The sequence below is a fragment of the Lepisosteus platostomus genome, chromosome 5 (genome assembly GCF_059453375.1).
Source record: "Lepisosteus platostomus isolate fLepPlt1 chromosome 5, fLepPlt1.hap1, whole genome shotgun sequence".
NCBI lineage: Eukaryota > Metazoa > Chordata > Actinopteri > Semionotiformes > Lepisosteidae > Lepisosteus > Lepisosteus platostomus.
In genome coordinates this window covers 69,855,663-70,139,331 of record NC_142615.1, presented here as the reverse complement: position 1 = coordinate 70,139,331, position 283,669 = coordinate 69,855,663, and the positions used below count along the sequence as shown (strand labels likewise).

Below are 283,669 nucleotides of genomic sequence, written 5' to 3'. Positions count from 1 at the left end.
CTTAACTTAACTTAACTTAACTTAACTTAACTTAACTTAACTTAACTTAACTTAACTTAACTTAACTTAACTTAACTTAACTTAACTTAACTTAACTTAACTTAACTTAACTTAACTTAACTTAACTTAACTTAACTTAACTTAACTTAACTTAACTTAACTTAACTTAACTTAACTTAACTTAACTTAACTTAACTTAACTTAACTTAACTTAACTTAACTTAACTTAACTTAACTTAACTTAACTTAACTTAACTTAACTTAACTTAACTTAACGGCAAGCCAGGCTGACAACATGCTATCACACTGCAGCTATGAGCCAAACAACCATAAACTGTGTACTCACCACCTGCCTCCTCAGCCACTGAAACAATTAAGTTATTTTCAAAACAGTGACAAAGTATAATTTTACATTCCAAGTCATTTTGCAACCACAAAACTCAAATGACTGAACATACAGTCCAAATAGGAACATTGTACAAAAATATTAAAAAACTTTTCAGACATTAATAAACCCTAACAGAGCACACCCAAAACTTTATTGTGCTCTAATTGCAATACTAAAACCAATTTATAGCATACAGTGAAAATTAAACCACTTCTAATACATAACAACTTAAAGATAAACTTTGCAATTCTGAATTCTCACATTAGCTCATTTGAAAAAAAAACAAATTCTCACACAACCATAAATACAGTATAGCTTAAAACAATGACTGCATAAAGTCATCATTACAAATCTCAATGAGCACACAAACTGTGCTCATTACAATACTAAAATACATACTAAGAATTGGCAACAACATTGAGCATGAAACTGTTTAAAATACATTAAAAACAAACTTTAGTTATTCTTAATACAAAAGGATTGACAAACCTTTTCACCATCATAATGAAATTCCTTACAACCAAAGAAAACGCCACATTACATGCTATAATGAACCCACATTCACTTACTCAAAACAAGACACAGAACATGGCCATATTGTTCTAAGGTTAGAAGCAAAGTTAACCCATAAACTAACAAGCAAGATCTACTGAGCTAAAACCTATCCCTAACCCCCACACAAAAATAGGTACTTACCACCTGCCTCTTCAAACCATGACAGTGTTACATTACAATTTACATCATGTTAAAAAAACAATCAAACACTGTTCTTTAAAACAACTTGCATTCTAGCTCATTTGGAAAAACAGGATACCTTCCCAAATCACAAAAAAAAACAGCACAGCTGAAAACAAAATTGTATAACAAACATATCCACATTTTTGCAGTCATCATACAAATCCTCAAAGAGCACTCCCAGAAACTTTATTGTGCTCAAATGACAATACTAAACCACATCATAAAGATTGACAACATAACATGCAGTGAACATCCTCCACAATACAAAACAATCTACCATCCATTTGTTTCCATCACAATTAAGCTCTTTACAGTCCAAAAACAGACCACATTCACTTACTCCAAACAATACACAGACCATATTCACTTAACATACCACAACTTTTAAAAGTCCATCACTACTTCAGACAGGCTCCTCAACTCCATCCAGAAACTTGACTTGCTTGTAGAAACTCTCAAGTTGAAACACTTGCAACAGAAAAATGTCCACTCAAACACTGCTCCTGATGAGGCCTCTTCAAGATGTACTCCATTTTCATCTTCAGTTCCAATGAGTCAGGAAATAAAAATACATCACTCCTGGAAGACAGACACCACCTCCCTCATCTGCACCACACTCCATGCACATATACAGGTACCCAATGAAACAAACATCTGCCCACCCCCTCCAACAAAATGACCCAAGTAGAAAAACAAAAGAAACAACTTTCAGATTCATTTACATTTATATTAAACATCCAAATAAAATACAACATTTCAAAAAATCCCTCCCCCAAAACCACACAAAACTAACCCTAACTTCAAAGCATTAGAAATACACATTTCCAAAGTAACATTGCAATACAAAACCTAACCAGACTATTCACACTTAAACATAGCCAAATACTTGCAAGGCTCTACTTACAATTACTCCAGACAACTACCCAAAGCTAAATAGTGAAACAAGAAACACACACCTGCAATCTGCAAATGAATCTACACCCCAACTACAAGAACACCCACAAAAAAACTTCCCCAATTCCTCTTCAATCCCAGAAAGGTAGATGGACCTTGAAATGGACAGTTGATCAGTTTCCATCAACCATGTCAGATTTCTTGTATTACAAATATATGCAATGAAAAACATGGTCCATTACACTACAAAACACTTTTGGAAAAATAAACTTCTTTCCAATCCAACACATTTTAACAGTGTTTCTCACAAACTTACTCAAAACAAACTTTTTTAATCTACCAATTTACAGCTTTAGCTTCAACCAACTCAAAATTAAACCTCTAGCACACAAAAAAGATCCACTCAAAGAACTACCATCACCTCATCAACATGCAAACAAATAGCAGATTCCATTCCAATTTTACAGTCCACAGCAATGACCAAAAACATCCCTCTTGGAAGACAGACACCACCTCACATCTGCACATTTTACCAGTAAAAAAAAACTAAACTTCATATTGTATGACAGCATTAAATATTAAAGTGCTTAAAAGGTAGATAAAAACAACATTACTCCATTGGATATATAACATAGTTAATTATTATACTGTAGCTTGTGAACAAAGTACCTCTTTCATGTTTCCATTCAAACAAAAATGTGAATTTACAAACAGCTACTTGCCACCTGCCTCTTCAATCCCTGAAAGGATGTTAAACATTGCCATTTATCAAACTTCAATTTCAATTAAACAACCTTGGATAAACATCCCATATCATTTAACAACATGAAACCACATCACCAAACACTACAACTTAATACAATATTGTACAACAAAACATACCCACATCTTTTCAATCATTAATACCCTGAAAGAGCACACCCAGCAACTTTATTGTGCTCAAATGACAATGCTAAAACTACAACACAAAGTGACAATACACCAGACATTGAGCATTAAACAACTTCAAAAAATCTTGCATTACAAACTTTTGAAAATACAATTTACAATTGAGAACACTGTCCATCACACTACAAAACAACTTACAATTTTTCTTTAAAGTTAAAAAAAGGAGACAAAAAGTAATTTCCCACAAACTTACTCAAAACAATAAAAGATCACATTTATTTGATCTACCACAAATTTAATTGCTTTTAAACTCCAACTTTAAACACTCCTCCACTCCATCAAGACACATTCAAAAGTTGAAACACTGACACAAAAAACTTCTAAATTTACTCATAATGAGGCCTCTTCTACATAATCATATGCCATTACAAATGTAGAAATCACACATAAAAACACAACAGAAACAAACAGAAAAGCGTACTTTTAGAATTGAATTAATAGGGAATATAATATGGAAACACATAAAAAATAATAACAATAATAAAGTTCAAGTACTGTAGCACAAACAGTACTATTAGACTTTCTATTGATGTGTACAACTGTTTCACCACTGTGCTGTCACTGTCTGTGGTGTGATGTCTTAAATAACTGACTTAAATAAGTGCGAGGTTGGGTGCAATTGCTATGAGTTTTTTTTAAACAAATAAACATTTCTTTTCTAAACTAAAAGAGCAAATCTTAATAGCATTATATTGACATCTTTTACATTTCTAAATATCACATGTTCGCACTGTATGAACACAGCGGTACCACAGGGTGTAGGGCCCAAACCCACGGGAGTCCGAGAGCACAACATTGCGGGATGGGATAGCCCTACGCTGAGGACATTGAATTAAGTGGAGGAGAGTGTAACGCCTACAGCCACCATTGCAGGTTTTTTTTTGTTTTTGTTTTTTAATTTTTTAATTTTTTTTTAAAAAGCTAAATACAGGACTCACTCAAGTCGCCCCTCCTCATCCCCTGCATGTGTGAGTTTTTGTTTTTCGTTGGAAGGAAGGACAGCTCTTTAAGACCATGCGTTGATTACCACAGTCTTAATGCCATTACAATCAAGAATCACTACCCTCTGCCCCTTATCCCTGCAGCCATAGAAGCCATCAGGGGTGCCACCATCTTCTCTAAACTCCATCTACGTGGTGCCTACAACCCCAGTCGCATCTGCAAGGGCAACAAATGGAAAACTGCTTTCGTTACCACCCATGGTCACTATGAATATCAAGTCATGCCGTTCGGCCTCGCGAATGCTCCTGCGATCTTCCAGAATTTTATGAACTACATCTTCAGGGACATTATCAATCGGTTTGTTCTGGTCTACATCTTGATCTTCTCCAGCTCTCTTCAGGAACACATCACTCACGTCCAGGAGGTCCTCCATCGCCTCATCGACAACAAACTGTATGCCAACGCGGAGAAATGCTTTTTTCATGTCTCCAAGGTACAATTTATAGGCTACATTATTTCTCCACTTGGTATCAAGATGGACCCTGCCAAGACAGAAGCCATCAAGGACTGGCCCACCCCTAGGAACTTGAAGCAGATTCAACGGTTCCAGGGATTCACCAACTTTTATCATCGCTTCATCAGGGACTTCAGTTCTGTCACTGAGCCCATTACCTCCTTGATTCGCAAGGGTCCCAGTCAGGGTAAGTGGACTCCTGAAGCTAAGCGTGCTTTTCTCCGCTTGAAGTACCTTTTTACCTCTACTCCACTTCTCCACCACCCTGACCCTCTAAACCTTTTGTCTTGCAAGTGGATGCCTCGGCACACAGATTTGGCGTCATCCTCTCCCAGTGCCATGGGGACAGGGGCATTCTGCATCCCTGTGCCTTTTTCTCTCAGAGACTGTCTCCTGCCAAAATGAATTACAACTTGGGTGACAGGGAACCACTCTCCATCAAACTCGCTCTAGAAGAGTGGAGACACTGGCTGGAGGGGGCTCTGCACCCCTTCACCATCCTTACTGACCACAAGAACCTGGCTTACCTCCAGTCAGCAAGGCGACTTAACCCCCATCAAGCTTGATGGTCTCTATTCTTCACCCAATTCAACTTCTTCATTACCTATATACCCGGCTCTAAGAATATCGAGGCAGACGCCCTATCCTGCCTGCACGACCCCCCTGATTCTGAGAATTCTTCTGAACCCATTGTTCCCTCCAATAAGATCATTTCCGCTATCTGCTGCGACTTTGAGGACCTTGTGCACCACTCTCTCTCCAGCCAGCCTGGACCACCCCAGTGCCCCCGATAAACTTTTTTTTCTTGACTCTCGATTCACCGGACATCTCATCACACCTCTCTCTCAAGACCGACGTGGCCGACTATATTAAAGCTTGTCCGACCTGCGCCATCGCCAAGACTCCTCGCCTCAAGAGAGCCAGTCTCCTTCAACCCCTCCCTAGTCCCAGGTCACACGTCTCCATGGACTTCATTACTGACCTTCCCCCAAGTCAAGGCAAGTCTGTCATTATGGTCATCGTCAATAGATTCTCCAAAGCCGCCCACTTTGTGCACCTTACCTCGTTACCTACTGCTCAGGAAATGGCTGACATCTTCGTCCTTCAGGTCTTCACCTCATATTCCGTCTTTTGCCCTTTGGATTTCTGGACACCTATTCTCTCAGCACCGCATAGGGTCCTAACACCTTTTTACAGCAAGTCCCTAGTGACTTCAGTGACAGAACAGTGAGCCTTAAGGGCTCTAATTTTCCTTCAGCGCTGCTGGCAAAGTACTCGGGCACTGGACCAGCTCAGCTCTAACGTTCAACAATTAGTTAACTTTGTCTCCGGGTCTGCCCCCCAGCCTGTCATTTCCCACCCACCCCGGAACCCCATGCCTCCTCCCACCCTGGACCGATTCGATGGCAATCCGAACATGCCAGGTTTACCTGATGCAGTGCTGGGTGGCTTATAATCTCCGTCCAAACTGCTTTCCTACGGATAAAGAAAGGATTGATTTTATGGGAGCCTACCTCTCTGGCCGGGCCCTGGAATGAGCTGCAGGTCTCCTCACCAGGAATGCTCCGGAAGCCAAGATCTCACAGTTTCAAGCACTGTTGACCAACTTCAGACAGTCCCAATCCTATTTCGCCACCTCTCACTTTTCAGTCCTATCGCAAGATGCAAAGCCCCTCCAGAAATACATCACAGACTTTCGGGTTCTGGCCTCCCAGCTTGCTTGGAATCAGGAGGCCCTCATTCATCAATTCCGCCAGGGTCTGTCCCACGCTGGAGAGCTTTGTTTCGCTGGTCGTAGAGTTAATCGTCCACCTGCAGCAACGTAGGGCTCTAGCCAAACCCCTCCCGTTCCTACTCTGGCTACTCCCCCTTCAGTCTTATTCCTGAAGAACAGAGCCGCCGACTCTCTGAGGGTTGCGGTCTTTATTGTGGGGCCCCAATCACCTCAGAGCCTCCTCTCTAGTCCAACCCCTTCGCACCACCCATCCCCCTGCTAAGGTCAGTATCAATTCTCTCAGTCCTTCCACATCCGGGCTCTCCCTCCGTGCTACTCTTTCCTGGGGCAGTTCTCGGGAACCCATCTTGGCTTTTGTTGATTCAGGTGCTGTGGGCAACTTTCTAGACTCCAGTCTCGCCACCTCTAAGGATTCCCCTGCTGTCAGTCTCCCCTCTCATCCACATACAGTCCATCGACAGCTCCTCCCTCTCTCCGGGATTGGTGGAATGGCATACAATCCCCCTCTCTCTGCATATTGGTATTACTCACCAAGAACAGATCCAGCTCCTCCTCATCCATTCCCCATCTCTTCCACTTAATCTTGGTTTTCCCTGGTTGCAAGTACACAATCCTCGTATTTCCTGGCTTGCCGTGATATCACTGCCTGGAGCCCTCGCTGCATTACCCATGTCAGGGAACCTATAGGTAGAATAGGAGGATCCTTATGCTTGACCAGAATTCCACAGAACACAGAGTAGCAAAGGGACGATCCGAAAGACGAAATCCAAAGGCTGGGTCGATTAGGGAGGCAAAGGGTTTGGTAACGAGAGATATCCAAAAACAATCCAAAAGTCAAAATCCAGAAGGCGAGGTCAAGAGGCGGAAGCAGAAGATTCTAATGGGAGATCAGTCAAAAGGCTAGGAAACGCACACTGGAGAATACTGCGAGAGGCTTCTCAGTAGTGAGCGTGGGAAGGTGTGTGAGGGGAGTTTAAATACTGAAAGGAAAGGGGTGTGATTGGATGATTGCTTAGGGAGTGAGAATTTGAGGAATCTGATGCATATGAGAATGTGATGGGTTCAATCAGGGATGAGATTCTGAAGCAGATTTTCCCAGAATGTAACGTCATTTGCGAGGGAAAGTGTGGGGTGTGACAGGGACAGAACGGCGTTTGAGGTAGAGTGTGGGGCGTGACAACCCATTGTTGTCAACTTCCCCAGAAACTCCCAATCACCCTCATCTCTCAAGATATCCCATCCACTATACCCCCTGCTTACGCCAATCTTCATCTGGCAGTTTGTAAACAGAAAGCACTGTCTCTCACCCCACATCGCCCTTACGACTGCCCCATCGATCAAAATCCAGGTACCTTACTTCCCAGTGGATGCATCTACCCTCTCTCTGTACAGGAATCCAAGGTCTTAGAAACCTACATCCAGGACTCTCTGAAATCAGAATTTAGTCACCCCTCCGCCTCCCCTGCCTGTGCAAGTTTTTTGTTGGTAAAAAGGATGGCTCCTTAAGACCATGTGTGGATTACCACAGGCTTAATGCAATTACCGTACAGAACCATTACCATCTGCCTCTTATCCCCGCAGCCAAAGAATCTGTCCGGGCCGCCACCATCTTCTCAAAATTTGACCTACGTAGTGCCTACAACTTTCATCCGCATCTGCGAGGGCAACGAATGCAAGGCGGCTTTCATTACCACTCACAGCCACTACGAAAACCAGATCATGCCTTTAGGTCTCACCAACGCTTCGGCTGTTTTTCAGAATTTCACGAATGACATTTTTCGGGATATTATTAAATCGGTATGTCCTGGTCTACCTGGATGATATCTTGGTCTTCTCCAGCACCCTTCACGAACACACAACCCATGTCCGGGAGGTCCTTGGTTGCCTCATTGAGGACAAGCTATATGCCAAGTTGGAGAACTGCCTTTTTCATGCGTCTAGGGTGCAATTCCTAGGTGACATTTCTCCACTTGGTGTTAAGATGGACCCTGACAAGATGGAAAACATAAGGGACTGGCCCACCCCCAAGAACTTGAAGCAGATTCAGCACTTCCTGGGTTTTGCCAATTTTTAACGCCACTTCAGTTCTGTCGCAGCCTCCATTACCTCCTTGACCGCAAGGGCTCCAAGCAAGGCAAATGGACTCTTGAAGCACCTTTCATCACCTTTTCACCTCTGCTCCACTCCTCCACCACCCTGACCCCTGTCTGCCTTTTGTCCTGGAAGTTGATGCCTCCTCTCACAGAGTCGGAGCTATCCTGTCCCAGCATCATGGGGACAGGGGCACTCTTCACCACTGTGCCTTTCTCCCGAAGATTGTCTCCCACCGAGAGGAATTCTCTGGGTGACAGGGAGCTACTCTCCATTAAACTCGCTCTCGAAGAGTGGAGACACTGGCTGGAGGGGGCCCTGTATCCCTTCACCATCCTCACCCATCACAAGAATCTGACCTACCTCCAGTTGGCAAGGCGACTCAATTCCCGACAAGCCTGGTGGTCCCTGTTCTTCACCCGATTTGACTCTCTCATCACTTACACTGCTGGCGCTAGGAATGTCCAGGCTGACGCCCTTTCCTGCCTGCATGATCCTTCCGACTGAGTAACCCCTTAAAACCATTATCCCTCCCCGTAAGATTGACGCCATCCACTGCAACATTGAGAACCTCATACGACGCTCACTGTCCAACCAGTCCGTACTCCCCCCCAGTGCCCTCCGGATAAGCTTTTCATTGCTGACCAGGTCCGCTCCGACATTCTCCGCTTGGGCCATGACTCTCGCGTTGCCTGACATCCAGGGGTTCGATGCACCAGCGAGGTCATCTTCCTCTCGCTTCTGGTGGCCCTCCCTCAAGACCGATGTCACCGACTATGTTAAGGCTTGTTCCACTTGTGCCAGGATCAAGACACCTCAGGATCAAGACATACCGACTGATATAGTCTCTGACAGAGGCCCTCACTTTACGTTCCACTTTTGGAAACCTTTCTGCAAGGCTCTAGGGACCTCCAACTCCCTGCCTACCGGCTACCATCCCGACGCTAACGGCCAGACCGAGCGTCTGAGCCAGGAGCTTTTAACCTACCTGCGAGCTTACGTTTCCCCATCCCAGGATATCTGGACCTCTCTGCTACCTTGGGCAGAATATGCCCATAACTCCCTCTACTCCTCCTCCTCCGGCGTCTCACCCTTCCTCTGCTCCTTGGGGTATCAACCCTCTCTCCTCCTGAATAGCAGCCCCGACTGACTCGGATATTCCCTCCGTCTGTCAATATGTCTTCTCTCTTAAAACTCTGGAAAATGGTCCGGGCCTCACATCACTATAAGAGGGCAGCCGACAAGCACCAAAGACCCTTTCCCAGGCTCCAAAGGGGACAGCTTGTCTGGTTATCAACCAAGAACATTCCATTATGCCAACCCTCTGTCAAGTTGGGACCCCATTTTGTCGTCCCTTTCTGGGTTGTTTCCAGGATCACCCCGGTTACCTTTTGTCTTGCTCTCCCCCCTACCCTTCGAATCCACCCAACCTTCCACGTTTCTCTTCTTAAGCCTTATCACCGTCTCCCCTCTCTAGACCCCAACCTCGGCCATCTCATCGATGGCACTTCCACCTTTACAGTGAATAAGATTCTGGATTCTCGCTGGCACAGGGGGCAGTGCCAGTACCTAGTAGACTGGGAAGGATAAAGTCCCAAGGACAGATTGTGGATTCCAGACAGGACATCCTGGATAAGTCCCTCATCAGGATCTTCCGTCAGTCTACAGCATCCAGAGCCGCCGTGAGCGGGGAGGGTACCGTCACGAACCGCACTCCCACGTGCACCTCTCCACATCAACACCTGCACCCTAGTTAAGCAATTAGCACTGCTCACACCCTCTTTCCCATTTAAACCCTCGCTCACTGTTGAGATGTCTTAGCCTTTCTCTTGTGCACTTACCTTACTGAACTGACTTCTGGATACCGACCCTGTTTTGTCTTCAGCAACGTCTTCATTTTTTTCTCACGGCTTTTGGATTTGGATACCTCACAGACCTGACTACTGGATACCCGACTGCTCTGTCTCCAGCTTGGTCTTTGTTTGTCTCGCAGCTTTTTGATTTGGACACCGTACCGACCTAACTACTGGAAACGCGACCTACCCTGCCCATTTAACCTCGTATTCTGTCTTTTGTCCTATGGATTTCTGGACACCTATTCTCTCAGCACCGCATAGGGTCTTAATACCTCCCCCCCCCACAAGTCCCTAGTGACTTCAGTGACATTTAGCCAGTTGAGGGTCAACTTCAACATCTGTCCAACTGTTTTTGATCATTTAACTAGTGCTTCTTTAAAAAGAAAGAACAGGAAAAGGTCCTCAGATTAAAATTAAGTATTACATTAGCTAGATTGAGTGAATGGCCTCCTGTTGTTCAGAACCCTTTTAATGGTTTTAGATTCCAGGCACTATTGATAAGTAAACAGCTACCCCACACTGCACAGCATAATAGCTATATTTGAAAACAGTAATGAAAAGTACATCTTTTCTCAGGATAACTCCCCTCACAAAAAAAGCCAAGTAACTGTTTCAATACTCCCAAAAAGCAGTATGTCTTACAAAACTTAACTTTCAGAACCAATGTGAAACTGAAATAAAACACAGGAAACCCAGAAATTACTGGAAACACTCACCATCCCAGTGTATTACCTGCAGTGTTCTTAAAAAAAAAAAAAAAAAAAAAACAGTTTCTCAACCCAAAGCAAGGTTGTATAAGGTGAGGGGGGCTGTGTGGTGTGTAAATGCTATAGACTCATGAAGAAGCCCCCAATTCCAGTATTACCTGTAGTGTCATCTTCAAAAAATAGTTTTACAACACAAAGAATGACTTGCAGCTGCTAATAAGCTGCCGATTAACAATTTGAATTTTTCTGCTGTCAGCAGTATTGTGTATATAGTTGACCCTTACCTGAATGAAAACAGGACATAAATAAAGGGTTTCAGAAATCAAACAAAGCTTAATTCCTGTGCTTACAGTCTTGGTAATTAGAGGCTGCGCTGTTCTGCTTCCTATGACGATATAGGAGTTTTTCCACACAAAGCTGTATTGAGCAGTATTTCTCGCGTTGTGAATGCGTGTACACAGCGGCCCCCCCAGGTTCCAGTTAGTGCATAATTAGGCATTAATGAAAAACCAGAGGTTTTCAAAAAAGAATTAGCTCACTGATAGTTTTATGTGGAGGCTGTGAACACTTTCACAAATCGTGGTCTTTAAAATGTATTTGTTTGAAGGCTTTCTGCACTTCCCTTCCAAAGTTATGGACAGAAGAATAATCGAGCGTGGTAAAAAAAAAAAAATGGCAGTGAAAACAGTCACAATGTACTTTGTACACAGCCAGTGTTTTCGTAACTCAAGGAGGTTTCGTGAAAAAGCTACAGGCATGCCAAAGTAATCATTTTTATTTAAATAACTTTTAGAAAAGTGTCATCTATACAAAACAGTTGCATTTAATACCACTTGATAGTTATATTAGAGACGTTCTCTATTAAAGCTCATATCAAAGATCAAGCACAGATCAAAATGGCAATATCTCACACTGGGTGTCACCATGTTGGAAGGGACAAACCATGGAATGGCAGGAGAGCAGAAAGACCTGGGCTCAGCTGTTCAGGAAATGCCGTATAGAAACGTATGCCCTCAGTTAGTGGATGTGGGGCGACCTGGTGCTAGGCAGATTTCAGGACATCCAAATGTCAATGCTGAGTGAGTAGCAGAGCAGAAGCAGGAAATAAATAGGCTACCCAACAAGACAAGAATAATCACAGGGAACTAGGAACAGGAGGAAAGTAGAGCGCCCTCTAGGTGTACTGGGCGTGACACCTATGCCCTCAGGCCACGGACGGAGCAGCGACCTGGTGCTAGGCGGGTCTCAAGATATCCGAGCATCAATGCTGAGCGAAGGAGAATAAGTTACCCAGAAATATATAGCCCCTGGGAGAGAGAGACACCAGAAGAAGAGCAAAGCACAGGAAACTAAGGACAAGACAGTAGGAGCACCCTGCAGAGGGCGTGACAGTACGCCCCCCCCTTAATGGGTGGCTCCTAATGTCCATACAAATAAGTGAGCTGCATAGCACTTGGGGGAGGAAAAACATCATTTAACAGAAAGGAAACCTCCAGGAGTCCACAGCTGAGAGCTGCCCCCTCTTCCAGGGTATTAAAACTTTATTGGGTAGAGGAAGGGGGGGGGGGGGTCAGGTAGAGCTCTGGAGACTTGCCAAAAAAAAAAAGACAACAAGCACAAACCACAACACAATTAAACCTGGGAGACCATAAAGAAGGGGAAACCGTGAAGTGAAAAATCAACACCAAGCAAAAAACATGTTCAACATTCCATCACTGATATCGGAATGAACAACCCAAGGAGAGCCAGGCAAGGAGCCCGCTCACAGACATGGATGTCCGGAGTGATATCCGGCAATAAGAAAAGGAAACCCAGCTCAACATTCAATCACGGAAGCCAGGAGAGACAACCCGAGGAAAGCCAGATATTCAGAAGTGTATGTCAGGACGGCATGACACAGACTGACCCGCTCACAGGCTGGGAAGTCAGGAGTAGCATCCCGCAAATAGAATAGAACAGAACTGAAAATAAAAGGCACAGCGAAACAAAGAAAAACAACTACATTCATTATTAATTCTATTAGTAATATCTTCAGTAAAGACTGATGCAGAAAATATTTATGTTAAAGGTGGGTTGTGTGCTTTTGTCCAATTGAGCAATCTTGCTTTCATCAAATATACCCTTTTTAATGTTGGATGATAAAGATGCTGTAATACACAGTTTAAAGTCTAAAGAGTATACAACTTCAAGTCATAATTGAATAAAGATTGTCCCTAAGCAGTGATCGGGATTCAAAACTGGCAATTTCTGGTGACAGCTCAAATGCTGGACATGCAAGGTTAAGCTTTAAGAGCTCCACCTGGTGGTTTTACAAGGTGAATCCAGGTACTATTAACAATCTAATTTGCATACGGTCAATTGCAGTATGACACGAAATTGCACGTTTTGATGCAACACGCCCACCGCGTTGTACCACAGCGTACCCAGCTCATTTTGAATGGCTGCATCTGTACAAATCGAAACAAACCGACCCCCAAAACTAACACCTCCCTTCCTGCACAATCCCCTTGCTAAACTAATGTAATTGTGCACATTTCCATCAAGAGAAAACCAAACTGCCTCCACAATCATAGAGCAAATAAATGCTCCAATTTCAGTTCTACATTGTAGTGCATGACTCAAAAATACAAAGCAATAGAAATTCCAAAACATGAAAATTGCAAAGTTCCAACATAACACACAACCAAAACAGGCTATTCACATTGAAAATTAAGACTGTCTTAATTCAAAAAGTCAAAATGAACATAAGCAGAACATAAGTTTAAATCCTACCACCTTATAGAACACAACCCATGGCTGAAAACATTTCAATTCAAAGAACATAACCCTCACAAGCATAAACATCAAATTTCAGAACACATTAAAATAAACTAAAGTAACTTTTCTTCCATATCTTCAGAAAAAAACTCTAGTTTCAACTGATTATACTACATTTAAACTCAACAAGTACCACAAACCTTCCCAAACCCACATTGCACATATATTCTAAAACCCTTCAACCTACTTCAAATCCCCCCCCCGCAAAAGAAAAGCATAAAAAACACCCACCTTTCTCAGTCTTTGAGCTAACACAGCTGCAAGCCATGACCTCCTACACTTACAGGAACCAGAAACAGACTGACTACTAGACCCAAGGCTGCGTTTTTAAAACCCTCATTAACTCAGAGGTGTGGCTAATTCACCAGGAACCTACCACAACATGTCCTACAATGGTCAATTTGCAAAGCCCTATTGTTCATAATGTGACACACACCTGTTTCCAATGACTAAACAAGTATTAGCCAGGCCATCTACAGATCCAGCCATTCAAAATGCACAGGTAATAATGTGGGGACTACTTAGAGGTTCAGGATCTGCTGGGTAACAATTTTTTTTTTTACAAACACTTACTTGTGGGACTGTACTACTTTGTGGAACATTTGGACAGTCTTTAGACAGTCAAGTTTCAACTGAATATGTTACCTTTCCACCCATCACCTACAAAAACCATTCTCAAACTCACAGTACAAAAATATTCTAAACACCTTTAAAACCTTCAACCATCAAAAACTTAAACCTACAACCTTCTTCAAATTACCACCCAAACCCAACAAACATCAAAACCACTCACCTTCCATAGCCGTCTTTGGGCTAACACAGCTGCAAGCCAGGAGCTCCTACCCATCCAGGAGCCAGAAGCAGACTGACTACTAGTCTCCAAGGCTGTGTTATTAAACCCCTCATCATTAACTCAGAGGTGTGGCTAATTCATCAAGAACCTATCCCCACATGTCCTCGAAATGGTCAATTAGCAAAGCCCTATTGTTCATAATGCGACACACCTGATTCCGATGACTAAACAAGTATTAGCCAGCCCATCTACAGATCCAGCCATTCAGAAGACACAGGTGATAATGCAGGAGTACTTAAAAGGTTCAGCATCTGCTAGGTGCTGCAACTTTTTACAAACACTCAGTTGTGGGACTGCACTTCTTTGTGGAATATTTGGACAGTCACCAGAAAATGCCAGAGTTTAAATCCAAGTCAAAGGTAAGGAACAATTCTTTGCCAGTTATAGAAGTTGAATTGTATACTGTGTATGACAGCATGTCAAATATCAAAGTACTTAAAAGTAAGTAGATAGAATAAAAACAAGATTGCTTAGTTGGATATATACAAATAGTTTATTATTATACTGTAGGGTGTGAACATAATGTGCCTCTTTCAGGTTTACATCGACAAAGAGAAAATCCAAATATATAATTTTATAGCAGAAAGTAAAAACAAAACATAATATATAAATAATGTACACAACAGTATTCCACCTTCTTCATACATCTTTTTAGGCATCGAAATCATTAAATTGGTGAATTACAGTGGGATATACAAAAGTTTAAACATGCTGCTTCTAACACTATATAGTTTATATACATGTGAAATTATTTTTATCCTTTTCAAAGAATACATAGTAAATACCACTTGCTGTTATAAATAATGGCATTGAATTAATACCACTGGATTATATTAATATGGAATCACGTAACTAAGCAGCCAAAAATATCACAAATTGATGTTTTGGAAACATCTGGACTTTTAACTTTTAAAACTTTTTGTGTCCCTATAGAGGTAAAGGACAATAGATAATAACACTTTATTGGCCATATATATTTTTATGATATTAGGAATTTGTCTTTCCACATACCCCGTGTATGAGACACACATACAGGGAGAGAAGCTTGGGGTCAGACTGCAGGGTCAGCCATTTGTACAGCACCCCTGGAGCATTTGGGGTAAAGGGCCTCACTCAGGAGCCCAATGAAATAGGATTCCTGTGCCAGCTGTGGGATACAAACCAGCAACCGACCAGCCACTCTCAGATCCTTAGCCATAGAGCCACCACCCCATGGAAAATGGGATTTCATGGCCCATGCAGGAATTGAACCCACAACCTTGAGCTCATTAATACCATACTCTAACCCATTGAGCTATCCAGCACCCAACAGCCCACCTCATAATGTAGCGTGCTCTACCTGTTTTTCATTCCTAAAGATTTTTTTACTATCTAGTTATATAAAAATCTTAATATACTATACATATTTACTATTTCATGTTTTTAAAAAGTAGACTTTGTTTATTAGAAAAAAAAACTTGAGCCCTAAGCAGGAATTGAACTCAGATCTCCCAGGGGGTGAGAGGACCACTCAGCCAAACCCACTGCACCAACAGAGCACTTGGAACGTCTGCTGAAACAGACAGGTCAAACTGTTCCAAAAGTAATCGGGACTGAATGAGTCACAAAATAAACATTTACAAAGAAAACAGACTAAAGTTATACAATCAGTTACATAAATCTTTAATATTTTGATCCATTAATGTGATTACTAATTTCTTTTACTACATATTTCCATTTCATAATCCCAAGAGGAAAGTGTGGTGGCTCTGTGGCTAAGGCTCTGCACCTGTGGATGGAAGGTTGCTGGTTCAAATCCCACAGCTATCAGAGGGCTTTTTCTCCATTGGGCCCCTAAGCAAGGCCAATTGCTCCAGGGGTGCTGTATAATGGCCCCAGACCTCTCTGTATCTCATGGACAGCAAGTTTGGGTTATGTGAAAAAGACAAATTCTTTTATAATTGTATATGGCTAGTAAATTAATCTTACCTCATTCGGTGGATTCTAAAAAGTACATGTATTTTACTGGAATAATGCAAGGATTCATAGAGAAGATTTATATGCTTTTTAAAAGAATCCATAATATTTTAATCTTAATAATGTTTTCAATTTAACATAGTCAGAAAGAGCACATCAAAACTTAACCACATAAAGTGAGTCTTTGATGCATAAAATGTTTGTAAAGTGCAATCCTTCTGTGTACTTTTTATTTAAGCTACCTCTATCAGTCTTAGACATTAAGTATAATGTTTATATTTCTAAATCAATATAATTTATGATGATATGATGTTCAAAGATTTATGCTCCTGTTATTTTTATGCTCAGCTACCAAAATTACCCTTTGGTTTTAAAATTCGATATTAAGATTCCATATTAACCAGGTTTAAACATGCACTTGAATGCCTACATCTGTATAAATCTCTTGATCAAAAAACACAAAGAGGCTCAAAAGTGCAAACAATAATCATCAATGAATAGCTTCCCACATATGATTCAATCAGTCGCACTTTATTTAGCCCCAAAAATGAGAAATTCATTATCCATCTTCAAATGAATAGATGTATTATATTGAGTTTGTTGATTTAATTCAGCCAGCCACTATAGCAGTCAGTTGTGAAGGTTTCACCCCTCACTGGACTTGGTACATTCTGAGGGGGAGGAGCCAGCCCAGCTCAGAGGATAAAAGAGCAGACTTCCTGTGCCTCTGTTTTCATTCAAGAGTCCAGGAGCTGAGGAGCGTGGTGAGTGGTGAGTACTATGTCCTTCCTTGTGTTGGGACCAATCTTTTGTTTGCTGGTTAGTCCCATGTTTCTTACAAAGTTTATTTTAGAAAAGGGGTACTTAGATTAAATACACTTGGCTCCTACTTCAAACCTTTTGTTGAGAAAAGTATGTTGTTATTTATTTTATATTTATTAACCAAATCTACTACCTTTTTTGCAATAACCTACTCACATCTTAAAGTTTCTACTGACTAAATTGGTGGAAACTTCCAAACATGTCCATGTCCATATAAATTAAGAGGGTTTATTTCATAATGTGCTAAATTATTAAAGGTTTTAAGAAAAAAAGTGTTAAAAACAAAACCACAAATGAAGGTGTCTCTTTAGCTAAACAATGCACTTAAAATTTAAATCCTACAAAGTTGGCATTTTTATGATTAAAATGATACTTGGAAAAACCGGGATATAATTAATGAAATAGATTCTAATTTTAAAGGTCATTACATTCTGTACTGGACTGACCCAAATCACACTAACTTCTGGGATTGGAGAAAAAGACCCCTGAGCTCTAGTAGAATAAACTGAGCAGTTAAGATACTGTACCAAAAATAGAAAAGTAATAAATCAACAAAACCTTGATATATGAATACTGGAGTGGCATTTTTTTTTAACTCAGTATGTCATCATTGTGTTTTTAATAAATGACATTTAATTACATGTCTACAAGCAGTTGAACTTTAAGAGGCAGGATCTGGACAATCTGACCTATACACACTTTTTTGGGTTCTTTTAAAAATGAAGTGAGTTACCAACTCAAGTTTATTACGTGATAACTCATGTTAAACAGTATTTTTATTCACCCTATGAATGATACATACCATTGTGTATTAAATGTGCACATTCTTGCTTCTCTCCAAGCCATCATCATGGTTCCAAAGGACGCCTTCATGCAAAGCTCATGAAAATAAACACTCCTTACACATGGTACTTGTGTCACCAGTTTATTTTTCTACACATTACACTTTATAGAACAAGTGCATCAGAATGAGCTTTGGACTACTCATGTCATTTTCTCCCCAGTTTGTGTGTTTCTTCCAAGTTGTGTTTCCTGCACAACTTCAAGAACACAAAGGTAGGATAATTGCATTCTGGAACAATGAGACAGGAGAAATGGACTGGCATCCCATCCCGTCTTCAGCAATGCAGTGACCTGTAAAGTTAAACCACTGAAAATCCAACCCTCTATAAAACCAATACCTCACAAACTAAATAATCTAATGACTTTAAAAGGATGAAAATTGTAAATGTGTTCTTACACTGAGCCTAAAGTAAAAATTTAATTTATTTTACTGCTAGCAGTTGGCTTCCCTAAACTGCAACCTCTCAAACTCCATCCAAGTATAACAACCCCTTTAATCTACAACTACTGCAGCTATAACCATTTGACAAAGTTAAAAAGGGCACATTGCAATCTCACTCCCTACACTACAAAAGTGCTTTATCTGTAGCACTACATCCAATACACTTATTTGGGTGCAGTGGTAGCTCTGTGCCTAAGGATCTGCATCTGTGGCTGGAAGGTTGCCGATTCAAATCCTGCAGCCAGCAGAGGAATCCTCCTCCATTGGGCCCCTGAGCGAGGCCCTTAACCCCAACTGCTCCAGGGCTGCTGTACAATGGCTGACAGTGTGCTCTGACCCCATGCTCTTCTCCTTACCTGTGTCCGTGTCTCATTGAGAGCAAGCCGGGATATGTGAAAAGACAAATTCCCAATGCAAGAACTTGTAAAGGGCTAATAAAGTGAAGTTATTACTTCACTTAAAGGCATCAACAAGTACCTCAAGCCAAAAATACTAATAGCAGCACCCAAATTCATTACACAAACCTTGTATACTGGACAACTTAAACTGCTTCTTGGACATTTTCACCGGGAAGGGAATGGAAGACTAAAAGACAAATACATAAAGTAAAACTAAAATTAAACACGCCTTGTAAAATATGAAAGTGTCTCCAGTATGACTCATGGGAGGTGCTGTGAAGAGGACCATTAGCAACAACCAAAGACAAGAGTAAAAAGATAAACCACTTTGTCAACATTACCTCCACACTAGACTAATGCTGTTTAGCAGGGTACTACCTAGTCAACAGGGTACGTAAAATAAAGGTAAAACAAATTTACTACAAAAGTGTGCCTACCCTTGTGAAATGAAATCAAACCAGACAAGCACACCCCCCCAGCGTGTAGGTGTAAACTCCCCCCCCCCCATCAGAGGTGGCACTGCAAGTCATAGCAGGGGGTGTCCAGTGTGCCTGTTACAACCCCAAGTGTCTTGGGGTGTAACTTTTAGGATTCTGGTTAAGGACTCAGGAAGCATAAAAAAAAATTAAATACAAAGACTGCTATGTAGAAAAACAGACAAGAGCAGTGCCAAAGATAACGAAAAGCTGGATAATAAAGTGACCATTCTACCAAAACAAAACTCAGGTCTTCAGCATCCAACACCCCAGCTACCCTTCACCATCTACCCAAACCCATACAACACAAGGCACTCACCTATACTACACTAGTCTCTCATACAACCAACTACATCTGCAAAACATACCCCATAAACATAACTAACCCTTTACACAAATTCATAAGTAAACTACAAACAAAAATAAGCAAAAAACAGCACAAAAGAACACAGAGGTTGATAACACATTAGGGAAACTGCAAAATAAAGGATAAACAAAGTACAAAACATCTCCACAAAGCCAAAGCTATACGAAAAAGCACACAAAGCAAAACAAAAAGAGAACCAAAGCACAATAAATACCCCTACATTCTGAAGACCACCAAGTTAAATACTGAATAAGCCGAGATCAGATTGGTCAAGTTTCATTGATGTCAAAATGGCAAAGATGGATGAATTAATGAACCAATGGGGAGGGAGTATGGAACTTGTCAAAACAAACCACACAGGGTCAAAACACTACCTTTATAGGACCCATCCAACTGGGGCTCATGAGCTGGAAGCTAAGAGGTCACCCTTCACCAGGACTCTTCCTTCACACTGGACACCACCATATATATGTGCATATTCATATTTACACAACTAATAAAAAAAAACACCCAGTGGCAAAATTTAAAACTCTTCATAAACCCAAAGCAGTATTTCAGTTCTATGCTTTACACCATCAATGCCTAAATATATACTTTAAAACTCACCTAGATTCTCAATAATCAGTTTATTATGTGAAAGTAAACCAATACTTGGAACCATAAAACATCCACTACCTACACCAAATGTACACAGAGTGTAACCTAAATCCCGAGTAGTAAAAAACTGAAACCAAAAACTCATTTAGGGTGTAAAATATCATGGCACAGCAATGCAGGGAAAAGCAGATCCAGTGCCAGTGTGTATTCAATATAATAAACAGCACCTTGTACAGCCACAATCAACATGCAAGAAACACAAGAACAGATTTGGTACATTTAGTAAGTTTTATTATGATGCCATACAAACAAAAATACATTCAATACAGGAGAACATTGTCTAGCAAAGTACTTACAAGTCCACAAAACAGAACAATCCCCCCCCATGACAAAAGTGCTTTCTGTGCAGGTATGAAAAAAGAGCAACTCTCAGCTAAACCAATGCCTCTTTTCCCCAAACGAGTGGATAGCATAACTACTCCTTTTATTCATTTCTACTTTAGGGTCTCAATTCAGTTTTACTCTAAAGCCAATCCAAGATTTATGTACATGTGTGCACCCATGCAAATAAATCATTGCTTGACCTTAGACTCTCAAACTCTGCTTTTCAAATGGCCCATAATTTACAAAAATGGTTACCAAGTAACAAAATATACTTTCTCCATTCCCACACCGGAAGTCACTTTGTCTCCTCCTTGCCAGGTGGCTCAGGTGCTAAAGTTACAATCCAAGAGCCAAACAGCCATTACAAGACCAGCATGCAGAGATTCATTTATAGCTTCATGTACCACCTGAACCTCTTTCCACCCTACAAAAGGCCTCCCCCTCATTCTTCGCTTGTCATTAGGAACTTGTACAGCATTTTCAATGCTCCTCTGTGGCCGTTGTCTTCTGAAATCAAAAACGGGCCCACGAGTCTTCTGGCAAATCTTCGCAGACAGATCTCAGTCCGCTGCATCTGGGCTCCCATCCTGTTAAAAGGTCCTCTCTCAGCAGCAAAGGCCTGGTCAGCCCCCCGGACAGCAGAGAACCTAAAGAAAAAAAAAATAGACAGTCCTCTGCACTAGTCAGAAATAGTCCAGTCTACATTCCCACCCCCAACACCCATTTTGACCTCAATGATCAATGTTCAGTGCTACACAATTCCAGAACAAACCCAACAGAAAACCACCCAGAAATGTGTAAAAGCAAAAACCCACAGTACAGGGCTCCTACCACAGGGGAAAAGTCCATCTCCAATATCTGCATTAAAGCATTTCAACATCTGCACACAAGTTCACAAATTCCATCCCAAAACAGAGTTACCAACTTATCCCTTCCCTCAACCCATTTTTTCCTTGCCTGCTTACCAAGGACATAGATCCATTTGCTTGTCCGCCTAGGTCTTCAGCTTGACACAAAAGACAAGAAATTGAAGCAGTTAATGTAGGCTACAAAACCAAATCTCAATCATTAAAAATGCAAGGGTTTCATATTCTCTTACATTTCTCCGATAACAGTATCTTTCATGTCCATTAAAAGAGCAAAGTCTCCTAAATGTACTACACAACTCCCATGCCAACAGCTGTCTAAGCAATAAACTCACTGGACTTTATATAACAATATGCAGTCTGCACAAATGTACCTCAAACCAACATACACCCAGAGTATACCCAAAATGCTCCATCACACCTCCTAGGAGGGGGAAGAAACTCACCCGTCTCGATCCTCTGATGCTGCTTTTAACTTGCACCCCACTCCTCTGGCAGATCTTCACAAACATCCCAGAGCCCAACCCCATCTGTGCTGCACATTTGGTCATTAAAGATCCTCCCTCTGAAGCACAATCCTGCTCATCTTGTCTGGTAGCACAGAGCCTGAAATGGAGAGAAGGATTTAGACCAAGTCCTCTGCACTTCTTAGAAACAGTCAAGCCAGCATTTCCACTCCCCACATACAGTGCAACACCTATCCAGCACTAACCAACAGCAAAACACCCTACGGAGAAAACCCCCTAGTCCAGAGCTCTTGCCACAGGATCCACTGCAGCTCCTCCCCAGGGAGGAGAGCAGTTCCTGTGCCGACCCCCATCAAGAGAACCTCAATGCCATCTCCAGCAAGGACTCAACACTGGAGACAGCAGCTGGTGTGCCAAGTCACCATCATACTGCTGTGTATCTAAAGTGATTCGTTACATGTGCACTCGTGAAATAAAATCTCATACAAAGCACTAATTCCATCTTCCAGAGCCAGAATGACAGCCAATCAAATGCACATGAGTATACAGATAGCTCAACCAAACAGGGAGGAAAAATAAGCCAGAAAAAAAACACCACTATGACTCAATGTTTAGCACATTAAAGCATCACATCAAGAGCTCAAAGCTAGGCCTAACCCAAAAGCAGCTTGTCAACCTTCAAAAACTTCTTACACACAAAGGACAAATTAAAAATGCATTTGATTTGGACATTAGAGAAACAAGTGAAACTCACCACTGCTCCAGGAACACAATCCTCCTAGATACTTGCTTCACATCTGCTCCAAGATCCATAGGCATCCAGGAAATTTAAGGATAACCTGCAAAACATCTCTTCACTCTCCATTGTTAAAAGCACAGGACTTCAATACTTGCATCAAATCAAACCAAATGCATCCTTTTAGCCAGCCACTGAGCTCCCCATCAACAGCATGGTGTCATGTACCCATGTGTTAAAAGACAGTGACTCCTGCAAACTCTCCATCACACAGCAAACAAGTTCAGCAATTCAGGCAGTAACCAAAAAGACAACTATCAGCTTCTTTGTAGTTCTGCTCTTTCAATAGACGATATCCAAAGAATCTCTGGATTCAGTTCAAAACTCCATCTTAATTGTCACCAACTCGCATACAGTACAAAACAAAGCAAAGCATTCAAGTACTTCAGATCCCAGGTACATCCATCTGCAAACATAAGCGACCAGCTCAACTCCTCCCTCAAAATTAAGCTAAAAGCTTCTAGCTTAGATTCTACTGTCCGAAAACCCAGGTAAACAGGGATGACCAAATCCATTTATTGTTGTATTCCATGTAGACAAGACAGTCAAACAAATCCCTCTTTTAAATAAAATTACCCTGGTATTAAGTCAAATTCTCAGTCATACATCCAATCAGGTAGAGGTTGAAATTCGGGCTTTCTTAATGCAGACCTAGAGATGCAGTAATGTGCCTTTTAAAGACCAAATTAAAATTTGTTTTACATAAAGAACAATTCAAGGTGCCCCAATACTCTTGAGATCCACAGTAGAACGAGAAAACACTGACCATATTCAGTACCAAAGAACTGCAGCCTGGACTGAAAAGGTTTTCAAGCTTAAACATTCAAAACAAACTCCAAAGCAAAAATAACTCAAAACCTAGTGATGGGCCACAACCAATGGATTTAAACCTTCGAGCCACTACATGCATTCTACCTGCAGGGAGATTACAGCCTGTACACATACAGATCAAACCCTTCATAAAACCAAACCTCACATTCCCCAGTGACTAGAAACTCCTCTGAAAACAAAGGTTCAACAACCACATCTCCTCTGTCTTGACTGCTGTACAGGATACTCAGGGCAAAACTACACACCATTTTGTATATTATACATCAGTACCAAACTTGTACATGGAACAAATTTTTTTTTTACTGTAGCAGTTGCAATTGTTTAAAAGAAAAACGAGAGTCCTCTAACAAAAGCATTAGTTTTCAAGCAGCCCTCCTTTTTCACAAAGCACAGCACACATCCACTTCCAGACAGGTGGAAACTCATCCCTCCCCTTTCTGCACTAAAACAGACAACCTTACTTTTAATGAAAACATTTTGGTTTTAGGGCAACTTAATCCTTACAATGAACCCCAGCTGCAATCCTAGTCTAGAGTGTACCACATCTGCAAGTTACTCAGGTGGAGATTTAGACTTGATCCTCTGCACGTTTTAGAAACATTCAAGACAACATTTCCACAGCCAACTTTGTTCATTCAAGACAAGCCAACAGGATAACCGCTAGTCCAGGGCTCAGATGCAGTGCCTGTGCCACCACCCATCAACAGAACCTGGCTGACATGACAAGGAGTCTGCTGGTGTGCCAAGTCTCTTGTATTGCAGTGATTTACTTCAAAACGCACCCATGAAATCAATCTTTCAAAGCCAGAAAGACAGCCAGTGAAGTGAAACAATGAATCACCAAGAAAGACAACTATTACCAAGAAAAATAGACCAACAGTTACATTTTGCACTTTTAGTCTGTTGAACTTAAGGAAGCTTAAATTGGCCACAAAGTCACAAACATGAGCCACATCCAAAATTGTAAAGACATTTAAACATTTTGTATAAACTTGTTTCCGAATTATAAAAGAGCCAGTAGCTTTACACTAGTTGTCAATTTCAGCTGTGACTCTGGACTCATGTATTCACCAAAACGACTGACAGAATTAGGCGATGCACCTAGACAGGTTTTCTGCCTTCCACATGGACAGAACTGCAGAGTCCGGTAAAACCAGAGGCGAGGACGTATGCATTTTTATTAACGTGTGGTGCAACAACGCATCTACCATCACAGAACACTGCTCAGCCACTCAGAGTTTCAATAATCTGCTGAGGGCATTTACAACTTATCACCATCTACATTCCCCCCCCCAGCTCAAATGACAAGGAAGCACTAGAAGTACTATACACTGCTCACATCAGTCTCTCCTCCCCACATACAGTAAACTGTGCAGGCAAGCAAAACTAGCAGTCAGAATGGCAGCCACACAGGGATCACACACAGACATACAGGAAAATGCATTAGTCACCAGCTACATCAAGACGTGCTGGAAGTGGAACACTCAAAAGAAGTGAACTTTTTTTAAACCGAAACCATAGAGGTTCACAACCTAATCAAAGCAAGGTATGAAACATTCAAATTAGGCAATAAATCAAAACTCAAGTCAGCCGGGATCAATCTAAAGAAAGGTATTAAACATGCAAAAAACACTTAAACAAAAATTAGAGGAACACTTCAGCACTCATGACCCAACACACGTGGGACGGTATAGACTACGAAAGAAAACATCTGTGCACCTGCCCATGATGCCTCCCTGCACAACAAGCTCAACACCTTTTACACTCAGTTCAAATCCACTCAACAGAACTGCACCCTCCGCGACCGACCAGGTGCTCTCACGGTCTGCAAATGTGGAGGAGATCTCTGCTAAAAGTGAACGTGCGCAAGGCCCAATATCATTCCCAGTTCCATGCTCAGAACCTAAACCAATCAACTGCCAAGTGTATTCAGACATTTTCAGCATGTCTTGGGGCCAAGCTGTAGTCCCAACCTGCTTCAAGACAACCACCATCATCCCAATACCAAAGAAAACCACAGTAACATGCCTTAATGACTACCACACGGTGGCACCGACAACCATCATGGTAAAGTGCTTCAAGGGCTAGTCAGGGCTAGTCGGAAACAATTCCGACACTAGATCCGTACCAAAAGATCCACAGATGACAGTCTTCATTGCCATACACACTGCCCTATCCCATCTGGATTAAAAAAAAAGAAAAAGATTCACCAACTTCAGCTCCGCTTTTAACATCATTCCAGAAAAAAGAAACTCGGTACACTGGGTCTCAATACCATCCTCTGCAATGGGATTTGGGACTTTGACAGGCAGACCACAGGCTGTCAGGCTTGGAAACCACACAAACTCGGAACACTGGGGTTCCCCAGGGGTGTGTGCCAAGTCCATTGTCCACTTATCTGATTAAGAAAGCACAACAGAGCCTGTATTTCCAAAGACAGTTGAAGAAGGCCAAGATGTCCCCAGAACCTCACCAACTTATACAGATGCACAACAGACAGTACACTAACAGGTTGCATCTGCAGTGTTGCCGACCACAAAGCCCTACAGCAGGTGGTGAAAACTGCCCAGTCCATCTATGACAGACTGTGCTTGAGGAAAGCTCCAAGCAAAGACTCCACACACCCAAGCAAGAAGAGCGTTTGACCTTCTACCATCCAGAAATCGGTACTGGAGCACTCGGGCCCAGATTACCAAACTCAGTTTTTACCCCACACTATTAAACTGCCAGCCTCTCACCCATGATCTGAACCCTCACTGTACCTTCTCTTAAAGCTCAAACACACATTGAAATCTACCTCAACCTCACTCCCCAGAACTTTAGATCCATAGTTGATGCATGATTTTGCACATTGCTTCTTTTTTGTACTACTTACCATCTGAGGATAGTTATATAGCATTTTACACCATATACCTCTATATGAGTATAATGACCAACTTGAACATCTCTACACTTTCCCAAATCAAAGAACAGAAACTAAAAAGGACACAACTCACCAATGCCCTGCATGACTACCTTTGCATGTGTTCCTACATCCACAGCTACCCAGCAGATTCAGCAAGGGCAGCTTCAAACCCCTCCTTGCTTTCTGGTGTTCCATCTGCAGGACTTCAATACTCACAGAAAGGAATTGGATCACACTCCTGATGCCTTTCAGACAGCCAATACTGTTCCATGTCTGCATTCAGGTGGGAAGGGACTGGGGAGCACCCATCATGGCATTCCACTCTAAAAACAAAACAAGTCATTCATACCACTCAGCACCACCATGGTCTAGCCTTATTGAGAGAGGCTGTTCTGTAAACAATTGACCAAGATACTGACACTCTTCTCTTGAGACCAGGGGCTGAAAACCATCCCAACTCTGACAGCTGCCTCTCAGTGCACCAACTGTAAGGACAAAACACAAAATGTCCATTTCCCTCCTCCACACAACATTAAAAGCTCTCCTCACACTGACCTGCATCTCTCCTCTACTTACCTTCAACTCACCTTGTTCACCGAGAGAAGCCCAAGTCCACTTCCCAACCAGTAGCACTCCTTGCTCCCCACGGAGACAGATCTGGGAAAACAGCACCTTGTGGAAAATAAAGAAAAATCAGAACCCCCCCCCCCCCATTCAATCATTTTTGACATTGATGCCAAAAAGATCAAACAAGGATAACATCTTAAACAACTATTTGAAAACCTATACTAAAAACGCAAGATGAGTTAGGAGTAAACTAATCAGGCAGTGGGATAAAAAGTTTATTCATCACAAGTATTTACACTTTTCCATTCTGCTGGAATGTGCATGTAGAGTTACAGGTTCTTGCAGAAGTATCACCTTAACTTCAGCTGACCAAATGCAGGCTCCTTGTCCCAGAGCTGGGCAATCTTGTAGGTTGGCATCACACTCACATGAGGTGAGGGACCGATACATCTGCAAACGATGAAAACAAATCAAGTTCAGTAAGAAGGCAGCCTTCATCTCCCTTTATACTACCGACAGCCAACTTCCAGGGAAGCTCGTGACCCTTTTGAATTACTACATCTGACAGTTGTCGCCAGGTCACTGGAATATGCATGTAGTGTAAAAAAAATTATTCATCAGCTTAATCCTTCCTTTAACTGTGATCACAACTGACCCCAACCTCAAATACTCATCTCACTGACCCAAAGATACAATACCCAAATTGTTCTTGCTCCTCTTCCAAGATCAGTTAAAATTAAAGACTATCAAATACTCAGTTCTCCATGAAATGAACTAAAGACAACAAGGCTTTCATATTGTCCCACATTCCTCCAACCCAGATATCAGGGTCTTTCAAGTCCATTGTAAGTGCAAAACTAAGTAGGTAAAAGAAAAAGTTGAATCTACCATGTACTACACCATTGCTGCAACTCCTATGCACATGCCAAAGATTGCCTGCCCAATATACTCTATGTAGCCAAATGAACCAACATAGCCAGAGTACCCAAATGTACCCAATGAAAAATGAAGTACCCCTTGTAACCAGTATTCTCAAGATGAACCATCTCTCTTACTGGGTAGAAAGACTCGCTACACCCACTAACCTGACTAGATCCTCTGATGTTACCATTGACTTTCAGCCTTTGAACAAGCACCCCATTTCTCCAGCAGATCTTGCTAAAGATCCCAGAGACCAGCCCCATCTGTACTCCACTCCTGGTGATGAAAGGTCATCCATCTGGGAGCAAAGGTCTGGTCAACCCTTCCGGCAGCATAAAACCTAGTAGACAGTTTTGGCATGATCCTCTGCACTTGGAAAACCACAAGAACATTTACTCCCAGTTCTGTACTAAACTTGTAAAGTGTTTATGGTGCAGCATCTGTCCAGGATAAAACAGGAAAACACCCTGCAGAGAGCCAAGAGAAAACCCCCAGTCAAGGCCTCTTGCCACAGGGGAGGGATCCAGTGCGGTTCCTCCCCTGTGAGGAGAGCAGTTCCTGTGCCAACACCCATCACGAGTACCTGGTCGTAACCAGCAAGGAGTCTACAGTAGAGGAGGCTGTTGGTGTGCCACATCAACATTGTACTACTGTGCATCTAAACTGATTTATTTACATGTGTGCACCCATGAAATAAATCAGATGCAAAGCAGTAATTGTCTTACAGAGCCAGAATGGACAGCCAGTCAAGTGCACATTAGTATAGAAATGCCCCAACCAAGCAGGGAGGAAAAATTACCCAGAAAAAAAGCTTCACCTCTAGAAACAGTAAGTATTCAGCATGTTAAAGTCTGGCATTATCCACCAGAATTGGTCCAAAAACTAAACACTAAATGGTTAAATAGCATCAAGTTTGCTATGGCTAAGGTTAGACGGGAAAGTGAAACTCACCTCTGCTCCAGGGACATGTTCTCTATTACACCACCCTTGCACCTGCTCCAAGATCCATGTGCATCCAGGAACTTCAAGGACTGCTTGCAGCACCTCTTCACTTTCTACTGTTCAAACCACAGACTTCATTACTTACCAATGGGCATCAACCGGTCACACAGCTGGTATCCAGTGAGCTTCCTCTGAGCAGGGTCCTCCAAGCCTGTCACTGCACTGTGCATTCAGCTGGCCAGGAACTGCAGAGCACTGATTGAACTATAATCAAATGCACAGATCTGCATCACTGCTGACCCATCTCAGGAAAAACAGCTAAACTTCCACCTCCTCTACTTACCTTCAAACCCACCTATACCTAGGCCTCAAGAGTGCACCGATTAGAGTGAGAGCAAATAACATCCACACCGAAGATGAGGGTTACGGCCCAAGAACATCAGCCAGTAGGATGATTGGTTTACCCACCACTCTTTCCACCTTATTCAGAGGCTCGGGACTTCCTGTAGATGAGAACTTGAAGCAGGTGGATCACCTCACTCAGGACGAAGCTAGCCTCCTCTCTTCTGAGCTGGACCATCATGCAACATGGCGTCATGGATACAGACACCACTAACATTGACAGTTTTGGATCTTGTTGCAATACCCCAGGCCAGTTCTCACACTGGACTTAGATGCTGTTGCCTCACTTGAGATTAGCTTGGATACTAGCTGAAACCAGAAATGAAAACTATTCAAATCTGTCAAAAGACAAAAGGTAGAAAATTTGAGAACCAAACTAAAAACCTTTAGCTTAACCAACTGACCAAGATACATGTTACCAAACCTATTTACAGTAGTTCATGTAGACATATTGCACATTCAAGCACAACCCATCCTTAAAATTCAACCACCACTACCAAAAAACAGAATTGATTATGCATACAAAGTTGCATATCCAAATAAAATGGTACTTGAAATTCAGTCTTTTTAAAGAGACCCTAGAAGTGTATACCTAGTGCAGCAGAACCTTTGCCTTAAACTTCATTTGAGCCAAGCCGCTTCTGGTTTTGCAAAAAAAATCCAAAACACCAAGGATCCACAGCAGTATGAAATCCAAACACTCTCCATCTTCAGTACCAAACAGCTACAGCCTTAACTGAGGTGAGAAGGCTTTAGAGCTTAAACACTTTAAACTGAAACAAAAGCGCACAGTACTCGAAACCGATTGATAGGGCACCAAGTGGATTGAGGTCTTTGAGCTGCATCATGCACTTGACTATCATGGAGATAACACTTTGAACACATACCGATTAACCCATGGTCAAACTAAGCCTCATATTCCTCAATGACTAGAAGCACCTTTAAAAAAAGCTTTCTAGAAGATCAGCAGAACCACTTAACCAAGTTTCACAGCCAGTTTTACACCAATAACAGTTTGTGCTCATGGTTAAAGTACACATCCAGTATAAGAAAGTCCAACAGTCTTCATGTAGCTCTCTCCCTCACAAGGCACAGTACACAACCACTTCTAATCAGCTAGAAACACTCCCCTTTGTGCACTAAACCTCTGACAGGACTGTGCTGGACATTCACAGAATAGTCTCACTGGGTAATCAGGAAGACACCATACTCTGCTTAGTTCCCCCTTTAATTTACTTAATTCACTTCTAAAATTTCAATGTAAGATTTAGTTACATGTGTGCACCCATGAAATAAATCTTACATACTGACAATTCTCTAATTTCCCAGTCATACCATAAACAAATTTTGCCAAATCCTCCCCAGTGCTTGCACAACACTTTCAGTATTTGACTTCCGTCCCCTGATTAACCAGTACTTATGCTACAGTGACACTTTACCATTAAGGCTAAAAAACCAACAAAGAAACCCAGCAGCTCCAGGCTACATAATCAGAGTCCCCTCTTACCTGGAACAAAGTCAACTTTGGCTCAATCAGCCAGGTGGCTCAGCTGCTCCTGGGAACAACCATCAAAAGGCTGATGTGTAGAGCAGCAGTCGGAAAAGAAAGCTGCTCAAGTGGTGTCAAGCCCACAGCTGCCCCACACAACCTCCCCAATCTACTCTTTAGTGGTAAGGAACTCACTGATCTGACTGGGTCTCAGACATGGTATTTCACTGTTTGAAAACATCTCCAAGGAGTCTCCAAGAGGAGGAGACTGCTGGTGCTACAACTGCTTAAGCAAGAAACATCAAAACAAAAGCCTACAATAAAGAAACCCACAGTTCAACAGGAAGCTAAACTTGCCCAGTGAATCCCAAAACTAAGCCTAGTACAAAAGTGAAAAGGCATTGCATTTGGAATTTGCTAGCAAGACACTCACACCTGACTCCATATAAAGATGCTTTTAATCAAACACTATAGTTTGATATTTCAGTCATCTTTGATTTGGGAAAGTGTAGAGAACCAGTCACAAGATGCAAAATGCCAAAACTCACCAATGATTAGACAATGTTCTGCACAACCTTCCCACGTGTTTAATACTCACAGAACACTCCCGATATCCTTTCGGACGGCCAATACTATTCAATGGAAGCGTCCATCAGCACTCTTTGCATTCAGGTGGACAGGGACTGGGGAGCACAAATCACAGCACAGCACAAATCACAGCATTCCACCCTAAATCACAGAAACATTCCAGAGACCAAGACACTTCTCTTGAGACTAGGAGCATCTGGTCTTCAACCACTGCCACGTGCACCAACTGTAAAAGAAACAGAACTAACCACTCCCATCCTCCACACAGAGGGGACCAGGTTGTGCTGTGTAGGCTGCTCCCAACTTTAAAAGCTCTCCTCACACTGACCTGAATCTCTCCTTTGCTTACCTTCAGCTCACATTGTTCACTCGGCGCAGCCCAAGTTCACCAGCAGTAATGCTTCCTACTCCCCCGTTCTCAGTCTGACAGCTGTCACCTGCTCATTGGAATACACAGTGTAAAAAAAGTATTTCAACATCACTATCTTGCATCACAACACTGGCTTGAATACTGAAGATGCCCAACGGATTGCTACAGTTAAAATTAGTTGCAAAATCAAAGATTCTCAAAATATTCAATTTTCCATGCAGTAAACTAAAGAATGCTTGGCTTTCAGATTGTCCTGCATCTCTGACCCTGATTACAGGGTCTTTCAACTTCAAGTTGAAACTAGAAGTAGCCAAGAGTTTGTCATACAACACTATGCCCCATGCCAAAAGCCATCTGCCCAGTACACATAAATATACCCCATACAACAGTCTACACAATTGTACGTGAACCCAGGTGTATGTACTGTACCCAATGAAAATGTTCCCCATGTAGCTAGTGTACACATTGTAGTCAAACCTGAATCCTCTGATGTTATCAATGACATTCAGACTTGGAACAAGCTCCCCACTCCTCCAGTAGACCTTCATAGAAAGAGACCGGCCCCATCTGCACTCCACTCCTGGTGATGAAAGGTCTTCCCTCAGGAGCACAAGCCTTCTCATCCCTACTGGCAGCAGAGAGCTTGAAATGGAGAGAAGGATTTAACCCAAGTCCTCTTCCTTTCTTGGAAACAGTCAAGTCCGCATTTTCACTACCAACAGGGTCCAAGTCAAACCAACAGGACAACACCCTGCAGAAAAAGGAAACCCCCCAGTCCACTGTCATGCCACAGGGGAGCAAGTGCAGTTCCTGTGCAAACACCCATCAAGAGAACCTGGCTGACATGCTGTCTCCTCAGAGCTGTAACCAGCCAGGAGTCCGATTCATCAGGTCACAATTGAACCAAAGTGATTTATTTACATGTGTGCACCCATGAAATAAATCACATACAAAGCACTAATTTAGTCTTCGAGAGCTAGAATGACAGCCAGTCAAGTGCACGTCAGTGCCTCACCCAATCAAGGAGCAAACATCACCCAAAAGAGACAAGACAAATCCAAAATTACACCTCATTTCTAAGTGGATAGCATGTTGCAATGAGGTTCAAGAGTTTAACACTAAGCCTACACCAAAAGTACCTTTTCCTCCATTGTAAAATTCTTACAAGTGAGGGGGTCGTTTGATCAATTCGGACTAAGCAACATGAAAGATATCTGAAAGAGAAGCTCACTCACCAATACTAAATGGTTAGAGCATCAAATTTGGTTTGGATTAGGGAAGACAGGAGAAGAGTGAAACTCACCTCTGCTCTGGGTAGTGCAACTGCTCCAAGATACATGGGCATCCAGGAAATGTAAGGACAGCTTGGAGCATGTCTTCGCTCTCCCATTTTAAAGTTCTGCACTTTATACTCACGGTAGGGCATCAACAGGTCACGCAGCTAGCATCTTTTCGGCCAGCCAGTGAGCTTCCTCGAAACAGGATTCTCCAGGCCTGTCACTCCACACTGTGCATACAGCTGGCCAGGGACCGGGAAGCACATCACTGCTGACCAAATGCACAAAAAGTTTGACTTGCAACTCACCTTTACCTTGGCCACATGGGTGCACTGATTGGGTTAGGATCAATGATCAGGTCAGCATTGAAGGTGCAGGTTATAGGTTAGGGTCAGGAATTTCAGGCAGTGGGATGATTGGTTTACAGTCTGTGAGTCCTAACAATTTAAGCCGATAAAAAAAACAAAACAAATTGAGCAGATGCATCACCTCAGCTTTATCCATACAAATTAGTTAATTCACCACGTAAAAGGATCGATGATCACTAAAACAAAACACTTGATTTTCATCCAATAAAGCTCAGGGCTGCAGTAAATCTGATTACACTGGCTTGCAAAAAAAAAAACCTAGAAAAAAATTAAAACCTCAAAAGAAGCTATTACTCTTACCTACCACAGTAATACTAACATTTTAAAAGTAAAAAACCACCACAAATCACAGGAGCGTCTTCACCTGCTGCAGCTGGGAACACACTGGCTCCAGGGCTGCCTTATAAAACTCCTCAGGGCGATTAACAGGAGCCAATCCCAACCTGTGCTCAGTGTCCCACCTCCACACCCCCACTGTTTCCAATTCAACACAACTGCTTCCAATGACTAGACTAGCACTTACCACCTCATCTGTTAATCAGATGAGATTTGGATAATTAATGGATTACAATCAACCATAGAGAACTTTCCCACCACTATTAATCCATTAGTTATTAACCTTTATTTAAAATAAGACAAGACTGGAGGAACGAAATTACTTAACCATGTGTTCAGCTTGGGAAGACTAGAGAAAGGTATGATATCTGAAACATACTTGAAGTAAAGCAGAAATATTAACCAGTACAGACAATTCTTTGCATATGACTTAATTACATGCAGCACTTTATGGTCCCAAGAACTAGCATGGAAACTGCTGAGCAAGAGACTTTAAGGCAGAGGTCTTAAGTCTGAAAAATTCCTTATCTGGAGCAAGCACAGCACTACCCACTTGATTCAAACAAGTTTTAAACTGATACAATGCATGTAAAACCAAAAGATTCAAGCAGGAGGTGTCCATTCGCCTTAAGCTCACATCTCCTACCACTATATGGGTACAGAGTAACAGATTCCACTCTTAGACTCCATCACAGATAAGTAGAACTGACACCCCTGCATGTTGTCACACTCTAAGTCCTTCTGGACCCAAGGCCTGCTCGTCCCTTCTGACAGTAGAGACCCTGAAATGGAAGAGAAGGATTTAGTCCAAGTCCTCTGCACTTTTCAGAAATACTAAGGAAGCTCAACCCCAAATCCAGGATCGCGCTGAACTTGCAAAATGTTCAGTATAGCACCTGCCCAGGACAAGCTAACAGGGAAACAACGTAGAGGGCAGAGAAAACCCCCCAGTCCAGGGCTCTTTCCACAGGGAAAAGATCCAGTGCAGTTCCTCTCCCTTGAAGAGAGCAGTTCCTGTGCCGACACCCATCAAGAGAACCTGGCTGACATGCCATCTCCTCAGAGCCTCAACCAGTAAGGAGTCTGCAGTGTGCCAAGTCACGGTTGTACTGCAGTGTATCCAATGTGATTTACTTACATGTGTGCACCCATGAAATAAAATCACATACAATGCAGTAATTCAGTCTTTGAGTCAGAATGGCAGCCAGTCCAATGCATGACGGTGTAGGAGAGCTTCAACCAAGCAGGGAACAAACCCAGAAAGAAAGCCAAAAAGGTTTAACACATTAAAAACCATGTCATTTGCCACCAGAAGATATCCAAGAGGGGGGGGGGGGTTGGGGTGAGTGAAACCCACCTTGTCTCCAGGCACAGTGTCTTTCTAGACACTACCCTTCCATCTCCTCCAAGATCCATGGGCATCCAGGAAACTTGAGGACAGCTTACACCTCTTCACTTTCCCCACTGTTCAAAGCACAGGACTTCCATATTCACAAATGGACAACAGGTCACAAAGCTGGTATCCTTTTAGCCAGCCAGTGAGCTCCCTCTGAACAGGATTCACCAATCTTGTTTCTCCACACTGTGGATTCATCTTGCCAGGGATTGGGGAACACTGATCATTGTACTAAAATCAATTAACAATCCACACCAAAAGATCTTGACCTACACCTCCCCTCTACGTACCTTCAAACTCACCTTTACCTTGGCCACAAGAGTGCACTTGAGTTAAGAGCAATAATTGGATCAGCATTAAAGACTCTGGCTGACTGGATTACTGACCAGTATTTCCTGCAAACTGCCCATCACAGAGCAGCCAAGGTCAGAGATTCAGACAATAGCTGAAATAGGCACAGCCTTCTGCTTCCTCAACATTCTTCCTTTGACACGGCAGACGTCCAGGGAAATTGGATCCTTTTGCAATATCCATTAATGGTTGTCAGCGGCTCACTGGAATTAACATGCAGAACCAAACAAAAACAATGAATCCAAAAAGTCCAGTTTCAAATTCAGTGCATCCATCTCAAAACATACAGATGGATTCAACTCCACCCCAGTCCTGATGGATCACTGATCCTAACCTTCACTGCTGGCTCCTTACTGGTTGAAAAAGGAAAAAACAAAAACAAATCCTTGCCCTGCTCACCCAGAAAATAGATACCCTTGCTTCTCTTCCTTGACATTAGCTTGCAAGCTTCTGAGGCAAGAGACTAGAATTCTTCACCTTGGCTTCCCCCTCCCCACAAATACTCAGATCTTCAAGTCAGTTTACAGAAGTTTAACATTCCTAAAGCAATGGAAAAAAAAAATACTCAATTCCATTGACCCCCCCCCCCCCAATGTGGGCATAGGGTATATAAGCACAATGTACACCTAAATAAAAAGTACCAGCACTTCTACAGAAAACCAGTACCAAGCTTACAGTACAAAGAAATTTGGCAAAGTTGTATACCCCATCAAATAGTGGTGGACAATGCATCAACACACCCCAAGAGGTGCGGTAAGTTTTGTATAAAAATGCCCCCCCCCCCCCTCCAAAAAAAAAAAAAAAAACAGTCCCACAGCAGTACAAGACCAAACACACTAACCATCTTCAGTACCAACAGCAGCAGCCTTGATTGGAGCTCCATAAGAGGGGAAAGGTTTGAGCTTTAACACTTCAAATTGATTTCAGCCTTCCAGCCACAGCATGCTCTCCACCATTAGGGAGATTACAGCTTGTACATATACAGAACAAGCCATTGGTAAAACTAAGCTTCACATTCCCTAATCAAGGGAATCAAATGTTCTAAAAGGTGTAATAGGAATAGTTTACTACCATAGTATCCTGTATGGTCACAGGTCAATACGCAGGAGCCAAGGGAAAAATGTGCTCCTGTTTAAACTGGCTTAGTACTGCCTAGGTTTCCATACTGCTCTCTCCCTTCTCACAAGAGAATACATATCACTTCCACTCCCTCCGCTTTCTGTACTTAACCTCACAACATTGCTTTTAGTGTAGGAAATTGGAAACATAGAGCCTCACTGGGCTAAATCATGAAGTCCACCTTACACTAAATGGAGCATAGGTTTTTGCATTTTTAACTTTAATCAGTTCAAAATTTCATTCAATGTAAGATTTAGTTACACGTGTGCACCCATGAAATAAATCTTACATACTACCAAGTCTCTATTTTCCTGTGGTACCATAAGCAAAATAATTTATGGAAATCATTCAGTATTGATTTACCACTTTATCCTTTAAGCTAGAAAACCAATGAAGCCCAGCAGCTACAACTAAACAAAGGCTTTAAAAATCAGGGTCCCCTCCTGCCTGTCGGCAACAGTCAGCTATGGCTCAACCAGCAAGGTGGCTCAAGTGCTCCTAGAAATAGCCATGTCAAGGCTGGTGTGCAGAGTGGCAGTCTGAACAGAAAGCCACTCCTACCTTTGAAAGAGGCTCAAGTAATGTCAAGCCCAGAGCTGCCCCCACACAATCTCCCCTAGTCTGTACTCCTGGGTGGCAGAAAACTCAATGAGCAGCTCTGACTGGGTACCCCAACACTCCTGTTGTCAGTTTAGAAACACTTAACTCCTCCAGCAGATCTTGACAGAAGAGAAAGCACCCAGTCTATAGTTTGCCACATCTGCACATTCAAGGCAAATAAAGGTCATCCCTTTGGGAGCAAAGGCCTGGTCAACCCTTCCGACAGCAGAACCTGAAGTGGAGATTTAGATATGATCCTCTGCACTTGGAAACTGTAAGAATTTTTACTCTTGGTTCCATACTATACATATCAGTATATAGTGCAGCGCACAGAGGTTGAGGGAAAAAAAAACCTACACCTCAAATTAAACATGATAGAAAATCAACAGAAGGCTTCCAAAGCTAACAGTAGGCCAATTCTTAAGGGAAAAGGAATCACTTCATTAATACTCACATACTGGTTTTAAAAAGCCACATGTACACAGAAAATTAATCTTTAACCTACTCTACATAAACAGGATACAAGAGTAAAACTCACCTCCTTCTAGACACTACCTATGCAACTGCTTAAGATTTTTGGGCATCCAGAATATTCAAGGACTGCTTGCAGCACATCTTCACCTTCCACTGTTAAAACCACAAGACTTCAATACTTACAGGTGGGCATCAACAGGTCACACAGTCAGTATCCTTTTAGCCAGCCAGTGAGCTTCCTCTGAACAATTCTCCAAGCCCTCACTCCACACTGTGCATTCAGATAGCCAGGGAATGAGAAGCTCTGAGCATTGCAGTGTAGTTTAATTCACAGAAACAATCAGAACCACTGCTGACCAGCCTTATAAAAAGCCGTTCTGTGCAAGAAGCCTAAGGTTTACATACACTGTTCCAACAAAATCTCAGCTGGAAACTCCACCAGCATCCTCTCTCAAGTGAATGTGCTCATTGTCACCATGAAAGAGAATGGCACCTGAAAGAGACAAGGGTAGCAAAACAGTGATGACCACTCCACTCCCACAGAAAGAGGACCAGAGCAAGTGCCATGCAAACTTCTCCCAGCCTTAAAAGCTCACCATATTCACTGAGGGAAGCCCCAAGACCACAAGCAGCAGCACAGTTTTCTACAGTCCAGCAGAGACTGGAACACCAGCATGTTGAACAGAGTAGGGTCTTCACTGATGTTTCAGTGAAAGTGCCAAGTCAGGATATAAAGCCTCTTTCTTATTGCTGGTGTGAGCTCTAGAGAAGAGATTATAGTATTTACCAACAAGAGTTTCATACACTAAAATCAGACAAATGTTGGAAAACTAAGAGTATGTCTAAACCAAAAGCAGATAGGGACTTCCCCCCCATACTCTCAAGCATTTACATTTCATGAAGTTCTTAAAAACACATCTATGAAAAGCATTACAATTCTACAACTCTTGATTAAAAAAAGCATAGCAAAATCACTTACCTTATACAGTAATAACACTAAAAACTAATAACCACCACTCTAATAACATAAAGCCTCTCTTTTACCTGCTGTAGTAAGAGACAAAGAGAGCCAGACACCCACCCTCCTGGGCTGCCTTGTTATAAGCCTCATGATGACCTCACGGCTGTAGCTAATTCACCAGGGGCCAATCCCAACGGCTCCTCAAAGGGCCACTACGAAACCCCCACCGCTTCTAATACAACACACACCTGCTTCCAACGACCAAACAAGCATTAGCCAGCTAACCTATTGATCTCTTCATCCCAAAGCCAAATTAATTTCCAAATTACTACCAAGAACACTCGTTAAATAGCACCCTGCTCCTGTTATTCAATTAGTTGCAGTTTCTTAGTGATTAAACCACCTTTTTTAGCCCTGCAATTCCATTCATAAATAGTAAAAGGTGACTTGAAGCCAAACTGCAAATTATTCAAGATCCTTAAAGTGTCCTTAACATAATTCAAAATGTTCAAAGTGTATATATATATATCCATACTGTATGTCACATATATAAACACAACACAGTTCATTGTGTAACCAAACATAACTGCAACCTTGTCATTAACTTTTATTCGGTCAAAACAATCATTAATCACAAGAAAAAAAATACAAAATCACAAAAAATGACACTCCTACACTCCTGAAAAAATAAAAACAGTTAATTTATATGACAAATGAACATGGTGGAAGTACAATAAGTAATGGTTGGGCTCTTAAATGTCACATTTATATCTGCAGATGCCTAGAAACTCATCTCTCCTACATATGTGTGTGTTTACAAGGCTGTTTTTTATTCAAGACAGTTTATTTGTTATATACACAAGTGCAATTAAATCCTTATTCACATGTATGGTCCTATAAAAAGACATTAAGGAACACCCCTTTTAACTGTGGGTTAAACCTGTTTCACAGCCATTACGACTGTCACCTGTGGATGCTTTGCTCCTCTGTTTTTGCTACATTCCAAGGGGGAGGTGCCAGCCTGGCTCAGGGTATAAAACAGAGGACTCCCTTTGCTCCTGTTTCCATTCAGTGGTTCAGAACAGGGGTAAGTACAGGCTGCTCTGGGGGATAGAATATGTTCTTGAGATTTGCTTTAAGTTTACAGGGCTGAACCAGTTGGCTTTTCACTCTCTGGGGTTAAAGGGGACGACCACTCCTGGACTGGAGCAGCAACTGTTTGTATTGTTGCTAAATATTGATTTAAATGAGTTTTTACAAGGGTGTTTCATCAAACCCTTGATTATGACCATTTAGTTTGCATTTGTATAATAGTATAATTATATTTCATAGGTAAAATATAACTAGTTTACTTTTCTTGATTACCTGGTAGAAAGCAGCTAAGCTGCATGAAGCCATTTCTGGTGGACTAATTGATATTGTAGGTGGGTACCTGCATCAGCATGCACAGTCTGCAAAGGAACAAGTAATATGCATATTCCATGCTGAAAAGAGAAGAAAAAAACACATTTCAGCTGTATTACTGTAGTTGACTGTGAGTGGGGGCTCTTGGATTAGTTCACTTGTAGTAACTTGTAGTTGTAGTAAACTGACTGGTGTGCAGGTCACCAAGACTTGGAACTGCTGCTCTAGAGCATAGATACCCCATCTTGACCCGACAAACTTACTCTTCAGGTTTCCCATGTTTTTAAAGAATTGGCACCTCATGAGCAGTGTTAACCAGAGCTGTTTAAAACCCTTGTCCTTCATTTCCCAGCTGCAATGAACCTAGATTTGGGAAGGAGGACCCCTGTGAAGCGTGCTCTGGAGAACAGGAGGTGCTGTACTCCTGCCATTGTGGGAGTCTCAAACAGTGCTTAGCCACATCACGGAGGCAGACGCCCTGGATTCTCCCAATAAAGGGCTGGGTAATATGCTTATGTGATTAACTACTTAAGCTCAAAAGCTATATAACCAAAATAACTGTTATTTTCCTTAATTAGATTGTGTAAACAACCATAAAATACAGATATAGGTGTACCTCTACCCTTGAGAAGGATGGACTATGGCTTTGAATACTAAACTTCAAATGGCCCATCAATAGTATCCATTTTCCTTACCTCATGTACAGCATCAAACCCTGGGAGGTGGTTCATCTTCAGTGCTTCTACCTGTCATTTTTGCAAAACGTGATGCAGAGCTTTCTTCCTGGTGCACACTGTTCTTTAGTAACACTTGCATCTCGTGTAGAGCATGGAAAAGGTGAGTAAATGTACTAGTTTCCCTGAATCACAGATTGAACTGCACAGGTTATAACTGTGTAATACGGTTTACAACACATACTAGTTTGTGCCAAGTTTTGAACTATAATGGCATTTTAAGTGATTGATTCATCAATGGTGTAGTTTTTTAATCTGTTACTCCTAAGTTACCACTCCCAACAAACCCCAGTGCTCGCAACACCCTTTAAATAGGATTTGGCCCGTACCACTATGGATACAATAGGTGTAAAACAGAAAATTCACAAGACAAACAACACATAGCACAGCAGTCCGGACTACTTGGACACACAATTACATGAAACCCTTGACAATTCACAGGACAGACATTCATCAGATCTTCTATACCTAGTTGCCATTTTTCGCAATAACATTAGGCTCTGATAACCTCCCCTCTCAGCATTCCAGCAATGTTATGTTCCTCTAGCTAAGCTTCAGGCATATAACCAGTCTCCTATCTGTTTGCAACCTTTTGACCTTTCTGAGGACCCCTCAGAACAAATAGACACTGGCGTCTCCTCTCATGCAGTGCTGTTAAGACTTAAGCTAGTGGCATCCTACACTATGCTTTGTTCCTTTAGGGCCATTTCTCTAAAAATAGTGTTCTCTACCTTTTGTTTCCCCTCCTGTCCACAGCTGGAACAACTGTTTGCTAACAAAGACTGTTTATCTGTCTGGAAAGGTCTCCAAACTGTTACCAATTCCAAAAGAAAATCCCCTCAGATACATCTTGATCACTCTCTACCAGATAACACATTTTACAGCAGGTCTGAAACACAAAGGATCTCCAACGACCTTGTCCATGGCAGTCTCGCAACTCGTGCAAATAATTCACATCCTGGGGATGAGCTATTGTCCCCCACTCAACTGAAGTGCCACACCCACTCACACTCAATCTCTCACGGAGACTTGACGCCGTTTACAAGTCTTGAGAATGCCCTGTGAAGCAAAGAACAGGATGTGTTAAGGCTATTCAAAAAGCAAAACTGTAAAAAGGCAGCAGGACCTGACTGTGTATCTCCAGCCACACTACAGCACTGTGCTGGCCAACTCGCTCCAATCTTTACAGACGTTTTTAAGCAATCATTGTCCCAGTGCACAGTGCCAGACTGCTTCAAATCTTCTGTTATTGTTCCTGTTCCAAAAAAGGACACAAGAACCTGCCTTAATGCCTACAGACCCGTCACACTAACGTCAGAACTGGCGCGTCTTCCCAACACGTTCGTGTCACAGTGAGGTGACCCCTCAAACAAGAATTATTTCCTGCCTCATATATGACTACGGCACCTAGCAATGCAAACAGGGTGCTAGGGCCCCTCTCCATTACCACAGGTTCTGTTGATCTCCCAGATCCACCAATGCCCACACAGACCAGCGACAAGCATGTGTATCGTATAAGTGACCTTTTTATTTTCTATCCACATTCACCATCAGCCAAAGACACAACGAAAACAGCAGCAACAAAAGGTCCTTCCAAGGGTCATAATGAATCCAGAGGGACGGCAGTCTTTTCTGTCAAGTACCGAAGAGTGGCCACTCGAACGATTCTTCTTCGTACCTGTAAAGTCTTTGATGGCCCCAGTGAACGAGAGGCCGGTCCCATTTCCCCAGACTCCGTTCAGGTTCCACTAGAAATCCTCCCGTGAACTGTATTCCATTCCCCTCAGTTTGGAGCGGCTAGCCGGGCCGGTTTCTCGCTCCTTGCCTTCAGGTATTAAAAGTCTCTGTACAGTACCTCTGTTCCGATGCCACTGTCTCCCGTGGTCGTCAATCGGTCCTTGCCTCCGCGAACTCGCGCTCCGCAGCTTCCCTTGTGCTGCCTGTCTCGTCTCCCGGGTCTGGTGGGAATCGGGAGCGCGCTCCGTTCTGGCTCAGATGGTTTTATTCCTCCCCTCAGCCCATCTCCCTCAGGGGGTTTTCCACTGTCCCTGTCAGAAAGGGGCTTGCCCAGTATTTTACCAGGAGGAAGCTCGTGTGGCTGAAGAGTGTGAGAGTGCCGAGCTTAGGTGTTATGGGCCCTTATCACTTCTTTGTTCACTCTCCGGGTCAGAGAAACCTGAAAAGAGACAAACGTTGTGAGACCATTTATAAGCTTGGTGACCTCGAATTAAACAGAACAATAGCAACACTGTTCTACAAACCTTTCATTGAAAGGGTTTTCAAACACTGTCCCACTTGCTGGTTTGGCAACAGCAGTAGCTGGAATTGAATATGCAGCCATTAGTCTGCCTGGCAAAAAACAACCGGTCTCTCCAGTGGTCTGCATACAAGTGAACACACAAACCCCATACTATTAAAACCCCCTTTAGGGCACACTCACACCACAACGCAATCAACCCGACAGACTCACCAACACTGGACTGCAGAAGCGGCAGGAAACCCTTGAGAACATGAGCAGAGCATGCAAACTCCACACAGACAGCACTCCAGGAAACCAGACACATGAGAACATGTGCAGAGCATGTGCGCCGTCTCTCAGCCTTTCACCTCCACATGCAGATCATGACGCGACCGGAGACCGGAGACTCCTCACTCCTGCAGTAACACACCCCAGCAGGAGGAGGCGCCGACGGACTCGCTCATGGTGCAGTGAGCCCAGCGGTGTGAGGCTGGTGTCCAGCGCTGATATTTACCGACAGCCTGCGACTCACCGTTTCTTCCTTTTCTTCTGCATAATGTCCACAAAATACTCCAGCCAGCGCTTTTTAGACTAACGTTTCTGCTTTGCTTGCTGATTAGATTACAAAAGCCGACTGTTTACCTCCTCGAGCTCAGATCGCAACAACTTCTGCAGCACCGTTTCCCCGGCAACCACGTTTTATTGACAAAGTAAAATAAACACAGGAGAAAAGTTTGCAAATATGCAGGCAGGATGAGCCCTGCAGACACATGCTGCTGCCCGGGTCCATCTTGTGAAATAAACAGAACAGAAAACAGAAAGAAAAATACACACTCGAGTACACATTACACAATCAGGGGTACACAAGACTCCTGCTTTTTACAAAAACAGGTTCAACAGGTCAATCAAGAAGAGCAGGTCGGCACAGCTGTCATGATGTCTCATTTACAAAGAGTCTGAAGATTTGCTCGTCTCTTCCCAGAGCACCTTCACTCCGGAGAGCAAGAAACAGCTCCTGCCGAGTCCGTCTTGTAAGACAGACATAGAAATCCGCGACACGGTAAATACACTGACATTGTATAATTAATTCTGATGCTCAATCAAATCTGCGGAACACGTGTGGAGCGCAGTCCAGAGCACTATAAAGACTACATTTCCCACAAGCCCTGTGGCGACTTCCTTTTGACGTAATCGAGTCGCGTCTTTTTATTTTTAATTATAACAACAATACATGCCATAAAAACAAGAATACATATAACATAGAGTATAGTCAGGGGTACATACAATAATACATGTACATGTTATGCAAAAAGATTAAACAAGTAATCTTGTTTAATATTAAACAAAAGCAGATAAGGTCCGTACATGTTTCAAATTGTCTGTACAAACGCATTTACATCCGTTTTAAAGTGTTCAAACATGGGTCTCCTCTAACAGCAATTCATTAATTATTATATCATGGAAGTATAATATTTTTTTTAAATACAAACGATATTTTCATATTACTTTCAATGGGTTTAAATGTAGCATGATTTTACTTCTTTAAAAGTAATGTCAATATTAGTTTCCTTCTTTACATTAGCTTTCAGAGTTGCTGTCACAAAAGTCACAGTTACCATCTGTTTTGATTTTCAATCTCTGCACAACGAGGATCTGTAAGGAGGCGCTTTAAGATTCGCCGCCATAGACTCGTGTATCTCTGTCGCCGCCCAGTGGACATTTCTCAGAAGTGCAGTTCTTTTTAACTCATGTAGCAATAAAAATAAATACGACACAAAACAAGAGTATATACAGCAAATCAATAATGTCATCAGGGGTACATAGTATAATATATTTACACTTCTGAAAAAAAAATTCAATATCTGCACAACAAATCTTCGACAGCGCTTTGAGACTCACCGCCATAGACTCGTGTATCTCTGTTGCCGCCCAGTGGACATTTCTCGGAAGTGTCACCGCCCGCCGTAATTAGGTAAAGTCCCGGAATTGAAATTGTGATTGGACGAAAGCGGTATCTGCCCCGCCTCCTGCCGAAAACTCGGCGCTGATTGGTTCTGAGCCGAGTCACTCAACTTGAGGGCGGTAAATCCGTGGATGAACAGGGAAGTCCATGGTGATTGGCTAGGAGCGGTGTCACTAAAAGGAAATCCCGCCTTTTCCAGCCAACGGCGGTGATTGGACAAGCCCTGCGCCGCTCATTTAACGTCACTTAACTGCGACGAAACCGGATCTGATGCGTGATTAGCGCGACAGCCGGTCCGTCGCCCGAGGTCGGTGTGGAGCCGCGGCCCAGGATGCTGTGGTTCCGCTCTCTGCTCGTTAAGCACTGCGGACTCCTGGAAAACCGTATTGCAGGGCAGAGAGTTATTGAAATCCAGACGTCGCTGGAGAGTTTGTTTACTGACGAGTCACCTCACGTTGCTGATTAATTCGACCTCCTTGTGTTTTCTCTGCTTTAACAAATAGTAGAAATGCTATTCAATGCACACAAGAGTACATCCCAGATCACCGGGGTACATTATACAAGCAAATAAAGATAAGGTCTACTTATCTTTAAGGTCCGGTTTCCTGGGGTACTTGCTTACCCCTTGATCGCAACAACTTTTACAGCTCCGTTGCCACGGCAACCACGTTTTATTGACAAAGTAAAATAAACACAGGAGAAAAGTTTGCAAACAAGACGGGAGCTAAGAAACACGAGGACAGTGGGTTTGCTTTATGTGCCGGGTCGATAAACCAGCGCTGCAGACACGTGAAATAAAAGAAAACATACACACAAGGGAACACATAAGAGAGACATAGAAATACAAGACACGATCAATACGCTGAAATTGTATTAATATAATTAATTCTAATGTTCAATCAAATCAGCGGAACACATGGGCAGGGCAGCCCAGTTATCTACAGAGACTACATTACCCATAAGCTCTGTGTGCGACAACATTTTGACGTAATCGACTCGCGTCTTTTGTATTCTTTTTTTTAAATAATTTTTTATTAAATTTGTAAAGAATTTACAAATACAAATACAATCAGAGGATCAAATTAGGTACAAGAGGACAAGCACAAACAGAAAAATAAACAGTTAACCGCCGTTTATTTATTAATAATAAACCGAATTTATTATTTCTCACATTTTTAATAGAATTTAAATAGCGTTTCAGCTCCACCTCAAAAGAACTAAAAAGGGGAGTATTATTAGACCATTTGGATTTATGGATGTGAAATTTACCAAGAATGATTAATAAATTGACTATAAATAAATGCTCTTTTTCCAAATTTTCTACTAAACAGTACAATAAAATGTCAAAATCCTTCAATCTAAAAAACACCTTTAACTTCCTGCAAACAAAACTCTGTAAATCCGTCCAAAACAACTTCACAAACCTACACCTAACAAATAAATGCACCAAAGATTCCTTTTCCGCCCGACAAAAACCACACAGATCATCATGCTCATGCTTAAATTTAAAGAGTACTAATTTCACTGGATAAAACTTATGAATTATTTTAAACGATATCTCTTTAACTTTATTTGTAATACAAAATCTATCAGGAATTGTCCAAACTAACTTCCAGTTTATATTTTCAAACATTGCATTCCAAAAAGACAAACAAGAAGGGATAAGATGGGGTTTACAAAGATTTCTAATATGAGTATTGTTACACTTCTTATCCTTTATTTCCACGCCATCCAAGAATAAATCAGTTGTAGGACCCAAAAGGAGGTCAGTCCTATTAACACTTTGATTTGCTTTTAATAAACCCACTACACCTTCCGGAATGGCGTCTTTTGTATTCTTTATGAGACCGAAAACGTAACGTAGCAGTCGTATTGTCAGGGTACATGCAATAATACATGTACATTTTATGGAAAAAAAGATTCAACAAGGTAAATGCAGATAAGGCCCGTCCATGCTTCAACGTTCTTACAACACAGAAACAGACACATTTCAGAAAGACATTCTGAAATAAAATGTCTTTACATCCGTCTTAAACTGTTCAAACACGGTCTCCTCTCACACCATTCCCTTAATAATTATGTTGCGCAAGTATAATAATGTTTTAAAATACAAACGATATTTTCATCTTCCTTTCAATGGGATTAAAATGTAACAAATGTATTTCTTTCCGATTTCAAGTCTTTCCGATAGCGCTTTGAGACTCAGCTCCGTGGACTCGTGTATCTCTGTCGCCACCCAGTGGACATTTCTCGGAAGTGTCACCGCCAGCCGGAATTCGGAAAAGTCCCGGGACTGAAGCTGTGTGACTGGACAAGAGCCTGTCTCCCGCCTCCTGCTGAAATCTCAGCGCCGTTTGGACAAAAGCTGCTCACAGTCCGGATCCAGTGGAAGGCTGATCCACTCCGGGTTTTCCGTAGCCGGCAGTCCGGATCCAGTGGAAGGCTGATCCACTCTGGGTTTTCCGGAACCGGAAGTCCGGATCCGGTGGAAAGGCTGATCCTCTCTGGGTGTTCCTTAGCCGGAAGTCCAGATCCAGTGGAATCGGTCTGTCGCTGTGCTCGGTGTGGTTCCGCTCTCTGCTCGTCAAGCACTGCGGGCTCCTGGAAACCTGGCCTTCAGGGCAGAGAGTTATTAGTGAACTCCAGACACCGCTGCAGAGTGTTTACCGGCGAGTCGGCTCACGCTGCTGATCAATTCAACCTCCTTGTGTTTTCTTCTTCCTTTATCGTGCAATAATATAAATCCTTTACGATGCACGCAAGACTACATTACCGATCACCGGAGTACATTATACAGGCAAATAAAGTTAAGGTACGCACAGCTTTCATGTTGTGATACTTAGACATGGTTTGGAGACGTTCCCTCGTGTGTATTTTGAATTATTCAAATGCGTGTCTCTTCAATTTGGAAGCGCATAATTTCAGTGCATGAGCTTACCTGTTATATTGGGCGAGATTTCACACGGATAATCAAACAAGAACGAGTTTGCCCTGGAATCCAGTCCACTGCCCAACCTGAAAGTCAGAGCATGAGAACGGACGGATTGTATGGCGATTGTGGTGTTGCTCGACCACATCAAGTAGGCGAGAAGTACAATCTGCTACTACGACATACGGTCTAATTATTCAATTTTCGATTATTTCTCATCTTTAGGCTATTTATACATCTAATAACGAGCAAGTATAATGATTAAGCCAATGATACATTATATTTTAGATTCGGTTCAGCAGTATTGAGCAGTAAAATAACATCAATTTGTCTACAGGAAATGTCAGAATTAGAAGCCTTCTTTACACCATTTTGCCGATCTGTTCAGAGTGTTTTAACAACAGAACAAAACAAAAACAAACGTAAGGTTTCTGGGCTGCTTTGAGAAAGACAATTATCATCTATATTACTTTTAAATCTATGCACACTGTGTATCTTTACCGGGTCGATTCAATGTACAATTTTGTACTGACGCCTTAACCTTATTATTCATACAAAATCTGTTTGACAATAGTCGTTTGATTCCACTCACTTTCCCCAAAGAGGTGCTCCAAAATAGTTTGACAAGATATTGTGAGATTGCGAGAGGGATCTGAAGTATTTATTAGTACAAGTATAACTAAATTGTTTTCCTTGTAGTCTAATAAAGGTTGTAAATTCTTCCATAGTTTCTGATGGTATACTGTTAGTTTCTTAAAAGCATCAATACCTCTCTAGGAGTAGCTCTGGTTACGACGGATTGTTATCAGACGTATCACAAACATTATATCTATTCATAAAATCTGCTTGATTCTACATTTCATCATCCACACCAGTTAATTTGTTGACCTATTTTAAACCCAGTTTTCAAAGCACAGGTTTATCTTTTCTCTGTATTCTAGATGATGTATCTATGGGAGGTATGTTTATCTATAAGAGACCACGTGAGGAGAACTTCTTCATGGAAGCTGGCAAGTTTCAGGGGGGTTTCCAGCATCCAAATGACATTCAAGTAAAAAGTCTATACCCGCTAGTTCCTGAATGATTAAATTAGGGAAACATACACCACCTACTTTGCTTAATTTTGTAAATAATACTCTGTCGGTATCGGTATTAGATGCTCTAAACCCTGTAGCATTTAGGCCTCCTTCTGCCCGTGTTTGACAAATAACAACCATGAATAAAGTTTTTTTTTTTATTTTACTAAGGTAGAGAACATCAAATCACAAAATCACCTTTTTGAAAATCTTAATACCAAGATATTTAATCACATCTTTTACATGTATATTACGTACGGAGCAGACACTTTCCAACAGCCACCAGTTCACTTTTCTGATATGTAAAGAAAGACCAGAAACAGAGGAAATGACTTGTAAACGCATTTAATTGCTTTGTCCACCTCTGTGTGCTTTCTCAGAGAGAGAGTTGTATCCTCAGCCAATTGGGAACACCTGTCATCTCTTTATCCTGTACTTGAATACCCTGAAACTATTTGTTTAGGGGTGTAAGCAGTGGGAAGAGAAGTGGGCTCGTGTCGAATTGCCTTACCCGTTCCCAATCTGCAGGAGGTCCCACGACGGCAGGTAGCTGCTCCAGTCGCTGGAGCTCAGTTCGCTGTCGAGGGAGGACGAGGGCTCTGGCTCGGGGGAATCACGGCTCCACAGCTCCTACCTGTTGCAGAGTGTTTCTGCCCTCCCGAAGGCCTCTGTGTTTTAGAAGGATCTGTCTCTTTTCGCTTGCTTACACCACAGGTTTCATCGACGATAGTGTGCATCCTGAAGCAGTGAGTTATCGGTCTTATTTCTACTGAGAAACAGTTCAAGCACTCACAAAACAATAACCAGGAGACGGTGTATGAAAAAGTATTGTAAGACTTGCAGAGTAGATTTGAATAGACAGTGGACGTCACACTGCGTGCTTGAATATCAGAGATTCAGTTCATTCTTTCCTGTAGGTTAACTTCCTGTTTGACATTGTTCCGCTGTCACTTCTTCACAAACTCATAACTCGCCGTGTTCAATTTTGTGTTGAGTTACAGGAACCTCAGCATCAGATGAAATCCTCTTCAGCGCCCCAGGGAGACTGGGGGACTTGCCAGATTTTCAGCTTTATCACTGGGTCCTTCGGCTCAGGGCTGTTGAGCAAAGTGCTCCCCTCTGCTGGAGAGCCACAGGGGCACTACAGAGCGGCCTCGTGTTCCCTGCTCCTGCCCGTGCCTGTGGACGGCCAGTGTGACCGCGCGCGAGACAAAGTAGTGCATTCGTGGTGTAAATACAGAATGTTCACTAGCTGACTGAGGAAAGTTACAGAGACGGGAGTATACGTTCTGAAATAATGTGAACCACTGTTACTACACACAGACAGACTACTTAAAAATCATGTGGCTCTTTAAGGTCGTTTTGTCTGCCTAAAGTACGTTAGATTTGTCACAGCAAAGAGTTTGAATACTTACAGAATGCAGCAGCTAGAATTGTTACTTGGAGCAGAAAGAATGACCGCATAACCCCCATACTTCTCTCTCTTCATTGGCTTCCTCTCAGGTACGGGGCGGACTTCAAACTCCTTCTACTTACTTACAAGGCTCTCAGAGGTCAGGCACCTGTCTGTCTAATGGAAGTTATTAATGTTTACCATCCAAGTCGCCCACGTAGATCACAGAACGCAAGTTTTCTTCATATTCCACGCATTAATAAAATAACAGTTGGCAGTAAAGCCTTAAGTTACAGGGCCCCTAGCTTCCCAACCCATGTTCAGGACGCTGAGTCAATCTCAGTGTTCAAATCCAGACTGAAGACTGATCACTTCAGCCTGGCCTACTCACACCTTACATCATATCCTGCTGCCACCATGGCTGCTGGTGCTGCTGTGCATGCCACTGTGTGTCTCTGTGTTGGCCCACCAGGTGGATACATCTGTTAGTGTGTGAGGGTGTGTTTGTGTGGCTCAGGGTGTCTGTGTGTGTGTGTTTGTGGGTCAGTGTATGTGAGTGTGTGAGGGAGTGTGGGTGTGGCTCAGGGTGTCTGTGTATGTGGCTCAGGGTGTGTGTGTATGTGAGTGTGTGAGGGTGTGTGTGGCTCAGGGTGTCTGTGTATGTGAGTGTGTGAGGGAGTGTGTGTGTGGCTCAGGGTGTCTGTGTATGTGAGTGTGTGAGGGAGTGTGTGTGTGGCTCAGGGTGTCTGTGTATGTGAGTGTGTGAGGGAGTGTGTGTGGCTCAGGGTGTCTGTGTATGTGAGTGTGTGAGGGAGTGTGTGTGTGGCTCAGGGTGTCTGTGTATGTGAGTGTGTGAGGGAGTGTGTGTGGGTCAGGGTGTCAGTGTATGTGAGTGTGTGAGGGAGTGTGTGTGGCTCAGGGTGTCTGTGTATGTGAGTGTGTGAGGGAGTGTGTGTGGCTCAGGGTGTCTGTATGTGAGTGTGTGAGGGAGTGTGTGTGGCTCAGGGTGTCTGTGTATGTGAGTGTGTGAGGGAGTGTGTGTGTGGCTCAGGGTGTGTGTGTATGTGAGTGTGTGAGGGAGTGTGTGTGGCTCAGGGTGTGTGTGTATGTGAGTGTGTGAGGGAGTGTGTGTGGCTCAGGGTGTCTGTGTATGTGAGTGTGTGAGGGAGTGTGTGTGTGGCTCAGGGTGTCTGTGTATGTGAGTGTGTGAGGGAGTGTGTGTGGCTCAGGGTGTCTGTGTATGTGAGTGTGTGAGGGAGTGTGTGTGTGGCTCAGGGTGTCTGTATGTGAGTGTGTGAGGGAGTGTGTGTGGCTCAGGGTGTCTGTGTATGTGAGTGTGTGAGGGAGTGTGTGTGGCTCAGGGTGTCTGTGTATGTGAGTGTGTGAGGGAGTGTGTGTGTGGCTCAGGGTGTCTGTGTATGTGAGTGTGTGAGGGAGTGTGTGTGGCTCAGGGTGTCTGTGTATGTGAGTGTGTGAGGGAGTGTGTGTGTGGCTCAGGGTGTCTGTATGTGAGTGTGTGAGGGAGTGTGTGTGGCTCAGGGTGTCTGTGTATGTGAGTGTGTGAGGGAGTGTGTGTGTGGCTCAGGGTGTCTGTATGTGAGTGTGTGAGGGAGTGTGTGTGGCTCAGGGTGTCAGTGTATGTGAGTGTGTGAGGGAGTGTGGGTGTGGATCAGGGTGTCTGTATGTGAGTGTGTGAGGGAGTGTGTGTGTGGCTCAGGGTGTGTGTGTATGTGAGTGTGTGAGGGAGTGTGTGTGGCTCAGGGTGTCTGTGTATGTGAGTGTGTGAGGGAGTGTGTGTGTGGCTCAGGGTGTCTGTATGTGAGTGTGTGAGGGAGTGTGGGTGGCTCAGGGTGTCTGTGTATGTGAGTGTGTGAGGGAGTGTGTGTGGGTCAGGGTGTCAGTGTATGTGAGTGTGTGAGGGAGTGTGTATGGGTCAGGGTGTCAGTGTATGTGAGTGTGTGAGGGAGTGTGTGTGGCTCAGGGTGTCTGTGTATGTGAGTGTGTGAGGGAGTGTGTGTGGCTCAGGGTGTCTGTGTATGTGAGTGTGTGAGGGAGTGTGTGTGTGGCTCAGGGTGTCTGTATGTGAGTGTGTGAGGCTCAGGGTGTCTGTGTATGTGAGTGTGTGAGGGAGTGTGTGTGTGGCTCAGGGTGTCTGTATGTGAGTGTGTGAGGGAGTGTGTGTGTGGCTCAGGGTGTGTGTGTATGTGAGTGTGTGAGTGAGTGTGTGTGTGGCTCAGGGTGTCTGTGTATGTGAGTGTGTGAGGGAGTGTGTGTGGCTCAGGGTGTGTGTGTATGTGAGTGTGTGAGGGAGTGTGTGTGGCTCAGGGTGTGTGTGTATGGCTCAGGGTGTCTGTGTATGTGAGTGTGTGAGGGAGTGTGTGTGGCTCAGGGTGTCTGTGTATGTGAGTGTGTGAGGGAGTGTGTGTGTGGCTCAGGGTGTCTGTATGTGAGTGTGTGAGGGAGTGTGTGTGGCTCAGGGTGTCTGTATGTGAGTGTGTGAGGCTCAGGGTGTCTGTGTATGTGAGTGTGTGTGAGGCTCAGGGTGTCTGTGTATGTGAGTGTGTGAGGGAGTGTGTGTGGCTCAGGGTGTCTGTGTATGTGAGTGTGTGAGGGAGTGTGTGTGGCTCAGGGTGTCTGTGTATGTGAGTGTGTGAGGGAGTGTGTGTGGCTCAGGGTGTCTGTGTATGTGAGTGTGTGAGGGAGTGTGTGTGGCTCAGGGTGTCTGTGTATGTGAGTGTGTGAGGGAGTGTGTGTGTGGCTCAGGGTGTCTGTATGTGAGTGTGTGAGGGAGTGTGTGTGTGGCTCAGGGTGTCTGTATGTGAGTGTGTGAGGGAGTGTGTGTGTGGCTCAGGGTGTCTGTGTATGTGAGTGTGTGAGGGAGTGTGTGTGGCTCAGGGTGTCTGTGTATGTGAGTGTGTGAGGGAGTGTGTGTGTTTGTGGGTCAGTGTATGTGAGTGTGTGAGGGAGTGTGTGTGGCTCAGGGTGTCTGTGTATGTGAGTGTGTGAGGGAGTGTGTGTGGCTCAGGGTGTCTGTATGTGAGTGTGTGAGGGAGTGTGTGTGTGGCTCAGGGTGTGTGTGTATGTGAGTGTGTGAGGGAGTGTGTGTGGCTCAGGGTGTCAGTGTATGTGAGTGTGTGAGGGAGTGTGTGTGGCTCAGGGTGTCTGTGTATGTGAGTGTGTGAGGGAGTGTGTGTGGCTCAGGGTGTCTGTGTATGTGAGTGTGTGAGGGAGTGTGTGTGTGGCTCAGGGTGTCTGTATGTGAGTGTGTGAGGGAGTGTGTGTGGCTCAGGGTGTCTGTGTATGTGAGTGTGTGAGGGAGTGTGTGTGTGGCTCAGGGTGTCTGTATGTGAGTGTGTGAGGGAGTGTGTGTGTGGCTCAGGGTGTCTGTATGTGAGTGTGTGAGGGAGTGTGTGTGGCTCAGGGTGTCTGTGTATGTGAGTGTGTGAGGGAGTGTGTGTGTGGCTCAGGGTGTGTGTGTATGTGAGTGTGTGAGGGAGTGTGTGTGGCTCAGGGTGTGTGTGTATGTGAGTGTGTGAGGGAGTGTGGGTGTGGCTCAGGGTGTCTGTATGTGAGTGTGTGAGGGAGTGTGTGTGGCTCAGGGTGTCTGTATGTGAGTGTGTGAGGCTCAGGGTGTCTGTGTATGTGAGTGTGTGAGGGAGTGTGTGTGTGGCTCAGGGTGTCTGTGTATGTGAGTGTGTGAGGGAGTGTGTGTGGCTCAGGGTGTCTGTGTATGTGAGTGTGTGAGGGAGTGTGTGTGGCTCAGGGTGTCTGTGTATGTGAGTGTGTGAGGGAGTGTGTGTGTGGGTCAGGGTGTCTGTGTATGTGAGTGTGTGAGGGAGTGTGTGTGTGGGTCAGGGTGTCTGTGTATGTGAGTGTGTGAGGGAGTGTGTGTGTGGCTCAGGGTGTCTGTATGTGAGTGTGTGAGGGAGTGTGTGTGTGGCTCAGGGTGTCTGTGTATGTGAGTGTGTGAGGGAGTGTGTGTGTGGCTCAGGGTGTCTGTGTATGTGAGTGTGTGAGGGAGTGTGTGTGGCTCAGGGTGTCTGTATGTGAGAGTGTGAGGGAGTGTGTGTGGCTCAGGGTGTCTGTATGTGAGTGTGTGAGGGAGTGTGTGTGGCTCAGGGTGTCTGTGTATGTGAGTGTGTGAGGGAGTGTGTGTGGCTCAGGGTGTCTGTGTATTTGAGTGTGTGAGGGAGTGTGTGTGTGGCTCAGGGTGTCTGTGTATGTGAGTGTGTGAGGGAGTGTGTGTGTGGCTCAGGGTGTCTGTATGTGAGAGTGTGAGGGAGTGTGTGTGGCTCAGGGTGTCTGTGTATGTGAGTGTGTGAGGGAGTGTGTGTGGCTCAGGGTGTCTGTGTATGTGAGTGTGTGAGGGAGTGTGTGTGGCTCAAGGTGTCTGTGTATGTGAGTGTGTGAGGGAGTGTGTGTGGCTCAGGGTGTCTGTGTATGTGAGTGTGTGAGGGAGTGTGTGTGGCTCAGGGTGTCTGTGTATGTGAGTGTGTGAGGGAGTGTGTGTGTGGCTCAGGGTGTCTGTGTATGTGAGTGTGTGAGGGAGTGTGTGTGGCTCAGGGTGTCTGTGTATGTGAGTGTGTGAGGGAGTGTGTGTGGCTCAGGGTGTCTGTGTATGTGAGTGTGTGAGGGAGTGTGTGTGGCTCAGGGTGTCTGTGTATGTGAGTGTGTGAGGGAGTGTGTGTGGCTCAGGGTGTCTGTGTATGTGAGTGTGTGAGGGAGTGTGTGTGGCTCAGGGTGTCTGTGTATGTGAGTGTGTGAGGGAGTGTGTGTGTGGCTCAGGGTGTCTGTGTATGTGAGTGTGTGAGGGAGTGTGTGTGGCTCAGGGTGTCTGTGTATGTGAGTGTGTGAGGGAGTGTGTGTGGCTCAGGGTGTCTGTGTATGTGAGTGTGTGAGGGAGTGTGAGTGTGGGTCAGGGTGTCAGTGTATGTGAGTGTGTGAGGGAGTGTGTGTGTGGCTCAGGGTGTCTGTATGTGAGTGTGTGAGGGAGTGTGTGTGGCTCAGGGTGTCTGTGTATGTGAGTGTGTGAGGGAGTGTGTGTGTGGCTCAGGGTGTCTGTGTATGTGAGTGTGTGAGGGAGTGTGTGTGTGGCTCAGGGTGTCTGTATGTGAGTGTGTGAGGGAGTGTGTGTGGCTCAGGGTGTCTGTGTATGTGAGTGTGTGAGGGAGTGTGTGTGTGGCTCAGGGTGTCTGTGTATGTGAGTGTGTGAGGGAGTGTGTGTGTTTGTGGGTCAGTGTATGTGAGTGTGTGAGGGAGTGTGGGTGTGGCTCAGGGTGTGTGTGTATGTGAGTGTGGGTCAGGGTGTCTGTGTATGTGGCTCAGGGTGTCTGTGTATGTGAGTGTGTGAGGGAGTGTGTGTGTGGGTCAGGGTGTCAGTGTATGTGAGTGTGTGAGGGAGTGTGTATGTGGCTCAGGGTGTCTGTGTATGTGAGTGTGTGAGGGAGTGTGTGTGGCTCAGGGTGTCTGTGTATGTGAGTGTGTGAGGGAGTGTGTGTGTGGCTCAGGGTGTCTGTATGTGAGTGTGTGAGGGAGTGTGTGTGGCTCAGGGTGTGTGTGTATGTGAGTGTGTGAGGGAGTGTGTGTGGCTCAGGGTGTCTGTGTATGTGAGTGTGTGAGGGAGTGTGTGTGTTTGTGGGTCAGTGTATGTGAGTGTGTGAGGGAGTGTGGGTGTGGCTCAGGGTGTCTGTGTATGTGAGTGTGTGAGGGAGTGTGTGTGTGGCTCAGGGTGTCTGTATGTGAGTGTGTGAGGGAGTGTGTGTGGCTCAGGGTGTGTGTGTATGTGAGTGTGTGAGGGAGTGTGTGTGGCTCAGGGTGTCTGTGTATGTGAGTGTGTGAGGGAGTGTGTGTGTTTGTGGGTCAGTGTATGTGAGAGTGTGAGGGAGTGTGTGTGGCTCAGGGTGTCAGTGTATGTGAGTGTGTGAGGGAGTGTGTGTGTGGCTCAGGGTGTCTGTATGTGAGTGTGTGAGGGAGTGTGTGTGGCTCAGGGTGTCTGTGTATGTGAGTGTGTGAGGGAGTGTGTGTGGGTCAGGGTGTCAGTGTATGTGAGTGTGTGAGGGAGTGTGTGTGGCTCAGGGTGTCTGTGTATGTGAGTGTGTGAGGGAGTGTGTGTGGCTCAGGGTGTGTGTGTATGTGAGTGTGTGAGGGAGTGTGTGTGTGGCTCAGGGTGTCTGTGTATGTGAGTGTGTGAGGGAGTGTGTGTGGCTCAGGGTGTCTGTGTATGTGAGTGTGTGAGGGAGTGTGTGTGTGGCTCAGGGTGTGTGTGTATGTGAGTGTGTGAGGGAGTGTGTGTGTGGCTCAGGGTGTGTGTGTATGTGAGTGTGTGAGGGAGTGTGGGTGTGGCTCAGGGTGTCTGTGTATGTGAGTGTGTGAGGGAGTGTGTGTGGCTCAGGGTGTGTGTGTATGTGAGTGTGTGAGGGAGTGTGTGTGTGGCTCAGGGTGTCTGTGTATGTGAGTGTGTGAGGGAGTGTGTGTGTGGCTCAGGGTGTCTGTGTATGTGAGTGTGTGAGGGAGTGTGTGTGTGGGTCAGGGTGTCTGTGTATGTGAGTGTGTGAGGGAGTGTGTGTGTGGGTCAGGGTGTCTGTGTATGTGAGTGTGTGAGGGAGTGTGTGTGTGGGTCAGGGTGTCTGTGTATGTGAGTGTGTGAGGGAGTGTGTGTGTGGCTCAGGGTGTGTGTGTATGTGAGTGTGTGAGGGAGTGTGTGTGTGGCTCAGGGTGTGTGTGTATGTGAGTGTGTGAGGGAGTGTGTGTGGCTCAGGGTGTCTGTGTATGTGAGTGTGTGAGGGAGTGTGTGTGTGGCTCAGGGTGTCTGTATGTGAGTGTGTGAGGGAGTGTGTGTGGCTCAGGGTGTCTGTGTATGTGAGTGTGTGAGGGAGTGTGTGTGTGGCTCAGGGTGTCTGTGTATGTGAGTGTGTGAGGGAGTGTGTGTGGCTCAGGGTGTCTGTGTATGTGAGTGTGTGAGGGAGTGTGTGTGGCTCAGGGTGTCTGTGTATGTGAGTGTGTGAGGGAGTGTGTGTGGCTCAGGGTGTCTGTGTATGTGAGTGTGTGAGGGAGTGTGTGTGGCTCAGGGTGTCTGTGTATGTGAGTGTGTGAGGGAGTGTGTGTGGCTCAGGGTGAGTGTGTGAGGGAGTGTGTGTGTGGGTCAGGGTGTCTGTGTATGTGAGTGTGTGAGGGAGTGTGTGTGGCTCAGGGTGAGTGTGTGAGTGAGTGTGTGTGTGGGTCAGGGTGTCTGTGTATGTGAGTGTGTGAGGGAGTGTGTGTGGCTCAGGGTGTGTCTGTATGTGAGTGTGTGAGGGAGTGTGTGTGGCTCAGGGTGTGTGTGTATGTGAGTGTGTGAGGGAGTGTGTGTGGCTCAGGGTGTCTGTGTATGTGAGTGTGTGAGGGAGTGTGGGTGGCTCAGGGTGTCTGTGTATGTGAGTGTGTGAGGGAGTGTGGGTGTGTATGTGAGTGTGTGAGGGAGTGTGTGTGTGGCTCAGGGTGTCTGTGTATGTGAGTGTGTGAGTGAGTGTGTGTGGCTCAGGGTGAGTGTGTGAGGGAGTGTGTGTGTCTGTGTATGTGAGTGTGTGAGGGAGTGTGTGTGGCTCAGGGTGAGTGTGTGAGGGAGTGTGTGTGTCTGTGTATGTGAGTGTGTGAGGGAGTGTGTGTGGCTCAGGGTGTCTGTGTATGTGAGTGTGTGAGGGAGTGTGTGTGGCTCAGGGTGTGTGTGTATGTGAGTGTGTGAGGGAGTGTGTGTGGCTCAGGGTGTGTGTGTATGTGAGTGTGTGAGGGAGTGTGGGTGTGGCTCAGGGTGTCTGTGTATGTGAGTGTGTGAGGGAGTGTGTGTGGGTCAGGGTGTCAGTGTATGTGAGTGTGTGAGGGAGTGTGTGTGGCTCAGGGTGTCTGTGTATGTGAGTGTGTGAGGGAGTGTGTGTGTGTGGCTCAGGGTGTGTGTGTATGTGAGTGTGTGAGGGAGTGTGGGTGTGGCTCAGGGTGTCTGTGTATGTGAGTGTGTGAGGGAGTGTGTGTGTGGGTCAGGGTGTGTGTGTATGTGAGTGTGTGAGGGAGTGTGTGTGTGGCTCAGGGTGTCTGTGTATGTGAGTGTGTGAGGGAGTGTGTGTGGCTCAGGGTGTCTGTGTATGTGAGTGTGTGAGGGAGTGTGTGTGGCTCAGGGTGTGTGTGTATGTGAGTGTGTGAGGGAGTGTGTGTGGCTCAGGGTGTGTGTGTATGTGAGTGTGTGAGGGAGTGTGGGTGTGGCTCAGGGTGTCTGTGTATGTGAGTGTGTGAGGGAGTGTGGGTGTGGCTCAGGGTGTCTGTGTATGTGAGTGTGTGAGGGAGTGTGTGTGGCTCAGGGTGTCTGTATGTGAGTGTGTGAGGGAGTGTGTGTGTGGGTCAGGGTGTCTGTGTGTGTTATGGTTTCCATTAATGACTGCAGCCCAGATGAGTTTCAAACCCAGTTTATATATAAACTCTCCTCCCAGCGTCAGAGATCAAGGAACAGACAGTGATAAACCACACGAGAACCACGTCTCACATACGAACGCAGCTCAAACTGCCCCCCAGTGAGGGAGAGGGGTGTCGACAGACAGGACGCACCACCAGGGGGCAGCGCAGAGCTCAGACCCCCACGGTTCTCCCTGGCCTGTTCACAACAGTAGGGTAGAAGCACAGAAGACGTCTTTCAACAGTGATGATGATGAAGATACAGAATTATCACGCTATAGAGGACAATGTCCTTGGTATCAGCTCAGACAGTCAAACAGTCAAGTTCTCCAGCAGAGTCAGTCCTCTGTCTGTCTGTCTGGTCGTCTGTCTGGTCAGTCGGACTGTAGGAAGGGGGGCCCAGGCTGTCCTCAGAGTCAGAGGTGTCCAGGGAGAGGTCGTCCAGCAGGGAGGACAGGGACGGCCAGCGGGGAGCGTCTGCAGGACAGAGAGAGGGGTCAGTGTGGGAAAGATCCGCAACACTGACCCCGAGCACAGGACACCCCGTCTCACAGCCCGTACCCCACACTCACACCTCCTCACAACCTGTACCCCAACACCCTAGTACCCCACACCACCACACAGCCCGTACCCCCACCCTTACAGCCCGTACCCCAACACTCACACCTCCTCACAGCCCGTACCCCAACACCCTAGTACCCCACACAACCCGTACCCCCACCCTCACACCCCGTCTCCCACACTCACACCTCCTCACAACCTGTACCCCAACACCCTAGTACCCCACACCACCACACAGCCCGTACCCCCACACTCACACCTCTTCACAACCTGTACCCCAACACACTAGTACCCCACACCACCACACAGCCCGTACCCCCACCCTTAATGCCCGTACCCCAACACTCACACCTCCTCACAGCCCGTACCCCCACCCTCACACCCCCTCACAGCCCGTACCCCACACTCACACCTCCTCACAACCTGTACCCCAACACCCTAGTACCCCACAGCACCACACAGCCCGTACCCCCACCCTTACAGCCCGTACCCCAACACCCTAATACCCCACACCCCCCCACAGCCCGTACCCCCACCCTCACACCCCCTCACAGCCCGTACCCCCACCCTCACAGCCGTGCCCAACACTCACACCTCCTCACAACCCAAAGCCCAACACCCTAGTACCCCACAACCTGTACCCCCACACTCACACCTCCTCACAACCTGTACCCCAACACCCTAGTACCCCACAACCTGTACCCCCACACACACCTCCTCACAACCCATAGCCCAACACCCCATTACCCCACAAACTGTACCACCACACTGCCCCACAACCTGTACCCTAACATTACCCCACAGCCTGTAACCCCACCCTCTCCCTCCCAATGGATGGTACCCCAAGACTCACCTTCTTCGTCGCCTGTACCCCCACATTCTCTCCCCACAGCGTGCATCCCCATACGCTCCCTCCACACAGCCTGTACTCCGTTCTCCCCACAACCTGTACCCCCTTATTCTCCCCACAATGTGCACCCCCAGCATCACACAGCCCGTACCCTCTCACTACCCCACAGCCTGTAACCTCACCCATCTAACTTGATACCCCACCTTCGTCACCCGACCCCCAGTCTCTCTCTACACTGCCCCACAACATGTGCACCATACTAGAGCACAGTCTGTACCCCCACACTGCCATACAGCCTGTACCCCCACATTCTCCCCACAGCACGTACCCCCACATTCTCCCCACAGCACGTACCCCCACACAGCCTGTACCCCCACATTCTCCCCACAAAGTGCACCCCCACACAGCCTGTACCCCCACATTCTCCCCACAGCACGTACCCCCACACAGCCTGTACCCCCACATTCTCCCCACAAAGTGCACCCCCACACAGCCTGTACCCCCACATTCTCCCCACAACATGTACCCCCACACAGCCTGTACCCCCACATTCTCCCCACAACACGTACCCCCACACAGCCTGTACCCCCACATTCTCCCCACAACACGTACCCCCACACAGCCTGTACCCCCACATTCTCCCCACAACACGTACCCCCACACAGCCTGTACCCCCACATTCTCCCCACAGCACATACCCCCACACAGCCTGTACCCCCACATTCTCCCCACAACGTGCACCCCCACACAGCCTGTACCCCCACATTCTCCCCACAACGTGCACCCCCACACAGCCTGTACCCCCACATTCTCCCCACAACACGTACCCCCACACAGCCTGTACCCCCACATTCTCCCCACAACACGTACCCCCACACAGCCTGTACCCCCACATTTACCCCAACAACATGCACCCCCACACTGCCACACAGCCTGTACACCGACATTATCTCCCCAAAACCCCCACTGCCCCACAACTCGTACCCCAACATTACCCCACAGCCTGTAACCCCAGTCTCTCCCTCCCAACGGAGGGTACCCCAAGACTCACCTTCCCCTTCGCCCGTACCCCCACATTCTCTCCGAAATGCCCCACAACATGCACACCATACTACAACACAGCCTGTACCCCCACACAACCATACACCATATTCTCCCCACAAACTGTACCCCCACACTACCACACAACCTGTACCCCCACATTCTCTGCCCCCAACATTCAGCCCGACACTACCACACAGCTCATACCCCGACACTGCCACATAGCCTGTACCCCCACATTCTCCCCACAACTTGCACCCCCACACTGTCCCTCCCAATGACCCATACCCACACACTACCACATAGTCCGTACCCCCACATCCTCCCTCCCCATGTCACATACCCCCACACTAACCCTGCTCTGTGTACCTCAGCTGGCTGTGGGCTCCCTGCTCTGTGTACCTCAGCTGTGTGGGGCTGTGGGCTCTCTGCTCTGTGTACCTCAGCCGGCTGTGGGCTCTCTGCTCTGTGTACCTCAGCTGGCTGTGGGCTCTCTGCTCTGTGTACCTCAGCTGGCTGTGGGCTCTCTGCTCTGTGTACCTCAGCTGGCTGTGGGCTCTCTGCTCTGTGTACCTCAGCTGGCTGTGGGCTCCCTGCTCTGTGTACCTCAGCTTGCTGTGGGCTCTCTGCTCTGTGTACCTCAGCTGTGTGGGGCTGTGGGCTCTCTGCTCTGTGTACCTCAGCTGGCTGTGGGCTCTCTGCTCTGTGTACCTCAGCTGGCTGTGGGCTCTCTGCTCTGTGTACCTCAGCTGTGTGGGGCTGTGGGCTCTCTGCTCTGTGTACCTCAGCTGGCTGTGGGCTCTCTGCTCTGTGTACCTCAGCTGGCTGTGGGCTCCCTGCTCTGTGTACCTCAGCTGGCTGTGGGCTCTCTGCTCTGTGTACCTCAGCTGTGTGGGGCTGTGGGCTCTCTGCTCTGTGTACCTCAGCTGGCTGTGGGCTCTCTGCTCTGTGTACCTCAGCTGGCTGTGGGCTCTCTGCTCTGTGTACCTCAGCTGGCTGTGGGCTCTCTGCTCTGTGTACCTCAGCTGGCTGTGGGCTCTCTGCTCTGTGTACCTCAGCTGTGTGGGGCTGTGGGCTCTCTGCTCTGTGTACCTCAGCTGGCTGTGGGCTCTCTGCTCTGTGTATCTCAACTGGCTGTGGGCTCTCTGCTCTGTGTACCTCAGCTGGCTGTGGGCTCTCTGCTCTGTGTACCTCAGCTGTGTGGGGCTGTGGGCTCCCTGCTCTGTGTACCTCAGCTGGCTGTGGGCTCTCTGCTCTGTGTACCTCAGCTGGCTGTGGGCTCTCTGCTCTGTGTACCTCAGCTGGCTGTGGGCTCCCTGCTCTGTGTACCTCAGCTGGCTGTGGGCTCTCTGCTCTGTGTACCTCAGCTGTGTGGGGCTGTGGGCTCTCTGCTCTGTGTACCTCAGCTGGCTGTGGGCTCTCTGCTCTGTGTATCTCAACTGGCTGTGGGCTCTCTGCTCTGTGTACCTCAGCTGGCTGTGGGCTCTCTGCTCTGTGTACCTCAGCTGGCTGTGGGCTCCCTGCTCTGTGTACCTCAGCTTGCTGTGGGCTCTCTGCTCTGTGTACCTCAGCTGTGTGGGGCTGTGGGCTCTCTGCTCTGTGTACCTCAGCTGGCTGTGGGCTCTCTGCTCTGTGTACCTCAGCTGGCTGTGGGCTCCCTGCTCTGTGTACCTCAGCTTGCTGTGGGCTCTCTGCTCTGTGTACCTCAGCTGTGTGGGGCTGTGGGCTCTCTGCTCTGTGTACCTCAACTGGCTGTGGGCTCTCTGCTCTGTGTACCTCAGCTGGCTGTGGGCTCTCTGCTCTGTGTACCTCAGCTGGCTGTGGGCTCCCTGCTCTGTGTACCTCAGCTGGCTGTGGGCTCTCTGCTCTATATACCTCAGCTGGCTGTGGGCTCTCTGCTCTGTGTACCTCAGCTGGCTGTGGGCTCTCTGCTCTGTGTACCTCAGCTGGCTGTGGGCTCTCTGCTCTGTGTACCTCAGCTGTGTGGGGCTGTGGGCTCCCTGCTCTGTGTACCTCAGCTGGCTGTGGGCTCTCTGCTCTGTGTACCTCAGCTGGCTGTGGGCTCCCTGCTCTGTGTACCTCAGCTTGCTGTGGGCTCTCTGCTCTGTGTACCTCAGCTGTGTGGGGCTGTGGGCTCTCTGCTCTGTGTACCTCAGCTGGCTGTGGGCTCTCTGCTCTGTGTACCTCAGCCGGCTGTGGGCTCTCTGCTCTGTGTACCTCAGCTGGCTGTGGGCTCCCTGCTCTGTGTACCTCAGCTGACTGTGGGCTCTCTGCTCTGTGTACCTCAGCTGGCTGTGGGCTCTCTGCTCTGTGTACCTCAGCTGGCTGTGGGCTCTCTGCTCTGTGTACCTCAGCTGGCTGTGGGCTCTCTGCTCTGTGTACCTCAGCAGTGTGGGGCTGTGGACTCCCTGCTCTGTGTACCTCAGCTGGCTGTGGGCTCCCTGCTCTGTGTACCTCAGCTGTGTGGGGCTGTGGGCTCTCTGCTCTGTGTACCTCAGCTGGCTGTGGGCTCCCTGCTCTGTGTACCTCAGCTGGCTGTGGGCTCCCTGCTCTGTGTACCTCAGCTGGCTGTGGGCTCTCTGCTCTGTGTACCTCAGCTGGCTGTGGGCTCTCTGCTCTGTGTACCTCAGCTGTGTGGGGCTGTGGGCTCTCTGCTCTGTGTACCTCAGCTGTGTGGGGCTGTGGGCTCTCTGCTCTGTGTACCTCAGCTGGCTGTGGGCTCTCTGCTCTGTGTACCTCAACTGGCTGTGGGCTCTCTGCTCTGTGTACCTCAGCTGGCTGTGGGCTCTCTGCTCTGTGTACCTCAGCTGGCTGTGGGCTCCCTGCTCTGTGTACCTCAGCTGGCTGTGGGCTCTCTGCTCTGTATACCTCAGCTGGCTGTGGGCTCTCTGCTCTGTGTACCTCAGCTGGCTGTGGGCTCTCTGCTCTGTGTACCTCAGCTGGCTGTGGGCTCTCTGCTCTGTGTACCTCAGCTGTGTGGGGCTGTGGGCTCCCTGCTCTGTGTACCTCAGCTGGCTGTGGGCTCTCTGCTCTGTATACCTCAGCTGGCTGTGGGCTCTCTGCTCTGTGTACCTCAGCTGGCTGTGGGCTCTCTGCTCTGTGTACCTCAGCTGGCTGTGGGCTCCCTGCTCTGTGTACCTCAGCTGGCTGTGGGCTCTCTGCTCTGTGTACCTCAGCTGTGTGGGGCTGTGGGCTCCCTGCTCTGTGTACCTCAGCTGGCTGTGGGCTCCCTGCTCTGTGTACCTCAGCTGGCTGTGGGCTCTCTGCTCTGTGTACCTCAGCTGTGTGGGGCTGTGGGCTCTCTGCTCTGTATACCTCAGCTGGCTGTGGGCTCTCTGCTCTGTGTACCTCAGCTGGCTGTGGGCTCCCTGCTCTGTGTACCTCAGCTGGCTGTGGGCTCTCTGCTCTGTGTACCTCAGCTGTGTGGGGCTGTGGGCTCTCTGCTCTGTGTACCTCAGCTGGCTGTGGGCTCTCTGCTCTGTGTACCTCAGCTGCCTGTGGGCTCCCTGCTCTGTGTACCTCAGCTGGCTGTGGGCTCTCTGCTCTGTGTACCTCAGCTGGCTGTGGGCTCCCTGCTCTGTGTACCTCAGCTGTGTGGGGCTGTGGGCTCTCTGCTCTGTGTACCTCAGCTGGCTGTGGGCTCTCTGCTCTGTGTACCTCAGCTGGCTGTGGGCTCTCTGCTCTGTGTACCTCAGCAGTGTGGGGCTGTGGGCTCTCTGCTCTGTGTACCTCAGCTGGCTGTGGGCTCCCTGCTCTGTGTACCTCAGCTGTGTGGGGCTGTGGGCTCTCTGCTCTGTGTACCTCAGCTGGCTGTGGGCTCCCTGCTCTGTGTACCTCAGCTGTGTGGGGCTGTGGGCTCTCTGCTCTGTGTACCTCAGCTGGCTGTGTGGGGCTGTGGGCTCTCTGCTCTGTGTACCTCAGCTGGCTATAGAGTCACAGACAGCAGGATCATTGTAACACCACTCACACTCCTCATCCTAGAGACTCTATAGAGTCACAGTCAGCAGGATCACTTTAACACCACTCACACCCCCTCATCCTAGAGACTCTATAGAGTCACAGACAGCAGGATCATTGTAACACCACTCACACTCCTCATCCTAGAGACTCTATAGAGTCACAGACAGCAGGATCACTGTAACACCACTCACACTCCCTCATCCTAGAGACTCTATAGTCACAGACAGCAGGATCACTGTAACACCACTCACACTCCTCATCCTAGAGACTCTATAGAGTCACAGACAGCAGGATCACTGTAACACCACTCACACCCCCTCATCCTAGAGACTCTATAGTCACAGACAGCAGGATCACTGTAACACCACTCACACTCCTCATCCTAGAGACTCTATAGAGTCACAGACAGCAGGATCACTGTAACACCACTCACACCCCCTCATCCTAGAGACTCTATAGAGTCACAGACAGCAGGATCACTGTAACACCACTCACACTCCCTCATCCTAGAGACTCTATAGAGTCACAGACAGCAGGATCACTGTAACACCACTCACACCCCCTCATCCTAGAGACTCTATAGAGTCACAGACAGCAGGATCGCTGTAACACCACTCACACTCCTCATCCTAGAGACTCTATAGAGTCAGACAGCAGGATCACTGTAACACCGCCCACACCCCCTCATCCTAGAGACTCTATAGAGTCACAGACAGCAGGATCTCTGTAACACCACTCACACTCCTCATCCTAGAGACTCTATAGAGTCACAGACAGCAGGATCACTGTAACACCACTCACACTCCTCATCCTAGAGACTCTATAGAGTCACAGACAGCAGGATCACTGTAACACCACTCACACTCCTCATCCTAGAGACTCTATAGAGTCACAGACAGCAGGATCACTGTAACACCACTCACACTCCTCATCCTAGAGACTCTATAGTCACAGACAGCAGGATCACTGTAACACCACTCACACTCCCTCATCCTAGAGACTCTATAGAGTCACAGACAGCAGGATCACTGTAACACCACCCACACTCCCTCATCCTAGAGACTCTATAGAGTCACAGACAGCAGGATCACTGTAACACCACTCACACCCCCTCATCCTAGGGACTATAGAGTCACAGACAGCAGGATCACTGTAACACCACCCACACTCCCTCATCCTAGAGACTCTATAGAGTCACAGACAGCAGGATCACTGTAACACCACTCACACTCCCTCATCCTAGAGACTCTATAGAGTCAGACAGCAGGATCACTGTAACACCACTCACACCCCTCATCCTAGAGACTCTATAGAGTCACAGACAGCAGGATCACTGTAACACCACTCACACTCCTCATCCTAGAGACTCTATAGAGTCACAGACAGCAGGATCACTGTAACACCACTCACACCCCCTCATCCTAGAGACTCTATAGAGTCACAGACAGCAGGATCACTGTAACACCACCCACCACCCCTCATCCTAGAGACTCTATAGAGTCACAGACAGCAGGATCACTGTAACACCACCCACACCCCCTCATCCTAGAGACTCTATAGAGTCACCGACAGCAGGATCACTGTAACACCACTCACACTCCTCATCCTAGAGACTCTATAGTCACAGACAGCAGGATCACTGTAACACCACCCACACTCCCTCATCCTAGAGACTCTATAGAGTCACAGACAGCAGGATCACTGTAACACCACTCACACTCCTCATCCTTGAGACTCTATAGAGTCACAGACAGCAGGATCACTGTAACACCACCCACACCCCCTCATCCTAGAGACTCTATAGAGTCACAGACAGCAGGATCACTGTAACACCACCCACACCCCCTCATCCTAGAGACTCTATAGAGTCACAGACAGCAGGATCACTGTAACACCACTCACACCCCCTCATCCTAGAGACTCTATAGAGTCACAGACAGCAGGATCACTGTAACACCACTCACACTCCTCATCCTAGAGACTCTATAGTCACAGACAGCAGGATCACTGTAACACCACCCACACTCCCTCATCCTAGAGACTCTATAGAGTCACAGACAGCAGGATCACTGTAACACCACTCACACTCCCTCATCCTAGAGACTCTATAGAGTCACAGACAGCAGGATCACTGTAACACCACTCACACCCCCTCATCCTAGAGACTCTATAGAGTCACAGACAGCAGGATCACTGTAACACCACCCACACTCCCTCATCCTAGAGACTCTATAGAGTCACAGACAGCAGGATCACTGTAACACCACTCACACTCCTCATCCTAGAGACTCTATAGTCACAGACAGCAGGATCACTGTAACACCACTCACACTCCTCTTCCTAGAGACTCTATAGAGTCACAGACAGCAGGATCACTGTAACACCACTCACACCCCCTCATCCTAGAGACTCTATAGAGTCACAGACAGCAGGATCACTGTAACACCACTCACACCCCCTCATCCTAGAGACTCTATAGAGTCACAGACAGCAGGATCACTGTAACACCACTCACACCCCCTCATCCTAGAGACTCTATAGAGTCACAGACAGCAGGATCACTGTAACACCACCCACACTCCCTCATCCTAGAGACTCTATAGAGTCACAGACAGCAGGATCACTGTAACACCACTCACACTCCCTCATCCTAGAGACTCTATAGAGTCACAGACAGCAGGATCACTGTAACACCACTCACACCCCCTCATCCTAGAGAATCTATAGAGTCACAGACAGCAGGATCACTGTAACACCACTCACACCCCCTCATCCTAGAGACTCTATAGAGTCACAGACAGCAGGATCACTGTAACACCACTCACACTCCTCATCCTAGAGACTCTATAGTCACAGACAGCAGGATCACTGTAACACCACCCACACTCCCTCATCCTAGAGACTCTATAGAGTCACAGACAGCAGGATCACTGTAACACCACTCACACTCCCTCATCCTAGAGACTCTATAGAGTCACAGACAGCAGGATCACTGTAACACCACTCACACCCCCTCATCCTAGAGACTCTATAGAGTCACAGACAGCAGGATCACTGTAACACCACCCACACTCCCTCATCCTAGAGACTCTATAGAGTCACAGACAGCAGGATCACTGTAACACCACTCACACCCCCTCATCCTAGAGACTCTATAGAGTCACAGACAGCAGGATCACTGTAACACCACCCACCACCCCTCATCCTAGAGACTCTATAGAGTCACAGACAGCAGGATCACTGTAACACCACTCACACTCCTCATCCTAGAGACTCTATAGAGTCACAGACAGCAGGATCACTGTAACACCACTCACACTCCTCATCCTAGAGACTCTATAGAGTCAGACAGCAGGATCACTGTAACACCACTCACACCCCTCATCCTAGAGACTCTATAGAGTCACAGACAGCAGGATCACTGTAACACCACTCACACTCCTCATCCTAGAGACTCTATAGAGTCACAGACAGCAGAATCACTGTAACACCACTCACACTCCTCATCCTAGAGACTCTATAGTCACAGACAGCAGGATCACTGTAACACCACTCACACCCCCTCATCCTAGAGACTATAGAGTCACAGACAGCAGGATCACTGTAACACCACTCACACTCCTCATCCTAGAGACTCTATAGAGTCACAGACAGCAGGATCACTGTAACACCACTCACACCCCCTCATCCTAGAGACTCTATAGAGTGACAGACAGCAGGATCACTGTAACACCACTCACACCCCCTCATCCTAGAGACTCTATAGAGTCACAGACAGCAGGATCACTGTAACACCACTCACACCCCCTCTTCCTAGAGACTCTAGAGTCACAGACAGCAGGATCACTGTAACACCACTCACACTCCCTCATCCTAGAGACTCTATAGTCACAGACAGCAGGATCACTGTAACACCACCCACACCCCCTCATCCTAGAGACTCTATAGAGTCACAGACAGCAGGATCACTGTAACACCACCCACACCCCCTCATCCTAGAGACTCTATAGAGTCACAGACAGCAGGATCACTGTAACACCACTCACACTCCCTCATCCTAGAGACTCTATAGTCACAGACAGCAGGATCACTGTAACACCACTCACACCCCTCATCCTAGAGACTCTATAGAGTCACAGACAGCAGGATCACTGTAACACCACTCACACCCCCTCTTCCTAGAGACTCTAGAGTCACAGACAGCAGGATCACTGTAACACCACTCACACTCCCTCATCCTAGAGACTCTATAGTCACAGACAGCAGGATCACTGTAACACCACCCACACCCCCTCATCCTAGAGACTCTATAGAGTCACAGACAGCAGGATCACTGTAACACCACCCACACCCCCTCATCCTAGAGACTCTATAGAGTCACAGACAGCAGGATCACTGTAACACCACTCACACTCCCTCATCCTAGAGACTCTATAGTCACAGACAGCAGGATCACTGTAACACCACTCACACCCCTCATCCTAGAGACTCTATAGAGTCACAGACAGCAGGATCACTGTAACACCACTCACACCCCCTCATCCTAGAGACTCTATAGAGTCACAGACAGCAGGATCACTGTAACACCACTCACACTCCTCATCCTAGAGACTCTATAGAGTCACAGACAGCAGGATCACTGTAACACCACCCACCACCCCTCATCCTAGAGACTCTATAGAGTCACAGACAGCAGGATCACTGTAACACCACTCACACCCCCTCATCCTAGAGACTCTATAGAGTCACAGACAGCAGGATCACTGTAACACCACCCACACTCCCTCATCCTAGAGACTCTATAGAGTCACAGACAGCAGGATCACTGTAACACCACTCACACCCCCTCATCCTAGAGAATCTATAGAGTCACAGACAGCAGGATCACTGTAACACCACTCACACCCCCTCATCCTAGAGACTCTATAGAGTCACAGACAGCAGGATCACTGTAACACCACTCACACTCCTCATCCTAGAGACTCTATAGTCACAGACAGCAGGATCACTGTAACACCACCCACACTCCCTCATCCTAGAGACTCTATAGAGTCACAGACAGCAGGATCACTGTAACACCACTCACACTCCCTCATCCTAGAGACTCTATAGAGTCACAGACAGCAGGATCACTGTAACACCACTCACACCCCCTCATCCTAGAGACTCTATAGAGTCACAGACAGCAGGATCACTGTAACACCACCCACACTCCCTCATCCTAGAGACTCTATAGAGTCACAGACAGCAGGATCACTGTAACACCACTCACACCCCCTCATCCTAGAGACTCTATAGAGTCACAGACAGCAGGATCACTGTAACACCACCCACCACCCCTCATCCTAGAGACTCTATAGAGTCACAGACAGCAGGATCACTGTAACACCACTCACACTCCTCATCCTAGAGACTCTATAGAGTCACAGACAGCAGGATCACTGTAACACCACTCACACTCCTCATCCTAGAGACTCTATAGTCACAGACAGCAGGATCACTGTAACACCACTCACACTCCCTCATCCTAGAGACTCTATAGAGTCAGACAGCAGGATCACTGTAACAGCACTCACACCCCTCATCCTAGAGACTCTATAGAGTCACAGACAGCAGGATCACTGTAACACCACTCACACTCCTCATCCTAGAGACTCTATAGAGTCACAGACAGCAGGATCACTGTAACACCACTCACACTCCTCATCCTAGAGACTCTATAGTCACAGACAGCAGGATCACTGTAACACCACTCACACCCCCTCATCCTAGAGACTATAGAGTCACAGACAGCAGGATCACTGTAACACCACTCACACTCCTCATCCTAGAGACTCTATAGAGTCACAGACAGCAGGATCACTGTAACACCACTCACACCCCCTCATCCTAGAGACTCTATAGAGTGACAGACAGCAGGATCACTGTAACACCACTCACACCCCCTCATCCTAGAGACTCTATAGAGTCACAGACAGCAGGATCACTGTAACACCACTCACACCCCCTCTTCCTAGAGACTCTAGAGTCACAGACAGCAGGATCACTGTAACACCACTCACACTCCCTCATCCTAGAGACTCTATAGTCACAGACAGCAGGATCACTGTAACACCACCCACACCCCCTCATCCTAGAGACTCTATAGAGTCACAGACAGCAGGATCACTGTAACACCACCCACACCCCCTCATCCTAGAGACTCTATAGAGTCACAGACAGCAGGATCACTGTAACACCACCCACACTCCTCATCCTAGAGACTCTATAGAGTCACAGACAGCAGGATCACTGTAACACCACTCACACCCCCTCATCCTAGAGACTCTATAGAGTCACAGACAGCAGGATCACTGTAACACCACCCACACTCCCTCATCCTAGAGACTCTATAGAGTCACAGACAGCAGGATCACTGTAACACCACTCACACCCCCTCATCCTAGAGACTCTATAGAGTCACAGACAGCAGGATCACTGTAACACCACCCACCACCCCTCATCCTAGAGACTCTATAGAGTCACAGACAGCAGGATCACTGTAACACCACTCACACTCCTCATCCTAGAGACTCTATAGAGTCACAGACAGCAGGATCACTGTAACACCACTCACACTCCTCATCCTAGAGACTCTATAGTCACAGACAGCAGGATCACTGTAACACCACTCACACTCCCTCATCCTAGAGACTCTATAGAGTCAGACAGCAGGATCACTGTAACAGCACTCACACCCCTCATCCTAGAGACTCTATAGAGTCACAGACAGCAGGATCACTGTAACACCACTCACACTCCTCATCCTAGAGACTCTATAGAGTCACAGACAGCAGGATCACTGTAACACCACTCACACTCCTCATCCTAGAGACTCTATAGTCACAGACAGCAGGATCACTGTAACACCACTCACACCCCCTCATCCTAGAGACTATAGAGTCACAGACAGCAGGATAACTGTAACACCACTCACACTCCTCATCCTAGAGACTCTATAGAGTCACAGACAGCAGGATCACTGTAACACCACTCACACCCCCTCATCCTAGAGACTCTATAGAGTGACAGACAGCAGGATCACTGTAACACCACTCACACCCCCTCATCCTAGAGACTCTATAGAGTCACAGACAGCAGGATCACTGTAACACCACTCACACCCCCTCTTCCTAGAGACTCTAGAGTCACAGACAGCAGGATCACTGTAACACCACTCACACTCCCTCATCCTAGAGACTCTATAGTCACAGACAGCAGGATCACTGTAACACCACCCACACCCCCTCATCCTAGAGACTCTATAGAGTCACAGACAGCAGGATCACTGTAACACCACCCACACCCCCTCATCCTAGAGACTCTATAGAGTCACAGACAGCAGGATCACTGTAACACCACCCACACTCCTCATCCTAGAGACTCTATAGAGTCACAGACAGCAGGATCACTGTAACACCACTCACACTCCCTCATCCTAGAGACTCTATAGAGTCACAGACAGCAGGATCACTGTAACACCACTCACACTCCCTCATCCTAGAGACTCTATAGAGTCACAGACAGCAGGATCACTGTAACACCACCCACACTCCCTCATCCTAGAGACTCTATAGAGTCACAGACAGCAGGATCACTGTAACACCACTCACACCCCTCATCCTAGAGACTCTATAGAGTCACAGACAGCAGGATCACTGTAACACCACTCACACCCCCTCATCCTAGAGACTCTATAGAGTCACAGACAGCAGGATCACTGTAACACCACCCACACCCCCTCATCCTAGAGACTCTATAGAGTCACAGACAGCAGGATCACTGTAACACCACCCACACCCCCTCATCCTAGAGACTCTATAGAGTGACAGACAGCAGGATCACTGTAACACCACTCACATCCCCTCATCCTAGAGACTCTATAGAGTCACAGACAGCAGGATCACTGTAACACCACTCACACCCCCTCATCCTAGAGACTCTATAGTCACAGACAGCAGGATCACTGTAACACCACTCACACTCCTCATCCTAGAGACTCTATAGAGTCACAGACAGCAGGATCACTGTAACACCACCCACACCCCCTCATCCTAGAGACTCTATAGAGTCACAGACAGCAGGATCACTGTAACACCACTCACACTCCTCATCCTAGAGACTCTATAGAGTCACAGACAGCAGGATCATTGTAACACCACTCACACTCCCTCATCCTAGAGACTCTATAGTCACAGACAGCAGGATCACTGTAACACCACCCACACCCCCTCATCCTAGAGACTCTATAGAGTCACAGACAGCAGGATCACTGTAACACCACCCACACCCCCTCATCCTAGAGACTCTATAGAGTCACAGACAGCAGGATCACTGTAACACCACTCACACTCCCTCATCCTAGAGACTCTATAGAGTCACAGACAGCAGGATCACTGTAACACCACTCACACCCCTCATCCTAGAGACTCTATAGAGTCACAGACAGCAGGATCACTGTAACACCACCCACACCCCCTCATCCTAGAGACTATAGAGTCACAGACAGCAGGATCACTGTAACACCACTCACACCCCTCATCCTAGAGACTCTATAGAGTCACAGACAGCAGGATCACTGTAACACCACCCACACCCCTCATCCTAGAGACTCTATAGAGTGACAGACAGCAGGATCGCTGTAACACCACTCACACTCCTCATCCTAGAGACTCTATAGAGTCACAGACAGCAGGATCACTGTAACACCACTCACACTCCCTCATCCTAGAGACTATAGAGTCACAGACAGCAGGATCACTGTAACACCACTCACACCCCTCATCCTAGAGACTCTATAGAGTCACCGACAGCAGGATCACTGTAACACCACCCACACCCCCTCATCCTAGAGACTCTATAGAGTCACAGACAGCAGGATCACTGTAACACCACCCACACCCCCTCATCCTAGAGACTCTATAGAGTCACAGACAGCAGGATCACTGTAACACCACTCACACCCCTCATCCTAGAGACTCTATAGTCACAGACAGCAGGATCACTGTAACACCACCCACACCCCCTCATCCTAGAGACTCTATAGAGTCACAGACAGCAGGATCACTGTAACACCACTCACACCCCCTCATCCTAGAGACTCTATAGAGTCACAGACAGCAGGATCACTGTAACACCACTCACACCCCCTCATCCTAGAGACTCTATAGAGTCACAGACAGCAGGATCACTGTAACACCACTCACACTCCTCATCCTAGAGACTCTATAGAGTCACAGACAGCAGGATCACTGTAACACCACTCACACTCCTCATCCTAGAGACTCTATAGAGTCACAGACAGCAGGATCACTGTAACACCACCCACACCCCCTCATCCTAGAGACTCTATAGAGTCACAGACAGCAGGATCACTGTAACACCACTCACATTCCTCATCCTAGAGACTCTATAGAGTCACAGACAGCAGGATCACTGTAACACCACTCACACTCCTCATCCTAGAGACTCTATAGAGTCACAGACAGCAGGATCACTGTAACACCACTCACACCCCTCATCCTAGAGACTCTATAGAGTCACAGACAGCAGGATCACTGTAACACCACTCACACCCCCTCATCCTAGAGACTCTATAGAGTCACAGACAGCAGGATCACTGTAACACCACTCACACTCCCTCATCCTAGAGACTCTATAGAGTCACAGACAGCAGGATCACTGTAACACCACTCACACCCCTCATCCTAGAGACTCTATAGAGTCACAGACAGCAGGATCACTGTAACACCACTCACACCCCTCATCCTAGAGACTCTATAGAGTCACAGACAGCAGGATCACTGTAACACCACTCACACTCCCTCATCCTAGAGACTCTATAGAGTCACAGACAGCAGGATCACTGTAACACCACTCACACCCCTCATCCTAGAGACTCTATAGAGTCACAAACAGCAGGATCACTGTAACACCACCCACACCCCCTCATCCTAGAGACTCTATAGAGTCACAGACAGCAGGATCATTGTAACACCACTCACACCCCTCATCCTAGAGACTCTATAGAGTCACAGACAGCAGGATCACTGTAACACCACTCACACTCCTCATCCTAGAGACTCTATAGAGTCACAGACAGCAGGATCACTGTAACACCACTCACACTCCCTCATCCTAGAGACTATAGAGTCACAGACAGCAGGATCACTGTAACACCACTCACACTCCCTCATCCTATAGACTCTATAGAGTCACAGACAGCAGGATCACTGTAACACCACCCACACTCCTCATCCTAGAGACTCTATAGAGTCACAGACAGCAGGATCACTGTAACACCACTCACACTCCCTCATCCTAGAGACTCTATAGAGTCACAGACAGCAGGATCACTGTAACACCACCCACACTCCCTCATCCTAGAGACTCTATAGAGTCACAGACAGCAGGATCACTGTAACACCACTCACACCCCCTCATCCTAGAGACTCTATAGAGTCACAGACAGCAGGATCACTGTAACACCACTCACACCCCCTCATCCTAGAGACTCTATAGAGTCACAGACAGCAGGATCACTGTAACACCACTCACACCCCCTCATCCTAGAGACTCTATAGAGTCACAGACAGCAGGATTATTGTAACACCACTCACACCCCCTCATCCTAGAGACTCTATAGAGTCACAGACAGCAGGATTATTGTAACACCACTCACACCCCCTCATCCTAGAGACTCTATAGAGTCACAGACAGCAGGATCACTGTAACACCACCCACACCCCCTCATCCTAGAGACTCTATAGAGTCACAGACAGCAGGATCACTGTAACACCACCCACACCCCCTCATCCTAGAGACTCTATAGAGTCACAGACAGCAGGATCACTGTAACACCACTCACACTCCTCATCCTAGAGACTCTATAGAGTCACAGACAGCAGGATCACTGTAACACCACTCACATCCCTCATCCTAGAGACTCTATAGAGTCACAGACAGCAGGATCACTGTAACACCACTCACACTCCCTCATCCTAGAGACTCTATAGAGTCACAGACAGCAGGATCACTGTAACACCACTCACACCCCTCATCCTAGAGACTCTATAGTCACAGACAGCAGGATCACTGTAACACCACCCACACTCCCTCATCCTAGAGACTCTATAGAGTCACAGACAGCAGGATCACTGTAACACCACCCACACCCCCTCATCCTAGAGACTCTATAGAGTCACAGACAGCAGGATCACTGTAACACCACTCACACTCCTCATCCTAGAGACTCTATAGAGTCACAGACAGCAGGATCACTGTAACACCACTCACACTCCTCATCCTAGAGACTCTATAGAGTCACAGACAGCAGGATCACTGTAACACCACTCACACTCCTCATCCTAGAGACTCTATAGAGTCACAGACAGCAGGATCACTGTAACACCACTCACACTCCCTCATCCTAGAGACTCTATAGTCACAGACAGCAGGATCACTGTAACACCACTCACACCCCTCATCCTAGAGACTCTATAGAGTCACAGACAGCAGGATCAATGTAACACCACCCACCACCCCTCATCCTAGAGACTCTATAGTCACAGACAGCAGGATCACTGTAACACCACTCACACTCCCTCATCCTAGAGACTCTATAGAGTCACAGACAGCAGGATCACTGTAACACCACCCACACTCCTCATCCTAGAGACTCTATAGAGTCACAGACAGCAGGATCACTGTAACACCACTCACACCCCCTCATCCTAGAGACTCTATAGAGTCACAGACAGCAGGATCACTGTAACACCACCCACACCCCCTCATCCTAGAGACTCTATAGAGTCAGACAGCAGGATCACTGTAACACCACTCACACCCCCTCATCCTAGAGACTCTATAGAGTCACAGACAGCAGGATCACTGTAACACCACTCACACTCCTCATCCTAGAGACTCTATAGAGTCACAGACAGCAGGATCACTGTAACACCACTCACACCACCTCATCCTAGAGACTCTATAGTCACAGACAGCAGGATCACTGTAACACCACTCACACCACCTCATCCTAGAGACTCTATAGAGTCACAGACAGCAGGATCACTGTAACACCACTCACACCCCCTCATCATAGAGACTCTATAGAGTCACAGACAGCAGGATCACTGTAACACCACTCACACCCCTCATCCTAGAGACTCTATAGAGTCACAGACAGCAGGATCACTGTAACACCACTCACACCCCCTCATCCTAGAGACTCTATAGAGTGACAGACAGCAGGATCACTGTAACACCACTCACACCACCTCATCCTAGAGACTCTATAGTCACAGACAGCAGGATCACTGTAACACCACTCACACTCCTCATCCTAGAGACTCTATAGTCACAGACAGCAGGATCACTGTAACACCACTCACACCCCCTCATCCTAGAGACTCTATAGAGTCACAGACAGCAGGATCACTGTAACACCACTCACACTCCCTCATCCTAGAGACTCTATAGAGTGACAGACAGCAGGATCACTGTAACACCACTCACACCCCTCATCCTAGAGACTCTATAGAGTCACAGACAGCAGGATCACTGTAACACCACCCACACCCCTCATCCTAGAGACTCTATAGTCACAGACAGCAGGATCACTGTAACACCACTCACACCCCCTCATCCTAGAGACTCTATAGAGTCACAGACAGCAGGATCGCTGTAACACCACCCACACCCCCTCATCCTAGAGACTCTATAGAGTCACAGACAGTAGGATCGCTGTAACACCACTCACACTCCTCATCCTAGAGACTCTATAGAGTCACAGACAGCAGGATCACTGTAACACCACCCACACTCCCTCATCCTAGAGACTCTATAGAGTCACAGACAGCAGGATCACTGTAACACCACCCACACCCCCTCATCCTAGAGACTCTATAGAGTCACAGACAGCAGGATCACTGTAACACCACTCACACTCCCTCATCCTAGAGACTCTATAGAGTCACAGACAGCAGGATCACTGTAACACCACCCACACCCCCTCATCCTAGAGACTCTATAGAGTCACAGACAGCAGGATCACTGTAACACCACCCACACCCACTCATCCTAGAGACTCTATAGAGTCACAGACAGCAGGATCACTGTAACACCACTCACACTCCCTCATCCTAGAGACTCTATAGAGTCACAGACAGCAGGATCACTGTAACACCACTCACACTCCTCATCCTAGAGACTCTATAGAGTCACAGACAGCAGGATCACTGTAACACCACTCACACTCCCTCATCCTAGAGACTATAGAGTCACAGACAGCAGGATCACTGTAACACCACCCACACTCCTCATCCTAGAGACTCTATAGAGTCACAGACAGCAGGATCACTGTAACACCACTCACACTCCCTCATCCTAGAGACTCTATAGAGTCACAGACAGCAGGATCACTGTAACACCACCCACACTCCCTCATCCTAGAGACTCTATAGAGTCACAGACAGCAGGATCACTGTAACACCACTCACACTCCTCATCCTAGAGACTCTATAGTCACAGACAGCAGGATCACTGTAACACCACTCACACTCCTCATCCTAGAGACTCTATAGAGTCACAGACAGCAGGATCACTGTAACACCACTCACACCCCCTCATCCTAGAGACTCTATAGAGTCACAGACAGCAGGATCTCTGTAACACCACTCACACCCCTCATCCTAGAGACTCTATAGAGTCACAGACAGCAGGATCACTGTAACACCACTCACACTCCTCATCCTAGAGACTCTATAGTCACAGACAGCAGGATCACTGTAACACCACCCACACCCCCTCATCCTAGAGACTCTATAGTCACAGACAGCAGGATCACTGTAACACCACTCACACCCCTCATCCTAGAGACTCTATAGAGTCACAGACAGCAGGATCACTGTAACACCACCCACACCCCCTCATCCTAGAGACTCTATAGTCACAGACAGCAGGATCACTGTAACACCACTCACACCCCCTCATCCTAGAGACTCTATAGTCACAGACAGCAGGATCACTGTAACACCACTCACACCCCCTCATCCTAGAGACTCTATAGTCACAGACAGCAGGATCACTGTAACACCACCCACACTCCTCATCCTAGAGACTCTATAGAGTCACAGACAGCAGGATCACTGTAACACCACTCACACCCCCTCATCCTAGAGACTCTATAGTCACAGACAGCAGGATCACTGTAACACCACCCACACTCCCTCATCCTAGAGACTCTATAGAGTCACAGACAGCAGGATCACTGTAACACCACCCACACCCCCTCATCCTAGAGACTCTATAGAGTCACAGACAGCAGGATCACTGTAACACCACTCACACCCCCTCATCCTAGAGACTCTATAGAGTCACAGACAGCAGGATCACTGTAACACCACCCACACTCCCTCATCCTAGAGACTCTATAGTCACAGACAGCAGGATCATTGTAACACCACTCACACTCCTCATCCTAGAGACTCTATAGAGTCACAGACAGCAGGATCACTGTAACACCACCCACACCCCCTCATCCTAGAGACTCTATAGAGTGACAGACAGCAGGATCACTGTAACACCACTCACACCCCCTCATCCTAGAGACTCTATAGAGTCACAGACAGCAGGATCACTGTAACACCACTCACACTCCTCATCCTAGAGACTCTATAGAGTCACAGACAGCAGGATCACTGTAACACCACTCACACTCCCTCATCCTAGAGACTCTATAGAGTCACCGACAGCAGGATCACTGTAACACCACCCACACCCCCTCATCCTAGAGACTCTATAGAGTCACAGACAGCAGGATCACTGTAACACCACCCACACCCCCTCATCCTAGAGACTCTATAGAGTCAGACAGCAGGATCACTGTAACACCACTCACACTCCTCATCCTAGAGACTCTATAGAGTCACAGACAGCAGGATCACTGTAACACCACTCACACCCCCTCATCCTAGAGACTCTATAGAGTCACAGACAGCAGGATCACTGTAACACCACTCACACCCCCTCATCCTAGAGACTCTATAGTCACAGACAGCAGGATCACTGTAACACCACTCACACTCCTCATCCTAGAGACTCTATAGAGTCACAGACAGCAGGATCACTGTAACACCACCCACACCCCCTCATCCTAGAGACTCTATAGTCACAGACAGCAGGATCACTGTAACACCACTCACACTCCCTCATCCTAGAGACTCTATAGTCACAGACAGCAGGATCACTGTAACACCACTCACACCCCTCATCCTAGAGACTCTATAGTCACAGACAGCAGGATCACTGTAACACCACTCACACTCCTCATCCTAGAGACTCTATAGAGTCACAGACAGCAGGATCACTGTAACACCACCCACACCCCCTCATCCTAGAGACTCTATAGTCACAGACAGCAGGATCACTGTAACACCACTCACACTCCCTCATCCTAGAGACTCTAGTCACAGACAGCAGGATCACTGTAACACCACTCACACTTTCTTAAGAGAATTACACTAATTGCACAGGACTGAAATAAGCAACACTCACCATCGCGACATCACTCTTCTGGGGGGGTGTGGCTGTACATTCAGTTAGTTTCACACTCACTGGAATGAAGCGGAACCCAGCTCTGCAACAGCATGAACTCCGTCCGTCGCTCTCGGTACAGCAGTGTTCGCACTGCTAGATCTGCAGTCTGTCCCTCTTCCTCGACACCTGAAGAGGCTCCGCGAACTTCCCTTCCTCCACACGAATGTCTTTTCGCTGTGACGCTTGGGGTCCGTGTCTGTTTCCCCTCGCCTTCCTCCCGGACAGGTGCCGGAGAGGCGCGGCTCTGCAGTTTGGCAAGAAGTGGGTTTCCAGCGCAGCGTCTCTCCTCTCCCAGGAGCGTCTCCTGAGGGGCTCCGTTCCCTCCAGCCGACACAGCAGAGCGACCGTGTCTCCCTCCTCTCCGACCGAGAGCAGATCTGCAGGAGCAGCCGAGAGCCCACGAGTACAAGTGGGCGACGTCACTTCCGCCCGCCTCAAGAATCGACACCTGCAGCCTGTGTTATTGATCGTAAGGATCAATTTCACCGCAGAGGGTCTCCGGCGCACAGGAAGGTGCTGTGAGCGACACATGACCCGATCATAGAGCCAGGAAGGGGCTCTGCGTCCTGAAACACCTGCGGCTCGTTTATTTTTTCAGTTTGATTAGAAGTCGAAGACTCAAATACACCAGTTAGGGGACGTGCACGTAGAGACACTGCAGTATAACAAGACAAAAGCTACACCGACTGAATTAACAGAGCAACGAAGGACGGAGAACACGATGAAGGCTACGCGTACGCGACGCTAAGAGTGAGATAAAATAAGAAAGGTTTGTGTAATCAGGTTTGAGATTAATGAGCGCCGTGAGACCCGCCTCCAAAGACTCGTGCCTCTCTGTCGCCGCCCAGTGGACATTTCCCGGAAGTGTCCCGGGACTGGAGCTGTGTGATTGGACAAGAGCCGCGTGTCTCCCGCCTCCTGCTGAGAGCCCTGTGCTGATTGGACAGCGGTGACGTCACTCAAGCGGCGCCCGAGAGCTCCGCGTCGCTTTTGAATTGTTTTTTAATGTAAAAATTAACAATAACAAAGAATACAACACAAATACAAGTACCGGTCTGCCGCTGAGCTCGGTGTGGTTCCGCTCTCTGCTCGTCAAGCACTGCGGGCTCCTGGAAACCTGGCCTTCAGGGCAGAGAGTCATTAGTGAACTCTGATAATTAATTAATGAGGCTGGTTAATTCGACCGCATTGTGTTTTTTTTCTTTTCTTTAACTTTTATATTGCAATAATAAAATCTCTTAACAACCACGAAGAAAGTTTTTTGTCTTACTGCACATCGGGAGAGAAGTTTACTCGGACGCAGAGCCGCCCGCTGAGAGGGGAAGTGTTTCTTCCCATCGCGTAGCTGCAGGGGCTGTGCCTGCCTGTCATGAGGGCAATAAGACAACCCTTTCTCTCATGAAGGCGTTTCCAGCTCTCCTGCTGCTGCTGGAAGTGGTGACAAGACACCAGGATCGGTTCTCTCTCACACACTCACACTCACACACTCACACACACACACAATCACAGGTAACAGTAGCGAACTCCTGCCTGGCTGGCCTCAGCTACTGCCAGTTCCTGAAGATTCACGATTCCGTGTGAAGACTACAGGAGCAGTCTGGGCTCTGGGCTCTGGACCCCCGCTAAGCCTCCCTCTGTTCTCCCACCGTCAGATATCTCCAGGGACGCCAGGGCGGTGTGTGGACTCTCCTCCACAGGACAAGCCTGCGGACTGGCCCAGCTCGTGCAGGCAGGCTGAGTACTAGGTGAGGAAGATCCGGATTCTGAAGACCCGAGGCGGGTCTCGCTGTGGGCCATGGCAGAGCGACGATCAGCCTGTTCCCCTCGTACTGCCTCTGGCCTGACTGCAGCGCTCTGCCTACCTGCTCTGTGTGACCTGATGTCGTCGCCCGGGGGGCTGTCACCCAGGCCTTGAGGAAGATACAGAGCTACTTCATACTGCCGATCGCTGCCGTTCCTTCGCGGAATAAACAGGGCAGGAGCTGGAGTCTGGAAAATCAGCAGTGGGCGTAACGAGACTGTGGATGGACACCATGTATCTGAACAAGAGAAATCCAGAGTTCTGTGGAAGCTGGTGATGTGTGGGAAAAAACTGAATCACTTGTTGGAATATCTGTGAAGTTGTCTTTCTGTTCCCTGGCAGAGCTCTGTGAACTTGCCCCCCTACAGACAGCACAAACGCTGAAACCCCCCTCCGTCGTCAGTGCTGCGTTTGTGCAGGTCTCGTTGCCGAGATATAGCGCCTTGTTTCTCGGGTGATCATGTGATCGTGCACGGCGACTCCGGCCCCCAGTGACCCCAGTCTGCCCAGTTCAGGCGCTCTGTTACCGGTGCGAGAGGAACAGCTCTGTATCTGTGGTCCTCTGTGTGCCCGGGTGGGGGCGGTGGGTTCTGTGTTTAATATCAGTGTCTTCTGCGCGTCTGTGTGAGCAGGAAGATTGAATTCGTCACCAATGTCACGTACCCTGATCAGAAGAGCTGTGGGTGTCGTCTCAAAACACGACCAAACAACTGCATGTTCTCACCAAGAGCACGTCTCCATAACCCGTAGCGGTCTGCTTTTTTACAAATCTGAAGAAGTGATCAGTGTCTCACTGTCTCCTTCAGTAAACAGGCGCACTGAGGGACAAAGACTCGAACCTGCAGCTTCACAAGGTGTGGCCCCCTCCCTGCTGCGCTCACGTGAATAACGACAGCAGACAGAAGGAGAGGCGACTCTTTACTGCAGTTCGCTGTACAGGCAGATCAGCGCCGGCCCGGCCCGGTTTGGCCCACCCCCCACATTCAGGCCTGGCAGAACCCACTTCCTGTACCAGCCGTCCAGTCACGGGTCGAACCCGGGTTCAGACGGGCACGCAGGCTCGTCCACCAAAAACTAACCCGAATAAAAGCTGCCAGTGTTTCCCTGGGGCAGAATAAATACAAGGTTCCCCCCCACTTCCTGTTCCCTGCTTCCTGCTTCCTGTTCCCCACTTCCTGCTTCCTGTTCCCGAACTTCCTGCTCCCCTCTTCCTGCTTCCTGTTCCCCACTGCAGACTCCATCTTCCCGTCGGTGTCGCTGGGGGAGAGCCCGCAGAGTCCAGGCAGCTGCTTCCAAAATCGCTCTGGCGCCGGCGCCGGGTTCGACCCCGCGGAGTCGCACAGAGAGGGCCGAGGCGCTGCGCTGGGGCGCGCCCTGCCGCGGGGGCGAGGAGAGGGGAGCCCCCCCCACCCCCCCGCCAGGGTCCCCGCCGATCTGGGGCGCTACAGCCTGGCGGGCAGCTGGAACTCGGAGGGCGGGAGGGGGGTGCAGTGGGTGGTGTCGAAGTTGCGCATGTGCCTGCGGGCCTGCAGGGGGAGACAGAGAGACACGGGGCGTCACCGGAGACGGCAGTCTGCTCGCCCCCTCACGGTCCCGGGCTCAGAGGCGCCCCGCCGCTGTGGGGCTCATACCGGGGCGCCACACGGCGCAGCTAACCTCTGTCCTGGCACCCCTGCACTGGCTTCCCGCTTGCTATTGAAATTCTTAGTGTGTCAGTGTGTGTGTGTCTCAGTGTCTGTGCCAGTGTGCCAGTGTGTGTGTGTGTGTGTGTGTGTGTGTGTGTGTGTGTGTGTGTGTGTGTGAGTGTGTGTGAGTGTGTGTGAGTGTGTGTGAGTTACTCACCAGAAAGAGAGCCAGCTGTCTCCGTCCCTCTGCGCTCATGTCCTCTCCTGGAACAAAGACAAGAGTCTTCATCCTGACCCCCTTCCCACTGGAGTCACCCCGAACCCCGAACCCCGAACCCCGAACCCCAGCCGGTCCGACAGGAGGAACACGCTCACCGACAGCCCAGGGGAACTCAGCAGGACGGTCTGTCCGGTAGGACTGCAGCACAGAGGAGCACCAGTCATCGTCCACCTCATAGCGGCTGTACAGAGCAGCTGGACAGGACAGAGAGGACAGAGTGACTGCAGACACACAACACACAACACAGAGGAGCACCAGTCATCGTCCACCTCATAGCGGCTGTACAGAGCAGCTGGACAGGACAGAGAGGACAGAGTGACTGCAGACACAACACACAACACACAACACAGAGGAGCACCAGTCATCGTCCACCTCATAGCGGCTGTACAGAGCAGCTGGACAGGACAGAGAGGACAGAGTGACTGCAGACACAACACACAACACACAACACAGAGGAGCACCAGTCATCGTCCACCTCATAGCGGCTGTACAGAGCAGCTGGACAGGACAGAGAGGACAGAGTGACTGCAGACACACAACACACAACACAGAGGAGCACCAGTCATCGTCCACCTCATAGCGGCTGTACAGAGCAGCTGGACAGGACAGAGAGAGGACAGAGTGACTGCAGACACACAACACACAACACAGAGGAGCACCAGTCATCGTCCACCTCATAGCGGCTGTACAGAGCAGCTGGACAGGACAGAGAGAGGACAGAGTGACTGCAGACACACAACACACAACACAGAGGAGCACCAGTCATCGTCCACCTCATAGCGGCTGTACAGAGCAGCTGGACAGGACAGAGAGGACAGAGTGACTGCAGACACACAACACACAACACAGAGGAGCACCAGTCATCGTCCACCTCATAGCGGCTGTACAGAGCAGCTGGACAGGACAGAGAGGACAGAGTGACTGCAGACACAACACACAACACACAACACAGAGGAGCACCAGTCATCGTCCACCTCATAGCGGCTGTACAGAGCAGCTGGACAGGACAGAGAGGACAGAGTGACTGCAGACACACAACACACAACACAGAGGAGCACCAGTCATCGTCCACCTCATAGCGTCTGTACAGAGCAGCTGGACAGGACAGAGAGGACAGAGTGACTGCAGACACACAACACACAACACAGAGGAGCACCAGTCATCATCCACCTCATAGCGGCTGTACAGAGCAGCTGGACAGGACAGAGAGGACAGAGTGACTGCAGACACACAACACACAACACAGAGGAGCACCAGTCATCGTCCACCTCATAGCGGCTGTACAGAGCAGCTGGACAGGACAGAGAGGACAGAGTGACTGCAGACACACAACACACAACACAGAGGAGCAACAGTCATCGTCCACCTCATAGCGGCTGTACAGAGCAGCTGGACAGGACAGAGAGGACAGAGTGACTGCAGACACACAACACACAACACAGAGGAGCACCAGTCATCGTCCACCTCATAGCGGCTGTACAGAGCAGCTGGACAGGACAGAGAGAGGACAGAGTGACTGCAGACACACAACACACAACACAGAGGAGCACCAGTCATCGTCCACCTCATAGCGGCTGTACAGAGCAGCTGGACAGGACAGAGAGGACAGAGTGACTGCAGACACACAACACACAACACACAACACAGAGGAGCACCAGTCATCGTCCACCTCATAGCGTCTGTACAGAGCAGCTGGACAGGACAGAGAGAGGACAGAGTGACTGCAGACACACAACACACAACACAGAGGAGCACCAGTCATCGTCCACCTCATAGCGTCTGTACAGAGCAGCTGGACAGGACAGAGAGGACAGAGTGACTGCAGACACACAACACACAACACAGAGGAGCACCAGTCATCGTCCACCTCATAGCGGCTGTACAGAGCAGCTGGACAGGACAGAGAGGACAGAGTGACTGCAGACACACAACACACAACACACAACACAGAGGAGCACCAGTCATCGTCCACCTCATAGCGTCTGTACAGAGCAGCTGGACAGGACAGAGAGAGGACAGAGTGACTGCAGACACACAACACACAACACAGAGGAGCACCAGTCATCGTCCACCTCATAGCAGCTGTACAGAGCAGCTGGACAGGACAGAGAGGACAGAGTGACTGCAGACACACAACACACAACACACAACACACAACACAGAGGAGCACCAGTCATCGTCCACCTCATAGCGGCTGTACAGAGCAGCTGGACAGGACAGAGAGAGGACAGAGTGACTGCAGACACACAACACACAACACAGAGGAGCACCAGTCATCGTCCACCTCATAGCGGCTGTACAGAGCAGCTGGACAGGACAGAGAGGACAGAGTGACTGCAGACACACAACACACAACACACAACACAGAGGAGCACCAGTCATCGTCCACCTCATAGCGGCTGTACAGAGCAGCTGGACAGGACAGAGAGGACAGAGTGACTGCAGACACAACACACAACACACAACACAGAGGAGCACCAGTCATCGTCCACCTCATAGCGGCTGTACAGAGCAGCTGGACAGGACAGAGAGGACAGAGTGACTGCAGACACACAACACACAACACAGAGGAGCACCAGTCATCGTCCACCTCATAGCGTCTGTACAGAGCAGCTGGACAGGACAGAGAGGACAGAGTGACTGCAGACACACAACACACAACACAGAGGAGCACCAGTCATCATCCACCTCATAGCGGCTGTACAGAGCAGCTGGACAGGACAGAGAGGACAGAGTGACTGCAGACACACAACACACAACACAGAGGAGCACCAGTCATCGTCCACCTCATAGCGGCTGTACAGAGCAGCTGGACAGGACAGAGAGGACAGAGTGACTGCAGACACACAACACACAACACAGAGGAGCAACAGTCATCGTCCACCTCATAGCGGCTGTACAGAGCAGCTGGACAGGACAGAGAGGACAGAGTGACTGCAGACACACAACACACAACACAGAGGAGCACCAGTCATCGTCCACCTCATAGCGGCTGTACAGAGCAGCTGGACAGGACAGAGAGAGGACAGAGTGACTGCAGACACACAACACACAACACAGAGGAGCACCAGTCATCGTCCACCTCATAGCGGCTGTACAGAGCAGCTGGACAGGACAGAGAGGACAGAGTGACTGCAGACACACAACACACAACACACAACACAGAGGAGCACCAGTCATCGTCCACCTCATAGCGTCTGTACAGAGCAGCTGGACAGGACAGAGAGAGGACAGAGTGACTGCAGACACACAACACACAACACAGAGGAGCACCAGTCATCGTCCACCTCATAGCGTCTGTACAGAGCAGCTGGACAGGACAGAGAGGACAGAGTGACTGCAGACACACAACACACAACACAGAGGAGCACCAGTCATCGTCCACCTCATAGCGGCTGTACAGAGCAGCTGGACAGGACAGAGAGGACAGAGTGACTGCAGACACACAACACACAACACACAACACAGAGGAGCACCAGTCATCGTCCACCTCATAGCGTCTGTACAGAGCAGCTGGACAGGACAGAGAGAGGACAGAGTGACTGCAGACACACAACACACAACACAGAGGAGCACCAGTCATCGTCCACCTCATAGCAGCTGTACAGAGCAGCTGGACAGGACAGAGAGGACAGAGTGACTGCAGACACACAACACACAACACACAACACACAACACAGAGGAGCACCAGTCATCGTCCACCTCATAGCGGCTGTACAGAGCAGCTGGACAGGACAGAGAGAGGACAGAGTGACTGCAGACACACAACACACAACACAGAGGAGCACCAGTCATCGTCCACCTCATAGCGGCTGTACAGAGCAGCTGGACAGGACAGAGAGGACAGAGTGACTGCAGACACACAACACACAACACACAACACAGAGGAGCACCAGTCATCGTCCACCTCATAGCGGCTGTACAGAGCAGCTGGACAGGACAGAGAGGACAGAGTGACTGCAGACACACAACACACAACACAGAGGAGCACCAGTCATCGTCCACCTCATAGCGTCTGTACAGAGCAGCTGGACAGGACAGAGAGGACAGAGTGACTGCAGACACACAACACACAACACAGAGGAGCACCAGTCATCGTCCACCTCATAGCGGCTGTACAGAGCAGCTGGACAGGACAGAGAGGACAGAGTGACTGCAGACACACAACACACAACACAGAGGAGCACCAGTCATCGTCCACCTCATAGCGTCTGTACAGAGCAGCTGGACAGGACAGAGAGGACAGAGTGACTGCAGACACACAACACACAACACACAACACAGAGGAGCACCAGTCATCGTCCACCTCATAGCGGCTGTACAGAGCAGCTGGACAGGACAGAGAGGACAGAGTGACTGCAGACACACAACACACAACACACAACACACAACACACAACACACAACACACAACACACAACACACAACACAGAGGAACACCAGTCATCGTCCACCTCATAGTGTCTGTACAGAGCAGCTGGACAGGACAGAGAGGACAGAGTGACTGCAGACACACAACACACAACACACAACACAGAGGAGCACCAGTCATCGTCCACCTCATAGCGGCTGTACAGAGCAGCTGGACAGGACAGAGAGGACAGAGTGACTGCAGACACACAACACACAACACAGAGGAGCACCAGTCATCGTCCACCTCATAGCGGCTGTACAGAGCAGCTGGACAGGACAGAGAGGACAGAGTGACTGCAGACACACAACACACAACACAGAGGAGCACCAGTCATCGTCCACCTCATAGCGTCTGTACAGAGCAGCTGGACAGGACAGGGAGGACAGAGTGACTGCAGACACAACACACAACACACAACACACAACACAGAGAAGCAGGACCCCAGCTCTGTCTTACCTTCCTCCACCTCGCTCCCCGAACTCAGCCACTCTCTCACAGCACGAACCCCCTCCTCCGTCAGCACCTTGGGGTACCTGTCACAGCCAGAGGTCAAAAAGGGGTCCCCAACAGGCCTCCCGCCAAACCCCACTTATCCCGGCATGACCCAGAGAGCAGAGAGTCTCAGTGTGTGTCTCAGGGTGTGAGCTGTGTGTGTCTCAGGGTGTCTGTGTGTGAGCTGTGTGTATCTCAGTGTGTGCTGTGTGTCTCAGGGTGTCAGGGTGTGTGTCTCAGGGTGTCTGTGTGTGTCTCAGTGTGTCAGGGTGTGTTGTGTGTGTCTCAGTGTGTCAGGGTGTGTTGTGTGTGTCTCAGTGTGTCAGGGTGTGTTGTGTGTGTCTCAGGGTGTCAGGGTGTGAGCTGTGTGTGTCTCAGTGTGTGCTGTGTGTGTGTGCTGTGTGTGTCTCAGGGTGTCTGTGTGTGTCTCAGGGTGTCTGTGTGTGTGTGCTGTGTGTGTCTCAGGGTGTCAGGGTGTGTGTGCTGTGTGTCTCAGGGTGCCTGTGTATTGTGTTGTGTGTGTCTCAGGGTGTCAGGGTGTGTGTGCTGTGTGTCTCAGGGTGTCTGTGTGTGAGCTATGTGTGTCTCAGTGTGTCAGGGTGTGTTGTGTGTCTCAGGGTGTCTGTGTATTGTGCTGTGTGTGTCTCAGGGTGTCTGTGTATTGTGCTGTGTGTCTCAGGATGTCAGGGTGTGTGTGCTGTGTGTCTCAGGGTGTCTGTGTGTGAGCTGTGTGTGTCTCAGTGTGTGCTGTGTGTCTCAGGGTGTCAGGGTGTGTGTGCTGTGTGTCTGTGTGTCAGGGTGTGTGTGCTGTGTGTCTCAGGGTGTCTGTGTATTGTGCTGTGTGTGTCTCAGGGTGTCAGGGTGTGTGTGCTGTGTGTCTCGGGGTGTCTGTGTGTGAGCTGTGTGTGTCTCAGTGTGTGCTGTGTGTCTCAGTGTGTCAGGGTGTGTGTGCTGTGTGTCTCAGGGTGTCTGTGTATTGTGCTGTGTGTCTCAGGATGTCAGGGTGTGTGTGCTGTGTGTCTCAGGGTGTCTGTGTGTGAGCTGTGTGTGTCTCAGTGTGTGCTGTGTGTCTCAGTGTGTCAGGGTGTGTGTGCTGTGTGTCTCAGTGTGTCAGGGTGTGTGTGTTGTGTGTCTCAGGGTGTCTGTGTATTGTGCTGTGTGTGTCTCAGGGTGTCAGGGTGTGTGTGCTGTGTGTCTCAGGGTGTCTGTGTGTGAGCTGTGTGTGTCTCAGTGTGTGCTGTGTGTCTCAGTGTGTCAGGGTGTGTGTGCTGTGTGTCTCAGTGTGTCAGGGTGTGTTGTGTGTCTCAGGGTGTCTGTGTATTGTGCTGTGTGTGTCTCAGGGTGTCTGTGTATTGTGCTGTGTGTGTCTCAGGGTGTCAGGGTGTGTGTGCTGTGTGTCTCGGGGTGTCTGTGTGTGAGCTGTGTGTGTCTCAGTGTGTGCTGTGTGTCTCAGTGTGTCAGGGTGTGTGTGCTGTGTGTCTCAGTGTGTCAGGGTGTGTGTGTTGTGTGTCTCAGGGTGTCTGTGTATTGTGCTGTGTGTGTCTCAGGGTGTCTGTGTATTGTGCTGTGTGTCTCAGGATGTCAGGGTGTGTGTGCTGTGTGTCTCAGGGTGTCTGTGTGTGAGCTGTGTGTGTCTCAGGGTGTCTGTGTATTGTGCTGTGTGTCTCAGTGTGTCAGGGTGTGTGTGCTGTGTGTCTCAGGGTGTCTGTGTATTGTGCTGTGTGTCTCAGGATGTCAGGGTGTGTGTGCTGTGTGTGTCTCAGTGTGTGCTGTGTGTCTCAGTGTGTCAGGGTGTGTGTGCTGTGTGTCTGTGTGTCAGGGTGTGTGTGTTGTGTGTCTCAGGGTGTCTGTGTATTGTGCTGTGTGTGTCTCAGGGTGTCTGTGTATTGTGCTGTGTGTCTCAGGATGTCAGGGTGTGTGTGCTGTGTGTCTCAGGGTGTCTGTGTGTGAGCTGTGTGTGTCTCAGTGTGTGCTGTGTGTCTCAGGGTGTCAGGGTGTGTGTGCTGTGTGTCTGTGTGTCAGGGTGTGTGTGCTGTGTGTCTCAGGGTGTCTGTGTATTGTGCTGTGTGTGTCTCAGGGTGTCAGGGTGTGTGTGCTGTGTGTCTCGGGGTGTCTGTGTGTGAGCTGTGTGTGTCTCAGTGTGTGCTGTGTGTCTCAGTGTGTCAGGGTGTGTGTGCTGTGTGTCTCAGTGTGTCAGGGTGTGTGTGTTGTGTGTCTCAGGGTGTCTGTGTATTGTGCTGTGTGTGTCTCAGGGTGTCTGTGTATTGTGCTGTGTGTCTCAGGATGTCAGGGTGTGTGTGCTGTGTGTCTCAGGGTGTCTGTGTGTGAGCTGTGTGTGTCTCAGGGTGTCTGTGTATTGTGCTGTGTGTGTCTCAGGGTGTCAGGGTGTGTGTGCTGTGTGTCTCAGGGTGTCTGTGTATTGTGCTGTGTGTCTCAGGATGTCAGGGTGTGTTGTGTGTGTCTCAGGGTGTCTGTGTGTGAGCTGTGTGTGTCTCAGTGTGTGCTGTGTGTCTCAGGGTGTCAGGGTGTGTGTGCTGTGTGTCTGTGTGTCAGGGTGTGTGTGCTGTGTGTCTCAGGGTGTCTGTGTATTGTGCTGTGTGTGTCTCAGGGTGTCAGGGTGTGTGTGCTGTGTGTCTCAGGGTGTCTGTGTGTGAGCTGTGTGTGTCTCAGTGTGTGCTGTGTGTCTCAGGGTGTCAGGGTGTGTGTGCTGTGTGTCTGTGTGTCAGGGTGTGTGTGCTGTGTGTCTCAGGGTGTCTGTGTATTGTGCTGTGTGTGTCTCAGGGTGTCAGGGTGTGTGTGCTGTGTGTCTCGGGGTGTCTGTGTGTGAGCTGTGTGTGTCTCAGTGTGTGCTGTGTGTCTCAGTGTGTCAGGGTGTGTGTGCTGTGTGTCTCAGTGTGTCAGGGTGTGTGTGTTGTGTGTCTCAGGGTGTCTGTGTATTGTGCTGTGTGTGTCTCAGGGTGTCTGTGTATTGTGCTGTGTGTCTCAGGATGTCAGGGTGTGTGTGCTGTGTGTCTCAGGGTGTCTGTGTGTGAGCTGTGTGTGTCTCAGTGTGTGCTGTGTGTCTCAGGGTGTCAGGGTGTGTGTGCTGTGTGTCTGTGTGTCAGGGTGTGTGTGCTGTGTGTCTCAGGGTGTCTGTGTATTGTGCTGTGTGTGTCTCAGGGTGTCAGGGTGTGTTGTGTGTGTCTCAGGGTGTCTGTGTGTGAGCTGTGTGTGTCTCAGTGTGTGCTGTGTGTCTCAGGGTGTCAGGGTGTGTGTGCTGTGTGTCTGTGTGTCAGGGTGTGTGTGCTGTGTGTCTCAGGGTGTCTGTGTATTGTGCTGTGTGTCTCAGGATGTCAGGGTGTGTGTGCTGTGTGTCTCAGGGTGTCTGTGTGTGAGCTGTGTGTGTCTCAGTGTGTGCTGTGTGTCTCAGGGTGTCAGGGTGTGTGTGCTGTGTGTCTGTGTGTCAGGGTGTGTGTGCTGTGTGTCTCAGGGTGTCTGTGTATTGTGCTGTGTGTGTCTCAGGGTGTCAGGGTGTGTTGTGTGTGTCTCAGGGTGTGTGTCTCAGGGTGTCTGTGTAATGTGCTGTGTGTGTCTCAGGGTGTCAGGGTGTGTTGTGTGTGTCTCAGGGTGTGTGTCTCAGGGTGTCTGTGTAATGTGCTGTGTGTGTCTCAGGGAGTCTCACCTGAACTGCAGGAGTCTCAGGAGCAGGTCATTTCCTCTGTTGGACATGATGTCTTCTGGACCCCTGGAGGAGAATCAGAGCCCACTGGGTTAGTCTAACCCAAACCCTGTCACACGCAGGGACAGGAGGAGACACAGAGGAGCTCCTGGGACAGGAGGAGACACAGAGGAGCTCCTGTCACATGCAGGGACAGGAGGAGACACAGAAGGACAGTTTCACTCACGTAGTCGTGATGATCTCATCTCTCGTTCTGCGAATGAGCAAAACTGGACCCTGATACCTGCAGAGGACAAGATACAGATCTTACAAACCACACAGGGACAGAGCAGAGCAGTGTGACAACCCGCAGTATCGATCACAGAGACAGAGCAGAGTGACAACCCGCAGTATCGATCACAGGGACAGAGCAGAGTGACAACCCGCAGTATCGATCACAGAGCAGAGCAGAGTGACAACCCGCAGTATCGATCACAGGGACAGAGCAGAGTGACAACCCGCAGTATCGATCACAGAGCAGAGCAGAGTGACAACCCGCAGTATCGATCACAGGGACAGAGCAGAGTGACAACCCGCAGTATCGATCACAGGGACAGAGCAGAGTGACAACCCGCAGTATCGATCACAGGGACAGAGCAGTGTGACAACCCGCAGTATCGATCACAGAGACAGAGCAGAGTGACAACCCGCAGTATCGATCACAGAGACAGAGCAGAGTGACAACCCGCAGTATCGATCACAGAGACAGAGCAGAGTGACAACCCGCAGTATCGATCACAGGGACAGAGCAGAGTGACAACCCGCAGTATCGATCACAGGGACAGAGCAGAGTGACAACCCGCAGTATCGATCACAGGGACAGAGCAGTGTGACAACCCGCAGTATCGATCACAGGGACAGAGCAGAGTGACAACCCGCAGTATCGATCACAGGGACAGAGCAGTGTGACAACCCGCAGTATCGATCACAGAGACAGAGCAGAGTGACAACCCGCAGTATCGATCACAGAGACAGAGCAGAGTGACAACCCGCAGTATCGATCACAGAGACAGAGCAGAGTGACAACCCGCAGTATCGATCACAGGGACAGAGCAGTGTGACAACCCGCAGTATCGATCACAGAGACAGAGCAGAGTGACAACCCGCAGTATCGATCACAGGGACAGAGCAGAGTGACAACCCGCAGTATCGATCACAGGGACAGAGCAGAGTGACAACCCGCAGTATCGATCACAGGGACAGAGCAGTGTGACAACCCGCAGTATCGATCACAGAGACAGAGCAGAGTGACAACCCGCAGTATCGATCACAGAGACAGAGCAGAGTGACAACCCGCAGTATCGATCACAGAGACAGAGCAGAGTGACAACCCGCAGTATCGATCACAGAGACAGAGCAGAGTGACAACCCGCAGTATCGATCACAGGGACAGAGCAGAGTGACAACCCGCAGTATCGATCACAGGGACAGAGCAGTGTGACAACCCGCAGTATCGATCACAGAGCAGAGCAGAGTGACAACCCGCAGTATCGATCACAGAGCAGAGTGACAACCCGCAGTATCGATCACAGGGACAGAGCAGAGTGACAACCCGCAGTATCGATCACAGGGACAGAGCAGTGTGACAACCCGCAGTATCGATCACAGAGACAGAGCAGAGTGACAACCCGCAGTATCGATCACAGAGCAGAGCAGAGTGACAACCCGCAGTATCGATCACAGGGACAGAGCAGAGTGACAACCCGCAGTATCGATCACAGGGACAGAGCAGAGTGACAACCCGCAGTATCGATCACAGGGACAGAGCAGAGTGACAACCCGCAGTATCGATCACAGGGACAGAGCAGAGCAGAGTGACAACCCGCAGTATCGATCACAGGGACAGAGCAGAGCAGAGTGACAACCCGCAGTATCGATCACAGGGACAGAGCAGAGTGACAACCCGCAGTATCGATCACAGGGACAGAGCAGTGTGACAACCCGCAGTATCGATCACAGGGACAGAGCAGAGTGACAACCCGCAGTATCGATCACAGGGACAGAGCAGAGTGACAACCCGCAGTATCGATCACAGGGACAGAGCAGAGTGACAACCCGCAGTATCGATCACAGAGACAGAGCAGAGTGACAACCCGCAGTATCGATCACAGGGACAGAGCAGTGTGACAACCCGCAGTATCGATCACAGGGACAGAGCAGAGTGACAACCCGCAGTATCGATCACAGAGCAGAGCAGAGTGACAACCCGCAGTATCGATCACAGAGCAGAGCAGAGTGACAACCCGCAGTATCGATCACAGAGCAGTGTGACAACCTGCAGTATCGATCACAGAGACAGAGCAGAGTGACAACCCGCAGTATCGATCACAGGGACAGAGCAGAGTGACAACCCGCAGTATCGATCACAGGGACAGAGCAGAGTGACAACCCGCAGTATCGATCACAGAGCAGAGCAGAGTGACAACCCGCAGTATCGATCACAGGGACAGAGCAGTGTGACAACCCGCAGTATCGATCACAGAGACAGAGCAGAGTGACAACCCGCAGTATCGATCACAGGGACAGAGCAGAGTGACAACCCGCAGTATCGATCACAGAGACAGAGCAGAGTGACAACCCGCAGTATCGATCACAGAGACAGAGCAGAGTGACAACCCGCAGTATCGATCACAGGGACAGAGCAGAGTGACAACCCGCAGTATCGATCACAGGGACAGAGCAGAGTGACAACCCGCAGTATCGATCACAGGGACAGAGCAGAGTGACAACCCGCAGTATCGATCACGGGGACAGAGCAGAGTGACAACCCGCAGTATCGATCACAGAGCAGAGCAGAGTGACAACCCGCAGTATCGATCACAGGGACAGAGCAGAGCAGTGTGACAACCCGCAGTATCGATCACAGAGACAGAGCAGAGTGACAACCCGCAGTATCGATCACAGGGACAGAGCAGAGTGACAACCCGCAGTATCGATCACAGAGACAGAGCAGAGTGACAACCCGCAGTATCGATCACGGGGACAGAGCAGAGTGACAACCCGCAGTATCGATCACAGAGCAGTGTGACAACCCGCAGTATCGATCACAGAGACAGAGCAGAGTGACAACCCGCAGTATCGATCACAGGGACAGAGCAGAGTGACAACCCGCAGTATCGATCACAGGGACAGAGCAGAGTGACAACCCGCAGTATCGATCACAGGGACAGAGCAGAGTGACAACCCGCAGTATCGATCACAGGGACAGAGCAGAGTGACAACCCGCAGTATCGATCACAGGGACAGAGCAGTGTGACAACCTGCAGTATCGATCACAGAGCAGAGCAGTGTGACAACCCGCAGTATCGATCACAGGGACAGAGCAGAGTGACAACCTGCAGTATCGATCACAGAGACAGAGCAGAGTGACAACCCGCAGTATCGATCACAGAGCAGAGCAGTGTGACAACCCGCAGTATCGATCACAGGGACAGAGCAGAGTGACAACCCGCAGTATCGATCACAGAGACAGAGCAGAGTGACAACCCGCAGTATCGATCACAGGGACAGAGCAGAGTGACAACCCGCAGTATCGATCACAGAGACAGAGCAGAGTGACGACCCGCAGTATCGATCACAGAGCAGAGTGACAACCCGCAATATCGATCACGGGGACAGAGCAGAGTGACAACCCGCAGTATCGATCACAGAGACAGAGCAGAGTGACAACCCGCAGTATCGATCACAGGGACAGAGCAGTGTGACAACCCGCAGTATCGATCACAGGGACAGAGCAGTGTGACAACCCGCAGTATCGATCACAGGGACAGAGCAGAGTGACAACCCGCAGTATCGATCACAGGGACAGAGCAGAGTGACAACCCGCAGTATCGATCACAGAGCAGAGCAGAGTGACAACCCGCAGTATCGATCACAGGGACAGAGCAGAGTGACAACCCGCAGTATCGATCACAGAGACAGAGCAGAGTGACAACCCGCAGTATCGATCACAGGGACAGAGCAGAGTGACAACCCGCAGTATCGATCACAGGGACAGAGCAGAGTGACAACCCGCAGTATCGATCACAGAGCAGAGCAGAGTGACAACCCGCAGTATCGATCACAGAGCAGAGCAGAGTGACAACCCGCAGTATCGATCACAGGGACAGAGCAGAGTGACAACCCGCAGTATCGATCACAGGGACAGAGCAGAGTGACAACCCGCAGTATCGATCACAGGGACAGAGCAGAGTGACAACCCGCAGTATCGATCACAGGGACAGAGCAGTGTGACAACCCGCAGTATCGATCACAGAGACAGAGCAGTGTGACAACCCGCAGTATCGATCACAGGGACAGAGCAGAGTGACAACCCGCAGTATCGATCACAGAGCAGAGCAGAGTGACAACCCGCAGTATCGATCACAGGGACAGAGCAGAGTAACAACCCGCAGTATCGATCACAGGGACAGAGCAGAGCAAAGTGACAACCCGCAGTATCGATCACGGGGACAGAGCAGAGTGACAACCCGCAGTATCGATCACAGGGACAGAGCAGAGCAGAGTGACAACCCGCAGTATCGATCACAGAGCAGTGTGACAACCCGCAGTATCGATCACAGGGACAGAGCAGAGTGACAACCCGCAGTATCGATCACAGGGACAGAGCAGAGTGACAACCCGCAGTATCGATCACAGGGACAGAGCAGTGTGACAACCCGCAGTATCGATCACAGGGACAGAGCAGAGTGACAACCCGCAGTATCGATCACAGGGACAGAGCAGAGTGACAACCCGCAGTATCGATCACAGAGCAGTGTGACAACCCGCAGTATCGATCACAGGGACAGAACAGTGTGACAACCCGCAGTATCGATCACAGAGACAGAGCAGAGTGACAACCCGCAGTATCGATCACAGGGACAGAGCAGTGTGACAACCCGCAGTATCGATCACAGAGACAGAGCAGAGTGACAACCCGCAGTATCGATCACAGAGCAGTGTGACAACCCGCAGTATCGATCACAGGGACAGAGCAGAGTGACAACCCGCAGTATCGATCACGGGGACAGAGCAGAGTGACAACCCGCAGTATCGATCACAGGGACAGAGCAGTGTGACAACCCGCAGTATCGATCACAGGGACAGAGCAGAGTGACAACCCGCAGTATCGATCACAGGGACAGAGCAGAGTGACAACCCGCAGTATCGATCACAGGGACAGAGCAGTGTGACAACCTGCAGTATCGATCACAGGGACAGAGCAGTGTGACAACCCGCAGTATCGATCACAGAGCAGAGTGACAACCCGCAGTATCGATCACAGGGACAGAGCAGAGTGACAACCCGCAGTATCGATCACAGAGACAGAGCAGAGTGACAACCCGCAGTATCGATCACAGAGACAGAGCAGAGTGACAACCCGCAGTATCGATCACAGGGACAGAGCAGTGTGACAACCCGCAGTATCGATCACAGGGACAGAGCAGAGTGACAACCCGCAGTATCGATCACAGAGACAGAGCAGAGTGACAACCCGCAGTATCGATCACAGAGACAGAGCAGAGTGACAACCCGCAGTATCGATCACAGGGACAGAGCAGAGTGACAACACGCAGTATCGATCACAGGGACAGAGCAGAGTGACAACCCGCAGTATCGATCACAGAGCAGAGCAGAGTGACAACCCGCAGTATCGATCACAGGGACAGAGCAGAGTGACAACCCGCAGTATCGATCACAGGGACAGAGCAGAGTGACAACCCGCAGTATCGATCACAGAGCAGAGCAGAGTGACAACCCGCAGTATCGATCACAGGGACAGAGCAGAGTGACAACCCGCAGTATCGATCACAGAGACAGAGCAGAGTGACAACCCGCAGTATCGATCACAGAGACAGAGCAGAGTGACAACCCGCAGTATCGATCACAGAGACAGAGCAGAGTGACAACCCGCAGTATCGATCACAGGGACAGAGCAGTGTGACAACCCGCAGTATCGATCACGGGGACAGAGCAGAGTGACAACCCGCAGTATCGATCACGGGGACAGAGCAGAGTGACAACCCGCAGTATCGATCACAGGGACAGAGCAGAGTGACAACCCGCAGTATCGATCACAGAGCAGTGTGACAACCCGCAGTATCGATCACAGGGACAGAGCAGTGTGACAACCCGCAGTATCGATCACAGAGACAGAGCAGAGTGACAACCCGCAGTATCGATCACAGGGACAGAGCAGTGTGACAACCCGCAGTATCGATCACAGAGACAGAGCAGAGTGACAACCCGCAGTATCGATCACAGGGACAGAGCAGAGTGACAACCCGCAGTATCGATCACAGGGACAGAGCAGAGTGACAACCCGCAGTATCGATCACAGAGCAGAGCAGAGTGACAACCCGCAGTATCGATCACAGGGACAGAGCAGAGTGACAACCCGCAGTATCGATCACAGGGACAGAGCAGAGTGACAACCAGCAGTATCGATCACAGAGCAGTGTGACAACCCGCAGTATCGATCACAGGGACAGAGCAGTGTGACAACCCGCAGTATCGATCACAGAGACAGAGCAGAGTGACAACCCGCAGTATCGATCACAGGGACAGAGCAGAGTGACAACCCGCAGTATCGATCACAGAGCAGTGTGACAACCCGCAGTATCGATCACAGAGACAGAGCAGTGTGACAACCCGCAGTATCGATCACAGGGACAGAGCAGAGTGACAACCCGCAGTATCGATCACAGGGAAAGAGCAGAGTGACAACCCGCAGTATCGATCACAGAGCAGAGTGACAACCCGCAGTATCGATCACAGAGCAGAGTGACAACCCGCAGTATCGATCACAGGGACAGAGCAGAGTGACAACCCGCAGTATCGATCACAGGGACAGAGCAGAGTGACAACCCGCAGTATCGATCACAGAGCAGAGTGACAACCAGCAGTATCGATCACAGGGACAGAGCAGTGTGACAACCCGCAGTATCGATCACAGGGACAGAGCAGAGTGACAACCCGCAGTATCGATCACAGGGACAGAGCAGAGTGACAACCCGCAGTATCGATCACAGGGACAGAGCAGAGTGACAACCCGCAGTATCGATCACGGGGACAGAGCAGAGTGACAACCCGCAGTATCGATCACAGGGACAGAGCAGAGTGACAACCCGCAGTATCGATCACAGAGACAGAGCAGAGTGACAACCTGCAGTATCGATCACAGGGACAGAGCAGAGTGACAACCCGCAGTATCGATCACAGAGACAGAGCAGAGTGACAACCCGCAGTATCGATCACAGAGACAGAGCAGAGTGACAACCCGCAGTATCGATCACAGAGCAGAGTGACAACCCGCAGTATCGATCACAGAGACAGAGCAGAGTGACAACCCGCAGTATCGATCACAGAGCAGAGTGACAACCCGCAGTATCGATCACAGAGACAGAGCAGAGTGACAACCCGCAGTATCGATCACAGGGACAGAGCAGTGTGACAACCCGCAGTATCGATCACAGGGACAGAGCAGAGTGACAACCCGCAGTATCGATCACAGAGACAGAGCAGAGTGACAACCCGCAGTATCGATCACAGAGACAGAGCAGAGTGACAACCCGCAGTATCGATCACAGGGACAGAGCAGAGTGACAACCCGCAGTATCGATCACAGGGACAGAGCAGTGTGACAACCCGCAGTATCGATCACAGAGACAGAGCAGAGTGACAACCCGCAGTATCGATCACAGAGACAGAGCAGAGTGACAACCCGCAGTATCGATCACAGAGACAGAGCAGAGTGACAACCCGCAGTATCGATCACAGGGACAGAGCAGTGTGACAACCCGCAGTATCGATCACAGGGACAGAGCAGAGTGACAACCCGCAGTATCGATCACAGGGACAGAGCAGTGTGACAACCCGCAGTATCGATCACAGAGACAGAGCAGAGTGACAACCCGCAGTATCGATCACAGAGACAGAGCAGAGTGACAACCCGCAGTATCGATCACAGAGACAGAGCAGAGTGACAACCCGCAGTATCGATCACAGGGACAGAGCAGAGTGACAACCCGCAGTATCGATCACAGGGACAGAGCAGAGTGACAACCCGCAGTATCGATCACAGGGACAGAGCAGAGTGACAACCCGCAGTATCGATCACAGGGACAGAGCAGAGTGACAACCCGCAGTATCGATCACAGGGACAGAGCAGAGTGACAACCCGCAGTATCGATCACAGAGACAGAGCAGAGTGACAACCCGCAGTATCGATCACAGAGACAGAGCAGAGTGACAACCCGCAGTATCGATCACAGAGACAGAGCAGAGTGACAACCCGCAGTATCGATCACAGAGACAGAGCAGAGTGACAACCCGCAGTATCGATCACAGGGACAGAGCAGAGTGACAACCCGCAGTATCGATCACAGGGACAGAGCAGTGTGACAACCCGCAGTATCGATCACAGAGCAGAGCAGAGTGACAACCCGCAGTATCGATCACAGAGCAGAGTGACAACCCGCAGTATCGATCACAGGGACAGAGCAGAGTGACAACCCGCAGTATCGATCACAGGGACAGAGCAGTGTGACAACCCGCAGTATCGATCACAGAGACAGAGCAGAGTGACAACCCGCAGTATCGATCACAGAGCAGAGCAGAGTGACAACCCGCAGTATCGATCACAGGGACAGAGCAGAGTGACAACCCGCAGTATCGATCACAGGGACAGAGCAGAGTGACAACCCGCAGTATCGATCACAGGGACAGAGCAGAGTGACAACCCGCAGTATCGATCACAGGGACAGAGCAGAGCAGAGTGACAACCCGCAGTATCGATCACAGGGACAGAGCAGAGTGACAACCCGCAGTATCGATCACAGGGACAGAGCAGAGTGACAACCCGCAGTATCGATCACAGGGACAGAGCAGTGTGACAACCCGCAGTATCGATCACAGGGACAGAGCAGAGTGACAACCCGCAGTATCGATCACAGGGACAGAGCAGAGTGACAACCCGCAGTATCGATCACAGGGACAGAGCAGAGTGACAACCCGCAGTATCGATCACAGAGACAGAGCAGAGTGACAACCCGCAGTATCGATCACAGGGACAGAGCAGTGTGACAACCCGCAGTATCGATCACAGAGACAGAGCAGTGTGACAACCCGCAGTATCGATCACAGAGCAGAGTGACAACCCGCAGTATCGATCACAGAGCAGTGTGACAACCCGCAGTATCGATCACAGGGACAGAGCAGAGTGACAACCCGCAGTATCGATCACAGAGCAGTGTGACAACCCGCAGTATCGATCACAGGGACAGAGCAGAGTGACAACCCGCAGTATCGATCACAGAGACAGAGCAGAGTGACAACCCGCAGTATCGATCACAGAGCAGTGTGACAACCCGCAGTATCGATCACAGGGACAGAGCAGAGTGACAACCCGCAGTATCGATCACAGAGACAGAGCAGAGTGACAACCCGCAGTATCGATCACAGAGACAGAGCAGAGTGACAACCCGCAGTATCGATCACAGGGACAGAGCAGAGTGACAACCCGCAGTATCGATCACAGGGACAGAGCAGTGTGACAACCCGCAGTATCGATCACAGGGACAGAGCAGTGTGACAACCCGCAGTATCGATCACAGGGACAGAGCAGAGTGACAACCCACAGTATCGATCACAGGGACAGAGCAGTGTGACAACCCGCAGTATCGATCACAGGGACAGAGCAGAGTGACAACCCGCAGTATCGATCACAGAGCAGAGCAGAGTGACAACCCGCAGTATCGATCACAGGGACAGAGCAGAGTGACAACCCGCAGTATCGATCACAGAGACAGAGCAGAGTGACAACCCGCAGTATCGATCACAGGGACAGAGCAGAGTGACAACCCGCAGTATCGATCACAGGGACAGAGCAGAGTGACAACCCGCAGTATCGATCACAGAGCAGAGTGACAACCCGCAGTATCGATCACAGAGCAGAGTGACAACCCGCAGTATCGATCACAGAGACAGAGCAGAGTGACAACCCGCAGTATCGATCACAGAGACAGAGCAGAGTGACAACCCGCAGTATCGATCACAGGGACAGAGCAGAGTGACAACCCGCAGTATCGATCACAGGGACAGAGCAGAGTGACAACCCGCAGTATCGATCACAGAGCAGAGCAGAGTGACAACCCGCAGTATCGATCACAGGGACAGAGCAGTGTGACAACCCGCAGTATCGATCACAGGGACAGAGCAGAGTGACAACCCGCAGTATCGATCACAGGGACAGAGCAGAGTGACAACCCGCAGTATCGATCACAGAGACAGAGCAGAGTGACAACCCGCAGTATCGATCACAGGGACAGAGCAGAGTGACAACCCGCAGTATCGATCACGGGGACAGAGCAGAGTGACAACCCGCAGTATCGATCACGGGGACAGAGCAGAGTGACAACCCGCAGTATCGATCACGGGGACAGAGCAGAGTGACAACCCGCAGTATCGATCACGGGGACAGAGCAGAGTGACAACCCGCAGTATCGATCACAGAGCAGAGCAGAGTGACAACCCGCAGTATCGATCACAGGGACAGAGCAGAGTGACAACCCGCAGTATCGATCACAGGGACAGAGCAGAGTGACAACCCGCAGTATCGATCACAGAGCAGAGTGACAACCCGCAGTATCGATCACAGGGACAGAGCAGAGTGACAACCCGCAGTATCGATCACAGGGACAGAGCAGAGTGACAACCCGCAGTATCGATCACAGGGACAGAGCAGAGTGACAACCCGCAGTATCGATCACAGAGCAGAGCAGTGTGACAACCCGCAGTATCAATCACAGAGACAGAGCAGAGTGACAACCCGCAGTATCGATCACGGGGACAGAGCAGAGTGACAACCCGCAGTATCGATCACAGGGACAGAGCAGAGCAGAGTGACAACCCGCAGTATCGATCACAGGGACAGAGCAGAGTGACAACCCGCAGTATCGATCACAGGGACAGAGCAGAGTGACAACCCGCAGTATCGATCACAGGGACAGAGCAGAGTGACAACCCGCAGTATCGATCACAGGGACAGAGCAGATCTCTACCCCGATGAGAGGGTCTCACTCGCAGAGCCTCTATTGATACTGATCTACAGTATCGATCTCTACCCCGATGAGAGGGTCTCACTCAGAGCTCCTATTGATACTGATCTACAGTGTCAATCTCTACCCCGATGAGAGGGTCTCACTCGCAGAGCTGCTATTGATATCGATCTACAGTATCGATCTCTACCCCGATGAGAGGGTCTCACTCAGAGCTGCTATTGATACTGATCTACAGTGTCGATCTCTACCCCGATGAGAGGGTCTCACTCGCAGAGCTGCTATTGATACTGATCTACAGTATCGATCTCTACCCCGATGAGAGGGTCTCACTCAGAGCTGCTATTGATACTGATCTACAGTATCGATCTCTACCCCGATGAGAGGGTCTCACTCGCAGAGCTGCTATTGATATCGATCTACAGTATCGATCTCTACCCCGATGAGAGGGTCTCACTCGCAGAGCTGCTATTGATACTGATCTACTGTGTCGATCTCTACCCCGATGAGAGGGTCTCACTCGCAGAGCTGCTATTGATACAGATCTACTGTGTCGATCTCTACCCCGATGAGAGGGTCTCACTCGCAGAGCTGCTATTGATATCGATCTACAGTGTCGATCTCTACCCCGATGAGAGGGTCTGACTCGCAGAGCTGCTATTGATATCGATCTACAGTATCGATCTCTACCCCGATGAGAGGGTCTCACTCGCAGAGCTGCTATTGATATCGATCTACAGTATCGATCTCTACCCCGATGAGAGGGTCTGACTCGCAGAGCTGCTATTGATATCGATCTACAGTATCGATCTCTACCCCGATGAGAGGGTCTCACTCGCAGAGCTGCTATTGATATCGATCTACAGTAGCGATCTCTACCCCGATGAGAGGGTCTCACTCGCAGAGCTGCTATTGATATCGATCTACAGTATCGATCTCTACCCTGATGAGAGGGTCTTACTTGCAGAGTTGCTCAGCGTTGTTTAGGTTCATGTACTGCCGGACTGTCCTGGTCACCAGCGACCCTAGAGGGCAGAGAGAGAGGCAGGCCGTGAACTTCGACCCCGACCCACCAACACCACCACCTCCGGCCTCAGTCTCGTCTTCGACAGGCGAGGAGACTTACTCCAGCTCTCCGGCATGACCTTCAGGGCCAATGGGAGGAGGTCATCGAAGGAGGCATCCAGGACAAGAGCACGGAGGTCTGGATAGGACATCGCAGCCCAGGTCGCTGTGAGAGAGACAGAGAGAGAGAGGGGTTAATACAGACACTCCAGTACATGAACACTGCACTGAGAGAGAGAGGGGTTCATACAGACACACTGACTGGACACTCCAGTACACGAACACTGCACTGAGAGAGAGAGGGGTTCATACAGACACACTGACTGGACACTCCAGTACATGAACACTGCACTGAGAGAGAGAGGGGTTCATACAGACACACTGACTGGACACTCCAGTACATGAACACTGCACTGAGAGAGAGAGGGGTTCACACAGACACACTGACTGGACACTCCAGTACATGAACACTGCACTGAGAGAGAGAAGGGTTCATACACACACACACTGACTGGACACTCCAGTACATGAACACTGCACTGAGAGAGAGGGGTTCATACAGACACACTGACTGGACACTCCAGTACATGAACACTGCACTGAGAGAGAGGGGGGTTCATACACACACACTGCCTGTACCTGTGAAGCCCCCGATGGACCAGGCGTACAGGACGATGTCCTCTGGCTGGAAGCCCAGTCGCTGGATAGCGTACTGCACCACCACATCCATAGCATTCGCCTCGTTCTGGGGAAACGGCACCCCCTGCAGGTCACAGAGGGAACAGCGTGAATCAACAGCTACTGTGACAGTGTTGTGTGTTGTACTGGGCTCAAGCTGTGACAGAGTTGTGTTGTACTGGGCTCAAGCTGTGACAGAGTTGTGTTGTACTGGGCTCATGCTGTGACGGTGTTGTGTGTTGTACTGGGCTCATGGTGTGACGGTGTTGTGTGTTGTATTGGGCTCATGCTGTGACGGAGTTGTGTGTTGTACTGGGCTCATGCTGTGACGGTGTTGTGTGTTGTACTGGGCTCATGCTGTAACGGTGTTGTGTTGTACTGGGCTCATGCTGTGACTGTGTTGTGTGTTATACTGGGCTCATGGTGTGACAGTGTTGTGTTGTACTGGGCTCATGGTGTGACAGTGTTGCGTGTTGTACTGGGCTCATGCTGTAACGGTGTTGTGTTGTACTGGGCTCATGGTGTGACAGTGTTGTGTTGTACTGGGCTCAAGCTGTGACGGTGTTGCGTGTTGTACTGGGCTCATGCTTTAACGGTGTTGTGTTGTACTGGGCTCATGCTGTGACAGTGTTGTGTTGTACTGGGCTCAAGCTGTGACGGTGTTGTGTGTTGTACTGGGCTCATGCTGTGACGGTGTTGTGTGTTGTACTGGTCTCATGCTGTGACGGTGTTGTGTGTTGTACTGGGCTCATGGTGTGACGGTGTTGTGTTGTACTGGCTCATGCTGTGACGGTGTTGTGTGTACTGGGCTCATGGTGTGACGGTGTTGCGTGTTGTACTGGGCTCAAGCTGTGACGGTGCTGTGTGTTGTACTGGGCTCAAGCTGTGACGGTGCTGTGTGTTGTACTGGGCTCATTGTGTGACGGTGTTGCGTGTTGTACTGGGCTCAAGCTGTGACGGTGTTGTGTGTTGTACTGGGCTCATGCTGTGACGGTGTTGTGTGTTGTACTGGTCTCATGCTGTGACGGTGTTGTGTTGTACTGGGCTCATGGTGTGACAGTGTTGTGTTGTACTGGGCTCATGCTGTGACGGTGTTGTGTGTCATACTGGGCTCATGCTGTGACGGTGTTGTGTGTTGTACTGGGCTCAAGCTGTGACGGTGTTGTGTGTTGTACTGGGCTCATGGTGTGACGGTGTTGTGTGTTGAACTGGGCTCATGGTGTGACGGTGTTGTGTTGTACTGGGTTCAAGGTGTGACGGTGTTGTGTGTTGTACTGGGCTCAAGCTGTGACAGTGTTGCGTGTTGTACTGGGCTCATGCTGTAACGGTGTTGTGTTGTACTGGGCTCATGGTGTGACAGTGTTGTGTTGTACTGGGCTCAAGCTGTGACGGTGTTGCGTGTTGTACTGGGCTCATGCTTTAACGGTGTTGTGTTGTACTGGGCTCATGCTGTGACAGTGTTGTGTTGTACTGGGCTCAAGCTGTGACGGTGTTGTGTGTTGTACTGGGCTCATGCTGTGACGGTGTTGTGTGTTGTACTGGTCTCATGCTGTGACGGTGTTGTGTGTTGTACTGGGCTCATGGTGTGACGGTGTTGTGTTGTACTGGCTCATGCTGTGACAGTGTTGTGTTGTACTGGGCTCAAGCTGTGACGGTGTTGTGTGTTGTACTGGTCTCATGCTGTGACGGTGTTGTGTGTTGTACTGGGCTCATGCTGTGACAGTGTTGTGTGTTGTACTGGGCTCATGCTGTGACAGTGTTGTGTTGTACTGGGCTCATGCTGTGACGGTGTTGTGTTTACTGGGCTCATGGTGTGACGGTGTTGCGTGTTGTACTGGGCTCAAGCTGTGACGGTGCTGTGTGTTGTACTGGGCTCAAGCTGTGACGGTGCTGTGTGTTGTACTGGGCTCATTGTGTGACGGTGTTGCGTGTTGTACTGGGCTCATGGTTGTCCGATCTGGGGGACAGTGGAGAACGGGGTATCCTTACCGTACTCCCTGCGAATCCGGGGTGATTCCAGCCAAGAACGGAGTACCCCCCTGAGAGGAAAGAAGGGTCAGGGTCAGAACGATCACTGTGCGTCTCCCAGGAGGGGTGACTGGTGCAGAACGATCACTGTGCGTCTCCCAGGAGGGGTGACTGGTGCAGAACGATCACTGTGCGTCTCCCAGGAGGGGTGACTGGTGCAGAACGATCGCTGTGCGTCTCCCAGGAGGGGTGACTGGTGCAGAACGATCACTGTGCGTCTCCCAGGAGGGGTGACTGGTGCAGAACGATCACTGTGCGTCTCCCAGGAGGGGTGACTGGTGCAGCAGGATCACTGTGCGTCTCCCAGGAGGGGTGACTGGTGCAGAACGATCACTGTGCGTCTCCCAGGAGGGGTGACTGGTGCAGGATGATCACTGTGCGTCTCCCAGGAGGGGTGACTGGTGCAGAACGATCACTGTGCGTCTACCAGGAGGGGTGACTGGTGCAGAAGGATCACTGTGCGTCTCCCAGGAGGGGTGACTGGTGCAGAACGATCACTGTGCGTCTCCCAGGAGGGGTGACTGGTGCAGAAGGATCACTGTGCGTCTCCCAGGACGGGTGACTGGTGCAGAACGATCACTGTGCGACTCCCAGGAGGGGTGACTGGTGCAGAACGATCACTGTGCGTCTCCCAGGAGGGGTGACTGGTGCAGAACGATCACTGTGCGTCTCCCAGGAGGGGTGACTGGTGCAGAACGATCACTGTGCGTCTCCCAGGAGGGGTGACTGGTGCAGGATGATCACTGTGCGTCTCCCAGGAGGGGTGACTGGTGCAGAACGATCACTGTGCGTCTCCCAGGAGGGGTGACTGGTGCAGAAGGATCACTGTGCGTCTCCCAGGACGGGTGACTGGTGCAGAACGATCACTGTGCGACTCCCAGGAGGGGTGACTGGTGCAGAACGATCACTGTGCGTCTCCCAGGAGGGGTTACTGGTGCAGAACGATCACTGTGCGTCTCCCAGGAGGGGTGACTGGTGCAGAACGATCACTGTGCGTCTCCCAGGAGGGGTGACTGGTGCAGGATGATCACTGTGCGTCTCCCAGGAGGGGTGACTGGTGCAGAACGATCACTGTGCGTCTCCCAGGAGGGGTGACTGGTGCAGAACGATCACTGTGCGTCTCCCAGGAGGGGTGACTGGTGCAGAACGATCACTGTGCGTCTCCCAGGAGGGGTGACTGGTGCAGAAGGATCACTGTGCGTCTCCCAGGACGGGTGACTGGTGCAGAACGATCACTGTGCGACTCCCAGGAGGGGTGACTGGTGCAGAACGATCACTGTGCGTCTCCCAGGAGGGGTGACTGGTGCAGAATTATCACTGTGCGTCTCCCAGGAGGGGTGACTGGTGCAGAACGATCACTGTGCGTCTCCCAGGAGGGGTGACTGGTGCAGAACGATCACTGTGCGTCTCCCAGGAGGGGTGACTGGTGCAGAACGATCACTGTGCGTCTCCCAGGACGGGTGACTGGTGCAGAACGATCACTGTGCGTCTCCCAGGAGGGGTTACTGGGTCAGAACGATCACTGTGATCAGTGATGGTGTGTAGTGTGTGTGATCTAACAGTGATCAGTGATGGTGTGTAGTGTTTGATCTAACAGTGATCAGTGATGGTGTGTGTGTGTGTGTGATCTAACAGTGATCAGTGATGGTGTGTAGTGTGTGTGATCTAACAGTGTTCAGTGATGGTGTGTAGTGTGTGTGATCTAACAGTGATCAGTGATGGTGTGTAGTGTGTGCTCTAACAGTGATCAGTGATGGTGTGTAGTGTGTGATCAAACAGTGTTCAGTGATGGTGTGTAGTGTGTGTGATTAACAGTGTTCAGTGATGGTGTGTAGTGTGTGCGATTAACAGTGATCAGTGATGGTGTGTAGTGTGTGTGCTCCAACAGTGATCAGTGATGGTGTGTGTGTGTGTGATCTAACAGTGATCAGTGATGGTGTGTGTGTGTGATCTAACAGTGATCAGTGATGGTGTGTAGTGTGTGATCTAACAGTGATCAGTGATGGTGTATAGTGTGTGATCTAACAGTGTTCAGTGATGGTGTATAGTGTGTGATCTAACAGTGATCAGTGATGGTCTGTGTGTGATCTAACAGTGATCAGTGATGGTGTGTGTGTGTGTGCTCTAACAGTGATCAGTGATGGTGTATAGTGTGTGTGCTCTAACAGTGATCAGTGATGGTGTGTAGTGTGTGCTCTAACAGTGATCAGTGATGGTGTGTAGTGTGTGTGCTCTAACAGTGATCAGTGATGGTGTGTAGTGTGTGCTCTAACAGTGATCAGTGATGGTGTGTAGTGTGTGCTCTAACAGTGATCAGTGATGGTGTGTAGTGTGTGATCAAACAGTGTTCAGTGATGGTGTGTAGTGTGTGTGATTAACAGTGTTCAGTGATGGTGTGTAGTGTGTGTGATTAACAGTGATCAGTGATGGTGTGTAGTGTGTGTGATCTAACAGTGTTCAGTGATGGTGTGTAGTGTGTGTGATCTAACAGTGTTCAGTGATGGTGTGTAGTGTGTGCTCTAACAGTGATCAGTGATGGTGTGTAGTGTGTGTGATCTAACAGTGTTCAGTGATGGTGTGTAGTGTGTGTGCTCCAACAGTGATCAGTGATGGTGTGTGTGTGTGTGATCTAACAGTGATCAGTGATGGTGTGTGTGTGTGATCTAACAGTGATCAGTGATGGTGTGTAGTGTGTGATCTAGCAGTGATCAGTGATGGTGTATAGTGTGTGATCTAACAGTGTTCAGTGATGGTGTGTAGTGTGTGATCTAACAGTGATCAGTGATGGTCTGTGTGTGATCTAACAGTGATCAGTGATGGTGTGTGTGTGTGTGCTCTAACAGTGATCAGTGATGGTGTATAGTGTGTGTGCTCTAACAGTGATCAGTGATGGTGTGTAGTGTGTGATCTAACAGTGTTCAGTGATGGTGTGTAGTGTGTGTGATTAACAGTGATCAGTGATGGTGTGTAGTGTGTGATCTAACAGTGTTCAGTGATGGTGTGTAGTGTGTGTGATTAACAGTGTTCAGTGATGGTGTGTAGTGTGTGTGCTCTAACAGTGTTCAGTGATGGTGTGTAGTGTGTGTGATTAACAGTGTTCAGTGATGGTGTGTAGTGTGTATGATCTAACAGTGTTCAGTGATGGTGTGTAGTGTGTGTGATCTAACAGTGATCAGTGATGGTGTGTAGTGTGTGTGATCTAACAGTGTTCAGTGATGGTGTGTAGTGTGTGTGCTCTAACAGTGATCAGTGATGGTGTGTAGTGTGTGTGCTCTAACAGTGTTCAGTGATGGTGTGTAGTGTGTTGTGTGTGTGTGATCTAACAGTGTTCAGTAATGGTGTGTGTGTGTGTGCTCTAACAGTGATCAGTGATGGTGTGTAGTGTGTGTGCTCTAACAGTGTTCAGTGATGGTGTGTAGTGTGTGATCTAACAGTGTTCAGTGATGGTGTGTAGTGTGTGTGATCTAACAGTGTTCAGTGATGGTATGTAGTGTGTGTGCTCTAACAGTGATCAGTGATGGTGTGTAGTCTGTGTGATCTAACAGTGTTCAGTGATGGTGTGTAGTATGTGTGATCTAACAGTGATCAGTGATGGTGTGTAGTGTGTGTGATCTAACAGTGTTAAGTGATGGTGTGTAGTGTGTGTGCTCTAACAGTGATCAGTGATGGTGTGTAGTGTGTGATCTAACAGTGATCAGTGATGGTGTGTAGTGTGTGTGATCTAACAGTGATCAGTGATGGTGTGTAGTGTGTGTGATCTAACAGTGTTCAGTGATGGTGTGTAGTGTGTGATCTAACAGTGTTCAGTGATGGTGTGTAGTGTGTGTGATTAACAGTGATCAGTGATGGTGTGTAGTGTGTGTGATCTAACAGTGTTCAGTGATGGTGTATAGTGTGTGATCTAACAGTGTTCAGTGATGGTGTGTAGTGTGTTGTGTGTGTGTGCTCTAACAGTGTTCAGTGATGGTGTGTAGTGTGTGTGATCTAACAGTGTTCAGTGATGGTGTGTAGTGTGTGTGATCTAACAGTGTTCAGTGATGGTGTGTAGTGTGTGCTCTAACAGTGATCAGTGATGGTCTGTGTGTGATCTAACAGTGTTCAGTGATGGTGTGTAGTGTGTGTGATCTAACAGTGTTCAGTGATGGTGTGTAGTGTGTGTGCTCTAACAGTGATCAGTGATGGTGTGTAGTGTGGTCTAACAGTGTTCAGTGATGGTGTGTAGTGTGTGATCTAACAGTGATCAGTGATGGTGTGTAGTGTGTGTGCTCTAACAGTGTTCAGTGATGGTGTGTAGTGTGTGTGATCTAAAAGTGATCAGTGATGGTGTGTAGTGTGTGTGATCTAACAGTGTTCAGTGATGGTGTGTAGTGTGTGTGCTCTAACAGTGATCAGTGATGGTGTGTAGTGTGTGATCTAACAGTGATCAGTGATGGTGTGTAGTGTGTGTGCTCTAACAGTGTTCAGTGATGGTGTGTAGTGTGTGTGATCTAACAGTGTTCAGTGATGGTGTGTAGTGTGTGCTCTAACAGTGATCAGTGATGGTGTGTAGTGTGTGTGATCTAACAGTGATCAGTGATGGTGTGTAGTGTGTGTGCTCTAACAGTGTTCAGTGATGGTGTGTAGTGTGTGTGATCTAACAGTGATCAGTGATGGTGTGTAGTGTGTGCTCTAACAGTGATCAGTGATGGTGTGTAGTGTGTGTGATCTAACAGTGATCAGTGATGGTGTGTAGTGTGTGTGATCTAACAGTGTTCAGTGATGGTGTGTAGTGTGTGTGCTCTAACAGTGATCAGTGATGGTGTGTAGTGTGTGATCTAACAGTGATCAGTGATGGTGTGTAGTGTGTGTGCTCTAACAGTGTTCAGTGATGGTGTGTAGTGTGTGTGATCTAACAGTGTTCAGTGATGGTGTGTAGTGTGTGCTCTAACAGTGATCAGTGATGGTGTGTAGTGTGTGCTCTAACAGTGATCAGTGATGGTGTGTAGTGTGTGGGATCTAACAGTGATCAGTGATGGTGTGTAGTGTGTGTGATCTAACAGTGTTCAGTGATGGTGTGTAGTGTGTGTGATCTAACAGTGTTCAGTGATGGTGTGTAGTGTGTGTGATCTAACAGTGATCAGTGATGGTGTGTAGTGTGTGTGATCTAACAGTGTTCAGTGATGGTGTGTAGTGTGTGTGATCTAACAGTGTTCAGTGATGGTGTGTAGTGTGTGTGCTCTAACAGTGATCAGTGATGGTGTGTAGTGTGTGATCTAACAGTGTTCAGTGATGGTGTGTAGTGTGTGATCTAACAGTGATCAGTGATGGTGTGTGTGTGTGATCTAACAGTGATCAGTGATGGTGTGTAGTGTGTGTGATCTAACAGTGTTCAGTGATGGTGTGAAGTGTGTGTGATCTAACAGTGATCAGTGATGGTGTGTGTGTTCTCTAACAGTGATCAGTGATGGTGTGTAGTGTGTGTGATCTAACAGTGTTCAGTGATGGTGTGTGTGTGATCTAACAGTGTTCAGTGATGGTGTGTGTGTGCTCTAACAGTGTTCAGTGATGGTGTGTAGTGTGTGTGATCTAACAGTGTTCAGTGATGGTGTGTAGTGTGTGCTCTAACAGTGATCAGTGATGGTGTGTAGTGTGTGCTCTAACAGTGATCAGTGATGGTGTGTAGTGTGTGTGATCTAACAGTGATCAGTAGTGTGTGTGCTCTAACAGTGATCAGTGATGGTGTGTAGTGTGTGCTCTAACAGTGATCAGTGATGGTGTGTAGTGTGTGATCAAACAGTGTTCAGTGATGGTGTGTAGTGTGTGTGATTAACAGTGTTCAGTGATGGTGTGTAGTGTGTGTGATCTAACAGTGATCAGTGATGGTGTGTAGTGTGTGTGCTCTAACAGTGTTCAGTGATGGTGTGTAGTGTGTGTGATCTAACAGTGTTCAGTGATGGTGTGTAGTGTGTGTGATCTAACAGTGTTCAGTGATGGTGTGTAGTGTGTGTGCTCTAACAGTGATCAGTGATGGTGTGTAGTGTGTGATCTAACAGTGTTCAGTGATGGTGTGTAGTGTGTGATCTAACAGTGATCAGTGATGGTGTGTGTGTGTGTGATCTAACAGTGATCAGTGATGGTGTGTAGTGTGTGTGATCTAACAGTGTTCAGTGATGGTGTGAAGTGTGTGTGATCTAACAGTGATCAGTGATGGTGTGTGTGTTCTCTAACAGTGATCAGTGATGGTGTGTAGTGTGTGTGATCTAACAGTGTTCAGTGATGGTGTGTAGTGTGTGTGATTAACAGTGTTCAGTGATGGTGTGTAGTGTGTGTGATCTAACAGTGATCAGTGATGGTGTGTAGTGTGTGTGCTCTAACAGTGTTCAGTGATGGTGTGTAGTGTGTGTGATCTAACAGTGTTCAGTGATGGTGTGTAGTGTGTGTGATCTAACAGTGTTCAGTGATGGTGTGTAGTGTGTGTGCTCTAACAGTGATCAGTGATGGTGTGTAGTGTGTGATCTAACAGTGTTCAGTGATGGTGTGTAGTGTGTGATCTAACAGTGATCAGTGATGGTGTGTGTGTGTGTGATCTAACAGTGATCAGTGATGGTGTGTAGTGTGTGTGATCTAACAGTGTTCAGTGATGGTGTGAAGTGTGTGTGATCTAACAGTGATCAGTGATGGTGTGTGTGTTCTCTAACAGTGATCAGTGATGGTGTGTAGTGTGTGTGATCTAACAGTGTTCAGTGATGGTGTGTGTGTGATCTAACAGTGTTCAGTGATGGTGTGTGTGTGATCTAACAGTGATCAGTGATGGTGTGTAGTGTGTGTGATCTAACGGTGTTCAGTGATGGTGTGTATTGTGTGTGCTCTAACGGTGTTCAGTGATGGTGTGTAGTGTGTGTGATCTAACAGTGTTCAGTGATGGTGTGTAGTGTGTGATCTAACAGTGATCAGTGATGGTGTGTAGTGTGTGTGATCTAACAGTGTTCAGTGATGGTGTATAGTGTGTGATCTAACAGTGTTCAGTGATGGTGTGTAGTGTGTGATCTCTAACAGTGTTCAGTCATGGTGTGTGTGTGTGATCTAACAGTGATCAGTGATGGTGTATAGTGTGTGATCTAACAGTGTTCAGTGATGGTGTGTAGTGTGTGATCTAACAGTGATCAGTGATGGTGTGTAGTGTGTGTGATTAACAGTGTTCAGTGATGGTGTGTGTGTGTGATCTAACAGTGTTCAGAGATGGTGTGTAGTGTGTGTGATCTAACAGTGTTCAGTGATGGTGTGTAGTGTGTGTGATCTAACAGTGATCAGTGATGGTGTGTGTGTGATCTAACAGTGATCAGTGATGGTGTGTGTGTGTGATCTAACAGTGATCAGTGATGGTGTGTGTGTGCTCTAACAGTGATCAGTGATGGTGTGTAGTGTGTGTGATCTAACAGTGATCAGTGATGGTGTGTAGTGTGTGTGATTAACAGTGATCAGTGATGGTGTGTATTGTGTGTGATCTAACAGTGATCAGTGATTGTGTGTAGTGTGTGTGATCTAACAGTGTTCAGTGATTGTGTGTAGTATGTGTGCTCTAACAGTGATCAGTGATGGTGTGTAGTGTGTGTGATCTAACAGTGATCAGTGATGGTGTGTAGTGTGTGTGCTCTAACAGTGATCAGTGATGGTGTGTAGTGTGTGTGATCCAACAGTGATCAGTGATGGTGTGTAGTGTGTGATCTAACAGTGTTCAGTGATGGTGTGTAGTGTGTGCTCTAACAGTGATCAGTGATGGTGTGTGTGTGTGATCTAACAGTGATCAGTGATGGTGTGTAGTGTGTGTGATCTAACAGTGTTCAGTGATGGTGTGAAGTGTGTGTGATCTAACAGTGATCAGTGATGGGGTGTGTGTGTTCTCTAACAGTGATCAGTGATGGTGTGAAGTGTGTGTGATCTAACAGTGATCAGTGATGGGGTGTGTGTGTTCTCTAACAGTGTTCAGTGATGGTGTGTAGTGTGTGTGATCTAACAGTGTTCAGTGATGGTGTGTAGTGTGTGTGCTCTAACAGTGATCAGTGATGGTGTGTAGTGTGGTCTAACAGTGTTCAGTGATGGTGTGTAGTGTGTGATCTAACAGTGATCAGTGATGGTGTGTAGTGTGTGTGCTCTAACAGTGTTCAGTGATGGTGTGTAGTGTGTGTGATCTAAAAGTGATCAGTGATGGTGTGTAGTGTGTGTGATCTAACAGTGTTCAGTGATGGTGTGTAGTGTGTGTGCTCTAACAGTGATCAGTGATGGTGTGTAGTGTGTGATCTAACAGTGATCAGTGATGGTGTGTAGTGTGTGTGCTCTAACAGTGTTCAGTGATGGTGTGTAGTGTGTGTGATCTAACAGTGTTCAGTGATGGTGTGTAGTGTGTGCTCTAACAGTGATCAGTGATGGTGTGTAGTGTGTGTGATCTAACAGTGATCAGTGATGGTGTGTAGTGTGTGTGCTCTAACAGTGTTCAGTGATGGTGTGTAGTGTGTGTGATCTAACAGTGATCAGTGATGGTGTGTATTGTGTGCTCTAACAGTGATCAGTGATGGTGTGTAGTGTGTGTGATCTAACAGTGTTCAGTGATGGTGTGTAGTGTGTGCTCTAACAGTGATCAGTGATGGTGTGTAGTGTGTGCTCTAACAGTGATCAGTGATGGTGTGTAGTGTGTGTGATCTAACAGTGATCAGTGATGGTGTGTAGTGTGTGTGCTCTAACAGTGATCAGTGATGGTGTGTAGTGTGTGATCTAACAGTGATCAGTGATGGTGTGTGTGTGATCTAACAGTGATCAGTGATGGTGTGTAGTGTGTGTGATCTAACAGTGTTCAGTGATGGTGTGTAGTGTGTGTGCTCTAACAGTGATCAGTGATGGTGTGTAGTGTGTGATCTAACAGTGATCAGTGATGGTGTGTAGTGTGTGTGCTCTAACAGTGTTCACTGATGGTGTGTAGTGTGTGTGATCTAACAGTGTTCAGTGATGGTGTGTAGTGTGTGCTCTAACAGTGATCAGTGATGGTGTGTAGTGTGTGCTCTAACAGTGATCAGTGATGGTGTGTAGTGTGTGTGATCTAACAGTGATCAGTGATGGTGTGTAGTGTGTGTGATCTAACAGTGTTCAGTGATGGGGTGTAGTGTGTGTGATCTAACAGTGTTCAGTGATGGTGTGTAGTGTGTGTGCTCTAACAGTGATCAGTGATGGTGTGTAGTGTGTGATCTAACAGTGTTCAGTGATGGTGTGTAGTGTGTGATCTAACAGTGATCAGTGATGGTGTGTGTGTGTGATCTAACAGTGATCAGTGATGGTGTGTAGTGTGTGTGATCTAACAGTGTTCAGTGATGGTGTGAAGTGTGTGTGATCTAACAGTGATCAGTGATGGTGTGTGTGTTCTCTAACAGTGATCAGTGATGGTGTGTAGTGTGTGTGATCTAACAGTGTTCAGTGATGGTGTGTAGTGTGTGTGATCTAACAGTGTTCAGTGATGGTGTGTGTGTGATCTAACAGTGTTCAGTGATGGTGTGTGTGTGCTCTAACAGTGTTCAGTGATGGTGTGTAGTGTGTGTGATCTAACAGTGTTCAGTGATGGTGTGTAGTGTGTGCTCTAACAGTGATCAGTGATGGTGTGTAGTGTGTGCTCTAACAGTGATCAGTGATGGTGTGTAGTGTGTGTGATCTAACAGTGATCAGTAGTGTGTGTGCTCTAACAGTGATCAGTGATGGTGTGTAGTGTGTGCTCTAACAGTGATCAGTGATGGTGTGTAGTGTGTGATCAAACAGTGTTCAGTGATGGTGTGTAGTGTGTGTGATTAACAGTGTTCAGTGATGGTGTGTAGTGTGTGTGATCTAACAGTGATCAGTGATGGTGTGTAGTGTGTGTGCTCTAACAGTGTTCAGTGATGGTGTGTAGTGTGTGATCTAACAGTGTTCAGTGATGGTGTGTAGTGTGTGTGATCTAACAGTGTTCAGTGATGGTGTGTAGTGTGTGTGCTCTAACAGTGATCAGTGATGGTGTGTAGTGTGTGATCTAACAGTGTTCAGTGATGGTGTGTAGTGTGTGATCTAACAGTGATCAGTGATGGTGTGTGTGTGTGTGATCTAACAGTGATCAGTGATGGTGTGTAGTGTGTGTGATCTAACAGTGTTCAGTGATGGTGTGAAGTGTGTGTGATCTAACAGTGATCAGTGATGGTGTGTGTGTTCTCTAACAGTGATCAGTGATGGTGTGTAGTGTGTGTGATCTAACAGTGATCAGTGATGGTGTGTAGTGTGTGTGATCTAACAGTGTTCAGTGATGGTGTGTGTGTGATCTAACAGTGATCAGTGATGGTGTGTAGTGTGTGTGATCTAACGGTGTTCAGTGATGGTGTGTATTGTGTGTGCTCTAACGGTGTTCAGTGATGGTGTGTAGTGTGTGTGATCTAACAGTGTTCAGTGATGGTGTGTAGTGTGTGATCTAACAGTGATCAGTGATGGTGTGTAGTGTGTGTGATCTAACAGTGTTCAGTGATGGTGTATAGTGTGTGATCTAACAGTGTTCAGTGATGGTGTGTAGTGTGTGATCTCTAACAGTGTTCAGTCATGGTGTGTGTGTGTGTGATCTAACAGTGATCAGTGATGGTGTGTAGTGTGTGTGATCTAACAGTGTTCAGTGATGGTGTGTAGTGTGTGTGATCTAACAGTGATCAGTGATGGTGTGTAGTGTGTGCTCTAACAGTGTTCAGTGATGGTGTGTAGTGTGTGTGATCTAACAGTGATCAGTGATGGTGTGTAGTGTGTGATCTAACAGTGTTCAGTGATGGTGTGTAGTGTGTGCTCTAACAGTGTTCAGTGATGGTGTGTAGTGTGTGTGATCTAACAGTGATCAGTGATGGTGTGTAGTGTGTGTGCTCTAACAGTGATCAGTGATGGTGTATAGTGTGTGATCTAACAGTGTTCAGTGATGGTGTGTAGTGTGTGATCTAACAGTGATCAGTGATGGTGTGTAGTGTGTGTGATTAACAGTGTTCAGTGATGGTGTGTAGTGTGTGTGATTAACAGTGATCAGTGATGGTGTGTATTGTGTGTGATCTAACAGTGATCAGTGATTGTGTGTAGTGTGTGTGATCTAACAGTGTTCAGTGATTGTGTGTAGTATGTGTGATCTAACAGTGATCAGTGATGGTGTGTAGTGTGTGTGCTCTAACAGTGATCAGTGATGGTGTGTAGTGTGTGTGATCCAACAGTGATCAGTGATGGTGTGTAGTGTGTGATCTAACAGTGTTCAGTGATGGTGTGTAGTGTGTGCTCTAACAGTGATCAGTGATGGTGTGTGTGTGTGATCTAACAGTGATCAGTGATGGTGTGTAGTGTGTGTGATCTAACAGTGTTCAGTGATGGTGTGAAGTGTGTGTGATCTAACAGTGATCAGTGATGGGGTGTGTGTGTTCTCTAACAGTGATCAGTGATGGTGTGAAGTGTGTGTGATCTAACAGTGATCAGTGATGGGGTGTGTGTGTTCTCTAACAGTGTTCAGTGATGGTGTGTAGTGTGTGTTCTCTAACAGTGATCAGTGATGGTGTGTAGTCTGTGTGATCTAACAGTGTTCAGTGATGGTGTGTGTGTGATCTAACAGTGTTCAGTGATGGTGTGTGTGTGATCTAACAGTGATCAGTGATGGTGTGTAGTGTGTGTGATCTAACGGTGTTCAGTGATGGTGTGTATTGTGTGTGCTCTAACAGTGTTCAGTGATGGTGTGTAGTGTGTGTGCTCTAACGGTGTTCAGTGATGGTGTGTAGTGTGTGTGATCTAACAGTGTTCAGTGATGGTGTGTAGTGTGTGATCTCTAACAGTGTTCAGTCATGGTGTGTGTGTGTGATCTAACAGTGATCAGTGATGGTGTATAGTGTGTGATCTAACAGTGTTCAGTGATGGTGTGTAGTGTGTGATCTAACAGTGATCAGTGATGGTGTGTAGTGTGTGTGATTAACAGTGTTCAGTGATGGTGTGTAGTGTGTGTGATTAACAGTGATCAGTGATGGTGTGTATTGTGTGTGATCTAACAGTGATCAGTGATGGTGTGTAGTGTGTGTGATCTAACAGTGTTCAGTGATTGTGTGTAGTATGTGTGCTCTAACAGTGTTCAGTGATGGTGTATAGTGTGTGATCTAACAGTGTTCAGTGATGGTGTGTAGTGTGTGATCTAACAGTGATCAGTGATGGTGTATAGTGTGTGATCTAACAGTGATCAGTGATGGTGTGTAGTGTGTGTGATCTAACAGTGATCAGTGATGGTGTGTAGTGTGTGCTCTAACAGTGATCAGTGATGGTGTGTAGTGTGTGTGATCTAACAGTGTTCAGTGATGGTGTGTGTTTGTGCTCTAACAGTGATCAGTGATGGTGTGTAGTGTGTGTGATCTAACAGTGTTCAGTGATGGTGTGTAGTGTGTGTGATCTCACAGTGTTCAGTGATGGTGTGTAGTGTGTGTGATCTAACAGTGATCAGTGATGGTGTATAGTGTGTGATCTAACAGTGTTCAGTGATGCTGTGTAGTGTGTGTGCTCTAACAGTGATCAGTGATGGTGTGTAGTGTGTGTGATCTAACAGTGTTCAGTGATGGTGTGTGTTTGTGATCTAACAGTGTTCAGTGATGGTGTGTAGTGCGTGTGATCTAACAGTGTTCAGTGATGGTGTGTAGTGTGTGTGATCTAACAGTGTTCAGTGATGGTGTGTGTTTGTGATCTAACAGTGTTCAGTGATGGTGTGTAGTGCGTGTGATCTAACAGTGTTCAGTGATGGTGTGTAGTGTGTGTGATCTAACAGTGATCAGTGATGGTGTGTAGTGTGTGTGATCTAACAGTGTTCAGTGATGGTGTGTAGTGTGTGCTCTAACAGTGATCAGTGATGGTGTGTAGTGTGTGTGATCTAACAGTGTTCAGTGATGGTGTGTAGTGTGTGTGCTCTAACAGTGTTCAGTGATGGTGTGTGTGTGTGATCTAACAGTGTTCAGTGATGGTGTGTAGTGTGTGATCTAACAGTGATCAGTGATGGTGTGTGTAGTGTGTGTGATCTAACAGTGATCAGTGATGGTGTGTAGTGTGTGTGATCTAACAGTGTTCAGTGATGGTATGTAGTGTGTGATCTAACAGTGTTCAGTGATGGTGTGTAGTGTGTGTGATCTAACAGTGTTCAGTGATGGTGTGTAGTGTGTGATCTCTAACAGTGTTCAGTCACGGTGTGTGTGTGTGTGCTCTAACAGTGTTCAGCGATGGTGTGTAGTGTGTGTGATCTAACAGTGTTCAGTGATGGTGTGTGTTTGTGCTCTAACAGTGATCAGTGATGGTGTGTAGTGTGTGTGATCTAACAGTGTTCAGTGATGGTGTGTAGTGTGTGTGATCTAACAGTGATCAGTGATGGTGTATAGTGTGTGATCTAACAGTGTTCAGTGATGGTGTGTAGTGTGTGTGCTCTAACAGTGTTCAGTGATGGTGTGTGTGTGTATGATCTAACAGTGATCAGTGATGGTGTGTAGTGTGTGTGATCTAACAGTGTTCAGTGATGGTATGTAGTGTGTGATCTAACAGTGTTCAGTGATGGTGTGTAGTGTGTGTGATCTAACAGTGTTCAGTGATGGTGTGTAGTGTGTGATCTCTAACAGTGTTCAGTCACGGTGTGTGTGTGTGCTCTAACAGTGTTCAGTGATGGTGTGTATTGTGTGTGATCTAACAGTGTTCAGTGATGGTGTGTAGTGTGTGTGACCTAACAGTGATCAGTGATGGTGTGTAGTGTGTGATCTAACAGTGATCAGTGATCAGTGATGGTGTGTAGTGTGTGTGATCTAACAGTGATCAGTGATGGTCTGTGTGTGATCTAACAGTGATCAGTGATGGTGTGTGTGTGTGTGCTCTAACAGTGATCAGTGATGGTGTGTAGTGTGTGATCTAACAGTGATCAGTGATGGTGTGTAGTGTGTGATCTAACAGTGATCAGTGATGGTGTGTAGTGTGTGTGATCCAACAGTGATCAGTGATGGTGTGTAGTGTGTGATCTAACAGTGTTCAGTGATGGTGTGTAGTGTGTGCTCTAACAGTGATCAGTGATGGTGTGTGTGTGTGATCTAACAGTGATCAGTGATGGTGTGTAGTGTGTGTGATCTAACAGTGTTCAGTGATGGTGTGAAGTGTGTGTGATCTAACAGTGATCAGTGATGGGGTGTGTGTGTTCTCTAACAGTGATCAGTGATCAGTGATGGTGTGTAGTGTGTGTGATCTAACAGTGTTCAGTGATGGTGTGTAGTGTGTGATCTAACAGTGATCAGTGATGGTGTGAAGTGTGTGTGATCTAACAGTGATCAGTGATGGGGTGTGTGTGTTCTCTAACAGTGTTCAGTGATGGTGTGTAGTGTGTGTTCTCTAACAGTGATCAGTGATGGTGTGTAGTCTGTGTGATCTAACAGTGTTCAGTGATGGTGTGTGTGTGATCTAACAGTGTTCAGTGATGGTGTGTGTGTGATCTAACAGTGATCAGTGATGGTGTGTAGTGTGTGTGATCTAACGGTGTTCAGTGATGGTGTGTATTGTGTGTGCTCTAACAGTGTTCAGTGATGGTGTGTAGTGTGTGTGCTCTAACGGTGTTCAGTGATGGTGTGTAGTGTGTGTGATCTAACAGTGTTCAGTGATGGTGTGTAGTGTGTGATCTCTAACAGTGTTCAGTCATGGTGTGTGTGTGTGATCTAACAGTGATCAGTGATGGTGTATAGTGTGTGATCTAACAGTGTTCAGTGATGGTGTGTAGTGTGTGATCTAACAGTGATCAGTGATGGTGTGTAGTGTGTGTGATCTAACAGTGATCAGTGATGGTGTGTAGTGTGTGTGATTAACAGTGTTCAGTGATGGTGTGTAGTGTGTGTGATTAACAGTGATCAGTGATGGTGTGTATTGTGTGTGATCTAACAGTGATCAGTGATGGTGTGTAGTGTGTGTGATCTAACAGTGTTCAGTGATTGTGTGTAGTATGTGTGCTCTAACAGTGTTCAGTGATGGTGTATAGTGTGTGATCTAACAGTGTTCAGTGATGGTGTGTAGTGTGTGATCTCTAACAGTGTTCAGTCATGGTGTGTGTGTGTATGATCTAACAGTGATCAGTGATGGTGTGTGTGTGTGTGATCTAACAGTGATCAGTGATGGTGTATAGTGTGTGATCTAACAGTGATCAGTGATGGTGTGTAGTGTGTGTGATCTAACAGTGTTCAGTGATGGTGTGTAGTGTGTGTGCTCTAACAGTGTTCAGTGATGGTGTGTAGTGTGTGATCTAACAGTGATCAGTGATGGTGTATAGTGTGTGATCTAACAGTGATCAGTGATGGTGTGTAGTGTGTGTGATCTAACAGTGATCAGTGATGGTGTGTAGTGTGTGTGATCTAACAGTGTTCAGTGATGGTGTGTGTTTGTGCTCTAACAGTGATCAGTGATGGTGTGTAGTGTGTGTGATCTAACAGTGTTCAGTGATGGTGTGTAGTGTGTGTGATCTCACAGTGTTCAGTGATGGTGTGTAGTGTGTGTGATCTAACAGTGATCAGTGATGGTGTATAGTGTGTGATCTAACAGTGTTCAGTGATGGTGTGTAGTGTGTGATCTCTAACAGTGTTCAGTCATGGTGTGTGTGTGTATGATCTAACAGTGATCAGTGATGGTGTGTGTGTGTGTGATCTAACAGTGATCAGTGATGGTGTATAGTGTGTGATCTAACAGTGATCAGTGATGGTGTGTAGTGTGTGTGATCTAACAGTGTTCAGTGATGGTGTGTAGTGTGTGTGCTCTAACAGTGTTCAGTGATGGTGTGTAGTGTGTGATCTAACAGTGATCAGTGATGGTGTATAGTGTGTGATCTAACAGTGATCAGTGATGGTGTGTAGTGTGTGTGATCTAACAGTGATCAGTGATGGTGTGTAGTGTGTGTGATCTAACAGTGTTCAGTGATGGTGTGTGTTTGTGCTCTAACAGTGATCAGTGATGGTGTGTAGTGTGTGTGATCTCACAGTGTTCAGTGATGGTGTGTAGTGTGTGTGATCTCACAGTGTTCAGTGATGGTGTGTAGTGTGTGTGATCTAACAGTGATCAGTGATGGTGTATAGTGTGTGATCTAACAGTGTTCAGTGATGTTGTGTAGTGTGTGTGCTCTAACAGTGATCAGTGATGGTGTGTAGTGTGTGTGATCTAACAGTGTTCAGTGATGGTGTGTGTTTGTGATCTAACAGTGTTCAGTGATGGTGTGTAGTGCGTGTGATCTAACAGTGTTCAGTGATGGTGTGTAGTGTGTGTGATCTAACAGTGTTCAGTGATGGTGTGTGTTTGTGATCTAACAGTGTTCAGTGATGGTGTGTAGTGCGTGTGATCTAACAGTGTTCAGTGATGGTGTGTAGTGTGTGTGATCTAACAGTGATCAGTGATGGTGTGTAGTGTGTGTGATCTAACAGTGTTCAGTGATGGTGTGTAGTGTGTGCTCTAACAGTGTTCAGTGATGGTGTGTAGTGTGTGTGCTCTAACAGTGTTCAGTGATGGTGTGTGTGTGTATGATCTAACAGTGATCAGTGATGGTGTGTAGTGTGTGTGATCTAACAGTGTTCAGTGATGGTATGTAGTGTGTGATCTAACAGTGTTCAGTGATGGTGTGTAGTGTGTGTGATCTAACAGTGTTCAGTGATGGTGTGTAGTGTGTGATCTCTAACAGTGTTCAGTCACGGTGTGTGTGTGTGTGCTCTAACAGTGTTCAGTGATGGTGTGTAGTGTGTGTGATCTAACAGTGTTCAGTGATGGTGTGTGTTTGTGCTCTAACAGTGATCAGTGATGGTGTGTAGTGTGTGTGATCTAACAGTGTTCAGTGATGGTGTGTAGTGTGTGTGATCTAACAGTGTTCAGTGATGGTGTGTAGTGTGTGTGCTCTAACAGTGTTCAGTGATGGTGTGTGTGTGTGTATGATCTAACAGTGATCAGTGATGGTGTGTAGTGTGTGTGATCTAACAGTGTTCAGTGATGGTATGTAGTGTGTGATCTAACAGTGTTCAGTGATGGTGTGTAGTGTGTGTGATCTAACAGTGTTCAGTGATGGTGTGTAGTGTGTGATCTCTAACAGTGTTCAGTCACGGTGTGTGTGTGTGCTCTAACAGTGTTCAGTGATGGTGTGTATTGTGTGTGATCTAACAGTGTTCAGTGATGGTGTGTAGTGTGTGTGACCTAACAGTGATCAGTGATGGTGTGTAGTGTGTGTGATCTAACAGTGATCAGTGATCAGTGATGGTGTGTAGTGTGTGTGATCTAACAGTGATCAGTGATGGTCTGTGTGTGATCTAACAGTGATCAGTGATGGTGTGTGTGTGTGTGCTCTAACAGTGATCAGTGATGGTGTGTAGTGTGTGATCTAACAGTGATCAGTGATGGTGTGTAGTGTGTGATCTAACAGTGATCAGTGATGGTGTGTGTGTGATCTAACAGTGTTCAGTGATGGTGTGTGTGTGTGTGATCTAACAGTGATCAGTGATGGTGTGTAGTGTGTGTGATCTAACAGTGTTCAGTGATGGTATGTAGTGTGTGTGCTCTAACAGTGTTCAGTGATCACTAACCTTCCAGAGGAGTGTTCATGCATCCGATCTCATAGAAACCAGCGTTTCCTTCACAGCAGATCACCTGACAGACAGAGAGACAGAGGGGTCATTCAGAGCTCCTTCCTCTCACACCCCTCTCTCCTTTCTCTCCTCTCACACCCCTCTCTCCTTTCTCTCCTCTCACACCCTCCTGTGTCTCCTCTCACACCCCTCTCTCCAGTCTCTCCTCTCACACCCTCCTGTGTCTCCTCTCACACCCTCCTGTCTCTCCTCTCACACCCTCCTGTGTCTCCTCTCATACCCCTCTCTCCTTTCTCTCCTCTCACACCCTCCTGTGTCTCCTCTCACTCCCCTCTCTCCAGTCTCTCCTCTCACACCCTCCTGTCTCCTCTCACACCCTCCTGTCTCTCCTCTCACACCCTCCTGTGTCTCCTCTCATACCCCTCTCTCCTTTCTCTCCTCTCACACCCTCCTGTGTCTCCTCTCACTCCCCTCTCTCCTGTCTCTCCTCTCACACCCTCCTGTGTCTCCTCTCACTCCCCTCTCTCCTGTCTCTCCTCTCACTCCCCTCTCCTGTGTCTCCTCTCACACCCCTCTCTCTTGTCTCTCATCTCACACTCCCCTCTCTCCTGTGTCTCCTCTCACTCCCCTCTCTCCTGTCTCTCATCTCACACTCCCCTCTCTCCTGTGTCTCCTCTCACACCCCTCTCTCCTGTCTCTCCTCTCACACCCCCCCCTCCTGTGTCTCCTCTCACACCCCTCTCTCCTGTCTCTCATCTCACACTCCCCTCTCTCCTGTGTCTCCTCTCACTCCCCTCTCTCCTGTGTCTCCTCTCATACCCCTCTCTCCTGTCTCTCCTCTCACTCCCCTCTCTCCTGTGTCTCCTCTCACATCCCTCTATCCCTGGTCTCTCTCTCCTGTCTCTCATCTCACACCCCTCTCTCCTGTGTTTCCTCTCACTCCCCTCTCTCCTGTGTCTCCTTTCACACTCTCTCCCTGGTGTCTCCTCTCACACCCTCCTGTGTCTCCTCTCACACCCCTCTCTTTTGTGTCTCCTCTCACACCCCTCTCTCCTGTGTCTCCTCTCACACCCCTCTCTCCTGTGTCTCCTCTCACACCCTCCTGTCTCTCCTCTCACACACACACCCCCTCCTGTGTCTCCTCTCACACCCCTCTCTCTTGTGTCTCCTCTTACACCCCTCTCTCCTGTCTCTCCTCTCACACCCTCCTGTGTCCCCTCTCACACTCCTCTCTCCTCTCACACCCCTCTCTCCTGTGTCTCCTCTCACACCCCTCTCTCCTGTGTCTCCTCTCACCCCCCCCTCTCCCGTCTCTCCTCTCACACCCTCCTGTCTCCTCTCACACCCTCCTGTGTCTCCTCTCACACACACACCCCCTCCTGTCTCCTCTCACACCCTCCTGTGTCTCCTCTCACACCCCTCTCTCTTGTGTCTCCTCTCACACCCCTCTCTCCTGTGTCTCCTCTCACACCCCTCTCTCCTGTGTCTCCTCTCACACCCTCCTGTGTCTCCTCTCACACTCCTCTCTCCTCTCACACCCCTCTCTCCTGTCTCTCCTCTCACACCCTCCTGTGTCTCCTCTCACACCCCTCTCTCCTGTGTCTCCTCTCACTCCCCTCTCCTGTGTCTCCTCTCACACCCTCCTGTGTCTCCTCTCACTCCCCTCTCCTGTGTCTCCTCTCACTCCCCTCTCTCCTGTCTCTCCTCTCACACCCTCCTGTGTCTCCTCTCACACCCCTCTCTCTTGTGTCACCTTTCACACTCTCTCCCTGGTGTCTCTCTCTCCTGTGTCTCCTCTCGCAGCCCTCTCTCCTGTGTCTCCTCTCACACGCCTCTCTCCCTGGTGTCTCTCTCTCCTGCGTCTCCTCTCACACCCCTCTCTCCCTGGTGTCTCTCTCTCCTGTGTCTCCTCTCACAGCCCTCTCTCTCCTGTGTCTCCTCTCACAACCCTATCTCCCTGGTGTCTCTCTCTCCTGTTTCTCCTATCACACCCCTCTCTCCCGTGTCTCCTCTCACACTCCCCTCTCTCCTGTGTCTCCTCTCAAACCCCTCTCTCCCTGGTCTCTATTTCTCTCCTGTGTCTCCTCTCACACCCCTCTCTCCTGTGTCTGCTCTCACACCCCTCTTTACTTGGTCTCTCTATCTCCTGTGTCTCCTCTCACTCCCCTCTCTCCCGTGTCTCCTCTCACACTCCCCTCTCTCCTGTGTCTCCTCTCAAACCCCTCTCTCCCTGGTCTCTATTTCTCTCCTGTGTCTCCTCTCACACCCCTCTCTCCTGTGTCTGCTCTCACACCCCTCTTTACTTGGTCTCTCTATCTCCTGTGTCTCCTCTCACTCCCCTCTCTCCTGTGTCTCCTCTCACACCCCTCCCTTCCTGGACTCTCTCGCTCCTGTGTCTCCTTTCACACCCCTCTCTCCCTGGTTGCTCTCTCTCCTGTGCTCCTCTCACACCCCTCTCTCCCTGGTCGCTCTCTCTCTCCTGTGTCTCCTCTCACCAGCGTCCGGCCTCGCTCATCCTCGTTCCTCCTTCGGTCCACAAACATGGTGTCGATCTCGTTGTTGTCGCAGGCCAACAGCTTGGCCCTCGTGCCCTGGAACTGAGAGAGACAGCAGAGTCACACTCGAACCCCTGACCGACACGGCCCGGACTCGAACCCCCGACCTCCTCCCCTCTTACCTCCTCCACCAGTCTGGTCTGGCCCTGCACCAGCATGGGCCTCATGGCCTTCTGTAGCAGACAGACCGAGCCGGGATACAGCATACGTCTGCCGAAGGAGTGAGCGATCAGGTAACTGTGGAGGAGAGGAGAGAGGGATCAGGTGACTGTAGGGGAGAGAGGAGAGAGGGATGAGGTACCTGTAGAGGAGAGAGGAGAGAGGGATGAGGTGACTGTAGAGGGGAGAGGAGAGAGGGATGAGGTACCTGTAGAGGAGAGAGGAGAGAGGGATGAGGTGACTGTAGAGGAGAGTGGAGAGAGGGATGAGGTGACTGTAGAGGAGAGGAGAGAGGGATGAGGTGACTGTAGAGGAGTGGAGAGAGGGATGAGGTGACTGTAGAGGAGAGGAGAGAGGGATGAGGTGACTGTAGAGGAGAGAGGAGAGAGGGATGAGGTGACTGTAGAGGAGAGAGGAGAGAGGGATGAGGTGACTGTAGAGGAGAGAGGGATGGGGTGACTGTAGAGGAGAGGGGAGAGGGATGAGGTGACTGTAGAGGAGAGAGGAGAGAGGGATGAGGTGACTGTAGAGGAGAGAGGAGAGAGGGATGGGGTGACTGTAGAGGAGAGAGGAGAGAGGGATGAGGTGACTGTAGAGGAGAGAGGAGAGAGGGATGAGGTGACTGTAGAGGAGAGGAGAGAGGGATGAGGTGACTGTAGAGGAGAGAGGAGAGAGGGATGAGGTGACTGTAGAGGAGAGAGGAGAGAGGGATGAGGTGACTGTAGAGGGGAGAGGAGAGAGGGATGAGGTGACTGTAGAGGAGAGAGGAGAGAGGGATGGGGTGACTGTAGAGGAGAGGAGAGAGGGATGGGGTGACTGTAGAGGAGAGAGGAGAGAGGGATGAGGTGACTGTAGAGGAGAGAGGAGAGAGGGATGGTGTGACTGTAGAGGAGAGAGGAGAGAGGGATGAGGTACCTGTAGAGGAGAGAGGAGAGAGGGATGAGGTGACTGTAGAGGAGAGAGGAGAGAGGGATGGGGTGACTGTAGAGGAGAGAGGAGAGAGGGATGAGGTGACTGTAGAGGAGAGAGGAGAGAGGGATGAGGTGACTGTAGAGGAGAGAGGAGAGAGGGATGAGGTGACTGTAGAGGAGAGGAGAGAGGGATGAGGTACCTGTAGAGGAGAGAGGAGAGAGGGATGAGGTGACTGTAGAGGAGAGAGGAGAGAGGGATGAGGTACCTGTAGAGGAGAGAGGAGAGAGGGATGGGGTGACTGTAGAGGAGAGGAGAGAGGGATGAGGTACCTGTAGTACTGGGAGAGGGAGGAGGGAGCCCAGTATGTGATCTCCTGTCACAGATGGGGTGACTGGAGAGGAGACAGGAGTCTCACCTGATCACCTGACAGGGCAGTTTCTGGATGGTGCTGAGGACACTGTCCGCTGCTCCTCTGTGTCTGGGCTCTGTCTTCAGCAGAGGCACCCCGCCTCTGGACAGGTCCTTCCTGAGGACAACACACACCCACTCAGGACACATATCCACTCAGGACAGGCCCTTCCTGAGGACAACACACACCCACTCAGGACACATATCCACTCAGGACACACCCCCCCTCTGGACAGGTCCTTCCTGAGGACAACACACACCCACTCAGGGCACATATCCACTCAGGACACACACCCCCTCTGGACAGGTCCTTCCTGAGGACAAGACACACCCACTCAGGACACATATCCACTCTGGACTGGTCCTTCCCAAGGACAACACACACCCACTCAGGACACATATCCACTCAGGACACACACCCCCTCTGGACAGGTCCTTCCTGAGGATAAGACACACCCACTCAGGACACAGCCCCCCTCTGGACAGCTCCTTCCTGAGGACATGACACACCCACTCAGGACACAGCGCCCCTTTGGACAGGTCCTTCCTGAGGACAACACACACCCACTCAGGACACACACCCCCTCTGGACAGGTCCTTCCTGAGGACAACACACACCCACTCAGGACACATATCCACTCAGGACACACACCCCCTCTGGACAGGTCCTTCCTGAAGACAAGACACACCCACTCAGGACACATATCCACTCTGGACTGGTCCTTCCCGAGGACAACACACACCCACTCAGGACACATATCCACTCAGGACACAGCCCCCCTCTGGACAGGTCCTTCCTGAAGACAAGACACACCCACTCAGGACACACCCCCCCTCTGGACAGGTCCTTCCTGAGGACAACACACACCCACTCAGGACACATATCCACTCAGGACACACACCCCCTCTGGACAGGTCCTTCCTGAGGACAAGACACACCCACTCAGGACACATATCCACTCTGGACTGGTCCTTCCCGAGGACAACACACACCCACTCAGGACACATATCCACTCAGGACACACACCCCCTCTGGACAGGTCCTTCCTGAGGACAAGACACACCCACTCAGGGCACAGCCCCCCTCTGAACAGGTCCTTCCTGAGGACAAGACACACCCACTCAGGACACATATCCACTCTGGACAGGTCCTTCCTGAGGACAACACACCCCCACTCTGCCCCACTCACCGGCTGCCTGCCTCGCTCCAGCTGAAGTCCACTGGCCAGGCGCAGAACTCGAAGTCGAAGCAGGACAGCCTCCTCTGGGGACAGGGAGAGAGCCTGTGAGCCCGCGACCCCTCACCCCCCCGCGACCCCTCACCCTGACCCCTCACCCCCCCGCGACCCCTCACCCCCCCACGACCCCTCACCCCCGACCGACCCCTCACCCCCCCGCGACCCCTCACCCTGACCGACCTTGCTCTCCGGACTCCTGCTCCTCCGATTCTCCTCCAGGATGGAGATGAACTGGACATACTCAGGGTTGGTCCAGCGCCCGATCCCTGAGGACACCAGACCCTCGTTAGAGACGCCGTCCAGTTACTGACACTGTCCCCTCGTTAGAGACGCCGTCCAGTGACTGACACTGTCCCCTCGTTAGAGACGCCGTCCAGTTACTGACACTGTCCACCTCATTAGATACGCCGTCCAGTTACTGACACTGCCCACTCGTTAGAGACGCCGTCCAGTTACTGACACTGTCCCCTCGTTAGAGACGCCGTCCAGTTACTGACACTGTCCCCTCGTTAGAGACGCCGTCCAGTTACTGACACTGTCCCCTCGTTAGAGACGCCGTCCAGTTACTGACACTGTCCACCTCATTAGATACGCCGTCCAGTTACTGACACTGTCCCCTCGTTAGAGACGCCGTCCAGTTACTGACACTGTCCACCTCATTAGGGACACCGTCCAGTTACTGACACTGTCCACCTCATTAGATACGCCCTCCAGTTACTGACACTGTCCCCTCGTTAGAGACGCCGTCCAGTTACTGACACTGTCCCCTCGTTAGAGATGCCGTCCAGTTACTGACACTGTCCCCTCGTTAGAGATGCCGTCCAGTTACTGACACTGTCCCCTCGTTAGAGACGCCGTCCAGTTACTGACACTGTCCCCTCGTTAGAGACGCCGTCCAGTTACTGACACTGTCCACCTCATTAGATACGCCGTCCAGTTACTGACACTGTCCACCTCGTTAGAGACGCCGTCCAGTTACTGACACTGTCCCCTCGTTAGAGACGCCCTCCAGTTACTGACACTGTCCCCTCGTTAGAGACGCCGTCCAGTTACTGACACTGTCCACCTCGTTAGAGACGCCGTCCAGTTACTGACACTGTCCCCTCGTTAGAGATGCCGTCCAGTTACTGACACTGTCCCCTCGTTAGAGACGCCGTCCAGTTACTGACACTGTCCCCTCGTTAGAGACGCCGTCCAGTTACTGACACTGTCCCCTCGTTAGAGACGCCGTCCAGTTACTGACACTGTCCCCTCGTTAGAGACGCCGTCCAGTTACTGACACTGTCCCCTCGTTAGAGACGCCGTCCAGTTACTGACACTGTCCCCTCGTTAGAGACGCCGTCCAGTTACTGACACTGTCCACCTCATTAGGGACACCGTCCAGTTACTGACACTGTCCACCTCATTAGATACGCCGTCCAGTTACTGACACTGTCCCCTCGTTAGAGACGCCGTCCAGTTACTGACACTGTCCCCTCGTTAGAGACGCCGTCCAGTTACTGACACTGTCCACCTCATTAGGGACACCGTCCAGTTACTGACACTGTCCCCCTCGTTAGAGACGCCGTCCAGTTACAGACCTTGTCCAGTTAGACTCACTGTCCAGTCAGAGACCCTGTCCACTTAGACTCACTGTCCAGTCAGAGACCCTGTCCAGTTAGACTCACTGTACAGTTAGAGACCCTGTCCAGTCAGACTCACTGTCCAGTTAGAGACCCTGTCCAGTCAGACTCACTGTCCAGTTAGAGACCCTGACCAGTCAGAGACCCTGTCCAGTCAGACTCACTGTCCAGTTAGAGACCCTGTCCAGTCAGACTCACTGTCCAGTCAGAGACCCTGTCCACTTAGACTCACTGTCCAGTCAGAGACCCTGTCCAGTTAGACTCACTGTCCAGTTAGAGACCCTGTCCAGTCACAGACCCTGACCAGTCAGAGACCCTGTCCAGTCACAGACCCTGACCAGTCAGAGACCCTGTCCAGTTAGACTCACTGTCCAGTTAGAGACCCTGTCCAGTCAGACTCACTGTCCAGTCAGAGACCCTGACCACTTAGACTCACTGTCCAGTCAGAGACCCTGTCCAGTTAGACTCACTGTCCAGTTAGAGACCCTGACCAGTCAGAGACCCTGTCCAGTTAGACTCACTGTCCAGTCAGAGACCCTGTCCAGTTAGACTCACTGTCCAGTTAGAGACCCTGTCCAGTCAGACTCACTGTCCAGTCAGACTCACTGTCCAGTTAGAGACCCTGTCCAGTCACAGACCCTGACCAGTCACAGACCCTGTCCAGTCAGAGACCCTGTCCAGTCAGACTCACTGTCCAGTCAGAGACCCTGTCCAGTCAGACTCACTGTCCAGTTAGAGACCCTGTCCAGTCAGACTCACTGTCCAGTCAGACTCACTGTCCAGTTAGAGACCCTGTCCAGTCACAGACCCTGACCAGTCACAGACCCTGTCCAGTCAGAGACCCTGTCCAGTCAGACTCACTGTCCAGTCAGAGACCCTGTCCAGTCAGACTCACTGTCCAGTTAGAGTCCCTGTCCAGTCAGACTCACTGTCCAGTCAGACTCACTGTCCAGTTAGAGACCCTGTCCAGTCACAGACCCTGACCAGTCACAGACCCTGTCCAGTCAGAGACCCTGTCCAGTCAGACTCACTGTCCAGTTAGAGACCCTGTCCAGTCAGACTCACTGTCCAGTCAGACTCACTGTCCAGTTAGAGACCCTGTCCAGTCACAGACCCTGACCAGTCACAGACCCTGTCCAGTTAGAGACCCTGTCCAGTCAGACTCACTGTCCAGTTAGAGTCCCTGTCCAGTCAGACTCACTGTCCAGTCAGACTCACTGTCCAGTCAGGAGCCTCACCTCTCAGACAGGCCACCCCCAGCAGCAGGACAAGCAGGGTGCCCAGATACTGGCTGACTGGGACCAGTCTGGAGCTGCAGACGTACCCTGGAAAGATGGACAAGCAGTCAGGCAGAGCAGAGGACACAGGGGGCTGTGGATCAGATACCAGACCACAGGGGGCGCTGTGGATCAGACACCAGACCACAGGGGGCTGTGGATCAGACACCAGACCACAGGGGGCTGTGGAGCAGACACCAGACCACAGGGGGCGCTGTGGAGCAGACACCAGACCACAGGGGGCTGTGGATCAGACACCAGACCACAGGGGGCGCTGTGGAGCAGACACCAGACCACAGGGGGGCGCTGTGGATCTGACACCAGACCACAGGGGGGCGCTGTGGAGCAGACAGCAGACCACAGGGGGCACTGTGGATCAGACACCAGACCACAGGGGGCTGTGGATCAGACACCAGACCACAGGGGGCGCTGTGGAGCAGACACCAGACCACAGGGGGCTGTGGATCAGACACCAGACCACAGGGGGCGCTGTGGAGCAGACACCAGACCACAGGGGGGCGCTGTGGATCTGACACCAGACCACAGGGGGGCGCTGTGGAGCAGACACCAGACCACAGGGGGCTGTGGAGCAGACACCAGACCACAGGGGGCTGTGGAGCAGACACCAGACCACAGGGGGCGCTGTGGAGCAGACACCAGACCACAGGGGGCGCTGTGGAGCAGACACCAGACCACAGGGGGCTGTGGATCAGACACCAGACCACAGCGGGGCGCTGTGGATCAGACATCAGACCACAGGGAGCTGTGGATCAGACACCAGACCACAGGGGGGCGCTGTGGAGCAGACACCAGACCACAGGGGGCGCTGTGGATCTGACACCAGACCACAGGGGGGCGCTGTGGAGCAGACACCAGACCACAGGGGGCGCTGTGGAGCAGACACCAGACCACAGGGAGCTGTGGATCAGACACCAGACCACAGGGGGCTGTGGATCAGACACCAGACCACAGGGGGCGCTGTGGATCAGACACCAGACCACAGGGGGCGCTGTGGATCAGACACCAGACCACAGGGGGCGCTGTGGATCAGACATCAGACCACAGGGAGCTGTGGATCAGACACCAGACCACAGGGGGGCGCTGTGGAGCAGACACCAGACCACAGGGGGCGCTGTGGATCTGACACCAGACCACAGGGGGGCGCTGTGGAGCAGACACCAGACCACAGGGGGCGCTGTGGAGCAGACACCAGACCACAGGGAGCTGTGGATCAGACACCAGACCACAGGGGGCTGTGGATCAGACACCAGACCACAGGGGGCGCTGTGGATCAGACACCAGACCACAGGGGGCGCTGTGGATCAGACACCAGACCACAGGGGGCGCTGTGGATCAGACACCAGACCACAGGGGGCTGTGGATCAGACACCAGACCACAGGGGGCGCTGTGGAGCAGACACCAGACCACAGGGGGCTGTGGATCAGACACCAGACCACAGGGGGCGCTGTGGAGCAGACACCAGACCACAGGGGGCGCTGTGGATCAGACACCAGACCACAGGGGGCGCTGTGGATCAGACACCAGACCACAGGGGGCTGTGGATCAGACACCAGACCACAGGGGGCGCTGTGGAGCAGACACCAGACCACAGGGGGCTGTGGATCAGACACCAGACCACAGGGGGCGCTGTGGAGCAGACAGCAGACCACAGGGGGCACTGTGGATCAGACACCAGACCACAGGGGGCTGTGGATCAGACACCAGACCACAGGGGGCTGTGGATCAGACACCAGACCACAGGGGGCTGTGGATCAGACACCAGACCACAGGGGGCGCTGTGGAGCAGACACCAGACCACAGGGGGCTGTGGAGCAGACACCAGACCACAGGGGGCGCTGTGGAGCAGACACCAGACCACAGGGGGCTGTGGATCAGACACCAGACCACAGGGGGCGCCTGGACCCCAGCACAGACCTACCCTTCCTGTAGAGGTACCAGGCCAGCAGGGGGGAGGTGTAGTACGACAGAGACCACAGACCAGAGGCCTGAAAGACACAAGGAACAGAACCAGTTTCTCTGGGGGTCCAGGGGTACAGTCGGGGGTCCCTCCTCTCACACAGTCGGGTCAGAGACTTACCCAGCCGAGGACACTGTCAGTGTGCTTCTCCAGAGTCCTGGGCTGGTAGGGCCACCCCTGAGAGAGAGAGAGGGGTTAATACACCGCACTGAGAGAGAGAGGGGTTCATACACTGCACTGAGAGAGAGAGGGGTTCATACACCGCACTGAGAGAGAGAGGGGTTCACACACCGCACTGAGAGAGAGGGGGGTTCATACACCGCACTGAGAGAGAGAGGGGTTCATACACCGCACTGAGAGAGAGAGGGGTTCATACATCGCACTGAGAGAGAGAGAGGGGTTAATACACCGCACTGAGAGAGAGAGGGGTTCATACACTGCACTGAGAGAGAGAGGGGTTCACACACCGCACTGAGAGAGAGAGAGGGGTTAATACACCGCACTGAGAGAGAGAGGGGTTCATACACCGCACTGAGAGAAAGGGGGGTTCATACACAGCACTGAGAGAGAGAGGGGTTCACACACTGCAATGACGGAGAGAGGGGTTCATACACCGCACTGAGAGAGAGAGAGGGGTTCATACACCGCACTGAGAGAGAGAGGGGTTCACACACCGCACTGAGAGAGAGAGGGGTTCATACACCGCACTGAGAGAGAGGGGGGTTCATACACAGCACTGAGAGAGAGAGGGGTTCATACACAGCACTGAGAGAGAGAGAGGGGTTAATACACCGCACTGAGAGAGAGGGGGGTTCATACACAGCACTGAGAGAGAGAGAGGGGTTAATACACCGCACTGAGAGAGAGGGGTTCATACACCGCACTGAGAGAGAGGGGGGTTCATACACAGCACTGAGAGAGAGAGGGGTTCATACACAACACTGAGAGAGAGAGAGGGGTTAATACACCGCACTGAGAGAGAGGGGGGTTCATACACAGCACTGAGAGAGAGAGAGGGGTTAATACACCGCACTGAGAGAGAGGGGGGTTCATACACCGCACTGAGAGAGAGAGAGGGGTTCATACACAGCACTGAGAGAGAGAGAGGGGTTCATACACCGCACTGAGAGAGAGGGGGGTTCATACACCGCACTTAGAGAGAGAGAGGGGTTCATACACCGCACTGAGAGAGAGAGAGGGGTTAATACACCGCACTGAGAGAGAGGGGGGTTCATACACCGCACTGAGAGAGAGAGAGGGGTTCATACACAGCACTGAGAGAGAGAGGGGTTCATACACTGCAATGACAGAGAGAGGGGTTCATACACCGCACTGAGAGAGAGAGAGGGGTTAATACACCGCACTGAGAGAGAGGGGGGTTCATACACAGCACTGAGAGAGAGAGGAGTTCATACACAGCACTGAGAGAGAGAGGGGTTAATACACCGCACTGAGAGAGAGGGGGGTTCATACACCGCACTGAGAGAGAGAGAGGGGTTCATACACAGCACTGAGAGAGAGAGGGGTTCATACACTGCAATGACAGAGAGAGGGGTTCATACACCGCACTGAGAGAGAGAGAGGGGTTAATACACCGCACTGAGAGAGAGGGGGGTTAATACACCGCACTGAGAGAGAGAGGAGTTCATACACAGCACTGAGAGAGAGAGGGGTTAATACACAGCACTGAGAGAGAGGGGGGTTCATACACCGCACTGAGAGAGAGGGGGGTTCATACACCGCACTGAGAGAGAGAGGGGTTCATACACAGCACTGAGAGAGAGGGGTTCATACACCGCACTGAGAGAGAGAGAGGGGTTCATACACAGCACTGAGAGAGAGAGGGGTTCATACACCGCACTAAGAGAGAGAGAGGGGTTAATACACCGCACTAAGAGAGAGAGGGGGGTTCATACAGACACACTGACTGGACACTCCAGTACATGAACACTGCACTGAGAGAGAGAGGGGTTCATACAGACACACTGACTGGACACTCCAGTACACGAACACTGCACTGAGAGAGAGAGGGGGGTTCATACAGACACACTGACTGGACACTCCAGTACATGAACACTGCACTGAGAGAGAGAGGGGTTCATACAGACACACTGACTGGACACTCCAGTACACGAACACTGCACTGAGAGAGACAGAGGGGTTCATACAGACACACTGACTGGACACTCCAGTACATGAACACTGCACTGAGAGAGAGAGGGGTTCATACAGACACACTGACTGGACACTTCAGTACATGAACACTGCACTGAGAGAGAGAGGGGTTCATACAGACACACTGACTGGACACTCCAGTACATGAACACTGCACTGAGAGAGAGAGGGGTTCATACAGACACACTGACTACATGAACACTGCACTGAGAGACAGAGGGGTTCATACAGACACACTGACTGGACACTCCAGTACACGAACACTGCACTGAGAGAGAGGGGTTCATACAGACACACTGACTGGACACTCCAGTACATGAACACTGCACTGAGAGAGAGAGGGGTTCATACAGACACACTGACTGGACACTCCAGTACATGAACACTGCACTGAGAGAGAGAGGGGTTCATACAGACACACTGACTGGACACTCCAGTACATGAACACTGCACTGAGAGAGAGAGGGGTTCATACAGACACACTGACTGGACACTCCAGTACACGAACACTGCACTGAGAGAGAGAGGGGTTCATACAGACACACTGACTGGACACTCCAGTACATGAACACTGCACTGAGAGAGAGAGGGGTTCATACAGACACACTGACTGGACACTCCATTACATGAACACTGCACTGAGAGAGAGGGGTTCATACAGACACACTGACTGGACACTCCAGTACATGAACACTGCACTGAGAGAGAGAGGGGTTCATACACACACACTGACTGGACACTCCAGTACATTAACACTGCACTGAGAGAGAGAGGGGTTCATACAGACACACTGACTGGACACTCCAGTACATGAACACTGCACTGAGAGAGAGAGGGGTTCATACAGACACACTGACTGGACACTCCAGTACATGAACACTGCACTGAGAGAGAGAGGGGTTCATACGGTATATGTGAAGGTCTTTAGACACAGACAGTCGGGTTACGACCCTGTTCTTGCAGCGGGAGGAGAGACATGCTGTTTGTAGCGCGACTGGTTTTTATTTCCGCAGTGAAGCACAGATCCCCTCCGGGAAGATCAGCCTGAGAAGCAGGAGCCGTCAGACCGGACCGGACCCGACCCTGGGCCGGTACCGGGGGCCGGACTGCTGCTGCTGCTCCGCGGATCCCGATCGCCCCTCCCGCCCCTCACTCACCGAGCTGGGCCCGGACCCAGCCTGCTCGGGGTCCCGGTGGATCCGGGTCAGCTTGGGGCCGAACAGACAGCGGAGCCACAAGCGCAGCGCCGCCATGCTCATCCTCTTCCTCTTCCTCTTCCGGTCTGGGGCGGGACGGCGGCTCGGCGGGGACAAACCGCGCCGCCGCCGGGCTCGGGGGCGCGCACGGCCGGGACGCGCGGCGGCTGAGGACCGAGGGCCAGCAGACACAACAGGGCGAAAACATGCGATGCAAAGAGAAGTACACATGACATCCGCAGGTGTACACGTGGGGAGTCCGAGCTCAAGGAAACACCAGGAGTCGGAGGTTAATGATAGTTAGAGACTCCGTGAGCCAATATTATAACACATTCAGACTGAGACTTATGCTTTTTGCACACCATCTGGATGAAGAAACCATCAGTCCTTACTTTTCCTGAGTACCGCCTATCTTCTGAAACAAGAAAACTGTGGTTAGAACTCTCTGCTGCTGGTCGGAACAGACGTTTTTAAAATCATGCTGGACCGACATCGATTTCCTTTCTCTGGAACGATGAACTCCTCTCGGCACCCTGACCTGACATAAACACTTCTGGTTATAGTACAAAACAGCATAACAGAGTAAGTATACAGGAGGAAGCTGTACACAGAGGGGAGTGGGAGGGGGGAACAAGCTGTCCAGCCCTGTTGTTGGAGCCGATACCCTGACTTCTCTCCAGACACAGCTGGGTGAGCTCCTCCAGTCAGGACAGGAGGCTACTGTACACAGAGAGGGGTGGGAGGGGGGAACAAGCTGATACCCTGGCCTCTCTCCAGACACAGCTGGGTGAGCTCCTCCAGTCAGGACAGGAGGTTCTACTGTACACAGAGAGGGGTGGGAGGGGGGAACAAGCTGATACCCTGGCCTCTCTCCAGACACAGCTGGGTGAGCTCCTCCAGTCAGGACAGGAGGCTCTACTGTACACAGAGAGGGGCGGGAGGGGGGAACAAGCTGATACCCTGGCTTCTCTCCAGACACAGCTGGGTGAGCTCCTCCAGTCAGGACAGGAGGATACTGTACACAGAGAGGGGTGGGAGGGGGGAACAAGCTGATACCCTGGCTTCTCTCCAGACACAGCTGGGTGAGCTCCTCCAGTCAGGACAGGAGGCTCTACTGTACACAGAGAGGGGTGGGAGGGGGGAACAAGCTGATACCCTTGCTTCTCTCCAGACACAGCTGGGTGAGCTCCTCCAGTCACGACAGGAGGCTACTGTACACAGAGAGGGGTGGGAGGGGGGAACAGGCTGATACCCTGGCTTCTCTCCAGACACAGCTGGGTGAGCTCCTCCAGTCAGGACAGGAGGCTCTACTGTACACAGAGAGGGGCGGGAGGGGGGGAACAAGCCGATACCATGGCTTCTCTCCAGACACAGCTGGGTGAGTTCCTCCAGTCAGGACAGGAGGCTCTACTGTACACAGAGAGGGGTGGGAGGGGGGAACAAGCTGATACCCTGGCTTCTCTCCAGACACAGCTGGATGAGCTCCTCCAGTCAGGACAGGAGGCTCTACTGTACACAGAGAGGGGCGGGAGGGGGGAACAAGCTGCCCAGCCCTGTTGTTGAAGCTGGGTGAGCTCCTGGGAACAGTCAGCTACTAAGGGATGTAACTGGAGACACTGACCCGCTCCAGCCTGTGGCCTTTCTCGCCCTCTCTTACAGACTCGGGGTCGCCGGAGCCGCTCAGAGTTTCGTTTTACAGACTCCGACGTTACCGGCCGAGGCGCTTCCACATCCCGCGTTATAATAAGGTCAATTAAAGTTCAGACCCGCTGCCAGATGTAAAAAATATTCTCTGTTTGACGCTTTTGGCTGGTTGAATTCAGTCCGCCATCGACTGTTTTGGACTTTTCTTGATTTTTTTTTTATATACAAAACAGACAATACGACCAGCACGGGTATCGCCATGACAGCACAAAGACAACATCACATAAGCAAAACAAGCACAGATCGGAGCCTTATCAACAGTACGAAGGCTGGGTGGTTTTAGGAGTCAGAATGTTATTTATATGCTAAAAGATTTCTGTAAACCATGCATTGGAGTATGAATTAAATGATTTTTTTAAATGCTTTAAAGCACACGGGAGTTTTTTGTTTTGGCTCTATATGGATGAAAAACTTTGCCAACGTGAGAACAACATACGAACTTCTCTGACTGAATTCAGAACACCAAAACAATATCCTGAAAGGTTCAGTATCCATGAAACACGACTGTTAGTGGACCACGGTGCAGGCAGGGTGAACGGGGACTTGAGGAAAACTTCAGTTACGTTATCCACGGATCCACAAAAAAGTACAGCCGGGTGTGACAGTCGAAATAAAACCCTGGTCTCGGCCATTCCTTAGAGGGAGATGTGTTGTTCAGTATTTGAAAATGAATGTCTTTAGTTGTTGGCGGCGTGGGGAGAGTAATGTATTCAGTTCTCGCAGAAATTAAAGGATCATCGTCCATCACTAAAAATGACTTTCTCCTTGAGGACACGAAAGAAACGCTCGATCATAATTGTTCGGTTGCATTTATTATTGCAACTCTTAAAATATTGTGGTTTCAAAATTGCGTATTGTATAAAGTCAATTAAAGTTTAGGTAAAATATATTCTTTTCCACACATTTTTTTTATTTATGCTTAACAAAAGAACAAAAATGACAATACAAACAAGAGTACATATAACAATTCAAGACAACAATATCGTCAGGGGTACATATTACTACACAAATTCAAGTTATGAAAAAAGGTTAAACAAATTAAATAAAAATAATGTCTGCACTGCTTTCATATTTTTGCACTTCGAAATAGTCTGCAAATACCCCCTTACAACCATTTTAAAATGCTCAAACACAGGGTACTTTCCAGACCACTTCATTTTATGTTTATAATATCGTGTCTTTTCCACGCTTTTGGCTGGTTTAGTTCAGTCCGCCATCGACTGCTTAAGGGTTAAAATGAGGAAGTATAACTAGCCCTCCTATTGGTTGCTAGGGCTGCAGTCTAAAGGCTGATTGGTTCTGCCCTCGCAGGGGCGGTGTTTCTGTAACCTGAGGTCGGAAGCACTGTCTGTTGTCACGGTAACCGAGCGACAGGAAGTGCGCCTGTGCCCCCCGTCTTGTTTACTTGCATTATTATTACATTACATTGTTTACTTACATTATTGGCGATGAATAAAAACTCTCCGGCCGCAGTCACGCTTAGCGACAGCTCCGGGAATCCGTGTAACCGGACCCGGTGAATTCACAGCCGCCCCTTCTGGCCTGCAGTGCACCAGTCACGGACACGGGTGTACAGCCGAGGCGGAGCTGCGCCCCGGGGTTTCACGCGTGTCTCCAGCCACTGTGGGCCTGTGCATGTGTACTAAGGCCCAGGACGAATTGAAGAGCTGCTGATGGCTGGACAGCCCTTACAGTCCAGTACAGACCAGTCCACTACAGTCTTGACCAGTCCAGTCTGGAGCTGTATGGACTGTTCCAGACCAGTCTAGAAGATTCCTCTCAGGACTGTCAGAGATCAGGACAGGGGGACAACAGGACTGTGTGTGAGAGGACAGAAGGACGTCAGTCAGGGCTCTCTGTGTGAAAGGGACGTCAGTCAGGGCTCTCTGTGTGAAAGGGACGTCAGTCAGGGCTATCTGTGTGAGAGGACAGAGGGACGTCAGTCAGGGCTCTCTGTGTGAGAGGGACATCAGTCAGGGCTCTGTGTGAGAGGACAGAGGGACGTCAGTCAGGGCTCTCTGTGTGAGAGGACAGAGGGACGTCAGTCAGGGCTCTGTGTGAGAGGACAGAGGGACGTCAGTCAGGGCTCTCTGTGTGAGAGGGACGTCAGTCAGGGCTCTGTGTGAGAGGACAGAGGGACGTCAGTCAGGGCTCTCTGTGTGAAAGGGACGTCAGTCAGGGCTATCTGTGTGAGAGGACAGAGGGACGTCAGTCAGGGCTCTCTGTGTGAGAGGGACGTCAGTCAGGGCTCTGTGTGAGAGAGGACAGAGGGACGTCAGTCAGGGGTCTCTGTGTGAGAGGGACATCAGTCAGGGCTCGTGTGAGAGGACAGAGAGACGTCAGTCAGGGCTCTCTGTGTGAGAGGACAGAGGGACGTCAGTCGGGGCTCTCTGTGTGAGAGGACAGAGGGACGTCAGTCGTGGGCTCTCTGTGTGAAAGGGACGTCAGTCAGGGCTCTGTGTGAGAGGACAGAGGGACGTCAGTCAGGGCTCTCTGTGTGAAAGGGACGTCAGTCAGGGCTATCTGTGTGAGAGGACAGAGGGACGTCAGTCAGGGCTCTCTGTGTGAGAGGACAGAGGGACGTCAGTCGGGGCTCTCTGTGTGAGAGGACAGAGGGACGTCAGTCGTGGGCTCTCTGTGTGAAAGGGACGTCAGTCAGGGCTCTGTGTGAGAGGACAGAGGGACGTCAGTCAGGGCTCTCTGTGTGAAAGGGACGTCAGTCAGGGCTATCTGTGTGAGAGGACAGAGGGACGTCAGTCAGGGCTCTCTGTGTGAGAGGGACGTCAGTCAGGGCTCTGTGTGAGAGGACAGAGGGACGTCAGTCGGGGCTCTCTGTGTGAGAGGGACGTCAGTCAGGGCTCTGTGTGAGAGGACAGAGGGACGTCAGTCGGGGCTCTCTGTGTGAGAGGACAGAGGGACGTCAGTCGGGGCTCTCTGTGTGAGAGGACAGAGGGACGTCAGTCAGGGCTCTCTGTGAGAGAGGACAGAGGGACGTCAGTCGGGGCTCTGTGTGAGAGAGGACAGAGGGACGTCAGTCGGGGCTCTCTGTGTGAGAGGACAGAGGGACGTCAGTCGGGGCTCTCTGTGTGAGAGGACAGAGGGACGTCAGTCGGGGCTCTCTGTGTGAGAGGACAGAGGGACGTCAGTCGGGGCTCTCTGTGTGAGAGGACAGAGGGACGTCAGTCGGGGCTCTCTGTGTGAGAGGACAGAGGGACGTCAGTCGGGGCTCTCTGTGTGAGAGGACAGAGGGACGTCAGTCGGGGCTCTCTGTGTGAGAGGACAGAGGGACGTCAGTCAGGGCTCTGTGTGAGAGAGGACAGAGGGACGTCAGTCGGGGCTCTCTGTGTGAGAGGACAGAGGGACGTCAGTCGGGGCTCTCTGTGTGAGAGGACAGAGGGACGTCAGTCGGGGCTCTCTGTGTGAGAGGACAGAGGGACGTCAGTCAGGGCTCTGTGTGAGAGAGGACAGAGGGACGTCAGTCGGGGCTCTCTGTGTGAGAGGACAGAGGGACGTCAGTCGGGGCTCTGTGTGAGAGAGGACAGAGGGACGTCAGTCGGGGCTCTCTGTGTGAGAGGACAGAGGGACGTCAGTCGGGGCTCTTTGTGTGAGAGGACAGAGGGACGTCAGTCAGGGCTCTGTGTGAGAGGACAGAGGGACGTCAGTCGGGGCTCTCTGTGTGAGAGGACAGAGGGACGTCAGTCGGGGCTCTCTGTGTGAGAGGACAGAGGGACGTCAGTCGGGGCTCTCTGTGTGAGAGGACAGAGGGACGTCAGTCGGGGCTCTCTGTGTGAGAGGACAGAGGGACGTCAGTCGGGGCTCTCTGTGTGAGAGGACAGAGGGACGTCAGTCGGGGCTCTGTGTGAGAGAGGACAGAGGGACGTCAGTCGGGGCTCTCTGTGTGAGAGGACAGAGGGACGTCAGTCGGGGCTCTTTGTGTGAGAGGACAGAGGGACGTCAGTCAGGGCTCTGTGTGAGAGGACAGAGGGACGTCAGTCGGGGCTCTCTGTGTGAGAGGACAGAGGGACGTCAGTCGGGGCTCTCTGTGTGAGAGGACAGAGGGACGTCAGTCGGGGCTCTCTGTGTGAGAGGACAGAGGGACGTCAGTCGGGGCTCTCTGTGTGAGAGGACAGAGGGACGTCAGTCGGGGCTCTCTGTGTGAGAGGACAGAGGGACGTCAGTCGGGGCTCTCTGTGTGAGAGGCTCAGTTTCGGGCGAGAGCGTCGCTCCGGGCTGTCGGACTGGAATGGCTGGTGATGATGGGCTCTCCAGCCTGGGACAATGGGGCCGGTGATGATGGGCTCTCCAGCCTGGGACAATGGGGCCGGTGATGATGGGCTCTCCAGCCTGGGACAATGGGGCCGGTGATGATGGGCTCTTCAGCCTGGGACAATGGGGCCGGTGATGATGGGCTCTTCAGCCTGGGACAATGGGGCTGGTGATGGGGCTCTTCAGCCTGGGAAGGTGTCGCAGTTCGGCCTTTGTCCCAGGAACGGCCTTCAGGAAAACTGCAGGAGAGCCGTTGAGAGGAGAGGGGGGCATTGGGGGTGTGAAACAGCCCCTGAGCACAGAGAGATCAGGGTAAAAGCACAGGACAGCGCAATATAGCCCAGTGAGATCAGGGTAAAAACACAGGACAGTGCAGTACAGCCCAGTGAGATCAGGGTAAAAACACAGGACAGTGAAGTACAGCCCAGTGAGATCAGGGTAAAAACACAGGACAGTGAAGTACAGCCCAGTGAGATCAGGGTAAAAACACAGTACAGGGGGGTGCAGGGCGGAGTGGTGGGTCTGTGGCTCAGGATCTGTTCCTTTGACTGGAAGGTTGCTCTGTTGGGCCCCTGAGCAAGGCCCTTAACCCCAACTATAATAATGTTATATAATGTTATAATGTTTCTTTATTAGCCCTATACAATTTCTTGCATTAGGAATGCGTCTTTTCGCATACCCCAGCTTTTCTCCAGGGAGACACAGACACAGAGACAGGGAGAGAAGATTGGGGTCAGAGCGCAGGGTCTGCCATTGTACGGGGCCCCTGGAGCAGTTGGGGTTAAGGGCCTTGCTCAGGGGCCCAACAGAGTAGGATTCCTCAGCCGGCCGCGGGATTTGAACCGGCAACCTTCCGGTCACAGGCGCAGATCCTTACTGTAACTGCTCCAGGGGCGTCATACAATGGCAAACCCTGTGCTCTGATCCCAAGCTTCTCTCCCTGTCTGTGTGTCTGTGTCTCCATAGAGAAAAGCTGGGGTACGCAAAAAGACAAATTCCTAATGCAAGAAATTGTATAGGGCTAATAAACATTATTATTATTATTATCATCATTATTACAGCCCAGTGAGATCAGGGTAAAAACACAGGACAGTGCAGTAGAGCCCAGTGAGATCAGGGTAAAAACACAGGACAGTGCAGTACAGCCCAGTGAGATCAGGGTAAAAACACAGGACAGTGCAGTACAGCTCAGTTCCTTGTGTTTTCAGTCTGGCTGAGGGACTGTATGAAACTGCAGGACTGAGAGGAGAGAGAGGAGAGGGGAGAAAGGAGAGAGGAGAGGGGGAGAGAGAGGAGAAAGGAGAGAGAGGGAGAGAGGAGAGGGGGAGAGGGGAGAGAGGGGAGGGAGCCCAGCTTCTTTACAGATGTGTCACATAGCAACAGACTCCCTGACATCTGGAGGATGTGAACTGCTTACTGAACGCACAGGGCAAAGATATTCATCCGGTTCAAGACCAAAGACAATGTCTTCCACAAAATCGAGACCTAACCGTCACCACACCCAGCTCTCGCTATCTCAACGTACCGCAGTCTTCTGGGCAGGAGAGGGACACGAGACACCATATCAGACAGGGGCTGAGCAGGAACGGGATCGTTCTGATTGTCAGGATGTCACAGACAGGTACGCTAGCTCATGTGTCACATTGGGCCAAACGACCAGTAACGCCCCATGAGATCAGCTCCCCTCTCCCACCCCTCTCTGTGTACAGTAGAGCCTCCTGTCCTGACTGGAGGAGCTCACCCAGCTGTGTCTGGAGAGAAGCCAGGGTATCAGCTTGTTCCCCCCTCCCACCCCTCTCTGTGTACAGTAGAGCCTCCTGTCCTGACTGGAGGAGCTCACCCAGCTGTGTCTGGAGAGAAGCCAGGGTATCAGCTTGTTCCCCCCTCCCACCCCTCTCTGTGTACAGTAGAGCCTCCTGTCCTGACTGGAGGAGCTCACCCAGCTGTGTCTGGAGAGAAGCCAGGGTATTGGCTTGTTCCCCCCTCCCGCCCCTCTCTGTGTACAGTAGAGCCTCCTGTTCTGACTGGAGGAGCTCACCCAGCTGTGTCTGGAGAGAAGCCAGGGTATCAGCTTGTTCCCCCCTCCCACCCCTCTCTGTGTACAGTAGAGCCTCCTGTCCTGACTGGAGGAGCTCACCCAGCTGTGTCTGGAGAGAAGCCAGGGTATCAGCTTGTTCCCCCCTCCCACCCCTCTCTGTGTACAGTAGAGCCTCCTGTCCTGACTGGAGCAGCTCAGGCTGCAGAGAGCTGCCCCGCTGTGCCTGCAGGGCTGTGTACCGGCCCCCTGTGGAGAGCCGTTAGTCTCGGGTCCCAGCAGTGTGGAGAGAGGAGCCTCCTGGTTTTGTCATTCCTGGAGGGGGGGGGCTGAGATTGAGGGCCGTTAGGGCCCAGCTGGGCCAGAGGTGTCGCTTCGTTAGCATGAGTGTAGCAGGGGAGGCGGGGAGAGAGGAGGCACAGAGAGACACAGGGAGAGGAGACCACGCAGGAAGCACAGAGAGACACAGAGAGACACAGGGAGAGGAGACCGCGCAGGAGACACAGTCACAGTGAGAGGAGACCGTGCAGGAAGCACAGAGAGACACAGGGAGAGGAGACCGCGCAGGAGACACAGTCACAGTGAGAGGAGACCGTGCAGGAGGCACAGAGAGAAACAGGGAAAGGAAACCGTGCAGGAGGCACAGAGAGACACAGGGAGAGGAGACCGCGCAGGAGACCGTGCAGGAGGCACAGAGAGACACAGGGAGAGGAGACTGCGCAGGAGACACAGCAGGACTGGGGCACACAGAGAGAGGAGACTGAGCCACACAGAGAGACACAGGGAGAGGAGACTGAGCCACACAGAGAGAGGAGGCACCATGGCCCGGCCCTTCCCCTTTCCCCAGGAGGACTTCTACAGCGAGGCCTTCGACCTGGGCTTCCTGCCCGAGCCGCCCGGCCTGCCCCGCGCCTGGCCGCCCCTGCCCGGACCCGGACCCGAGCCCTGGGCCCCTGTGGCCCCCGCGGCCCCCGCGGCCTACCCGCTCAAGGCGGAGCGCGACGCGCCGGGCTGCGCGCCCTGGAGCTCCTGCAGGCTGGCCCGGCCCGCCCCGCCCACGCCGCCCGGCCCGCCGGAGAGCGGCGCCAGCCCGCGCAGCGAGGGAGCCGGCGCGCCCGCCGCGGACAGCGGGGACGAGGTGAGTCGGGGTCGCTGCTCCGCGACCCGGGTGATCCTAATTAGTCCCTCCGCTTCGCCCGTCTAATTGTGGGTTGGGTCACACGGCCCGTCTCTCCTGTGCGTCCGAGTCGGGGTTTTCCCCGTGGGTGCGCCACGGTGTTCGTGTCGCGCACGGTTTGTTTTCGAGGCAGCCCGCGCGTGAAATGTCCGCGACGCTGTCTTGTCCGGGGTTATCCGTGGGAAAAATGCGATGTCAGTCCTCGGAGTCCCGAGTGAGAAATGTGATTCTTTCGCGGGAGAAATACCGAGTGATTAATCCACGCGTTTCGGACATCAAGGCGTGCTTCCTGCGGCTGCTCGTGCCGTGGGCTCCTCAGCGAGCTGCCAGTAAGATAAATCAGTATAATCAATAATAATATCAGTCAATAAATCAATGCGGTCGGTATAATCAATCAGTATCATGTATCAATACAGTCAATAAATCAATACTCTCAGTATCATGTTTCAATACAGTCAATAAATCAATACGGTCGGTATAATCAATCAGTATCATGTATCGATTCAGTCAGTAAATTAATACTCTCAGTATCATGTATCAATACAGTCAATAAATCAATACTCTCAGTATCATGTATCAATACAGTCAGTATCAGGTATAAATACAGTCAATAAATCAATACTCTCAGTATCATGTATCAATACAGTCAGTATCAGGTATCAATACAGTCAATAAATCAATACTCTCAGTATCATGTATCAATACAGTCAGTATCAGGTATAAATACAGTCAATAAATCAATACTCTCAGTATCATGTATCAATACAGTCAGTATCAGGTATCAATACAGTCAATAAATCAATACTCTCAGTATCATGTATCAATACTCTCAGTATCAGGTATAAATACAGTCAATAAATCAATACTCTCAGTATCATGTATCAATACAGTCAGTATCAGGTATAAATACAGTCAATAAATCAATACTCTCAGCATCATGTATCAATACAGTCAGTATCAGGTATAAATACAGTCAATTAATTAATACTCTCAGCATCATGTATCAATACAGTCAGTATCCTCAATTAGTATCATCTATCAGGACAGTACCAGACTCACTGGGCTCTACTGCACTGTCCTACGTTTTTACCCTGATCTCACTGGGCTCTACTGCACTGTCCTGTGTTTTTACCCTGATCTCACTGGGCTCTACTGCGCTGTCCTGTGTTTTTACCCTGATCTCACTGGGCTCTACTGCGCTGTCCTACGTTTTTACCCTGATCTCACTGGGCTTTACTGCGCTGTCCTGTGTTTTTACCCTGATCTCACTGGGCTCTACTGCGCTGTCCTGTGTTTTTACCCTGATCTCACTGGGCTCTACTGCGCTGTCCTGTGTTTTTACCCTGATCTCACTGGGCTCTACTGCACTGTCCTGTGTTTTTACCCTGATCTCACTGGGCTCTACTGCACTGTCCTGTGTTTTTACCCTGATCTCACTGGGCTCTACTGCGCTGTCCTGTGTTTTTACCCTGATCTCACTGGGCTCTACTGCGCTGTCCTACGTTTTTACCCTGATCCCACTGGGCTCTACTGCGCTGTCCTACGTTTTTACCCTGATCTCACTGGGCTCTACTGCGCTGTCCTGTGTTTTTACCCTGATCTCACTGGGCTCTACTGTGCTGTCCTGTGTTTTTACCCTGATCTCACTGGGCTCTACTGCGCTGTCCTACGTTTTTACCCTGATCTCACCATGGCTCTACTGCGCTGTCCTGTGTTTTTACCCTGATCTCACTGGGCTCTACTGCGCTGTCCTACGTTTTTACCCTGATCCCACTGGGCTCTACTGCGCTGTCCTGTGTTTTTACCCTGATCTCACTGGGCTCTACTGCGCTGTCCTGTGGTTTTACCCTGATCTCAACGGACTCTACTGCGCTGTCCTACGTTTTTACCCTGATCCCACTGGGCTCTACTGCGCTGTCCTGTGTTTTTACCCTGATCTCACTGGGCTCTACTGCGCTGTCCTGTGTTTTTACCCTGATCTCAACGGACTCTACTGCGCTGTCCTACGTTTTTACCCTGATCCCACTGGGCTCTACTGCACTGTCCTGTGTTTTTACCCTGATCCCACTGGGCTCTACTGCACTGTCCTGTGTTTTTACCCTGATCCCACTGGGCTCTACTGCACTGTCCTGTGTTTTTACCCTGATCTCACTGGGCTCTACTGCGCTGTCCTGTGTTTTTACCCTGATCTCACTGGGCTTTACTGCGCTGTCCTGTGTTTTTACCCTGATCTCATTAGGCTGTACTGTGTTTTTACCCTGATCTCACTGGGCTCTACTGCGCTGTCCTGTGTTTTTACCCTGATCTCACTGGGCTCTACTGCGCTGTCCTGTGTTTTTACCCTGATCTCACTGGGCTGTACTGCGCTGTCCTGTGTTTTTACCCTGATCTCACTGGGCTCTACTGCGCTGTCCTACGTTTTTACCCTGATCCCACTGGGCTCTACTGTGCTGTCCTGTGTTTTTACCCTGATCTCACTGGGCTCTACTGCACTGTCCTGTGTTTTTACCCTGATCTCACTGCGCTCTACTGCGCTGTCCTGTGTTTTTACCCTGATCTCACTGCACTGTCCTGTGTTTTTACCCTGATCTCACTGGGCTGTACTGCACTGTCCTGTGTTTTTACCCTGATCTCACTGGGCTCTACTGCGCTGTCCTGTGTTTTTACCCTGATCTCACTGGGCTCTACTGCGCTGTCCTACGTTTTTACCCTGATCTCACTGGGCTTTACTGCGCTGTCCTGTGTTTTTACCCTGATCTCACTGCACTGTCCTGTGTTTTTACCCTGATCTCACTGGGCTGTACTGCACTGTCCTGTGTTTTTACCCTGATCTCACTGGGCTCTACTGCGCTGTCCTGTGTTTTTACCCTGATCTCACTGGGCTCTACTGCGCTGTCCTACGTTTTTACCCTGATCTCACTGGGCTTTACTGCGCTGTCCTGTGTTTTTACCCTGATCTCACTGCACTGTCCTGTGTTTTTACCCTGATCTCACTGCACTGTCCTGTGTTTTTACCCTGATCTCACTGGGCTGTACTGCACTGTCCTGTGTTTTTACCCTGATCTCACTGGGCTCTACTGCGCTGTCCTGTGTTTTTACCCTGATCTCACTGGGCTCTACTGCGCTGTCCTACGTTTTTACCCTGATCCCACTGGGCTCTACTGCGCTGTCCTACGTTTTTACCCTGATCTCACCATGGCTCTACTGCGCTGTCCTGTGTTTTTACCCTGATCTCACTGGGCTCTACTGCGCTGTCCTGTGTTTTTACCCTGATCTCACTGGGCTCTACTGCACTGTCCTGTGTTTTTACCCTGATCTCACTGGGCTCTACTGCGCTGTCCTGTGTTTTTACCCTGATCTCACTGGGCTCTACTGCGCTGTCCTGTGTTTTTACCCTGATCTCACTGGGCTCTACTGCGCTGTCCTGTGTTTTTACCCTGATCTCACTGGGCTCTACTGCGCTGTCCTGTGTTTTTACCCTGATCTCACTGGGCTCTACTGCGCTGTCCTGTGTTTTTACCCTGATCTCACTGGGCTCTACTGCACTGTCCTGTGTTTTTACCCTGATCTCACTGGGCTCTACTGCGCTGTCCTGTGTTTTTACCCTGATCTCACTGGGCTGTACTGCGCTGTCCTACGTTTTTACCCTGATCCCACTGGGCTCTACTGGGCTGTACTGTGTTTTTACCCTGATCTCACTGGGCTCTACTGCGCTGTCCTGTGTTTTTACCCTGATCTCACTGGGCTCTACTGCACTGTCCTGTGTTTTTACCCTGATCTCACTGGGCTCTACTGCGCTGTCCTGTGTTTTTATCCTGATCTCACTGGGCTCTACTGCGCTGTCCTGTGTTTTTACCCTGATTTCACTGGGCTCTACTGCGCTGTCCTGTGTTTTTACCCTGATCTCACTGGGCTGTACTGCACTGTCCTGTGTTTTTACCCTGATCTCACTGGGCTGTACTGCACTGTCCTGTGTTTTTACCCTGATCTCACTGGGCTGTACTGTGTTTTTACCTTGATCTCACTGGGCTGTACTGTGTTTTTACCCTGTTGTCTTGTGGTAACGGTGTCCGTGTGTCTGCTGTTGCTAGGAGACGCCGAGCGCGGAGGAGCTGGAACAGTTTGCCAAGGAGCTGAAGCACAAGCGCATCACCCTGGGGTTCACACAGGCGGACGTGGGGCTGGCCCTGGGGGTGCTGTACGGTACTGTCACTACACAACTACTACACAACTACAAACACACAACTACTACACAACTACACACAAACTGCACACACACACTACAGACCCTCTCCTGACCTGCTGCCTGCTCTCTCCAGGGAAGATGTTCAGTCAGACCACGATCTGTACACACACACACACACACACACACACACACTGCAGACCCTCTCCTGACCTGCTGCCTGCTCTCTCCAGGGAAGATGTTCAGTCAGACCACGATCTGTACACACACACACACACACACACACACACTGCAGACCCTCTCCTGACCTGCTGCCTGCTCTCTCCAGGGAAGATGTTCAGTCAGACCACGATCTGTACACACACACACACACACACACACACACACACACACACACACACACACACACACACACACTGCAGACCCTCTCCTGACCTGCTGCCTGCTCTCTCCAGGGAAGATGTTCAGTCAGACCACGATCTGTACACACACACACACACACACTGCAGACCCTCTCCTGACCTGCTGCCTGCTCTCTCCAGGGAAGATGTTCAGTCAGACCACGATCTGTACACACACACACACACACACACACACACACACACACACACACACACACACACACACACACACACACACACACACACACACACACACACACTGCAGACCCTCTCCTGACCTGCTGCCTGCTCTCTCCAGGGAAGATGTTCAGTCAGACCACGATCTGCAGGTTCGAAGCCCTGCAGCTCAGCTTCAAGAACATGTGCAAACTGAAGCCCCTGCTGGACCGCTGGCTGAGAGAGGTGGACTCCAACGAGAACCTGCAGGAGGTGCGTCTCCGGACAGCGCCCCCCGCGGGCCTGACTCAGCTGTGTCTCCTGCCCCCTCGGCTGCTCTGATGCCCTGTCCCTGTGTCTCCTGCCCCCTCATCTGCTCTGATGCCCTGTCCCTGTGTCTCCTGCCCTGTCCCTGTGTCTCCTGCCCCCTCAGCTGCTCTGATGCCCTGTCCCTGTGTCTCCTGCCCTGTCCCTGTGTCTCCTGCCCCCTCGGCTGCTCTGATGCCCTGTCCCTGTGTCTCCTGCCCCCCTCAGCTGCTCTGATGCCCTGTCCCTGTGTCTCCTGCCCTGTCCCTGTGTCTCCTGCCCTGTCCCTGTGTCTCCTGCCCCCCTCAGCTGCTCTGATGCCCTGTCCCTGTGTCTCCTGCCCCCCTCAGCTGCTCTGATGCCCTGTCCCTGTGTCTCCTGCCCCTCTCGGCTGCTCTGATGCCCTGTCCCTGTGTCTCCTGCCCCTCTCGGCTGCTCTGATGCCCTGTCCCTGTGTCTCCTGCCCCTCTCGGCTGCTCTGATGCCCTGTCCCTGTGTCTCCTGCCCCCTCAGCTGCTCTGATGCCCTGTCCCTGTGTCTCCTGCCCCTCTCGGCTGCTCTGATGCCCTGTCCCTGTGTCTCCTGCCCTGTCCCTGTGTCTCCTGCCCCCTCAGCTGCTCTGATGCCCTGTCCCTGTGTCTCCTGCCCCCTCAGCTGCTCTGATGCCCTGTCCCTGTGTCTCCTGCCCCTCTCGGCTGCTCTGATGCCCTGTCCCTGTGTCTCCTGCCCTGTCCCTGTGTCTCCTGCCCCCTCAGCTGCTCTGATGCCCTGTCCCTGTGTCTCCTGCCCTGTCCCTGTGTCTCCTGCCCTGTCCCTGTGTCTCCTGCCCCTCTCAGCTGCTCTGATGCCCTGTCCCTGTGTCTCCTGCCCTGTCCCTGTGTCTCCTGCCCCCTCAGCTGCTCTGATGCCCTGTCCCTGTGTCTCCTGCCCCTCTCGGCTGCTCTGATGCCCTGTCCCTGTGTCTCCTGCCCCCCTCAGCTGCTCTGATGCCCTGTCCCTGTGTCTCCTGCCCCCTCGGCTGCTCTGATGCCCTGTCCCTGTGTCTCCTGCCCCTCTCGGCTGCTCTGATGCCCTGTCCCTGTGTCTCCTGCCCTGTCCCTGTGTCTCCTGCCCCTCTCAGCTGCTCTGATGCCCTGTCCCTGTGTCTCCTGCCCTGTCCCTGTGTCTCCTGCCCCCTCAGCTGCTCTGATGCCCTGTCCCTGTGTCTCCTGCCCCCCTCAGCTGCTCTGATGCCCTGTCCCTGTGTCTCCTGCCCTGTCCCTGTGTCTCCTGCCCCTCTCGGCTGCTCTGATGCCCTGTCCCTGTGTCTCCTGCCCTGTCCCTGTGTCTCCTGCCCCCTCAGCTGCTCTGATGCCCTGTCCCTGTGTCTCCTGCCCCTCTCGGCTGCTCTGATGCCCTGTCCCTGTGTCTCCTGCCCTGTCCCTGTGTCTCCTGCCCCCTCAGCTGCTCTGATGCCCTGTCCCTGTGTCTCCTGCCCCTCTCGGCTGCTCTGATGCCCTGTCCCTGTGTCTCCTGCCCCCTCAGCTGCTCTGATGCCCTGTCCCTGTGTCTCCTGCCCTGTCCCTGTGTCTCCTGCCCCCTCGGCTGCTCTGATGCCCTGTCCCTGTGTCTCCTGCCCCCTCATCTGCTCTGATGCCCTGTCCCTGTGTCTCCTGCCCCCTCATCTGCTCTGATGCCCTGTCCCTGTGTCTCCTGCCCCTTTCGGCTGCTCTGATGCCCTGTCCCTGTGTCTCCTGCCCTGTCCCTGTGTCTCCTGCCCCCGCATCTGCTCTGATGCCCTGTCCCTGTGTCTCCTGCCCTGTCCCTGTGTCTCCTGCCCCCTCATCTGCTCTGATGCCCTGTCCCTGTGTCTCCTGCCCCCTCGGCTGCTCTGATGCCCTGTCCCTGTGTCTCCTGCCCCCTCATCTGCTCTGATGCCCTGTCCCTGTGTCTTCTGCCCCCTCAGCTGCTCTGATGCCCTGTCCCTGTGTCTCCTGCCCCCCTCAGCTGCTCTGATGCCCTGTCCCTGTGTCTCCTGCCCCCGCATCTGCTCTGATGCCCTGTCCCTGTGTCTCCTGCCCCCTCATCTGCTCTGATGCCCTGTCCCTGTGTCTCCTGCCCCCTCATCTGCTCTGATGCCCTGTCCCTGTGTCTCCTGCCCTGTCCCTGTGTCTCCTGCCCCCTCATCTGCTCTGATGCCCTGTCCCTGTGTCTCCTGCCCCCTCATCTGCTCTGATGCCCTGTCCCTGTGTCTCCTGCCCCTTTCGGCTGCTCTGATGCCCTGTCCCTGTGTCTCCTGCCCTGTCCCTGTGTCTCCTGCCCCCGCATCTGCTCTGATGCCCTGTCCCTGTGTCTCCTGCCCTGTCCCTGTGTCTCCTGCCCCCGCATCTGCTCTGATGCCCTGTCCCTGTGTCTCCTGCCCCCCTCAGCTGCTCTGATGCCCTGTCCCTGTGTCTCCTGCCCCCGCATCTGCTCTGATGCCCTGTCCCTGTGTCTCCTGCCCTGTCCCTGTGTCTCCGGCCTCCTCAGCTGCTCTGATGCCCTGTCCCTGTGTCTCCGGCCTCCTCATCTGCTCTGATGCCCTGTCCCTGTGTCTCCTGCCCCCTCATCTGCTCTGATGCCCTGTCCCTGTGTCTCCTGCCCCCTCAGCTGCTCTGATGCCCTGTCCCTGTGTCTCCTATCCCCCAGCTGTGTAACCTGGAGCAGGCAGCGGTTCAGGCCCGCAAGCGCAAGCGGACGAGCATCGAGACCAGCGTCCGCGGCAGCCTGGAGTCCTACTTCTCCAGGTGCCCCAAGCCCTCAGCCCAGGAGATCGCGCAGATCGCCGGAGACCTCAGCCTGGACAAGGACGTACGTACATACTGTACACAGAGAGGGGCGGGAGGGGGGAACAAGCTGATACCCTGGCTTCTCTCCAGACACAGCTGGGTGAGCTCCTCCAGTCAGGACAGGAGGCTCTACTGTACACAGAGAGGGGTGGGAGGGGGGAACAAGCCGATACCCTGGCTTCTCTCCAGACACAGCTGGGTGAGCTCCTCCAGTCAGGACAGGAGGCTCTACTGTACACAGAGAGGGGCGGGAGGGGGGAACAAGCCGATACCCTGGCTTCTCTCCAGACACAGCTGGGTGAGCTCCTCCAGTCAGGACAGGAGGCTCTACTGTACACAGAGAGGGGTGGGAGGGGGGAACAAGCCGATACCCTGGCTTCTCTCCAGACACAGCTGGGTGAGCTCCTCTAGCCAGGACAGGAGGCTCTACTGTACACAGAGAGGGGTGGGAGGAGGGAACTGATCTCACCTGTGTTCACCGGTTCTGTTCTGACGCTGGTTCTCCCCGCAGGTGGTCCGGGTCTGGTTCTGTAACCGCAGGCAGAAGGGCAAGCGCAGCTCCTATCCTGGGTTCGAGGACTTCGGCGGCCCCGGCCCCGCCCCCACTCATCACTATGGCTACGGCGGCCCCACCTTCGCCGCCTCCCTCTTCCTGCCCCAGTACCCCGAGGGCGAGGCCTTCCCGCTGGCCCCGCCCCCCATGGCCCCTGGGCACGGCGTGCCCTCCAGCTGATTGGCCGGGAGACGAGGGGAGGGGGTGGGGCTTCTGCCCTGCAGGACAGGAGCTGGAGATCAGGACTCACGCACGCGCAGCAAGGCGGGGTGTCCGAACCCCAGGGGACCCCAGGCCTCTCCCCACGCTCCCCACTGCGCAGGAGCTGGAGCTCCCTGCACCCGCCCCTCTCTGCGTACAGAGGCGCGCCCGCTGTCGCCAGTGACCCCGCCGGGCCTCTCCCCTGGGGTTCGCTCGCGCCCCACACAGCCCGCGTGACTGCGATCTGGTTCCTGCTGGTCTGGGGGGAGGGGGGTTCTGTCGCTGAGCACTTTTTCGGGGTGCTCTGTTGGGGTGTTTTTGGTCTTTTTTTTTCACCTCAGAGTAAATGTCCGGTATTGTTCCTGCGCCTGGCGCCGAATAAAGTCTGTCTCCCCCACACTGGGGTCTGGGGTTCAGTCCCGGCCTGGTCCTGCACTGGGGGACCCCACCCCGGCCGGTCTCTCACCCCGCCTCGTTAATCAATCAGTCGGTCCAGCTGCACCCCTGACAGAAACGCGTGAAAGACTCACCCCTGACAGGACTCGGACCCGTGACTGGAGACTGTCAGTCCAGCGCGGTATCGCTGGCCGCCGGCTGTGGACACCGCTGTGCTTGAGCTCCAGTCAGGAGCGAAGACCTGGGGGGTGATCTTCGATCCAGCCCCGACCTCCGACCCTCACGAGCAACACGCTGTCAGACCCTCACTCTTCCAGCTCAGGAACGTCGCCCGACCACATCCTGTGGCTGAAAAGCTGGTCCACCCCCTGACACCCTCCTGGCTGGGGTTTCCAAACCCACCCTGAGCAAACTCCAGTCCGTCCAGAATCCACACCAGCTCGAGTGCAGGAGACCACATCACTCCTGTCATGGAGTCCCTGCCCTGGCTGCCAGTCAGGTGTCAGAATCCTCCTGCTCTGCGTGGCTCAGCCCTCCAGCCCTGTCTGAGTCACTGTCGCCCTGCTCCCCCCCTCCCAGCCTCCCTTCCTCGGACTCTGGGCTCCTGTCTGTCGACACTCTGGGGGTGACAGGGCCTTCTCCTCCTGCTGGAACTGTCGGAGAGAGTCTCCTGCCCATCCCGACTCCAGCCCTTCCTCTGACTCTGGGCTCCTGTCTGTCGACACTCTGGGGGTGACAGGGCCTTCTCCTCCTGCTGGAACTGTCGGAGAGAGTCTCCTGCTCATCCCCACTCCAGCCCTTCCTCTGACTCTGGGCTCCTGTCTGTCGACACTCTGGGGGTGACAGGGCCTTCTCCTCCTGCTGGAACTGTCGGAGAGAGTCTCCTGCTCATCCCCACTCCAGCCCTTCCTCTGAGTCTGGGCTCCTGTCTGTCGACACTCTGGGGGTGACAGGGCCTTCTCCTCCTGCTGGAACTGTCGGAGAGAGTCTCCTGCCCATCCCGACTCCAGCCCTTCCTCTGACTCTGGGCTCCTGTCTGTCGACACTCTGGGGGTGACAGGGCCTTCTCCTCCTGCTGGAACTGTCGGAGAGAGTCTCCTGCTCATCCCCACTCCAGCCCTTCCTCTGACTCTGGGCTCCTGTCTGTCGACACTCTGGGGGTGACAGGGCCTTCTCCTCCTGCTGGAACTGTCGGAGAGAGTCTCCTGCCCATCCCGACTCCAGCCCTTCCTCTGACTCTGGGCTCCTGTCTGTCGACACTCTGGGGGTGACAGGGCCTTCTCCTCCTGCTGGAACTGTCGGAGAGAGTCTCCTGCCCATCCCCACTCCAGCCCTTCCTCTGAGTCTGGGCTCCTGTCTGTCGACACTCTGGGGGTGACAGGGCCTTCTCCTCCTGCTGGAACTGTCGGAGAGAGTCTCCTGCCCATCCCGACTCCAGCCCTTCCTCTGACTCTGGGCTCCTGTCTGTCGACACTCTGGGGGTGACAGGGCCTTCTCCTCCTGCTGGAACTGTCGGAGAGAGTCTCCTGCTCATCCCGACTCCAGCCCTTCCTCTGACTCTGGGCTCCTGTCTGTCGACACTCTGGGGGTGACAGGGCCTTCTCCTCCTGCTGGAACTGTCGGAGAGAGTCTCCTGCCCATCCCCACTCCAGCCCTTCCTCTGAGTCTGGGCTCCTGTCTGTCGACACTCTGGGGGTGACAGGGCCTTCTCCTCCTGCTGGAACTGTCGGAGAGAGTCTCCTGCCCATCCCGACTCCAGCCCTTCCTCGGACTCTGGGCTCCTGTCTGTCGACACTCTGGGGGTGACAGGGCCTTCTCCTCCTGCTGGAACTGTCGGAGAGAGTCTCCTGCTCATCCCCACTCCAGCCCTTCCTCTGACTCTGGGCTCCTGTCTGTCGACACTCTGGGGGTGACAGGGCCTTCTCCTCCTGCTGGAACTGTCGGAGAGAGTCTCCTGCCCATCCAGACGGGCTAATAGAATGAATCCCTGTGTCTTGACCTTGTTCTGAACTTGTTTTCTTTTGTGTGAACTGTATTCTCTCCTGTCTTTCTCTCGGTTTCACAGTGCTTTGCCTGTACAGCGCTCTGTGGAATAAACCTGATGATCGTGATTAAAGGAGGTGGCTGTATAAACTGGGCGTCACTGTGACACAGTCGCAGAGTCAGAGTCACCTTTATTCTCCGAGTACACGTCGCGCACGAGGGGTATCACTCTGGTGGGCTTTGGGCAGGCAAAACCCATCCCTCCACATCAGGACTGCCGAGATCAAGAGGACATGAGACAGCTGCTGCAGGGTCTGCTGAAACAGAGGGACCGGCGGGGTCAGGGGTCAGAGGTCAGCAGTCTGATCCGCTCCAGGTGTGACAGTGCTGTCAGTCAGACTCCCAGTGCGCAGCAGTCTGATCCACTCCAGGTGTGACAGTGCTGTCAGTCAGACTCCCAGTGCGCAGCAGTCTGATCCGCTCCAGGTGTGACAGTGCTGTCAGACTCCCAGTGCGCAGCAGTCTGATCCGCTCCAGGTGTGACAGTGCTGTCAGTCAGACTCCCAGTGCGCAGCAGTCTGATCCGCTCCAGGTGTGACAGTGCTGTCAGTCAGACTCCCAGTGCACAGCAGTCTGATCCGCTCCAGGTGTGACAGTGCTGTCAGACTCCCAGTGCGCAGCAGTCTGATCCGCTCCAGGTGTGACAGTGTTGTCAGTCAGACTCCCAGTGCGCAGCAGTCTGATCTGCTCCAGGTGTGACAGTGCTGTCAGACTCCCAGTGCGCAGCAGTCTGATCCCCTCCAGGTGTGACAGTGCTGTCAGCCAGACTCCCAGTGCACAGCAGTCTGATCCGCTCCAGGTGTGACAGTGCTGTCAGACTCCCAGTGCGCAGCAGTCTGATCCGGTCCAGGTGTGACAGTGCTGTCAGTCAGACTCCCAGTGCGCAGCAGTCTGATCCGCTCCAGGTGTGACAGTGCTGTCAGTCAGACTCCCAGTGCGCAGCAGTCTGATCCGGTCCAGGTGTGACAGTGCTGTCAGTCAGACTCCCAGTGCGCAGCAGTCTGATCCGCTCCAGGTGTGACAGTGCTGTCAGACTCCCAGTGCGCAGCAGTCTGATCCGCTCCAGGTGTGACAGTGCTGTCAGACTCCCAGTGTGCAGCAGTCTGATCCGCTCCAGGTGTGACAGTGCTGTCAGACTCCCAGTGCGCAGCAGTCTGATCCGCTCCAGGTGTGACAGTGCAGTCAGTCAGACTCCCAGTGCACAGCAGTCTGATCCGCTCCAGGTGTAACAGTGCTGTCAGTCAGACTCCCAGTGCGCAGCAGTCTGATCCGCTCCAGGTGTGACAGTGCTGTCAGTCAGACTCCCAGTGCGCAGCAGTCTGATCCGCTCCAGGTGTGACGGTGCGGCAGTCTGATCCGCTCCAGGTATGACAGTGCTGTCAGTCAGACTCCCAGTGCGCAGCAGTCTGATCCGCTCCAGGTGTGACAGTGCTGTCAGACTCCCAGTGTGCAGCAGTCTGATCTGCTCCAGGTGTGACAGTGCTGTCAGACTCCCAGTGCGCAGCAGTCTGATCCGCTCCAGGTGTGACAGTGCTGTCAGTCAGACTCCCAGTGCACAGCAGTCTGATCCGCTCCAGGTGTGACAGTGCTGTCAGTCAGACTCCCAGTGCGCAGCAGTCTGATCCGCTCCAGGTGTGACAGTGCTGTCAGTCAGACTCCCAGTGCGCAGCAGTCTGATCCGCTCCAGGTGTGACAGTGCTGTCAGTCAGACTCCCAGTGCGCAGCAGTCTGATCCGCTCCAGGTGTGACAGTGCTGTCAGTCAGACTCCCAGTGCACAGCAGTCTGATCCGCTCCAGGTGTGACAGTGCTGTCAGACTCCCAGTGCGCAGCAGTCTGATCCGCTCCAGGTGTGACAGTGCTGTCAGACTCCCAGTGTGCAGCAGTCTGATCCGCTCCAGGTGTGACAGTGCTGTCAGTCAGACTCCCAGTGCGCAGCAGTCTGATCCGCTCCAGGTGTGACAGTGCTGTCAAACTCCAAGTGCACAGCACTCTGACCTGCTCCAGGTGTGACAGTGCTGTCAGACTCCCAGTGCGCAGCAGTCTGATCCGCTCCAGGTGTGACAGTGCTGTCAGTCAGACTCCCAGTGCGCAGCAGTCTGATCCGCTCCAGGTGTGACAGTGCTGTCAGTCAGACTCCCAGTGCGCAGAGTCTGATCCGCTCCAGGTGTGACAGTGCTGTCAGTCAGACTCCCAGTGCGCAGCAGTCTGATCCGCTCCAGGTGTGTCAGTGCAGTCAGTCTGAGCCGCTCCAGGTGTGTCAGTGCAGTCAGTCTGAGCCGCTCCAGGTGTGTCAGTGCAGTCAGTCTGATCCTCCTCCAGGTGTGTCAGTGCAGTCAGTCTGATCCTGCTCCAGGTGTGTCAGTGCTGTCAGTCTGAGTCGCTCCAGGTGTGTCAGTGCAGTCAGTCTGAGTCGCTCCAGGTGTGTCAGTGCAGTCAGTCTGAGACGCTCCAGGTGTGACAGTGCAGTCAGTCTGAGCCGCTCCAGGTGTGACAGTGCAGTCAGTCTGATCCTGCTCCAGGTGTGTCAGTGCAGTCAGTCTGATCCTGCTCCAGGTGTGTCAGTGCAGTCAGTCTGATCCTGCTCCAGGTGTGTCAGTGCAGTCAGTCTGATCCTGCTCCAGGTGTGTCAGTGCAGTCAGTCTGAGCCGCTCCAGGTGTGTCAGTGCAGTCAGTCTGATCCTGCTCCAGGTGTGTCAGTGCAGTCAGTCTGATCCTGCTCCAGGTGTGTCAGTGCAGTCAGTCTGAGCCGCTCCAGGTGTGTCAGTGCAGTCAGTCTGATCCTGCTCCAGGTGTGTCAGTGCAGTCAGTCTGATCCTGCTCCAGGTGTGTCAGTGCAGTCAGTCTGAGCCGCTCCAGGTGTGTCAGTGCAGTCAGTCTGATCCTGCTCCAGGTGTGTCAGTGCAGTCAGTCTGAGCCGCTCCAGGTGTGACAGTGCAGTCAGTCTGAGCCGCTCCAGGTGTGTCAGTGCAGTCAGTCTGAGCCGCTCCAGGTGTGTCAGTGCAGTCAGTCTGAGCCGCTCCAGGTGTGACAGTGCAGTCAGTCTGAGCCGCTCCAGGTGTGTCAGTGCAGTCAGTCTGAGCCGCTCCAGGTGTGTCAGTGCAGTCAGTCTGAGCTGCTCCAGGTGTGTCAGTCAGTTCCAGTGTCAACAGTCTTGGGAAGATATCAGAGACAAAGGAGTGGTGAGTTTATGAACTGCTTATTAATGCTTTAAGTGCTCATTTTACAGCAGAAAAAATATAAAATTGCTTCTGATTAAAAACAACATTTGAAACAATATCAGGGAAACAAACCAAGCACCAGTGATAAAATAGAGCTCTATTATGATCTCTGTATGTACAGGGCTCAGGAAGCCACACACTCATCTGACACAGGGGCAGAAGGGCCCACACGCCCCCCTGCTGGCTCCGGGTGACAGGAGAATCCCACCGCTGACACCAACAGCTCCCGCCGCCCAAGAGCTGTCAGGACAGCGGACCCCCGGGTCCAGCAGGAAGAGGCCCCCAGCCAGTCCAGCAGGAAGTGGCCCCCAGCCGGTCCAGCAGGAAGTGGCCCCCAGCCGGTCCCGCAGGAAGTGGCCCCGCCCCCAGCAGGTCCCGCAGGAAGTGGCCCCGCCCCCAGCCAGTCCAGCAGGAAGAGGCCCCCAGCCAGTCCAGCAGGAAGTGGCCCCCAGCCGGTCCCGCAGGAAGTGGCCCCCAGCCGGTCCGGCAGGAAGTGGCCCCGCCCCCAGCCGGTCCGGCAGGAAGTGGCCCCCAGCCGGTCCCGCAGGAAGTGGCCCCGCCCCCAGCCGGTCCGGCAGGAAGTGGCCCCCAGCCGGTCCCGCAGGAAGTGGCCCCGCCCCCAGCCGGTCCCGCAGGAAGTGGCCCCGCCCCCAGCCGGTCCGGCAGGAAGTGGCCCCCAGCCGGTCCAGCAGGAAGTGGCCCCGCCCCCAGCCGGTCCGGCAGGAAGTGGCCCCCAGCCGGTCCCGCAGGAAGTGGCCCCGCCCTCAGCGGCAGCCGCAGTGGAACTCGGCCGCGTCGTCCAGCAGGCAGGAGTAGCTGCACCCCGCACAGTCCACGTGGTACCAGGCGTCGCAGTCGTCACACTGCACCCACTGCACCGTGTCCTCCTGCGGGAGCAGGCAGCGCCGCGCTGCGCAGGGCTCCGGGGCCGCCAGGGGGCGCTTCCGGGGCCGCCCGCGCCGCCGCCTGCAGGGACAGGGAGAGGGGGCGTCAGGGAGAGCAGCTGCTGTACACAGAGAGGGGCGGGAGGGCGGAACAAGCCGATACCCTGGCTTCTCTCCAGACACAGCTGGGTGAGCTCCTCCAGTCAGGACAGGAGGCTCTACTGTACACAGAGAGGGGTGGGAGGGGGGAACAAGCTGATACCCTGGCTTCTCTCCAGACACAGCTGGGTGAGCTCCTCCAGTCAGGACAGGAGGCTCTACTGTACACAGAGAGGGGCGGGAGGGGGGAACAAGCCGATACCCTGGTGTCCTGGCCAAATTACCCCCCTGGTCTTTATCCATCATGGCCTAATAACCCCCCTCTCTGAACTGGCTCCATCCCTCTGCTCTCCTCCCCACTGAGAGCTGGTGTGTGGGGAGAGGACTGGAGCATCATCCAGGTGGGGCTGCACACTGGTGGTGGTAGTGGGATCCCCAGGACCTGTAAAGAGCCGCACACTGGTGGCGGTAGTGGGATCCCCAGGACCTGTAAAGAGCTGCACACTGGTGGCGGTAGTGGGATCCCCAGGACCTGTAAAGAGCTGCACACTGGTGGCGGTAGTGGGATCCCCAGGACCTGTAAAGAGCTGCACACTGGTGGCGGTAGTGGGATCCCCATGACCTGTAAAGAGCTGCACACTGGTGGCGGTAGTGGGATCCCCAGGACCTGTAAAGAGCTGCACCCTGGTGGCGGTAGTGGGATCCCCAGGACCTGTAAAGAGCTGCACACTGGTGGCGGTAGTGGGATCCCCAGGACCTGTAAAGAGCTGCACACTGGTGGCGGTAGTGGGGTCCCCAGGACCTGTAAAGAGCTGCACACTGGTGGCGGTAGTGGGGTCCCCAGGACCTGTAAAGAGCTGCACACTGGTGGCGGTAGAGGGATCCCCATGACCTGTAAAGAGCTGCACACTGGTGGCGGTAGTGGGGTCCCCAGGACCTGTAAAGAGCTGCACCCTGGTGGCGGTAGAGGGATCCCCATGACCTGTAAAGAGCTGCACACTGGTGGCGGTAGTGGGGTCCCCAGGACCTGTAAAGAGCTGCACCCTGGTGGCGGTAGTGGGATCCCCAGGACCTGTAAAGAGCTGCACACTGGTGGCGGTAGTGGGATCCCCAGGACCTGTAAAGAGCTGCACACTGGTGGCGGTAGTGGGGTCCCCAGGACCTGTAAAGAGCTGCACACTGGTGGCGGTAGTGGGGTCCCCAGGACCTGTAAAGAGCTGCACACTGGTGGCGGTAGAGGGATCCCCATGACCTGTAAAGAGCTGCACACTGGTGGCGGTAGTGGGGTCCCCAGGACCTGTAAAGAGCTGCACCCTGGTGGCGGTAGAGGGATCCCCATGACCTGTAAAGAGCTGCACACTGGTGGCGGTAGTGGGGTCCCCAGGACCTGTAAAGAGCTGCACACTGGTGGCGGTAGTGGGGTCCCCAGGACCTGTAGAGAGCTCTGTGTGGGGGTAGTGGGGTCCCCGTGACCTGTAGAGAGCTCTGTGTGGGGGTACAGGATGCAGAGCCTGTTCAGGTTGTTGAAGCGCAGGTCCGGCTCGGCCGGGCAGCCTGTTCCCCTCTCCCGCAGCTCTCGGTGTGCAGTGTGCGGCGGCGCGTGGCTCACCCTCCGGAGCCGCTGTCCTGGGGGCTGCTGAGGGTCCGGCGCCGCCGGCGGGGGGTCCGGGGCGGCAGGGCCTCGGACTCGGAGCGGCAGGGGCGCCGCGCGGGGGGCGGCTCGTCCGCGGGCTCGGCCAGCAGCGTGTGGGCGGACTTGCGGCGGCGGCGGGGCGCGGCGGCCGCGGGGGGCGCGGGGTGGAAGGTCAGGGGGCGCGCCCCCAGCCGGCTGATGCTGCCGATGGAGCTGAGCACCAGCGAGGCGCGGCGGGGCGCCGGGGGGGCCGGGGGGGCTGGCGCACGCGGCAGCGCGATGGCGGCGAAGGCGTCTGGGCGCAGCAGGGCCCGCTGGAACAGGAAGTAGCACTCGGGGCCGCGGGCTGGCGCCCCGAACGTCAGCGTGTCCCCATCCCTGAGCTCCGTCCTCTGACCCCGGAGCAGGAGAGAGTCGTTCAGCCACGTGCCTGGACAGGGGGGAGGAGGAGGGGTCACACTGTACCCCAGACACACACACACACACACACACTGTACCCCCTCACTGAGCTCCGTCCTCTGACCCCGGAGCAGGAGAGAGTCGTTCAGCCACGTGCCTGGACAGGGGGGAGGAGGAGGGGTCACACTGTACCCCAGACACACACACACACACACTGTACCCCCTCACTGAGCTCCGTCCTCTGACCCCGGAGCAGGAGAGAGTCGTTCAGCCACGTGCCTGGACAGGGGGGAGGAGGAGGGGTCACACTGTACCCCAGACACACACACACACACACTGTACCCCCTCACTGAGCTCCGTCCTCTGACCCCGGAGCAGGAGAGAGTCGTTCAGCCACGTGCCTGGACAGGGGGGAGGAGGAGGGGTCACACTGTACCCCAGACACACACACACACACACTGTACCCCCTCACTGAGCTCCGTCCTCTGACCCCGGAGCAGGAGAGAGTCGTTCAGCCACGTGCCTGGACAGGGGGGAGGAGGAGGGGTCACACTGTACCCCAGACACACACACACACACACTGTACCCCCTCACTGAGCTCCGTCCTCTGACCCCGGAGCAGGAGAGAGTCGTTCAGCCACGTGCCTGGACAGGGGGGAGGAGGAGGGGTCACACTGTACCCCAGACACACACACACACACACACACACACTGTACCCCCTCACTGAGCTCCGTCCTCTGACCCCGGAGCAGGAGAGAGTCGTTCAGCCACGTGCCTGGACAGGGGGGAGGAGGAGGGGTCACACTGTACCCCAGACACACACACACACACACTGTACCCCCTCACTGAGCTCCGTCCTCTGACCCCGGAGCAGGAGAGAGTCGTTCAGCCACGTGCCTGGACAGGGGGGAGGAGGAGGGGTCACACTGTACCCCAGACACACACACACACACACACACACACTGTACCCCCTCACTGAGCTCCGTCCTCTGACCCCGGAGCAGGAGAGAGTCGTTCAGCCACGTGCCTGGACAGGGGGGAGGAGGAGGGGTCACACTGTACCCCAGACACACACACACACACTGTACCCCCTCACTGAGCTCCGTCCTCTGACCCCGGAGCAGGAGAGAGTCGTTCAGCCACGTGCCTGGACAGGGGGGAGGAGGAGGGGTCACACTGTACCCCAGACACACACACACACACACACACACTGTACCCCCTCACTGAGCTCCGTCCTCTGACCCCGGAGCAGGAGAGAGTCGTTCAGCCACGTGCCTGGACAGGGGGGAGGAGGAGGGGTCACACTGTACCCCAGACACACACACACACACACTGTACCCCCTCACTGAGCTCCGTCCTCTGACCCCGGAGCAGGAGAGAGTCGTTCAGCCACGTGCCTGGACAGGGGGGAGGAGGAGGGGTCACACTGTACCCCAGACACACACACACACACACTGTACCCCCTCACTGAGCTCCGTCCTCTGACCCCGGAGCAGGAGAGAGTCGTTCAGCCACGTGCCTGGACAGGGGGGAGGAGGAGGGGTCACACTGTACCCCAGACACACACACACACACACTGTACCCCCTCACTGAGCTCCGTCCTCTGACCCCGGAGCAGGAGAGAGTCGTTCAGCCACGTGCCTGGACAGGGGGGAGGAGGAGGGGTCACACTGTACCCCAGACACACACACACACACACTGTACCCCCTCACTGAGCTCCGTCCTCTGACCCCGGAGCAGGAGAGAGTCGTTCAGCCACGTGCCTGCCTGGACAGGGGGGAGGAGGAGGGGTCACACTGTACCCCAGACACACACACACACACACTGTACCCCTCACTGAGCTCCGTCCTCTGACCCCGGAGCAGGAGAGAGTCGTTCAGCCACGTGCCTGGACAGGGGGGAGGAGGAGGGGTCACACTGTACCCCAGACACACACACACACACACACTGTACCCCCTCACTGAGCTCCGTCCTCTGACCCCGGAGCAGGAGAGAGTCGTTCAGCCACGTGCCTGGACAGGGGGGAGGAGGAGGGGTCACACTGTACCCCAGACACACACACACACACACTGTACCCCCTCACTGAGCTCCGTCCTCTGACCCCGGAGCAGGAGAGAGTCGTTCAGCCACGTGCCTGGACAGGGGGGAGGAGGAGGGGTCACACTGTACCCCAGACACACACACACACACACTGTACCCCCTCACTGAGCTCCGTCCTCTGACCCCGGAGCAGGAGAGAGTCGTTCAGCCACGTGCCTGGACAGGGGGGAGGAGGAGGGGTCACACTGTACCCCAGACACACACACACACACACTGTACCCCCTCACTGAGCTCCGTCCTCTGACCCCGGAGCAGGAGAGAGTCGTTCAGCCACGTGCCTGGACAGGGGGGAGGAGGAGGGGTCACACTGTACCCCAGACACACACACACACACACTGTACCCCCTCACTGAGCTCCGTCCTCTGACCCCGGAGCAGGAGAGAGTCGTTCAGCCACGTGCCTGGACAGGGGGGAGGAGGAGGGGTCACACTGTACCCCAGACACACACACACACACACACACACACTGTACCCCCTCACTGAGCTCCGTCCTCTGACCCCGGAGCAGGAGAGAGTCGTTCAGCCACGTGCCTGGACAGGGGGGAGGAGGAGGGGTCACACTGTACCCCAGACACACACACACACACACTGTACCCCCTCACTGAGCTCCGTCCTCTGACCCCGGAGCAGGAGAGAGTCGTTCAGCCACGTGCCTGGACAGGGGGGAGGAGGAGGGGTCACACTGTACCCCAGACACACACACACACACACACTGTACCCCCTCACTGAGCTCCGTCCTCTGACCCCGGAGCAGGAGAGAGTCGTTCAGCCACGTGCCTGGACAGGGGGGAGGAGGAGGGGTCACACTGTACCCCAGACACACACACACACACACTGTACCCCCTCACTGAGCTCCGTCCTCTGACCCCGGAGCAGGAGAGAGTCGTTCAGCCACGTGCCTGGACAGGGGGGAGGAGGAGGGGTCACACTGTACCCCAGACACACACACACACACACTGTACCCCCTCACTGAGCTCCGTCCTCTGACCCCGGAGCAGGAGAGAGTCGTTCAGCCACGTGCCTGGACAGGGGGGAGGAGGAGGGGTCACACTGTACCCCAGACACACACACACACACACTGTACCCCCTCACTGAGCTCCGTCCTCTGACCCCGGAGCAGGAGAGAGTCGTTCAGCCACGTGCCTGGACAGGGGGGAGGAGGAGGGGTCACACTGTACCCCAGACACACACACACACACACTGTACCCCCTCACTGAGCTCCGTCCTCTGACCCCGGAGCAGGAGAGAGTCGTTCAGCCACGTGCCTGGACAGGGGGGAGGAGGAGGGGTCACACTGTACCCCAGACACACACACACACACACTGTACCCCCTCACTGAGCTCCGTCCTCTGACCCCGGAGCAGGAGAGAGTCGTTCAGCCACGTGCCTGGACAGGGGGGAGGAGGAGGGGTCACACTGTACCCCAGACACACACACACACACACTGTACCCCCTCACTGAGCTCCGTCCTCTGACCCCGGAGCAGGAGAGAGTCGTTCAGCCACGTGCCTGGACAGGGGGGAGGAGGAGGGGTCACACTGTACCCCAGACACACACACACACACACACACACTGTACCCCCTCACTGAGCTCCGTCCTCTGACCCCGGAGCAGGAGAGAGTCGTTCAGCCACGTGCCTGGACAGGGGGGAGGAGGAGGGGTCACACTGTACCCCAGACACACACACACACACACTGTACCCCCTCACTGAGCTCCGTCCTCTGACCCCGGAGCAGGAGAGAGTCGTTCAGCCACGTGCCTGGACAGGGGGGAGGAGGAGGGGTCACACTGTACCCCAGACACACACACACACACACACACTGTACCCCCTCACTGAGCTCCGTCCTCTGACCCCGGAGCAGGAGAGAGTCGTTCAGCCACGTGCCTGGACAGGGGGGAGGAGGAGGGGTCACACTGTACCCCAGACACACACACACACACACTGTACCCCCTCACTGAGCTCCGTCCTCTGACCCCGGAGCAGGAGAGAGTCGTTCAGCCACGTGCCTGGACAGGGGGGAGGAGGAGGGGTCACACTGTACCCCAGACACACACACACACACACACTGTACCCCCTCACTGAGCTCCGTCCTCTGACCCCGGAGCAGGAGAGAGTCGTTCAGCCACGTGCCTGGACAGGGGGGAGGAGGAGGGGTCACACTGTACCCCAGACACACACACACACACACTGTACCCCCTCACTGAGCTCCGTCCTCTGACCCCGGAGCAGGAGAGAGTCGTTCAGCCACGTGCCTGGACAGGGGGGAGGAGGAGGGGTCACACTGTACCCCAGACACACACACACACACACTGTACCCCCTCACTGAGCTCCGTCCTCTGACCCCGGAGCAGGAGAGAGTCGTTCAGCCACGTGCCTGGACAGGGGGGAGGAGGAGGGGTCACACTGTACCCCAGACACACACACACACACACTGTACCCCCTCACTGAGCTCCGTCCTCTGACCCCGGAGCAGGAGAGAGTCGTTCAGCCACGTGCCTGGACAGGGGGGAGGAGGAGGGGTCACACTGTACCCCAGACACACACACACACACACTGTACCCCCTCACTGAGCTCCGTCCTCTGACCCCGGAGCAGGAGAGAGTCGTTCAGCCACGTGCCTGGACAGGGGGGAGGAGGAGGGGTCACACTGTACCCCAGACACACACACACACACACACTGTACCCCCTCACTGAGCTCCGTCCTCTGACCCCGGAGCAGGAGAGAGTCGTTCAGCCACGTGCCTGGACAGGGGGGAGGAGGAGGGGTCACACTGTACCCCAGACACACACACACACACACTGTACCCCCTCACTGAGCTCCGTCCTCTGACCCCGGAGCAGGAGAGAGTCGTTCAGCCACGTGCCTGGACAGGGGGGAGGAGGAGGGGTCACACTGTACCCCAGACACACACACACACACACTGTACCCCCTCACTGAGCTCCGTCCTCTGACCCCGGAGCAGGAGAGAGTCGTTCAGCCACGTGCCTGGACAGGGGGGAGGAGGAGGGGTCACACTGTACCCCAGACACACACACACACACACTGTACCCCCTCACTGAGCTCCGTCCTCTGACCCCGGAGCAGGAGAGAGTCGTTCAGCCACGTGCCTGGACAGGGGGGAGGAGGAGGGGTCACACTGTACCCCAGACACACACACACACACACACTGTACCCCCTCACTGAGCTCCGTCCTCTGACCCCGGAGCAGGAGAGAGTCGTTCAGCCACGTGCCTGGACAGGGGGGAGGAGGAGGGGTCACACTGTACCCCAGACACACACACACACACACTGTACCCCCTCACTGAGCTCCGTCCTCTGACCCCGGAGCAGGAGAGAGTCGTTCAGCCACGTGCCTGGACAGGGGGGAGGAGGAGGGGTCACACTGTACCCCAGACACACACACACACACACACACACTGTACCCCCTCACTGAGCTCCGTCCTCTGACCCCGGAGCAGGAGAGAGTCGTTCAGCCACGTGCCTGGACAGGGGGGAGGAGGAGGGGTCACACTGTACCCCAGACACACACACACACACACTGTACCCCCTCACTGAGCTCCGTCCTCTGACCCCGGAGCAGGAGAGAGTCGTTCAGCCACGTGCCTGGACAGGGGGGAGGAGGAGGGGTCACACTGTACCCCAGACACACACACACACACACACACTGTACCCCCTCACTGAGCTCCGTCCTCTGACCCCGGAGCAGGAGAGAGTCGTTCAGCCACGTGCCTGGACAGGGGGGAGGAGGAGGGGTCACACTGTACCCCAGACACACACACACACACACTGTACCCCCTCACTGAGCTCCGTCCTCTGACCCCGGAGCAGGAGAGAGTCGTTCAGCCACGTGCCTGGACAGGGGGGAGGAGGAGGGGTCACACTGTACCCCAGACACACACACACACACACTGTACCCCCTCACTGAGCTCCGTCCTCTGACCCCGGAGCAGGAGAGAGTCGTTCAGCCACGTGCCTGGACAGGGGGGAGGAGGAGGGGTCACACTGTACCCCAGACACACACACACACACACTGTACCCCCTCACTGAGCTCCGTCCTCTGACCCCGGAGCAGGAGAGAGTCGTTCAGCCACGTGCCTGGACAGGGGGGAGGAGGAGGGGTCACACTGTACCCCAGACACACACACACACACACTGTACCCCCTCACTGAGCTCCGTCCTCTGACCCCGGAGCAGGAGAGAGTCGTTCAGCCACGTGCCTGGACAGGGGGGAGGAGGAGGGGTCACACTGTACCCCAGACACACACACACACACACTGTACCCCCTCACTGAGCTCCGTCCTCTGACCCCGGAGCAGGAGAGAGTCGTTCAGCCACGTGCCTGGACAGGGGGGAGGAGGAGGGGTCACACTGTACCCCAGACACACACACACACACACTGTACCCCCTCACTGAGCTCCGTCCTCTGACCCCGGAGCAGGAGAGAGTCGTTCAGCCACGTGCCTGGACAGGGGGGAGGAGGAGGGGTCACACTGTACCCCAGACACACACACACACACACACTGTACCCCCTCACTGAGCTCCGTCCTCTGACCCCGGAGCAGGAGAGAGTCGTTCAGCCACGTGCCTGGACAGGGGGGAGGAGGAGGGGTCACACTGTACCCCAGACACACACACACACACACTGTACCCCCTCACTGAGCTCCGTCCTCTGACCCCGGAGCAGGAGAGAGTCGTTCAGCCACGTGCCTGGACAGGGGGGAGGAGGAGGGGTCACACTGTACCCCAGACACACACACACACACACACTGTACCCCCTCACTGAGCTCCGTCCTCTGACCCCGGAGCAGGAGAGAGTCGTTCAGCCACGTGCCTGGACAGGGGGGAGGAGGAGGGGTCACACTGTACCCCAGACACACACACACACACACACTGTACCCCCTCACTGAGCTCCGTCCTCTGACCCCGGAGCAGGAGAGAGTCGTTCAGCCACGTGCCTGGACAGGGGGGAGGAGGAGGGGTCACACTGTACCCCAGACACACACACACACACACTGTACCCCCTCACTGAGCTCCGTCCTCTGACCCCGGAGCAGGAGAGAGTCGTTCAGCCACGTGCCTGGACAGGGGGGAGGAGGAGGGGTCACACTGTACCCCAGACACACACACACACACACTGTACCCCCTCACTGAGCTCCGTCCTCTGACCCCGGAGCAGGAGAGAGTCGTTCAGCCACGTGCCTGGACAGGGGGGAGGAGGAGGGGTCACACTGTACCCCAGACACACACACACACACACTGTACCCCCTCACTGAGCTCCGTCCTCTGACCCCGGAGCAGGAGAGAGTCGTTCAGCCACGTGCCTGGACAGGGGGGAGGAGGAGGGGTCACACTGTACCCCAGACACACACACACACACACTGTACCCCCTCACTGAGCTCCGTCCTCTGACCCCGGAGCAGGAGAGAGTCGTTCAGCCACGTGCCTGGACAGGGGGGAGGAGGAGGGGTCACACTGTACCCCAGACACACACACACACACACTGTACCCCCTCACTGAGCTCCGTCCTCTGACCCCGGAGCAGGAGAGAGTCGTTCAGCCACGTGCCTGGACAGGGGGGAGGAGGAGGGGTCACACTGTACCCCAGACACACACACACACACACTGTACCCCCTCACTGAGCTCCGTCCTCTGACCCCGGAGCAGGAGAGAGTCGTTCAGCCACGTGCCTGGACAGGGGGGAGGAGGAGGGGTCACACTGTACCCCAGACACACACACACACACACTGTACCCCCTCACTGAGCTCCGTCCTCTGACCCCGGAGCAGGAGAGAGTCGTTCAGCCACGTGCCTGGACAGGGGGGAGGAGGAGGGGTCACACTGTACCCCAGACACACACACACACACACTGTACCCCCTCACTGAGCTCCGTCCTCTGACCCCGGAGCAGGAGAGAGTCGTTCAGCCACGTGCCTGGACAGGGGGGAGGAGGAGGGGTCACACTGTACCCCAGACACACACACACACACACTGTACCCCCTCACTGAGCTCCGTCCTCTGACCCCGGAGCAGGAGAGAGTCGTTCAGCCACGTGCCTGGACAGGGGGGAGGAGGAGGGGTCACACTGTACCCCAGACACACACACACACACACTGTACCCCCTCACTGAGCTCCGTCCTCTGACCCCGGAGCAGGAGAGAGTCGTTCAGCCACGTGCCTGGACAGGGGGGAGGAGGAGGGGTCACACTGTACCCCAGACACACACACACACACACTGTACCCCCTCACTGAGCTCCGTCCTCTGACCCCGGAGCAGGAGAGAGTCGTTCAGCCACGTGCCTGGACAGGGGGGAGGAGGAGGGGTCACACTGTACCCCAGACACACACACACACACACTGTACCCCCTCACTGAGCTCCGTCCTCTGACCCCGGAGCAGGAGAGAGTCGTTCAGCCACGTGCCTGGACAGGGGGGAGGAGGAGGGGTCACACTGTACCCCAGACACACACACACACACACTGTACCCCCTCACTGAGCTCCGTCCTCTGACCCCGGAGCAGGAGAGAGTCGTTCAGCCACGTGCCTGGACAGGGGGGAGGAGGAGGGGTCACACTGTACCCCAGACACACACACACACACACTGTACCCCCTCACTGAGCTCCGTCCTCTGACCCCGGAGCAGGAGAGAGTCGTTCAGCCACGTGCCTGGACAGGGGGGAGGAGGAGGGGTCACACTGTACCCCAGACACACACACACACACACTGTACCCCCTCACTGAGCTCCGTCCTCTGACCCCGGAGCAGGAGAGAGTCGTTCAGCCACGTGCCTGGACAGGGGGGAGGAGGAGGGGTCACACTGTACCCCAGACACACACACACACACACTGTACCCCCTCACTGAGCTCCGTCCTCTGACCCCGGAGCAGGAGAGAGTCGTTCAGCCACGTGCCTGGACAGGGGGGAGGAGGAGGGGTCACACTGTACCCCAGACACACACACACACACACTGTACCCCCTCACTGAGCTCCGTCCTCTGACCCCGGAGCAGGAGAGAGTCGTTCAGCCACGTGCCTGGACAGGGGGGAGGAGGAGGGGTCACACTGTACCCCAGACACACACACACACACACTGTACCCCCTCACTGAGCTCCGTCCTCTGACCCCGGAGCAGGAGAGAGTCGTTCAGCCACGTGCCTGGACAGGGGGGAGGAGGAGGGGTCACACTGTACCCCAGACACACACACACACACACTGTACCCCCTCACTGAGCTCCGTCCTCTGACCCCGGAGCAGGAGAGAGTCGTTCAGCCACGTGCCTGGACAGGGGGGAGGAGGAGGGGTCACACTGTACCCCAGACACACACACACACACACTGTACCCCCTCACTGAGCTCCGTCCTCTGACCCCGGAGCAGGAGAGAGTCGTTCAGCCACGTGCCTGGACAGGGGGGAGGAGGAGGGGTCACACTGTACCCCAGACACACACACACACACACACACTGTACCCCCTCACTGAGCTCCGTCCTCTGACCCCGGAGCAGGAGAGAGTCGTTCAGCCACGTGCCTGGACAGGGGGGAGGAGGAGGGGTCACACTGTACCCCAGACACACACACACACACACTGTACCCCCTCACTGAGCTCCGTCCTCTGACCCCGGAGCAGGAGAGAGTCGTTCAGCCACGTGCCTGGACAGGGGGGAGGAGGAGGGGTCACACTGTACCCCAGACACACACACACACACACTGTACCCCCTCACTGAGCTCCGTCCTCTGACCCCGGAGCAGGAGAGAGTCGTTCAGCCACGTGCCTGGACAGGGGGGAGGAGGAGGGGTCACACTGTACCCCAGACACACACACACACACACACTGTACCCCCTCACTGAGCTCCGTCCTCTGACCCCGGAGCAGGAGAGAGTCGTTCAGCCACGTGCCTGGACAGGGGGGAGGAGGAGGGGTCACACTGTACCCCAGACACACACACACACACACTGTACCCCCTCACTGAGCTCCGTCCTCTGACCCCGGAGCAGGAGAGAGTCGTTCAGCCACGTGCCTGGACAGGGGGGAGGAGGAGGGGTCACACTGTACCGCAGACACACACACACACACACTGTACCCCCTCACTGAGCTCCGTCCTCTGACCCCGGAGCAGGAGAGAGTCGTTCAGCCACGTGCCTGGACAGGGGGGAGGAGGAGGGGTCACACTGTACCCCAGACACACACACACACACACACACACACACACACACACACACTGTACCCCCTCACTGAGCTCCGTCCTCTGACCCCGGAGCAGGAGAGAGTCGTTCAGCCACGTGCCTGGACAGGGGGGAGGAGGAGGGGTCACACTGTACCCCAGACACACACACACACACACTGTACCCCCTCACTGAGCTCCGTCCTCTGACCCCGGAGCAGGAGAGAGTCGTTCAGCCACGTGCCTGGACAGGGGGGAGGAGGAGGGGTCACACTGTACCCCAGACACACACACACACACACACTGTACCCCCTCACTGAGCTCCGTCCTCTGACCCCGGAGCAGGAGAGAGTCGTTCAGCCACGTGCCTGGACAGGGGGGAGGAGGAGGGGTCACACTGTACCCCAGACACACACACACACACTGTACCCCCTCACTGAGCTCCGTCCTCTGACCCCGGAGCAGGAGAGAGTCGTTCAGCCACGTGCCTGGACAGGGGGGAGGAGGAGGGGTCACACTGTACCCCAGACACACACACACACACACACACACACTGTACCCCCTCACTGAGCTCCGTCCTCTGACCCCGGAGCAGGAGAGAGTCGTTCAGCCACGTGCCTGGACAGGGGGGAGGAGGAGGGGTCACACTGTACCCCAGACACACACACACACACACTGTACCCCCTCACTGAGCTCCGTCCTCTGACCCCGGAGCAGGAGAGAGTCGTTCAGCCACGTGCCTGGACAGGGGGGAGGAGGAGGGGTCACACTGTACCCCAGACACACACACACACACACTGTACCCCCTCACTGAGCTCCGTCCTCTGACCCCGGAGCAGGAGAGAGTCGTTCAGCCACGTGCCTGGACAGGGGGGAGGAGGAGGGGTCACACTGTACCCCAGACACACACACACACACACACACTGTACCCCAGACACACACACACACTGACAGTGTCTCATACACACACACACTGACAGTGTCTCTCTCTCTCACACACACACTGACAGTGTCACACTCACACACACACTGACAGTGTCTCATACACACACACACTGACAGTGTCTCTCTCTCTCTCACACACACACACTGACAGTGTCTCACACACACACACTGACAGTGTCTCATACACACACACACTGACAGTGTCTCTCTCTCTCTCACACACACACACTGACAGTGTCTCATACACACACACACTGACAGTGTCTCTCTCTCTCTCACACACACACACTGACAGTGTCTCATACACACACACACTGACAGTGTCTCTCTCTCTCTCACACACACACACTGACAGTGTCTCACACACACACACTGACAGTGTCTCTCTCTCTCTCACACACACACTGACAGTGTCTCATTCTCACACACACTGACAGTGTCTCTCTCTCTCTCACACACACACACTGACAGTGTCTCTCTCTCTCTCACACACACTGACAGTGTCTCTCTCTCTCTCACACACACACACTGACAGTGTCTCTCTCTCTCTCACACACACACACTGACAGTGTCTCTCTCTCACACACACACACTGACAGTGTCACACTCACACACACACTGACAGTGTCTCTCTCTCTCTCACTCACACACACACTGACAGTGTCTCTCTCTCACACACACACACAGTCACACACACACACTGACAGTGTCTCTCTCTCACACACACACACTGACAGTGTCTCTCTCTCTCACACACACACACTGACAGTGTCTCTCTCTCTCTCACACACACACACTGACAGTGTCTCTCTCTCTCTCACACACACACTGACAGTGTCACACTCACACACACACTGACAGTGTCTCATACACACACACACTGACAGTGTCTCTCTCTCTCTCACACACACACACTGACAGTGTCTCTCTCTCTCTCACACACACACACTGACAGTGTCTCATTCACACACACACTGACAGTGTCTCTCTCTCTCTCACTCACACACACACTGACAGTGTCTCTCTCTCACACACACACACAGTCACACACACACACTGACAGTGTCACACTCACACACACACTGACAGTGTCTCTCTCTCACACACACACACTGACAGTGTCTCTCTCTCTCTCACACACACACACTGACAGTGTCTCACACACACACACACTGACAGTGTCTCACACACACACACACTGACAGTGTCTCACACACACACACACACACAGTCACACACACACACTGACAGTGTCACACTCACACACACACTGACAGTGTCTCTCTCTCTCACACACACTGACAGTGTCTCTCTCTCTCACACACACACACACTGACAGTGTCACACTCACACACACACTGACAGTGTCTCTCTCTCACACACACACAGACAGTGTCTCACACACACACACAGACACACACACACACACACTGACAGTGTCTCACACACACACACACACTGACAGTGTCTCACACACACTGACAGTGTCTCTCTCTCTCACACACACACACACTGACAGTGTCTCTCTCTCTCTCTCACACACACACTGACAGTGTCTCACACACACACACACTGACAGTGTCTCACACACACACACACTGACAGTGTCTCTCTCTCACACACACACTGACAGTGTCTCACACACACACACACTGACAGTGTCACACACACACACACACTGACAGTGTCTCTCTCTCACACACACTGACAGTGTCTCTCTCTCTCACACACACACACAGTCACACACACACACTGACAGTGTCTCACACACACACACACTGACAGTGTCTCACACACACACTGACAGTGTCTCACACACACACACACTGACAGTGTCTCACACACACACACACTGACAGTGTCTCTCTCTCACACACACACACACTGACAGTGTCTCTCTCTCACACACACACACACACACTGACAGTGTCTCTCTCTCTCACACACACACACTGACAGTGTCTCTCTCACACACACTGACAGTGTCTCTCTCACACACACACACTGACAGTGTCTCTCTCACACACACACAGTCTCACGCACACACACAGACAGTGTCTCACACACACACACAGACAGTGTCTCACACACACACACAGACAGTGTCTCTCTCTCACACACACACACTGACAGTGTCTCTCTCTCACACACACACACTGACAGTGTCTCTCTCTCACACACACACACTGACAGTGTCTCTCTCTCACACACACACACACACACTGACAGTGTCTCTCTCTCACACACACACACACTGACAGTGTCTCTCTCTCACACACACACACTGACAGTGTCTCTCTCTCACACACACACACACACTGACAGTGTCCCTCTCTCTCTCACACACACACACTGACAGTTTCTCACACACACACAGTCTCACACACACACACAGACAGTGTCTCACACACACACACAGACAGTGTCTCACACACACACACAGACAGTCTCTCTCTCACACACACACTGACAGTGTCTCTCTCTCACACACACACTGACAGTGTCTCTCACACACACACACACTGACAGTGTCTCTCTCTCACACACACACACACTGACAGTGTCTCTCTCTCACACACACACACACTGACAGTGTCTCTCTCTCACACACACACACACTGACAGTGTCTCTCTCTCACACACACACACTGACAGTGTCTCTCTCTCACACACACACACACACTGACAGTGTCTCTCTCTCTCACACACACACACTGACAGTGTCTCTCTCTCTCACACACACACACTGACAGTGTCTCTCTCACACACACACAGTCTCACGCACACACACTGACAGTGTCTCACGCACACACACAGACAGTGTCTCACACACACACACAGACAGTGTCTCACACACACACACAGACAGTGTCTCACACACACACACTGACAGTGTCTCTCACACACACACACTGACAGTGTCTCTCACACACACACACTGACAGTGTCTCTCTCTCACACACACACACTGACAGTGTCTCTCTCTCACACACACACACTGACAGTGTCTCTCTCTCACACACACACACTGACAGTGTCTCTCTCTCACACACACACACACACACTGACAGTGTCTCTCTCTCACACACACACACACACACTGACAGTGTCTCTCTCTCACACACACACACACACTGACAGTGTCTCTCTCTCACACACACACACACTGACAGTGTCTCTCTCTCACACACACACACACACTGACAGTGTCTCTCTCTCACACACACACACTGACAGTGTCTCTCTCTCACACACACACACACACTGACAGTGTCCCTCTCTCTCTCACACACACACACTGACAGTTTCTCACACACACACAGTCTCACACACACACACAGACAGTGTCTCACACACACACACAGACAGTGTCTCACACACACACACTGACAGTGTCTCTCTCACACACACACACACTGACAGTGTCTCTCTCTCACACACACACACACTGACAGTGTCTCTCTCTCACACACACACACTGACAGTGTCTCTCTCTCACACACACACACACTGACAGTGTCTCTCTCTCACACACACACACACTGACAGTGTCTCTCTCTCACACACACACACACTGACAGTGTCTCTCTCTCTCACACACACACACTGACAGTGTCTCTCTCTCTCACACACACACACTGACAGTGTCTCTCTCACACACACACACTGACAGTGTCTCTCTCACACACACACAGTCTCACGCACACACACTGACAGTGTCTCACACACACACACAGACAGTGTCTCACACACACACACAGACAGTGTCTCACACACACACACTGACAGTGTCTCTCTCTCACACACACACACTGACAGTGTCTCTCTCTCACACACACACACTGACAGTGTCTCTCTCTCACACACACACACTGACAGTGTCTCTCTCTCACACACACACACTGACAGTGTCTCTCTCTCTCACACACACACTGACAGTGTCTCTCTCTCACACACACACACACTGACAGTGTCTCTCTCTCTCACACACACACACTGACAGTGTCTCTCTCTCACACACACACTGACAGTGTCTCTCTCTCTCACACACACACACTGACAGTGTCTCTCTCACACACACACACTGACAGTGTCTCTCTCACACACACACACTGACAGTGTCTCTCTCTCACACACACACACACTGACAGTGTCTCTCTCTCACACACACACACACTGACAGTGTCTCTCTCTCACACACACACACACTGACAGTGTCTCTCTCTCACACACACACACACTGACAGTGTCTCTCTCTCTCTCACACACACACACTGACAGTGTCTCTCTCTCTCACACACACACACTGACAGTGTCTCTCTCTCTCACACACACACTGACAGTGTCTCTCTCTCACACACACACTGACAGTGTCTCTCTCTCTCACACACACACACTGACAGTGTCTCTCTCTCACACACACACTGACAGTGTCTCTCTCTCTCACACACACACACTGACAGTGTCTCTCTCACACACACACACTGACAGTGTCTCTCTCACACACACACACTGACAGTGTCTCTCTCTCACACACACACACACTGACAGTGTCTCTCTCTCACACACACACACACTGACAGTGTCTCTCTCTCTCTCACACACACACACTGACAGTGTCTCTCTCTCTCACACACACACACTGACAGTGTCTCTCTCTCTCACACACACACACTGACAGTGTCTCTCTCACACACACACACTGACAGTGTCTCTCTCACACACACACAGTCTCACGCACACACACTGACAGTGTCTCACACACACACACAGACAGTGTCTCACACACACACACAGACAGTGTCTCACACACACACACACTCTCAGACTCACCGTAGCTGCTCTGATCCACGATGAAGACTCTCCAGCCCCTCTCCTGCCCTTCCTCCTCCTCCTCCTCTCGCTCGGCGTGCAGCTCGGCGTGCACGCGCGACACCAGCTCGGGCCGCTCGGCGCAGCTCACGGGCACATCGCACAGCTCGGGCAGGCGGCCCACGCGAAACACGCAGCGGGGCAGCGCGGGCCGGAAGGTGAAGAGGTCGCGGCCGGGGTCCGAGGCGCCGACGCGCAGCAGCTGGAAGCAGGGCTGCAGCCCGGGCAGCATGCTGCCCCGCCGGCGCGGACACGAGTGGCCGTGGGCTCGGTGTGGCGCGCAGCAGAGCCGGGCCCGTGACAGTCTCCGCGCGGCGCGCTCTCCCTCCCGGAAGCGCTTTGAAACTTGGCGCGCCGGCGCCACTCGCGCGAGACCCGCGCCGCCAAGGCCCCGCCCCCTCACCGGGGCAACGGCCGCCTCCATGGCAACAGCCCCGCCCCCCGCCCACAAACACACTGGGACTCTTCATCATAATAATAAATAACACAACTCTGATACAGCCTCTCACTGTAACAGTACAGACACACAACACACAAACACACTGGGACTCTTCCTCATCATAATAAATAACACAACTCTGATACAGCCTCTCACTGTAACAGTACAGACACACAACACACAAACACACTGGGACTCTTCCTCATAATAAATAACACAACTCTTATACAGCCTCTCACTGTAACAGTACAGACACACAACACACACACACACTGGGACTCTTCCTCATAATAATAAATAACACAACTCTGATACAGCCTCTCACTGTAACAATACAGACACACAACACACAAACACACTGGGACTCTTCCTCATAATAATAAATAACACAACTCTGATACAGCCTCTCACTGTAACAGTACAGACACACAACACACAAACACACTGGGACTCTTCCTCATCATAATAAATAACACAACTCTGATACAGCCTCTCACTGTAACAATACAGACACACAACACACAAACACACTGGGACTCTTCATCATAATAAATAACACAACTCTGATACAGCCTCTCACTGTAACAGTACAGACACACAACACACAAACACACTGGGACTCTTCCTCATCATAATAAATAACACAACTCTGATACAGCCTCTCACTGTAACAATACAGACACACAACACACAAACACACTGGGACTCTTCATCATAATAAATAACACAACTCTGATACAGCCTCTCACTGTAACAATACAGACACACAACACACAAACACACTGGGACTCTTCCTCATCATAATAAATAACACAACTCTGATACAGCCTCTCACTGTAACACTACAGACACACAACACACAAACACACTGGGACTCTTCCTCATAATAATTAATAACACAACTCTGATACAGCCTCTCACTGTAACAATACAGACACACAACACACAAACACACTGGGACTCTTCCTCATCATAATAAATAACACAACTCTGATACAGCCTCTCACTGTAACAGTACAGACACACAACACACAAACACACTGGGACTCTTCCTCATAATAATAAATAACACAACTCTGATACAGCCTCTCACTGTAACAGTACAGACACACAACACACAAACACACTGGGACTCTTCCTCATCATAATAAATAACACAACTCTGATACAGCCTCTCACTGTAACAATACAGACACACAACACACAAACACACTGGGACTCTTCATCATAATAAATAACACAACTCTGATACAGCCTCTCACTGTAACAATACAGACACACAACACACAAACACACTGGGACTCTTCCTCATCATAATAAATAACACAACTCTGATACAGCCTCTCACTGTAACACTACAGACACACAACACACAAACACACTGGGACTCTTCCTCATAATAATTAATAACACAACTCTGATACAGCCTCTCACTGTAACAATACAGACACACAACACACAAACACACTGGGACTCTTCCTCATCATAATAAATAACACAACTCTGATACAGCCTCTCACTGTAACAGTACAGACACACAACACACAAACACACTGGGACTCTTCCTCATAATAATAAATAACACAACTCTGATACAGCCTCTCACTGTAACAGTACAGACACACAACACACAAACACACTGGGACTCTTCCTCATCATAATAAATAACACAACTCTGATACAGCCTCTCACTGTAACAATACAGACACACAACACACAAACACACTGGGACTCTTCCTCATCATAATAAATAACACAACTCTGATACAGCCTCTCACTGTAACAATACAGACACACAACACACAAACACACTGGGACTCTTCCTCATCATAATAAATAACACAACTCTGATACAGCCTCTCACTGTAACACTACAGACACACAACACACAAACACACTGGGACTCTTCCTCATCATAATAAATAACACAACTCTGATACAGCCTCTCACTGTAACAATACAGACACACAACACACAAACACACTGGGACTCTTCCTCATCATAATAAATAACACAACTCTGATACAGCCTCTCACTGTAACACTACAGACACACAACACACAAACACACTGGGACTCTTCCTCATAATAATAAATAACACAACTCTGATACAGCCTCTCACTGTAACAATACAGACACACAACACACAAACACACTGGGACTCTTCCTCATCATAATAAATAACACAACTCTGATACAGCCTCTCACTGTAACAATACAGACACACAACACACAAACACACTGGGACTCTTCCTCATAATAATAAATAACACAACTCTGATACAGCCTCTCACTGTAACAATACAGACACACAACACACAAACACACTGGGACTCTTCCTCATCATAATAAATAACACAACTCTGATACAGCCTCTCACTATAACAATACAGACACACAACACACAAACACACTGGGACTCTTCCTCATCATAATAAATAACACAACTCTGATACAGCCTCTCACTGTAACAGTACAGACACACAACACACAAACACACTGGGACTCTTCCTCATAATAATAAATAACACAACTCTGATACAGCCTCTCACTGTAACAATACAGACACACAACACACAAACACACTGGGACTCTTCATCATAATAAATAACACAACTCTGATACAGCCTCTCACTGTAACAGTACAGACACACAACACACAAACACACTGGGACTCTTCCTCATAATAATAAATAACACAACTCTGATACAGCCTCTCACTGTAACAATACAGACACACAACACACAAACACACTGGGACTCTTCATCATAATAATTAATAACACAACTCTGATACAGCCTCTCACTGTAACAGTACAGACACACAACACACAAACACACTGGGACTCTTCCTCATAATAATAAATAACACAACTCTGATACAGCCTCTCACTGTAACAGTACAGACACACAACACACAAACACACTGGGACTCTTCATCATAATAATAAATAACACAACTCTGATACAGCCTCTCACTGTAACAGTACAGACACACAACACACAAACACACTGGGACTCTTCATCATAATAATAAATAACACAACTCTGATACAGCCTCTCACTGTAACAGTACAGACACACAACACACAAACACACTGGGACTCTTCATCATAATAATAAATAACACAACTCTGATACAGCCTCTCACTGTAACAGTACAGACACACAACACACAAACACACTGGGACTCTTCATCATAATAATAAATAACACAACTCTGATACAGCCTCTCACTGTAACAGTACAGACACACAACACACAAACACACTGGGACTCTTCATCATAATAATAAATAACACAACTCTGATACAGCCTCTCACTGTAACAATACAGACACACAACACACAAACACACTGGGACTCTTCCTCATAATAATAAATAACACAACTCTGATACAGCCTCTCACTGTAACAATACAGACACACAACACACAAACACACTGGGACTCTTCATCATAATAAATAACACAACTCTGATACAGCCTCTCACTGTAACAGTACAGACACACAACACACAAACACACTGGGACTCTTCCTCATAATAATAAATAACATAACTCTGATACAGCCTCTCACTGTAACAATACAGACACACAACACACAAACACACTGGGACTCTTCATCATAATAATAAATAACACAACTCTGATACAGCCTCTCACTGTAACAGTACAGACACACAACACACAAACACACTGGGACTCTTCCTCATAATAATAAATAACACAACTCTGATACAGCCTCTCACTGTAACAATACAGACACACAACACACAAACACACTGGGACTCTTCCTCATCATAATAAATAACACAACTCTGATACAGCCTCTCACTGTAACAATACAGACACACAACACACAAACACACTGGGACTCTTCCTCATCATAATAAATAACACAACTCTGATACAGCCTCTCACTGTAACAGTACAGACACACAACACACAAACACACTGGGACTCTTCCTCATAATAATAAATAACACAACTCTGATACAGCCTCTCGCTGTAACAATACAGACACACAACACACAAACACACTGGGACTCTTCCTCATCATAATAAATAACACAACTCTGATACAGCCTCTCGCTGTAACAGTACAGACACACAACACACAAACACACTGGGACTCTTCCTCATCATAATAAATAACACAACTCTGATACAGCCTCTCACTGTAACAGTACAGACACACAACACACAAACACACTGGGACTCTTCCTCATAATAATAAATAACACAACTCTGATACAGCCTCTCACTGTAACAGTACAGACACACAACACACAAACACACTGGGACTCTTCCTCATAATAATAAATAACACAACTCTGATACAGCCTCTCACTGTAACAGTACAGACACACAACACACAAACACACTGGGACTCTTCCTCATAATAATAAATAACACAACTCTGATACAGCCTCTCACTGTAACAGTACAGACACACAACACACAAACACACTGGGACTCTTCATCATAATAATAAATAACACAACTCTGATACAGCCTCTCACTGTAACAGTACAGACACACAACACACAAACACACTGGGACTCTTCCTCATCATAATAAATAACACAACTCTGATACAGCCTCTCACTGTAACAGTACAGACACACAACACACAAACACACTGGGACTCTTCATCATAATAATAAATAACACAACTCTGATACAGCCTCTCACTGTAACAGTACAGACACACAACACACAAACACACTGGGACTCTTCATCATAATAATAAATAACACAACTCTGATACAGCCTCTCACTGTAACAGTACAGACACACAACACACAAACACACTGGGACTCTTCATCATAATAATAAATAACACAACTCTGATACAGCCTCTCACTGTAACAGTACAGACACACAACACACAAACACACTGGGACTCTTCATCATAATAATAAATAACACAACTCTGATACAGCCTCTCACTGTAACAGTACAGACACACAACACACAAACACACTGGGACTCTTCCTCATAATAATAAATAACACAACTCTGATACAGCCTCTCACTGTAACAATACAGACACACAACACACAAACACACTGGGACTCTTCATCATAATAAATAACACAACTCTGATACAGCCTCTCACTGTAACAGTACAGACACACAACACACAAACACACTGGGACTCTTCCTCATAATAATAAATAACACAACTCTGATACAGCCTCTCACTGTAACAATACAGACACACAACACACAAACACACTGGGACTCTTCATCATAATAATTAATAACACAACTCTGATACAGCCTCTCACTGTAACAGTACAGACACACAACACACAAACACACTGGGACTCTTCCTCATAATAATAAATAACACAACTCTGATACAGCCTCTCACTGTAACAATACAGACACACAACACACAAACACACTGGGACTCTTCCTCATCATAATAAATAACACAACTCTGATACAGCCTCTCACTGTAACAATACAGACACACAACACACAAACACACTGGGACTCTTCCTCATCATAATAAATAACACAACTCTGATACAGCCTCTCACTGTAACAGTACAGACACACAACACACAAACACACTGGGACTCTTCCTCATAATAATAAATAACACAACTCTGATACAGCCTCTCGCTGTAACAATACAGACACACAACACACAAACACACTGGGACTCTTCCTCATCATAATAAATAACACAACTCTGATACAGCCTCTCGCTGTAACAGTACAGACACACAACACACAAACACACTGGGACTCTTCCTCATCATAATAAATAACACAACTCTGATACAGCCTCTCACTGTAACAGTACAGACACACAACACACAAACACACTGGGACTCTTCCTCATAATAATAAATAACACAACTCTGATACAGCCTCTCACTGTAACAGTACAGACACACAACACACAAACACACTGGGACTCTTCCTCATAATAATAAATAACACAACTCTGATACAGCCTCTCACTGTAACAATACAGACACACAACACACAAACACACTGGGACTCTTCCTCATCATAATAAATAACACAACTCTGATACAGCCTCTCACTGTAACACTACAGACACACAACACACAAACACACTGGGACTCTTCCTCATAATAATAAATAACACAACTCTGATACAGGCTCTCACTGTAACAATACAGACACACAACACACAAACACACTGGGACTCTTCCTCATCATAAATAACACAACTCTTATACAGCCTCTCACTGTAACAATACAGACACACAACACACAAACACACTGGGACTCTTCATCATAATAAATAACACAACTCTTATACAGCCTCTCACTGTAACAATACAGCATGCCTCTCCTCTCCACACATACTGGGACACTGGGACACTGGGACACTGATCAGGACAGGGGCTGATACAGCCTGTAAACACACCAGAGCACGCCTCTCCTCTCCACACATACTGGGACACTGGGACACTGATCAGGACAGGGGCTGATACAGCCTGTAAACACACCAGAGCACGCCTCTCCTCTCCACACATACTGGGACACTGGGACACTGATCAGGACAGGGGCTGATACAGCCTGTAAACACACCAGAGCACGCCTGTCCTCTCCACACATACTGGGACACTGGGACACTGATCAGGACAGGGGCTGATACAGCCTGTAAACACACCAGAGCACGCCTCTCCTCTCCACACATACTGGGACACTGGGACACTGATCAGGACAGGGGCTGATACAGCCTGTCCTCTCCGCACACCAGCGCTCTCCAGGTGCTGCTGTTTTACATGACAGCTCCCGTTAGGCCAGACTGACTCGACAGGCACCCACTTCCCTTGTTCCGATCGATCACTCGCCCACACGACATTTCATTATCAATCCGGAATCCTGAGCGCTTCCAGCCACAGGAAGCGGCCATCTTGGCCTCCCGCCCCCGGCCACGTCACCGCGGCGGACACGCCCCCCCTTTCCCCGCTCTCCGGGTGACGTCAGGCGGATGTGGCGTCGGCTCTAACGCGACTCCGGAAGAGCGGGTCCGTCGCTAGGTAACGGGCTGGCGGTTGGCGGCCCGCTTGAATCCGCCAGGCGGACAACATGGCGGACAGGCTGAACAGACCGGCGGACTTCTCGGCGCCCGGGGCTGCCGCGGGTAGGACTCCTCTCCTGCTGCTCCGATCCTGTCGTCTCCGCTCCCTTTACTTCTCCTCCCGCTGCTCTCCTGGCTCCGCTCTGTTACTGTGTCTCCTCTCGTCCTGCTGCTCTCCTGTCTCTCTGTCTCTTCTCGCCTGCTGCTCTCCTGTCACTGTGTCTCCTCTCGTCCTGCTGCTCTCCTGTCTCTCTGTCTCCTCTCGTCCTGCTGCTCTCCTGTCACTCTGTCTCCTCTCGCCTGCTGCTCTCCTGTCTCTCTGTCTCCTCTCGCCTGCTGCTCTCCTGTCTCTCTGTCACTGTGTCTCCTCTCGTCCTGCGGCTCTCCTGTCACTCTGTCTCCTCTCACCTGCTGCTCCGATCCTGTCTCTCTGTCTCCTCTCGCCTGCTGCTCCGATCCTGTCTGTCTCCTCTCGTCCTCCTGCTCTCCTGTCACTGTGTCTCCTCTCGCCTGTTGCTCCGATCCTGTCTGTCTCCTCTCGTCCTCCTGCTCTCCTGTCACTGTGTCTCCTCTCGCCTGCTGCTCTCCTGTCTCTCTGTCTCCTCTCGCCTGTTGCTCCGATCCTGTCTGTCTCCTCTCGTCCTGCTGCTCTCCTGTCTCTCAATTCAATTCAATTCAATTCAAGGTGCTTTATTAGCATGACCGATAGGTACAATCAGTGTTGCCAAAGCAAATAAAATAATAAAATTAACATAGAACAAAACAAAAAATAGAAGTAAAATAAAATCTACAGACATGTTACAGACATTTACAACAAAGACATATTATATAATATCGACATACTGTAGGCGGCTGGAGCATTATTGGGAGACGGACTCACTGTTCCTCAGGCTGTGACAGGAGATCACATACTGGGCTGCCAGATCAACTGAGTTCCCTCCTCCCTCTCCCAGTAGGATTGGGACCTGTTGTGGTTTTGGCAGGTGTGGGAACTCTGGGATTAGATTTCTGAATTTCGGGAAGAATGTTTCTCTAATCCCAGAGTATCTGTCACAGTGCAGTAGGAAGTGCACCTCTGTCTCTATTTCTCCCTGCTGGCAGTGGGAGCACAGCCTGTCCTCTCTGGGCAGCCAGGTCTGCCTGTGTCGCCCAGTTTCTATGGCCAGGTTGTGGTCACTGAGCCTGTACTTCGTCAGGGTCTGTTTCTGTTTGTTATTTTTTATTTCTGTCACTGTTTCTCCTCTCGCCTGCTGCTCTCCTGTCTCTCTGTCTCCTCTTGTCCTGTTGCTCTCCTGTCTCTCTGTCTCCTCTCGTCCTGCTGCTCTCCTGTCACTCTGTCTCCTCTCGCCTGCTGCTCCGATCCTGTCTCTCTGTCTCCTCTCGCCTGCTGCTCCGATCCTGTCTGTCTCCTCTCGTCCTGCTGCTCTCCTGTCTCTCTGTCTCCTCTCGTCCTGCTGCTCTCCTGTCTCTCTGTCACTGTGTCTCCTCTCGTCCTCCGGCTCTCCTGTCACTGTGTCTCCTCTCGTCCTGCTGCTCTCCTGTCACTCTGTCTCCTCTCGTCCTGCTGCTCTCCTGTCTCTCTGTCTCCTCTCGCCTGCTGCTCCGATCCTGTCTGTCTCCTCTCGTCCTGCTGCTCTCCTGTCTCTCTTTCACTGTGTCTCCTCTCGCCTGCTGCTCTCCTGTCTCTCTGTCTCCTCTTGCCTGCTGCTCTCCTGTCTCTCTGTCACTGTGTCTCCTCTCGTCCTGCGGCTCTCCTGTCACTCTGTCTCCTCTCGCCTGCTGCTCTCCTGTCACTGTGTCTCCTCTCGTCCTGCTGCTCTCCTGTCTCTCTGTCTCCTCTCGTCCTGCTGCTCTCCTGTCACTCTGTCTCCTCTCGTCCTGCTGCTCTCCTGTCTCTCTGTCTCCTCTCGTCCTGCTGCTCTCCTGTCACTCTGTCTCCTCTCGTCCTGCTGCTCTCCTGTCTCTCTGTCTCCTCTCGTCCTGCTGCTCTCCTGTCTCTCTGTCTCCTCTCGTCCTGCTGCTCTCCTGTCACTCTGTCTCCTCTCGTCCTGCTGCTCTCCTGTCACTCTGTCTCCTCTCGTCCTGCGGCTCTCCTGTCTCTCTGTGTCTCCTCTCGTCCTGCTGCTCTCCTGTCTCTGTGTGTCGCTGTGTCTCCTCTCCTGTCTCTGTGTTGGTCAGTGATGATGATGAAGCTCTCTCCTCCCAGCTGACCTCTCCAGTGTCCTGGTTCCTCCTTCACACTTCACTGTCCTGCTGCTCTCCTGTCTCTGTGTCTCCTCTCGCCTGCTGCTCTCCTGTCTCTCTGTCTCCTCTCGTCCTGCTGCTCTCCTGTCACTCTGTCTCCTCTCGTCCTGCTGCTCTCCTGTCTCTCTGTCTCCTCTCGTCCTGCTGCTCTCCTGTCTCTCTGTCTCCTCTCGTCCTGCTGCTCTCCTGTCTCTCTGTCACTGTGTCTCCTCTCGTCCTCCGGCTCTCCTGTCACTGTGTCTCCTCTCGTCCTGCTGCTCTCCTGTCACTCTGTCTCCTCTCGTCCTGCTGCTCTCCTGTCTCTCTGTCTCCTCTCGTCCTGCAGCTCTCCTGTCTCTGTGTGTCGCTGTGTCTCCTCTCCTGTCTCTGTGTTGGTCAGTGATGATGATGAAGCTCTCTCCTCCCAGCTGACCTCTCCAGTGTCCTGGTTCCTCCTTCACACTTCACTGTCCTGCGGCTCTCCTGTCACTCGGTGTCTCCTCTCGTTCTGCTGCTCTCCTGTCTCTGTGTGTCGCTGTGTCTCCTCTCCTGTCTCTGTGTTGGTCAGTGATGATGATGAAGCTCTCTACTCCCAGCTGACCTCTCCAGTGTCCTGGTTCCTCCTTCACACTTCACTGTCCTGCTGCTCTCCTGTCTCTCTGTGTCTCCTCTCGTCCTGCTGCTCTCCTGTCTCTGTGTGTCGCTGTGTCTCCTCTCCTGTCTCTGTGTTGGTCAGTGATGATGATGAAGCTCTCTCCTCCCAGCTGACCTCTCCAGTGTCCTGGTTCCTCCTTCACACTTCACTGTCCTGCTGCTCTCCTGTCTCTCTGTGTCTCCTCTCGTCCTGCTGCTCTCCTGTCTCTGTGTGTCGCTGTGTCTCCTCTCCTGTCTCTGTGTTGGTCAGTGATGATGATGAAGCTCTCTCCTCCCAGCTGACCTCTCCAGTGTCCTGGTTCCTCCTTCACACTTCACTGTCCTGCTGCTCTCCTGTCTCTCTGTGTCTCCTCTCGTCCTGCTGCTCTCCTGTCTCTGTGTGTCGCTGTGTCTCCTCTCCTGTCTCTGTGTTGGTCAGTGATGATGATGAAGCTCTCTCCTCCCAGCTGACCTCTCCAGTGTCCTGGTTCCTCCTTCACACTTCACTGTCCTGCTGCTCTCCTGTCTCTCTGTGTCTCCTCTCGTCCTGCTGCTCTCCTGTCTCTGTGTGTCGCTGTGTCTCCTCTCCTGTCTCTGTGTTGGTCAGTGATGATGATGAAGCTCTCTCCTCCCAGCTGACCTCTCCAGTGTCCTGGTTCCTCCTTCACACTTCACTGTCCTGCTGCTCTCCTGTCTCTCTGTGTCTCCTCTCGTCCTGCTGCTCTCCTGTCTCTGTGTGTCGCTGTGTCTCCTCTCCTGTCTCTGTGTTGGTCAGTGATGATGATGAAGCTCTCTCCTCCCAGCTGACCTCTCCAGTGTCCTGGTTCCTCCTTCACACTTCACTGTCCTGCTGCTCTCCTGTCTCTCTGTGTCTCCTCTCGTCCTGCTGCTCTCCTGTCTCTGTGTGTCGCTGTGTCTCCTCTCCTGTCTCTGTGTTGGTCAGTGATGATGATGAAGCTCTCTCCTCCCAGCTGACCTCTCCAGTGTCCTGGTTCCTCCTTCACACTTCACTGTCCTGCTGCTCTCCTGTCTCTCTGTGTCTCCTCTCGTCCTGCTGCTCTCCTGTCTCTCTGTCTCCTCTCGTCCTGCTGCTCTCCTGTCACTCTGTCTCCTCTCGTCCTGCTGCTCTCCTGTCACTCTGTCTCCTCTCGTCCTGCTGCTCTCCTGTCACTCGGTGTCTCCTCTCGTCCTGCAGCTCTCCTGTCTCTGTGTGTCGCTGTGTCTCCTCTCCTGTCTCTGTGTTGGTCAGTGATGATGATGAAGCTCTCTCCTCCCAGCTGACCTCTCCAGTGTCCTGGTTCCTCCTTCACACTTCACTGTCCTGCTGCTCTCCTGTCTCTCTGTGTCTCCTCTCGTCCTGCTGCTCTCCTGTCTCTGTGTGTCGCTGTGTCTCCTCTCCTGTCTCTGTGTTGGTCAGTGATGATGATGAAGCTCTCTCCTCCCAGCTGACCTCTCCAGTGTCCTGGTTCCTCCTTCACACTTCACTGTCCTGCTGCTCTCCTGTCTCTCTGTGTCTCCTCTCGTCCTGCTGCTCTCCTGTCTCTGTGTGTCGCTGTGTCTCCTCTCCTGTCTCTGTGTTGGTCAGTGATGATGATGAAGCTCTCTCCTCCCAGCTGACCTCTCCAGTGTCCTGGTTCCTCCTTCACACTTCACTGTCCTGCTGCTCTCCTGTCTCTCTGTGTCTCCTCTCGTCCTGCTGCTCTCCTGTCTCTGTGTGTCGCTGTGTCTCCTCTCCTGTCTCTGTGTTGGTCAGTGATGATGATGAAGCTCTCTCCTCCCAGCTGACCTCTCCAGTGTCCTGGTTCCTCCTTCACACTTCACTGTCCTGCTGCTCTCCTGTCTCTCTGTGTCTCCTCTCGTCCTGCTGCTCTCCTGTCTCTGTGTGTCGCTGTGTCTCCTCTCCTGTCTCTGTGTTGGTCAGTGATGATGATGAAGCTCTCTCCTCCCAGCTGACCTCTCCAGTGTCCTGGTTCCTCCTTCACACTTCACTGTCCTGCTGCTCTCCTGTCTCTCGGTGTCTCCTCTCGTCCTGCTGCTCTCCTGTCTCTGTGTGTCGCTGTGTCTCCTCTCCTGTCTCTGTGTTGGTCAGTGATGATGATGAAGCTCTCTCCTCCCAGCTGACCTCTCCAGTGTCCTGGTTCCTCCTTCACACTTCACTGTCCTGCGGCTCTCCTGTCTCTCTGTGTCTCCTCTCGTCCTGCTGCTCTCCTGTCTCTGTGTGTCGCTGTGTCTCCTCTTCTGTCTCTGTGTTGGTCAGTGATGATGATGAAGCTCTCTCCTCCCAGCTGACCTCTCCAGTGTCCTGGTTCCTCCTTCACACTTCACTGTCCTGCTGCTCTCCTGTCTCTCTGTGTCTCCTCTCGTCCTGCTGCTCTCCTGTCTCTCTGTCTCCTCTCGTCCTGCTGCTCTCCTGTCACTCTGTCTCCTCTCGTCCTGCTGCTCTCCTGTCACTCTGTCTCCTCTCGTCCTGCTGCTCTCCTGTCACTCTGTCTCCTCTCGTCCTGCGGCTCTCCTGTCTCTCTGTGTCTCCTCTCGTCCTGCTGCTCTCCTGTCTCTGTGTGTCGCTGTGTCTCCTCTCCTGTCTCTGTGTTGGTCAGTGATGATGATGAAGCTCTCTCCTCCCAGCTGACCTCTCCAGTGTCCTGGTTCCTCCTTCACACTTCACTGTCCTGCTGCTCTCCTGTCTCTGTGTCTCCTCTCGCCTGCTGCTCTCCTGTCTCTCTGTCTCCTCTCGTCCTGCTGCTCTCCTGTCACTCTGTCTCCTCTCGTCCTGCTGCTCTCCTGTCTCTGTCTCCTCTCGTCCTGCTGCTCTCCTGTCTCTCTGTCTCCTCTCGTCCTGCTGCTCTCCTGTCTCTCTGTCACTGTGTCTCCTCTCGTCCTCCGGCTCTCCTGTCACTGTGTCTCCTCTCGTCCTGCTGCTCTCCTGTCACTCTGTCTCCTCTCGTCCTGCTGCTCTCCTGTCTCTCTGTCTCCTCTCGTCCTGCAGCTCTCCTGTCTCTGTGTGTCGCTGTGTCTCCTCTCCTGTCTCTGTGTTGGTCAGTGATGATGATGAAGCTCTCTCCTCCCAGCTGACCTCTCCAGTGTCCTGGTTCCTCCTTCACACTTCACTGTCCTGCGGCTCTCCTGTCACTCGGTGTCTCCTCTCGTCCTGCTGCTCTCCTGTCTCTGTGTGTCGCTGTGTCTCCTCTCCTGTCTCTGTGTTGGTCAGTGATGATGATGAAGCTCTCTACTCCCAGCTGACCTCTCCAGTGTCCTGGTTCCTCCTTCACACTTCACTGTCCTGCTGCTCTCCTGTCTCTCTGTGTCTCCTCTCGTCCTGCTGCTCTCCTGTCTCTGTGTGTCGCTGTGTCTCCTCTCCTGTCTCTGTGTTGGTCAGTGATGATGATGAAGCTCTCTCCTCCCAGCTGACCTCTCCAGTGTCCTGGTTCCTCCTTCACACTTCACTGTCCTGCTGCTCTCCTGTCTCTCTGTGTCTCCTCTCGTCCTGCTGCTCTCCTGTCTCTGTGTGTCGCTGTGTCTCCTCTCCTGTCTCTGTGTTGGTCAGTGATGATGATGAAGCTCTCTCCTCCCAGCTGACCTCTCCAGTGTCCTGGTTCCTCCTTCACACTTCACTGTCCTGCTGCTCTCCTGTCTCTCTGTGTCTCCTCTCGTCCTGCTGCTCTCCTGTCTCTCTGTCTCCTCTCGTCCTGCTGCTCTCCTGTCACTCTGTCTCCTCTCGTCCTGCTGCTCTCCTGTCACTCTGTCTCCTCTCGTCCTGCTGCTCTCCTGTCACTCGGTGTCTCCTCTCGTCCTGCAGCTCTCCTGTCTCTGTGTGTCGCTGTGTCTCCTCTCCTGTCTCTGTGTTGGTCAGTGATGATGATGAAGCTCTCTCCTCCCAGCTGACCTCTCCAGTGTCCTGGTTCCTCCTTCACACTTCACTGTCCTGCTGCTCTCCTGTCTCTCTGTGTCTCCTCTCGTCCTGCTGCTCTCCTGTCTCTGTGTGTCGCTGTGTCTCCTCTCCTGTCTCTGTGTTGGTCAGTGATGATGATGAAGCTCTCTCCTCCCAGCTGACCTCTCCAGTGTCCTGGTTCCTCCTTCACACTTCACTGTCCTGCTGCTCTCCTGTCTCTCTGTGTCTCCTCTCGTCCTGCTGCTCTCCTGTCTCTGTGTGTCGCTGTGTCTCCTCTCCTGTCTCTGTGTTGGTCAGTGATGATGATGAAGCTCTCTCCTCCCAGCTGACCTCTCCAGTGTCCTGGTTCCTCCTTCACACTTCACTGTCCTGCTGCTCTCCTGTCTCTCTGTGTCTCCTCTCGTCCTGCTGCTCTCCTGTCTCTGTGTGTCGCTGTGTCTCCTCTCCTGTCTCTGTGTTGGTCAGTGATGATGATGAAGCTCTCTCCTCCCAGCTGACCTCTCCAGTGTCCTGGTTCCTCCTTCACACTTCACTGTCCTGCTGCTCTCCTGTCTCTCTGTGTCTCCTCTCGTCCTGCTGCTCTCCTGTCTCTGTGTGTCGCTGTGTCTCCTCTCCTGTCTCTGTGTTGGTCAGTGATGATGATGAAGCTCTCTCCTCCCAGCTGACCTCTCCAGTGTCCTGGTTCCTCCTTCACACTTCACTGTGACCCCTGGGCTGGTGTCGGGGGGCACTGGGGTGCCCCTGTCCCGGGGGGTCCCCTCTGGGGCGCTGGCTCAGGCCCAGCAGGAGATCCAGGAGCTGCGGCACCAGATCCAGGAGCAGAACCGGAACCGGAACCAGGACCAGGGCAGGACAGAGCTGCTGCAGGGAGACAGAGCAGCTCGGAGCAGGTACAGCAGACTCTCGGGGTGTTACTGGGGTGCAGACTCTCGGGGTGTTACTGGGGCGCAGACTCTCGGGGTGTTACTGGGGCGCAGACTCTCGGGGGTGTAGGTGAGGGTGCAGACTCTCGGGGTGTTATTGAGGTGCAGACTCTCGGGGTGTTATTGGGGTGCAGACTCTCGGGGGTGTAGGTGGGGGTGCAGACTCTCGGGGGTGTAGGTGGGGGTGCAGACTCTCGGGGTGTTATTGGGGTGCAGACTCTCGGGGTGTTATTGAGGTGTAGACTCTCGGGGGTGTAGGTGGGGGTGCAGACTCTCGGGGGTGTTATTGAGGTGCAGACTCTCGGGGTGTTACTGGGGTGCAGACTCTCGGGGGTGTAGGTGGGGGTGCAGACTCTCGGGGTGTTATTGAGGTGCAGACTCTCGGGGGTGTAGGTGGGGGTGCAGACTCTCGGGGTGTTATTGAGGTGCAGACTCTCGGGGGTGTAGGTGGGGGTGCAGACTCTCGGGGTGTTATTGAGGTGTAGACTCTCTGGGGTGTAGGTGGGGGTGCAGACTCTCGGGGTGTTATTGAGGTGCAGACTCTCGGGGGTGTAGGTGAGGGTGCAGACTCTCGGGGGTGTTATTGAGGTGCAGACTCTCGGGGGTGTAGGTGGGGGTGCAGACTCTCGGGGTGTTATTGAGGTGCAGACTCTCGGGGGTGTAGGTGGGGGTGCAGACTCTCGGGGGTGTTATTGAGGTGCAGACTCTCGGGGGTGTAGGTGGGGGTGCAGACTCTCGGGGGTGTTATTGAGGTGCAGACTCTCGGGGGTGTAGGTGGGGGTGCAGACTCTCGGGATGTTATTGAGGTGCAGACTCTCGGGGGTGTAGGTGGGGGTGCAGACTCTCGGGGGTGTAGGTGGGGGTGCAGACTCTCGGGGGTGTTATTGAGGTGCAGACTCTCGGGGGTGTTATTGGGGTGCAGACTCTCGGGGGTGTAGGTGGGGGTGCAGACTCTCGGGGGTGTTATTGAGGTGCAGACTCTCGGGGGTGTAGGTGGGGGTGCAGACTCTCGGGGGTGTTATTGAGGTGCAGACTCTCGGGGGTGTTATTGAGGTGCAGACTCTCGGGGGTGTAGGTGGGGGTGCAGACTCTCGGGGTGTTATTGAGGTGCAGACTCTCGGGGTGTTACTGAGGTGCAGACTCTCGGGGGTGTTATTGAGGTGCAGACTCTCGGGGGTGTAGGTGGGGGTGCAGACTCTCGGGGTGTTATTGAGGTGCAGACTCTCGGGGGTGTTATTGAGGTGCAGACTCTCGGGGGTGTAGGTGGGGGTGCAGACTCTCGGGGGTGTAGGTGAGGGTGCAGACTCTCGGGGTGTTATTGAGGTGCAGACTCTCGGGGGTGTAGGTGGGGGTGCAGACTCTCGGGGGTGTTATTGAGGTGCAGACTCTCGGGGGTGTAGGTGGGGGTGCAGACTCTCGGGGTGTTATTGAGGTGCAGACTCTCGGGGGTGTAGGTGGGGGTGCAGACTCTCGGGGGTGTTATTGAAGTGCAGACTCCCGGGGGTGTTATTGAGGTGCAGACTCCCGGGGGTGTTATTGAGGTGCAGACTCTCGGGGGTGTAGGTGGGGGTGCAGACTCTCGGGGTGTTATTGAGGTGCAGACTCTCGGGGGTGTTATTGGGGTGCAGAGTCTCGGGGGTGTAGGTGAGGGTGCAGACTCTCGGGGTGTTATTGAGGTGCAGACTCTCGGGGTGTTATTGAGGTGCAGACTCTCGGGGGTGTAGGTGGGGGTGCAGACTCTCGGGGTGTTATTGAGGTGCAGACTCTCGGGGGTGTTATTGAGGTGCAGACTCTCGGGGGTGTAGGTGGGGGTGCAGACTCTCGGGGGTGTTATTGAGGTGCAGACTCTCGGGGGTGTAGGTGGGGGTGCAGACTCTCGGGGGTGTTATTGAGGTGCAGACTCTCGGGGGTGTAGGTGGGGGTGCAGACTCTCGGGGTGTTATTGAGGTGCAGACTCTCGGGGGTGTAGGTGGGGGTGCAGACTCTCGGGGGTGTTATTGGGGTGCAGACTCTCGGGGTGTTATTGAGGTGCAGACTCTCGGGGGTGTTATTGGGGTGCAGACTCTCGGGGTGTTATTGAGGTGCAGACTCTCGGGGTGTTATTGAGGTGCAGACTCTCGGGGGTGTTATTGGGGTGCAGACTCTCGGGGGTGTTATTGGGGTGCAGACTCTCGGGGTGTTATTGAGGTGCAGACTCTCGGGGGTGTTATTGGGGTGCAGACTCTCGGGGTGTTCTTGAGGTGCAGACTCTCGGGGGTGTTATTGAGGTGCAGACTCTCGGGGTGTTATTGAGGTGCAGACTCTCGGGGGTGTAGGTGGGGGTGCAGACTCTCGGGGGTGTTATTGAGGTGCAGACTCTCGGGGTGTTATTGAGGTGCAGACTCTCGGGGGTGTTATTGGGGTGCAGACTCTCGGGGTGTTATTGAGGTGCAGACTCTCGGGGTGTTATTGAGGTGCAGACTCTCGGGGGTGTTATTGGGGTGCAGACTCTCGGGGTGTTCTTGAGGTGCAGACTCTCGGGGGTGTTATTGAGGTGCAGACTCTCGGGGGTGTAGGTGGGGGTGCAGACTCTCGGGGTGTTATTGGGGTGCAGACTCTCGGGGGTGTAGGTGGGGGTGCAGACTCTCGGGGGTGTTATTGAGGTGCAGACTCTCGGGGGTGTTATTGAGGTGCAGACTCTCGGGGTGTTATTGAGGTGCAGACTCTCGGGGGTGTAGGTGGGGGTGCAGACTCTCGGGGTGTTATTGAGGTCCAGACTCTCGGGGGTGTAGGTGAGGGTGCAGACTCTCGGGGTGTTATTGAGGTGCAGACTCTCGGGGGTGTTATTGAGGTGCAGACTCTCGGGGTGTTATTGAGGTGCAGACTCTCGGGGGTGTAGGTGGGGGTGCAGACTCTCGGGGTGTTATTGGGGTGCAGACTCTCGGGGGTGTTATTGAGGTGCAGACTCTCGGGGTGTTATTGAGGTGCAGACTCTCGGGGGTGTAGGTGGGGGTGCAGACTCTCGGGGTGTTATTGGGGTGCAGACTCTCGGGGTGTTATTGAGGTGCAGACTCTCGGGGTGTTATTGAGGTGCAGACTCTCGGGGGTGTTATTGGGGTGCAGACTCTCGGGGTGTTATTGAGGTGCAGACTCTCGGGGGTGTTATTGGGGTGCAGACTCTCGGGGTGTTCTTGAGGTGCAGACTCTCGGGGGTGTTATTGAGGTGCAGACTCTCGGGGTGTTATTGAGGTGCAGACTCTCGGGGGTGTTATTGAGGTGCAGACTCTCGGGGTGCTCAGACTGCCCTCTGTTGCCCCAGGTCTCTGGACAGGGAGAGGGGAGTCTCCCCAGAGGCGCCCCCTGCTGGCCGGTGGGGGCAGCTGGAGGCCCTGAGGGACCTGAGCGCCCAGCAGAGCCAGGAGCTGCTCCAGAGAGACGGCGCTCTCTGCAGGTGAGAGAGTGTGCCTGCTGGACACTGGGCTGTGTCTCCTGTCTCTGTCTCTCTCCTGTGTGTCCTGAGCTGAGCGGCCAGCAGAGCCAGGAGCTGCTCCAGAGAGACGGCGCTCTCTGCAGGTGAGAGAGTGTGCCTGCTGGACACTGGGCTGTGTCTCCTGTCTCTGTCTCTCTCCTGTGTGTCCTGAGCTGAGCGGCCAGCAGAGCCAGGAGCTGCTCCAGAGAGACGGCGCTCTCTGCAGGTGAGAGAGTGTGCCTGCTGGACACTGGGCTGTGTCTCCTGTCTCTGTCTCTCTCCTGTGTGTCCTGAGCTGAGCGCCCAGCAGAGCCAGGAGCTGCTCCAGAGAGACGGCGCTCTCTGCAGGTGAGAGAGTGTGCCTGCTGGACACTGGGCTGTGTCTCCTGTCTCTGTCTCTCTCCTGTGTGTCCTGAGCTGAGCGCCCAGCAGAGCCAGGAGCTGCTCCAGAGAGACGGCGCTCTCTGCAGGTGAGAGAGTGTGCCTGCTGGACACTGGGCTGTGTCTCCTGTCTCTGTCTCTCTCCTGTGTGTCCTGAGCTGAGCGGCCAGCAGAGCCAGGAGCTGCTCCAGAGAGACGGCGCTCTCTGCAGGTGAGAGAGTGTGCCTGCTGGACACTGGGCTGTGTCTCCTGTCTCTGTCTCTCTCCTGTGTGTCCTGAGCTGAGCGGCCAGCAGAGCCAGGAGCTGCTCCAGAGAGACGGCGCTCTCTGCAGGTGAGAGAGTGTGCCTGCTGGACACTGGGCTGTGTCTCCTGTCTCTGTCTCTCTCCTGTGTGTCCTGAGCTGAGCGCCCAGCAGAGCCAGGAGCTGCTCCAGAGAGACGGCGCTCTCTGCAGGTGAGAGAGTGTGCCTGCTGGACACTGGGCTGTGTCTCCTGTCTCTGTCTCTCTCCTGTGTGTCCTGAGCTGAGCGCCCAGCAGAGCCAGGAGCTGCTCCAGAGAGACGGCGCTCTCTGCAGGTGAGAGAGTGTGCCTGCTGGACACTGGGCTGTGTCTCCTGTCTCTGTCTCTCTCCTGTGTGTCCTGAGCTGAGCGCCCAGCAGAGCCAGGAGCTGCTCCAGAGAGACGGCGCTCTCTGCAGGTGAGAGAGTGTGCCTGCTGGACACTGGGCTGTGTCTCCTGTCTCTGTCTCTCTCCTGTGTGTCCTGAGCTGAGCGCCCAGCAGAGCCAGGAGCTGCTCCAGAGAGACGGCGCTCTCTGCAGGTGAGAGAGTGTGCCTGCTGGACACTGGGCTGTGTCTCCTGTCTCTGTCTCTCTCCTGTGTGTCCTGAGCTGAGCGGCCAGCAGAGCCAGGAGCTGCTCCAGAGAGACGGCGCTCTCTGCAGGTGAGAGAGTGTGCCTGCTGGACACTGGGCTGTGTCTCCTGTCTCTGTCTCTCTCCTGTGTGTCCTGAGCTGAGCGCCCAGCAGAGCCAGGAGCTGCTCCAGAGAGACGGCGCTCTCTGCAGGTGAGAGAGTGTGCCTGCTGGACACTGGGCTGTGTCTCCTGTCTCTGTCTCTCTCCTGTGTGTCCTGAGCTGAGCGCCCAGCAGAGCCAGGAGCTGCTCCAGAGAGACGGCGCTCTCTGCAGGTGAGAGAGTGTGCCTGCTGGACACTGGGCTGTGTCTCCTGTCTCTGTCTCTCTCCTGTGTGTCCTGAGCTGAGCGGCCAGCAGAGCCAGGAGCTGCTCCAGAGAGACGGCGCTCTCTGCAGGTGAGAGAGTGTGCCTGCTGGACACTGGGCTGTGTCTCCTGTCTCTGTCTCTCTCCTGTGTGTCCTGAGCTGAGCGCCCAGCAGAGCCAGGAGCTGCTCCAGAGAGACGGCGCTCTCTGCAGGTGAGAGAGTGTGCCTGCTGGACACTGGGCTGTGTCTCCTGTCTCTGTCTCTCTCCTGTGTGTCCTGAGCTGAGCGCCCAGCAGAGCCAGGAGCTGCTCCAGAGAGACGGCGCTCTCTGCAGGTGAGAGAGTGTGCCTGCTGGACACTGGGCTGTGTCTCCTGTCTCTGTCTCTCTCCTGTGTGTCCTGAGCTGAGCGCCCAGCAGAGCCAGGAGCTGCTCCAGAGAGACGGCGCTCTCTGCAGGTGAGAGAGTGTGCCTGCTGGACACTGGGCTGTGTCTCCTGTCTCTGTCTCTCTCCTGTGTGTCCTGAGCTGAGCGGCCAGCAGAGCCAGGAGCTGCTCCAGAGAGACGGCGCTCTCTGCAGGTGAGAGAGTGTGCCTGCTGGACACTGGGCTGTGTCTCCTGTCTCTGTCTCTCTCCTGTGTGTCCTGAGCTGAGCGGCCAGCAGAGCCAGGAGCTGCTCCAGAGAGACGGCGCTCTCTGCAGGTGAGAGAGTGTGCCTGCTGGACACTGGGCTGTGTCTCCTGTCTCTGTCTCTCTCCTGTGTGTCCTGAGCTGAGCGCCCAGCAGAGCCAGGAGCTGCTCCAGAGAGACGGCGCTCTCTGCAGGTGAGAGAGTGTGCCTGCTGGACACTGGGCTGTGTCTCCTGTCTCTGTCTCTCTCCTGTGTGTCCTGAGCTGAGCGCCCAGCAGAGCCAGGAGCTGCTCCAGAGAGACGGCGCTCTCTGCAGGTGAGAGAGTGTGCCTGCTGGACACTGGGCTGTGTCTCCTGTCTCTGTCTCTCTCCTGTGTGTCCTGAGCTGAGCGCCCAGCAGAGCCAGGAGCTGCTCCAGAGAGACGGCGCTCTCTGCAGGTGAGAGAGTGTGCCTGCTGGACACTGGGCTGTGTCTCCTGTCTCTGTCTCTCTCCTGTGTGTCCTGAGCTGAGCGCCCAGCAGAGCCAGGAGCTGCTCCAGAGAGACGGCGCTCTCTGCAGGTGAGAGAGTGTGCCTGCTGGACACTGGGCTGTGTCTCCTGTCTCTGTCTCTCTCCTGTGTGTCCTGAGCTGAGCGCCCAGCAGAGCCAGGAGCTGCTCCAGAGAGACGGCGCTCTCTGCAGGTGAGAGAGTGTGCCTGCTGGACACTGGGCTGTGTCTCCTGTCTCTGTCTCTCTCCTGTGTGTCCTGAGCTGAGCGCCCAGCAGAGCCAGGAGCTGCTCCAGAGAGACGGCGCTCTCTGCAGGTGAGAGAGTGTGCCTGCTGGACACTGGGCTGTGTCTCCTGTCTCTGTCTCTCTCCTGTGTGTCCTGAGCTGAGCGCCCAGCAGAGCCAGGAGCTGCTCCAGAGAGACGGCGCTCTCTGCAGGTGAGAGAGTGTGCCTGCTGGACACTGGGCTGTGTCTCCTGTCTCTGTCTCTCTCCTGTGTGTCCTGAGCTGAGCGCCCAGCAGAGCCAGGAGCTGCTCCAGAGAGACGGCGCTCTCTGCAGGTGAGAGAGTGTGCCTGCTGGACACTGGGCTGTGTCTCCTGTCTCTGTCTCTCTCCTGTGTGTCCTGAGCTGAGCGCCCAGCAGAGCCAGGAGCTGCTCCAGAGAGACGGCGCTCTCTGCAGGTGAGAGAGTGTGCCTGCTGGACACTGGGCTGTGTCTCCTGTCTCTGTCTCTCTCCTGTGTGTCCTGAGCTGAGCGCCCAGCAGAGCCAGGAGCTGCTCCAGAGAGACGGCGCTCTCTGCAGGTGAGAGAGTGTGCCTGCTGGACACTGGGCTGTGTCTCCTGTCTCTGTCTCTCTCCTGTGTGTCCTGAGCTGAGCGCCCAGCAGAGCCAGGAGCTGCTCCAGAGAGACGGCGCTCTCTGCAGGTGAGAGAGTGTGCCTGCTGGACACTGGGCTGTGTCTCCTGTCTCTGTCTCTCTCCTGTGTGTCCTGAGCTGAGCGCCCAGCAGAGCCAGGAGCTGCTCCAGAGAGACGGCGCTCTCTGCAGGTGAGAGAGTGTGCCTGCTGGACACTGGGCTGTGTCTCCTGTCTCTGTCTCTCTCCTGTGTGTCCTGAGCTGAGCGGCCAGCAGAGCCAGGAGCTGCTCCAGAGAGACGGCGCTCTCTGCAGGTGAGAGAGTGTGCCTGCTGGACACTGGGCTGTGTCTCCTGTCTCTGTCTCTCTCCTGTGTGTCCTGAGCTGAGCGCCCAGCAGAGCCAGGAGCTGCTCCAGAGAGACGGCGCTCTCTGCAGGTGAGAGAGTGTGCCTGCTGGACACTGGGCTGTGTCTCCTGTCTCTGTCTCTCTCCTGTGTGTCCTGAGCTGAGCGCCCAGCAGAGCCAGGAGCTGCTCCAGAGAGACGGCGCTCTCTGCAGGTGAGAGAGTGTGCCTGCTGGACACTGGGCTGTGTCTCCTGTCTCTGTCTCTCTCCTGTGTGTCCTGAGCTGAGCGCCCAGCAGAGCCAGGAGCTGCTCCAGAGAGACGGTGCTCTCTGCAGGTGAGAGAGTGTGCCTGCTGGACACTGGGCTGTGTCTCCTGTCTCTGTCTCTCTCCTGTGTGTCCTGAGCTGAGCGCCCAGCAGAGCCAGGAGCTGCTCCAGAGAGACGGTGCTCTCTGCAGGTGAGAGAGTGTGCCTGCTGGACACTGGGCTGTGTCTCCTGTCTCTGTCTCTCTCCTGTGTGTCCTGAGCTGAGCGCCCAGCAGAGCCAGGAGCTGCTCCAGAGAGACGGCGCTCTCTGCAGGTGAGAGAGTGTGCCTGCTGGACACTGGGCTGTGTCTCCTGTCTCTGTCTCTCTCCTGTGTGTCCTGAGCTGAGCGCCCAGCAGAGCCAGGAGCTGCTCCAGAGAGACGGCGCTCTCTGCAGGTGAGAGAGTGTGCCTGCTGGACACTGGGCTGTGTCTCCTGTCTCTGTCTCTCTCCTGTGTGTCCTGAGCTGAGCGCCCAGCAGAGCCAGGAGCTGCTCCAGAGAGACGGCGCTCTCTGCAGGTGAGAGAGTGTGCCTGCTGGACACTGGGCTGTGTCTCCTGTCTCTGTCTCTCTCCTGTGTGTCCTGAGCTGAGCGCCCAGCAGAGCCAGGAGCTGCTCCAGAGAGACGGCGCTCTCTGCAGGTGAGAGAGTGTGCCTGCTGGACACTGGGCTGTGTCTCCTGTCTCTGTCTCTCTCCTGTGTGTCCTGAGCTGAGCGCCCAGCAGAGCCAGGAGCTGCTCCAGAGAGACGGCGCTCTCTGCAGGTGAGAGAGTGTGCCTGCTGGACACTGGGCTGTGTCTCCTGTCTCTGTCTCTCTCCTGTGTGTCCTGAGCTGAGCGCCCAGCAGAGCCAGGAGCTGCTCCAGAGAGACGGCGCTCTCTGCAGGTGAGAGAGTGTGCCTGCTGGACACTGGGCTGTGTCTCCTGTCTCTGTCTCTCTCCTGTGTGTCCTGAGCTGAGCGCCCAGCAGAGCCAGGAGCTGCTCCAGAGAGACGGTGCTCTCTGCAGGTGAGAGAGTGTGCCTGCTGGACACTGGGCTGTGTCTCCTGTCTCTGTCTCTCTCCTGTGTGTCCTGAGCTGAGCGCCCAGCAGAGCCAGGAGCTGCTCCAGAGAGACGGCGCTCTCTGCAGGTGAGAGAGTGTGCCTGCTGGACACTGGGCTGTGTCTCCTGTCTCTGTCTCTCTCCTGTGTGTCCTGAGCTGAGCGCCCAGCAGAGCCAGGAGCTGCTCCAGAGAGACGGCGCTCTCTGCAGGTGAGAGAGTGTGCCTGCTGGACACTGGGCTGTGTCTCCTGTCTCTGTCTCTCTCCTGTGTGTCCTGAGCTGAGCGCCCAGCAGAGCCAGGAGCTGCTCCAGAGAGACGGCGCTCTCTGCAGGTGAGAGAGTGTGCCTGCTGGACACTGGGCTGTGTCTCCTGTCTCCCCGCCCTCAGGCTGCAGCAGGAGCTGGAAGAGGTCCAGTCTGAGCTGAGCCGGGCAAGGCAGGAGCAGGACAGGCTGCAGGCCCAGCAGGAGGTATTGACCCAGGAGAGAGACCGGGCTGAGGCAGAGCTGAGCCGGGCCAGGCAGGAGCAGGACAGGGCGCTGGCACAGGTGGGGCTCTACACAGAGAGAGGGGGGAGGGGGGAACAAGCTGATACCCTGGCTTCTCTCCAGACACAGCTGGGTGAGCTCCTCCAGTCAGGACAGGAGGCTCTACTGTACACAGAGAGGGGTGGGAGGGGGGAACAAGCCGATACCCTGTCTTCTCTCCAGACACAGCTGGGTGAGCTCCTTCAGTCAGGACAGGAGGCTCTACTGTACACAGAGAGGGGCGGGAGGGGGGAACAAGCTGCCCAGCCCTGTTGCTGAGGCCGGGGTGCCCCAGCGCTCCTGCCCACTGCCTGTCTGCTGTCTCCCCCAGCTGGAGTCACTGAGGCTCGACGGCGCCGCCCAGCAGGCCGCCCTCAGCACTGCAGCGCAGGACAGCTCCCAGCTCAGGGCCCAGCTGCTGCAGGCCCAGCAGGAGAGGGAGCAGCTGGAGGCGCAGCTGAGGTACAGGGGTACAGGGGTCACAGTGAGGCTGAGGTACAGCTGAGGTACAGGGGTCACAGTGTGGCTGAGGTACAGGGATACAGGGGTCACAGTGAGGCTGAGGCACAGCTGAGGTACAGGGGTCACAGTGAGGCTGAGGTACAGGGATACAGGGGTCACAGTGTGGCTGAGGTACAGGGGTCACAGTGAGGCTGAGGCACAGCTGAGGTACAGGGGTACAGGGGTCACAGTGAGGCTGAGGTACAGGGGTACAGGGGTCACAGTGTGGCTGAGGCATAGGGATACAGGGGTCACAGTGATGCTGTGGTACAGCTGAGGTACAGGGGTCACAGTGTGGCTGAGGCACAGGGATACAGGGGTCACAGTGAGGCTGAGGCACAGGGGTCACAGTGATGCTGTGATACAGCTGAGGTACAGGGGTCACAGTGAGGCTGAGGCACAGGGGTCACAGTGATGCTGTGGTACAGCTGAGGTACAGGGGTCACAGTGTGGCTGAGGCACAGGGATACAGGGGTCACAGTGATGCTGTGGTACAGCTGAGGTACAGGGGTCACTGTGGCTGAGGCACAGGGGTCACAGTGATGCTGTGATACAGCTGAGATACAGGGGTCACAGTGAGGCTGAGGTACAGGGATACAGGGGTCACAGTGATGCTGTGATACAGCTGAGGTACAGGGGTCACAGTGTGGCTGAGGCACAGGGGTCACAGTGATGCTGTGATACAGCTGAGATACAGGGGTCACAGTGAGGCTGAGGTACAGGGATACAGGGGTCACAGTGAGGCTGAGGTACAGGGGTACAGGGGTCACAGTGTGGCTGAGGTACAGCTGAGGTACAGGGGTACAGGGGTCACAGTGAGGCTGAGGTACAGGGATACAGGGGTCACAGTGTGGCTGAGGTACAGGGGTACAGGGGTCACAGTGAGGCTGAGGCACAGCTGAGGTACAGGGGTACAGGGGTCACTGAGGCTGAGGTACAGGGGTACAGGGGTCACAGTGTGGCTGAGGCATAGGGGTCACAGTGATGCTGTGATACAGCTGAGGTACAGGGATACAGGGGTCACAGTGTGGCTGAGGTACAGGGGTCACAGTGAGGCTGAGGCACAGCTGAGGTACAGGGGTACAGGGGTCACAGTGAGGCTGAGGTACAGGGGTCACAGTGTGGCTGAGGCATAGGGGTCACATTGATGCTGTGATACAGCTGAGGTACAGGGGTCACTGTGGCTGAGGTACAGGGGTCACAGTGATGCTGTGATACAGCTGAGGTACAGGGGTACAGGGGTCACAGTGTGGCTGAGGCACAGGGGTACAGGGGTCACAGTGTGGCTGAGGCACAGGGGTACAGGGATCACAGTGATGCTGTGATACAGCTGAGGTACAGGGGTCACTGTGGCTGAGGCACAGGGGTCACAGTGATGCTGTGATACAGCTGAGGTACAGGGGTCACAGTGATGCTGTGGTACAGCTGAGGTACAGGGGTACAGGGGTCACAGTGAGGCTGAGGCACAGCTGAGGTACAGGGGTACAGGGGTCACAGTGAGGCTGAGGTACAGGGGTACAGGGGTCACAGTGTGGCTGAGGCACAGGGGTCACAGTGATGCTGTGATACAGCTGAGGTACAGGGGTCACAGTGTGGCTGAGGCATAGGGGTCACAGTGATGCTGTGGTACAGCTGAGGTACAGGGGTCACAGTGTGGCTGAGGCACAGGGGTCACAGTGATGCTGTGATACAGCTGAGGTACAGGGGTCACAGTGTGGCTGAGGCACAGGGGTACAGGGATCACAGTGATGCTGTGATACAGCTGAGGTACAGGGGTACAGGGGTCACTGTGGCTGAGGCACAGGGGTCACAGTGATGCTGTGATACAGCTGAGGTACAGGGGTCACAGTGTGGCTGAGGCACAGGGGTCACAGTGATGCTGTGATACAGCTGAGGTACAGGGGTACAGGGGTCACAGTGTGGCTGAGGCACAGGGATACAGGGGTCACAGTGATGCTGTGATACAGCTGAGGTACAGGGGTACAGGGGTCACTGTGGCTGAGGCACAGGGGTCACAGTGATGCTGTGATACAGCTGAGGTACAGGGGTCACAGTGTGGCTGAGGCACAGGGGTCACAGTGATGCTGTGATACAGCTGAGGTACAGGGGTCACAGTGTGGCTGAGGCACAGGGGTCACAGTGATGCTGTGGTACAGCTGAGGAATAGGGGTACAGGGGTCACAGTGAGGCTGAGGTACAGGGGTCACAGTGATGCTGTGATACAGCTGAGGTACAGGGGTACAGGGGTCACAGTGAGGCTGAGGTACAGGGGTCACAGTGATGCTGTGATACACCTGAGGTACAGGGGTCACAGTGTGGCTGAGGCACAGGGGTCACAGTGATGCTGTGGTACAGCTGAGGTACAGGGGTACAGGGGTCACAGTGTGGCTGAGGCACAGGGGTACAGTGGTCACAGTGTGGCTGAGGTACAGGGGTCACAGTGATGCTGTGATACAGCTGAGGTACAGGGATACAGGGGTCACAGTGATGCTGTGGTACAGCGGAGGTACAGGGGTCACAGTGTGGCTGAGGCACAGGGGTCACAGTGATGCTGTGATACAGCTGAGGTACAGGGGTCACTGTGGCTGAGGTACAGGGGTCACAGTGATGCTGTGGTACAGCTGAGGTACAGGGGTCACAGTGTGGCTGAGGCACAGGGGTCACAGTGATGCTGTGGTACAGCTGAGGTACAGGGGTCACAGTGTGGCTGAGGCACAGGGGTCACAGTGATGCTGTGATACAGCTGAGATACAGGGGTCACAGTGAGGCTGAGGTACAGGGATACAGGGGTCACAGTGAGGCTGAGGTACAGGGGTACAGGGGTCACAGTGTGGCTGAGGTACAGCTGAGGTACAGGGGTACAGGGGTACAGGGGTCACAGTGAGGCTGAGGCACAGCTGAGGTACAGGGGTCACAGTGAGGCTGAGGTACAGGGATACAGGGGTCACAGTGTGGCTGAGGTACAGGGGTACAGGGATCACAGTGAGGCTGAGGTACAGGGGTACAGGGGTCACAGTGTGGCTGAGGCATAGGGGTCACAGTGATGCTGTGATACAGCTGAGGTACAGGGATACAGGGGTCACAGTGTGGCTGAGGTACAGGGGTACAGGGGTCACAGTGAGGCTGAGGCACAGCTGAGGTACAGGGGTACAGAGGTCACAGTGAGGCTGAGGCACAGCTGAGGTACAGGGGTACAGGGGTCACAGTGATGCTGTGGTACAGCTGAGGTACAGGGGTCACAGTGTGGCTGAGGCACAGGGGTCACAGTGATGCTGTGATACAGCTGAGGTACAGGGGTCACTGTGGCTGAGGCACAGGGGTCACAGTGATGCTGTGATACAGCTGAGGTACAGGGGTCACTGTGGCTGAGGCACAGGGGTCACAGTGATGCTGTGATACAGCTGAGGTACAGGGGTCACAGTGTGGCTGAGGCACAGGGGTCACAGTGATGCTGTGATACAGCTGAGGTACAGGGGTCACAGTGTGGCTGAGGCATAGGGGTCACAGTGATGCTGTGATACAGCTGAGGTACAGGGGTCACAGTGTGGCTGAGGCACAGGGGTACAGGGATCACAGTGATGCTGTGATACAGCTGAGGTACAGGGGTCACTGTGGCTGAGGTACAGGGGTCACAGTGATGCTGTGATACAGCTGAGGTACAGGGGTACAGGGGTCACAGTGTGGCTGAGGCACAGGGATACAGGGGTCACAGTGATGCTGTGATACAGCTGAGGTACAGGGGTACAGGGGTCACTGTGGCTGAGGCACAGGGGTCACAGTGATGCTGTGATACAGCTGAGGTACAGGGGTACAGGGGTCACAGTGAGGCTGAGGTACAGGGGTCACAGTGATGCTGTGATACACCTGAGGTACAGGGGTCACAGTGTGGCTGAGGCACAGGGGTCACAGTGATGCTGTGGTACAGCTGAGGTACAGGGGTACAGGGGTCACAGTGTGGCTGAGGCACAGGGGTACAGTGGTCACAGTGTGGCTGAGGTACAGGGGTCACAGTGATGCTGTGATACAGCTGAGGTACAGGGATACAGGGGTCACAGTGATGCTGTGGTACAGCGGAGGTACAGGGGTCACAGTGTGGCTGAGGCACAGGGGTCACAGTGATGCTGTGATACAGCTGAGGTACAGGGGTCACAGTGTGGCTGAGGCACAGGGGTCACAGTGATGCTGTGATACAGCTGAGATACAGGGGTCACAGTGAGGCTGAGGTACAGGGATACAGGGGTCACAGTGAGGCTGAGGTACAGGGGTACAGGGGTCACAGTGTGGCTGAGGTACAGCTGAGGTACAGGGGTACAGGGGTACAGGGGTCACAGTGAGGCTGAGGCACAGCTGAGGTACAGGGGTCACAGTGAGGCTGAGGTACAGGGATACAGGGGTCACAGTGTGGCTGAGGTACAGGGGTACAGGGGTCACAGTGAGGCTGAGGTACAGGGGTACAGGGGTCACAGTGTGGCTGAGGCATAGGGGTCACAGTGATGCTGTGATACAGCTGAGGTACAGGGATACAGGGGTCACAGTGTGGCTGAGGTACAGGGGTACAGGGGTCACAGTGAGGCTGAGGCACAGCTGAGGTACAGGGGTACAGAGGTCACAGTGAGGCTGAGGCACAGCTGAGGTACAGGGGTACAGGGGTCACAGTGATGCTGTGGTACAGCTGAGGTACAGGGGTCACAGTGTGGCTGAGGCACAGGGATACAGGGGTCACAGTGATGCTGTGATACAGCTGAGGTACAGGGGTCACTGTGGCTGAGGCACAGGGGTCACAGTGATGCTGTGATACAGCTGAGGTACAGGGGTCACAGTGTGGCTGAGGCACAGGGGTCACAGTGATGCTGTGATACAGCTGAGGTACAGGGGTCACTGTGGCTGAGGTACAGGGGTCACAGTGATGCTGTGGTACAGGGGTGCGGGTGCAGGGTGAAAGGTCACAGAGCAGCGCAGTGGTGGAATATTGCAGTATGGAGGTGAAAGGTGAAAGGTCAGGGTGTTTTGGGTGAAGGGCCGTAGTGAGAGGTCAGGGTGCACTGTGTTGCAGGGACACCGGGGAGGCCCTGCAGGAGCAGACAGCTGCTGTGCAGGCCCTGAGGAGGTACATCGGAGAGCAGAACCCCGACTCTGAGCAGGACAGGGGGCACCCCTCCAGCACCCTGAAGGTACAGCGTGTGTGTGTGTGTGTGTGTGTGTGTGTGTTACTCTCAATTCAATTCAATTCAAGGTGCTTTATTAGCATGACCGATGGGTACAATCAGTGTTGCCAAAGCAAATAAAAATAATCAAATTAACGTGGAACAAAACATAAAATGAAAGTAAAATAAAATCTACAGACATATTACAGACATTTACAACAAAGAAATATTATAAAATATTGACATATACTGTAGGCGGCTGGAGCATTATTGGGAGACAGACTCACTGTTCCTCAGGCTGTGACAGGAGATCACACACTGTATTATTATTATTGGGAGACAGACTCACTGTTCCTCAGGCTGGGACAGGAGATCACATACTGGGCTGCCAGTTCAGCTGAGTTCCCTCCTCCCTCTCCCAGTAGGACGGGGACCCGTTGTGACTCTGGCAGGTGTGGGAACTCTGGGACTAGATTTCTGAGTTTCTCTAATCCCAGAGTATCTGTCACAGTGCAGTAGGAAGTGCACCTCTGTCTCTATTTCTCCCCGCTGGCAGTGGGAGCACAGCCTGTCCTCTCTGGGAAACCAGTCCAGACACAGCAGTCCTCTCTGTCTCCGTCTCTCTCTGTCCAGAGGCTGCAGGAGGAGAAGGACACTCTGAGCCTCACTGCGGAGCTGCTGAAGGTTCGACTGGACTCCCTCAGCGATGTTCTGGCCCTGCAGGAGGCCGAGCTGGGCGAGCAGGTGAGCTCAGGCCCGGTTCTGACCCGTCCTGGAACACCAGAGCCCCGTCCACGCCTGCTGACCCCTGTCCCTGATGTGTCTCCTGTCTCCTCTGTCCCTGCCCAGCTGCAGTCCCAGCTCCAGCGCTGTCTCTCTGATGTGTCTCCTGTCTCCTCTGTCCCAGCCCCAGTGCTGTCTCACTGATGTGTCTCCTGTCTCCTCTGTCCCTGATGTGTCTCCTGTCTCCTCTGTCCCAGCCCCAGCGCTGTGTCCCTGATGTGTCTCCTGTCTCCTCTGTCCCTGATGTGTCTCCTGTCTCCTCTGTCCCAGCCCCAGCGCTGTGTCCCTGATGTGTCTCCTGTCTCCTCTGTCCCTGCACAGCTGCAGTCCCAGCCCCAGCGCTGTGTCCCTGATGTGTCTCCTGTCTCCTCTGTCCCTGCACAGCTGCAGTCCAAGCCCCAGCGCTGTCTCTCTGATGTGTCTCCTGTCTCCTCTGTCCCTGATGTGTCTCCTGTCTCCTCTGTCCCAGCCCCAGCGCTGTGTCCCTGATGTGTCTCCTGTCTCCTCTGTCCCAGCCCCAGCGCTGTGTCTCCTCCAGTCCGGGTGCAGCTGTGTTGAGGCGCTGGAGAGAGAAGGTTTTCCAGCTGCTGGTCCATCTCCGGTCTCAGGAGCTGGAGAGGAGAGGAGAGGAGCAGCAGCTCAACAGCAAGGTGTGTGTGTGACTGTGTGTGACTGTGTGTGACTGTGTGTGACTGTGTGTGACTGTGTGTGACTGTGTGTGACTGTGTGCAGCTCTGTACTCTGCAGCAGGAAGTGAAGGCAGAGAGACAGAGGGACAGTCTTCTCCAGCACAGCCTGCAGGACGTGTCTGTGTGTCTGTGTGTCTGTGTGTCTGTGTGTGTCTGTGTGTGTCTGTGTGTGTCTGTGTGTGTCTGTGTGTGTCTGTGTGTGACTGTGTGTGACTGTGTGTGACTGTGTGTGTCTCTGTGCAGCTCTGTACTCTGCAGCAGGAAGTGAAGGCAGAGAGACAGAGGGCCAGTCTTCTCCAGCACAGCCTGCAGGACCGTGGAGCCCAGCTGGAGATGGAGCGACTGGGGAGAGAGGTGGGTCAGGGGTCAGAGGTCAGGGGTCGGAGGTCGGGGGCGGGCCGAGCAGTCAGCACAGGTTGACCTATTTCTCTGTGGTTCTGCTGTGTCTCCCAATGCTTCACAGACAGCCGAGAGAGAGCTGGCGCGGGTTAGAGAGGAGAGCCAGCGCCTGCAGGAGCAGAGGCAGCAGGCAGAGGGCGCCCTGGTGCAGCTGAGGGAGGCGCTGAGCAGGTGGGGCAACAACAACATGGCTGGGCAGCTTGTTCCCCCCTCCCACCCCTCTCTGTGTACAGTAGAGCCTCCTGTCCTGACTGGAGGAGCTCATCCAGCTGTGTCTGGAGAGAAGCCAGGGTATCAGCTTGTTCCCCCCTCCCGCCCCTCTCTGTGTACAGTAGAGCCTCCTGTCCTGACTGGAGGAGCTCACCCAGCTGTGTCTGGAGAGAAGCCAGGGTATCAGCTTGTTCCCCCCTCCCACCCCTCTCTGTGTACAGTAGAGCCTCCTGTCCTGACTGGAGGAGCTCACCCAGCTGTGTCTGGAGAGAAGCCAGGGTATCAGCTTGTTCCCCCCTCCCGCCCCTCTCTGTGTACAGTAGAGCCTCCTGTCCTGACTGGAGGAGCTCACCCAGCTGTGTCTGGAGAGAAGCCAGGGTATCAGCTTGTTCCCCCCTCCCACCCCTCTCTGTGTACAGTAGAGCCTCCTGTCCTGACTGGAGGAGCTCACCCAGCTGTTCCCCTCTCCCACCTCTCTCAGTGTAGCCGGTGTGTCTCCTGCAGGTTCGAGCAGGTGTTTGAGGAGCGCAGTGCGGCGCTGCAGGCGGCCGAGTCTGGTCTGCTGGGCCTGGGGCGGCGCGTGGCCTTCGCCAGCCGCCGGCTGGACACGCTGCAGGGTAGGGGCCGGGGGGCCGGGGGGCCGGGGCGCTGGCGGGGAGGGGGGGTCTGCGCATGGGCAGAGGTGATCTGGGCTCGTCTCTCTCGCCCCCCAGGGCTGCTGAAGAGGAGGGAGGCTCTGCTGAAGGTCCAGAGGAAGAGAGAGGCGTCAGATCCTCAGTGTGAGCCGGGCAGGTCAGCACCCTGACTGACCACAGCCCTGACTGACCACAGCCCCATGACACTGACCACACCCCTGACACTGACCACAGTCCTGACTGACCACCTCCCCAACACTGACCACAGCCCTGACTGACCACAGTCTGACTGATCACCCCCCCAACACTGACCACAGCCCCATGACACTGACCACACCCCTGACACTGACCACACCCCTAACCACACACCTGACACTGACCACACCCCTGACTGACCACAGCCCCATGACACTGACCACAGCCCTGACACTGACCACACCCCTAACCACACACCTGACACTGACCACAGTCCTGACTGACCACCTCCCCAACACTGACCACAGCCCCATGACACTGACCACACACCTGACACTGACCACAGCCCTGACTGACCACAGCCCCATGACACTGACCACACCCCTAACCACACACCTGACACTGACCACACCCCTGACTTACCACCTCCCCAACACTGACCACAGCCCCATGACACTGACCACACCCCTAACCACACACCTGACACTGACCACACACCTGACACTGACCACCTCCCCAGCACTGACCACAGCCCCATGACACTGACCACACCCCTGACACTGACCACAGCCCTGACTGACCACAGCCCCATGACACTGACCACACCCCTGACACTGACCACAGCCCTGACTGACCACAGCCCCATGACACTGACCACACCCCTGACACTGACCACACCCCTGACACTGACCACACCCCTAACCACACACCTGACACTGACCACAGTCTGACTGACCACCTCCCCAACACTGACCACAGCCCCATGACACTGACCACACACCTGACACTGACCACAGCCCTGACTGACCACAGCCCCATGACACTGACAAACGCCTAACCACACCCCTGACACTGACCACACCCCTGACTGACCACCTCCCCAACACTGACCACAGCCCCATGACACTGACCACACACCTGACACTGACCACACCCCTGACTGACCACAGCCCCATGACACTGACAAACGCCTAACCACACCCCTGACACTGACCACACCCCTGACTGACCACCTCCCCAACACTGACCACAGCCCCATGACACTGACCACACCCCTAACCACACACCTGACACTGACCACAGTCCTGACTGACCACAGCCCCATGACACTGACCACACCCCTGACTGACCACAGTCCTGAGTGACCACAGCCCCAACACTGACCACAGCCCCATGACACTGACCACACCCCTAACCACACACCTGACACTGACCACAGTCCTGACTGACCACAGCCCCATGACACTGACCACACCCCTGACTGACCACAGTCCTGAGTGACCACAGCCCCAACACTGACCACAGCCCCATGACACTGACCACACCCCTAACCACACACCCGACACTGACCACAGTCCTGACTGACCACCTCCCCAACACTGACCACAGCCCTGACTGACCACAGTCTGACTGATCACCCCCCCAACACTGACCACAGCCCCATGACACTGACCACACCCCTGACACTGACCACACCCCTGACTGACCACAGCCCCATGACACTGACCACACCCCTAACCACACACCTGACACTGACCACACCCCTGACTGACCACAGCCCCATGACACTGACCACACCCCTAACCACACACCTGACACTGACCACAGCCCTGACTGACCACCTCCCCAACACTGACCACAGCCCCATGACACTGACCACACCCCTGACACTGACCACAGCCCTGACACTGACCACACCCCTAACCACACACCTGACACTGACCACAGCCCTGACTGACCACAGCCCCATGACACTGACCACAGCCCTGACACTGACCACACCCCTAACCACACACCTGACACTGACCACAGCCCTGACTGACCACAGCCCCATGACACTGACCACACCCCTGACACTGACCACAGCCCCGACTGACCACAGCCCCAACACTGACCACAGCCCTGACTGACCACAGCCCCATGACACTGACCACACCCCTAACCACACACCTGACACTGACCACAGCCCTGACTGACCACAGCCCCAACACTGACCACAGCCCTGACTGACCACAGTCCTGAGTGACCACAGCCCCATGACACTGACCACACCCCTAACCACACACCTGACACTGACCACAGTCCTGACTGACCACAGCCCCATGACACTGACCACACCCCTAACCACACACCTGACACTGACCACAGTCCTGACTGACCACAGCCCCATGACACTGACCACACCCCTGACTGACCACAGTCCTGACTGACCACAGCCCCATGACACTGACCACAGCCCTGACTGACCACAGCCCCAACACTGACCACAGCCCCATGACACTGACCACACCCCTAACCACACACCTGACACTGACCACAGCCCTGACTGACCACAGCCCCATGACACTGACCACACCCCTGACACTGACCACAGCCCCGACTGACCACAGCCCCAACACTGACCACAGCCCTGACTGACCACAGCCCCATGACACTGACCACACCCCTAACCACACACCTGACACTGACCACAGCCCTGACTGACCACAGCCCCAACACTGACCACAGCCCTGACTGACCACAGCCCCATGACACTGACCACACCCCTAACCACACACCTGACACTGACCACAGTCCTGACTGACCACAGCCCCATGACACTGACCACACCCCTAACCACACACCTGACACTGACCACAGTCCTGACTGACCACAGCCCCATGACACTGACCACACCCCTGACTGACCACAGTCCTGAGTGACCACAGCCCCAACACTGACCACAGCCCCATGACACTGACCACACCCCTAACCACACACCTGACACTGACCACAGTCCTGACTGACCACAGCCCCATTACACTGACCACACCCTTGTCTCTCAGACTGTCCTATCAGTGTCACTGTACTGTAGTGTGTCTATATAATATTCTCTCTCTCTCAGACTGTCCTATCAGTGTCACTGTACTGTAGTGTGTCTATATAATATTCTCTCTCAGACTGTCCTATCAGTGTCACTGTACTGTAGTGTGTCTATATAATATTCTCTCTCTCTCAGACTGTCCTATCAGTGTCACTGTACTGTAGTGTGTCTATATAATATTCTCTCTCAGACTGTCCTATCAGTGTCACTGTACTGTAGTGTGTCTATATAATATTCTCTCTCTCTCAGACTGTCCTATCAGTGTCACTGTACTGTAGTGTGTCTATATAATATTCTCTCTCTCTCAGACTGTCCTATCAGTGTCACTGTACTGTAGTGTGTATATATAATATTCTCTCTCTCAGACTGTCCTATCAGTGTCACTGTACTGTAGTGTGTATATATAATATTCTCTCTCTCTCAGACTGTCCTATCAGTGTCACTGTACTGTAGTGTGTATATATAATATTCCTCTCAGACTGTCCTATCAGTGTCACTGTACTGTGTCTATATAATATTCTCTCTCTCTCAGACTGTCCTATCAGTGTCACTGTACTGTAGTGTGTATATATAATATTCTCTCTCTCTCAGACTGTCCTGTCAGTGTCACTGTACTGTAGTGTGTATATATAATATTCTCTCTCAGACTGTCCTATCAGTGTCACTGTACTGTAGTGTGTCTATATAATATTCTCTCTCTCTCAGACTGTCCTATCAGTGTCACTGTACTGTAGTGTGTCTATATAATATTCTCTCTCTCTCAGACTGTCCAATCAGTGTCACTGTACTGTAGTGTGTCTATATAATATTCTCTCTCAGACTGTCCTATCAGTGTCACTGTACTGTAGTGTGTCTATATAATATTCTCTCTCTCTCAGACTGTCCTATCAGTGTCACTGTACTGTAGTGTGTATATATAATATTCTCTCTCAGACTGTCCTGTCAGTGTCACTGTACTGTAGTGTGTATATATAATATTCCTCTCAGACTGTCCTATCAGTGTCACTGTACTGTGTCTATATAATATTCTCTCTCTCTCAGACTGTCCTATCAGTGTCACTGTACTGTAGTGTGTATATATAATATTCCTCTCAGACTGTCCTATCAGTGTCACTGTACTGTAGTGTGTCTATATAATATTCTCTCTCAGACTGTCCTATCAGTGTCACTGTACTGTAGTGTCTATATAATATTCTCTCTCAGACTGTCCTATCAGTGTCACTGTACTGTAGTGTGTATATATAATATTCTCTCTCAGACTGTCCTATCAGTCTCACTGTACTGTAGTGTGTCTATATAATATTCTCTCTCTCTCAGACTGTCCTATCAGTGTCACTGTACTGTAGTGTGTCTATATAATATTCTCTCTCTCTCAGACTGTCCTATCAGTGTCACTGTACTGTAGTGTGTCTATATAATATTCTCTCTCTCTCAGACTGTCCTATCAGTGTCACTGTACTGTAGTGTGTCTATATAATATTCTCTCTCAGACTGTCCTATCAGTGTCACTGTACTGTAGTGTGTATATATAATATTCTCTCTCAGACTGTCCTATCAGTGTCACTGTACTGTAGTGTGTCTATATAATATTCTCTCTCTCTCAGACTGTCCTATCAGTGTCACTGTACTGTAGTGTGTCTATATAATATTCTCTCTCTCTCAGACTGTCCTATCAGTGTCACTGTACTGTAGTGTGTATATATAATATTCTCTCTCTCAGACTGTCCTATCAGTGTCACTGTACTGTAGTGTGTATATATAATATTCTCTCTCTCTCAGACTGTCCTATCAGTGTCACTGTACTGTAGTGTGTATATATAATATTCCTCTCAGACTGTCCTATCAGTGTCACTGTACTGTGTCTATATAATATTCTCTCTCTCTCAGACTGTCCTATCAGTGTCACTGTACTGTAGTGTGTATATATAATATTCTCTCTCTCTCAGACTGTCCTGTCAGTGTCACTGTACTGTAGTGTGTATATATAATATTCTCTCTCAGACTGTCCTATCAGTGTCACTGTACTGTAGTGTGTCTATATAATATTCTCTCTCTCTCAGACTGTCCTATCAGTGTCACTGTACTGTAGTGTGTCTATATAATATTCTCTCTCTCTCAGACTGTCCTATCAGTGTCACTGTACTGTAGTGTGTATATATAATATTCTCTCTCTCAGACTGTCCTATCAGTGTCACTGTACTGTAGTGTGTCTATATAATATTCCTCTCAGACTGTCCTATCAGTGTCACTGTACTGTAGTGTGTCTATATAATATTCTCTCTCTCTCAGACTGTCCTATCAGTGTCACTGTACTGTAGTGTGTCTATATAATATTCTCTCTCAGACTGTCCTATCAGTGTCACTGTACTGTAGTGTGTCTATATAATATTCTCTCTCTCTCAGACTGTCCTATCAGTGTCACTGTACTCTAGTGTGTCTATATAATATTCTCTCTCAGACTGTCCTATCAGTGTCACTGTACTGTAGTGTGTCTATATAATATTCTCTCTCAGACTGTCCTATCAGTGTCACTGTACTGTAGTGTGTCTATATAATATTCTCTCTCAGACTGTCCTATCAGTGTCACTGTACTGTAGTGTGTCTATATAATATTCTCTCTCTCTCAGACTGTCCTATCAGTGTCACTGTACTGTAGTGTGTCTATATAATATTCTCTCTCAGACTGTCCTATCAGTGTCACTGTACTGTAGTGTGTCTATATAATATTCTCTCTCTTTCAGACTGTCCTATCAGTGTCACTGTACTGTAGTGTGTCTATATAATATTCTCTCTCTCTCAGACTGTCCAATCAGTGTCACTGTACTGTAGTGTGTCTATATAATATTCTCTCTCAGACTGTCCTATCAGTGTCACTGTACTGTAGTGTGTCTATATAATATTCTCTCTCTCTCAGACTGTCCTATCAGTGTCACTGTACTGTAGTGTGTATATATAATATTCTCTCTCAGACTGTCCTGTCAGTGTCACTGTACTGTAGTGTGTATATATAATATTCCTCTCAGACTGTCCTATCAGTGTCACTGTACTGTAGTGTGTATATATAATATTCTCTCTCAGACTGTCCTATCAGTGTCACTGTACTGTAGTGTGTCTATATAATATTCTCTCTCTCTCAGACTGTCCTATCAGTGTCACTGTACTGTAGTGTGTATATATAATATTCCTCTCAGACTGTCCTATCAGTGTCACTGTACTGTAGTGTGTATATATAATATTCTCTCTCAGACTGTCCTATCAGTGTCACTGTACTGTAGTGTGTCTATATAATATTCTCTCTCAGACTGTCCTATCAGTGTCACTGTACTGTAGTGTGTCTATATAATATTCTCTCTCAGACTGTCCTATCAGTGTCACTGTACTGTAGTGTGTATATATAATATTCTCTCTCAGACTGTCCTATCAGTGTCACTGTACTGTAGTGTGTCTATATAATATTCTCTCTCTCTCAGACTGTCCTATCAGTGTCACTGTACTGTAGTGTGTCTATATAATATTCTCTCTCTCTCAGACTGTCCTATCAGTGTCACTGTACTGTAGTGTGTCTATATAATATTCTCTCTCTCTCAGACTGTCCTATCAGTGTCACTGTACTGTAGTGTGTCTATATAATATTCTCTCTCAGACTGTCCTATCAGTGTCACTGTACTGTAGTGTGTATATATAATATTCTCTCTCAGACTGTCCTATCAGTGTCACTGTACTGTAGTGTGTATATATAATATTCTCTCTCAGACTGTCCTGTCAGTGTCACTGTACTGTAGTGTGTATATATAATATTCCTCTCAGACTGTCCTATCAGTGTCACTGTACTGTGTCTATATAATATTCTCTCTCTCTCAGACTGTCCTATCAGCAGCTCCAGGCTGAGCTCAGTCTTGCAGTGCAGGAGAGGGAAGAGCTGAGACTGGAGCTCAGACGAACTCCAGAGCTCATCGAGGCAGCGCTGAGCCAGAGCACACAGCCCTGTGAGTGTGTCTGTGTTTCTGTGTCTGTCTGCCTGTCTGCCTGTGTGTCTGTGTGACACCTGTCTGTCTGCCTGTCTGTCTGTCTGTGTGACACCTGTCTGCCTGTCTGCCTGTCTGTCTGTCTGTGTGACGCCTGCCTGTGTGAAGCCTGTCTGCCTGTGTGTCTGTGTGACACCTGTCTGTCTGCCTGTCTGTCTGTCTGTGTGACACCTGTCTGCCTGTCTGTCTGTCTGTGTGACGCCTGCCTGTGTGAAGCCTGTCTGTCTCTCTGCCTGTCTGTCTGTGTGACACCTGCCTGTCTCTCTGCCTGTCTGTGTGAAGCCTGTCTCTCTCTCTGTCTCTCTGCCTGTCTGTGACGCCTGCCTGTCTCCCAGTGGAGGCCGAGTTGAGGCAGCTGCGCGCGGAGGCGGGTCAGAGGGCGCAGGCCGAGCGCAGGGCCGAGGCTGAGCTGCAGGAGGCGCAGTGCAGGCTGGAGGACCTGCAGGGGGCGCTGGAGAGCACCAGGGAGACCAGCGAGAGGCTGAGGCAGGAGCTGAGCAACCAGCGAGAGGAGAGCGAGAGAGGTGAGTCAACCCGCTGGTCCCCCTGCTGGTGAGGGTCACCCTGCTGCGCCCCCTGCTGGTGAGAGTCACCCTGCTGCGCCCCCTGCTGGTGAGGGTCACCCTGCTGTGCCCCCTGCTGGTGAGAGTCACCCCGCTGGTCCCCCTGCTGGTGAGGGTGTGTTATTGTCCCAGTCCTGCTGGTGAGGAGGTGTCCTGCCCCAGTCCTGCTGGTGAGGGTGTGTTATTGCCCCAGTCCTGCTGGTGAGGGTGTGTTATTGCCCCAGTCCTGCTGGTGAGGGTGTGTCCTGCCCCAGTCCTCCTGGTGAGGAGGTGTCCTGCCCCAGTCCTGCTGGTGAGGGGGTGTTATTGCCCCAGTCCTGCTGGTGAGGGGGTGTTACTGCCCCAGTCCTGCTGGTGAGGGTGTGTTATTGCCCCAGTCCTGCTGGTGAGGGTGTGTCCTGCCCCAGTCCTGCTGGTGAGGGGGTGTTATTGCCCCCGTCCTGCTGGTGAGGGTGTGTTATTGTCCCATTCCTGCTGGTGAGGGTGTGTCCTGTCCCAGTCCTGCTGGTGAGGGTGTGTTATTGCCCCAGTCCTGCTGGTGAGGGTGTGTTATTGTCCCAGTCCTGCTGGTGAGGGTGTGTCCTGCTGGTGAGGGTGTGTTATTGCCCCAGTCCTGCTGGTGAGGGTGTGTTCCTGCTGGTGAGGGTGTGTTATTGTCCCAGTCCTGCTGGTGAGGGTGTGTTCCTGCTGGTGAGGGTGTGTTATTGTCCCAGTCCTGCTGGTGAGGGTGTGTCCTGCTGGTGAGGGTGTGTTACTGCCCCAGTCCTGCTGGTGAGGGTGTGTTACTGCCCCAGTCCTGCTGGTGAGGGGGTGTTATTGTCCCAGTCCTGCTGGTGAGGGTGTGTCCTGCCCCAGTCCTGCTGGTGAGGGTGTGTTACTGCCCCAGTCCTGCTGGTGAGGGGGTGTTATTGTCCCAGTCCTGCTGGTGAGGGTGTGTTCCTGCTGGTGAGGGTGTGTTATTGTCCCAGTCCTGCTGGTGAGGGTGTGTCCTGCTGGTGAGGGTGTGTTATTGCCCCAGTCCTGCTGGTGAGGGTGTGTTATTGTCCCAGTCCTGCTGGTGAGGGTGTGTTCTGCTCCAGTCCTCCTGGTGAGGAGGTGTCCTGCCCCAGTCCTCCTGGTGAGGGTGTGTTCCTGCTGGTGAAGGTGTGTCCTGCCCCAGTCCTGCTGGTGAGGGTGTGTTATTGCCCCAGTCCTGCTGGTGAGGGTGTGTTCCTGCTGGTGAGGGTGTGTTATTGTCCCAGTCCTGCTGGTGAGGGTGTGTTCCTGCTGGTGAGGGTGTGTTATTGCCCCAGTCCTGCTGGTGAGAGTGTGTTCTGCCCCAGTCCTGCTGGTGAGGAGGTGTCCTGCCCCAGTCCTCCTGGTGAGGGTGTGTTCCTGCTGGTGAAGGTGTGTCCTGCCCCAGTCCTGCTGGTGAGGGTGTGTTATTGCCCCAGTCCCGCTGGTGAGGGTGTGTTATTGCCCAAGTCCTGCTGGTGAGAGGGTGTTATTGCCCCAGTCCTGCTGGTGAGAGGGTGTTATTGCCCCAGTCCTGCTGGTGAGGGGGTGTTATTGCCCCAGTCCCGCTGGTGAGGGTGTGTTCTGCCCCAGTCCTGCTGGTGAGGAGGTGTCCTGCCCCAGTCCTGCTGGTGAGGAGGTGTCCTGCCCCAGTCCTGCTGGTGAGGGTGTGTTATTGCCCCAGTCCTGCTGGTGAGGGTGTGTTATTGTCCCAGTCCTCCTGGTGAGGAGGTGTCCTGCCCCAGTCCTGCTGGTGAGGGTGTGTTATTGCCCCAGTCCTGCTGGTGAGGAGGTGTCCTGCCCCAGTCCTGCTGGTGAGGGTGTGTCCTACCCCAGTCCTGCTGGTGAGGGTGTGTTATTGCCCCACTCCTGCTGGTGAGGGTGTGTTATTGTCCCAGTCCTGCTGGTGAGGGTGTGTTATTGCCCCAGTCCTGCTGGTGAGGGGGTGTTCCTGCTGGTGAGGGGGTGTTATTGCCCCAGTCCTGCTGGTGAGGGTGTGTTACTGCCCCAGTCCTGCTGGTGAGGGTGTGTTCCTGCTGGTGAGGGTGTGTTATTGCCCCAGTCCTGCTGGTGAGGGTGTGTCCTGCCCCAGTCCTGCTGGTGAGGGTGTGTTCCTGCTGGTGAGGGTGTGTTATTGCCCCAGTCCTGCTGGTGAGGGTGTGTCCTGCCCCAGTCCTGCTGGTGAGGGTGTGTTCCTGCTGGTGAGGGTGTGTTATTGTCCCAGTCCTGCTGGTGAGGGTGTGTTATTGCCCCAGTCCCGCTGGTGAGGGTGTGTTCTGCCCCAGTCCTGCTGGTGAGGGTGTGTCCTGCCCCAGTCCTGCTGGTGAGGGTGTGTTCCTGCTGGTGAGGGTGTGTTATTGCCCCAGTCCTGCTGGTGAGGGTGTGTTCCTGCTGGTGAGGGTGTGTTATTGCCCCAGTCCTGCTGGTGAGAGTGTGTTCTGCCCCAGTCCTGCTGGTGAGGGTGTGTCCTGCCCCAGTCCTGCTGGTGAGGGTGTGTTCCTGCTGGTGAGGGTGTGTTCTGCCCCAGTCCTGCTGGTGAGGGTGTGTTATTGCCCCAGTCCTGCTGGTGAGGGTGTGTCCTGCCCCAGTCCTGCTGGTGAGGGTGTGTTCCTGCTGGTGAGGGTGTGTCCTGCTGGTGAGGGTGTGTTATTGCCCCAGTCCTGCTGGTGAGGGTGTGTTATTGCCCCAGTCCTGCTGGTGAGGGTGTGTCCTGCTGGTGAGGGTGTGTTATTGCCCCAGTCCTGCTGGTGAGGGTGTGTTATTGCCCCAGTCCTGCTGGTGAGGGTGTGTTATTGCCCCAGTCCTGCTGGTGAGGGTGTGTTCTGCCCCAGTCCTGCTGGTGAGGGTGTGTTATTGCCCCAGTCCTGCTGGTGAGGGTGTGTTCTGCCCCAGTCCTGCTGGTGAGGGGGTGTTATTGCCCCAGTCCCGCTGGTGAGGGTGTGTTCTGCCCCAGTCCTGCTGGTGAGGAGGTGTCCTGCCCCAGTCCTGCTGGTGAGGGTGTGTTATTGCCCTAGTCCTGCTGGTGAGGGTGTGTTCTGCTCCAGTCCTCCTGGTGAGGAGGTGTCCTGCCCCAGTCCTGCTGGTGAGGGTGTGTTATTGCCCCAGTCCTGCTGGTGAGGAGGTGTCCTGCCCCAGTCCTGCTGGTGAGGGTGTGTCCTACCCCAGTCCTGCTGGTGAGGGTGTGTTATTGCCCCACTCCTGCTGGTGAGGGTGTGTTATTGTCCCAGTCCTGCTGGTGAGGGTGTGTTATTGCCCCAGTCCTGCTGGTGAGGGGGTGTTCCTGCTGGTGAGGGGGTGTTATTGCCCCAGTCCTGCTGGTGAGGGTGTGTTACTGCCCCAGTCCTGCTGGTGAGGGTGTGTTCCTGCTGGTGAGGGTGTGTTATTGCCCCAGTCCTGCTGGTGAGGGTGTGTCCTGCCCCAGTCCTGCTGGTGAGGGTGTGTTCCTGCTGGTGAGGGTGTGTTATTGCCCCAGTCCTGCTGGTGAGGGTGTGTCCTGCCCCAGTCCTGCTGGTGAGGGTGTGTTCCTGCTGGTGAGGGTGTGTTATTGTCCCAGTCCTGCTGGTGAGGGTGTGTTATTGCCCCAGTCCCGCTGGTGAGGGTGTGTTCTGCCCCAGTCCTGCTGGTGAGGGTGTGTCCTGCCCCAGTCCTGCTGGTGAGGGTGTGTTCCTGCTGGTGAGGGTGTGTTATTGCCCCAGTCCTGCTGGTGAGGGTGTGTTCCTGCTGGTGAGGGTGTGTTATTGCCCCAGTCCTGCTGGTGAGAGTGTGTTCTGCCCCAGTCCTGCTGGTGAGGGTGTGTCCTGCCCCAGTCCTGCTGGTGAGGGTGTGTTCCTGCTGGTGAGGGTGTGTTCTGCCCCAGTCCTGCTGGTGAGGGTGTGTTATTGCCCCAGTCCTGCTGGTGAGGGTGTGTCCTGCCCCAGTCCTGCTGGTGAGGGTGTGTTCCTGCTGGTGAGGGTGTGTCCTGCTGGTGAGGGTGTGTTATTGCCCCAGTCCTGCTGGTGAGGGTGTGTTATTGCCCCAGTCCTGCTGGTGAGGGTGTGTTATTGCCCCAGTCCTGCTGGTGAGGGTGTGTCCTGCTGGTGAGGGTGTGTTATTGCCCCAGTCCTGCTGGTGAGGGTGTGTTATTGCCCCAGTCCTGCTGGTGAGGAGGTGTCCTGCCCCAGTCCTGCTGGTGAGGGTGTGTTATTGCCCCAGTCCTGCTGGTGAGGGTGTGTTCTGCCCCAGTCCTGCTGGTGAGGGTGTGTTATTGTCCCAGTCCTGCTGGTGAGGGTGTGTCCTGCTGGTGAGGGTGTGTTCTGCCCCAGTCCTGCTGGTGAGAGTGTGTTCTGCCCCAGTCCTGCTGGTGAGGGTGTGTTATTGCCCCAGTCCTGCTGGTGAGGGTGTGTTCTGCCCCAGTCCTGCTGGTGAGGAGGTGTCCTGCCCCAGTCCTGCTGGTGAGGGTGTGTCCTACCCCAGTCCTGCTGGTGAGGGTGTGTTATTGCCCCACTCCTGCTGGTGAGGGTGTGTTATTGTCCCAGTCCTGCTGGTGAGGGTGTGTTATTGCCCCAGTCCTGCTGGTGAGGGGGTGTTCCTGCTGGTGAGGGGGTGTTATTGCCCCAGTCCTGCTGGTGAGGGTGTGTTACTGCCCCAGTCCTGCTGGTGAGGGTGTGTTCCTGCTGGTGAGGGTGTGTTATTGTCCCAGTCCTGCTGGTGAGGGTGTGTCCTGCTGGTGAGGGTGTGTTATTGTCCCAGTCCTGCTGGTGAGGGTGTGTTCCTGCTGGTGAGGGTGTGTTATTGTCCCAGTCCTGCTGGTGAGGGTGTGTCCTGCTGGTGAGGGTGTGTTATTGCCCCAGTCCTGCTGGTGAGGGTGTGTTATTGTCCCAGTCCTGCTGGTGAGGGTGTGTCCTGCTGGTGAGGGTGTGTTCTGCCCCAGTCCTGCTGGTGAGAGTGTGTTCTGCCCCAGTCCTGCTGGTGAGGGTGTGTTATTGCCCCAGTCCTGCTGGTGAGAGTGTGTTCTGCCCCAGTCCTGCTGGTGAGGGTGTGTTATTGCCCCAGTCCTGCTGGTGAGAGTGTGTTCTGCCCCAGTCCTGCTGGTGAGAGTGTGTTCTGCCCCAGTCCTGCTGGTGAGGGTGTGTTACTGCCCCAGTCCTGCTGGTGAGGGTGTGTCCTGCTGGTGAGGGTGTGTCCTGCCCCAGTCCTGCTGGTGAGGGTGTGTTACTGCCCCAGTCCTGCTGGTGAGGGTGTGTTCCTGCTGGTGAGGGTGTGTTATTGCCCCAGTCCTGCTGGTGAGGGTGTGTTCCTGCTGGTGAGGGTGTGTTATTGTCCCAGTCCTGCTGGTGAGGGTGTGTCCTGCTGGTGAGGGTGTGTTATTGCCCCAGTCCTGCTGGTGAGGGTGTGTTATTGTCCCAGTCCTGCTGGTGAGGGTGTGTTCCTGCTGGTGAGGGTGTGTTATTGCCCCAGTCCTGCTGGTGAGGGTGTGTTATTGCCCCAGTCCTGCTGATGAGGGTGTGTCCTGCCCCAGTCCTGCTGGTGAGGGGGTGTTATTGCCCCAGTCCTGCTGGTGAGGGTGTGTTCCTGCTGGTGAGGGTGTGTTATTGCCCCAGTCCTGCTGGTGAGAGTGTGTTCTGCCCCAGTCCTGCTGGTGAGGGTGTGTTATTGCCCCAGTCCTGCTGGTGAGGGGGTGTTATTGCCCCAGTCCTGCTGGTGAGGGTGTGTTCCTGCTGGTGAGGGTGTGTTATTGCCCCAGTCCTGCTGGTGAGGGTGTGTTCTGCCCCAGTCCTGCTGGTGAGGGTGTGTTCCTGCTGGTGAGGGTGTGTTATTGTCCCAGTCCTGCTGGTGAGGGTGTGTTCCTGCTGGTGAGGGTGTGTTATTGTCCCAGTCCTGCTGGTGAGGGTGTGTTATTGCCCCAGTCCTGCTGGTGAGGGTGTGTTCTGCCCCAGTCCTGCAGAGTCGTCTCAGGGAGGTGGAGTCGGAGCTCCAGCAGCAGCTCCGCGAGATGGAGACACAGCTGCGCGCGGCGAAGAGAGAGGAGGCACAGGCGGGTGAGTGTGGGGGGTGAGGGGGGGCGAGGGGGGGTGCTGGAGCCCCAGTGACGCTGTGTCTGCCCAGCGGTGAGGGGGGTGAGGGGGGGTGCTGGAGCCCCAGTGACGCTGTGTCTGCCCAGCGGTGAGGGGGGTGAGGGGGGGTGCTGGAGCCCCAGTGACGCTGTGTCTGCCCAGCGGTGAGGGGGGGTGCTGGAGCCCCAGTGACGCTGTGTCTGCCCAGCGGTGAGGGGGGTGAGGGGGGGTGCTGGAGCCCCAGTGACGCTGTGTCTGCCCAGCGGTGAGGGGGGTGAGGGGGGGTGCTGGAGCCCCAGTGACGCTGTGTCTGCCCAGCGGTGAGGGGGGTGAGGGGGGGTGCTGGAGCCCCAGTGACGCTGTGTCTGCCCAGCGGTGAGGGGGGTGAGGGGGGGTGCTGGAGCCCCAGTGACGCTGTGTCTGCCCAGCGGTGAGGGGGGTGAGGGGGGGTGCTGGAGCCCCAGTGACGCTGTGTCTGCCCAGCGGTGAGGGGGGGTGCTGGAGCCCCAGTGACGCTGTGTCTGCCCAGCGGTGAGGGGGGTGAGGGGGGGTGCTGGAGCCCCAGTGTCGCTGTGTCTGCCCAGCGGTGAGGGGGGTGAGGGGGGGTGCTGGAGCCCCAGTGACGCTGTGTCTGCCCAGCGGTGAGGGGGGTGAGGGGGGGTGCTGGAGCCCCAGTGACGCTGTGTCTGCCCAGCGGTGAGGGGGGTGAGGGGGGGTGCTGGAGCCCCAGTGACGCTGTGTCTGCCCAGCGGTGAGGGGGGTGAGGGGGGGTGCTGGAGCCCCAGTGACGCTGTGTCTGCCCAGCGGTGAGGGGGGTGAGGGGGGGTGCTGGAGCCCCAGTGACGCTGTGTCTGCCCAGCGGTGAGGGGGGTGAGGGGGGGTGCTGGAGCCCCAGTGACGCTGTGTCTGCCCAGCGGTGAGGGGGGTGAGGGGGGGTGCTGGAGCCCCAGTGACGCTGTGTCTGCCCAGCGGTGAGGGGGGTGAGGGGGGGTGCTGGAGCCCCAGTGACGCTGTGTCTGCCCAGCGGTGAGGGGGGTGAGGGGGGGTGCTGGAGCCCCAGTGACGCTGTGTCTGCCCAGCGGTGAGGGGGGTGAGGGGGGGTGCTGGAGCCCCAGTGACGCTGTGTCTGCCCAGCGGTGAGGGGGGTGAGGGGGGGTGCTGGAGCCCCAGTGACGCTGTGTCTGCCCAGCGGTGAGGGGGGTGAGGGGGGGTGCTGGAGCCCCAGTGACGCTGTGTCTGCCCAGCGGTGAGGGGGGTGAGGGGGGGTGCTGGAGCCCCAGTGACGCTGTGTCTGCCCAGCGGTGAGGGGGGTGAGGGGGGGTGCTGGAGCCCCAGTGACGCTGTGTCTGCCCAGCGGTGAGGGGGGTGAGGGGGGGTGCTGGAGCCCCAGTGACGCTGTGTCTGCCCAGCGGTGAGGGGGGTGAGGGGGGGTGCTGGAGCCCCAGTGACGCTGTGTCTGCCCAGCGGTGAGGGGGGTGAGGGGGGGTGCTGGAGCCCCAGTGACGCTGTGTCTGCCCAGCGGTGAGGGGGGTGAGGGGGGGTGCTGGAGCCCCAGTGACGCTGTGTCTGCCCAGCGGTGAGGGGGGGTGAGGGGGGGTGCTGGAGCCCCAGTGACGCTGTGTCTGCCCAGCGGTGAGGGGGGTGAGGGGGGGTGCTGGAGCCCCAGTGACGCTGTGTCTGCCCAGCGGTGAGGGGGGTGAGGGGGGGTGCTGGAGCCCCAGTGACGCTGTGTCTGCCCAGCGGTGAGGGGGGTGAGGGGGGGTGCTGGAGCCCCAGTGACGCTGTGTCTGCCCAGCGGTGAGGGGGGTGAGGGGGGGTGCTGGAGCCCCAGTGACGCTGTGTCTGCCCAGCGGTGAGGGGGGGTGAGGGGGGGTGCTGGAGCCCCAGTGACGCTGTGTCTGCCCAGCGGTGAGGGGGGTGAGGGGGGGTGCTGGAGCCCCAGTGACGCTGTGTCTGCCCAGCGGTGAGGGGGGTGAGGGGGGGTGCTGGAGCCCCAGTGACGCTGTGTCTGCCCAGCGGTGAGGGGGGTGAGGGGGGGTGCTGGAGCCCCAGTGACGCTGTGTCTGCCCAGCGGTGAGGGGGGTGAGGGGGGGTGCTGGAGCCCCAGTGACGCTGTGTCTGCCCAGCGGTGAGGGGGGTGAGGGGGGGTGCTGGAGCCCCAGTGACGCTGTGTCTGCCCAGCGGTGAGGGGGGGTGCTGGAGCCCCAGTGACGCTGTGTCTGCCCAGCGGTGAGGGGGGTGAGGGGGGGTGCTGGAGCCCCAGTGACGCTGTGTCTGCCCAGCGGTGAGGGGGGGTGAGGGGGGGTGCTGGAGCCCCAGTGACGCTGTGTCTGCCCAGCGGTGAGGGGGGTGAGGGGGGGTGCCGGAGCCCCAGTGACGCTGTGTCTGCCCAGCGGTGAGGGGGGTGAGGGGGGGTGCTGGAGCCCCAGTGACGCTGTGTCTGCCCAGCGGTGAGGGGGGTGAGGGGGGGTGCTGGAGCCCCAGTGACGCTGTGTCTGCCCAGCGGTGAGGGGGGTGAGGGGGGGTGCTGGAGCCCCAGTGACGCTGTGTCTGCCCAGCGGTGAGGGGGTGAGGGGGGGTGCTGGAGCCCCAGTGACGCTGTGTCTGCCCAGCGGTGAGGGGGGTGAGGGGGGGTGCCGGAGCCCCAGTGACGCTGTGTCTGCCCAGCGGTGAGGGGGGGTGAGGGGGGGTGCTGGAGCCCCAGTGACGCTGTGTCTGCCCAGCGGTGAGGGGGGTGAGGGGGGGTGCTGGAGCCCCAGTGACGCTGTGTCTGCCCAGCGGTGAGGGGGGGTGCTGGAGCCCCAGTGACGCTGTGTCTGCCCAGCGGTGAGGGGGGTGAGGGGGGGTGCTGGAGCCCCAGTGACGCTGTGTCTGCCCAGCGGTGAGGGGGGTGAGGGGGGTGCTGGAGCCCCAGTGACGCTGTGTCTGCCCAGCGGTGAGGGGGGTGAGGGGGGGTGCTGGAGCCCCAGTGACGCTGTGTCTGCCCAGCGGTGAGGGGGGGTGAGGGGGGGTGCTGGAGCCCCAGTGTCGCTGTGTCTGCCCAGCGGTGAGGGGGGTGAGGGGGGGTGCTGGAGCCCCAGTGACGCTGTGTCTGCCCAGCGGTGAGGGGGGTGAGGGGGGGTGCTGGAGCCCCAGTGACGCTGTGTCTGCCCAGCGGTGAGGGGGGTGAGGGGGGGTGCTGGAGCCCCAGTGACGCTGTGTCTGCCCAGCGGTGAGGGGGGTGAGGGGGGGTGCTGGAGCCCCAGTGACGCTGTGTCTGCCCAGCGGTGAGGGGGGGTGAGGGGGGGTGCTGGAGCCCCAGTGACGCTGTGTCTGCCCAGCGGTGAGGGGGGGTGAGGGGGGGTGCTGGAGCCCCAGTGACGCTGTGTCTGCCCAGCGGTGAGGGGGGTGAGGGGGGGTGCTGGAGCCCCAGTGACGCTGTGTCTGCCCAGCGGTGAGGGGGGTGAGGGGGGGTGCTGGAGCCCCAGTGACGCTGTGTCTGCCCAGCGGTGAGGGGGGTGAGGGGGGGTGCTGGAGCCCCAGTGACGCTGTGTCTGCCCAGCGGTGAGGGGGGTGAGGGGGGGTGCTGGAGCCCCAGTGACGCTGTGTCTGCCCAGCGGTGAGGGGGGGTGAGGGGGGGTGCTGGAGCCCCAGTGACGCTGTGTCTGCCCAGCGGTGAGGGGGGGTGCTGGAGCCCCAGTGACGCTGTGTCTGCCCAGCGGTGAGGGGGGTGAGGGGGGTGCTGGAGCCCCAGTGACGCTGTGTCTGCCCAGCGGTGAGGGGGGTGAGGGGGGGTGCTGGAGCCCCAGTGACGCTGTGTCTGCCCAGCGGTGAGGGGGGTGAGGGGGGGTGCTGGAGCCCCAGTGACGCTGTGTCTGCCCAGCGGTGAGGGGGGTGAGGGGGGGTGCTGGAGCCCCAGTGACGCTGTGTCTGCCCAGCGGTGAGGGGGGTGAGGGGGGGTGCTGGAGCCCCAGTGACGCTGTGTCTGCCCAGCGGTGAGGGGGGGTGAGGGGGGGTGCTGGAGCCCCAGTGACGCTGTGTCTGCCCAGCGGTGAGGGGGGTGAGGGGGGGTGCTGGAGCCCCAGTGACGCTGTGTCTGCCCAGCGGTGAGGGGGGGTGCTGGAGCCCCAGTGACGCTGTGTCTGCCCAGCGGTGAGGGGGGTGAGGGGGGGTGCTGGAGCCCCAGTGTCGCTGTGTCTGCCCAGCGGTGAGGGGGGGTGAGGGGGGGTGCTGGAGCCCCAGTGACGCTGTGTCTGCCCAGCGGTGAGGGGGGTGAGGGGGGGTGCTGGAGCCCCAGTGACGCTGTGTCTGCCCAGCGGTGAGGGGGGGTGCTGGAGCCCCAGTGACGCTGTGTCTGCCCAGCGGTGAGGGGGGGTGCTGGAGCCCCAGTGACGCTGTGTCTGCCCAGCGGTGAGGGGGGTGAGGGGGGGTGCTGGAGCCCCAGTGACGCTGTGTCTGCCCAGCGGTGAGGGGGGTGAGGGGGGGTGCTGGAGCCCCAGTGACGCTGTGTCTGCCCAGCGGTGAGGGGGGGTGCTGGAGCCCCAGTGACGCTGTGTCTGCCCAGCGGTGAGGGGGGTGAGGGGGGGTGCTGGAGCCCCAGTGACGCTGTGTCTGCCCAGCGGTGAGGGGGGTGAGGGGGGGTGCTGGAGCCCCAGTGACGCTGTGTCTGCCCAGCGGTGAGGGGGGTGAGGGGGGGTGCTGGAGCCCCAGTGACGCTGTGTCTGCCCAGCGGTGAGGGGGGTGAGGGGGGGTGCTGGAGCCCCAGTGACGCTGTGTCTGCCCAGCGGTGAGGGGGGTGAGGGGGGGTGCTGGAGCCCCAGTGACGCTGTGTCTGCCCAGCGGTGAGGGGGGTGAGGGGGGGTGCTGGAGCCCCAGTGACGCTGTGTCTGCCCAGCGGTGAGGGGGGTGAGGGGGGGTGCTGGAGCCCCAGTGACGCTGTGTCTGCCCAGCGGTGAGGGGGGTGAGGGGGGGTGCTGGAGCCCCAGTGACGCTGTGTCTGCCCAGCGGTGAGGGGGGTGAGGGGGGGTGCTGGAGCCCCAGTGACGCTGTGTCTGCCCAGCGGTGAGGGGGGTGAGGGGGGGTGCTGGAGCCCCAGTGACGCTGTGTCTGCCCAGCGGTGAGGGGGGTGAGGGGGGGTGCTGGAGCCCCAGTGACGCTGTGTCTGCCCAGCGGTGAGGGGGGGTGAGGGGGGGTGCTGGAGCCCCAGTGACGCTGTGTCTGCCCAGCGGTGAGGGGGGTGAGGGGGGGTGCTGGAGCCCCAGTGACGCTGTGTCTGCCCAGCGGTGAGGGGGGTGAGGGGGGGTGCTGGAGCCCCAGTGACGCTGTGTCTGCCCAGCGGTGAGGGGGGTGAGGGGGGGTGCTGGAGCCCCAGTGACGCTGTGTCTGCCCAGCGGTGAGGGGGGTGAGGGGGGGTGCTGGAGCCCCAGTGACGCTGTGTCTGCCCAGCGGTGAGGGGGGTGAGGGGGGGTGCTGGAGCCCCAGTGACGCTGTGTCTGCCCAGCGGTGAGGGGGGGTGAGGGGGGGTGCTGGAGCCCCAGTGACGCTGTGTCTGCCCAGCGGTGAGGGGGGTGAGGGGGGGTGCTGGAGCCCCAGTGACGCTGTGTCTGCCCAGCGGTGAGGGGGGTGAGGGGGGGTGCTGGAGCCCCAGTGACGCTGTGTCTGCCCAGCGGTGAGGGGGGTGAGGGGGGGTGCTGGAGCCCCAGTGACGCTGTGTCTGCCCAGCGGTGAGGGGGTGAGGGGGGGTGCTGGAGCCCCAGTGACGCTGTGTCTGCCCAGCGGTGAGGGGGGTGAGGGGGGGTGCTGGAGCCCCAGTGTCGCTGTGTCTGCCCAGCGGTGAGGGGGTGAGGGGGGGTGCTGGAGCCCCAGTGACGCTGTGTCTGCCCAGCGGTGAGGGGGGTGAGGGGGGGTGCTGGAGCCCCAGTGACGCTGTGTCTGCCCAGCGGTGAGGGGGGGTGAGGGGGGGTGCTGGAGCCCCAGTGACGCTGTGTCTGCCCAGCGGTGAGGGGGGTGAGGGGGGGTGCTGGAGCCCCAGTGACGCTGTGTCTGCCCAGCGGTGAGGGGGGGTGCTGGAGCCCCAGTGACGCTGTGTCTGCCCAGCGGTGAGGGGGGTGAGGGGGGTGCTGGAGCCCCAGTGACGCTGTGTCTGCCCAGCGGTGAGGGGGGTGAGGGGGGGTGCTGGAGCCCCAGTGTCGCTGTGTCTGCCCAGCGGTGAGGGGGGTGAGGGGGGGTGCTGGAGCCCCAGTGACGCTGTGTCTGCCCAGCGGTGAGGGGGGTGAGGGGGGGTGCTGGAGCCCCAGTGACGCTGTGTCTGCCCAGCGGTGAGGGGGGTGAGGGGGGGTGCTGGAGCCCCAGTGACGCTGTGTCTGCCCAGCGGTGAGGGGGGGTGCTGGAGCCCCAGTGACGCTGTGTCTGCCCAGCGGTGAGGGGGGGTGCTGGAGCCCCAGTGACGCTGTGTCTGCCCAGCGGTGAGGGGGGTGAGGGGGGTGCTGGAGCCCCAGTGACGCTGTGTCTGCCCAGCGGTGAGGGGGGTGAGGGGGGGTGCCGGAGCCCCAGTGACGCTGTGTCTGCCCAGCGGTGAGGGGGGTGAGGGGGGGTGCTGGAGCCCCAGTGACGCTGTGTCTGCCCAGCGGTGAGGGGGGGTGAGGGGGGGTGCTGGAGCCCCAGTGACGCTGTGTCTGCCCAGCGGTGAGGGGGGGTGCTGGAGCCCCAGTGACGCTGTGTCTGCCCAGCGGTGAGGGGGGTGAGGGGGGGTGCTGGAGCCCCAGTGACGCTGTGTCTGCCCAGCGGTGAGGGGGGTGAGGGGGGGTGCTGGAGCCCCAGTGACGCTGTGTCTGCCCAGCGGTGAGGGGGGTGAGGGGGGGTGCTGGAGCCCCAGTGACGCTGTGTCTGCCCAGCGGTGAGGGGGGTGAGGGGGGGTGCTGGAGCCCCAGTGACGCTGTGTCTGCCCAGCGGTGAGGGGGGTGAGGGGGGGTGCTGGAGCCCCAGTGTCGCTGTGTCTGCCCAGCGGTGAGGGGGGGTGAGGGGGGGTGCTGGAGCCCCAGTGACGCTGTGTCTGCCCAGCGGTGAGGGGGGTGAGGGGGGGTGCTGGAGCCCCAGTGACGCTGTGTCTGCCCAGCGGTGAGGGGGGTGAGGGGGGGTGCTGGAGCCCCAGTGACGCTGTGTCTGCCCAGCGGTGAGGGGGGTGAGGGGGGGTGCTGGAGCCCCAGTGACGCTGTGTCTGCCCAGCGGTGAGGGGGGTGAGGGGGGGTGCTGGAGCCCCAGTGTCGCTGTGTCTGCCCAGCGGTGAGGGGGGTGAGGGGGGGTGCTGGAGCCCCAGTGACGCTGTGTCTGCCCAGCGGTGAGGGGGGTGAGGGGGGGTGCTGGAGCCCCAGTGACGCTGTGTCTGCCCAGCGGTGAGGGGGGTGAGGGGGGGTGCTGGAGCCCCAGTGACGCTGTGTCTGCCCAGCGGTGAGGGGGGGTGAGGGGGGGTGCTGGAGCCCCAGTGACGCTGTGTCTGCCCAGCGGTGAGGGGGGTGAGGGGGGGTGCTGGAGCCCCAGTGACGCTGTGTCTGCCCAGCGGTGAGGGGGGTGAGGGGGGGTGCTGGAGCCCCAGTGACGCTGTGTCTGCCCAGCGGTGAGGGGGGGTGCTGGAGCCCCAGTGACGCTGTGTCTGCCCAGCGGTGAGGGGGGGTGAGGGGGGGTGCTGGAGCCCCAGTGACGCTGTGTCTGCCCAGCGGTGAGGGGGGGTGCTGGAGCCCCAGTGACGCTGTGTCTGCCCAGCGGTGAGGGGGGTGAGGGGGGGTGCTGGAGCCCCAGTGACGCTGTGTCTGCCCAGCGGTGAGGGGGGTGAGGGGGGGTGCTGGAGCCCCAGTGACGCTGTGTCTGCCCAGCGGTGAGGGGGGTGAGGGGGGGTGCTGGAGCCCCAGTGTCGCTGTGTCTGCCCAGCGGTGAGGGGGGTGAGGGGGGTGCTGGAGCCCCAGTGACGCTGTGTCTGCCCAGCGGTGAGGGGGGTGAGGGGGGGTGCTGGAGCCCCAGTGACGCTGTGTCTGCCCAGCGGTGAGGGGGGTGAGGGGGGGTGCTGGAGCCCCAGTGACGCTGTGTCTGCCCAGCGGTGAGGGGGGTGAGGGGGGGTGCTGGAGCCCCAGTGACGCTGTGTCTGCCCAGCGGTGAGGGGGGTGAGGGGGGGTGCTGGAGCCCCAGTGACGCTGTGTCTGCCCAGCGGTGAGGGGGGTGAGGGGGGGTGCTGGAGCCCCAGTGACGCTGTGTCTGCCCAGCGGTGAGGGGGGTGAGGGGGGGTGCTGGAGCCCCAGTGACGCTGTGTCTGCCCAGCGGTGAGGGGGGTGAGGGGGGGTGCTGGAGCCCCAGTGTCGCTGTGTCTGCCCAGCGGTGAGGGGGGTGAGGGGGGGTGCTGGAGCCCCAGTGACGCTGTGTCTGCCCAGCGGTGAGGGGGGTGAGGGGGGGTGCTGGAGCCCCAGTGACGCTGTGTCTGCCCAGCGGTGAGGGGGGTGAGGGGGGGTGCTGGAGCCCCAGTGACGCTGTGTCTGCCCAGCGGTGAGGGGGGGTGCTGGAGCCCCAGTGACGCTGTGTCTGCCCAGCGGTGAGGGGGGTGAGGGGGGGTGCTGGAGCCCCAGTGACGCTGTGTCTGCCCAGCGGTGAGGGGGGTGAGGGGGGGTGCTGGAGCCCCAGTGACGCTGTGTCTGCCCAGCGGTGAGGGGGGGTGCTGGAGCCCCAGTGACGCTGTGTCTGCCCAGCGGTGAGGGGGGTGAGGGGGGGTGCTGGAGCCCCAGTGACGCTGTGTCTGCCCAGCGGTGAGGGGGGTGAGGGGGGGTGCTGGAGCCCCAGTGTCGCTGTGTCTGCCCAGCGGTGAGGGGGGTGAGGGGGGGTGCTGGAGCCCCAGTGACGCTGTGTCTGCCCAGCGGTGAGGGGGGTGAGGGGGGGTGCTGGAGCCCCAGTGACGCTGTGTCTGCCCAGCGGTGAGGGGGGTGAGGGGGGTGCTGGAGCCCCAGTGACGCTGTGTCTGCCCAGCGGTGAGGGGGGTGAGGGGGGGTGCTGGAGCCCCAGTGACGCTGTGTCTGCCCAGCGGTGAGGGGGGTGAGGGGGGGTGCTGGAGCCCCAGTGACGCTGTGTCTGCCCAGCGGTGAGGGGGGTGAGGGGGGGTGCTGGAGCCCCAGTGACGCTGTGTCTGCCCAGCGGTGAGGGGGGGTGCTGGAGCCCCAGTGACGCTGTGTCTGCCCAGCGGTGAGGGGGGTGAGGGGGGGTGCTGGAGCCCCAGTGACGCTGTGTCTGCCCAGCGGTGAGGGGGGGTGCTGGAGCCCCAGTGACGCTGTGTCTGCCCAGCGGTGAGGGGGGTGAGGGGGGGTGCTGGAGCCCCAGTGACGCTGTGTCTGCCCAGCGGTGAGGGGGGTGAGGGGGGGTGCTGGAGCCCCAGTGACGCTGTGTCTGCCCAGCGGTGAGGGGGGTGAGGGGGGGTGCTGGAGCCCCAGTGTCGCTGTGTCTGCCCAGCGGTGAGGGGGGTGAGGGGGGGTGCTGGAGCCCCAGTGACGCTGTGTCTGCCCAGCGGTGAGGGGGGTGAGGGGGGGTGCTGGAGCCCCAGTGACGCTGTGTCTGCCCAGCGGTGAGGGGGGTGAGGGGGGGTGCTGGAGCCCCAGTGACGCTGTGTCTGCCCAGCGGTGAGGGGGGTGAGGGGGGGTGCTGGAGCCCCAGTGACGCTGTGTCTGCCCAGCGGTGAGGGGGGTGAGGGGGGGTGCTGGAGCCCCAGTGACGCTGTGTCTGCCCAGCGGTGAGGGGGGTGAGGGGGGGTGCTGGAGCCCCAGTGACGCTGTGTCTGCCCAGCGGTGAGGGGGGTGAGGGGGGGTGCTGGAGCCCCAGTGACGCTGTGTCTGCCCAGCGGTGAGGGGGGGTGCTGGAGCCCCAGTGACGCTGTGTCTGCCCAGCGGTGAGGGGGGTGAGGGGGGGTGCTGGAGCCCCAGTGACGCTGTGTCTGCCCAGCGGTGAGGGGGGTGAGGGGGGGTGCTGGAGCCCCAGTGACGCTGTGTCTGCCCAGCGGTGAGGGGGGTGAGGGGGGGTGCTGGAGCCCCAGTGACGCTGTGTCTGCCCAGCGGTGAGGGGGGTGAGGGGGGGTGCTGGAGCCCCAGTGACGCTGTGTCTGCCCAGCGGTGAGGGGGGTGAGGGGGGGTGCTGGAGCCCCAGTGACGCTGTGTCTGCCCTCAGCCGCGGCGCTGCGCCAGTGGGAGCGGCGGTCCGCGCGGGATCAGGACCGGGAGCAGCAGCTGCGCGCCCTGAGGGAGGAGCAGCACCAGCGGGAGGCGCAGGACCTGCAGAGGGCGCTGCAGCGGGCCGAGGCCGACCGCACCCTGCTGCTGGTGAGGCATCGTGCCCCCGACCCCCGACCCCCGACCCCCGACCCCTGACCCTCCCCGCACTGACTCCTGACCCCTCCACCCGCAGGCCACTGTGCGGCAGGAGGGACTCCTGAGTCAGTACAGGAGGAACAGGACTGCGGCCCGGACAGCACCCCCAGGCCTGGAGCGGCCCCCCCTGGCCCAGACAGCACCCCCAGGCCTGGAGCGGCCCCCCCTGGCCCAGACAGCACCCCCAGGCCTGGAGCGGGCCCCCCTGGCCCAGACAGCACCCCCAGCCCGGGAGGACGAGCCCCCGCTGGCCACCAGCCCAGGACAGGCCCAGGCTCTGAGGTCCAGCAGCAGTCCGCAGCAGAGAGGTGATCTCTGACGTCCTGCCTGTGTCTCCTCTCTCTCCCCTCTTTCTCCCTGTGTCTGTCTCCTAACCCCTCTCTCCTCTCTGTCCCTGTGTCTCCTCTCCCCTCTTTCTCCCTGTGTCTGTCTCCTAACCCCTCTCTCCTCTCTGTCCCCGTGTCTCCTCTCTCCTCTCTCCGTGTCTCCTCTCTTCTCTCTCCTCTCTCCTCTCTCTCCTCTTTCTCCTCTCTCCTCTCTCCCCGTGTCTCCCTCCTAACCCCTCTCTCCTCCCTCTCCCCGTGTCTCCTCTCTCCTCTCTCTCCCTGTGTCTCCCTCCTAACCCCTCTCTCTCCCTGTGTCTCCCTCCTAACCCCTCTCTCCTCCCTCTCCCCGTGTCTCCTCTCTCTTCTCTCTCCCTGTGTCTTCCTCCTAACCCCTCTCTCTCCCTGTGTCTCCCTCCTAACCCCTCTCTCCTCTCTCTCCTCTCTCTCCCTGTGTCTCCCTCCTAACCCCTCTCTCCTCTCTCTCCCCGTGTCTCCCTCCTAACCCCTCTCTCTCCCTGTGTCTCCCTCCTAACCCCTCTCTCCTCCCTCTCCCCGTGTCTCCTCTCTCTTCTCTCTCCCTGTGTCTCCCTCCTAACCCCTCTCTCTCCCTGTGTCTCCCTCCTAACCCCTCTCTCCTATCTCTCCACTCTCTCCCTGTGTCTCCCTCCTAACCCCTCTCTCCTCTCTCTCCCCGTGTCTCCCTCCTAACCCCTCTCTCCTCTCTCTCCCTGTGTCTCCTCTCTCCAGACTCGCTGTCCTCGGTGCTGGAGGAGCTGCAGGTGCTCAGCCTGGCCGTCATCGACAGTGGGGAGACGTCCAGCGAGGAGGAGGGCGATCGCAAGGCAGCAGAGGGCAGTCTGGGCTCAGTGGGGCTTTTCACCAACAGCAAGGCCTGATCCTCGGTGACCCCTGACCCCTGACCCCTGGTGTACCTGCTCAGCCCTGCTGGACCCTGACCCCTGACCCCTGGTGTACCTGCTCAGCCCTGCTGAAACCTGACCCCTGACCCCTGACCCCTGACCCCTGGTGTACATGCTCAGCCCTGCTGGACTGGATCCTGTAGCGAGGGTGTCAGAGCCCTGCAGGAACACAGATGTGTTTCACTGGGAAAAACTGTGTTTTCTGCGAATAAATCTCATGGGAGAAGCTCAGTGGGCTAATTTCTTGTGGGGTACTGGGGTGTCAGTGCCCTGTGTGTCTGCAGACAGAGTGGGGTGTATCTGGGGTGTGTATCCTGGTGTGAATCTGGGGTGTACAGTGTGTGGGGTGTATCTGATGTGTACAGTATGTGGTGTGAATCTGGGGTGTGTATCCTGGTGTGTGAATCGGGGGTGTATGCGTGGTGTATCCTGGGGTGTGTGTGGGGTGTATCCTGGGGTGTATTCTGTTGTATATCTGGGGTGTGTATAAAGGACACGGTGAGTGTTTTCACAGCCTCCACTGTGTGGTTTTTGTGCCATTGTGTTTGCCCACGCAGGAATATTCTTGTGTCGTTATCGTCACAAGGGAAACACAGAAAGCCTTCAGACCAAACGCATCTTAAAGAGCCCCACTTGTGAAATGTCCCCAGCCTCCACATCAAGCTGTCAGTGAGCTCTTTCTCTCTGTTTAAACCGGTGTGATGACACTCTGCCTGGACCCACAGGGTCACAGCGAGAGAAACACCAGAGGAAGAGCAGAGCAGCACAGTCTCCATCACCTGATTGCTGATTATGCATTATGTCCTGTTTTCATCCAGGTGAGGTCAGCTATACTCACAACACTGCTGAGAGATTCAAGTGTTCTCATTAAAAACAGCTCCCATGATGTGCAAACTGCTTGTTTACACACAGAGAGGACTGACACAGCTCTGTGTTGTCAATCTTTTTCCCACAATGCACTGGGGCAGTAGCATTTAAACCACAGCACCCACAGTGCTGCAAGCGAGTGTTTCACACACTAGGCAGCTCCTCTGACCTTTCCCAGCCTTGCGTTGGCCTGTGAAACCTTTCTTGAATTTTGTATGATTCTGTGAAGATATATAGCACTACAGGTAATACAGTGGGATCGTAGAGTCTGCTTCATGGCTCAATAGCTCTCCAAGCACAACTCTTCAAGACAGCCCCCCTCACCTCACACAACCTCTCTTCGGGTTGTGAAACTTTTCCCGATTGTTTCCGGATTTTTGGACTGTAACCAAGTGTTGTGCAGGCTAGGCAGGCCTCCTGACCTTCCACAGCCTCGGGCTCTGTTGGGTGGAACTTCAATTCTCCTTTTAGGAGTTTCTGAACACGGGTGGGCTGCTCTTCAATAGCTTCTTCATCTGTACACACACACACACACACACACGGATGTACCCAAGACACGCCGAACCAACAGGACCAACCTGAACTCACAGAAACACAAGAACGCCCCCCGAGACTCCTGGACCACTCCCGCATCAACACCCCCAGACCCATCCATACCAGCAGCGGTGCGCCCCTCCGACCTGGACCAAGAGCAGGAGGGGACACGGACCTGCCCCTCGTCCCCCTGTTCGCTCCAGCAGGACAGCCGACCTGACGCCCACCGGAGGGGCTGGCCTGCTGCTCCGGTCACACCAGCAGGCCCAGTGGGCTCGGAGCTGATCTGCACCCAGCCCACGAGCTGAACCAACACTTTTTTACAGCACACAGGGTCGGATTTTTGGGCCGAGGATGAAAATGTCTCGCGTAGATCTGTGTCGGTCCGTGCAAACACTAACACTAGCTGTTCAAGTCCAGACCCACATAACGGGATCACTCTCCGTCAGTGTGTGCGACGCCCTGGGCCTGGGCTCCTCTGCGTCTGGGCCGAAGAGAGTTCAACAGCCCGACGTCAGACCCTGACAGGGGAGACCTGAGCACCCCCTGTCCTCCCCCTGGTCTCGTGAAGCTCATTGGCCCTTAGCTTACCCAAACCAGAATCACTCGGGGCTCCCGCGGGATCGGACTATGGTATGGAATTCCCTGGGGTTTCCCAAACACAAAGCTGGAGCGAGTTGACCAGCTCCACCCCCTCAAAGTGCGAAAGGCCCGTGGCCAGACGGGGGAAACAGCAGCATGGTGGGACAAGCCCAGTTTAAGCGCCTCCGCCCAGTTTCCCTGTGGCCTGGACACATCCGTCTAGAGGGGAACAGACGCACCAGGGCTGTAAACCAGCTGGAGAAGCTGTGTCTTCCTCCATCTCTTCTTAGCAGGAATAAACCTCTCGCCTGCTGAATATCAGTGACACTCGGAGTTCAGCCAAGAGGTATGGCGGTGTTTTTAATACTTTTACAGCAGTCGAGCTGGCATACTCTGAGACACCCGCGACGCAGCTGAGCTGTGCATGGGTCGCGAACCGGTGCCATCTGGTCTGACTCGTGTCAGCTGACGAGCTTCCCCTTCCCGTGTGGCAGGGCAGTGCTGCCTGCGCCCGTAAGGAACGAACGGCGAATTTAACACCATGTCCAGGGTGGAGGACAGACCACCTGGCTGTTTGTTCTTACTGGAAGAGCTGTGTTTCCAACCCGAGAGACACCCACCTGACTCAGCCTGTCTGACAAACGTTCAACGGGCTGGGAATGTTTCAGCAATCCCATTCACCTCTCTAACAACTTTCCTGTCCCCTGAACATGTTTGAAGTGGCCTGATCCTTTCCGTTGTGTTCGTGGTGTGTGGTTTGCATTCGGAGCGTGTTTCATAAGCAGAAAAGAGCAAAAAAGCCGGTTTCTTATGCAGTGGACAGAATCTGTCATCCCAAAGCTGATGAGTGGGGACAAATTTCAGTACAGATGCACAATCCATAAAAAACCCATTCCAGATACTACAACTCGGGGAAAATGAAGATAACAGACCCCTGAAGATTTAGACCCTGTAATCGCTCCGCAGGAAAGAGAGACAGAGGGGACTCCCACAAGATGGCGGACCCAGCCTGGACTACATTTCCCACAAGGCAGTGCGGCGGAAGACGCCCCCTCTCCCTTTCGCATTCCCCTGTCACCTGACCGTCTGGCGCAAGGCGATTGGTCAGAAGGAAGTTTAAAAACCAGGAAGCGAGGGTCTTCGGAGTGGAGTGCCCAGAACAGCGCTATAGAAGTGTAAGCTATTTAATTATTAATGATTAATTAATATTACGTGGGGGGGAAGACAGGGAATTCTAGATCAAAGAGAGCAGCAGGTTGATCAGAAAGCTCAAGATAAGAACTTTAAGATAAGAAGTGAGAAACAACATTTACAGTGACAGAGTCCGGGCTGTGACCTTTGTTGCCGACTGAGCTAGAAACTCCTTCGCTAAACAGGAAGTGGGGAATCAAGGGGAACTGCAGTCCCAGTTTCTCACACCGACTATTCAGTCTTCGTAACCAGATTAATTCATTTCCAGAATCACAACATTTCACAAATTATTTATTAAGCACAAAATCACCATGTTGCTGCAAACCCCTGGGCTCACCGCAGGCGAGACTGACCCTTCCTGCTCACTAGTCCCTGTCATGACTGATGGAGCGGAGTGGCGGCTCTGTGGCTCAGGATCTGCGCCTGTGACTGGAAGGTTGCGGGTTCAAATCCCACGGCCGGCAGAGGAATCCTACTCCACTGGGCCCCTGAGCAAGACCCTGCACCCCAACTGCTCCAGGGGCGCCGTATAAACGGCTGATCCTGCGCTCTGACCCCCAGATTCTCTCTCCCTGTCTGTGTGGCTCATGGAGAGCAAGCTGGGGTCTGCGAAAAGACACATTCGTCATGCAAGAAACTGTATCTGGCCAATACAGTGATCTCACCTTATTGACACACAGTAATCTCCCAGGAACAAGTGAGAGGTTTATTCCCTGCTGAAAAGAGAAGAAAGAAACCACAACGTTTTGGCCACGGAGCCAGATTCAGTTCTGATGTGATTTTCTACAATCATACCCACACAAACTTGGCCATTTTTCAAAAGCTTGCCAAAATAACCCAGATATGTTGACTTAAAAAAAAAAATTGGGGGATTTTTTTTAAAGAAAAACATACTTCCTTTCTAGTTTTTTTTTAATGTGGTGACCATCAGGACTGCTCAGTGAAGAGGCCCGCGGATCCCACACAGACGCAGGGGTGAGTGGCGATCGAGACAGGAGAACAATCGTAGTGGAGAGGAGAGAGATGATCGATAGTCAGGACCGCTCAGTGAAGAGGCCTGGGGATCCCGCACAGACGCAGGGGCGAGTGGCGATCGAGACAGGAGAACAATCGTAGTGGAGAGGAGAGAGATGATCAATAGTCAGGACCGCTCAGTGAAGAGGCCCGCGGATCCCGCACAGACGCAGGGGCGAGTGGCGATCGAGACAGGAGAACAATCGTAGTGGAGAGGAGAGAGATGGATTGATATCCAGGAAACCAGGGAAGAGGAGGTGAGGAGCTCAGTCAGCAGTGCAGCGTCAAACAAATGACAAAGTTCAGGTGTCTGTGAAGCAGAAGTCCCTTTATTCGTACGCATATGGAAGTCTGAAAAAATCAGTAGCTGAAGATGATGCTTTATACCTTAAAACACAAAGAGCTACGATGACACACTCTGAACACAGCGACACCTGCCAGTTCATTCTATCTACGTTGCAGACTGGACAACAGGTAGTTCTTTTCACGTTCTGGGCGTACAGCCAGCTTTCCGAATCTTACTGACCAAGGACAGGCGGCATCCTTATACACATTCGAGCACAAAGCCAACTTCACGACAACAGACTGCATAGTTTGCAAAAACATCCGAAAACACGAAAATGACATTATCGTCTCGCTTCCTGGGCGGCTCTTCACCAGGGAGCGAGGTTCAGGCTCAATACCGCCGCGCAGCGGGCAGCGGGTCTGGGTGGTTTATATACAGTAGTGGAAGAGGTGTGAGTGAGGCCAGCAGGGGGCGCTCTCACCCTGCGCTCTGTGTGGGTCCTGCTGCCCCAGTATAGTGACGGGGACACTGGACCGTAAACAGGCGCCGTCCTGCGGATGAGACGTCAAACCGAGGTCCTGACTCTCTGTGGTCATGAACAATCCCAGGGTGTCTCTCGAGAAGAGTAAGGGTGTTACCCCAGTGTCCTGGCCAAATTTCCCATTGGCCCTTACCAGTCATGGCCTCCTAATAACCCCCCTCTATGAATTGGCTTCATCACTCTGCTCTCCTCCCCACTGAGAGCTGGTGTGTGGGGAGAGGACTGGGGCGTCATCCAGGTGGGGCTGCACACTGGTGGTGGTAGTGGGATCCCCAGGACCTGTAAAGACCTTTGAGTGGAGTGTCCAGAAAAGCGCTATATAAGTGTAAGCAATTATTATTATTATTATTATTATTATTATTATTATAATATACAGTAGCGCCTGGTGGATCAACACCTGCGGCGGCGCTGGTCGTTATGAACCCGCGGGTTGATCTGCGCTGCCCTGCGCCCTGAGGCCACATCAACAGATCGGCTCCCTCAGAAATGAAACACCGACGCACCCCCCCCCTGGGCGCTGGACCTCCGTGACGTTTCCACTTCCACTTCCTCGGAGCGGTGGCGATGTCACGCGTGACGGGGGGGTGGGAGGGCTGGCGGAGCTGGGAACGTGCTCAAAGAAAGCAGTTAGGCGGCATGACTTTGTGGTCAACGGTGTCAACCAGAGTCCTTGGGGGGGACTGCCCCGGCAGCAGGAGACGGTTAGCAGGGACTCAGGGCGCAGAAGGGGGAGAGTATCGCTGAGGAGTCCAGACCAGATGATGGCAGTCCGAGCTCGGGAGCTCATCGGCAGATGCGCGGGCAACAGCACAGACAGCGGTGACGCGTCTGAAGGAGAAACAATCCGAACAAACGCCCCAAGAGCACAGTGAGTATTCCCCAGCCTGTCTGGGACGTCACCCCGAGATAAAGAGGGGAGCAAGGAAGATCAGGTCTGGGCCTGAAACCTTCCAGGTACGTCCGAACGGCGCCTCCAAACCAAGACGAGCGCGGACCCAGACCTTATACAGCGAGTTCAGGAAGAGGAAGCCGCCTGTGACGTAAGACACACGATGACAACAAGACACACCCAAGGGGCAGTGACGACATCTTGTACAGGAGGGCAAACAGCACAGTGAGAGGGGGACAACGTTTCGACATTGTCGTCAGAAGACCGCCCGTGCCCTCCCAGAAGGAGTCAGGCAGCTGAGCAGGTTTCTCTAGGCCACTGGCACGTCAGGAGCAGCAGACGCCTTCGCCGTGACTGAACGACAGACGACGCACACAGTAACGAAAACACTGTCCGTCCTCCGGGACAGGGGCGGGCTCCGCAGACAGACAGACAGACACGTGTGCGGCCTGTCTTCACGCGGATTCTCACCGCCCCTCTCGAGACGGAGGAGAAAGTGAGTCTTTACCCAGAAACCAAAGAATTCGGTCCTACGGTCGGGCGTCACCCAGAGGTGGGGAAAACACCTCCGTTACCAGTGTCTGACAGCGTAGTCGCTACACACAAGGCTGGCTCTACAGCTGGGCCCCGACTCACAGTGGTCTTCCTGCCTTCGATGGGGACACGTCCACAGAAGTCTGCCAAGGCAATCTGGATGTCCACCGCTCTGCACCTTCGTCATCAAGGCCGTCTCTCAAGCAATAAGGGAAAAAAAAACAACCTTTTCCTGTGCCATCCTGCAAACCAGCACAACTCTGAGTGTGGCTGAAGTGGGACATGTATCCAGTATCGCCCTGGAGCTCACTGTGAGAGCTGTCGCTGGGGGCTGTTCATCCAGCCTCAAACACAAGTCACGCTAAGATGCCGTAAAGCTGAGCTGCTCTAGCAGCTCCAGAGGCTTCACGCTGCGTAATAAAAGACAGGAAGAGCACCCACAAACAGGACACAGCGGACAGATAGTCTGCTGCCTCTCAAAGGACAGAACCTGGAGCAAGACAGAGCAGGACGAGAGCTAATCACACCTCACAGAACAGGACAAGCGCTCGGATTGTGAAACCAACTTTCTCCTGACCGTATAGAAGAGCTGGGAGACCCCTGCAGGTTGTCAGACCCGGCGCACGTCGATGTCATTATCGAGCTCAAGAAAACCACTGAATCCACGCGACATCCACATGTCCTGCTCCTCTGATGAATGATGTCCCACAACATACAGCCAAAACTGTTTTCAAACACACGAGCTCTCAAGCAGGAGGCTCACAACTGAAGTCCAACCTGGGGGCTGCCTCCCGAACGCCTGCATTTCTCAAAACAACGCTGCCAGGCCAGATGGAAGAGGAAGCAGGAGTCCGAGTCACAGGCGAGGTACTGCTCCCAGAGATGAGGGGCTGCTCTCCTCTCGCCGTGAAGTTTAGAGGTATTTCTGGAGACGGCACATCCGCGCTAGGACAGCATGACTACAGAGTGAACCCCTGTTTGTGCGAAGACATCAGCAGATTTCTGTAGCAAAGACACAGGGCATTATTTCCTCTGTGGAGGGGAAGTTTGTGGGGTGACCTGGCAAGATCTGCTCCAGACAGCGAAAGAGACAGAGCAACGTCAGAGGCAGCACACACTAACGGTCATGTTGAGACCTGGTTTGGCATTGTGGAGGGTGTTTCTCGAAAAGAGTCTTGCTGTGAAAGCACAAAAGAAGAAAAAGGAGTGTGATTAAGAGAGATCGGGCGAATTCTGCAAATACTTCGATCTTGATCTGTGACCCGTTTACACTCCTCGGATCCTTTGCAGTTCGTAACCCTCCTTAGGGGTTTCTATTCCAGGCACTGCTGACGAGCGAGCACCCACCCCTACTCCTGGGCAGGACATAACAGCCACGCTGGAAACTCAAGAAGACCGTCAGCCTGTTCTCAGCAGGATTCGCCTCCAAAAGACACGCAAGTACAAGTTTCAATATCCCCCCCAAAAAAATTCTCTGGGGTTAGAGTCAACTTTCAGACACTAGAACACAAAATCGCTAGAAACCATTTGTTAGAAACCAAACCAAGTCTGTATGAAAACAGTAAAAATCGTAATACATTCATCGTAACACAACACAGTCCCTTTTAAACACGATCACTAACTACACAGTGTTAACATCACAGTAGTAGTGCAAGGAATTGTAAATCGACAGTATGTCACCATGACATGATCTCTGTGAAAGCGTGTTTCCAGCTGAAACTGGATCCATCCTAGACAGACAGATTGATCAAGAAATGCCACTCCGCTGTCAGAAAGATCAAAGAACACTGGCTTCTATCAAACAGAGGTGTGTCTAGCGTGATTCCTCATTGTTAGGTTCCCAAACAGTACCCTGTCCACCTTCAGACAGGGCACAGTGCTACAAGGATTGTAACAGGAACAACCGGACACAATCAATCCCATCATTGAATCACACCATGTACATCTCCAGGCTTGGGGACCGAAGTGATCCTTTTCCTCCAGTAAGATTGTGGCGTTGGCTGTCTAGGATGCGGTCTAGATCAGTGAACAGATTACACTAACAGCAGGTAGCAGAGCATTTAGACACACAGCCCCTAACTTGTGGAAATACGTACTGTATGTCAGACCTTATTAAGGATGCCCCATACCTACAAGCATCTTGAACGATGCTATCGTCTCCTACATCGTCTCTGTAGTGTTTCTCGATCCTGAGTGATCGAATTCTTTAGGAGGTCCCGAAACAGATATCAAGTGGGTAAGTAAGTAGACAACCACGTTGCAATTGTTTTTGTCTGTGTCTCACCCATTTTGTTTCTCCACACCATGCGGTGCCTTCGGTTGATCTCAAGACAAGGGATCCTCCTGGATTTCTGAGGCAAGGAACCCAGCCGATAGGAGTCCCTACAAACCTCAAGACCCCGTAGTGCTCAACCCAGTGGATGGGACACGGATGGACATGGACACACACCCCACACCCTACACAACACACACCACCCACACACCCCCCATTTCCCTCGACAACAAACTCGGCGATCTCAGACTGAAAGACTAGAGAGTGCCGGGCTTTTATTCTCACCGAAACACGGCGAGAAGACAGTATTACAGGACAGGACTAGAGAGTCTGGCAAACCCAGAGGTGGGGCAGTGTGCTTTTTAATGAACACGTGGTGCGACACATCTACAGTACCATCACCCACTCTGGAATTCCTCATGATCAACTGCCACCCCTTTCATCCGCCCAGGGCGTTTAACACTTCTTACAGAGAGATACTTGATTGATCCCGTGAGGGGAATCGCAGGGCCACAGCAGCTAAACACAGACAACACAGCCACAGTGTGACGAATGATACAATAATAATGATAATACAATAACACAATCAGTACAGTGAGAAGGGCACTAGGAAGAGTTACTCACAGTCCAGAACAGTACACAAAAAGTTGTATTGCACAAGTCCCTGGCATATTGCACAAAACAGTTGTAAAAACAGATGTAGCAGTTTACTGTTCAGACGGTTTCTGACTGCCATCTACATCCACCCTGACTAAGGGCAGAGAGGCTCTGGAGGTACTGTGCACTGCAATCAGCAGGAGTCTGCACATCCCGACAGCCTTCATCGTCTTCAATCCTACAAATCTCAACTCCCTTCTCCCGAAATACCATACCAGCAAGTCTCCTTCCCACCGAGAGGAGAAAGCACTCTGGACCACGTTTACACCAACATTCAGAATGCTCAGAGGCCGTACCCCTCCCCCACTGTGGACACAGACCACATCACTGTGTTTCTCCTCCCCGCACACTGAAACCAGTGAAACCAGCACTACAGGACATTTATGACAGACGGTGCTCGAGGAAAGCTCTAAGCATCATCAGAGACCCCACACACCCCAGGTACAGACTGTATGACCCTCTACCATCTGGAAAACGGTACCGGAGGATTCGAGCTGGACTACCAGACTCAGAGACAGTTTTTACCCCTGCACTGTCAAACCATTAAACTCCCAGCCTCTCTCACCTGTGATCTGAACCTCACAGTGCCTTCTCTCTGACCAAAAACTCAAACACACAGTGAAATCTACCTCACATGTCAAGAATCTCACCCCCCCAGCATTTCTGTCCTTTATTTCATTCTGTTGATGCATGTTTCTGCACATCTGATGTTGTTTTGCACATTACCTGCTACCTGTCGTCTCTGTCTTTCTTTTATTATACAAGTGTATTGTTGTTTTTTTGTACTATGAAGCGTCTGAGAGCTCGCTACATCGCATTTCGTTATACCATATACCCATCTATGAGTAGGATGACAATAAACTTGAACTTGAAGACACTGTGGGTGTTGTGCTTGAAGAGCACCCCCCTATCCCCATGTACCACCTGTCTAATGGTGCCATCTTGAAACATCATTAAAAAGATAAAGAAAGGTTTCACAGGCCAACACAAGGCTGGGAAAGGTCAGAGGAGCTGTTTAGTGTGTGAAACACTCGCTTGCAGCACTGTGGGTACTGTGGTTTAAATGCTACTGCCCCAGTGCACAGTGGGAAAAAGATTGACAACGCAGAGCTGTGTCAGTCCTCTCTGTGTGTAAACAAGCAGTTTGCACATCATGGGAGCTGTTTTTACTGAGAACACTTGAATCTCTCAGCAGTATTGTGAGTATAGCTGAGCCTCACCTGGATGAAAACAGGACATAATGCATAATCAGCAATCAGGTGATGGAGACTGTGCTGCTCTGCTCTTCCTCTGGTGATATAGGGGCTGTATTTCTCTCGCTGTGACCCTGTGGGTCCAGGCAGAGTGTCATCACACAGGTTTAAACAGAGAGAAAGAGCTCACTGACAGCTTGATGTGGAGGCTGGGGACATTTCACAAGTCGGGCTCTTTAAGATGCGTTTGGTCTGAAGGCTTTCTGTGTTTCCCTTGCGAAGATACAGACAAGAATATCCGTGTGTGATAAAAACACCTCGTCTCACATCACCGAAACCACAAGCCCTTTACAGACAAGCTTTTATCAGTCGGAAAGTGTAAAAACTGTTTTTCACAAAACCACATCGGACCCCCCACAGGGCCACGCGTGTGCTGTCCCCAGCGTGGTCGTGCACGTCCGCGGGGGGAATCGATATCCACCTTTCATTTTTCATCGTTTTTTACCAACAAAACCACAAAACCATCTTATCACTCGAAAAAGGACAAACGGACCTTTAATAAAACATGTTTCTTTTTAAAAAAAAAACAAGACAATCGATCACAAAGTCACTTTCTATCCGATGAGGCACTTTCAAACTTCCAATATGCATCGATAAGGCAATCAATAAGCCAGACCGCAAAAGCAAAACCCAGCAAAATATATATATATATCCCATGTTTTTACCTTATTCCGAAGCTGATATATATCCAGAGTACCCAGACCAGCTCATCTCCACACCTGCACGCTATCAACTCTGTAGTACGTGTTTGAAGCAGGGCCGCCAGAGATCAGGCGATCTGATTGGTCAACAGTGCCGTCATTCACTGTGTTTCCAGCCATTCAGAGGCCTGAGGGGGTGAGACTTCCTCTGGAAGCCTCAGGCTGTGTTCCGCCCGCCTTTCAGCTGTCAATCATTGACTCAGAAGGGGTAATCGATCGGTTTCTTATCAGTTTCTTATCAGTACTTCTTTTTTCACACCAGACGGCAACTCTGAGGTGTTTTTTCCTTGCCTAACAGCAGATAAAGGCTCTCTAGCAGTGTCTAAAGGTTTTTATTGTTATTATTTTCAATATTGTTCTTCCAATATTTTTCATTCCAGGTCCAGTCTTCACAAAACAGGATGTAGAATTTTTTCTAATTGATCCATTTGATCCCTGATTTGTATCCAAGCTAGTAGTCACCTAGAACAAGGTCTTCACATCATTCCCAGGACCCTGACAGGCCTAAAACTGAAAATTCTGACTTCTGAAGACCAAAACAACATTTCCGCCTGCTGTTTTTTCCATACGTTAAGACATATCAGAAATGTGACTGTCCACCCTCAAAGCCAAGGGGGTTAGCTTCAGTCTAAGACCTGAACCAGGCTCCTGCTGTGTTCTGCTGCAGAGATATACCAACATGTTTAAGGGCAGGAAATTCCAGGCGGACATTGTCTAAAGAGACAAGAGACAAGAGGATACGCAGTCTGTGGTGTTGTGTGTTGAATTTGCTGTGAACCGAAACCGACAGGGTTTCGCTCTGTGCCAGAGAGATGAATTGGACCCTTACAGACAGAGATTCAAGCGACGAGAGACTGAGGGGTTACCGAACCATCGACTAGTGAACGGAGCAGCCCCATGGCGATCGTGCCACAGAGAGAGGCTTCTCCACGGGTGTGTGGGGATTTTCGGAAGCTCGAGGCGGTATCGACGTTCGACCCATATCCTCTGCCCCGTTTCAGCGACACCCGGTAAGATCAGACCCAACAGGGCCTTGCGAAGATCCGGCCAGCGGGACCCAGAGGTGTGAGTGGGCCCGGGCGGACGCTCAGCATCTTTCTGCAGGTGGATAGAGCAGAGGCCCTAGACCACAGGCAGAGAAACCGGTCAGATCGATCCTGGGGCTGGCTGTTAGGGCAGGTAGTGCGACTGAAGACAGAGACAACGCAAGAAGGAGGGTGTATCTTCATCTGAGGAATCAGTTTGGTTTCTTTCGGGAGTTGTGTTCTCTGGTGTGGGGGACTGGGAGCAATAAACTGCACTTGTTTCACGTGCGACGGAGCCCTTACGTTAGAAAACGGACCTACTCTGGCCATCGTGCGACATTTTAACATTATCCACCTGTCAGCGTTCGGGTTAGGGTTAGTTTATCTACTAGTTTATTCCTAAATAAACAGCAGTGAAAACCGACTCGATGGTGGTGTCTAGAGCAGACTGGAGAGCTCTTTGTGCATCGCACAAGCGGGGGGACAGTGAACAGGGTCGCTCTGGGGGCCCACGCGCAGTCAGGTGGTGGCCGTGCCGCTGCCCAGAGCAGAAAAAAAACACAGACGCGCTCATCTCTGGGAAGCACAACTTTTATTCAGCAGCTCCAGAAACCTCTTGTCCCGTCTGAGACATCAGTGTGTGTGTGTGTGTGTGTGGCCCTGGTGTTGTCACAGTGGCGCCCCCTGGCTGTGGGTATCCGCTGTGTGATTAATCAGCGTGTGTGTGTGTGTGTGTGTGTGTGTGTGTGTGTGTGTGGAGCCCCCTAGTGGCAGATGTCGGTGGGCGCGATCATGATGGTGGAGGCCTGCACGTTGCCGTCCCAGTACAGCGCCCCGCGGCGGTTCAGGTGGGCGGAGTAGCAGCTGTTGAACCAGAAGCCGCCGCCGTGCGAGGAGGCGCAGTTGGAGCTGGTCAGGTCCTGGTCGCGGTCGCGCGTGGAGAACTTCATGTTGTCCTGCAGGCCGGAGGTGCTGCCCACCTGCAGCCGGTTGGCGGCGCTGCCCGAGTGCTGGCCCAGCCGCAGGGCGTAGCCCTGGCCCTCCGCCTCCACGCGGAAGGTGTCGTAGTCGGCCACGCTCTCCCGGCCCGAGGAGTCCACGAGCGCGAAGCGGACCTTGTAGGTGCGCTGCGCGGTCAGCAGGTGGATGTACTCGTTGCCCAGCCAGTGGTCGCCGCTCAAGCTGCCGAAGCCCGTCTTGTAGGCGGCCCAGGTCTGGTCCCAGGCCAGCGTGGTGGCGGCGGAGTTCCTCTGGATCACCGTCCACCGGTCCCGGCCCTTGATCACGCAGTACACCATCAGGTTGGGCCCGCCCACGGGCTGCACCACGTACACGCCGCTGACGCTGTTGGCCGGGAGGCTGCTGCAGTCGGTGGGGGTGCCTGCGGGGGGAGGGGGGGCGTGAGGCGCGCTCCGGAGGAGGCGATCGGCAGCTCGGGGGGCGGCCGGTCTCGCCTGCGGAGGAGCGCTCAGGAGGAGGCGATCGGCAGCTCGGGGGGCGGCTGGTCTCGCCTGCGGAGGCGCGCTCAGGAGGAGGCGATCGGCAGCTCGGGGGGCGGCCGGTCTCGCCTGCGGAGGCGCGCTCAGGAGGAGGCGATCGGCAGCTCGGGGGGCGGCCGGTCTCGCCTGCGGAGGCGCGCTCAGGAGGAGGCGATCGGCAGCTCGGGGGGCGGCCGGTCTCGCCTGCGGAGGCGCGCTCAGGAGGAGGCGATCGGCAGCTCGGGGGGCGGCTGGTCTCGCCTGCGGAGGCGCGCTCAGGAGGAGGCGATCGGCAGCTCGGGGCGCGGCTGGTCACGCCTGCGGAGGCGCGCTCAGGAGGAGGCGATCGGCAGCTCGGGGGGCGGCCGGTCTCGCCTGCGGAGGCGCGCTCAGGAGGAGGCGATCGGCAGCTCGGGGCGCGGCCGGTCTCGCCTGCGGAGGCGCGCTCAGGAGGAGGCGATCGGCAGCTCGGGGGGCGGCCGGTCTCGCCTGCGGAGGCGCGCTCAGGAGGAGGCGATCGGCAGCTCGGGGGGCGGCCGGTCTCGCCTGCGGAGGCGCGCTCAGGAGGAGGCGATCGGCAGCTCGGGGCGCGGCTGGTCACGCCTGCGGAGGCGCGCTCAGGAGGAGGCGATCGGCAGCTCGGGGGGCGGCCGGTCTCGCCTGCGGAGGCGCGCTCAGGAGGAGGCGATCGGCAGCTCGGGGCGCGGCTGGTCTCGCCTGCGGGGGGAGGAGGGGCCAGCATTTCTAGGCCAAAGCAATCGGCAACCCACTTACTTCTCAAGTTCACCGCGCTCAGGTTCAGCACGCTTGCCAGGGAGACGTTGAGCTGCTGGGCGTTCCCGATGTCGGGCTCGGCCGGCGCCGGGGGTTCAGAGGTCGCCAGCGCGGTCAGGCACGCCGCGGCCAACAGCAGGGTCCTCACGGTATCTAGGAGAGGGGGGGGGGGGTGAGGCAGCAGCTCCTGCTTGTGGGGCAGAGGCCGGACTTCAGGGGGAAAGAGCTCGGACACAGCAGGGAAATCGAACCCTGAGCGCACAGCCGGGGAGGAGTGATTAACGGAGTGACACTCACACACTGATATACACAGACACACAGACACACACACTGATATACACAGACAGAGACACACACTGATATACACAGACAGAGACACACACTCATTCACTGATATACACAGACACACAGACACTCACACACTGATATACACAGATAGAGACACACACTCATTCACTGATATACACAGACAGAGACAGACACTCACACACTGATATACACAGACAGAGACACACACTCACTCACACACTGATATACACAGACACACACTCACTCACACACTGATATACACAGACAGAGACACACACTCACTCACACACTGATATACACAGACAGAGACACACACACACAAACACTGATATACACAGACAGACACACACACTGATAATGTACAGCCAGAAACACACACACACACAAACACTGATAATATACAGCCAGAGTGACACACACTCAGATAATATACAGACAGACACACACACTGATATACACAGACACACAGACACTCACACACTGATATACACAGATAGAGACAGACACTCACACACTGATATACACAGACACACAGACACTCACACACTGATATACACAGATAGAGACACACACTCATTCACTGATATACACAGACAGAGACAGACACTCACACACTGATATACACAGACAGAGACACACACTCACTCACACACTGATATACACAGACACACACTCACTCACACACTGATATACACAGACAGAGACACACACTCACTCACACACTGATATACACAGACAGAGACACACACACACAAACACTGATATACACAGACAGACACACACACTGATAATGTACAGCCAGAAACACACACACACACAAACACTGATAATATACAGCCAGAGTGACACACACTCAGATAATATACAGACAGACACACACACTGATATACACAGACACACAGACACTCACACACTGATATACACAGATAGAGACAGACACTCACACACTGATATACACAGACACACAGACACTCACACACTGATATACACAGATAGAGACACAGACACACACACTGATAAAGTACAGCCAGGAACACACACACACAAACACTGATAATATACAGCCAGAGTGACACACACTCAGATAATAAACAGACAGACACACAGACACTCACTGATATTCACAGACAGAGACACACACACACTCACTCACTGATATACACAGACAGAGACACACAGACACTCACACACTGATATACACAGAGACACACACACACTCACACACTGATATACACAGAGACACACACACACTCACACACTGATATTCACAGACAGAGACACACAGACACTCACACACTGATATACACAGAGACACACACACACTCACACACTGATATACACAGAGACACACACACACTCACACACTGATATACACAGAGACACACACACACTCACACACTGATATTCACAGACAGAGACACACAGACACTCACACACTGATATACACAGAGAGACACACTCACTCACACACTGATAATATACAGCCAGAGTGACACACACAGATAATATACAGACAGACACACAGACACTCACTGATATACACAGACAGAGACACACACACTCACTTACTGATACACACACACTCACACACAGAGACGCTCACACACTGATATACACAGAGACACACACACTAATATACACAGAGACATACACTCACTCACACACTGATAATATACAGACAGAGACACACACACACACTCATACACTGATATACACAGAGACACACACAGACACTCACACGCTGATATACACAGACAGAGAGACACACACACAGATAATATACAGACAGACACACACTGATACACACACACACTCACTGATACACACAGAGACACACACACACTCACACACAGAGATGCTCACACACTGATACACACACAGACACTCAGGCAGCGACACACAAGGGCCAGTTCTCCCAGAGGCCCGTGCCAGAAGTGGGAGAGAACATGCAGACTCCACACAGAGAGACTCACCCATCATGGCAGAGCGTCGCAGTCTTCTCTCTCTCTCTCTCTCTCTCGTCCCGAGTCGCTTGAGCCCCAGTCCGGCCCGGCCCGCTTTATAGGCCCGGCCGAGGGCGGGACCGAGCTCGAAGGTCACCACGCCGCCTTATCTGCGCCGTCCGGGAACGCCGGCCTCTTCCGGCCCCCAGAACGTTCCTGACGGGAAATCAGCCGGAGAGCTTCCTGGAGCACCTGGAGCCAGAGACCACGCAGACTCCCCACGGACGGGCTCCTCCGGGTCTCGGGTCACCCCGCAGAGACCCCCAGTCCGACTCTCCCTGAACCCCAGGAGACCCTCAGGTCTGCGGAGAGGAAGAGCCTCTCGGGGCTCTGCTGTACACAGAGGGGGGCGGGAGAGGGGAACAAGCTGATACCCTGGCTTCTCTCCAGACACAGCTGGGTGAGCTCCTCCAGTCAGGACAGGGGGCTCTACTGTACACAGAGAGGGGTGGGAGAGGGGAACAAGCTGATACCCTGGCTTCACTCCAGACACAGCTGGGTGAGCTCCTCCAGTCAGGACAGGAGGCTCTACTGTACACAGAGAGGGGTGGGAGAGGGGAACAAGCTGATACCCTGGCTTCTCTCCAGACACAGCTGGGTGAGCTCCTCCAGTCAGGACAGGAGGCTCTACTGTACACAGAGAGGGGTGGGAGGGGGGAACAAGCTGATACCCTGGCTTCTCTCCAGACACAGCTGGGTGAGCTCCTCCAGTCAGGACAGGAGGCTCTACTGTACACAGAGAGGGGTGGGAGGGGGGAACAAGCTGATACCCTGGCTTCTCTCCAGACACAGCTGGGTGAGCTCCTCCAGTCAGGACAGGAGGCTCTACTGTACACAGAGAGGGGTGGGAGGGGGGAACGAGCTGCCCAGCCCTGTTGTTGACCTTTTGATGAGAACCCCCCCCGATCAACCTCCGCCTCTGTGCTGAAGTCCCACAGCTAACCTGAGCCTCTCTCTCTTTTACCCTGATCTCACTGGGCTGTACTGCGCTGTCCTGTGTTTTTACCCTGATCTCACTGGGCTGTCCTGTGTTTTTACCCTGATCTCACTGGGCTCTACTGTTTTTACCCTGATCTCACTGGGCTCTACTGTGTTTTTACCCTGATCTCACTAGGCTGTCCTGTGTTTTTACCCTGATCTCACTGGGCTGTCCTGTGTTTTTACCCTGATCTCACTGGGCTGTCCTGTGTTTGGACAGCCCAGTGAGTCAGGACAAGAGGCTCTACTGTACACAGAGGGGGGCAGGAGGGGGGAACAATCTGCCATGACGACTGACAGGCATTTTGTAATAAACTAGTAGTGTAACACCAGCTCTCCAGCCAGAAACTGCACAACATGAATGATATATATTTTTAACAGCAAATTCAACACCTGACACCACAGACTGTATATATATATAAAAACCCACAAAACACCCGAGCGTTCCTGCAGTGCGTCTCGTGACTGGACACACCAGCAGCGAGCAGGTGAACCTCTGAAACTCACCCCGGGCGTCAGGTCAGAGAGGCAGCCAATCCAGCGATAACTTATCGGTTCTGGGAACGGCTCAATCGCAGAGGGAGATAACAGCGCTCGAGAAACTAATAAGGAAACCGCGTGCTCACGGGAGCAAAGTCTGAAAGAGCTGCCCAGAGCTCATCTCACAGGACGAAACTCCTCTCGAGCGAGGAAGCGTACGAACACCGCAGGTGTGTCCTGGGGTGACACCACAGGTGCAGAACAAGTCACCCAAGAACGTACATCATAGAAAGCCTCTCTCTCAGACCCGCAGTAATGAAACACAGCAGTCGAAATTAAAAATGGGTTTTATTTTTATTCCATCACTCTTGTTTCCCTGGCCTGAGAAAACCATTCCATTCGTCATAAAAACAAACAAACATCATTTGTTCAAAACCACTTTCAAGTCGTTATCCCAGGCAGAAACTGAGGAAGACGTACAAAACCCTGCAGGTTCGGACCGGACGTGCAGGAGGTTCTGTTTAATTCGAGACGCAGACGAGCCCGGACTCCGTAAACGAGCTCCAGTTCGTGCTGTGTTCATCACAGCTGCTGCTGGTCTCTCACCCCTGACAGGCAGAAGGCAGCTTTGTTCGTCTGGACTGATTAAGACTCAATTAACAGCAGATCTGAGGAGAGGAGTAATCTGGACTAATTAAAACTCAATTAACAGCAGATCTGAGGAGAGGAGTAATCTGGACTAATTAAGACTCAATTAACAGCAGATCTGAGGAGAGGAGTAATCTGGACTAATTAAGACTCAATTAACAGCAGATCTGAGGAGAGGAGTAATCTGGACTAATTAAGACTCAATTAACAGCAGATCTGAGGAGAGGAGTAATCTGGACTAATTAAAACTCAATTAACAGCAGATCTGAGGAGAGGAGTAATCTGGACTAATTAAGACTCAATTAACAGCAGATCTGAGGAGAGGAGTAATCTGGACTAATTAAGACTCAATTAACAGCAGATCTGAGGAGAGGAGTAATCTGGACTAATTAAGACTCAATTGACAGCAGATCTGAGGAGATGAGTAATCTGGACTAATTAAAACTCAATTAACTGCAGATCTGAGGAGAGGAGTAATCTGGACTAATTAAGACTCAATTAACAGCAGATCTGAGGAGAGGAGTATTCTGGACTAATTAAGACTCAATTGACAGCAGATCTGAGGAGAGGAGTAATCTGGACTAATTAAGACTCAATTGACAGCAGATCTGAGGAGAGGAGTAATCTGGACTAATTAAGACTCAATTGACAGCAGATCTGAGGAGAGGAGTAATCTGTTTCCTCGCTGCAGCGCCGCCGGTGTTGAGGGCTCAGTGCTCCCCGGGCTCAGGGTTCGAGGGCTTCCCCCAGAACCTCCTGTAGATCGCCGTGGCGACAGCGGTCGCCATGCCACCCACCCCCAAGCCGGCCGTGGCGCCGATGCCGGTTCCCGCGGCGACGACCCCGGCCTCCGCGGCCATGGCGGCCCCAGCGACCACGCCCCCGGCCACGCCCCCGGCCACGCCCAGCAGGGGCACGGTCACCAGCCCGCCCACCGTCAGCCCGAACTTGATCCGGTGGATCTGCAGGAACTCGGCGCGCGCGGCGCCCACAGACTCCCGCAGCGCCCCCATATCCTGGGGGAGGACCCCGCGCTGCGCCCCCTCCAGCACCTCGGCCTCCTTCTGCCTCACCCTCTCCTCCATCTTCGCCAGGGAAACCATCACGGTCGTGCCCTGGGGACAGGGGGCGCAAGGTCACCCCGGGGCGCCCCAAAGACCAGCAGGTACGAGACCCAGGACACCCCAGAAACAAGACCCAGGAGACCCCAGAAACAAGCAGGAGTCAAACACAGGACACCCCAGAAACAAGCAGGAGTGAGACACAGGACGCCCCAGAAACCAACAGGAGTGACCCAGGACACCCCAGAAACAAGACCCAGGACACCCCAGAAACAAGCAGGAGTGAAACACAGGACACCCAAGAAACAAGCAGGAGTGAGACACAGGACGCCCCAGAAACAAGACCCAGGACACCCCAGAAACAAGCAGGAGTGAAACACAGGACACCCCAGGAACAAGACCAAGGACACCCCAGAAACAACAAGAGTGACACAGGACACCCCAGAAACAAGCAGGAGTGAAACACAGGACACCCTAGAAACCAACAGGAGTGACCCAGGACACCCCAGAAACAAGCAGGAGTGAGACACAGGACACCCCAGAAACAAGCAGGAGTGAAACACAGGACACCCCAGAAACAAGACCCAGGACACCCCAGAAACAAGCAGGAGTGAAAGACAGGACACCCCAGAAACAAGACCCAGGACACCCCAGAAACAAGCAGGATTGAAACACAGGACACCCCAGAAACAAGACCCAGGACACCCCAGAAACAAGCAGGAGTGAGACATAGGACACCCCAGGAACAAGGCCAAGGACACCCCAAAAACAACAGGATTGACACAGGACACCCCAGAAACAAGTAGGAACGAGACCCAGGACACCCCAGAAACCAGCCGGAGTGAGACACAGGACACTCCAGAACACACACTCAAACATTCTCACACCTGCTCCTGCAGAAAGTTGGTGAACTCCTGCTCTGCTTTCTGGAGTTTGAGGGCAGCGATGAGCTGGGCAAGAGAGAGAGAGGTTACAGACATGATACTGCTACAGTACTGACACTGATACTGTAACTGTACTGTACTGGTATCCACACTGATACTGATACTGTACTGACACTGATACTGTAACTATACTGTACTGATATCCACACTGATACTGCTACTGTACTGACACTGATACTGTAACTATACTGTACTGATATCTACACTGATACTGCTACTGTACTGACACTGATACTGTAACTATACTGTACTGGTATCCACACTGATACTGCTACAGTACTGACACTGATACTGTAACTATACTGTACTGGTATCCACACTGATACTGCTACTGTACTGACACTGATACTGTAACTGTACTGTACTGGTATCCACACTGATACTGCTACTGTACTGACACTGATACTGTAACTATACTGTACTGATATCTACACTGATACTGATTCTGTACTGACACTGATACTGTAACTGTACTGTACTGGTATCTACACTGATACTGCTACAGTACTGACACTGATACTGTAACTGTACTGTACTGATATCTACACTGATACTGCTACTGTACTGACACTGATACTGTAACTGTACTGTACTGGTATCTACACTGATACTGCTACTGTACTGACACTGATACTGTAACTATACTGTACTGGTATCCACACTGATACTGCTACTGTACTGACACTGATACTGTAACTGTACTGTACTGGTATCTACACTGATACTGCTACAGTACTGACACTGATACTGTAACTGTACTGTACTGGTATCCACACTGATACTGCTACTGTACTGACACTGATACTGTAACTGTACTGTACTGGTATCCACACTGATACTGCTACTGTACTGACACTGATACTGTAACTATACTGTACTGATATCCACACTGATACTGATTCTGTACTGACACTAATACTGTAACTGTACTGTACTGGTATCCACACTGATACTGCTACTGTACTGACACTGATACTGTAACTATACTGTACTGGTATCCACACTGATACTGCTACAGTACTGACACTGATACTGTAACTATACTGTACTGGTATCCACACTGATACTGCTACAGTACTGAAACTGATACTGTAACTGTACTGATATCCACACTGATACTGCTACAGTACTGACACTGATACTGTAACTGTACTGATATCCACACTGATACTGCTACAGTACTGACACTGATACTGTAACTGTACTGTACTGATATCCACACTGATACTGCTACAGTACTGACACTGACACTGTAACTGTACTGTACTGATATCCACACTGATACTGCTACAGTACTGACACTGATACTGTAACTATACTGTACTGGTATCCACACTGATACTGATTCTGTACTGACATTGATACTGTAACTATACTGTACTGATATCCACACTGATACTGCTACTGTACTGACACTGATACTGTAACTGTACTGTACTGGTATCCACACTGATACTGCTACTGTACTGACACTGATACTGTAACTGTACTGTACTGGTATCTACACTGATACTGCTACTGTACTGACACTGATACTGTAACTATACTGTACTGGTATCCACACTGATACTGCTACAGTACTGACACTGATACTGTAACTATACTGTACTGATATCTACACTGATACTGCTACTGTACTGACACTGATACTGTAACTGTACTGTACTGGTATCCACACTGATACTGCTACTGTACTGACACTGATACTGTAACTATACTGTACTGGTATCCACACTGATACTGCTACAGTACTGACACTGATACTGTAACTGTACTGTACTGGTATCTACACTGATACTGCTACAGTACTGACACTGATACTGTAACTGTACTGTACTGGTATCTACACTGCTACTGCTACTGTACTGACACTGATACTGTAACTGTACTGTACTGGTATCTACACTGATACTGATACTGTACTGACACTGATACTGTAACTATACTGTACTGGTATCTACACTGATACTGATACTGTACTGACACTGATACTGTAACTGTACTGTACTGGTATCTACACTGATACTGCTACTGTACTGACACTGATACTGTAACTGTACTGTACTGATATCTACACTGATACTGCTACTGTACTGACACTGATACTGTAACTATACTGTACTGGTATCCACACTGATACTGCTACAGTACTGACACTGATACTGTAACTATACTGTACTGGTATCCACACTGATACTGCTACTGTACTGACACTGATACTGTAACTGTACTGTACTGGTATCTACACTGATACTGCTACAGTACTGACACTGATACTGTAACTGTACTGTACTGGTATCTACACTGATACTGATTCTGTACTGACATTGATACTGTAACTATACTGTACTGATATCCACACTGATACTGCTACAGTACTGACACTGATACTGTAACTGTACTGTACTGGTATCCACACTGATACTGATTCTGTACTGACACCGATACTGTAACTATACTGTACTGGTATCCACACTGATACTGCTACTGTACTGACACTGATACTGTAACTATACTGTACTGATATCCACACTGATACTGCTACTGTACTGACACTGATACTGTAACTATACTGTACTGGTATCCACACTGATACTGCTACTGTACTGACACTGATACTGTAACTGTACTGATATCTACACTGATACTGATACTGTACTGACACTGATACTGTAACTATACTGTACTGGTATCTACACTGATACTGCTACTGTACTGACACTAATACTGTAACTGTACTGTACTGGTATCTACACTGATACTGCTACAGTACTGACACTGAAACTGTAACTGTACTGATATCCACACTGATACTGCTACAGTACTGACACTGATACTGTAACTATACTGTACTGGTATCCACACTGATACTGATTCTGTACTGACACTGATACTGTAACTATACTGTACTGGTATCCACACTGATTCTGTACTGACACTGAAACTGTAACTGTACTGTACTGGTATCCACACTGATACTGCTACTGTACTGACACTGATACTGTAACTATACTGTACTGATATCCACACTGATACTGCTACAGTACTGACACTGATACTGTAACTGTACTGTACTGGTATCTACACTGATACTGCTACTGTACTGACACTGATACTGTAACTATACTGTGCTGGTATCTACACTGATACTGTACTGACACTGTAACTATACTGTACTGGTATCTACACTGATACTGCTACTGTACCGACACTGATACTGTAACTATACTGTATTGGTATCTACACTGATTCTGTACTGACACTGATACTGTAACTATACTGTACTGATATCCACCCTGATACTGCTACAGTACTGACACTGATACTGTTACTATACTGTACTGGTATCCACACTGATACTGCTACAGTACTGACACTGATACTGTAACTATACTGTGCTGGTATCTACACTGATACTGTACTGACACTGATACTGTAACTGTACTGTACTGGTATCCACACTGATACTGCTACTGTACTGACACTGATACTGTAACTGTACTGATATCTACACTGATACTGATACTGTACTGACACTGATACTGTAACTATACTGTACTGGTATCTACACTGATACTGCTACTGTACTGACACTAATACTGTAACTGTACTGTACTGGTATCTACACTGATACTGCTACAGTACTGACACTGAAACTGTAACTGTACTGATATCCACACTGATACTGCTACAGTACTGACACTGATACTGTAACTATACTGTACTGGTATCCACACTGATTCTGTACTGACACTGATACTGTAACTGTACTGTACTGGTATCCACACTGATACTGCTACTGTACTGACACTGATACTGTAACTATACTGTACTGATATCCACACTGATACTGCTACAGTACTGACACTGATACTGTAACTGTACTGTACTGGTATCTACACTGATACTGCTACAGTACTGACACTGATACTGTAACTGTACTGTACTGATATCCACACTGATACTGCTACAGTACTGACACTGATACTGTAACTATACTGTACTGGTATCTACACTGATACTGCTACAGTACTGACACTGATACTGTAACTGTACTGTACTGGTATCTACACTGATACTGCTACAGTACTGACACTGATACTGTAACTATACTGTACTGGTATCCACACTGATAGTGATTCCGTACTGACACTGATACTGTAACTATACTGTGCTGGTATCTACACTGATACTGTACTGACACTGTAACTATACTGTACTGGTATCTACACTGATACTGCTACTGTACCGACACTGATACCGTAACTATACTGTACTGATATCCACACTGATACTGCTACAGTACTGACACTGATACTGTAACTATACTGTACTGGTATCTACACTGATTCTGTACTGACACTGATACCGTAACTATACTGTACTGATATCCACCCTGATACTGCTACAGTACTGACACTGATACCGTAACTATACTGTACTGATATCCACACTGATACTGCTACAGTACTGACACTGATACTGTAACTATACTGTATTGGTATCTACACTGATTCTGTACTGACACTGATACTGTAACTATACTGTACTGATATCCACCCTGATACTGCTACAGTACTGACACTGATACTGTTACTATACTGTACTGGTATCCACACTGATACTGCTACAGTACTGACACTGATACTGTAACTATACTGTGCTGGTATCTACACTGATACTGTACTGACACTGTAACTATACTGTACTGATATCCACACTGATACTGCTACAGTACTGACACTGATACTGTAACTGTACTGTACTGGTATCCACACTGATACTGCTACTGTACTGACACTGATACTGTAACTGTACTGATATCTACACTGATACTGCTACTGTACTGACACTGATACTGTAACTATACTGCACTGGTATCTACACTGATACTGCTACTGTACTGACACTAATACTGTAACTGTACTGTACTGGTATCCACACTGATACTGCTACTGTACTGACACTGATACTGTAACTGTACTGTACTGGTATCCACACTGATACTGCTACAGTACTGACACTGATACTGTAACTGTACTGATATCTACACTGATACTGATTCTGTACTGACACTGATACTGTAACTGTACTGTACTGGTATCTTCACTGATACTGCTACAGTACTGACACTGATACTGTAACTGTACTGTACTGGTATCTACACTGATACTGCTACAGTACTGACACTGATACTGTAACTGTACTGTAATCCACACTGCTACTGCTACTGTACTGACACTGATACTGTAACTGTACTGTACTGGTATCTACACTGATACTGCTACTGTACTGACACTGATACTGTAACTATACTGTACTGGTATCCACACTGATACTGCTACTGTACTGACACTAATACTGTAACTGTACTGTACTGGTATCCACACTGATACTGCTACTGTACTGACACTGATACTGTAACTGTACTGTACTGGTATCTACACTGATACTGCTACTGTACTGACACTGATACTGTAACTATACTGTACTGATATCCACACTGATACTGCTACAGTACTGACACTGATACTGTAACTTTACTGTACTGGTATCCACACTGATACTGCTACTGTACTGACACTGATACTGTAACTATACTGTACTGGTATCCACACTGATACTGCTACTGTACTGACACTGATACTGTAACTGTACTGTACTGGTATCTACACTGATACTGTACTGACACTGATACTGTAACTGTACTGATATCTACACTGATACTGCTACAGTACTGACACTGATACTGTAACTGTACTGTACTGATATCCACACTGATACTGCTACAGTACTGACACTGACACTGTAACTGTACTGTACTGGTATCTTCACTGATACTGCTACAGTACTGACACTGTAACTGTACTGTACTGATATCTACACTGATACTGCTACAGTACTGACACTGATACTGTAACTGTACTGTACTGGTATCCACACTGATAGTGATTCCGTACTGACACTGATACTGTAACTATACTGTGCTGGTATCTACACTGATACTGTACTGACACTGTAACTATACTGTACTGGTATCTACACTGATACTGCTACTGTACCGACACTGATATCGTAACTATACTGTACTGATATCCACACTGATACTGCTACAGTACTGACACTGATACTGTAACTATACTGTATTGGTATCTACACTGATACTGCTACAGTACTGACACTGACACTGTAACTAAACTGTACTGATATCCACACTGATACTGCTACTGTACTGTACTAGTATCTACACTGATACTGTAACTATACTGTAACACTGATAACTTTGTTTGTCCCACACGGACAGGCTGAGGGAACTGAGTCTCTTCAGTCTGGAGGGAGTGTCCCACACGGACAGGCTGGAGGAACTGAGTCTCTTCAGTCTGGAGGGAGAGTCGCACACGGACAGGCTGAGGGAACTGAGTCTCTTCAGTCTGGAGGGAGTGTCCCACACTGACAGACTGGAGGAACTGAGTCTCTTCAGTCTGGAGGGAGTGTCCCACACTGACAGGCTGAGGGAACTGAGTCTCTTCAGTCTGGAGGGAGTGTCCCACACTGACAGACTGGAGGAACTGAGTCTCTTCAGTCTGAAGGGAGTGTCCCACACTGACAGACTGGAGGAACTGAGTCTCTTCAGTCTGGAGGGAGTGTCCCACACTGACAGACTGGAGGAACTGAGTCTCTTCAGTCTGAAGGGAGTGTCCCACACTGACAGGCTGAGGGAGCTGAGTCTCTTCAGTCTGGAGGGAGTGTCCCACACTGATAGGCTGGAGGAGCTGAGTCTCTTCAGTCTGGTGGGAGGGTCCCGCACTGACAGACAGTTGAGTAGTTTTTCCTGTGCTTCAGGGAGACTCACCTCTGCAGGGGAGGAAATGCTGTATTTGCCTTGAAGAATGACACGAGCTGCTTCCTGCCAAGACAAGAATGAGCTCAGTTCCGGCTCACGGGTCTCGGTGGGTGAGGGGTGACAAGTCAGTGTGTGGATCTGCTGGTCCAGTCTTACCTTGAACTTCCCTGCCAGTGTCGCTCCAGTCTCGGTGGGCTGCCTTCTCTCCAGGACCTGGGCGGTGTGGTTGATATAGTCCTTCAGGTGGACCTGAAACTCCTCATCCATGTCTTAGAAAAACACAGCGAGAAGCCAGAGACGTCAAGAGAGCTAAACTTCCTAAACCTCTGTCGTCTTGGACAGAGGCTGCAAGGGGACCTGGTATTCACAGACACTCTACTGTGCACAGAGAGGGGTGGGAGGGGGGAACAAGCCGATACCCTGGCTTCTCTCCAGACACAGCTGGGTGAGCTCCTCCAGTCAGGACAGGAGGCTCTACTGTACACAGAGAGGGGTGGGAGGGGGGAACAAGCTGATACCCTGGCTTCTCTCCAGACACAGCTGGGTGAGCTCCTCCAGTCAGGACAGGAGGCTCTACTGTACACAGAGAGGGGCGGGAGGGGGGAACAAGCTGATACCCTGGCTTCTCTCCAGACACAGCTGGGTGAGCTCCTCCAGTCAGGACAGGAGACTCTGCTGTACACAGAGAGGGGTGGGAGAGGGGAACAAGCACAAACGATGAAACTCACCTCTTTTGGTAGTGCTGTGTTTGTGCCGTTGAAAGTAGCGTTTGTGCTGCTTTCGTTTCTGAGATATAGCGCCCTGTTTTTCTCAGCCCCCTCACTGCAGTGCCGTTCCTCTGTGTGCCCGGCTGGGTACCACAATCTTCTGTGCGCCCGTGTGAGCAGGCAGATTACGTTTCGCCCAGTATCAGACCCTGATGAAACGAGGTGTGGGTGTAGCACTGGAAAGCGCCCAGCAGCAAGAAGTGTGTGTTCCTCCCAAGAGGCCTCATCCAGCCCAGCGTCCTGGTTTAAAACCTGACGGGGCGAAAGCTGAAGATACATGCGGGCTGTGTGACTTCTGGAAGCGTATCTGTTCGGTGGTTTTACTGTTTGAACTCTTGTTTTTTGGGCGGGACACACCCTTGTGAGTGTGAGATTCGAGGGGTTTGAGCCTCTCATCAGTCGGTGAGTAAAAACACGTCTTTTCATGCCCCAGATCGGATCCGACGAGCAGGCCAGTGCCCTGCCACAGGGGGGGCTACGTGGGAGTTATTTTCCAGCGTGAAAGCTGGTAGTTTTTCACTAGCGAGCAATCTGTTGACACCACCACCCTCTGTTGGCGATCCGTGTCCTACGCTGTGAAATACGAGTAATCACAATCAAGGATGAGCTCTTTCGTTGGACTAATGTTGAGCTAGAGATTGTTTTGACTCAGACATTTCTATCCTTTACAGTTATTCCTTGATTTTATTTCAGGATCAGAAATAGTTTTTATTCACCAGTCGGTATCAGGTACAGGGATTTGATTTTGTTACATTTGGAAGCTGCTCGACACAAAACCCACACAGGTGCAAAAGGAGAAGAGTGAAGAGTGTCAGCCGAAAAAAACCCAGACAGGACTGTTGGAGAAAAACGAGCTGTCGTTTGAACGGAAATTAGCCGACTCTCTAGACAGTGATGAGAATATCACCATGTTCAATTCCAGAGAGAGAGAGACACACTAACACACACACAAACAGGGTCTCCTTCTTCTCCTGCAGCCTCTGGACAGAGAGAGAGAGAGTAATACACACACACACACACACGTCCTGCAGGCTGTGCAGGAGAAGACTGGCCCTCTGTCTCTCTGCCTTCACTTCCTGCTGCAGAGTACAGAGCTGCACAGAGACACACACACACACACGTCCTGCAGGCTGTGCTGGAGAAGACTGGCCCTCTGTCACTATGCCTTCACTTCCTGCTGCAGAGTACAGAGCTGCACAGAGACACACACACACACACACACACACACACACACACACGTCCTGCAGGCTGTGCTGGAGAAGACTGGCCCTCTGTCTCTCTGCCTTCACTTCCTGCTGCAGAGTACAGAGCTGCACAGAGACACACACACACACACACACACACACACACACACACACACACACGTCCTGCAGGCTGTGCTGGAGAAGACTGGCCCTCTGTCTCTCTGCCTTCACTTCCTGCTGCAGAGTACAGAGCTGCACAGAGACACACACACAGTCACACACACACACACACACACACACACACACACAGGGTCTCCTTCTCCTCCTGCAGCCTCTGGACAGAGAGAGAGAGAGAGGAGCTGGTGCTGGGGAGACTCACAGAGGGGCAGACAGCACAACAGCTAAGAGACGAGGTTAACAAACACAGGAACGAATGTAAAACTTCCAACAAACAGCTCAGGGCACAGATGGAGGAGCTGCTGCTGGACAACAGTAAGCTGCAGTCGAGAGAGGATCTGCAGCTTGTACAGAGGACAAGCAAGACCCCCAAAGAACAGCTGAGGAAACTCACTACTTCCCACTGCAGCCCGGACTGCAACAGAACAGCCCTGAGACCAAGAACACACAACACACAACACCCACCACCAACCCGCAAAGACACACCCACCTCCACACAACCTGACACCCCTACAACCCCCACCACCAACTCCCACTTACCCAGTACCCCCACCGTAGCAAACACCATACCCACTGCACCCCCCGGCACCCCAAATCCCCTCACAACTCTACTGCCCAAAAGCACACCCACCTTGCCGAACACTCAGGGTGACCCACACACACACCCGGCCCCACCCAACTCCCCCACCTCACACACTGCACCCCCCCAAGCAGCCCCCCGCCCGGCAGCACAGCGCCCCTCCAGCAGACTGGACACCAGAGGCAGACGCATGGAAGTAGCCCTTCTCATCGACTCCAACGGGAGGTACATCGATGAGCACAGGCTCTTCCCGGGATTACAAACAGCAAAGCTCTGGTGTCCGACGACAGAGAAAGCCCTGCAGCTGCTGTCCAGGTCGGTACTGGGAGCCCCTCAGCACATCATCATCCACACCGGCACCAACGACCTGAGGACCCAGAGGGAGCAGGTGGCCCAGTCCATCAGGAGAGTGGCAGAGAGGGCCATCCAGGAGTTCCCTCGCACCCGAATTGTCATCTCCATCCTGCTGCCGAGACAGGACGAGCAGCACCACACCATCCAGAAAATCAATGCCGAGATCTCACGGTGCTGCGCCCTGCTCCCAAACGTCTACCTGGCCCATCATTCCACCCTTGGACCACAGCATCTACACGACCATAAACACCTCAAAAAAAAGACCATTGGACTCTTCACAAAAACTCTGAAAGACACCACACTGGGCAGACACCCAAACAGCACCCCAGAGAGAAACAGGAGGACTACCAGAGGAACGCCCCAGCACCCACACCCCCAACCCAGACCAGCTCAGCCCACAAAGAACAGAACCAGCACCACCCTACAGCCCTTCAACCCAGACCAACGACCGAACAGGACCAGAACCAGCGCCCCACCCCATGCCCCTCACCCAGACCAGCAGCTGAACCGGACCAGAACCACACAGGTTTTCCTGTGTGCTGTCTACATCCCGCCCTCAGAATCCCCCTACTACAGTGAGGGAATTCTCCCCAGTCTCCACACGGAGATCAGTCACTTCCAGGGCCATCTGTACAGAAAACGAGGTCTTCCTGTGTGCTGTCTACATCCCGCCCTCAGAATCCCCCTACTACAGTGAGGGAATTCTCCCCAGTCTCCACACGGAGATCAGTCACTTCCAGGGCCATCTGTACAGAAAACGAGGTCTTCCTGTGTGCTGTCTACATCACGCCCTCAGAATCCCCCTACTACAGTGAGGGAATTCTCCCCAGTCTCCACACGGAGATCAGTCACTTCCAGGGCCATCTGTACAGAAAACGAGGTCTTCCTGTGTGCTGTCTACATCCCACCCTCAGAATCCCCCTACTACAGTGAGGGAATTCTCCCCAGTCTCCACACGGAGATCAGTCACTTCCAGGGCCAGGGAAACGTGCTGCTCTGTGGTGACCTCAATGCACGAACAGGCACACTGGCAGACTACACCAGCACACAGGGAAACACTCACATATTCGGACAATCCCCTCTGTACCACACACCAGTCACCTCACACAGGTGCAGCCATGACACCACGGTCAACAGCACCGGGCACGAGCTGCTGCAGCTCTGTCAAGGGCTGGGCCTGTACATCGTCAACGGCAGGACTAGAGGGGACTCTCTAGGCAGGTTCACCTACAGCTCAGCTCTGGGCAGCAGTGTGGTGGACTATGCCATCACCGACCTGGACCCCTCCTGCATCAGTGCCTTCACTGTCAGGCCACAAACTCCCCTCTCCGACCACAGCCAGATCACACTCTACATGAAGAGAGCACACCAGCACAGAGACACACTGACACAGCCCAGCCAGCTGTATGACCTCAACCAGGCATACAGATGGGACACAGACAGCCTAGACAGATACCAAACTGCACTGGGCCATGACGAAATTCAGACACTGATGGACACATTCCTAAACACTCCGTATCAAACCAACAAATTAGGCATCAACTTGGCCACACAAAAACTAAATCACCTATTCCACAAACTAGCATCAAAATCTAAGCTAAAAACAACTAAATCAAAAAACTACCAAAAAGTAAAAGCAAAAGAAAAGTGGTTTGATACGGCGTGCAAAAACATCAGAAATGCACTACGAAAAGTCTCAAATGAAAAACACAGACAACCACACAACACAGATCTGCGACTCAGGTACTGTGACATGGTAAAACTTTACAAACACACGCTGAAAAAGAAAAGAAACACATACATAGACAAACAACTTGCAGAAATTGAGGAGTCACTAAATCAGAATTGTTTCTGGGAGAAGTTGAACAACTTAAACAAATCAAAACCAGAAGAATTGGCCATCCAAAATGGAACAATCTGGCAAACATACTTTGAAAATCTCCCAAATACAAATCAATCAGACCAAAACACCACTTATGAAAAACTCTAAATTTTGGAATTGGCTATCAAAGACAACCAAAACCCCTTAGACTCCCCAATCACTGAGCAGGAGCTACTGGACAAACTCCAGGCCCTCAGACCACGCAAAGCCTGTGGCCATGATGGAGTCATAAATGAGATGCTGAGACACAGCAGCCCAAAGTTGCAACAAGCCCTGCTCAAACTCCTCAATCTCATCATGACAGCCGGATGTTTCCCCGAGGCCTGGAACCAAGGACTGATCACGCCCATCTATAAGAGTGGAGATAAACTCGATCCCAACAACTACCGGGGCATCTGTGTGAACAGTAACCTGGGGAAGGTATTCTGCAGTATCCTGAACACACGAATACTGGCCTTCCTTACTGAACACAATGTCCTGAGTAAAAGTCAGATTGGCTTCTTGCCAGATCACCGCACATCTGATCACATTTACACCCTCCACACCCTGATAGACAAACACGTCCACCAAAAACACTTTTGCCTGCTTTGTCGATTTCAAAAAAGTATTTGACTCGATTTGGCACGAGAGATTGTTTTACAAACTACTGCAAAGTGACATAGGGGGCAAAGTGTACGACATCATTGAATCAATGTATTCAGAGAGCAAATGTGCAGTGAAAATTGGAAACAAAAGGACTAAATTCTTCACCCAAGGCCACGGGGTGAGACAGGGCTGCAGCCTGAGCCCAACACTGTTCAATATCTATTTCAACGAATTAGCAGGAATGTTGGAGCAGTCTGCAGCTCCTGGTCTCACACTGCACGACACAGAAATCAAGTTCCTGCTCTACGCAGATGACCTGGTCCTGCTGTCGCCCACAGAACAGGGGCTTTCAAAATTAAATTAGCATGCAAACCTGTGAACTAGAAAGATAACTAAGATATCCATCCATTTATAATGGTTGCAAAGTGGTTAGCATTGCTATCTTGCAGCACTGGGGTCCTAGGTTCAATTCCTGCCATCCTGTGTGTGTGGGGTTTACATGTTCTCTCTGGGTTACATGGTTTTTCTCCATATTTGTGATATGACTCCCTCTCGCACTCCAAAACATACTGGTAAGTTAATTGGTTTATGGGAAAACTGGCCCTGGTGTGTGTGTGTTTGTGTCTGTCTGTCCTGTGATGGACTGGCGCTATGTCCAGGGTGTATTCTGCCTTGTGTCCGTTGCTTACTGGGATAGGCTCCAAATCCTCTGTACTGGATAAAGAGATTAGAAATGGATGGAAGTAAAGGCACTGTGTGGATGGAACTATACACAGTGTTAGAAACCCACTATGAAATGGCAGCATCTCACTGAGAATAAAATATTTTATAGTGCTGGCTTAAGGAAACAGCCTTTCCACCTCTCTTGCACATCAGTATCCATACCTATTTATTTAAACAAATTGCCTCTAATTATAAACATCTTAATATGCTGGCTCTGTGGATCCGCATCAGCTATGTTTGCCCATTCCTTCAATTCATGTGCATCCAACACACAGTTCAATGCTAGCAACTACACAAAATCTAAAATACAATCCTTATTTCAGTATCTATGTAAACATACAGTCTGTTATCTTCATCATCTTCATCAAAAGTATGCCTAACCCCATTAGGAAGTGTTCTTGTTATCAGTGTATTCCTCAGCTATCCCAAAATTATCTTCTTCTTACCAACATCTCTAGTCTTTTATCCTGCAATAACTCAGCCAACACTTAAATCTCCAAAAGCTGCTTGTGTTCATTTCTTGAAATCACAAATATCATGTGTAAATACTGGCCATGTAATACTCTGCATTGTGGAATAATAGTTTATTTTAAAGGGAACTAGAGAAACTAAGAACTAGAGAAATCAAGAAAGGCTTTATTTTTCTAGAATTAATAAATGCACATCCTGTTCACTGGGGAAATTAAATCCACACTGAGCAATCTTCAATATGTTCAGAATATGACAGCGAGAATCCTATCAGGGATGCATTACACCTGTTTTCAAGTCCTTGCACTGGTTACCTATCAGGTTTCGAGTCAACTTCAAAATCCTCATCCTCATTCAGTACCTACAGTATATGGCTTATTATCTGTCTACTCCCCACCTTTGTCCATCTGACTCTGGTCTTCTAGCTGTCCTCAAGAACATCTACATTCTGTGGGTGACAGGGTCTTCTCTAGCTGCACTCCAGAGCTCTCAATTTGTATTCCCAGTGATATCAGTCACGTACCCTGAGTGCATTTAAATCTAACCTCAGAACCTTTCTTTTCAGAAGACTTAGTGTCTGTATCTGCTTCATTTTCTAATTTTGGTAGCACCTCTAACTGCTTGTCTTTCTTATATGTATTTACTTTGTAATCTGTGGTCCTTTTAACGGTTTTTACATCTACTGTATTGCTTTGAGATGCCACTTTTAAAGGTGATATATAAAATAAAGTTTTTTATTATTGTAATAGAGAAACATGATCAGTTTTCCCTGGTTCAGATAAAAAGATCTAAAGTATACTAGTTTGTCACTCTTCTCATTCCCTTTGCTAAATGACTTTTCATACTAATCTGATCAATCTAACTGCCTGTTTTCTGTGCTTTCTCTATCCTGCTAGATTTGCAATTATTCTGAACATTTTCTTCTTGAAATAACTCATTTCTAAATACCTTTTTTCACTGTTAGCATCTTGCAGCAACTCTGTGACAAAATATACACTTAGCTCAACCTGACAGTTCATTCTGCTACCAACATTGAATAAAAAAAATCTTAAGATTTCTATATTTATGTCTTTATTTAGTGGTTTCATTAGTGACAAAGGCTAAACTTTCTTGGAAAAATGTCTTTTATGTGTTGCTGAAAAAACTGACTTGCTTTAACAAAGTATGTTTACAAATCCTTTCACCTGGCAATCTACCTGAATGCCCAACTATCTGAGAAGCCCTCCATGAAACCATAGTTGCTATTAATTCATTTAGGGCTTATTGACAGAATTGCTGTTTTTTATGCATGCTAATTTTCTGATTCCTCACTCTGTTTCATGTTTATAGATAAGACTTTATTGATCGCGAAGGGAAATTGATGTACATGTTCATGTTCATGTACACGATGAACATGTTTGCATGTTCTTTTGTAACATACACCTTTTTGTGATTTTTTGGTATATCTAAGCAAGTGTTCCTGCATCCCTCTTCTGCACTTTATTCATGGTTTTTTTCTGTTTGCTTATTTCAAAGCAACACCTGCTCCATTTCTAAAACTTTTTGCTCATGTGCATTTTTGTATTTTTTTACACCTCTAGCACTTTAACGTCCTGAATTTTCATTTGCCTTAATTTGTAGAATGAATTCGAGTTTTAGCCTTAAAAAGCTTCAGTTTTCACTATCTTTTGTTTCTTGTCCTACACCGGTTATTATTGATCACCTCATTATTGTACTTGACATGACTTCATTCACCCTTTCCTGAACGTCTGTGACAGGCAGAGAGATTGCTGTTTCTGGTGCGATCTTGTGCAGGTGACATTTCACTGTTTTAAACGAACAAGAAATGAGATTGCTCATAAATCACTTCTTCTCTATAAACACAGCGTGATGGCCCTCCGAAAATCCTCTTTTTCTTGTTCGTTTTGGAGACCTTGATCGAAACTGACCTTAAGATGTCAGAACGGATTTATTTTCTCTGTATTTCCTACATTGCTTTGTCGAGATTTTAACTTTATATTTAGGCTCAGATTTCAACTATAAATCGTACAGTAATTGAGAGCAGTAAATACTGATGTTTTGCTCCCTCTGACCACAAAAATATGTATGTTTTGTAGCTGGGATGAACTTTATTTCGTACGCGTGGCTACTGCGATTACAGATGTTAAAGATAGCGGAAAATCAGGCACCCACAGAGGGGGGGGGCGTCTTCCCGCCTCCATAAGTAAAATTCCAGATAGGAGTGGCTTAAGCGACATACACAGTCGTGTAACTGACAGTTTGAGGTAGCCTATCGTGTAAATGTCGCTTTGTTGCTGATAGATAAACTTTCGAAACTCTTTTCCGAGTGTCGCCGACCATGAAACGGTGAGTTCCTTCATTGTATGAAACTTTATTACGAGCTAGTGAATAATTATATATGAACAATGAACATTTGCTTTATTTAAATGAGACCAAGGCCGAGATCGTGGGGTTGAACTCTTTACCCTTTCCCCCCCGACTCTGTTGTATTCTTCGTCCGTGGATTGAAAACAGTCTGGGTCATTTCTGGGTACCCGGACCGGCGGTGCTGTAACCCGGAAGTGAATCAGCAACTTTTGGGAGTTGAAACCGGAAGTAGTGCCGAGCTGAGCCGCTTCCTTCTTGTCCTTTATTATTATTATTATTATTATTATTATTATTATTATTTGACGCAAGGTAGAGTAGCTCAGCTCACCCCGTCAGTCGACACACCCCGCGGGGAGTTATTTATCGGTTAAGGGCTTTGTGTCTTAATCACGTTTCTCTGCTGCTTGAAGAAGGGAGGGTGAGACACTCTCTTAAGGACTGCTCAGAGACCTACTGTAGGAGGAATAGAAAATCACTGCTTCGCCTGTCCTTGAAGTGTTGCATCAGCTTCAAAAAGATCTAAAACAGGGGCTCCATCTTTAACCGTGTCCGAATCGCAGTAGCCACGCGTACGAAATGAAGTTCATGCCGGCTACAATACATATATGTTTTTGTGGTCAGAGGGAGCAAAACATCAGTATGTACTGCAGTATGTACTGTACGATTTATAGTTGAAATCTGAGCCTAAATATATAGTTAAAATTTCGACAGATAAAGCAATGTCGGAAATGCGCGCACAGAAACACAGAGAACATACTGTAAATCCGTTCTGACATCTAAGGTCAGTTTCGATCAAGGTCTCCAAAACGAACAAGAAAAAGAGGATTTTCGGAGGGCCATCACACTGTGTTTATAGAGAAGAAGTGATTTATGAGCAATCTCATTTCTTGTTCGTTTAAAACAGTGAAATGTCAGCTGCACAAGATCGCACCAGAAACAGCAATCTCTCTGCCTGTCATAGACGTTCAGGAAAGGCTGAATGAAGTCATGTCAAGAACAGTAATGCGGTGATCAATAATAACCGGTGTAGGACAAGAAACAAAAGATAGTGAAAACTTAAGATTTTTAAGGCTAAAAGTCAAATTCATTCTACAAATGAAGGCCAATGAAAATTCAGGACGTTAAAGGTGTAAAAAATAGAAAACGGCACATGAGCAAAACGTTTTAGAAACGGAGCAGGTGTGACTTTGAAATAAGCCATGCCTATATCTAGTGCAGAAGAGGGATGCAGGAACACCTGCTCAGATACAGGAAAAACCACAGAAAGGCGTGTGGTACAGAAGAACATGCAGACGTGTTCATCGCGTACATGGTCATGGACAGCAATCTCCCTTCGCCCTCAATAACTTTGAAAACCGCAGGAAAGTGACGCGTTACTAATGCTTGCCATTGTCTGATTTCCCGTGCAGATCCCTCGGACTCGCCGCCTGGAGCCTCTCGGTCTGGTTGGCCACAGGTGAGTATGGGGAGGGAGGGCTTTGCCCTGAACAGAACACAGCACTCACCGCTGAGCTGGTGGTGGTGTCTTTGCCGAGTGGAATATAACTCACCTGTTCATTGATCTCTCTTACTCTTAACTGGGCAGCAGCCCTGTCACCCTGCAGCTCCCAGCTGGTCCTCCCACTGGAGCCCAGCAGGGGTGAGCCTGGCCAGTACCTGGAGGGGAGACTCCTGGGAAAACACTGAGGCTGCTGCAGGGGGCAGGGGGCGCTCTCACCCTGCGCTCTGTGTGGGTCCTGATGCCCCAGTATAGTGACGGGGACACTGGACTGTAAACAGGCGCCGTCCTGCAGATGAGACGTCAAACCCAGGTCCTGACTCTCTGTGGTCACTAACAATCCCAGGGTGTCTCTGGAGAAGAGTAGGGGTGTCACCCCAGGGGAGACAGCTGGGACCCATCTGTGCCACACTCGAACCTGGACGTTGAAAGTTTCTTTTGAATCACCCCTGTTGCACGCAGACGAGCCGGTGGTTTGTAGCTTTCTGCTTCCCTTGCTGAGGAGAGGGTCACAGTGGGCTTCTCCTCTGGTCCGCAGTGTCCTCGGAGAACGTCGAGGTCCGGGTGCCGGTCGGTTCGGACGCCCCTCTGCGCTGCGCCCCAGGGCGCCACGTCTCCGGTGACGCCACGGAGTTCGTCTGGGAGACGAAGGAACGGAGCGTCGGCCACTTCAGGAGGGGACAAGTGCAGCTCGGCCCGGGTTTCGAAAACCGGGTGACGTTTCGGCCGGACAGTGTCGAGACCAGCGATTTCTCGATAACCATCCAGCGGATCGGGGAGTCTGACGAAGGGGTGTATTCCTGCTACTGGAGACAGGGGGACGGCGAGCCGCAGTTTGCGTGCAGCGTCTTCGTGCAGGTGATAGGTACGCCCCCCCTCATTCTGGTCTGGAAGCGAACTCTCCTCTCCGGGACCGGTTTGGTAAATCGGTGAGGCCCGAAGCTCTTTTCTTCAGCAGTGCTCTGAAATTGTGTCTTCCAGCTCCGGAGGGGGAGGTGGACATCTCAGCGCGTGACCCAGTCTTCCCTGCTCGAGGGCCAGGTAACGGATTTCTTCGAAGTTTATGTAGGTGCAGTTGGTCAATTCCTGACCCGGGGTGCTGTCTGTGTGGAGTCTGCATGTTCTCCACGTACTCATGGGAGTTTCCTCCGGGTTTCCTCCCCCAGTCCAGAGAGATGCTGGGGGGGGTTAATTGGCTTCTGGGAAAATTGGCCCTGATGTGAGTGTGTGAGTGTGTAAATAGCTCAAACTGATTGATCTCTACTTTGACGCAGTTTAAATAAATAAATTACTTACTTCGGCGTCAACCTGAACTAAGTCTAAGTTCTTGAATGTGTATTATAACACTACTGTTTTGTGTCGTTCGCTTTCAGAGGCAGAGAGCTCAACTCCAAGCAATCCAACCACCCCCCCTGCGGAAACAGGTACTGTCGATAGAAGAGTATCCCACAATTCACCGGCCCTCAATCCGGACCCCGGATCACCCACCTCCGGGTCTTTGTCCCAGCCCTGAGCTGGGTCTGATCCGCGTTCAGCTCCTGGACGTGACGGAGCTCGTCCGTCCACTGGGACTGATCCACTCGCACAGAATCGCCAGTGTCAGAGCAGAGAAAAAACATTAAATATTCAAACCAAGCAGGTGGTTCGTTCGCTCTCCGGGGTTGGAGTGAAAACCAGGAGAGGTGGCAGGACCAGTGTGTCAGTTGATAACATCTTGAGCACCTCCGTGGTCTTTCTCTGAGGGAATCACTACATCAGAACAAGACCTGTAAACAGCAGAGGGCTTCTTATTTATCTTCCAGAAAGCAAACCCTAATTCTGTCCTTTTCTCCCTAGGTGTGAGAAACAGGGAAAACCGCCTGATCATTCTTCCAGCTGCTGCTACAGCAGTAGCTACGCTGGTGCTCGGTCTTCTGTTCGTGGTGAGGAAGAAGAAGATGATCACAAAGCTGAAGGAACTGAAACAGCAGAGAGGACTTACAGCCGTGACAGTTGTATCAGATGAAATTTCTGTGCCATTAAAAAGAATCTACTCTCGGCAACGGACACCTCCCTAAGTCTGGGCCTGCAGAGCTCTCCAGTGGACACCTCACTGCCACCAAAGACCCCCTCCTGTTGTGACTGTGTGCTGAGACTCTGTCCCCTGTCCAGCTCCAGACTCTCAGCTGTCCACAGGACACTACTGCTCCTCTAGACTGGTCACTCTGTGTGGTGGACAGCTCCCTGCTGTCCCCTGTCCAGCTCCAGACTCTCAGATGTCCAGCTCCTCTAGACTGGTCACTCTGTGTGACGGTCAGCTCTCTGCTGTCCCCTGTCCAGCTCCAGACTCTCAGCTGTCCAGCTCCTCTAGACTGGTCACTCTGTGTGGTGGACAGCTCCCTGCTGTCCCCTGTCCAGCTCCAGACTCTCAGCTGTCCAGCTCCTCTAGACTGGTCACTCTGTGTGACGGTCAGCTCCCTGCTGTCCCCTGTCCAGCTCCAGACTCTCAGCTGTCCAGCTCCTCTAGACTGGTCACTCTGTGTGACGGTCAGCTCTCTGCTGTCCCCTGTCCAGCTCCAGACTCTCAGCTGTCCAGCTCCTCTAGACTGGTCACTCTGTGTGACGGTCAGCTCCCTGCTGTCCCCTGTCCAGCTCCAGACTCTCAGCTTATTATTTTTTTATTCTAATAAAGCTATTATTTAATTAAAACATTCCTGTCTCGTGATATTTTCATACGATTACGACATATCCCCGTCTGATTGTTAAAAAGAGGGCTGAATTTCTGTGTTGCCCTCACACTTGAAAATGTATTTCTGTTGATTACCTTATTGTATCTTATTCCTTTCCCCTGCTGTGCGAGGAAGGGGTGTGGTTTGTCAATAGCTGTAAAGAAAAACTTAATAACATCAACAATGTGAGACTGACCAGGCTGGACCACTGATCTCTGGACTGGAGGGGTACAGTGTGCCCCAGACTGGACTGGAGGGGTACAGTGTGACAGACTGGACCAGTGATCTCTGGACTGGAGGGGTACAGTGTGACCAGACTGGACTGGAGGGGTACAGTGTGACAGACTGGACCAGTGATCTCTGGACTGGAGGGGTACAGTGTGACCCAGACTGGACTGGAGGGGTACAGTGTGACAGACTGGACCAGTGATCTCTGGACTGGAGGGGTACAGTGTGACCCAGACTAGACTGGAGGGGTACAGTGTGACAGACTGGACTGGAGGGGTACAGTGTGACCCAGACTGGACTGTAGGGGTACAGTGTGACCCAGACTGGACCAGTGATCTCTGGACTGGAGGGGTACAGTGTGACCCAGACTAGACTGGAGGGGTACAGTGTGACAGACTGGACCAGTGATCTCTGGACTGGAGGGGTACAGTGTGCCCCAGACTGGACTGGAGGGGTACAGTGTGACCCAGACTGGACTGGAGGGGTACAGTGTGCCCCAGACTGGACCACTGATCTCTGGACTGGAGGGGTACAGTGTGACCCAGACTGGACTGGAGGGGTACAGTGTGACCCAGACTGGACCAGTGATCTGTGGACTGGAGGGGTACAGTGTGACCCAGACTGGACCAGTGATCTGTGGACTGGAGGGGGTACAGTGTGACAGACTGGACCAGTGATCTCTGGACTGGAGGGGTACAGTGTGACCCAGACTGGACTGGAGGGGTACAGTGTGACAGACTGGACCAGCGATCTCTGGACTGGAGGGGTACAGTGTGACCCAGACTGGACTGGAGGGGGTACAGTGTGACAGACTGGACCAGTGATCTCTGGACTGGAGGGGTACAGTGTGACCCAGACTGGACCAGCGATCTCTGGACTGGAGGGGTACAGTGTGACCCAGACTGGACTGGAGGGGTACAGTGTGACCCAGACTGGACTGGAGGGGTACAGTGTGACCAGACTGGACTGTAGGGGTACAGTGTGACAGACTGGACCAGTGATCTCTGGACTGGAGGGGTACAGTGTGACCCAGACTGGACCAGCGATCTCCGGACTGGAGGGGTACAGTGTGACCCAGACTGGACTGGAGGGGTACAGTGTGACCCAGACTGGACCAGTGATCTCTGGACTGGAGGAGTACAGTGTGACCCAGACTGGACCAGTGATCTCTGGACTGGAGGGATACAGTGTATAGACCCCTGTGGTACTCCACTAACTACATCACTGATATAATTAAGAGCAGTGGTCCCAGTACAGACCCCTGTGGTACTCCACTAATGACATCAATGATATAATTAAGAGCAGTGGTCCCAGTACAGACCCCTGTGGTACTCCACTAACTACATCACTGATATAATTAAGAGCAGTGGTCCAGTACAGACCCCTGTGGTACTCCACTAACTACATCACTGATATAATTAAGAAGAGCATTTCCAGGAGAAATGGTCAGTTTTCTGCACTCTTTCATGGCTCTGTGAGAGAAGACACTTTATTGAGCAATCTTTACCTGTTTTATCTTGATTACAGGAGAGGACACCTGAATTTGTACAGCGATTCATTCCTTATATTAAGCAGAATCACATGACGTCAGTCCTCTGTATCTCTCTGTCTTCCACAGCCAAACTCCAGTATAGTCACAGGCTCCTCCTCCGGGAACCCCGCCCACGACAGGAACACAGCAGACCTGAGTGGAGAGAAGACTCTGATTGACAGAAAGGCTACCCAATCACTGGACACCCTACACTCACAGAAGGCCAATCACAGCAACTCAGGGGTGGATACAGAGACCGGACTGGACCAGTGATCTCTGGACTGGAGGGGTACAGTGTGACCAGACTGGACTGGAGGGGTACAGTGTGACCCAGACTGGACCAGTGATCTCTGGACTGGAGGGGTACAGTGTGACCAGACTGGACTGGAGGGGTACAGTGTGACCCAGACTGGACCAGTGATCTCTGGACTGGAGGGGTACAGTGTGACCCAGACTGGACTGTAGGGGTACAGTGTGACCCAGACTGGACCAGTGATCTCTGGACTGGAGGGGTACAGTGTGACCAGACTGGACTGGAGGGGTACAGTGTGACCCAGACTGGACCAGTGATCTCTGGACTGGAGGGGTACAGTGTGACCCAGACTGGACTGTAGGGGTACAGTGTGACCCAGACTGGACCAGTGATCTCTGGACTGGAGGGGTACAGTGTGACCCAGACTGGACCAGTGATCTCTGGACTGGAGGGGTACAGTGTGACCCAGACTGGACTGGAGGGGTACAGTGTGACCCAGACTGGACCAGTGATCTCTGGACTGGAGGGGTACAGTGTGACCCAGGCTGGACTGGAGGGGTACAGTGTGACACAGACTGGACTGGAGGGGTACAGTGTGACCAGACTGGACTGTAGGGGTACAGTGTGACAGACTGGACCAGTGATCTCTGGACTGGAGGGG

At 52.3% G+C, this 283,669-nt stretch overlaps 8 protein-coding genes and 7 long non-coding RNA genes across 20 annotated transcripts in view; 5 read left to right on the top strand and 10 right to left on the bottom strand.

The window, feature by feature from the left end:
* Positions 1–20,674: 20,674 nt before the first annotated feature.
* LOC148671998 (uncharacterized) lies at positions 20,675–28,924 on the bottom strand. Of its 2 annotated transcripts, none has more exons than XR_015936676.1 (7): positions 28,286–28,924; positions 27,555–27,650; positions 27,210–27,305; positions 27,053–27,118; positions 22,081–26,956; positions 21,734–21,774; positions 20,675–21,415 (listed from the first exon to the last, which is right to left on the bottom strand). It is a non-coding gene; the product is annotated as an uncharacterized LOC148671998 (long non-coding RNA). The 2 variants fall into 2 exon arrangements; XR_015936677.1 differs by having other exon boundaries at positions 27,221–27,305.
* A 119-nt stretch (positions 28,925–29,043) lies between these two features.
* LOC148671997 (uncharacterized) lies at positions 29,044–34,587 on the bottom strand. 2 transcript variants are annotated; one of them, XR_015936675.1, is made up of 5 exons: positions 34,222–34,587; positions 33,329–33,626; positions 32,390–32,554; positions 31,892–31,979; positions 29,044–31,637 (listed from the first exon to the last, which is right to left on the bottom strand). It is a non-coding gene; the product is annotated as an uncharacterized LOC148671997 (long non-coding RNA). The 2 variants fall into 2 exon arrangements; XR_015936674.1 differs by lacking the exon at positions 34,222–34,587 and having other exon boundaries at positions 33,329–34,142.
* Positions 34,588–42,440: 7,853 nt separating this feature from the next.
* Positions 42,441–44,596, bottom strand: LOC148671996 (uncharacterized). Its single transcript, XR_015936673.1, has 2 exons — positions 43,540–44,596; positions 42,441–43,108 (listed from the first exon to the last, which is right to left on the bottom strand). It is a non-coding gene; the product is annotated as an uncharacterized LOC148671996 (long non-coding RNA).
* A 2,080-nt stretch (positions 44,597–46,676) lies between these two features.
* Positions 46,677–48,946, bottom strand: LOC148671995 (uncharacterized). The gene is made up of 2 exons (XR_015936672.1): positions 48,073–48,946; positions 46,677–47,748 (listed from the first exon to the last, which is right to left on the bottom strand). It is a non-coding gene; the product is annotated as an uncharacterized LOC148671995 (long non-coding RNA).
* Positions 48,947–58,948: 10,002 nt separating this feature from the next.
* LOC148671994 (uncharacterized) lies at positions 58,949–81,869 on the bottom strand. Its single transcript, XR_015936669.1, has 2 exons — positions 80,957–81,869; positions 58,949–59,427 (listed from the first exon to the last, which is right to left on the bottom strand). It is a non-coding gene; the product is annotated as an uncharacterized LOC148671994 (long non-coding RNA).
* Positions 81,751–82,254, top strand: LOC148671993 (uncharacterized). The gene is made up of 2 exons (XR_015936671.1): positions 81,751–81,881; positions 81,974–82,254. It is a non-coding gene; the product is annotated as an uncharacterized LOC148671993 (long non-coding RNA).
* A 1,450-nt stretch (positions 82,255–83,704) lies between these two features.
* abhd16a (abhydrolase domain containing 16A, phospholipase) lies at positions 83,705–139,357 on the bottom strand. The gene is made up of 20 exons (XM_088631801.1): positions 139,196–139,357; positions 135,984–136,040; positions 135,825–135,891; positions 133,846–133,932; positions 131,166–131,251; positions 130,938–131,011; positions 129,755–129,865; positions 128,391–128,505; positions 128,209–128,310; positions 125,711–125,774; positions 108,078–108,127; positions 106,050–106,173; positions 105,472–105,576; positions 105,307–105,370; positions 93,494–93,550; positions 93,271–93,333; positions 89,574–89,650; positions 84,800–84,898; positions 84,642–84,688; positions 83,705–84,325 (listed from the first exon to the last, which is right to left on the bottom strand). Exons 1-20 carry the CDS (start codon positions 139,295–139,297, stop codon positions 84,242–84,244), a joined length of 1,635 nt encoding a protein of 544 aa, XP_088487927.1. The 5' UTR covers positions 139,298–139,357; the 3' UTR covers positions 83,705–84,241.
* A 113-nt stretch (positions 139,358–139,470) lies between these two features.
* LOC148671991 (uncharacterized) lies at positions 139,471–141,825 on the top strand. The gene is made up of 2 exons (XR_015936670.1): positions 139,471–139,816; positions 140,894–141,825. It is a non-coding gene; the product is annotated as an uncharacterized LOC148671991 (long non-coding RNA).
* Positions 141,826–147,231: 5,406 nt separating this feature from the next.
* Positions 147,232–158,111, top strand: LOC148671990 (POU domain, class 5, transcription factor 3-like). The gene is made up of 5 exons (XM_088631800.1): positions 147,232–148,377; positions 152,508–152,619; positions 153,299–153,429; positions 156,130–156,291; positions 156,781–158,111. Exons 1-5 carry the CDS (start codon positions 148,060–148,062, stop codon positions 157,000–157,002), a joined length of 945 nt encoding a protein of 314 aa, XP_088487926.1. The 5' UTR covers positions 147,232–148,059; the 3' UTR covers positions 157,003–158,111.
* Positions 158,112–162,643: 4,532 nt separating this feature from the next.
* Positions 162,644–182,220, bottom strand: tcf19l (transcription factor 19 (SC1), like). The gene is made up of 3 exons (XM_088631799.1): positions 181,731–182,220; positions 165,274–165,727; positions 162,644–163,647 (listed from the first exon to the last, which is right to left on the bottom strand). Exons 1-3 carry the CDS (start codon positions 182,191–182,193, stop codon positions 163,446–163,448), a joined length of 1,119 nt encoding a protein of 372 aa, XP_088487925.1. The 5' UTR covers positions 182,194–182,220; the 3' UTR covers positions 162,644–163,445.
* Positions 182,221–189,202: 6,982 nt separating this feature from the next.
* Positions 189,203–240,064, top strand: cchcr1 (coiled-coil alpha-helical rod protein 1). 2 transcript variants are annotated; one of them, XM_088631797.1, is made up of 18 exons: positions 189,205–189,350; positions 196,694–196,922; positions 200,254–200,385; positions 206,054–206,213; positions 206,524–206,654; positions 211,747–211,864; positions 212,471–212,581; positions 213,136–213,270; positions 213,553–213,663; positions 213,773–213,879; positions 214,423–214,535; positions 214,632–214,710; positions 221,473–221,597; positions 221,972–222,160; positions 228,109–228,210; positions 238,393–238,544; positions 238,630–238,900; positions 239,666–240,064. In XM_088631797.1, exons 1-18 carry the CDS (start codon positions 189,296–189,298, stop codon positions 239,812–239,814), a joined length of 2,469 nt encoding a protein of 822 aa, XP_088487923.1. In that variant the 5' UTR covers positions 189,205–189,295; the 3' UTR covers positions 239,815–240,064. The 2 variants fall into 2 exon arrangements, with proteins under 2 accessions (XP_088487924.1, XP_088487923.1); XM_088631798.1 differs by lacking the exon at positions 228,109–228,210 and having other exon boundaries at positions 189,203–189,350.
* A 12,695-nt stretch (positions 240,065–252,759) lies between these two features.
* LOC148671987 (fibrinogen-like protein 1-like protein) lies at positions 252,760–256,989 on the bottom strand. The gene is made up of 3 exons (XM_088631794.1): positions 256,719–256,989; positions 254,437–254,589; positions 252,760–253,565 (listed from the first exon to the last, which is right to left on the bottom strand). Exons 1-3 carry the CDS (start codon positions 256,723–256,725, stop codon positions 252,949–252,951), a joined length of 777 nt encoding a protein of 258 aa, XP_088487920.1. The 5' UTR covers positions 256,726–256,989; the 3' UTR covers positions 252,760–252,948.
* Positions 256,990–258,535: 1,546 nt separating this feature from the next.
* On the bottom strand, positions 258,536–268,010 carry LOC148671986 (uncharacterized). Its single transcript, XM_088631795.1, has 4 exons — positions 267,860–268,010; positions 267,713–267,766; positions 260,803–260,865; positions 258,536–259,969 (listed from the first exon to the last, which is right to left on the bottom strand). Exons 1-4 carry the CDS (start codon positions 267,968–267,970, stop codon positions 259,565–259,567), a joined length of 633 nt encoding a protein of 210 aa, XP_088487921.1. The 5' UTR covers positions 267,971–268,010; the 3' UTR covers positions 258,536–259,564.
* Positions 268,011–276,672: 8,662 nt separating this feature from the next.
* Positions 276,673–280,976, top strand: LOC148671985 (junctional adhesion molecule-like). The gene is made up of 6 exons (XM_088631793.1): positions 276,673–276,769; positions 278,200–278,246; positions 278,827–279,153; positions 279,270–279,329; positions 279,662–279,712; positions 280,125–280,976. The coding sequence occupies exons 1-6, from the start codon at positions 276,762–276,764 to the stop codon at positions 280,343–280,345; spliced, it is 714 nt and encodes a 237-aa protein (XP_088487919.1). The 5' UTR covers positions 276,673–276,761; the 3' UTR covers positions 280,346–280,976.
* A 1,719-nt stretch (positions 280,977–282,695) lies between these two features.
* LOC148671984 (uncharacterized) overlaps positions 282,696–283,669 on the bottom strand; it is a 15,451-nt gene continuing 14,477 nt past the window's right edge. For all 3 annotated transcript variants that reach the window (XM_088632820.1, XM_088632818.1, XM_088632819.1), the window contains one exon: positions 282,696–282,908. In XM_088632820.1, the coding sequence (XP_088488946.1) occupies positions 282,859–282,908 (50 nt within the window). In that variant the 3' untranslated portion in view covers positions 282,696–282,858. The remainder of the gene's footprint in view (positions 282,909–283,669) is intronic.

Bases quoted from the DNA above. Each gene is read 5' to 3' on its own strand.
- cchcr1 (XM_088631797.1), top strand. From the start codon at position 189,296: ATGGCGGACAGGCTGAACAGACCGGCGGACTTCTCGGCGCCCGGGGCT. The intron at 189,351-196,693 runs GTAGGACTCCTC...CTCTCCTCCCAG, and splicing joins GGCGCCCGGGGCTGCCGCGG to CTGACCTCTCCAGTGTCCTG. The intron at 196,923-200,253 runs GTACAGCAGACT...CTGTTGCCCCAG, and splicing joins GACAGAGCAGCTCGGAGCAG to GTCTCTGGACAGGGAGAGGG.
- LOC148671987 (XM_088631794.1), bottom strand. The intron at 253,566-254,436 runs GTAAGTGGGTTG...CTCCCCCCGCAG, and splicing joins GAGCGCGGTGAACTTGAGAA to GCACCCCCACCGACTGCAGC.
- tcf19l (XM_088631799.1), bottom strand. From the start codon at position 182,193: ATGGAGGCGGCCGTTGCCCCGGTGAGGGGGCGGGGCCTTGGCGGCGCG. The intron at 165,728-181,730 runs GTGAGTCTGAGA...CCCCCTGTCCAG, and splicing joins CGTGGATCAGAGCAGCTACG to GCACGTGGCTGAACGACTCT. The intron at 163,648-165,273 runs GTGAGCCACGCG...CTGTCCCTGCAG, and splicing joins CAGGACAGCGGCTCCGGAGG to GCGGCGGCGCGGGCGGCCCC.
- LOC148671986 (XM_088631795.1), bottom strand. From the start codon at position 267,970: ATGGATGAGGAGTTTCAGGTCCACCTGAAGGACTATATCAACCACACC. The intron at 260,866-267,712 runs GTGAGTCTCCCT...TCTCTTGCCCAG, and splicing joins GCATTTCCTCCCCTGCAGAG to CTCATCGCTGCCCTCAAACT. The intron at 259,970-260,802 runs GTGTGAGAATGT...CCCTGTCCCCAG, and splicing joins CCAACTTTCTGCAGGAGCAG to GGCACGACCGTGATGGTTTC.
- LOC148671985 (XM_088631793.1), top strand. The intron at 279,154-279,269 runs GTACGCCCCCCC...TGTGTCTTCCAG, and splicing joins CGTCTTCGTGCAGGTGATAG to CTCCGGAGGGGGAGGTGGAC. The intron at 279,330-279,661 runs GTAACGGATTTC...GTTCGCTTTCAG, and splicing joins CTTCCCTGCTCGAGGGCCAG to AGGCAGAGAGCTCAACTCCA.
- LOC148671990 (XM_088631800.1), top strand. From the start codon at position 148,060: ATGGCCCGGCCCTTCCCCTTTCCCCAGGAGGACTTCTACAGCGAGGCC. The intron at 152,620-153,298 runs GTACTGTCACTA...TGCTCTCTCCAG, and splicing joins GGCCCTGGGGGTGCTGTACG to GGAAGATGTTCAGTCAGACC. The intron at 153,430-156,129 runs GTGCGTCTCCGG...CCTATCCCCCAG, and splicing joins CCAACGAGAACCTGCAGGAG to CTGTGTAACCTGGAGCAGGC.
- abhd16a (XM_088631801.1), bottom strand. From the start codon at position 139,297: ATGAGCATGGCGGCGCTGCGCTTGTGGCTCCGCTGTCTGTTCGGCCCC. The intron at 135,892-135,983 runs GTAAGTCTCTGA...TGTGTCTTTCAG, and splicing joins CTGACAGTGTCCTCGGCTGG to GCCTCTGGTCTGTGGTCTCT. The intron at 131,012-131,165 runs GTCGGTCAGGGT...CCCTGTCCCCAG, and splicing joins GCAGGAGTCCGGAGAGCAAG to AGGAGGCTGTCCTGCTTCGA.